At 41.3% G+C, this 224,291-nt stretch overlaps 2 protein-coding genes across 2 annotated transcripts; one reads left to right on the top strand and one right to left on the bottom strand.

Moving 5' to 3' along the window:
- Positions 1-34,615: 34,615 nt before the first annotated feature.
- On the bottom strand, positions 34,616-122,822 carry LOC126418621 (N-acetylglucosaminyl-phosphatidylinositol de-N-acetylase). The gene is made up of 6 exons (XM_050085463.1): positions 122,188-122,822; positions 90,588-90,681; positions 68,156-68,252; positions 67,902-68,001; positions 40,083-40,213; positions 34,616-35,466 (listed from the first exon to the last, which is right to left on the bottom strand). The coding sequence occupies exons 1-6, from the start codon at positions 122,537-122,539 to the stop codon at positions 35,329-35,331; spliced, it is 912 nt and encodes a 303-aa protein (XP_049941420.1). The 5' UTR covers positions 122,540-122,822; the 3' UTR covers positions 34,616-35,328.
- Positions 122,823-122,921: 99 nt separating this feature from the next.
- LOC126418622 (ribonuclease P protein subunit p29) lies at positions 122,922-224,020 on the top strand. The gene is made up of 6 exons (XM_050085464.1): positions 122,922-123,166; positions 134,179-134,339; positions 139,287-139,495; positions 188,675-188,862; positions 197,847-198,020; positions 223,606-224,020. Exons 1-5 carry the CDS (start codon positions 123,145-123,147, stop codon positions 197,981-197,983), a joined length of 717 nt encoding a protein of 238 aa, XP_049941421.1. The 5' UTR covers positions 122,922-123,144; the 3' UTR covers positions 197,984-198,020; positions 223,606-224,020.
- Positions 224,021-224,291: the final 271 nt, after the last annotated feature.

Raw genomic sequence — 224,291 nt, 5'->3', positions numbered from 1 at the left:
TGCTACTAACAGTTTTTACATGCAACCAGAATTTCTTTGGGTTATGCTTGAACTCTTTAGATGCTACTCTGCTGCAGTAGTTGTTGAAGGCTTCACACCTTCCTCTCTTGACAGCCAAACTTTTTTTCATTCAGCATATGTCTCTGTTTTTTCCCCCTACTCTTATTACGGAGCAGTTTGTTTTCTTTAGAAGTTCCTTTACATTGCCTGTATTCCATGGAGGATCCCTCCTGTCATGAACTGTTTTACTAGGTACATATCTATCTAGTGCATGGTCAACAGTTCTTTTAAACTTGAACTATAGTTCCTGAGCGTACTCCACGCCTCAGCTGAAAGTTTAATTTTCTTCATTGAGCTATGACAGCACCACCTTTCTATAGTTTTCTAAATGTACAAACCTTTCTACTTGTTCTAGTTATCATTTGCACTTTGATAATTATGGTCACTGATACCAGTTTCAATGTGACGTCCTCAGAGAGGTCACTTGTATTAGTTGCCATCATATCCAGTAGGGTTCCGAACTACCTATTCTAGTTAATTTTCAAAGCAGGAATTTAGTAATGTTTTGCAAGATATCTTGCCCCACATACCACTGTCAAAACTGCAGTTATTCGCATTGATTAACAGGTGATTAAAACCTCTTCCGATGATTACAGTGGGAACTTATGTATTAACAAACTGAGGTTTTCGCTATTTTTTTTATTATTATTTTTTGTTGCATCAGTGTTCTTTATATGGTCTTCTTTATAGATGAGTTTTACTATCCTAGAATTCCCCCAATAAACCAAAAATGACCATTTGCATTCTTATTACTGACCTACGCTTGTTCTATTTCATACCATTTTGCAGTATTATGCCTGAATATTTAATTGATGTGACTGTCTCGAGCAGTACACTACTAAAGCTGTATTCGGACATTAGGGGATTGTTTTCTCTACTCATCTGCATCAACTTGCATTTTTCTGAATTTAGAGCAAGCTGTCGTTCATCATACCAAAAAGAAATTCTGTCTGTCATCCTGCATACTCCTGCAGTTACTCAGTGACAACACTTTGCTGCAAACTACAATGTCTTAAGGAAACAGTTGCAGACTGTTTACGTGTATAGAGTACATGAATAGTCGTATCACAGTTCCCTGTGGTACTCATGACGTTACCCTTGTCTGTGATGAACGCGCACCATACAAAACAAAGTACTGGGATTCTATTACTTAAATCTTTGAGCCACTCACATACCTAAGAGAACCTATTTCATATGTTCACACATTTGTTAATTCTGCAATGAGGCACTGTGTCAAATACTTTAAAGAAATCTAGCAATATAGAATCTGCTTGTTGCTCTTCATCCATGGTTCATAGGATATCGTTGCAAGAAAAGGTCAAGCTGAGTTTCACATGACTCTTGCTTTCTAAATCTGTTCTTATTTGTCTGACAGAAAATTTTCTATCTTCAGGAAATTTATTTTAATATAGAATATGCTCAAGACTTCTGTCGAAGACTGATGCTAAGGATACTGGTCTGTTATTTTGTGGGTCCGTTCTTTTACCTTCCTTGTATACGGAAGTCACCTGCATTTTCTTCCAGTCACTTGAGACTTTGTGCTGGACAGCAGGTAAATAAGTACAAGCTAAGATGCCTATGCTGAAGAGTATTCTCTGTAAAATCAACCTATGATTCAATTTAGACCTGGTGACTTATTTGTTTTTAAATCTCAATACTAGGGATGCCTATTTCTATGTCCGCTATAAGGGAATATGTGCAGTGGTCAAGTGCTGGCGTGTCTGTATGATCCTCCAGTGTGAATGATTTTTTAAATTCAAAGTTTGAAGTTCAGCTTTTCTTTTCTGTCTTCTATTGCCACATCAGTCTGGTTGCATACAAGTCTTTGATCCATCAGCGATTTACGTAGGTCCAGAATTTTCTCAAGTTCTGGGAAAGATCCTTCACTAATATATGAAGATGGAAGTTGTAATATGCTTCACACATCAGTCTTTTCATAGATGCGTGAATTTGTGCCAACTTCTGCCTGTCGCCATTTCTGTGTTCTTTTTTGAACCAAGAGTGCAACAATCTGTTTTCTCAGAATTTTTCGAATCTTGTTGCTAGCCCCTTTACTTCATTTTAAAACTTGTTCCAAAACATAGGATTTTTGAAATGAAACATTGTTCAGTTACTAATGTTAGATACAGATATATATATTTATAGCTTTGGACATCACCATTAATAAAGTGGTTAGTATACTTGTGCACTGGTCTTTGACTAAAGTAAGTTGAAACTTAGCCATTTAATAGCTGCTATAAAGATATGAACTCAAATCATGTATTTCACTATAGTTTCCCATGAACAGAAGTCATGGAACTGGCTGAGTCAGAGTAGATGTTTTTATCTCGTACAGCTGGCAAGAACCTATCAGTCATCTGACACAGTTGTTACTTCATCTGTATTGCAGTAACATCACACTCTTCTTCACTTTCTGAGCTGCTAATTTCTATGTCAAATGTACAGTCACTACAGCCATCCATTTTCTGAAGCAGTACTTAAACAGTAACACAGAACAGATGCTGAAGAAATGCTTTTTGTTGTTAAGTACCCAAAGCTGCAGACAGTAAAGATGAAATCTAGTGGCAACCACTTCAACCAATACTAGACAGCCTGGCTACAAATGTAGGACTGGATGCTCCTTACCTGCTGTACACTTAAGCTATCAGTGCTGAAATGGATGTAAGGGAGGTTTTATTTTTCCAAAAGCTCTGTTCTTAAGTTGCCTTAGTGTACTTGGGATTATAAGTGCCCAAAATAATAATAATAATAATAATAATAATAATAATACTGAGGCAACTCAGAACTTTGTGTTAAGGGGTTAAAGCCGGTGGGTATTTTCCTTCTTTAATCCATTTGCTCTGCACATAATTCTCCAGAGTGAAATTTACAGTGAGTTTAAACTTTGACCATAATTTATCTGTGTCATACTGGAACTCAGTGATGTCCATTCATTGTCTAAATAAGTTGCTAACAACTGCTTATATGCACTCTTTCTAGTATAAAAACTCTCCTAGCCTTCTTGAAGGATTTATCAACTTAAGTAACCATTGTCACTCTATTATCATGATCATTAATCCTTGTCTCTATACTGGGACTCTTAATAACATCAGTCCTGTTGTTTGTAGATGCAGGTTCTAAAATATTTGCATTGTGTGTGGGTTCTCAAATTAGTTAATCAGGACAGTTTTTGGAAAATGTGTTCAGAAACACTTCACAAGATTCTCTGCTGTACAATCTGCAATGAATTCATAGAAATGCCAGTGTATACTAAATAGGTTAGTTCAGTCCAACTCATATTGCACGATTGTGTTACTTTCATGCTACTGAGCATAGACTTTGAATGATTCTGCAACTGTTACAGTGTAATCTTTGGGCTAGTAAAGACATCCAATGGTTAAACAGAGTTCACATAATTACTCGCCTCCAGATAACTTTACAATCCGACCTAATTTTGACCTTGGTAGACACAATATTTTTTTGTCAGGCATCTAATCTGTCTTTCTTATATACATTTTATGCCTCATAAAATATTTCAGAGCCCCCTTGTGTGCATTTCACACACTCAGCTACCTGCGTAGCAGCCTCTAATGTGTAGCCTGACCCATTTAAGGGGACCCTACAGTTCTTAAATCCGTGGCCCAAGTCCATAAAGTTGCAGCTTAGCTTTCCACAGAACCGGTCTTTGGTTTGAACCTTCCCTCCGACTCAGAACCAGATGACCACAATCAGTTCTGAGGATAGTGCTGCTCATTTTTTAACTTTCTTGGAGTTCTGTGAAGAAGACTCACATTTCAACCTTCTCTGGCTGTCTCTGGAATAATCAAAGTATGAGCTCAGAGACCATATGACAGGCATAATATGTCACAATGTGCACCCTGTTTCCTCGATGGCTGCCAGAATAGTCTCTTCAACATGTTGAATCAGGCTCACAGGCATACACACTGAACACAAACAGCATTCCTTCCCATGCCTTGCTGCTATTTCTCTGTGGGGTACCATTATTTGCTGCAGTGTGAACTGCTGATGTTTCAGACCCCTACCTTGTTGTGTCTCTCTTCTTGACACAGGACATAGTATATTTCCCAATAGTAAAAGTGAGTTACATGTGCCACTCAATCAAGTGCATGAGTAGTGATAGATCCTGTACTTTCTGTAGAGGAGACAGCACTCACAGGAGAGAATAATACTTAAGGTACTTTTGTATCTTGGGTACACCACTCTCAGTACTGTAGTCTTCCCAAAACACCCATGCAGGTTCCAATTGCTTGGTAGTAGTCACGGCGATTTCCAGCTGTTTACAAAAACCAAGTAAACTCATCTCATGCTCAAGACAGCACTCACAGTGTGGCTGGTACAATATTTTACAAAATTTTGCTATGATTAATAGCCAAGAAAGATGGATAGACCCATTCCCAGCCAGTATTTACCAAATTCAGTTTCCTCAGCTGTCACCGGTTAGCAACATACATTCTTTAATTCCAGAAGATCTGTACTTACTTCAGTAGGCTTTAGTACATGTGAAAATGGGAATAATGATTGATTGAGAAATGGGAAACAGTCACCTCTTTGTTTGAAATGCGTGGGAGGTCAGTAAGCCTGAGGCCTTGAGATTTATTAATAATTGTATTTTATTTTTTGTAGTTTAATTTCCTAAGTTTGCAGAAGACAATGAGAGATTTTGTACAAGTAGGACAGAACAAGGAAACAAGGACTGCCTTCCAAAAATTGTGGAAATCTGTAAACTTGTAATCACTCAAGCAGGCCTCTGATATAAACAATCCGAGTTTGCCCCAGTTACTCAAAGGAGATTCACCCACCATGAAAAAACCACCAAAATTTCAGACTTTTATTTCCCTCCCTCTCCAAAATGAAGCATTTAATTGAAAAAGTGAAGGTTACTAAAAAGTAGAGCATTAAATTCTGCATTGAGTGCTAAAACTACACTATTTGATTAAAATTTTATGCAAAATTTTGTAGGAGAAAAGTTGTAGAGCAGCAAATTGTGTTTTCAAGAAGTCAAAGAAAGTGACCAGAAACCTAGCCGGCAAATAAATATCTCCATCATGCAGGTTGTAAGAGGTATTGGTACATATATTGTACATTTCAGTGTATTTTTTTTTCCTACAAAAATATCACATAATTTACTACCCAATGTTTCCTGCACACTCATACCTGCACCGCAGAGTGGCCTACTACTGTCGGTACTGCTTTGTTTCTACATGACAGCACTTCAATACCTGATTTACTGCCCAGGTTGTCTAGAGCCATTAGCCTTGCAGAAAGCATTCAAATTCAGTTCTGGCATAAAGTAGGTATTTTCTACTGTAGAATTAGCTGATATTCACCTAATTTATGAAGAAGCAAGGCAATCTGCAATAATGGCAAGGGAGGTGTATTATTAAAGATTTCCAAATCATTGCATTCCAAATGCAGGAACCTTCATTACCATGCTCCAGTGATTGAGACGTGATATCTTTGTCCTCAAGGGACCTGAACCACAACATAATGCTGCAAAATTGGTACATGAGGAGGAAACTCTTAAGAATAGTTTAAGAACAACCCACAGTAAGAACAAGAAACTTGGCATGTCAAGTGGGAACATCTGATTGGAGTGTTTATTGCATGTTTCATGCAAATGAACTGCATTCTTACTTTCACCAGAGTTACATTCTCCACCTAGCTCTTGGAAAAGTGTGAAAACAAGGCAGTCTCTCTTCAGGAAGTACTGCTAACAAATGAAACCACATTCATTTGTGAAGGTAGTGTGAATATGCATAATCTTTGCACCTGGCCTATTTGACGGCATGGATTTCAAGACAAACATATGGACCAGCATCATCAGGGATACTTTGCTGGGTCCATTAAAGCTGCCTACAAGGCTGACAGGTGCTAGTTATCTTAACCTGTTAGTCTTCATTGCCAGACTTCCTGAATGACATTCTACTTCAAGACCATCTGGAAACCTTGTTTATGCACCATAGATCTTATTTCTGTTGAAGGTAGGTAATTGTGCGAAAGCCTCTTCATGTCTGATAGCAATTCATAGTACTGTTGGATAACCAAAAGATGAGGTATCTGCCTGTGGGAATTTCTTTAGTGAGAATTTGGAAGCAAATGAAGATGAATGGCAATTCGCAATTGAAGAATTATAATGGATATGTTCCAGAGATCAAAACGATATGCCTAGATACTCAAAAAGTACAGTGGAGACTTGTTATTCACTAGAAAAAGAAATGAGCGCAAGAAAACAATGTTGTGCCTACTAAACACAGGCTATTCCATTGTATCTGACATGTTGTATGAGGCCAGAGGGAAATTCCAACAAGAACAGTGCATCCAAATTGTTGAAACTTCACCATTTGTAATTCTGTAGGACATCACATCATGAGTTTATGAAGTGGAGACATACACAATTCAGATACATTCTTGGATGGAGTGAAAAGTGACATTTGAGAATCATTGAAATAACTAGTTACAAAGATAGGCAACAGTTAAAATCTAAATACAAAAATCAGTTACCTTGCACATGCATTTATTTCAGCTGCAAGGCTGAGATTCTTAGTTTCTAATATACAAATGTGTCTTGGAACAATAATATATATAAAAATTATGGATCATAGGATCTTGTAGATGTGCTATCAGCTTGTGGATTCCTCTGTCCCTGTAATGATATCAGACAGCTTGAAGTAACTAGTATGGATAAAACAGCTGAAATCTCTCAAGACAATTCTTTTATCCTGTTTGTGTTTAACAGTGTGGACATAAATATTGGTACAACTGATGTAAGAAAAACTTTTCACCTGGTGTGTGGTATTCTATGTGCAACACCGGGGTGTTGGTTTGTCCTGCAGTGCAGATCCCAAAATTGATGAAATTTCCTACTGTAACTGCCTTAGGAAGATTTGGAACTCTACCTCTAGTTTCATTTCAAAGAAGAGACAGAAGACTGCCAAAATGTAAGTCACATAATTCATACGTGATCTTAGTAGTAAGTATCTTGCAACTAAACTAAAATTGTCAAATAATGAGTTGCTATAGATTTACAGCAAATGGAAATCTGAGGCCAACATTCCAAGGTGGAAGGACACTCCCATGGAGATTCCTTGACATCATGTCTCCTGTGGCTACCATTTGGAGAATCACCTCCTTCGTTGTATGATGTGGTACATACTGCACCTTTGGCTGCAGCACGAAAATGTAAGTCACATAATACAAATGGCTGCTTCATCACGTTTGATCAACCACTTTCTTAAATAAGGACTTCAGACTCGTTTCCTCCAATCCTAACACTGCCATGGGATCAATCCGCCTTGGAAGTTTTCAAATATTAATGTCTTTCATGGGAGGTATAGTATATATTGTGGATGGAAGATGGTTGTAGGATTTGTTAAGTATTATCTGCACAGCCACAGCCACATCCACATTCACGATGATGATGATGATGATGATGATGATGACTGGAGGTGCTTGATTTTGTGGTGCCATCTGTTGGCACACCTGAGTTTGGCTCACATTATTTTCTCAAAGACCAGTCTAATGGAGGAAGAACATTCAGCACTGAAAACTATCCTCGATGACTTGACACTAACAGTCTTGATGTAGATATGTCTTTGATTATCACATTGGCCAAAAGATTTCATCATAAAATGGAAGTTGCTATAAATGGAGATACAGCATGATTGTGGGTGCACTACTTCAGAACTGTAACTATTGTAAAGAAATTTATGGGAGCTGAGAGGAGTGGAGATTGTCAATTGTACGGAAAAAATGATTGCAACACCAATAAGGAGTTGTGCAACAAACAAAAGATCACTAGTAGTGACACAATGAAGATGCAAATCAGGTTTGCTTTAAATACACACTGTAATTGTCATTAGCATTAGTTACCTTTGAGACTGGACATGGTGAGTTGATGTTAGTGAAGAATGCCTGTGAGGTGATAAAGGCGCCATTGTCAACACCTCACTGATTTTGAATGAGGTCATGTACTAGGGCTACGAGAAGGTGGGTATTCCTTGTATGACACAGCAGGAAGACTTGGCAGGATTGTAGCCACTGTGCATGATTGCTGGCAAAAGTAGTCACAAGAAGACTGGGGTACAGACGGTCATGTGGCACTTCTGAGGGGGAAGCGCATTGTCTTTGGCATATGGCTCTGGCACGTCATACTGCATCTGTAGTAACAATTTGAGCAGTAGTTGGCACCACAGTGACACGATGAACTGTTACAAATTAATTAAGGACAGCTCTGTGCCAGATGCCCATAGCACACATTCCACCAACACTAAACCATCACCATTTGCATCTTCAGTGGTGTCGAGTTCATTTGAGGCCAAGGTGGAGGTTGTCGTGTTTTCTAATGAACGCCAGTCCTGCCTTGGTGCCAGTGATAGCCATGTGTTGGGTAAGAGGAGGACAGTTGAGGGGCTGCAACTGGTCTGTTTGCATGCTAGACCTGCATCTGGAGCTAGGGTGTGGACTGCAGTGTCATATGACAGCAGGAGCACTCTGACTGATTTGACCCATTGTGCTGCCATTCATGACCAGCATTCCAGTAGATGTTTAGCGCACTGCTGTTGTAAGTGAACATGCTCCACAGAGTCTATACATTACGCCTTGGCCTGCTCGTATCACCAAACCTGACTCCAATCGAACACATACGGGACATCATTTGACGACAACTCCAGCATTATCCACAAAGTCTGCAGCTCGTGGTCTAGTGGCTAGCGTTGCTGCCACAGGATCACACGGTGCCAGGTTGGGGATTTTCTCTGCCCGGAGACTTGGTGTTTGTGTTGTCATCGTCATTTGTGACTGGTTAGTTTGGACTGAGTCAAAATTGGCACTTTGTACGGGCGTCATTGATGACTGCCCTGTTGAGCTCTCCACAAACCAAACATCATCATCATTATCCACAAACAGTTTAACCGTCCCTGTGTTGAGTGACCTATTCCAACAGCATGCACATTTGCATTCAGCAGTCTGGTGATTGCAGTGGTTATTAATGTATCAACATTTCACATTTGCAATGGATTATCTCTCGCAGTAACTGCTGAACTTGTGATGTTAATCACTTAAATATGTTGCTTAGGCAAATGTATTCTCAAAATTTCATTTCTTCTTCTTCTCTCCCCCTCCCCCCTCTGGCAGTGTACCTCCAATGTATTAAGGATATGCTTTCCTACTCCATGCCAGTGGTCACTACCTTTATGCAAAATTATGTGATTTATACTTACAAGAAATGATTGAATAGGAAATGAAACTTACTAGACAAGAACATGAGCTTTTTGTAACTAAGGGATGGTTCACAATCAGAAGGTTGTAAAAATTGTGGGCAAGAATTTGGTCTGATATGACAACTGAACAAACTTTAATGCATACAATGCAGACTAGTGGTGGCTTAACGCATGGTAGAGGATTAGCAGATAAGAGTCTTGTCAGATGGATTGCTTCAATGCCTACAGAAGTTGGCATTGTTGACCAAACTGAACAGTTTTGTGATGTTTCACTTGCACATACTGAACAACATTTGGATGCTGGAAATGTAAGAATACAAAGAGACGAAGCAGATGCCAAAAAATTGTACGACTGGTTTTTGTGACGATCCTTTTCCTGTTTGCGTGCATGAAATGTCATTAGTGCTGGGATAGTAGTTTATGAAAAGATCAGTTGCCACAAAGCTGATGAACTTGGAAATTAATTTCTAAGATTATAATATTGGTAGCAGTTTTGATTGTGTGAAAATTCAAAAAAGAAATAAGAGTCTGACTTTTAAGCTGCATGACATTTAAAACAGCAGTGCTGAAATGATTTTTTGCATCTTGCACAAGAAGTCCAATGAACAGCTTAAGCACTGTTTTGAGTATGAGCTAGCCCCATATCCCCTATGACAGAAAGGGGCATTTTACAAGTTGTTTGATGCCTCTAAAGGTCTATTTGATTTTGAAAAGGCAGAATTTGTTGTAGATGGAGGATTTCTTTTGCACAGAATGGCATGAGAGGCAAAATGATTGTTTTCGTCTCTCCATGATTACAACGTACATAGATTATGTGAAGTGTTGGTATTACAGCAAGGTACAGTTTTTTCTGATGAATATCCTAATGTGACAAATGACAGGAGTACAAAATCAGCTACGCAGTGCCATCAAAAGAACTGCATCAATTGTCACGGGTAATGTAACATCATCAGTACTATGGTGAAAGATTTGTTTGTGTTTAATGAACAAAATAAATAGCGCATCATTTCTTTTATGGCTGCACAATTTGAGGGTAAGCACTCCTGAGGACAGTGATTGGAGCTACTGTGGTTGACTTTTCTGTGATACAACTCCATCATTTTACAACAAAGGAAAACTTGAAACTCCTAAAGGCATTGGATACAAAAAACAACCTACAGAAAATAGCAGAGACATTCAGAAATTCCAGTCCTACTGCTGATGAGACTGGGCAGAAGTTTATAGCAAGCCATGTACTGCAAAGATGAAAGTCACTAAATTTGACCCCTTGCCAGTTCCTGCTACTAACTGTTAAAAACCATTTATTGCACAAGTGGCGCAGGGTGCCTGGGAGGTCGTTCCTGCAGGAAAAAGGCATTAAGTGTACCACCACTAGTGAACTATGCAAAGGCCAGTCCTGCACCAATGTTCCAAGTGACATCCCCATTATTGATATTTATATCAATGAAAATAATCTATTTTTGTAAATATAATGTAGTAGGATAGATAAAAGATGTACTCACCAAGCAGTGGCAGAACACACACATGAAAGGTATTACAATTTGCAAGCTTTCAAAGCCAGTAGGTCTTCATCCTGGCAGAAGAAGTAGCCAAAGTTCTGAAAGCTTGCAAACTGAGATATCTTTTGTGTGTGTTGTCCTGCCGCCATTTGATGAGTAGATTTTCTATCTATCCAACTACTATTGACACTGATGACATTTTAGAACATCTCACCAAAGATAGGAATACGAAAGAAACGGAATAGTTGCAGTTAATGTTATTTGGACCCTCATCTTCCAAATCTGTAAACGAGTAATATTGTAAAATTAAGAAAAACAGGTTGTACATAGCGGTTGTTTGTCTTTTACTGTAAGCGAAGATACTTTGTTTTATTTTTTTACTACCATGCAATTTTATGTAGTCAAATGTAACTCAGTTTATTGTTAATTGAATTGTAGTTTTTTTTTATTGCTAATAAAACCATAATAAACCTAACAGTTTCTTTACACTAATACCCTTGTGAACATATTCTTTGTTCTTTATACAATATGCTGCTACTTTCCTAATTTTCAAAACTATTGCGTTGATAATGTGTATGTTAGGGACTGTGTACCAGAAGCAAAAATAAAAAAGGAATTTAACAGAAAGTGAAAAGCTGATATTGGTCAGCATATGTGATTTACAAATAAATGAATAAGGTCGATATTTACTTACCAGTTAGGTTTTTGTCATTTTTTAAAACTTTTTGAAGACACAGTTTGATGTTCTGCAACTTTTCTCCTATAAAATTTTGTTATATTGGCCAGTTCTCAGAAGCTTCACATTTTACAACAATGAAAGAAGTGAAAAAGTATAGTTTTCCAGTAAGAACATTTAATCAAATATTAAAGTTGAGGTGCTCAATCAATGCAGAATTTAATTCTCTATGTTGCTGGTAACCTTGGGTTTTTCAGTTAAAGACTTAGTCCAAAATTTTGGTGATTTTCTTCTCGTCATGGCTGAAATGCCACTCAGAAATTGGGGCAAGCCTGGATGATTAGTATCAGAGGACTACTCAAGTGACTGAAACAGTTTCCAGATGCCACTAAGGCAGAACTCTAATTTTCTTGGCCTAATGTGGTAAACATAACACTGAGTGGCTGTCATAACTTCCACATGCTGAACATTCAACCTCAAGGGTCTATTTCTCTAAATTTCAAGTATTTTTATATGGCCATAATATGACATTGGTTTTTTTGTTGCTAGGTGGGGTCGCGACAGAGATATGAAGGTCAACTTTGGATTCTTAAATGAGATGCTATAGTTTGGTACTTATTTTCTGATAGTGGCTACCGAGACAAATCCAATTACATGTAACAATAAGGTCTTTGAAGTCAAAAAGGTGGCATGAATGTCCATTTACAGAAGGTGTTTGAAGTATATGGCCATAATATGACGTTGGTTTTTTTGTTGCTAGGTGGGGTCGCGACAGAGATATGAAGGTCAACTTTGGATTCTTAAATGAGATGCTATAGTTTGGTACTTATTTTCTGATAGTGGCTACCGAGACAAATCCAATTACGTGTAACAATAAGGTCTTTGAAGGTCAAAAAGGTGGCATGAATGTCCATTTACAGAAGGTGTTTGAAGTAATGACTATTGGTATCAGTGCTGTGGTGCAATTATTGAAGCACATGCTCTGACAATTCTCTCTCGTATATTGTGCAAATAGTAAATATTCACTGAATACGGCGTATCCATCTAACGTGCTATTGACACGTAAACACTATTTGACTGTTTTGCAATACAACACTATTAGGAACGGTAAGACTAGTATCGTCGAATCAAGTGAATGTGAAAGATGCATTCCTTTGAAGAACAAGTCGATACGCTTCTCATTTACAGAGAATGCCAACGAAATTCAGTGAGAGCTAGAGACTTACACGCTGAAAGATATCCTCAACATACTCAACCTACGCATCGTTCATTTAAATATGTGTATGATAAATTTAGAACAACTGGATCTTTAACACATCGGAAACATCTCCGGCAAAGGAAAGTTACTAACAAGGAAACAGAAATTGGAACTTTTGCCACTGTGGTTCTAGATCCTTGTGGCAGTTCACTTCAAATCACAAGGGAATCTGGCATCAGACAGAGTAGTGTTGTTTGTGTTCTGCATAGCTATAAATATCATCCTTACCATATCAGTCTCCACCAAGAATTAACTGGTACAGATTGTATGTGTTGCATTGAATTCTGCCGATGGGCTCAACTTCAGGTTCAGATGGATGATACGTTTATCAATTTGATTTTATTTACTGAGAAGGCTACAGTTATGAGCCATGGAAATGTTAATTTGCGTAACATGCATTATTGGGCAACTGAAAATCCCTGTTGGCTGTGGCAAGTTACACACCAAACACCATTGTCAGTGAATTTATGGTGTGGGATTCTGGAGGACAGAATTATAGGCTCCTATTTCATCGAAGGAAATCTTAATGGTAGGAAGTACACCACATTCCTGCAAGAAACATTAGGTCTGTTATTGGAAGAAATACCTTTAGGAACAAAGAACAAAATGGTATCAACATTATGGGTGTGTGGCACATTTTTTGCAGTTGGTTAGAAATGAGTTGCAAAGACGATTCCCAAATCATTGCATTGGACATGGAGGTGAAGTGTCGTGGCCGGCTTGTTTGCCAAACTTGACATCTCTGCATTTTTTCTTGTGGGGGATTCATAAAAGACATTGTTTATAAAGACATTCCAACTACGCTTGAAGGTATGTGAGAGAGAATTGTCAGAGCATGTGCTTCGATAAGTGCCGATGTGATAAGGAATACAACTCAATCCATGATGATAAGACTGCAGCACTGCATTGATACTAATGGTCATCGCTTCAAATACCTTCTATAAATGGACGTTCATGCTGAAGCAATCCCACCAAGCAACAAAAAACCAACATCATATTATGGCCCCCCGTTGTCCCACAAACTTTTTAGCTCCTATCATACTTTCGGAGTTATTATTGGTGGCAATAGTTAGTGACTCACCCTGTATATATTCCTTGTTGAAGTTTTACATAATTGACACTGCAACAGTGAGTATTGGCTAAGTAAGCTATCATGAATCCTAAGATAGTTTCACACACCACAGCACTACGTAATGCTTAATTTGAGTCTAATCTTCAACTTTGTTCACTACTGTCTGTGAACAACAGCGTCAGCAAACATTGACAAGAAAAGCCGCTATTACTAAACAGATTTTTTGCAATTTTATAAAATTTAGCCATTTTTTTCTGTCACTTTCTCAAATTGGTATTTAACATTGCGTCTACTTAATTTTCAAATATATATTTTGATCATTTCAGATGACATAACTGCACATGCTTGTATAATGTATGAATTTTATTTAAAATTATTATAAAAATATAATTTCAAAAGATCATTATTCATGTAATCTTCAAATGACACACACATCTTACAAAATTAAAAATAGAAAAGTTTTTCACAAATAATCACATCTGCCATTAAAAACTAAATTGTGGCTATATTAATTCTATTATCAGAACCAAGCTCATCTAGGCACCATCTTCACAGCATTGAACAACATTTTTGTAACCATCTAGTGGTAGGTAAAAACTGGACAAGTATATCAAAGTTTTATACACCATCCATAAAGTGGTAAGGGTTGCCACAAGATACACTCTAGAATTTTTAGTGAAGCACACTATTCGCATTCCAGGAGACGTTCCACATGGAATAGACAAGTGAGCTGTGTGTTTGTCTCAAGGGAGACACATTTTGGAGCCAAAAGTTAAGAAACAATTGAGTAGTCAAATCAAGAGAATAATATAACATCAGATTACTGAAACCACAGTTCGTTCGAATAATATAACCTGTTTGACACACGGTCCAGTCACATTAATGTGACCACCTATTGAAAACCTGAATAAGTACCTATTGGAGTGCAGACCTACAGGAAAAAAGAGTATACGAGCTTCTGGAAGGTACCAACAGGAATGTGGGGTTATGCTGACACCAGTGCAGTGGCCAGCTGCATTGGCTTTCTCAGTTGAGGATCCATGGCACAAACGGTCCAATCTAGGTGGTCCCACAGATTCTTGATAGGGTTTAAATCCAGGAGCTTTGTTGGCCAAAGGAGTATAGTACACTTAACCCGGTGCTCTTCAAACCATGTCTGCAGCTTGTGGTCTAGTGGCTAGCATTGCTGCCTCTGGATCACGGGGTCCTGTGTTTGATTCTCAGCCAGGTTGGGAATTTTCTCTGCCTGGGGACTGGGTGTTGTCATCATCATCATCATCATCATCATCATCATTCGTGACAGTGGCTCAATTGGATTGCGTGACAGATTGGACTATGTAAAAATTAGGACTTTGTATGGGTGCCGATGGCCACACAGTTGAGCACCCCACACAGCAATAATTATCATCATCATTGAACCATGCATGTAAACTGAAAGCATTGCCCTGATATTACATGCCATTACCCTGAGTAACAACAAATGCATATATGGATAGACATGGTCCCTAACAATAATCGTGTTCATCTATTGTGCCTGTTAGAATGATGAACTCACCCAGGAAATGGCAGAAAACATTCCCCAGACCATAACGCTCCCTCCTGTGTCATGGACCCTTCTGATGGTTGTTACAGGGCCGTACATGCCAATGGCCATCTGTCTGATTAAGCATAATACTTGATTCATCTGAAAAGGCCACTTGTTGCCACTTAGTAGATGCTCAGTTGTGGTACTGGTGTGCAAATTCCAGCCTTAAGTCACCAATGAACCCTCACAATTTTTTTTACAGAACACATTTATTCTTAAGGTTCTTAACAGAATTTGGTGACAATATCAGTCAACATTTCTTTTACATGTACTATTTTGGTACACAGTCTCCACCATGCTCTATGGTCTTACACCAGTGTTGTCTAAGAATGTTACGTCTGCCACAGACAGTCCCTGCCAGGCAGACTACACTCAAGACACCCCTGTGTACCATATAACATACACAAGCACTTGCAGGCGCAACCAAGAGGGAAACAATTCTTCAAAACAAACAGAACTTGCTAGAGACTAATATGAACCTTTTTCTGGAGAGGTTACCTCACAGATACAGGGAAAGTTGGAGTACTCCGCTGGCCTCCGCCAGCTTTATAAGGCCAGCGCAGCAGCAGTACAGCCAGTTCCTCGCCGAGCTAGGACCAGCTCCGACGGACCTCACCGAGGCTCTTGATAAATGATCATCCACAAGTTATTTGTTTTGTGTGTATATAGTGATTGTTCGAGATGTGTGGTTCAGTTTCAATAAATGACATTATACTGAGTGTTCTACAATACTGAGTATTCTTCAAGGAACATGCATTTCCTGTTGGTAAAAGCTCTTGTCAGTGCTTGTTTTCACTGTACGAATTGCACCCAGTCTTCAAAGAATGCATCACACAGAGACTCCTTAAGTGGCCCAAACAGATGGAAGCCTCGGGGAGCCAGGTGTGGACTGTAGAGTGGATGAAGCAATGATGTCCCATCCAATTTGGTGATGTGTTCCCAGTTTTTGAGACTTGTTGAGGGCATGCATTGCCATGTTAGAGTAAGATTTCTTTTACATTCTTGCCAGATCAAACACTTAAGAAACAATTCTTAAGTTTGTAGAGTCTTCACACATGTCTCTAAATTAATGGTTAACCATGTTTCCAACACATCCATGTGAATGAGACCATCATTATCCAAAAAGACCGTCATTGTGGCTTGGCCACCAGAGGGAGCTGTCTTGAATTTCTTCTTTTTATGTGATGGCTGATGATGCCACTCAAGTGAGTCCCTTTTTGTTTCCAACTCAAAGTGCTGAACCAATATTTCGTCACCTCTAACAATCTGTGATGGAAAGACCTCTACACTGGCCTCAAAAAAATATAACATTTCAGGTGAAATGGCCTTTCTTTGAATCTTGTAGTCTGTTGTGAGAATTTTTGGAACAATCATCTTTGTGCTCAGTTTCTGTTATTTCTAACACTTTAGCTCTCTTCATCCATTGTCCAACAGTACTCCTGTCAACTGATCATTACAATAAAATGCACATAAACATTTATGGATGATCACCACCTTTTTTTTCTGCAACAAAGAATTCAGTTGATGTTGCTTGTAACAACTGTCTCGCATAGACAGCATGGTACACCATGGCTCTGCCATCAGTTGGAATTGTTTGAAACTTCGCATATGTGCAGAAGAAATATAGAAGTTGAAGCACATAAAAGGACCTTATTTATTGAACAACCCTCATAGGTGGAGAAAAAATCTTCATTATGGTGAAATGTGTAACAGTTCTTTGTTAGCAAACTGGAGAAATACAAACAATATAACATGGTCAGATTTACAAAAATAGAAAAGAGTAGTCAGAAATGGTACTCACAAAACTTGATTTACTAAATCACATAATTATGAGATTTGGCAGTGAGGAGGTGAAGAGTTGTTGAGGACAATATGTGCATTTAGCATTTATTTGATTGGTAAAAAATGTTACTCACCTTTGTACACGACAGTGATAAAACTAGACTTCTGACTGAAAACAAAATAAGAATAAAGCCAGTAGTAGTAACAGCCCAAAACTAACAGGAAATTTATAATAGCAGTACATAAGGAAAAGAAGACTTGGGAAAAATTGTTCCTCTCTAACATTGGCTACATCTGCCACAGCTCCATAATAATAAACTTGTAATGGGAACTTCTACATATGGATTACTTGAGATATAACAAAGTACTGAGTGATAATTATTTCATACTTTTGGCAGTAATAAGCAATTGGAATAATATGATTATTGACCCAATAAACTACATAAGACTTTCAGATAGGAAAAAACTACAGAAATTGAATACAATGAAAAGTGTCAGCAACTAGCTGGACAAAATGTCTTATTTGATTCTAGCTTTAATGCCTGATTGCACGAAAATGAAGGCCACGCGATGAAGGTAAGTTTGTAATTCCAATATCCAGAATGCAATTAGAGATAAAAATATAGTCACTGCTTAGTTTGGAAAAGGAAGGTATCTTGCAGGATGAGATTACCCCTATGAACAACTAACACTGTATTCATCCTCACTGATGGTTCATGCCCTTCATTAATCAATTACTTTGGAGGCTGGAACAACCAGAGGATATGGAAATTGAAGACCAACAGTGATTCAGTAAAATCCAAATTCAAAAGGGAGAAGTATTAGGCTCCTCCTTAATGCCCCTCTCCTCCTGAGAAAGCAATCTGTGCAATATTACTTGCAACAGCTGTCAAGAAACATAATAGTTAGAAATGAGGATACAGACTGTTCAGACACCAATGTATAAATGATGCCATACCTAACTAGTGTCAGCTAATGCAGATAACAACAGAACCTCACCATACTTTTGTAATATTTTAGAACAGTTCTACACAGAACAGAAAAAATGGAGAAAAAATACTCTAAACTGTTAAACAGCAGAACATCTGTAATCAGCCAGATCAATCTTATGATTAACAAGGCACCTTTTATCTGCCCCTCAGTTTCTTATCAAATCTAAGGAACATCACGCCCAAAGGAAACCTCGTTTTCCATTGGGACATGAATTTACAGTGGAATTACATTTCAGCCCCCCCCCCCACACACACACACACCATCATCATCATAGTACACAATCTAGGTCTAGTCTATCGTTTCACCTGTGGGAGGATGAAATCATCTTGCCCCTAATAAGAGAACAGCCGCAGTGTTGTTATAGCACCTTCCTTCCTGTACATAATGATGATAAAAAAGTTGAAAACTTTGGTGTATTTGTCTACTCCCTTAAATTAATGCAAGAACATTTTTCAAAAAGTGGGTGGGGGGGGGGGGGGATAAAAAAAAACAGAGGACAAGGGATCAAGGAAGACCTTTACACTAGATTGTTGCATAAAGCAGATGATGATCCTGAAACAAGTGAGGGAAGTTGAAGCTGCTGAAGGCACAAACTTTGTTCTTGTGTGGTTAATTCTGCATGAGCAGCTACTTCATCCACATCATTTACAAGATAGGAAGACTCTCAGCCCACAAAACCACCACAGTTCTGCCAATAGATCTAGGAGGGACAGTTATAAAGTTTGTCACCTTGAGAAAACAGTTACATAACTTTTTCCAGAATGAATTTTCACTCTGCAGTGGAGTGACTGCCATTTGAAACTTCCTGGCAGATTAAAATGGTGCTGTGGACCACTGCATAAAGATGTGCGGGTGGCTTGTGACTCACGCTTTGAGAGCTGTCAGCAGATCACTTGCCTGTGAAAGGTCAAGGTACCACATTTGAGTCTCTGTCTGGCACACAGTTTTAATCTACCTGAAAATTTCAAATCAGTGCACTCTCCACATCAGAGAGAAAATTCATTAAGCTTTGTCTTGGCCATATCCTTCCTTCCAGAAGCATAGAATTTCTGTAAAATTTGGAAGGTAGGAGATGAAATACTGGCAGAAGTAGAGCTGTGAGGGCAGGTCATGAGTTGTCCTTGGATAGCTCAGCCAGTAAAGCAATAAGCTGTTTAATGGTCCCCAGTGCAAAAGCCTGTCAGGCACGCCGTTATAATCTGCCAGGAAGTTCCAATTAATGTTTTTGTTTGTGAGCAGGTTCATGTCTGCAGTCTGGGTACACATTGAAATACCTGAGCCACAGTACTGCTGCACACAGCTACAGGAGCAAAAACAAAATGGCCCAACCCATTGATCTAGTTAAGTATCAGGCGATAATTTGTTTTCTTCATTTGAAGGGGAACAATGTGGGAACAGTTCATGCTAAGTTGACAGAAATGTACTGCAACTGTGGTAAGGTGCCCCCAATGCTTCTAGAGTTGTCAAATGAGTCTGAATGACAAAGAATGAAGTGGCAGACCATCTCTGTGAAGAACAAGGAATGGCAGCAGAGGTGGAAGCCTTGGTGCTCAAAGACCGGCGTATCACAATTGAGGCGGTAATGGAAAAAATGAAAATATGTCGTGGATCTATCTGCAACATATAGCACAACATTTTTAACGTTACACAGATTGCTTCTCACTGGATTCTCCAGTTATGTCAGGCCAGTCCATATGGCATCTTTAACTAGCTTATCACCACAGTCGAGTGCTGTATGTATCATTACGAGCCCGGGACAAAGGAGAAAACAAGCAATGAAAATTTAAATTAACCACAACCAAGAAAGGCAAAGATCCAGCCATCATAAGCTTTTTGGGACTGCCATAGTGTGATGCTAACAATTATGCTCGTAAGGGTACAAACTTTCACAGGTGCATAATACTGAAATCTTCTGGTGAGTTTATAGGAGGCTGCTAACACAAAGTGTCACGGGAAGTTGTACAGTGGGGTGGTATTGTTCCATGACAATGCCCAGTTCATTCTGCCTGGGTTTCTGTCACATATGCTGTTGCTTCAGGATAGCAAATTTTGCCTCATTCCCGGTGCAGATTTCTACAACAAAGATCTTCACGTACTCATCTAATACTTGAAGAAATTTGTTGCACTGGCAGTTGGATTTTTTTATCAGAGGACTTCTACCATCACCATTTTTTGTGGTTGGATCTTAATCTCTGACATGATAATTAAAATTGACTACCTCTTATATGATACAGATGAGGCAGAATTTACACTGGTTGGTATAATAAATTACTACAATAACCAAATGTGGGCAAGTGCAAATCATTGAGGGGTCCTAGAAGCCAGACAAGAGGATTGGTTTAGTATCAATGTCTGGTAGTAATAGTGGATTACCCATTCATAAATCCATATATTTTATGAAGGCAGATGGCTATCATGGGGCATAATTGCCCATATCTCAACAAGTATTTCTTTCCAGACATATGTTTATAGAACTTATTTTCTGATTTTTACCAATATTACCTTATGTAAGAATATGGAAACACACACACACACACACACACACACACACACACACACACACACACACACACAGTCGGTTTAGGAAGACAAATCATCTTTGGAACTAAATGAAATTTGCACTTTTTTTTTTATATACACACTTGTGAAAGATCACAGAACTGAACAGAACTAAATCATCTTGCAATAGTTATATGGCGTAATGAGATTCAGCCATGTGCTTCAAGTACTGTTAGCAGCTGTTTCTATTAATTACTATGTAAGTGATGCGATGAAGTGCCAGCTCTTCTCGCATGACTTTACTTCTTTCACATTTGAGCAGGAATTTAATTTTTGTAACTTTTATTTGTTGCACTCAGGCAAGTCATAGAGTCTACTTTTCAGTCACATACAACAATAATTCAACTGAAATTCTCTTTCACAACTTTTGTAGCTTTTTCTTCTTTTTTGGCCCAGTATGTGCTTCCTTGTTATCATAAAATGTCTAAATTACATAAAAGTCATTAAGAATTTTACAACACTTGGTATGGTATATGAAAGACTTCATTAACAGTCTTTTATCAGGTACAAAGGGAAATGTGGCTTTCAAGGTGGATACAGCACATTAGACCATTTGCAGTTCATGAAGAAAATTACAGAACAGAGCAATAAGTATGAATTATCATTTCGTCTGGGATTCATAGATTTTGAGTAAGCTAAATATGTACCAACAGTCATTGAGAGACAAGGCATTGATTCAATCTACATTAGGATACTGAAAAATGTACATCATCTGATCAAAGATATCTGGATATCCCTATGCAATTTGGAATTGATCACTAGATGTTAAGAGAGGTGGACCACCAGTATAAAAGGAGGTGGGGAGTGTCGTGTTGCCACTAGTGAAGCAGTAACAGCAGAATGTGTCCGAAGGGCTCAGTAACTTTGAATGCGGACTAGTCACTGGGTGTCATCCGAGTAACCCATCTAAAGCTCTGATAGCTAAACCAAGAACAGGGAGGACCTCATGTTCTGACAGACAAGGACCATTGCCGTTGGGGAGAGTGAGTGTAAACAATTGCATGAAATCAACAGAATGTATCACAATGAATGTCTTGGTACAAAGACAGGGAGAAATTAAAATAATGGTGCTAAAATGGCTTCCATAATTCGATAGAATATGAATGGATACAGGATGGAGAAACTGAGACTCCTCATACAGGTTACATCTTCCTGTCTGTCTCTCCAAGAGATTCATTTTTAAAACACCAACACACTTCTACTTGTGCACTATGATTTCCACAGAATAGATGACCTTACTGGTTGCAAAGTGAAAGGTGGGGTGACAGTGTTCATCAAGGACACATTGCACTGTTTGCCTGTGTTCTTAACTGCAACACTGCTAGTGATGGTTGACATTATAATGGCCTATATTAATGTCACAGTGTGCTCTTTGTGCCTCCCACCACATGAGCCCATTGATGGTGAGAATTTCAGACAGCTTGTTGCAACACCATGTGCCCTAGTAGCAGGGTAATTGAGGATCTCACACAAACTGAGATCATCATAATAATTAGTGTGGGTCATCCTATTTATTTCAGCACTGCTATAGGCTAGTCTACAGCCAAAGACCTCTCGTTCTTCTCACCTGCCTGTGCAAATGCTGCCCAAAGGGATGTGGATCATGACCTTCATGGAAGTGACCATTTCCCAAGCTGCATCCATCTGCCAGACAGAGAAGATCCAAAAAGAGACTACCAAGATAGATATTTAGAAAAGCTAACTATATGCTTTACAGCCAGTTAGCTGGTCTTTATCAGTAACCAGGACACATATTACAAGATCACGAACTGCCATGATTCACCAAGGCTGATGATGCATCAGTCCCAAAGTCACCATGAAAACCTAGGAAGCAGCCTGTCTCCTGCTGGAGTGACGTGTGCAGTTCTGCACTGTTATGGTGGGTGACTATGCGAAGTCTGTCATGTGCTGTATGGATGAGAACCCTGCAACTTTTTGGCTTGTGCGGGGAAAGGTGACAAGAAGAATATGAAAGATTTAGAGGATGTCACAAAGAGTTCCTGCATTCCATCGATAAACGTACACACACACACACACACACACACACACACACACACGTAAAGTATAGAAAGCCACTAGGACAATTTCTAGGGGGACACAACCACCATAATAGGTGTATTAGAGCAGAGGTGCCTCCCTACAACACGGAGACACTTAGCATGGTCAATGACTGAATTTTAAAATAGCATTATGGCTGATTACACCCTAAATTCAACCTTCCGTCACTGTTGGGTGACAGAGGAGAGTAATGATTGACATTTCTGTTCCACAACCACAGAATACACATACAGTCGACCTTTCTCTCCATGAGACTTGGATTCTGCAGTGTCTGCAGCTCATGATACAGGTCCGGTCTTGACCTGGTACCATACAAATAGAATCAGTGGTTGAAGGAGGTCCTCCTTCAGCATTTTAATTTAATTTGGCTGACAGGAGAGTTTCCCAACTCATGAAAAGATTCCATTTTTATTACAATTTTTAAACCAAAAGGGAACATACTAACACTAGTAATAATGTGTCTTCTCATAGAAAAGATACTGGGGTGTATTGTGAACTGATGGCCTAGTGAGAGTTCTCAAAACCTGCCATTACTAAGTAGCTCACAGTGTGGGTTCAGGAGGTATCACTCCACACTCAGTAACCTGACCCAGATGCAAGGATCAATTCAATTAGCTTTCCTACTAAGTGATGCCTTGTAGGTGTATTCTTTAATTTGGAGAAGATCTATAATACTATCTGGAGGAACAATATTTTGCTGCATCTACACAAGCGGGATTTCTATGGAAGTGCCCCACTTTCATACAGTTCTTTGTATTAGAATGGTGTGTTAGATGTAGGGTTGGAAATGACCTGTCTGAGCACTTTAAAGCAGGAGAACGACGACTGTAAAGGGAGCATTTTATATGTAATAATATTCACCATTGTGATAAATAGTATTCCACCCATGGTAAGGAGTCCTTTATGGTGTTCCTTACTCATGGACAACTTCTCCATCTTCTGTGCATCCACCAAATTTGTATTAGCCACTAGCCAACTGCATTTGAAGATAAGGCAGAGGGAGAAATAGGTGAATGCCACAGGTTTTAAGTTCTGTTCAGAGAAAACTGTTACTGTTGAAGTGAATCACTCCTCCTTCCTTTTTAATTTGTGTGTTTTAAAGCAGAGAGATGCTGTTCTTACTTTTAAGAAATTCGTCAATTATCTCCTCTACAGGGGCACTGCCTTGTACAAGTACTGCCTGTGTAAGCAGAGATGCTTGCATATTCGCAAGAAGCTGAGGGCTATACCGGTAATAGCACAATTACTGACAAGGTCTCCCATTCCACACAGACCTTAGCAGACAGACCTGACAAAGAGTGTCCCACAGCGTCTCATTATTCCTGTATCCAGTCCTATAGTCGTATCCCATTTCCCCTGCACCCAACCCAAGGTGTGATGCGATCTGTGCTGAGGAGTGCATGACAAATGGAAAGATGTATCGTTACTGGAGGCTCAGAGATACCAGGCAACCTTCCAGGATCAAAATGGAGAACACGGAACAAGAAAAAACAAAAAATTAGACATGATGAGACCTCAAACATTCAAACATCAGGGTTGGAACTGATGGAAGTAGTTTCTGCAACTGGATTGGGTGATAGACCAGTTCATCATCATCTTGGACAGTTTACAGCCTCTGTCCAGGTCTGTATGGAACATAGGCCTATCCATCGTCTTCTGTCTTGCCATCATCTCTCCGTCTTCACCTTGGTCCAGTCTTGATAGACTGATAGACCAGTTCAGATGTGGAAATTGTCAAGGAGAAGTTGGACCAGGTCAAGATTAAATTCCAATCTAGGGTTAAGAGAAGGAAACTTCTAAAAGAACGGAAACAGAAGAAACATAAAGAATGGCTTCTTAAAAAAAATTGAGGGAAGTAAAAGGTTTCAACCTAAGACCTCCAAAAAAAAGACTGTCTCACAGTGAAGGTGGTAAACAGGCCACTTCTAAGACAGGAAACGAGTCTATTAGTCCCATTTCTTGAGATAATCACATCCAGAAAAAGCCACGGCAGGAAATAGGGAAACAGGCATAAAGTGCTGCACTCTCGCTTCTCGGGATGGAATTTATCAAGCAAGGATATCAAGTGACTAGTGTCACTCACAGCAGATGGAGCTTGTTCAGATGGCTCTCTTTGAGAAGATTGGGTGAGGTGGAGAGGGGAGGGGGGGGGGACATGCAAGTCCAGGACCCAGATTTAGGAGGGTCTATCTGGATAATGGTGCTCTTATCTTTGTCTGCAAGTGGATGGAAACAGTGGATTGGAGTAATGAGATAGTGCCCATGATTTCTCCCTGGGAGGAGGCGAAGCTGAAAGTCAAGACAGTGGCTGAGCTATTCAAATCACAAAGGTATCAGTTTTGGTACTGTTACTTCTTAATGACACTCCTTCAAAGACTCTGTTCAAGAAAATAAGGCCACAGAACCAGACTCTGTTCAGGAAAATAAGAGCACAGAACCAGAAAGTCTCATCATAATACTGAAGGGTAATCAATCGAAAGGTTGTACCAGATGGGCAAACCCTTGTGGTGGAAGTCAGTGAAAAATCCCTGAGAGTAACCCAGGAAAAGGACCTGAGATTGTACTTAGGGTTCTCGAAGTTACCATCAGGAAGTAACCATGGCAGCAAGATAGAGACTGCAAGTGTTGCAAATAAACCACAGTACAGTAAAGGGGCAACTTCCACACTGAGTTGTCTTCCGGGAAGACAGTAGATGGACATTGCCCTGATCCAGGAACCCTATCTACATAAGGGAGGCATTTCAGGTCTGAGAGGTACTGGAGGTAAGTTGATTTATGCTAGAAATGTAGGAACTCTTAAACATGTATTTGTGTAAAAAATGGAAATTCACTCTTGCCTAAGGTGGAGTATTGTTCCAGGGACTTAGTGACCATCAGGATGAAACAATGTGAGGAAGGAAGCACGAAGGAGATTGTACTGATCTCAGCTTACCTTCCGTACTAGGACAGTACTACTCCTTCCCAAGAAATGAGGTGGTTAGTAGACACCTACTCACAGCAGAATGAACAACTATTGGCTGGATATGATGCCTTTGCCTACAACCTGGTGTGGGGTAGCAATAACACCAACAGCAAAGGTGAGTACCTTTTGAATTTTTAGTCAAAAGTAACCTGGAGAGCCTGAATAGAGGCAGGGAACCAACATTCAGGAAGTTAAGAAGGGAAGAAGTAATTGACATAACTTTGGGTCTGTTCTAATGGGCAGCTATAACAAAAAATGACATGGGAATTGGAGCCATACTAATCTGAGGTTTAAATGAGTGTTAAACAAATCTTAGTCTATACGAATCCTAGGAAAACATACTGGAACTCATATGGTTATCTGAAGTCAGAACTTCGATAAGGAATCCAGTAGGTTTCAAGGAAATGTCACACACAGTGATATCTGCCACTGTGATCTCATGTTTAGAAAACTGCCAAATCACCAAGAAGTGCACAAACAGAAGTGTACCTTATGGAACAATGACATGGATTGCAAAGGAAGCAGGTAAGAAGACTGTTCAACCTTGTACGAAGGAAAGGACAATGGGCAAAATACCAGGAGGCCCTTGCAATTAATCAGCTAAAATATTAAATTGGAAGGTATTCTGTGAGAAAGCAGAAGGCACAGCTATGTGCACTGGACTTCACATAATCCTCACCAGAATACCAACTAATCCTGGAGGTAATCTAAGGAAGGAGGATAGTGAGTATACAAGGACAGCAAATAAGATGCTGGATGTGTTCCTCAAGACTCCCTTCCCTTGATGCACTCTGGCAGATAACATAGACCAAGATTCAGTCAGGTAATCGAAAGGAAAATTGGGAATGTGCTGATTTCAAAAAGTCCAGTGGGTGGCAGGAACGTTTCAATCGTTCAAGTAGTTAGGCCTGCATGGAACTTTCCCAGCTCTACTGCAACGAGCAGGAGAGTTTATTAGACTCGTATGTACGCTGTTTAGGGTCAGCCTAGCTGCAGGAAACATTACTAATGGTTGGAGGACAGTGAGAGCGGTTTCCATTCCAAAGCTAGGGAGAAATTATCATACCAAGAATATGAGACTGATCAGTCTGCCCTCCTTACTTTTAAAGACATTAGAAAAACTGGTTAATGTGCATGTTGGGGAAAGGAGGCTATCTACATGTAAACCAACATGCATATGAACGAGGCAAATAATGTGAAGTAACACTTCACCTAATTGTTGGGAAGGTGGAAAAGCACTACGCTTTCATGAAAATGATCTCTGCATCGTCCTGGATGTCGTGTGCACAGTGCCAGGGGAGAGGGGGTTGCAATACAAGCTTCAAACCCATGGCCAGAACTGCTACAGAAGAATATGGCATTGAGACCACCAAACATAGGTGGATTAAGACCATGTTGAGCAGAACAAAGGTAGAAGCCACCATGATTCATGAGGATGTGGTGATCAATACCTGTAAAGTGGTGTTAAGTCCCCACTATTGTTGTTAGAACTATGGCACAGTGTGCACTGAACACTGTGTAAAACTGGTACAGAAAAAAAGACCTAAGGATCAGCCTCAATAAAACTGTTGTTGTACTGTTCATGAGGAAGCATATCCAGCTCCCACACTGGAATCTTAAGCTTCTCAATGAAACTCTACCTAGAGAGGGGGTAGTGAAGTATCTAGGGCTAACCTTGGATGTGAAACTATCATGGACCCCTCACAGAAAGAATATATTTTCCAAGGCAAAAGGTATTCTATAAGAGCAATAGAAAGAGCCTATGGAAAAACTTAATCTATACCCCAGGGGTATATGCTGAATATACACTGCTGTAATAAGACCTATGGAAATTATGGGGCTAAAGTATGGTGGAATGAAGTAGAACAGAAGGTGGCTGCTAAGGAGCTTGGCAAGATGCAAAGACTGGCCTGCTTAGCCATAACAGGCAGAATTAGCAGCACACTCACGGCTAGGTTGGAGAACATGTTGGACGTGCCTCCATTACACCTGTGGTTTAAAATGGAAGCAGCAGTAGGGGCATACAGGCTAAAAACTGGAAATAACTGAATATCAATGGGATGGAATGTATAAATATAGAAATGGTCAGGGGAAATGCCAGCTGACTACACAATAACATCCACCTGTTTCAATAAAACTTTCCATGTAACAATTGCAAGTGGGAAGCAGTGGAAGAATAAACCACGACACTATGCAGGAGACAGTCTGGTTTACTGACCGGTCGAAAACAGATTTGGAGCCAGAGTACAGGCAGTACAGCATAGACTAGGGCCACAGTTTTCAGGCGGAAATATCCACTATCAGGGCGTGCACAGAGGAGAATTTGTGTAGGCACTAAAAAGATCATAGCATCTACATTTATTGACAGCCAAGCAGCTCTGAAATCTCTATCAGCTGCTGCAATGAGATGAAAGACTGTTGCACACTGCAACAAATTCCTTGTGTGACTAGAGGAACGCAGCAGGGCAAACCTGCAATGAGCCCCTGGTTGATAAGGATAATTGGCAATGAATAAACTGATAGGCTGGCCAGGACAGGTGCGATGACTCCATTTACAAGGCCAGAACCTGCCGTAACCATGACTAACACAATGGTTAAATCAAAACTAGGATCAGGAGGCAGAATGTAGAATACTGGACTATGATCCAAAAACAAAAATATGGCAAGCTCATGATGCCAAAGCCATGCGTTAAGAAAAGTTCTGTAATCCTGAGCCTGAACAGGACACAGAGTAAACTCATGGTACAACTAATGACAGGCCATGGTCACTTCAAGAAACACCTACTTAAACTGGGTGTAGAGAAAGAAGACCTTATGTGTCGGCTGTGAGATGAGTGATGAAACCACACCACATCTCATCTTCCAGTGTGAAGCACTGGAGATCAAAAGACACAGAACATTTGGGTCATCAAGCCCTGACGGAATCCTGTCTAATGAATAACTAGTAAAGGGCCTTTTACTACACTTTAAGGGCACTGGTTGGCTTTGCTAGAACCACAGGGAGTGAAATTGCACAATAAAACGTGTTTTGGTGCAGACAATATTGGGCTTGGACTGCTGTTGTTTTTACCTACATGTTCAAATCAAATCTCGGCCCGAGTTCTGATGAAAGACTAACATGGCTGCCACGCCTTAGAGACCTGAAATTAAGATGCCTAAGGGTTTTAAATGTTTTAAAATGTGTCAGTCATATATCGTGTGGAGCAGACTGGGCACATCTGCTCCTATCTTATGTAAGCCTTCACATGACCTCGGCTTGAATACAGACGCTACATTTAATGATTACCAAGGCTTTAGAATGCTGGGTGCAGTACACTATGCGAGTATTAGGATGTTTACAGGAGTTTATCATGCAATCCCGGTTTCTAGCTTAACACGCAAAGACTGGTGGACGCCCCACTGTCCATTCAATGTCTTCTCTGTCTGTTCCGAATCGCTAGCATCCTTCTCCACTGCATTGCCATGACTGGAATGTCTGTTCAATAACTATCTGCAGGAAATGACATCATTTGGGACATGTGCAAGGTAGAGCGTTGAGGTATTACAGGTGAATGGAATCAAGGTCCAAAGCCAGGGCTGAGTAGCGAATCCCTCTGCATATCAGAGAGGCCTTGGTTAATTTTGGAATTAAAGAAGTGCAGGAAGAATTGTACCTTAGATTACATTTTTAAAGCTAAATTTTACAAGATTTTAAATCATCAACCAGATTATATTAGTGTTTACGCTGACGGATCTAGGCAAAGGGACTTTATCAGCTGCTCAGTCATGTTCACTGAATTTTTCCTCAGGACAGGGCTCCCAGAGCAGTTTTCAGTTTACTAAGCAGCATTATTTGCTATCCTTAGTATGCTGAGGGCACTAGAGCAAACGAGATATCATTGTGGCAAGAAATTATTTATCTGCTCTGGTTCCTAAAGAGCCCGTCTTGCTATTGTACGAATGTATTCAATGGGTAGGATGACCCAAGATATAAAAGAAACTTTTCTTCTCTTACAAAGGCAGGAGAAGGGTAATAATTTTCTGGTGGGGTTTGCAGCACAAGAGGTTTGCAAAAATGAACTCACTGATGCAGCTGCCAGGAGACCTTCTCCCTTCAACTTCCTGCTGGCAGTCTCACAATCCACAACACCATGTGTTGGTCAGATGCTCAGTGGCTATAAGTAATGAGCAGTAAGCTGCAGTCAGTGAAATCTACAGTGCGACTGTGGTTAACCTTCTTGAGACCATAATGAGCTGAAGAAGTAGCCCTTAGAAGGCTAAGAATGGGGCATTGTCCCTTGACACATGGCTTTCTCTGATCATGAGAGGATCTGCCAGTGCACCAAAGATGCATTACACAGATGCCAATACAGCATATTTTAATTTAGTGAATTTTATTTGATGTTCTGATGGCAGATCTTTGTCTCCACAGGACCTGACCTCTATTTTAAATGCCGAGCGCGGTACATGTTTTAAGTTTGTATGTGTCATCAGGGGCTCCTTCCAAAAATATTAGAGGTGACATTTTACTGTGCTGCAGACTGGTTGGGTCACCTTGCCACAGTAAACTATCCCCTTTTAAATGTATCTGTCATGGTATTTTATACCTGATTTTATTTACAGTTATTTTCCTGTGCATATCATTGACTGTCATTTACGACTCTGCTTATATAAAACTTCTACTTTACATTTTTGTTTATTATGCTATGTTAGTTGGAAATTTATTATTTTTTTATTATTATTTATTATTCTGGATTTACAATGTGAGTACATTTTTCCAGCACCTATTCTAGATTACAGTAAGTCACTAATTATTGTTCTCCACTCTTCTCTATTTGTCCATAAATCTTCAGGAATGTTGTTCTTCCTCATTGCCGACTGAACTCCCTGTATCCATGTATCAGGTGGTCGTCCCCTTTTTCTTCTTCCAATTGGTATCCAGTCGATTATGCATTTTGGTAGCCTTTCCTGTTCCATTCGTCTGATGTGTCCATACCATTTAAGTTGTTTGTGCTCGATGAAATCAATAATTGAATTTTTACATTTCATCTTGTCTCTGATTACTTCATTTCTTATTCTTTCTCGTCTTGATATTCTTGCTGAACGTCTCCAGAAATCCATTTCTGTGGCTAATAATTTTGATTTCAGTTGCCATTTTGTTGTCCACACTTCTGAACCATATGTAATAATGCTCCTAACTATTGTTTTAAAAATCCTTATTTTGTTATCAGTTGTTATGTGTTTGTCCCAGAGAATTCCATTCAATAAAGAGATTGTCGTCTTTCCAGAATTTATTCTTGATCTAATTTCTTTGTCCTGTTTCCCATCATTTGTAATTTTCACACCTAAATATTTATATTCCTCAGTAGCTGTTATTGTTCCCATCCCTTCTTCTAATATTAAGTCTCCATTCACTCCACCAATTACCATGTACTTTGTTTTATTCATGTTTACATTTAGACCTGATTTTTTATATTCTTGAATCAATTTTCTGGTCATATACTCTATGTCCTCATAGTCTTGGGCTATAATCAGTTGGTCATCTGCAAATTGTAACGAGTATATTGTTCTATCATTTATTGGTATTCCCATAGCGTGACATTTTTTCTTCCAATTCTGTAAAGTTACTTCTGTATATATTTTATACAATGTAGGTGAGATGCTAAATCCTTGACGTAATCCTTTTGAGACTTGGAATCCATGTGATAGATATTTACCAATTTTTATTTTTGAAATAGAATTTTTATATAAATTTTGAATTGCTTTAATTATTCTTGGATTTATTCCTATTGATATTAAAGCTTTCCATAAACTGGATAAAGGCACACTATCATAGGCTTTTTCTATATCTATGAATACTAAATGTATAGGTTGTGCCCGAACCATTTTTTTTTTCAATAGTTGGAAATTTATTGTTGATTTAATAGATTTTAACCAAACTGTCTATTTCATGGAAGGGCACTGGTGACTTCACAGATTAGTGTTTTTTTTCTTTTCTTTCTTCCTTTTTTTAAAACAATATCTAATGCACAAGGCTTCATTTGGGATTAACATGCTTTCTGTTCTGGTTGAGAAAACATCACAAAGCTAAAACATTCACTGATAGCTTACCATTTCATTACCTACAAATAATCACCATATTTGTTAACTTTGAAGAAATTTTTTACCAGTCCTAATCTATGCAAGACTGCAGTTCAGCATAATTGTGAAAACTAATACACTGTTGCAAATGTAATTTGTTATAAGTGCCTATTCTGCAAACACAATTCAGCATTCTGTTTTCATGTTTTAAAACAGATTGCTTTGATTGTGGTTGTCACATGCAAATGGTATAGAATAAAGCCTTTCAGGAATAAAATAGATTATAGCACATGAACATGATATTACACTGACTAAATGAACATGCAAATACAAACTTTGACGTATGTGATTAGCTGGAATAGATTTAGTGGGACAAAGTGATAAAAAAGCTGCCCACTTTAATTTTTTATGTTGCTGCCTTACATCTGGCTACTGTCATAAGCATCTACCCGAATCAGCAATGGTTACATCGCCATGTCAAAATACTTTGTGCATATGCCATTTTTGAGTTTGTTCACGACTCAAATTCCTCCTAACAATTTTTTTCAGAGCGCTGTGTCACTGCTGTAGATTTTTTTACTAGGCCTATCAAGTCCTCATCTCCTTTCCCCACATAACTACCATCACATTGAATTTGCAGACAACCACAAAAATTTAATTTATCTGTGCAATGAATGCAATCTGCTCTCATAATGGAATTCTTGTTGCTTGAATTGGTCTAAGAATGTTCCAGTAAAAGTGATGACATAAAATTGTTGCTAGACATGGCATTATATGAAAACACTTTGTTACTGTTTCAGAACCATTCAGTGTTGTTTTTCATCCATTCCAAGATGATTTTTTTGGTACTGGATGTATCATTCAGCAATAAATGACTTGAGCTACTACAAACACAGATCTACTGGATAGCTTTTCAAGTATTTCCCTGAACCACTCTTACAGTGTCTTGCTTTCATATTCAAATGATCTGCAACACCTTTGAACTCTGCAAAGCACAAGTCAGTATTTTGCACTAACCCATCTTCATTCCTAATATGATATACCACTGCCCTCTTTCCACTTCCACATGGTGTTTGGATTCCTCTTTCGTACACTATACATGTGGTAATCGTACCCATTTCTTGGTGATGAACGGATTTTGTTAAATTATCAAAAAAATCTCACCTATACTAAAATTTTCCATCTGAATCTTCATCTTTTCTGTAGTCCTTCTGCTGTTTTTACACGGAGAATTCACTGAATACAAATTTCTGTCTCCTAGTGAGACTGTTTTGAAGGTATATGGTATGGGTGGGCAACCAGCAGGCCGGATGTTTGTAAGACAGCACTTCCAAAATAACAATGTTCTCAATGCACAAATAACTAAACACTTGAAGACAGGGCAGGCATAAAATGAACGTACTCTCAAAAATGCATGTTTTGAGGCATAATTTGTTGGCAAGGAACGTCAAGAATGCGGTACTTCATGTTGGTGCATTATCCAATAAACAATACTATCATGGGTGCCACAGTTCTGACTTTATGCACTACGAGCGCTGATGGTGTGTCACGTGATGAGGCAGCCCACGAGCTTAAGTAATTACGCGAATCAGGCCCATGGGTCACCAATGGTTGTCCATGGCTGGTACACAGTAACTGAAGTTTTACAACATTCTCTTCAGATTAATTTCACTATATTCATACATTAAATAGTTATATTTACTAGTTGCGATACACAGCTGCTCTTACTCTGTTCGCCTTTGTCCTCAAAATACATGTGGGAATTGCACACCATGGACATCTTACAACTTTGGCAATTATACAGACTCTTGATAAAGAACAAATCAAAATAATAATATCAAAATCACTATGTGATCCACATGCTGAGCTGTGAGTGACAGCTGTTTCTGACGAGAAACAATGATGGCAACAATTCAAATTAACATATGTTAAATATATTCAGAAACATGGCACTTGAGCAGAGGATAGTTGACAACACAAAAACAAATTCATTAAACAAAAAGCAGGAGATATAAACTCTTGATGGTGCACTTGCTATGCTAATTCACTACGAAAAATCTTAGAATTTCACAATAATCATGAAATCTTCACCTGGAAAGAACTTGAGATCCAAGGAGTAACAGATGCATTAGAGCCCACTGAGACCAGAAATTATGTTGGCACCAATGATGGAATGTCTCTCACAGTGCTTTGTTTCAGTTATTACTCATAATAATGTATAGCACATACTCTTATGAAGTCTCTCTCAGCCACGTAACCTCTTCCAGGTATTGTTTAGTGCAAATCCAGTACGTTCACTAAATTTCCACAGTCTCCTCGATGATTGAGTGCCAGCAGCCTGAAGTGTGGGCTTGAATATGTTTTTATTCCTAAGGCTGTGTTGGATAACAGCAGCTTTTTCTAGATTTCTGTATATGGAGTACAGCTGACATTCATTACAAGTTACTGAGAAAGGGTTGGAGTAGACTGCCCCATGTAACTGGAATATTATAAATACCACAGCTCTTTAAAGCCTTGACTACCTTTTACAGGGAGCAACACCTCATTGACTTCCTTAGGCGACCAAAAGATGTTTTTAATCCTATGTTTGTTTAACATTCACTTGATGGGCTCCACAGAATTGGTTATCATGTGCCGATTTTGGTGTGTTGCTTGCTGCACTTTGGTGTTTTCCAGGGAGAGATGGCTTTATTTCATATGCGCAATAGCCATATTGTGTGATGACTGAGGCTGGGTGGTTAGAAAATCATCTTAGAGGTTACATAAACCGTATAACCTCTGTCTGTATAGAAAACTGTGTAATCATCCAGGGAATGTGCCGAATAGAACCTGATTGTGAGAAATTCTTTATTGCACTTCTACATCAATAAAAGGTAACAGTTCAACGTGAGCATTACAAAAAAACAGTTCTTACACATTTGTACTGTGATAATCCTGTAGGAGGCTCTCATCAAAATTACATTAACTTATGTCATTTTATAAGATAAAAACATAAGGGAACAACAAATTTTAGTGGCATTATAGGAGACAGTGGTTTACTATTAAATTTCTCAATTACTTATTCTACTGGTTTTAATTTGTCTTCCATAATACAAGTGTGGAGGATATTATTAAATTTCAGTAGTTTAAAATTAACCAAAATAAATCAACATAATACACAACAAACTCACTCTTAAGCACACTATAAAAAGGATGTCTATATCACATACAGTCCTGCAAATCTGCTTTACAATCCTAGCCTCCTCAAGACAATGGTAATGTATTTTCACATTAACCAGTTAGCTACACTGCTCAACTTTAAAATACAAAAGTTTATAAATATTTCAACATGGGAAGTAGAATAAGAGCGTGACTTCATTCTTTCATTGGACCTCTCCAATTCATAATGGCAGTGAATGGTCCAGTATAAACAGAAAAATAAATGTTACATTACTTGTCTTCACATCCACAGCTACATGACAGTGTTATATAATGTTGAAAATTATCAAACTGTAGTCTTTTGTGGTAGCTGCCAAATTCCATGTGGGACAAAGGGATTGTTGTATTTCAATCATCCAATTCGAGATCTAATTCAAGATCAATTATTTCAATTTCTTTCAATGTGTTCATAACTGTGTACCTTGAGAAAGCCATGTACAGTTTACGGAACCATACGTACTGGGACTTGTGTGCTGCCATTGCTGCCTGAAACAAAAAGAAATACTTTTAGAAAGTCCTCTCTCTCTCTCTCTCTCTCTCTCTCTCTCTCTCTCTCTCTCTCTCTCTCTCTGTGTCTGTGTCTGTGTGTGTGTGTGTGTGTGTGTGTGAGGAGGGGGGGGGGGGGGGGGGGGCACGCAGGCACACACGCAAGCCTCAGAAATAAAAAAAAATGGACCCAAAGATACATGTCTTATACCTTGCACGCACAAAGATTTGGAAGTTGTGCAAACCTGCTTCCAGAGTAATGTACATTAATTCATTGTCTCCCATTCAATTTATGCTTATACAATCTCTTTTTAGTGTGGCACAGACAGACACACTGGTTCTGTAACAAAGAAAGAGTTGCAATACATAGAGATAAAGAGACACATTACTTACAAGGGAATGGTCAGACGTGACATGCCAAAATTTGCCTGATTGCTTTGCCACTTTTAATTAATGTCAGTTAAAATTCACAAGAGAGATTTCAACTGCCAGTTGCTGAAAAACAATTATGGAATGTGGGATTTTTGTCACAGTTTCCAAGCTTGAAACTCCCTATGGTACAGATTTGAATTCTTGTGCTATACAATGCAGCTTTCTCTCGTCACTGCTTCTATTGGCTTGTGATGCAAGTGTTGAACCAGCAACTGAAAGCATTGTAATATAATTAAATATCCATGGAGAAATAAAGAGTCATATTTAATTCATAAAGTTCCTTCTAAATTGGTGTGGAGTATACATACAGAAAGACAATGTTTGTAGCATGTCAACATTAATTTTATTTCTTGTAATAAACACAGAAATGTGAAATATTGGTGCAGTGTTACAAATTTATATCTTTTGACCAGCATGAACATACAATTAAGTACGAAATTAGACGGCCATGCATGTCATAGACGGACAATCTTTTTTTTTTTCCTGTGGGGAATGACATGATGGTCATCTGGTATTACAGTATTTTTATAGGGATCTCTGAATTTGCAGACATTTGATTTTTCCACTATAATTTGGAATCATTTTGCTGCAAGTGCTAAACATTATCAGTCGGATTTTATTTAATGATAATTTTACACATTATCTATGACAATCCCAGCTAACGTCACTTTGTTTTCACTCAATACACTTTTGTGGAGTACTGTTCAACTTGTTTCACTATTGTGGTGTTGCCTTTCTATTGTATCCGCTCTAATTGGTGCCAATGCACAATAATTTCTGCTGAATAGCTATTCCAGCACAAATGCAAATACAGAAGTCTAAGTATATAACGTCTCATACACATTTATCTCCTTTCTGAACTTGCCCCAAATCTTATACATCCCGTGGACAACCAGCAGCCAGATTTCTGTTTCAGAATTTTGTCATTTACTATAGTTGCTTTCTAAATTAGTCCCCACTCTCTCCCTATTCAGCCATTTTATTCCATTTTATTTTGTCACAGACTATATCATAATAAAATCTTTGTGTTGCAGTTTGGGAATGTGTGTCTGTAGGGGTAGAGACAAACTGACTTTCGGTTGTTACTGTAATATTTATTACTGCTGACTGCAGCAGGCAAATTTAAATTCAAATATTGACAAAGTGATAAAAAATTTTCTTTACTGAATGTTCTCACTAACAGCACACAGATAACATCAATGATTATAATGCATTTAAGTACATACAGCCAAAATTTGTAATTGTTTTGATGAGGCCAGATACATGACATGTTTATATTGATAGCTGGAAAGGCATTAAACTTATATAGCATCAATCTTTAGATGTACCAAGGTAGCAGATGTTTTTTTAGTGTTTCAATGGTTTTTACATTGTATTCACTCTTTCGACTAGTCGAAATTCAAACTTGTTTTATTAGGTTACCCAATGCAATCAAGATGTTATATTTTTTGTTTTTCCTATGGGCATCTTCGGCATAAACTGAGCATAAATTTTCAATATTTGATTTTTGCAGCCACAATGTCACGTAGGTCTTTTCGTGCGATTTACTGAAACCAGAATGCAAATGTTGACACAGTCAAACCTTTGTTCCTCTAATCAATATTTTCCATAAAATCATATCACTCCAACTGGACAACCAATCTGACCTTTACTGTGAGCGTTCATTCATTCATCCTATAACTTAACAGCTCCAATGGTGAAAGTCCGTTGTTGTGATGTTAAAGAGTTGAAAAATTTAATTACATCCCAAACCTCCCATGCAATGGATGTTTATATTTGTCTTTATAAACACAGGCCACTCCTAAATGAAAAGGGCATATACAGTCATCAGTAACTGAATTAAGCACACCTTCCTAATAATGTGTAGCACCTAGTTTCCTCTGATGATAAAGGTGTCAGTTTATGTCATGTACTCCGTGAGTCACATTAGGGAGACAGTATGATGGAGGACTATTCAACTGCAATCCACAATGGATGGAAAGCAGTTGGTGATTGGTCCAAGATACACTCTGTTCACGGAACATTATCCCAGATGCTTCAATAGGGTTGAAGTCAGGTAATCAGAGAGCCATCAAAGCACCTTCTTGTCTGTGATGTATTACTCAAACAAATTTTGGCACAATCTGTGAGCAAGATGGTGGTGGCCTGTCGTGCTGAAGGTTAAGATCACCTGCAAAGTTGGACAATAGTTACCTGTATAATTCACTGGTGAGAAGCAATGGCAGATGTATCAGGTGACCTGTTTCATCCTTTGTAACTAACTCACTCCCCCCCTCCCCAACACACCCAACATCTGCCAAGACAGTGTCCTGCTGGTAAGCAAACTGCATCACTTTGTGTGATATTTGACACTCTAATACCCTGCCTTCAATGTGTACCAGTGTACTGCAACTCATCAGCGCAGGGGATTATTTCCCATGCTTTAAGCATTAAATGGCAGCGTTATGGTGCCCATATTAATCACTGTGCACTGTGATTTTGATTTTCCCCAGACACAGATATACAAAGGGCCAATTTATTCTGTATCCCTTAATGCAGAGATGGGTCTTGATAGTATTACTGAGCTCTCCAGCTCTCCAGAGCATTGTGGCCTACTTATCTGCTGTTACAGTTCACATTAGTTGATAGCAACCCCTGTCACTGACTTTTGCTGCCCATGGAAGTTAATTCTCATGGTGTTAGTTTGCCCCGAATGCAATTCCTCATGGCACACCATTGATGAGGGATGAAAAGTAATAAGACCAGTGTCTGCTTTACCTTAAACTTGGGAGGCCTCCACATGTCTCTGACACCTTATGATCTCATCATAGTCAAATGTCCTGACACAGTGCATCTTACTCATACTGTGTACTGCAGCCAGTAAAAGGCTTAACGACAATCACACAACACACTGAACTATTCCACTAGCCGTAGAAGACAGAAAATTTTCGGTTGTGCTTGCAGATCATTGCACCACTGTTGCCAGAAATCATCAATGGAATTTATTTTCCAGATTACATATTGCATTGCAATATTGTTTTACTGTAATTAACAAAATATAATTTATACAACAACCCAAACATTTTACTAATATGTAAATGTATCTTCTCTGTCCAGCACAGAGCATGAAAACACGAGAAAATATTTACTGACTGCCAATGGCAACTTCTGACTCTGTGTGATATTATTAACAGCTGTATTGTGACTAGGAGTCATCAAAAAGAAGTCTATCATAGCCCTGGCAAATGACAGTCCTTCCTTTCCAAAAGATTTGCATAGGATCAGAGCTGCTGGGCTATGTTCCTGGCTCTGGCAGATACACCACAGTTACAAATTATGCCTGTACAGTTCTTAATTGTTAAAGTCCTAAGGAACTAGTTCGGAAATTTCATGTTTATAAACTTTTTCACATTATCTAAGCTGTGGTGCTGAAACAGAAGATACCTACAAACTACTGCTTCTGTCACAACAGCAAACATTATGCCAGAGTATCTCTGTGTCCCTCAGTGTATGTAGTTGTTTATAACTAAAGAACTTGCAGTCTGTACAAACTTTCTCCACATAAGACAGAAATGCATGGTTTTATGAAGTTTTCTTCAGGTATTTGCCTCCCACTAATCTTCCATTAGCAAACCACAATTCCTTCATTTATCATCACACTTTTGTAGCAGCCCACCACACTGATAAAGAGAAGAGCTAGTTGGCTAAAGATCTGAATTGGTCTGAAATATGTCAGTATTAGATAGCCAAAAAGTAAGTTTGACTTCTGGTGCGGCAAGCAGTTATTAATGTATCTGTTACAGAGTGGAAATTTGATTCTGGGGAAAGTAGAAGAGACTTATAGTAAGACTAAACTTTCAACCATCCTCCAATAAAACAAATTGGGAGGTGGTGTTGGTTCTACAAGATAGTGATCCAGGTTTGACCCATGATTCAGAACATGCTCTTGCATGGAAGGTTGATTTTAATGCAAATACTGCTGTAGCCCTAGTTTTATCTGGTTTGAGGCCTCTAAGAATGCACAGTTACATGTTGTGCTGTATATTCTTAAAGGTAAAAAAGCTGACGGCACCCTTTATACCTTTGTAGGAGATGATAAAGATGTCTGGGCATAAAAAAATCAGACTGATCCATCCAGTACTTTTGTTACAGCTTTATACAAAGAAATAGCAGACAACAATATTAAAATGTATATATTTTTTTACCTTCAGAATTCTGCGCTCATTTGAAGGCAAAATATACCAATAGGTGGACAGAAAGAAGCTCAAAGGAACATCTAAGATCCAAGAATATTTCCGCACTACATTAATAGATTCCAAGGCGTACGCTCTGCAATCTGCAAAATTTATAAAATATATACATTAGAAAAAAAGAAGAATAAAAATAAGTAAATATTCTATATGGCACACCTTTTAATTTATTCTGTTACATGAAAACACACTTATTTACTCCTTTTCCACGTGTGTCATAACTACTCCACCCCCCCCCTTTCCACACATTTTTATTTTATGGTTCACTCAGTTCAAAGTTCATAAAAGAAATGGAAATTTTTCATTGTTTAGTCCTATTCTCATTTCTCATCATGTTTCGTTAAAGTTACACTTACACTAAAAAACTTATGAGATATATTTTAAAAAATATATTTACTGTATTGATATTAAAGCACTTGGACAGAATACACATATTACCAAATATGTGTGCAGGTCAAGCAAGGGAACAAATACTTACGGGACGGCCATAGACAATGTGGAAAGATTTACATCATTAAACAGCAACAAAATTATTAACACACAACATAACACATGATTAAAGAAGGTACAGAAGAAGAAATGCATGAAAATATGCATCCATTCTTCAAGCATTTGCATGGCACAATAGATATGCAAAATACAAATGAGAAAGCACTGCTTGCTATAATTCAGTTTGAATAGTTTGAACTACACATGGTAGCCTTTCAATTTCAGTTCTCTATGAAGCCCGTTTCACTGTTAGCTATTTGTTATTGTATTGTGCTTTGACTACCATGCTATATCATTGAGGAATTTTGTTTTATGGACGTTAGGCCACGTTACAAGGCATATTTCTTTGAACCACAGTTCTTGCTGAAACAGTCTGATCATTTAAGAACTATCTTCAGGAGAAAAGGCTACTCTGACAAAGAGTAGGCCTAGATCTGGAGCTTCAAGTGAAAACAAACTAATTAAGGGAAAAGTTTTCCTCCCATTCAATTTCCACAGATTGAATCAGGAAAGTACTAACAAAACACAGTACTGACAGTGTTTAAAACAAAAAGGCAGGTGTGGGAACATTTGAACACTGCAAAGGATCTAATTGCCACAGGAGCACACAGAGCCCCTTGACATGTGGTCAAATGCACAGAGAAACCACAAAAAGAAGCCTTCAAGACCTGTCTTAATGAACAATACAGTGAGGTTGTCATCAGGGTAACAAAGATAAAGTGGCAGCAGCAAATCATTTGTTTACCGATGCTAGGGTTTTACCTATATCTGTATTTCTAAATGGTCAACACGGCTAAGGTGCACAGTCCCAGTTGCAGATTGCATAGCTAAGGGGTTCCAGGGCCAACAAAAACCTGATTTTCAATTGTTTCTAGTTATTGGCCAATTTTACAAGTTTAAAATGGTGCCATAATCTACTCATTAAGAGGTATAATCTTATGTTAAAAATGTAACACGTACAACATATGTTACAATCAGAAACTACATACATGTCTTGAGACAATTATCTCACTGCAAGCAAATATTCACAGTATATACACTCAGCATTTCAGAATGAGAGCATTTAGTGATTTGCAACAAACTTTTCACATAATTTCAAACCTTTACAAAACTTTTTGTCATCACCCACCCTTCCCTCCCGCAAAATGATGAAAGGAAAAATGTTTATCACTTACTACATTTTTGCTGTTCATGCAGTAAAACTGCCACATCAGGCATCCTGTTTTAATTTATTACTTCGCTACTACTAACTCTATTTGCAACACAGATTACAAGCAGTATCCACATATACCACTAACATACCTGCAAAATTATGTAATTGTATAGGAGATATGGCAAACACTGAAATGCGTGAAAAACTAGCATTCACTTAAAACAGAGTGTAAATTACCCCATACTGTACTTATGCAGTGTCGATACTGAGAACACTTAGCAAGTTCCAACCATCTTTAAAAATAATTTCAAAGCTATTTTAAACAATTTCTCACTTACATGCTTGACGTCAAACTGATTTGCTGTGACTCACTATGTATTCCTCTCCTGTTCCAACCTCTTCATCTCAGAGTAGCACTTGCAACCTATGTCCTGAATTATTCGCTGGATGTACTCAATCTGTCTTCCTCTACAGTTTCTGCCCTCTACAGCTCCCTCTATTACCATGGAAGTCATTCCCCAATGTCTTAATAGATGTCCTGTCATCCTGCCCTCCTCCTTGTCAGTGTTTTCCACATATTCCTTTCCTCTCCAATTCTGTGGAGAACTACTTCATTTCTTACCTTATCAATCCACGTAATTTCAACATTCGTCTGTAGCACTACAGCTCATATGCTTCAGCTCTCTTCTGTTCTTGTTTTCCCATTATCCATGTTTCACTACCACACAATGCTGTGCTCCAAACATATATTCTTAGAAATTTCTTCCTCAAGTTACGGCCTATGTTAGATACTAGTATACTTCTCTTTGCCTAGAACACCCTTTTTGCCAGTGTTAGTCTGCTTTTGATATCCTCCTTGCTCCATCTGTCATTAGTTATTTTGTTGCCTAGGTAGCAGAATTCCTTAACTTCATCGCCAACAATTCTGATGTTAAGTTTCTTTCTGCTACTTCTCATTACTTTTGTCTTTCTTCGATTTACTCCGAATCCATATTCTGAACTCATTACACTCTTCATTCTATTCAGCATATCACATAATTATTCTTCACTTTCACTCAGGATAGCAATGTCATCAGCGTATTGTATCATTGATATCCTTTCACCTTGAATTATAATTCTATTTATGAACTTTTCTTTTATTTCCATCATTGATTGTTCGATGTACAGATTGAACAGTAATGAGTGAAAGACTGTCTTACACCCTTTTTAATCCAAGCACTTTGATCTTGGTCATCCACTCTTATTATTCCCTCTTGGCTCTTGTACATATTATACACTACTGGCCGTTAAAATTGCTACACCAAGAAGAAATGCAGATAATAAGCAGGTATTCATTGGACAAATATATTATACTAGAACTGACATGTGATTACATTTTCATGCAATTTGGGCGCATAGATCCTGAGAAATAAGTACCCAGAACAACCACCTCTGGCCATAATAACGGCCTTGATATGCCTAGGTGTTGAGTCAAACAGAGCTTGGATGGCTTGTACAGGTACAGCTGCCCATCCAGCTTCGACACAATGCCGCAGTTAATCAAGAGTAGTGACTGGCATTTTGTGACGAGCCAGTTGCTCTGCCACCATTGACCAGACTTTTCAATTGGTGAGAGATCTGGAGAATGTGCTGGCCAGGGCAGCAGTCGAACATTTTCTGTATCCAGAAAGGCACGTACAGGACCTGCAACATGCGTTCATGCATTATCCTGCTGAAATGTAGGGTTTCGCAGGGATTGAATGAAGGGTAGAGCCACGGGTCATAACACATCTGAAATGTAACGTCCACTGTTCAAAGTGCCATCAAAGCGAACAAGAGGTGACCGAGACGTGTAACCAATGGCACCCCATACCATCATGCCGGGTGATACGCCAGTATGGCGATGATGAATACACGCTTCCAATGCGCGTTCACCACGATGTCGCCAAACACAGATGCGACCGTCATGACGCTGTAAACAAAACCTGGATTCATCCGAAAAAATGACATTTTGCCATTCGTACACCCAGGTTCGTCATTCAGTACACCATCACAGGCACTCGTGTCTGTGATGCAGCGTTAAGGGTAACCGCAGCCATGGTCTCCGAGCTGATAGTCGATGCTGCTACAAACGTCGTCGAACTGTTTGTGCAGATGGTTGTTGTCTTGCAAACGTCTTCATCTGTTGACTCAGGGATCGAGACGTGGCTGCACAATCCGTTACAGCCATGCGGATAAGATGACAGGCATCTCGAGTGCTAGTGACACGAGGCCGTTGGGATCCAGCACGGCGTTCCGTATTACCCTCCTGAACCCACCGATTCCATATTCTGCTAACAGTCACTGGAACCCGACCAAAGCGAGCAGCAATGTCGTGATATGATAAACCGCAATCACAATAGGCTACAATCTGACCTTTAACAAAGTCAACTGCTGTTTGTGTATGAGAAATCGGTTGGAAACTTTCCTCATGTCAGCATGTTGTAGGTGTCGCCACTGGCGCCAAACTTGTGTAAATGCTCTGAAAAGCTAATCATTTGCATATCACAGCGTCTTCTTCCGGTTGGTTAAATTTTGCGTCTGTAGCATGTCATCTTCGTGTTGTAGCAATTTTAATGGTCAGTAGTGTACTACCTATTTCTTCCTATAGCTTACCCCTATTTTCTCAGAATTTTGAACATATTGCACCACTTTATATCGTCAAACTTTTTCCAGGTCGACAAAGCATATGAATATGTCTCGATATTTCTTTATTCTTGCTCCCATTATCAACCACAATGTCAGAATTGCCTCTCTGGTGCCTTCACCTTTCCTGATGCCAAACCGATCATCATCTAACCCATCCTCAATTTACTTTTCCATTCTTCTGTATATTATCCTTGTCAGCAACTTGGATGCAGCAACTTGGATGCAGCAACTATTAAGCTGATTGTGCGATAATTCTTGCACTTGTCAGCTCTTGCAGTCTTCAGAATTGGGTGGACGATATTTTTCTGAAAGTCAGATGGTATGTCACCAGACTCATACATTCTACCCATCAATATGAATAGTCATTTTGTTGCCACTTCCCCGAATGATTTTAGAAATTCTGATGGAATGCTATCTATCCCTTCTGCTTTATTTGGTCTTAAGTCCTTCAAAGCTCTCTTAAATTCCGATTCTAATACTAGATCCCCATCTCTTCTAAATCCACTCCTGTTTCTTCTTCTATCACTTCAGACCAATCTTCCCCCTCATAGAGGCCTTCAATGTGCTCTTTCCACTTATCTGCTCTCTCCTGCACTTCCTACTTCATTTTTCAGTGACTTGTATTTCCGTATTCCTGATTTTCACAGAACATTTTTGTACTTACTTCTTTCATCAATCAGCTGAAGTATTTCTTCTGTTACCCATGGTTTCTTTGCAATAACCTTCTTTGTAACTATGTTTTTCTTACCAACTTCTGTGACTGCTCTTTTTAGAGATGTCCATTCCTCTTCAACTGTACTGCCTACTGCACTTCTCCTTATTGCTGTATTCAAAGCCTTAGAGAGCTTCCAGCGTGTCTCTCCATTCCTTAGTACTTCTGTATCCTACATCTTTGCTAATTGATTCTTCGTGATTAATCTCTTAAACTTCAACCTACTCTTCATCACTATTAAATTGTGGTGAGTCTTCATCTGCTCCTGGGTAAGTCTAACATTCCAGTATCTGATTTCAGAATTTTTGTCTGACCTTGATGTAATCTTTCAATATCACCCAGCCTTTTCCAAGTATACCTCCTCCTCTTGTGATTCTTGAACTGAGTATTGCCATTACCAGCTGAAATTTAGTACAGAACTCAATCTTTCTCCTCTCTAATTCCTCATCCCAAACCCACATTCTCCTGTAACCTTTTCTTCTACTCCTTCCCCTACAACTGCATTCCAGGCCCCCATCATTATTAGATTTTCATGTCATTTTACTATTGTATTACCTTTTCAATATCCTCATATACTTTCTCTCTCTCTCTCTCTCAATCTTCAGCTTGTGATATCAGTATGCTTACCTGTACTATCATTGTCAGTGTTGGTTTGCTGTCGATTCTCATCACAACAGCCCTATCACTGTAATGTTCACAATAACTTGTTCTCTGCTCTACCTTCCTATTCATAAAGAATAACACCCACATTAAACCATTTTCTGCTACTGCTGATATTACCCTATTCTCATCCGATCAGAAATCCCTGTTTTCTTTCCATTTCACTTCACTGACCCCTACTGTATCTAGACTGAGCCTTTGCATTTCCCTTTTCAGATTGTATAGCTTCCCTACAACACTCAAGCTTCTGACATTCCAGACCCCGACTCATAGAAAGTTTTCCTTCCATTGATTATTCAGTCTTTTTCTCATGGTCACCTCCTCCCCGGCAGTCCCCTCCCAGAGATCCGAATGAGGGGACTATTCCAGAATCTTTTGCCAATGAAGAGATCATCATGACACTTTTTCAATTACAGGACACATGTCTTATGGATACATGTTATGTATGTTTAATGCAGTGGTTTCTGTTGCTTTCTGCGTCCTCATGCTGTTGATGTTTGCCAATTATTTTACTTTTAGTGGCAGTTTCCCACCCCAAGGACATGAGTGTACCCTGAACCTCTGTTTGCTCCTTCGCCCCCTTCGACAAGGCCATTGGCAGAATGAGGGTGACTCCTTATGCTGAAAGTTGTGAGTTAAACGAGTATTTCGTTCTCATAAAAGTATATGGCCGAATGAGTCACCATGCAGGAATTGTGAAATGAACCATGTCGTCCAGGACTGGATGCCACAAATGGCGGAGATTCACCACGAGATAGGGAAACTCACAGGTGTCTGTTGTCTATTGGGGCCTAAGTGCTGTAATGTACAAGTGAGAAAGACGAGAACTTACATCATAGGGAAACACAGTAGAATCCGTTTGTGGCCGAGGAGGTGTAGCAGTGTTAAATATGGCAGACCTAAGATCGGCCATAAAGGGAAACATTTATGAAAACTATTTAATTCTGTAGTAATGCAGGGAATCAAGCCACAGTAATTGTAATTTGCTATCCTCCATAAAATGTCATGGTGATCCTAATAAAACTTTAGTATTGATTGTATCTATAATAGTTTACAATTTACTGTTAAAGTGAAATTCACAAGTTTGTAACAAAGATCTCAGAGCTAAAATCTGAACACTTTAGTTGATCTTAATGATCGACAGTTCATATATAAGAGCATCATTAAAATGACAAATGTTGTAAATATCAACTCTGTAACTTCGTTCAGTTAAAAGATATAGTAAATTTAAATTATCAGTATTTTCAGTTAAGCATGAGATCATCATTTCCTCCACACAAAACACACTGAACGATGACAGCAAGACACCTTATTGAATCATTAGGTAATGGAATATTTGTTGTGAAGTTTAGTGCATAATACTTACTTTTGTTCTTGATCTATTTATCAGAACGCACATTGGTGCAGAGCTACTGGCCATGGCATTCAAGGTTAAGAAGGAAATTCTATTGGTTTTATGTAAAAGAATTTTACATTTATTATGTAATGGATATTATTGTTACTTTATTTAGAACATGAAAGTGGTCAAGCTTTGATTATTTAAATATGCTAAAATGTAAAGTAGTGTAGAGTAAGCTGTAGCCAATCAGATGGACAGCTTCAGGAAAGGGAACTGCACTAGTCAGTTGAGCAAAGATGTTCGGTGTGTGGGAAATGAAGTCGGATACAGACAGTGGGCAGTTCTGGTCTAGACACCAAAGGGCGAGTGCTGGTAGAGACGCGAACGTGAACAGTCGGTCTTTAGGCAGCTAGAAAGTGAAACGACTTTGAAAATTTCACATTGTGTGGTATCGTGGGTCTTAGTCTCTGAGCGGTGAGCAGCCACGTGCCTGGCGTAAACTCTAACTTTTCATGTAGTTAATAATGTGGAGTAATGAACTTGTAATTCATGAGGAGATTGTGAATGATCGAACTGTGTCAAATGGATATGGACTCGAGTTTAATAGTAATTCTAAATACGACCACTTTCGCTATTAGTTTGCTATCTGAATAAACATTATTTTAACCAATTCGCAACTGTGTGGCCTACATCATTTATGAACCGTTAATTTAGTTCCCAACATTTTGTATATTATATTAACTTTGTATTTCGCAAACTTGCCATCAGCCAGGCAATTTAACCAAAGGGTCACAAATGTCTAATGTAGGGTGTGTAATGCAACACGTGCGGTTCAACCCCTAGATGAGTTTGGGGCATGACATTTCCACAATGATGAACCACATGTGAGCCCAAACATCTTTGTTACGTTAGCTCGCAAAGTCTTGGGCCGCCAGTAGAGTTGGTATGTAACATGACTGCTTTTGTTGATGAACCTGCCTCTGACAGGAGAAGATATGTGTTGGAACTGGAGAAGGATGTGTTGGATGCATGTATCATACAGGCCCTGCATCTGGGTCTTCCACAAGAGCGTGTCCTATGTTGCAAGGCATTGGGAGTACAAATGGCATTGGGATGGAATAAGATACTTTGTAGATTGTGTGAGTGGTGAAATACCACTTGGGAAGGGGGTGAGGACTGTTCATATGATGTAGGATGTTTCTCATTTCTGGGCATAAATCCTCATATATATAAAATGCCTGCAACATATCCTTCGCCAGGATTTCTGCCTGGAAATGAGAAACGTTCTATATCCTACAAACAGTGCTCACCCCTTCCAAAATGGTATTTCACTGCCCACCCAATCCAAAAAGTATCTTATTCCATCATTAAGCCACACCTACTGCCAGTCCCTTGCCACATAGGTAATCCCCTTATGGAAGACCCAGGTGCAGGAACTGTCTGATACAGCCCTCCCCACCCTCTCCCCATCCTACATATCTGCTCCAGTCCCAACACAGGCATATCTTTTCCTATTAGAGACAGCAGGGTGTAATGGGACACCATCCTCTAACACTACCTTTTTTTTTTTATATAGAAATAACCGATACCATGTATACTATCACTTCTTGTATAGGTGAACATTATATCAGCTGTTTAACTGAATGAACTTCATATGATTTTGTATACGATGTGTTATGTTTCGGGCTAAAATATGTAAAAAGAAATCAATTTGTTAGTACTCTGCATGTAGAGTTAAAATTACTCTTCTTTTAGAAATATCTGAAATTACGAAATATCTGGCATACTTAAAATTCCTATTATTGATTGCACAATCTAACGTTAATTATTAAATCTGTTTCTGGATTCATTTATAAAATAATGATATAATGTGGTAAAGATTCTTCTTTTGTCAAGAAAGTTTGTAAACTCTTTTGCTTTGTAAATTCTTTGGAATATTGTTGAGTACCGCAGAATGTGGGTAGTAGAGGGCATGCCTCTGATGGAACCACGACGTGTAGCCAGGCAAATGGAGATACAGAATGAGGATCCTTTTTGAGCTCTGTCAGATGCTGATAATGAGTGTGTGGCATCTCCGGGTCCTTCATCGTGATCACTCAACATTTGAAGCTATTCACGCCCAGTAAATAGGGTGATTCTGTGACAGTGTCACAAACTTTCAGGGATGTAGGGTAAATGTACCAATTTGAGGTAAGGGACCCTGGTCTGGAAATGACAACCTAAAGTTATATATGAAAATCACTTTGCTTCCTCCGAAAATGAGCCCTTTCTACTGCAAGCTTTTTGCTTTCCGTATTTTGGGAGGAGGTTGTATGGACCAAAATAAAGACAAAAAAGGTCCAGTGAAGGTGAGCTCTAAACTACATACCTTAAGAGCTATGAGCTCTTGTTCATCTTTGTTACTGTAAAACGCATCTCTTCTGTTGGACAAGTCCTTATAGCTCGTAAGGATACAGGGTACTTTCCCAGCTCAATATTATGTAAAAATCAACACCTATTTCTTTCAGGCACTGTTTATAATGTATATGTTTTACAGACTTTTTGTTGATAACAGGTAAAGCAGCATACTTTCTAAACAGATTAGAAGTATTTTGAATATTTTTGAACTTGTTTAGGGTTATTTAAAAAATTACAAAGAAATTGATGCAATTTTTTTCCACAATGCTTCCTCAAATTGAGGTACCATTTAATCCAATGTTATGCATTTGAAGGAGACCAAATTTTTACCAGATATGCATGACATGATGACGGTGGTACCAGACCTATTTAATTCCACCTAAATATGTATATCAAAATGATAAAAAATTACCACATCTTACATTTTAATTTTTATAATTTTTTCCTAATAAAATGTTATTTTTTCTATAATTTAGTTGACTCTGCAATAAAGCTTAGGTCTACTACATAACTACGGACTATTGCAAGTGACAGAAAAAAATTAAAGAAATGCTTTATAAACTTTAGGAAATATTTGTACCTGAATTTTTAAAAATACAATTTGCGGGAAACTGCGAATGACGATATGAGTCCAATTAAACCATGCCTCAGAACATTCCTGAAGCATAGTCTTCATCCTGTAACATTTCTTCATCTTCAAGCTTCCTCTTGGCATTCATTCTAGCACTTCTTGCTCCTTTGGTAACTTGAAGAGCGATTCAGCTTCATGCACCCACTGTCTGTCACACGCAAGCAATTGATCTGCCATATTAGAGTCACATTTTATGCCTAATTTTCTCAGGACTTTCAACCTTCCTATCTCTCCATCATTGAAACGTATCACTGCATCTAGTACACTAACTTTTAATGTATTAATTCTACAAAAACATTCTTGGGTAATCTTTCCCACATGCAAAGTTTGAAACTTTCATTTGTATTCTGAGTGCCCCCGTGAAGATGTTTACTAAGCTAAACAGGGTCACTCAGGTCTCTAAAAATTGGTTTTATTTCAGTCATAACAGACTCAGGTAGAGAACGCTTTTTAATGGTATATTTGACCACTTTCTTTTGCTTTTTGGTAACCACACCAAGAACCTGCTTCTTTAGGACCAAGTCCGTGAACAGGGTGGTCATCTGTGGACAACTTATGAAAGTAGGTGGCCCATACAGCTTTTCTCATTGCTGTAACATCATTCAGAGGTATAGTTCGTCTAATGGCCAGTCCATAACAACACTGAAGACTGGCTATTTCAGTTTTTGTCAATTTGCCTCGGCCAGACAGAGATTTTCGATCAGATAGCAACTTTCCTTTCATTTCTCTTTGTAGCTTCCTCAATCTAGCACCCATCTTCTTTTGCAAATGTCCACAACATTACAGTTTTGTACTTCATATATCTAATGTTATGAACGGGCAGTGACCTCTGAAATATTTTTAGAGGTCCATCACACTCTATACCTTGTATAAGAACATGATGAAAGGCCCCCAGGATGCCATAAAATTAAGATTTATTAAAAAACAAAAAAATTGAAACACTGAGTAACCAGAGAGTTGGCAAAAACATTAATTATGAATGCACGGTAAGGTGCAGACAAATGAAAACATTTTCTCATTCATTTTGTTGTACAGTTCTTCTTTTTTTTTGACAGACACAGTCAAACTCTCTCATATGTAGAAGGACGATGAGGATGTGCGATTTTAGAGATGAAGTATTGTGATGTCAATGTATTGTATGTGTGAGTGAATAAAGTAATGTTAAAGAACCATATCAAACATTTTATTTGTTGAAGTAAATGAAGAGGAAAGTTACAGGAAGAGGATTTTCGTGATTACGACAAGCGCTGGTGTCCCGGATTCCTCCGCCGCCTGCAGCTTCAACAAAAATGTAAGGAAGTCCGATGCCCAAAAGAATGCCAATAACCACAGAACATTTTAACAATGCAACTATATTCATATTAAAAAAAAAGATGATGTAACTTACCAAACGAAAGCGTTGGTATGTTGATAGACACACAAACACAAACACACACACAAAATTCAAGCTTTAACCCACGGTTGCTTCATTCAAAAACAGAAAGAGAAAGTAAGATGACAGAAAAGATTTTGAAATGCAACAGTGACAATAACAAACGTATTCATATTCAATTTTATTTATTTACATTTTTTTGTGTATTACAACCTCCACTGTAACCATAATAATTTTTAGAACACTGATGTTCAATATGTCCTTCAGTGTTACCATGGCAGGTGTGGCAGTACTTAGATAAGCACTCAACATCAACTTTTCCATTCTCCAGAGAAGTAGCACTTACAACACCATTGAAGGAACGATGTCCTCAATGTTGCAATGTCCCATCAAGTAAAACAGCAATAGTATGAAGGCTTTCACGACCGGATGACATATCTTCTGGTAAACCTTGCGGGATGTAAGGTCGTGGTCCATGAAACTCTTCAGCTCCTAACGTTTCGTCCAGTGCTTCGCTGGACATCTTCAGAGGGGTGTTTCTCCTCCGGTGAGTCTTGCCGACTGACGGGTCGGACGTCTGAGAGCGACTTATGTATCGTAGAAAGTGGGCGTGACCAGAGTTACACGTGATATGCAGAGATAACCTTTGTCAGAGATAAAACTTAACTATCGATCGTAATCTTGTCACGGATAAAACTGTCTAGCAATTCTGTAGTGCTACTGTCCAAATATCACTAAGTTTCATGGTCTCTTCTTTCCGATTAAAATTATCCCTATGTTTATATATTTCAATTGCTTCTCTACAAAGCCGTGTTTTCCGAAACAAAAATTTTATCTACGATGACGAACTATTACCCACGGCTTTGTAGAGAAGCAATTGAAATATATAAACATAGGGATAATTTTAATCGGAAAGAAGAGACCATGAAACTTAGTGATATTTGGACAGTAGCACTACAGAATTGCTAGACAGTTTTATCCGTGCCAAGATTACGATCGATAGTTAAGTTTTATCTCTGACAAAGGTTATCTCTGCATATCACGTGTAACTCTGGTCACGCCCACTTTCTACGATACATAAGTCGCTCTCAGATGTCCGACCCGTCAGTCGGCAAGACTCACCGGAGGAGAAACACCCCTCTGAAGATGTCCAGCGAAGCACTGGACGAAACGTTAGGAGCTGAAGAGTTTCATGGACCACGACCTTACATCCCGCAAGGTTTACCAGAAGATAAAACAGCAATGTCCGTCATTCCACTAATCTTTACAGTTTCTTCTACTGCACGTTTCATTGATGCTTTAGACACAACTAAAAGTATTTTTATGTACTTGCTGAACCTACTGGAAGGAGGACAAAGGTCCATCAAACCACAAGACGTTTGAGCAGCCTTTTTTCCTTTCCTTATTGCACACATTGCATACACTAACACCAAATTCACAGCATATGAATTATGCACAGTTTTAGAAGTCATTTTTGAGGTAGATTTATTGCAGGATCTACATAGAACAACTAATTTTGGCACTAAACCCTTCCTGCTATTTTGTTGTTCAGTTATGATGATGATGATGGTGGTGGTGATGTTTGGTTTGTGGGGCACTCAACTGCATGGTTATCAGCGCCCGTACAAATTCCCAATTTTTGCTCAATCCAAACTTGACACTTTCATGAATGATGATGAAATGATGAGGACAAAACAAACACTCAGTCATCTAGAGGCAGATGAAAATCCCTGAACACCACCAGGAATCGAACCCGGAAGCGAGAACGCGACCGCGAGACCATGAGCTGCAGTCATTGTTCAGTTATTTCCAGAGAGCCTACACCATCACATTGTTTACGTTTCGCCACTTCCTTTATCAAAGAAGATAAGATGCCCACAGCAACAACAACAAATCCACTACAAAGAGCATCATTGTTAACACAAAAATTTGAATCACCAAGAGGCATGCCATGTGGCAGTTTCTTCCCTGAAGAACTGATACATAGGTTACTTTCCACAGTGTGGCTTGCTTTTTTTGTGAACTGGTTACCACAGAATTTACTTTTATTGAATTTCTTGGCATGTGGCATAGTTTGTATTTATTGCACACTACTACACTATCTAGCTGTAAAATACTAACACGAATTCTTTACAGACGAATGGAAAAACTGGTAGAAGCGGACCTCGGGGAAGATCAGTTTGGATTCCGTAGAAATGTTGGAACTCTTGAGGCAATACTAACCTTACGACTTATCTTAGAAGAAAGATTAAGAAAAGGCAAACCTACGTTTCTAGCATTTGTAGACTTAGAGAAAGCTTTTGACAACGTTAACTGGAATACTCTTTCAAATTCTGAAGGTGGCAGGGGTGAAATACAGGGAGCGAAAGGCTATTTACAATTTGTACAGAAACCAGATGGCAGTTATAAGAGTCGAGGGGCATGAAATGGAAGCAGTGGTTGGGAAAGGAGTGAGACAGGGTTGTAGCCTCTCCCCGATGTTATTCAATCTGTATATTGAGCAAGCAGTAAAGGAAACAAAAGAAAAGTTCGGAGTAGGTATTAAAATTCATGGAGAAGAAGTAAAAACTTTGAGGTTCGCCGATGACATTGTAATTCTGTCAGAGACAGCAAAGGACTTGGAAGAGCAGTTGAACGGAATGGACAGTGTCTTGAAAGGAGGATATAAGATGAACATCAACAAAAGCAAAACGAGGATAATGGAATGCAGACAAATTAAATCGGGTGATGCTGAGGGGATTAGATTAGGAAATGAGACATTTAAAGTAGTAAAGGAGTTTTGCTATTTAGGGAGTAAAATAACTGATGATGGTTGAAGTAGAAAGGATATAAAATGTAGACTGGCAATGGCAAGGAAATCGTTTCTGAAGAAGAGAAATTTGTTAACATCGAGTATAGATTTAAGTGTCAGGAAGTCGTTTCTGAAAGTATTTGTATGGAGTGAAACATGGACGATAACCAGTTTGGACAAGAAGAGACTAGAAGCTTTCGAAATGTGGTGCTACAGAAGAATGCTGAAGATAAGGTGGGTAGATCATGTAACTAATGAGGAGGTATTGAATAGGATTGGGGAGAAGAGAAGTTTGTGGCACAACTTGACTAGAAGAAGGGATCGGTTGGTAGGACATGTTTTGAGCCATCAAGGGATCACAAATTTAGCATTGGAGGGCAGCGTGGAGGGTAAAAAGCTTGCATAGGATACAGTAGCATGGAGAGCTGCATCAAACCAGTCTCAGGACTGAAGACCACAACAACAACAACAACAACAACAACAACAACACTATCTTTCAGAATTATTGTTGTTGTTGTTGTGGTCTTCAGTCCTGAGACTGGTTTGATGCAGCTCTCCATGCTACTCTATCCTGTGCAAGCTTCTTCATCTCCCAGTACTTACTGCAACCTATGTCCTTCTGAATCTGCTTAGTGTATTCATCTCTTGGTCTCCCTCTATGATTTTTACCCTCCACACTGCCGTCCAATGCTAAATTTGTGATCCCTTGATGCCTCGGAACATGTCCTACTAACCGGTCCCTTCTTCGTGTCAAGTTGTGCCACAAACGTCTCTTCTCCCCAATTCTATTCAATACCTCCTCATTAGTTATGTGATCTACCCATTTAATCTTCAGCATTCTTCTGTAGCACCATATTTCGAAAGCTTCTATTCTCTTCTTGTTCAAACTATTTATTGTCCATGTTTCACTTCCATACATGGCTACACTCCATACAAATACTTTCAGAAATGACTTACTGACACTTAAATCTATACTCGATGTTAACAAATTTCTCTTCTTCAGAAACGCTTTCCTTGCCATTGCCAGTCTACATTTTATATCCTCTCTACTTCGACCATCCTTAGTTATTTTGCTCCCCAAATAGCAAAACTCCTTTACTACTCTAAGTGTCTCATTTCCTAATCTAATACCCTCAGCATCACCTGACTTAATTCGACTACATTCCATTATCCTCGTTTTGCTTTTGTTGATGTTCATCTTATATCCTCCTTTCAAGACACTGTCTATTCCATTCAACTGCTCTTCCAAGTCCTTTGCTGTCTCGGACAGAATTACAATGTCATCGGCGAATCTCAAAGTTTTTATTTCTTCTCCATGGATTTTAATATCTACTCCAAATTTTTCTTTTGTTTCCATTACTGCTTGCTCAATATACAGATTGAATAACATCGGGGAGAGGCTACAACCCTGTCTCACTCCCTTCCCAACCGCTGCTTCCCTTTCATGCCCCTCGACTCTTATAACTGCCATCTGGTTTATGTACAAATTGTAAATAGCCTTTCGCTCCCTGTATTTTACCCCTGCCACCTTTAGAATTTGAAAGAGAGTATTCCAGTCAACATTGTCAAAAGCTTTCTCTAAGTCTACAAATGCTAGAAACGTAGGTTTGCCTTTCCTTAATCTTTCTTCTAAGATAAGTCGTAAGGTCAGTATTGCCTCACGTGTTCCAATATTTCTACGGAATCCAAACTGATTTTCCCCAAGCTTGGCTTCTACTAGTTTTCCCATTCGTCTGTAAAGAATTCGCATTAGTATTTTGCACCTGTGGCTTATTAAACTAATTATTCGGTAATTTTCACATCTGTCAACACCTGCTTTCTTTGGGATTGGAATTATTATATTCTTCTTGAAGTCTGAAGGTATTTCGCCTGTCTCATACATATTGCTCACCAGATGGTAGAGTTTTGTCAGTACTGGCTCTCCCAAGGCTGTCAGTAGTTCTAATGGAATGTTGTCTACCCCCGGGGCCTTGTTTCGACTCAGGTCTTTCAGTGCTCTGTCAAACTCTTCCCTCAGTATCGTATCTCCCATTTCATCTACATCCTCTTCCATTTCCAGAATATTGTCCTCAAGTACGTCGCCCTTCCACCTTTCTGCTTTCCCTTCTTTGCTTAGAACTGGGTTTCTATCTGAGTTCTTGATATTCATACAAGTGGTTCTCTTTTCTCCAAAGGTCTCTTTAATTTTCCTGTAGGCAGTATCTATCTTACCCCTAGTGAGATAAGCCTCTACATCCTTACATTTGTCCTCTAGCCATCCCTGCTTAGCCATTTTGCACTTCCTGTCGATCTCATTTTTGAGACGTTTGTATTCCCTTTTGCCTGCTTCATTTATGACGTTTTTATATTTTCTCCTTTCATCAATTAAATTCAATATTTCTTCTGTTACCCAAGGATTTCTACTAGCCCTCGTCTTTTTACCTACTTGATCCTCTGCTGCCTTCACTACTTCATCCCTCAAAGCTACCCTTCTTCTTCTACTGTATTTCTTTCCCCCCATTTGTGACAATTGTTCCCTTATGCTCTCCCTGAAACTCTGTACAACCTCTGGTTTAATCAGTTTGTCCAGATCCCATCTCCTTAAATTCCCACCTTTTTGCAGTTTCTTCAGTTTTAATCTACAGTTCATAACCAATAGATTGTGGTCAGAGTCCACATCTGCCCCTGGAAATGTCTTACAATTTAAAACCTGGTTCCTAAATCTCTGTCTTACCATTATATAATCTATCTGATACCTTCTAGTATTTCCAGGATTCTTCCATGTGTACAACCTTCTTTTATGATTCTTGAACCAAGTGTTAGCTATGATTAAGTTATGCTCTGTGTAAAATTCTACCAGACAGCTTCCTCTTTCATTTCTTTCCCCCAATCCATATTCACCTACTATGTTTCCTTCTCTCCCTTTTCCTACTCTCGAATTCCAGTCACCCATGACTATTAAATTTTCGTCTCCCTTCACTACCTGAATAATTTCTTTTATCTCATCATACATTTCATCAATTTCTTCATCAACTGCAGAGCTGGTTGGCATATGAACTTGTACTATTGTAGTAGGTGTGGGCTTCGTGTCTATCTTGGCCACAATAATGCGTTCACTATGCTGTTTGCAGTAGCTTACCCACACTCCTATTTTTTTATTCATTATTAAACCTACTCCTGCTTTACCCCTGTTTGATTTTGTATTTATAACTCTGTATTCACCTGACCAAAAGTCTTGTTTCTCCTGCCACCGAACCTCACTAATTCCCACTATATCTAACTTTAACCTATCGATTTCCCTTTTTAAGTTTTCTAACCTACCTGCCCGATTAAGGGATCTGACATTCCACGCTCCGATCCGCAGAACACCTTTTCTTTCTCATGATAACGACGTCCTCTTGAGTAGTGCCTGCCTGGAGATCGGAATGGGGGACTATTTTACCTCCGGAATATTTTACCCAAGAGGACGCCATCATCATTAACCATACAGTAAAGCTGCATGCCCTCGGGAAAAATTATGGCTGTAGTTTCCCCTTGCTTTCAGCCGTTCGCAGTACCAGCACAGCAAGGCCGTTTTGGTTAGGGTTACAAGGCCAGATCAGTCAATCATCCAGACTGTTGCCCTTGCAACTACTGAAAAGGCTGCTGCCCCTCTTCAGGAACCACACATTTGTCTGGCCTCTCAACAGATACCCCTCCGTTGTGGTTGCACCTACGGTACGGCCACCTGTATCGATGAGGCACGCAAGCCTCCCCACCAACGGCAAGGTCCATGGTTCATGGAGGGAGGTCAGAACCATTCGTTACTGCCTTTGGGAGAAGATGAGGATAGGTTGGTTAAAGTTACATTAAAAACAAACACACACACACACACACACACACACACACACACACACCATCAGCCTTACTTCACGTGATTCCACATAAATACAAATGATTCACAGGTAACAGAAGTATATGGGCAGGGTGTAAACACGGACAAGGAAAAAAATGTCCCGGATTTCCCGACTAAAAGAACACTTTCTCCCAGGTGAAAACACCCTTTTTCCGTGTTAAGTGACTGTATTTTTTCCCTCGGAACTGAATGGTTATGGTTTTATACACAGGCGTAGAATTTCCCGGCACTTTAGAAAACGAAACTCAGGGAAAAAAACATGTTTTGCAAAGATTTTGATGTGAAGCAACATGTACCCTGGATATTTTTGTATTGCTAAAGTATAAATTCTAATTCCATCAAAAACTGCATGTTAGTTTCCCAAGCATTGAAATCGGGATTGCGATGCGCTTTTGTAAGCCAGTCACACTCATGTCACATGATCTCACCAGCTGATGACAGCTGATATTCAGAGCATAGTGCACGTGATGTAGTCAGCCAATAGCAAGATCACTGTTAAGTAGCGTGGACACACAAACAAGAAAAGTTTATTGTTTAAATTGATATACATAGTGTTACTACAAGAAAAGAAAAGCTTTCGCATATAATATTCGTCTCTAAGGTTAATACTGCAAGAGAAGCTAAGCTTCCACATATAATGCTGATCTTTTTGCGCATGTTACACTTTAAGATATATCACACAAATGTGCCAGTAAAAATTTTAATAGTGAGATAAATGTCTGATCTGCTGAGCTCGAAATTCTTCTAAATGGCTCATCATCAAAGAGTTGATTTTTAAATGAGAGTCAAACGCTGTGTGATTTAAGAAATTCATTGTACATTCTCGCACATAGTTCAATTTGCGTAAAGGAAATTTATTTTGAAAGTAACAGTGTTCAAATCACTAGTCACAATATTTTCCCGCAATTTGTTAGAAATAGGTTCATTTCAGCAGTTGCTAGAGAGCGCCAGATGATAGGTGCCACCGCGCTTGCGCAGCTACGATGACGGAGGAGGCCCGTATGTTCGTAATTGTAAAACATTAGAAGATCTTACATTATGTCATAAAAGAAACAAGACATCAGAGGATACCCCAAGAGCATCGGAATGTGCACATTTAAAGTGCATACTTAAAGTGCACATTCATATGTCCAGATTCCCAATGAAGTAGTCCTCGACCAGATATTATAAGCTTTTTAGTGTGGTTTTCGAGACGTAAATTTTGTTGGAGTACCAATACTGTACTATCTCATGTTTGGTTCTTTATTATGGCATAATGCCGCACATGCTAGAAGATAAAAACGTGCACTTTAAATGCATCAAACAGTTGAACCTAGCCAATAGTGTGGAATTAAACACTTCGTTTCAAATACACTGACTGCCTCAGCGGAAAAGTTTGATAAAAGCCAAGTTTCTTTAGCATACCCACAAAAACAAAGTCACTGTGCTTGACTGTCAGAAAGGTGGAAATAAAATAAAATCTGAAACTAATAACAAATTTTTGCCTTCCGTAATTGTGTGAATGTGTTTTAATTCACTTGATAGCTTCTGGCCAAAGAAATCCATTTTGTTTTCATTTGACGTTAGAGCATTAAATGACGAGGAAGCAGCAATATCACTAAACAGTGTAAACACGGGTCACGTGGAGACTATCCACTTCCTCACTATAACTCAGACTGCTCTGCGCATCAGCCCCGGATCTATGATACTTCCGAACCGGGACAATACTTCCCTCATGAGTGATTGAGATAGGTCAAAAATTTATAAAAATTCGAGTTTTCAAAAATATGTTCATTTTGTAGTGCACATCTTGCTGAAGAATCTGATGCATAAAACATGTGTGTTCGAGGAAATGTAAGACATTTGATCTTAAGTGTGCCCACGTACAGTGCCTCTTCACACAGCATGTCACCTGTATTTCGCTCTGTGGAATTGAAACGTGTATATTTTGTAATGGATGCTGTCAAACTATATTCAGGATAGTGGAAATTAAAATGCCCTGTGGTGCCCCTCCTGCTTCCAGTTGGCTGGTTTGACATCCTGCCCCTCTTTTTTATTTATTTATTTTTTAAAGGAAGCTTGCAATTAATACTGGATGGGATTATTTGTGATCGGGAGAACAAGAACTCTTTAGAAAATTTGCACTCTTTATTACCTATTAGCTAATAACTTGCTGTTTTGTGCGACATAAAATTAAATATAGGGTACATAAAACCAGTAAACACAAGAAACAAGAAAGACTGTACACATTTTTTCAATCCCCAGTTCCTAACATTTTTTTCTCTCTAATCATGCTAAAGCTTTAAAAGGCATGCTTTCCTTTCTGCGAAAGAATCTGTTACCTCATCAAAGTTTGTGAAACGTCTTCTACATGAAAAATCGAAATGTCTTTGTCTAATACTGAAAAAGCTGTTAATACAAATAGCACCCAAGACTGGTGTGGTTTCTCGATCTGATTACGTCTATTTTGTCACTGTCTGCTTGATAAAACAAAAATAGGCCTTTGTAATATTGCAGCAATTTTAACACACCAAATAAACGAGACTGTTCTGACACAAATGGTCATTTTTATAACACGACAGAACATAATTCATAAAGCACCAATATCAAATGCCTGTTAGGCCTACTACAAGCAAAAAGCTTTATGTTAGGAAACAGTTTCACATTTCATTCATATGCTCCAGTTTCTCAAGCATGAGATGTGCTCCAGTTTCTCAAGCATGAGATGTGCTCCAGTTTCTCAAGCATGAGATGTGCTCCAGTTTCTCAAGCATGAGATGTGCTCCAGTTTCTCAAGCATGAGATGTGCTCCAGTTTCTCAAGCATGAGATAGAAAAGTAGTAGTACGAATTTTTTACATAAATTTGGTATTGTGATATTTTTCCATAATTTGTGTGATGTCCCCGTTTCTTCTCCTTCCTCATTCTAACAAACAATCTTACAACTAATTCTGTAACTATTCCTGCTATTGTCAAAACTTCTCTGCCGGTTAACTTCACTAACCCTGACAGAATCATCGGTTTCGTTATCCTGCAATTATTCCAGGTTAGGCGTTGTAAAACCTTCATAGAACACGTTTTCCGCACTTCTTCCAGAACAGAACTTAAGCAGCTGTTAGCCTGGGATTGTACAACTGGTCCTTACTAGTGTAGCAATCTGACCAAAACTTTTCTGTCAATCTATGGATTTCTCTAGTAAATACAACAACGCTGATCATTCGCAAACCCAATCAACCACATAATCAGACAGTGACTGGCATTCCATAAGCTCGGCTTTATTCCGCTCAGCTCACATAGACCCGTCCCCTTTTGTCTGCAGGAAAGTTTATTTCTAGGCACGACGAGAATTCTTCTGACAGACATCACGTACACTAAGCATGCATTCAAAAATCAACTTTTGATTCATTCAGAAATCAAGTTAGAAGGTACTAAAAAATGTTAAAAAACCAACATGGATGTGTTCAAATTCATATGAATAATCTGTAGACCAACGTGCACTTTCCTCAAGAATATGAATATGAATATGCCCCCCCCCCCCCCCCCCCCTCCTCCCTCCGTTATGAAGCATTGCATAGTCTCTTCCTAAAGCCTTTGACACATTTTGCTGCTGGCAGACACTTGTATGAGTCCTGTGTTTTGGTGTCTTGTTGTTGTATATGGTGCATTTCCTTTGCAAGTTAAGTTTTATTTTCAATTTTTCATCTTTTATTGCTGCAGTCGTATTTTGCAGTAGTGGGATATAGTAATATCCTTTGTTAGAATATTGGTTCTTACCAGGCAAAATTACAAAAATTTAAATGATAATTAAAACAATGAAAAATTCCCAGAATTCGAAAAAAATCCGAGGTTTTTCCCAGTTTTCTCCCGGATTTATCCCGGATCTCCCAGTTGTCCCAGGTCGTATACACCCTGACAGGACAATCAAATGGGAACTGAACACCCAGCATGATAGTCCGCAGGACAGATGGCCCCACTGTTGTTGTCATACTGATCAAGTGTGGTTGTCCAGCTGTTGACATGGAGGCAAGCAAAAAAGATCAGAGGCGCGTGGTTTGTTTTCTGGTGGCTGAGTGTGCTGGAGTAAGTGAAATTCATTGCCGCATGTCTTCTTTGTATGGTAAACACTGCGTGTCCCTGAATTGTGTGCACAAGTGGCAGAGGACGTTCGGCGAAGTGCGCACATCAGTACGAGACTATCTATGTCCAGGACAGGACCATTGAGGCATTATCCCCGATACGATGGGCCAGATTAATGACCCTATCCGAGGAGACCAATGAATCATGGACGATGAAATTTTGTGTTCAGGGCGGTGTTAGCCTTGGCTCCGGGCATGCCGTTGTGCATGAGGTCATCAAAGACCATTTGCATCACCACAAAATTTGGGTGGAGTGGATGACCCATCACCTCACAGGGGGACAAAATGGTGTGAAATCCAAGTTATCTGCTATGGTATCATGAGGAAGGACACGTGTATCTGTCCTGTATTGTCACAGGGGATAGTGCCACCATTTTGGGCCCCATGGCAAATGTCAAAGTCAACAGTGGAAACATCTCATATCTTCCCTGCCAAAGACATCCAAAGCTGTTCACACACATTCCGGTAAGGTGAGAATGATTTCTTCCTTTGATGACTGCAGGGGCCCCTCTGTTCATCGAGTTCCTAGAGTGAGGAGTGACAATCGATGTGCGGTGTTGTGAAGACACTATGCAGAAACTGCAAGGCACTATAAAGTCAAAAAGCCCAGGAATGTTTACATAGAATCATCCTGTTGTACTGTAACACATGCCACCACACTGCCTACGAGTCGAAGGCTACACCTCACTGATTTGTTTGGGAAACACTACATCTTCCATAGAGCCCAGATCTTTCACTGTGTGATTTTCACATCTTTGGTGAGCCAATGAAAGACACGCATGGACATTAGTTTCAATCGGACAAGGAAGTGGAAGAGTGGGTGCAGTTGTGGATTTGTCAGCGATCGGCCACTTTCTGTAAACAGGAATTGAGCGTTTTGTCTCTAAGTGGGATAAATGTAGTAACATATGTGGTGATTGTTTTTGAAGGGAACCATTTCATGATTCCGTTGTGGCAGATGTTCAGTTTTCGTTTGACAGCCCCTCATATATGTCAGAGGGTGCACAGTGGATGAGCCTCCATGTGTGAAGTTCCTCAGCATCTAGATAGATGATAAAGTATGTGGGTAAGTTAACCAAAAAACCCAGTTTTGTACTCCAAAAACACTCTTGCTGTGTCGACCCGCAGACTTGACTACTATCATACTTTCACTCAATTCCGCCGTATGGCAAAGCCTGGGGCAAATGCCGCTAAGGCCGGTATTACACTATCAAATTTCTTTGTCAAAGATTTGATCAAAGATGTGATCCAATATTCCGTCCAATATATTTGACAAAGATCTTTGACGTAGCGCTACAAGGAGTATTACACTGTCATCAAATTTTTCGTCAAAGTTCAAGATGGCTGACAACAACTTGTTATTAACCGCAGCAGTTCTACGTACTCCAATTGCTTTGTGTGCACATGCGGAAAAGAAGTGGGGGAAAAAAATGGAACCATACATACGAGGTTGACAGTCTTAAAAGTCCTGGGATTACAACTTGATAATAAATTCAGTTGGGAGGAGCACACCACAGAACTGTAGAAAGGCCTTAACAAATCTGTATTTGCAATTCGAGTGTTAGCAGACATAGGCAACATAAAAATGAAAAAGCTTGCATACTTTCATTCCATAATGTCATATGGGATAATATTTTGAGGTAAATCTTGAAGTCAAACAAAAGTTTTCAAGGTCCAAAAGCGTGTAATACGTATTATTTGTGGAGTAAATTCACGGACCTCCTGCAGAAACCTCTTCAAAGAACTGGGTATACCAACTACTGCCTCTTAGTATATTTACTTCTTAATCAAATTTGTCGTAAATAATATATCTCTTTTTCCAACAAACAACTCAGTTCATACATACAATACCAGGAACAAAAATGATCTGCACAAGGACTTAAAAGCGCTTTCTTTAGTTCAAAAAGGGGTCCACTACTCAGGAACACTCATCTTCAATAATTTGCCAGGAAACATAAAAAATTTAGTTAGAAATAAAGATCAGTTTAAAAGGAGCCTGAAAGACTTACTACTGGCCAACTCCTTCTACTCCATTGGCGAAATTTTTAATAGAAACAAATGATGTATTTATTCATACTATTAGTATTGTTATTTCAGCTTAAAAAAAAATCGACATGTTCCACATCCACGAGGATCTCCTCAGCACGGATCTACGGAACGAAAAACTAATCTAATCTGGGTGAAGCCGTGGGTTTTACGACGACACGATAAAAGCATTCAACAAAACTTGTTACGTGAGCTTACAGTGGAAGATGTCAAGTCGTACATCAATTACTTAAGAATGGATGAGCATACATTTCTGTATGTGCTCAATGAAGTGTATCCTCATATCACAAAGCACAATATTCACTTAAGAACTGCTACATCTTCAGAAGACAGGCTCACTATAACACTCCGATTCCTTGCTACAGGAGAGGGTTATGTTAGGTCAGGTCACGTTCGGTCTCCAATCTTCTTAATCTATCTTTGTATTCAGGGTGCCTCATGTTGTAAAGCGCCTCATCAGCTACAGACATCTCTATTAATTTTGTAGTTGTCGGCACACACCAATTGTATTTACCAGCAATGGTTATAAAAACACTACAGACGACAGAACGATGCAGCGATGCTAGTGCTCCATGTGGTAACATGTCACATTGCAGTGAACAGAAGACAAGCGGTTTCTTTGATCAAATATACAGCGAGGCCCTAGATTTGATCAAATATTGGACGACATTTGACAAAGTCCCTATTACACTATCAAATATCTTTGACAAAGATTTTGGACAAAGATATTGGACAAAGAAATTTGATAGTGTAATACCGGCCTTAGACAAAAAACTGTGTAATAACTATATTACAGAAGGCTCTTCAAGGAGCTAGGGATTCTTACACTTTCATGCTAATACTCCCTAATGGTACTTGCGGTTAATAAAAAGAGTGTACTATGGATGAATACAGCAACTCACAACCACATACTAGAAGTAGAAATAATCTGCATGTAGACTATGCATCTCTCTCTCTACGATTACGAATGGAGTGTAATATTCTGGAGCAAACGTCTAATATTAGGTTGCAGTCGACATCAGGTAGGAAAATGGAAACACTCAAATATTTAAAAATGAAGTACAAGATTATCTCATTAACCACTCCTGCTACCTTAGTTCAAGAATGTAAATTCTGCCTTTGTTATTGTATAGAGAGCTGTGAATGGTTTACACAAAGTTGCAAAATATTTTGTTTGAAGTGTCATACTAAAACAGTGGGTGAGTAGAACAAAAGGAGCAGTGGCTTTTTTCTAAGTTGCAGTTTTTCTTTGTAGTAAGTACTCTCAAAATTAATTACTTAGATTAGAACTAGTCACAATTTGGTATTGTATACTTTACAGAAGTAGTCAGCAGTGGTTGCTTCTGCCTGTTAATGTATAACTTAATTGATCCCACATTTCTGAAGGCTGTCATTCATTATGGTATTTACCAAACACCATCTATCAATGACCTTGCCTAGTAAGGCGGTGCAGGTCTCCCACATCGTTCCCCTACGCTCTGTAAAGAAGTATGGGACTTCATTTTATTTCATCTATCAATGAATGAAATAAAGGGCTGGCCACTCCAACTTCAGAATGAGAGGGGTCTCCCTGCAGTCTCTCTTCATTCATCGTCCTCACTACAGGTAGATCCCTCTCATCCTGAAATTGGAGTGGGCTGTCCTTCCTTTTTAATCTTCCCTAGCCTGCTCCATGTGGAAGGCACTAACAGTTCCGAAAACTAGAACAGCATTGTCACTTAAGTATGTCTATTGGCAGGAATACAGATTTTGCTTCCTGTAGATAAGAACTGACCAGTAATTCTGTCTAATAATTTGTTAAATGGTACTGATTTCATTCAACAATGGTACATCCAGAAAAGAATAATCTCCATATAATCAAAGACTGCCTCTGCTGAAATTTAATTATGTTCTAGTTCATTTGCAGTACACAAAGATATATTTTCAACAGAAATAATACGTTTGTAGGATGCTTATGTTTATATGGTCGACACTTCTCTCTACAATACTAGAAGAGGAAACTACTTGATATGATTAACCTTTCAAACTATATTTTAATTTACAGAAAATCAACACTCTATCACTACTCAGGTTATCACAATAGAATACTGCATACTGAGCTACCAACTTGCTACATCATGACTCTCCCAACAGGCTTAATATATGCCTCTCAGATTTCTTGGTGAAATGAGCCCCAAATAGAGCCAAGTTTGGGTTTCAGCCTGCCCAGCCTGTGTGGCGTGTCCCACAGGCTAGCATGTCTGGCCCACTGGTATGAAAAGCAGAGTGCAGCCCACCCCACTACATACAGCAGGCCTGTTGGCTCGCTAGCCTAGTGTACTGTGCACTCTGCTTACAGCATACACTTTCCAGCCTGTTGTCTTTAGTGCACCACACCTTGTGTCTATATGCAAAGCCCTAAAACTTATGGGGTCAAAATATTTTTTCCAAAAAAAAATTCACTTCTTGTTAACCAACTACATCCCAATGATGCTAAATTTTCTCTGAAACAAAATGACTGAAGCAGATAATCAGCAGAGCAGACTGATTGTTATAGAGTCAACTAGCTCTGGCCAAACATCAAGACAACATTTAGATGAAAAACAATGTCATCAGTAACAGGCACTACGCTACAAAATTTTAATTACCAAATTTAGGCACACATACAGATATAACAAACATGTGTAAAGTAATCTAGTGTTATGTGACATATGAGGGGTGTTCAAAAGAAAAGGTATGAAACAACACTGTGGATATAACTGAAGTCTTTATTCAAAAGTAATCACCTGAGGCCTCAGCACAACTAATCCATGGTTTCAAAAACTGAAGGATACCCTGTTCTCAGAATTCCTGTGGCTGTGACGGGAGTCAGTCCTCCACTCTGTCCTTCAATTTGCTGTCCAAATTTAAATGCTTCCGTCTGAGATCTTGTTTAAGGGTGCATGCTCAAGCTGCTCCCACTTGAACTTGGCAATTATGCTTCATGTGGCCTGGGAGACATATAGACACACATTATCATGGAACAGAATCACTCTCTCCTTGAGCAGTCCAGGCCATTTGCTCTTGATGGACATGCGTAGGCTACAGAGTGTCTCACAGTACAGTTTTTCCACACTTGAAAAAGTCAATGAATATCAGTGCGCTAACATCCAAAAAACCAGTGAGCACCACATCGCCTGCTGAGGGCACCTCTTTGAATGTTTTAGCGGGAGATCATGATGTTTGCTTCCATTGTATGCTGTTCCTAGATGTTCACTACATTATCCCAAAGTGGCATAAGCAAATTTCAACTAGTTTGATTGTTGTGATGTTTCATACCTTTCCATTTGAACACTCCTTACGCAATAAGGAACCATACTGAAATGCAGCTGACAAGGTTAGCAAAACTGTTAACAAGTAAAGCATAATAAAAATTGAGTCTGTATTCTTTTAAAATTGTTAGGATGGATAGCCATTAAGGTATGGAGGAGAAAGGTGAAGAAATATTTCTATTTGGGCATTATCTTTCTTGTTAAGTGCTTAAAAATAAAAAATAGAATCATTTACTTACAAAGAGGCAGTTTTTTCTCCAGACAAAGGTACGCTGTTGCGTAAAATAGAGATATATGATTCTGATGTCGACTCACACCAACTTTATCAAATGTTATCACCTGCCAACAAATAACGAGGTCTTTCTTAACGCGTCTGAAGTCATTTCAACACCTGCATTAGAAATACAAAATGCAAATAACAAATGAGATTCAAGAAAAGAGAAGACTAATTTTATTCGCTATCAATTATTTGCTCATTTATGGTGTTACTTACAGTATCAATGGACAGTGATTCAATGTGATTAAGTATTATATTTGCAACTACATCCTCACGCCACCGCAAGTGTGGGTCATCTGGCATATCGTCACTCCTATTAGATCAAACAAGAGGAAGTTAAGTTACTATGTAAAAATGAAATGACCATATGTGTTGCTTACAAGAAATGAAATACTGTTTGCATCAAGTGCACCATAAATATAGTGCCCCACAATTACAGTAAAATCAATGTTACTTAAAATTAAAAGTTAATAAAATTTACTCCACTTTTATGAGGGCCATACTGAAAATCATAAGTAACCCATTGTTAAAATTCCACTTTCAACAATGTAACAAAAATGAATGCAGGATTGTAATGTGAATCTCTTTGAGGTTCGCCGATGACATTGTAATTCTGTCAGAGACAGCAATGGACTTGGAAGAGCAGTTGAACGGAATGGACAGTGTCTTGAAAGGAGGATATAAGATGAACATCAACAAAAGCAAAACGAGGATAATGGAATGCAGACAAATTAAATTGGGCGATGCTGAGGGGATTAGATTAGGAAATGAGACACTTAAAGTAGTAAAGGAGTTTTGCTATTTAGGGAGTAAAATAACTGATGATGGTCGAAGTAGAGAGGATATAAAATGTAGACTGGCAATGGCAAGGAAAGTGTTTCTGAAGAAGAGAAATCTGTTAACATCGAGTATAGATTTAAGTGTCAGGAAGTCGTTACTGAAAGTATTTGTATGGAGTGTAGCCATGTATGGAAGTGAAACATGGACAATAACTAGTTTGGACAAGAAGAGAATAGGAGCTTTCGAAATATGGTGCTACAGAAGAATGCTGAAGATAAGGTGGGTAGATCATGTAACTAATGAGGAGGTATTGAATAGGATTGGGGAGAAGAGAAGTTTGTGGCTCAACTTGACTAGAAGAAGGGATCGGTTGGTAGGACATGTTCTGAGGCATCAAGGGATCAACAATTTAGTATTGGAGGGCAGCGTGGAGGGTAAAAATCGTAGAGGGAGACCGAGAGATGAATACACTGAACAGATTCAGAAGGATGTAGGTTGCAGTAGGTACTGGGAGATGAAGAAGCTTGCACAGGATAGAGTAGCATGGAGAGCTGCATGAAACCAGTCTCAGGACTGAAGACCACAACAACAACAACAACAACAATAATGTGCAGACTTTACATCAAATGTTGCCACACTGTCTATCATGTGACCACAAAATGGCTTACATCAATATTTCATTTCAACAGGGTGCTGTCATTGAATTCTTCGCTAAACATGGGAAATGTGCTGCTGAAATTCACCTCAGACTCCATCATGCCTATGGAGAGTCTTCATGGGTGACAACAGTATTAGGAGAGGTGAAACATTTCACATATAGAAATAAGTATCCAAAATGAGCCTTGCAATAGGAGCTTTGTACTATAATGCAGTGCAGTGTAAAGAATGATTTAAGGATTAGGTTCTCGAAAAGTCTGTGCTTGCTGGGTCCCATGTTTACTGACTGAAGACAATGCACTTCAGAGAAGATTTCAAAATGGAGGTGATGAGTTTTGGTGAGTATTGTGACAGTCTGAAACGAAGTTCCACAGTATAAATGGTACCATTGAGACTCGCCATTAACGGAAAAAAGCAAAGACAGTTCCATCTGCTGGGAAAGTTATGGGCACTGTCTTCTGGGATCAAAAGGTTGCATTCCGATTGATTTTCTTGAACCTGGACAAAACATAAATGCCACCTGCTATATCCAGACATTTCGGAAGCTCCATCAAGCATTACACAATAAACACTCTGGGAAAAGGATTGCCCCACAGCAGGATAACATGTGTCCTCACACTGTTCGTGAAAAGTGTGGAGACGTGAGGCCAACACTATGAGGCCACAGAGGATGTTTGGCAAGCAATGTGTCAGTGTCTTTGAAAGCTGAATTGAAGTGCTATCAAAAGGTAAACTTGAAATGGACAAAGTATTTATATTAGATGACACACTTAAAAAAAAAAAAAAAAAAAAAAAAATGAAGATTACAAATTTTAAAAATATTTGCTCAGTACTTGCAATACAGCCTTCATAGTTTCAGTGCCTAATTACACAACACGTTGAAAGCCAACATTTTACGTTAGATTTAACTGTGGCTATTAACATAAACATAATTTCTGTGCATATGGCTTTCAGGCCGATAAGCTCATTCACAGTCACTGCTTTTATCAACTGGACAATTTACGCACAGTTCATGGACTTCCTTAGCAGATTCAATTCTGACAGTAGATCTCCTACTTTCCACAGCAGAGTCAAAAATTCATTATGCAAACAACTCTTAGACTGTGACTAATCCAGTCTGACAGGAGTCACAGCCTAGCAATCCATATTTCAGATGACTGTGACTGCTCCTACATCAGAGATCAGAAATAGAGCAAATATGAGTCTAGTGTTGAGCGCTGCACAACTTACAAATCAAGGCACTGCTGTTACATCAGTACTTTATTGGTTTACTTCCTTCCCATTGCAGTTACGTGACTACAGTGTGCCTGAGAATGGCAGGTCTGCGATCGCTTCCTACTGGGCAATTCATTCTCTCTTAATAAAGTGTCCCCCTAACCAACATAGTTTGAGGTGCTGTCCTTCACTGTTACTGAAACTGAGCCAGTGGGCCTTGCTTCACTTGTTGTGGGGAAACTTGTTTTGACCGATGTCAAGAGGCAGCAAACACAAAAGGGTAGGGGTCTTTTAAATGTTGGCAGTTCAAATGTACGGTGAATGATGGTACCCCTTAGGGGAATGGCAGCAAGGGACAGGAAAGGACGCCAGGTGCACTCAGTGTACATGCCTGGGGACCTATTTAAATATATTCAAGAGGCTATTCCTGCAGCCAATGAGGGAACAGTACGCAGCCAACTGCAGATTGTGGTGCACGCTGGAACAAATGATGCCTGTCGTCTGGGTCATTCCACAGACTGGCAGAGAAGGCTGAGAAGACCAGCCTTGCACATGGAGTTTCAACGAAGTTCACACTTTGCAGCATTGTCCCCAGAACTGATTGTGGCCCTTTTGTTCTGAGTTGAGTGGAAGAACTGAACCAGACATTGGACTCGCATTCGAGAGGACGATGGTTCAATCCCGCGTCTGGCTATCCTGATTTAGGTTTTCCGTGATTTCCATAAATCACTCCAGGCAAATGCCGGGATGGTTCCTTTGAAAGGGCACGACTGACTTCCTACCCCATCCTTCCCTAACCCAATGAGACCGATGACCTTGCTGTCTGGTCTCCTTGCCAAAAAACAACCCAACCAACCAACTGAACCAGAGACTTCGAAAGTTCTGTGGCAAGTTAGGCGGCGACTTCCTGCACATGCGTCGTAGGGTAGACAACTGTAGTGTCCCCCTAAATACGTCAGGAGTGCACTACACACCAGAAGCTGCTGGTCAAATAGCTGACTGTGTGTACGGTGCACACAAGGGTGTATTAGATCAGGCAACTCTCCATCCAATCCAGATAATGATAGCTGTAGGAAACCCAGAAGTATCAGTGTAAGAGCAAAAGAAATGTCTCCCATAGGTGCGTGTATTAAAATCCTAATGGTAAACTGCTGAAGCATTTGCAGCAAATTGCCAGAGTTTGAAGTGCTCATAAAAAGCAGTGAAGCTCACATAATACTAGGTACAGACAGCTGGTTAAAACCTGAAATTAGCAGTGAGATTTTTGGGGAAAATTTAAGTGTTTATCAAAAAGATAAGCAAATGGGAAATGGAGGTGGCTTATTTGTTGCAGTAGACAAAAATTCACAGAGACAGAAATTGAAGCTGCATGTGAGATCGTTGGGATAGACTCAGTAGCAGGGGCGTGCATAAAATGATTATTGGATCTTCTATTGCCCACCAGACTCATCTCCTGTTATAACCAGAAACTTCAGTTCACTTGTACGTTAAGTACATAGTGTAATCATTGGTGGAGGCTTTAAACATGCAACAATTAATTGGGAAAAAGTTTTGTTAGTGGTGGGTGTGATAAGACATCCTGTGAAGCTTTACTAAATGCCTTCTCTGAAAACTACCTAGAACATATACTTAGGAACCCCAGCTCATGATGGAAATATATTGAATCTAATAGCAACAAACAGACCTAACCTCTTTGAGGATCTCCACATCAAAACTGGTATCAGTGACCATGACACGAGTTGTGGCAACAAAGATTACCAAAGTACAAAGGACTACTAAAACAATCAAAGATGTGTGTGTTCAGTGAACTAGATAAAAATATCAGTAATGTCATATCTCAATGAAGAACCTGAAACTTTCAGCACAGGGCAGGAGCATTTAGAGGAATTCTGGCTCAAGTTTAAAAGAATATTCGACCACGTACTGGACAGATAAGTACCCAGTACAACAGTTCGTAATCGGAGGAAACTTCCATGGCATACAGTCACTGTAAAAAGCAACTAAATAAAGAGAGATTACTGCATAATAGGTGTAAAACAAAGCATAGGACTATAGACAGAGAGATGCTAAATGATACGCATTTGATTGTCAAGGGGGCAATGCTTGATGCCTTCAATGACTACCATAGCAGAATGTTGTCAAATGACATTTCACAAAATCCAAAGAAATCCTTGTCGTATGTGAAGGCTGTTAGTAGCACCAAAGTTAGTGTCCAGTCCCTAGCGAATGAGACTGAACTGGATCTGAGGGTACCAAAACAAAAGCTGAAATGTTTAACTCCATTTTCAAATGTTCCTTTACAAAGGAAAACAACGGATTATTGCCCCGATGTAATCTTTGTACCAACAAAAAGATGAATGAAATGAGGATTAATGTCACTGGTGTTGACAAACAGCTGAAATCTTTGAAATTGAACAAAGCTTCAGGGTCCGATGGAATATCTATCAGTTTCTATCCTGAATTTGTTGCTGAGTTAGCCCCTTTCACACTATAACCTATCGTACAACCTTCGAACAAGAAACAATGTCCAGTTTTTGGAAAAAGGCACAGGTCACACATGTCTAAAAGAGGTGTCATAAAAGTAACCTACAAAACTACCGTCTAATATCCTTGACATTGATTTCTTGTAGAATCTTGGAACATATTCTGAGCTCAGACATAATGAGGTATCTTGAACAGAATGACTCTCTCAATGCCAACCAGCACGGATTCCAAAAACATCAATCATGTGAAACTTAACTCGCACTTTTCTCACATGATATACTGAAAGCTTTGAATCAAGGTGATGACCAGGTATATGCAGTGTTTCCCGATTTCCAAAAAGCATTCGACTTAGAACCTCACCTAAGCTTATTGTCAAAAGCACGATCATATGGGGTATCAAGTGAAATTTGTTACTGGATTGAGTACTTTTTGGTAGGGAGGACACTGCATGTTATCTTGGATGGAGAAGCATCACCAGATGTAAAAGGAGCTTTGGATGTGCTCCAAGAAAGTGTGTTGGAATGCTTGGTGTTCATGTTGTATATTAACGACCTTGTAGGCAATATTAATAGTATCATCAGGCTTTCTGCAGATGATGCAGTTATCTATAATGAAGTACTATCTGAGAGAAGCTGTATAAATATTCAGTAAAATCTTGATAAGATTTCAAAGTGGTGCACGTATTGTCAACTTGCTCTAAATGTTCAAAAATGTAAAATTTTGCACTTCACAAAATGAAAAAAAAACCATAGTATCCTATAACTACAATATCAGTGAGTCACTGTTGGACTCAGCCAATTCATACATGTACCTGGATGTACCACTTTGTATGGATATGAAACTGAATGGTCACATAGGTTCAGCCATTAGTAAAGCAGGTGGTAGGCTACACTTTATTGGTAAAATACTGAGGAAGTGCAACCAGTCTACAAAGGAGAACGCTTACAAATCACTCAAGTGACCCATCCTAGAATATTCCTTTAGTGTTTGGGAGCCATACCTAACAGGACTAATAGGGGATAGTGAATGTATACAGAGAAGGGCAGCACCAATGGTCACAGTTTTGTTTAATCCATGGGAGAGTATCACAGAAATACAAAAGGAACTGAAATGGCCGAATCTTGAAGACAGACATAAACTATCCTGAGAAAATTAACAAAGTTTCAAGAACTGGCCTTAAATTATTACACTAGGGATACACGACAACCTCATGTGTGTCGCTCACACAGGAATGATAGGGATAAGATTAGAATAATTACTGCACGCTTCATACATAAATGGAACAGGAAGAAACCCTAATAAATGGTACTATGGGATGTACCCTCCGCCATGCACCTCACAGTGGTTTGCAGATATAGATGTAGATGAAGATGTACGTGTACCTGCAGATGTAAGACAATTTGTGACTTAGTACTGGAGTTACCCAAAAACATGTCTGATCTTTGTTCACACTTGGGAACGTAATGTATGGCACCCAATGGTCGACACATACCTCCCCCAACTCACCTGTTTCTGTGTCCTTTTATAAGCTGGTGAATGCGGGCACGGAGACGCTTAAAGGCTATTAGATCTAGGGAAGGGTGCCGCTTGTGTCGCTGTAGAGCTCACCGACACTCTTTAATTCCTCAATGACTTCCGGCGACCACCAAGGGACTGTCTTTTGCCGGGGGCACACTAAAGAACGAGGTATCGCTTTTTCCGCCGCAGAAATGCTCAAACACAACATTGACAACACCACGTGGGGAAGATTCAACAGTGACAGCAGAGGTGAAGACTTTGCAGTCTACCTTGTTTAAAGCCCATTTTGGGTACGCGTCCCTGGGCATGATGTCTGGGGAGTGACAGGAAGATGAGGAAGCAGTCACTACCACACAGGTCATCATGTACTCTCCAGTGGATAGATGGGAGAAGGCCTGGACTGCAAACTAAGAGATCAATGGCCAAATATGTGCCATATGCCACAGTGAAATGTGTGGGGGCACCTGTATTTAAGAGGCAGAGGTCGAGTTGTGACAGTAAATTTTCAACCTAACTACCTCGGCCAGGAAACACAGTGCTACCCCACAAGGGGTTATGCATGTTAAAATCTCCCTAAAGTAGGAAAGGTTTAGCGAGATGATCAGTCAGTGCTGCCAATATGTTCAGGGATACTACACCACCTGGAGGAAGATATATATTGCAGACAGTTACTTCCTGTGTCGTCCTTATCCTGACAGCCACAGCTTCAAGAGGGGTTTGAAGGGGCACAGGTTCACTACATACTCAGTTCAGAACATAGACGCAAACTCCACCTGACGCTATTACAGTCGCTAGGTTCCTGTAATATACCTTATAGCCATAGAGGGCAGGGGTCCACACTGCTGGGAACCAGGTTTCCTGGAGGGCAATGGAGAAAGCAGGTGTAAGGATTAACAGTTGCCATAGCTCAGCCAGGTGGTGGAAAAAACTGCCGCAATTCCACTGGCGGATTACGTGATGGGAAAGCACGAAATACTCAATGAGGCAGTCTATGCCTCAAGGACACCTGCGGCCACCAGATGAGTACCTGTGCAACTGACATCCATTGTGCCTGAGGGCCCAGTGAGATCCAGGTCCTCAGCAGATGCCAGAATCTCCACCTCATCCTCAGACACAGAGCTTGTAGGTAGTAGTGGTGCCATCGCAGTGCTTTGGTTCTTGGTGGTCTTTTTATTTTCAGTTTTCTCTCACAGCTCCTTAGGTTTGTCCAGCTATGGGTGGGGGGGGGGGGCCTTCACTGATTGCATCTCAGGGACTGAGGAGGACCACAAAGCCCTACGACCAGCTACCTGTGGTTGCTTCAGCCACTGGCAGGTGTCAGTTTTGTCAATGGTAGGAACCTGGGAATGGAGTGACCCAAGGGATCCCCCTTCCTGGCAAGAGAGGCCAATGAATACTTACACTTCTCCAGCTGACAAGTGGGGACTGACGTCCCTGATGGTTGTGGGGGGAGGGGGGTGGGGTTGCCCCTGAAGCAGGTTGTGCAGGATCAACAGGGAGGGATTTTTTTTTTTTTTTTTTTTTTTTAGGGCGCAAAACTTCTATGGTCATTAGCGCCCGGTCCGTGACTTAGGAAACAGTAAAAAGCCGAAACTGAAAACCAGCAGCAATGGGAACAAAAGTCATAAAACTGGAGAAACTAAAAGCGGAAGGAAGGCTTAAAAATCCACTACAGAAAGGGGTTGGTTGTCCCCAAAAAAAACTTCAAATGACTGACGTCATTTCACTGGCACTAATAAACTTGAGAACGCGGTCGGCTGAGCGTGTGTCATCTGCTAAAATCGACGATATATCAGGCGAAAGCTGTAGACGGGAGCGTAACGGATTAAAATAGGGGCACTCAATTAAAAGGTGTCTTACCGTCCACAGCTGAGAGCAGTGGGGACAGAGTGGGGGAGGATCGCCGCTTAAAAGATGTCGATGGCTAAAAAGACAGTGCCCTATCCGGAGTCTAGTTAAAATTACCTCCTCCCGACGACACGTTCGGGAGGAAGAGGTCCAAGCACAAGGAAGAGCTTCCATCTCCCGCAATTTATTATGGGTAAGTGTCGACCAATGCGTGTGCCATAAATGAACAACACGTCGACATAGAACGCTCCGTAGATCGGCGAAGGGAATCGATTGAATAGCTGGCCGAGGAAGAGAGACTGCAGCCTTGGCTGCAATATCGGCCGCCTCATTTCCACAGATACCAACGTGTCCCGGGAGCCAGAGGAACGCCACCGAGACGCCACCCAGGTGGAGCAAGCGCAGACAGTCCTGAATCCGGTGGACCAGAGGGTGCACAGGATAAAGAGCTTGGAGACTGAGGAGAGAGCTGAGAGAATCTGAACAGATAACGTACTGTATCCGCTGATGGCGGCAGATGTAGTGGACAGCCTGGAGAACAGCGTAAAGCTCCGCAGTATATACCGAACACTGGTCGGGAATCCGAAAGTGATTTGGGGTGTCGCCAACAATATAGGCACTCCCTATACCTAACGATGTTTTCGAGCCATCGGTATAAATAAATGTGGCGTCCGTCATTTGTGCACAGAGAGCAGCAAATGCCCGACGATAAACAAGTGAAGGGGTACCATCCTTGGGAAATCGACAAAGGTCACGGAGCAGGCAGATCCGGGGACGGAGCCAAGGCGGTGCTGTACCCCAAGTTGTCAAGAAGAATGGAGCAGTTGACGGAAGCGGACTCCCGGTGGTAGTAGGGAGGAGGGGCGGCCTGCATACCCTACATCAAAGGAGGCGTCGAAAAAAATGTCATGGGCTGGATTAGCAGGCATGGAAGACAGATGGCTAGCATAACGACTCAGAAGGACTGCTCGCCGATTGGACAGCAGAGGTTCAGCAGTCTCAGCATAAAGGCTTTCCACAGGGCTGGTGTAAAAAGCTCCAGACACTAAATGTAATCCACGGTGGTGGATAGAGTCGAGACGCCGAAGAATAGACGGCCAAGCAGAGGAGTAGACTATGCTTCCATAGTCCAATTTCGAGTGCACTAAGGCGCGATAGAGGCGGAGAAGGACCACTCGGTCCGCTCCCCAGGAGGTACCATTCAGGACACGGAGGGTGTTGAGGGATCGCAGACAGCGAGCCGAAAGATAGGAAACATGGGAGGACCAGCACAGTTTTCTGTCAAACATAAGACCCAAGAATTTAGCGACGTCTGAAAACGGAAGGTTGACAGGACCTAGATGTAAGGAGGGCGGAAGAAACTCCTTACGTCGCCAAAAATTAACACAAACGGTCTTACTGGGAGAAAAACGGAAGCCGGTTTTGATGCTCCAAGAGTGGAGGCGATCGAGACATACTTGAAGACGTCGTTCAAGAAGGCTGGTCCGTTTACAGCTGTAGTAGATCGCAAAATCGTCCACAAAGAGGGAGCCCGAGACATCAGGAAGGAGACAATCCATAATTGGATTGATGGCAATGGCAAACAGTACAACACTCAGCACGGAGCCCTGGGGTACCCCGTTTTCTTGGGAGAAAGTACGGGAGAGAGTAGTGTTCACCCGCACCATAAATGTGGGCTCTGCCATAAATTCACGAAGAAAAAGGGGCAGCCGACCTCGAAAGCCCCAAGAGAACAGTGTGCGGAGGATGCCTGTCCTCCAACAGGTATCGTATGCTCTCTCCAGATCAAAAAATATTGCTACTGTTTGGCGTTTCCGGAGAAAAATGTTCATGATATAAGTGGAGAGAGCAACAAGATCGTCAACTGCAGAACGATGCTTTCGGAATCCGCATTGGGCAGGTGTTAAAAGACTGCGGGATTCCAGCCACCACGCTAAACGGTGATTCACCATACGCTCCAAAACCTTACAGACACTACTCGTGAGAGAAATGGGGCGATAGCTAGAGGGGAGATGTTTGTCCTTTCCAGGTTTCGGAACAGGAACGACGATAGCTTCCCGCCATGTCTGGGAAAAGTACTGTCGGTCCAAATTCGATTATAAAGGCGAAGGAGGTAACGCAGACTATGGGTTGATAAATGCAGCAACATTTGGACGTGGATACCATCCGGTCCTGGGGCGGAGGAGCGAGAAGTAGAGAGTGCATGTTGGAGTTCCCGCAAGGAGAAAACAGTATTGTAGCTTTCGCGATTTTGAGAGGAGAAAGCAAGAGGTCGCACTTCCGCTGCACGTTTCTTCGGGAGAAACGCTGGCGGGTAATTTTAAGAGCTCGAAATCTCAGCAAAGTGCTGACCCAACGAGTTAGAAATTGCGACGGGGTCCACTAATGCGTCATGCGCGACAGTGAGCCCAGAGACCGGGGAGAAACTATGCGCGCCTAAGAACCGTTGAAGCCGACTCCAAACTTCCGAAGAGGGAGTGAAGGTGTTAAATGAGCTAATAAAGAATTTCCAGCTTGCCTTCTTGCTATCGCGGATGACACGACGGCATCGCGCTCGGAACTGCTTATAGCGGATACAGTTGGCCAAAGTAGGATGGTGGCGGAAAACGCGGAGAGCACGTCGCTGCTCACATATTGCATCACGGCATGCCTCGTTCCACCAAGGAACTGGGGGGCGCGGGGCAATTCGGAGGTGCGTGGTAATGAATGTTCCGCAGCTGTAAGAATAACGTCGGTAATATGTGTGACCTCATCGTCGACGTTGGGAAAGTGACGGTCATTGAATGTCGCTAGAGACGAAAAAAGTGTCCAATCGGCTTGGGCAAACTTCCAGCGTCGCGGGCGCATGTAGTGCAGTTGAGGCTGCAGTCTAAGGACACATGGAAAGTGGTCACTCGAGTGTGTATCATCAAGGACGAACCATTCGAAGCGCCGAGCTAGCGGAACAGTACCGACCGCAAGGTCCAAGTGAGAAATTTGTCGTGGAGGCAGACAAAAATGTAGGGACCCCAGTGTTGAGGCAAACTAGATCTGCTTGGTGGAAGACGTCTAGCAATAGTGAGCCACGTGGACAAGGATGTGGAGATCCCCAAAGCGGGTGGTGGGCATTGAAGTCCCCAACCAGCAAATATGGGGGTGGAAGCTGACCAAGAAGATGAAGGAGATCAGCTCGTGCCATTGGTGTGGACGATGGAATGTATACAGTACAAAGAGAGAACGTGTATCCGGAAAGGGAAAGACGGATGGCGACAGCTTGGAAGGAAGTGTTTAAATGGATTTGGTGATAATGGAGAGTTTCATGGAGAAGAATCATGAGTCCTCCATGCGCTGGAGTGCCTTCAACAGAGGGGAGATCATATCCGACGGACTGAAAATGAGGGAGAACAAAGCGGTCATGGGGACGCAGCTTTGTTTCCTGAAGACAGAAGATGACCGGCGAGTAGAATCGTAAGAGGATCGACAATTCATCCCGATTGGCTCGAATACCGCGGATATTCCAGTGGATAATGGACATAGCGTGAACAGAAAATGGAGAAATGTGACCAAGGTCGCTGTCAACTCAAGGACTGCTCTGAGCTTGCGACCGACAGCATGGAATGGCTCAGCCGAAGGCAGAAGATCCTGATCCATAGGTTGGTCAGGAGCAGCTCCTGACACCAGCGATCGGCCGGTTGATCGGCCACCAGCAGTGCGCCTCGGCGACACAGAAAACGGCCGAGGGCGATTTGTGCCAGGTGGTGCTGTAGATGGGACACGCCTTGGCGGAGAAGGAGAGGAACTGGGTTTCTTTGTAGCCTTCTTGGAAGTATGATGTTTAGAGGAAGGAGGAACCGATGGTTGGGAAGTTGCCGTACATAAAAACTCTTCACGAGTATGCTCTTTTTTCGAAGTCTTTGTGTCTGACTTTTGGGCTCGAGATTTAGCAGAACTTGACGAAGGGTGAGCCAGAGAGTGGGCAGGCGAAAGTGGTGAGGTTGAACGGGCAATCTTTGCGCTGGCCGATCTGACGACCGTGGCACTAAAGGTGAGTTCGCAAGTCTGCGTGGCCGCCTCCTTTGTTGGCCGAGGAGAAGCAAGGACAGTGCTATATTTTCCTTTCTGAGGCACGGTGGGCTGTCGACTGGCGAATAATTTTCGAGCAGCAAAGGTTGACACCTTTTCCTTTACTCTAATTTCCTGGATGAGCTTTTCGTCCTTAAAAACGGGACAATCTCGAGAGGAAGCAGCGTGGTCACCCATACAGTTGATGCAGCAAGGAGATGGAGGTGGACAAGCACCCTCATGGGCATCCTTGCCACACGTAACACATTTGGCCGGATTGGAACAGGACTGGTTGGTGTGATTGAACCGCTGACACCGATAGCAACGCGTAGGGTTTGGGACGTAAGGGCGAACGGAAATTATCTCATAGCCTGCTTTGATTTTCGATGGGAGTTGAACTTTGTCAAATGTCAAGAAGACAGTGCGGGTTGGAATGATGTTCGTGTCAACCCTTTTCATAACCCTATGAACAGCCGTTACGCCCTGGTCAGACAGGTAGTGCTGAATTTCTTCGTCAGACAATCCATCGAGGGAGCGTGTATAAACGACTCCACGCGAGGAATTTAAAGTACGGTGCGGTTCCACCCGGACAGGGAAGGTGTGTAGTAGTGAGATACGCAGCAATTTTTGTGCCTGGAGGGCACTCACTGTTTCTAACAACAGGGTGCCATTCCGTAATCTGGAACAAGACTTTACAGGACCTGCAATTGCGTCGACACCTTTCTGAATAATGAAAGGGTTGACCGTGGAGAAGTCGTGACCTTCGTCAGACCGAGAAACAACAAGGAACTGTGGCAACGATGGAAGAACTGACTGTGGCTGAGACTCAGTGAACTTACGTTTGTGAGCAGACATAGTGGAAGGTGAGGAAACCATTCCGGAAGAATCCCCCATGATTACCGGCGTCTCCGATGGCGCGCTCTCTGGGGGCACTCCCGCCTTAGGTGATTGTTCACACCTCAGGTCACACCTCCCGACAAACGGACGGAGAGACCAATCGGCACTTTCGGAAGGTATCAGCTCGGGTAATCACCCCTCCCTGGGCCTGGCCGTTACCAGGGGGTACGTACTTGTCCTACCTGTCTACCCGGGGCGGGGAATTACGCGTTACCCCATCACCGGCTACGCATGGAAGTGCGTGGGTCGGCCTTCAGACACGCACAGGGAGGAAGAAAGAGAAAGGGAAAGGAAAGAAGAGAGGTCTCAAATGCCGCAGCGGAGAAAAGAGTAAAGAGAAGAGGTAAGGAAAAGAGAAGGACAAAGGAAGGATGAAGATATACAAGCAAGGAAGGCGAAGAATGCGGTACATTTACAAGTGTCCGTCTCCGGACGTAGGCACAAACCATAATCCCAGAGGGGGAGAAAGGGAAGGAAAGAGCCAGAGGTGAGGGGGGGTGGGGCGAAGATGGGGGATGGGGAAGGATGCGGAAAGGGAAGGGATGCAGCCCGGAAAGGAAGGAAGGCCACATTAGCTCGGGGTCCCGTGCTCGCTACGCATGTATCCACAAAAGAGTTGTGGATCCCCTGGGGGGGGAAAGGGCAGTTGTGAGACTTAGAATTGTGGGATCTGAAGCCTAACTTGCCACTCTCTGCAGCTGCACAGTAGCAACAAAACACTGGATCTTGGCTTGCATTGTCAGTAATCCTGCAAGATGCTCTGCCGTCATCTGACTAATATCTCCAGATGCTGTTTGAAGGCACCCTCGTTTCAGCACTGTCATCATTGGTAAACAGCTATGTCCTGTGGCTTCCCATACTTTTGTGGAAAAAGTGGAATGGTTGATGGAGTCCAGTAATGCTTGCCATGGCCTTTTCTTGCTCTCCTTAATTACACATCGAGACTTAGCTCTCTTGACCAGGAAGGCTATGAGGTTGTCTGCTGCTGGGCGGTACTTAAACCATCGATCACTGGTCACCAAGGAACAGGTTGCCTCCAAAATTACCTGAGGACATTGGGATTGATATGTCAGCAGCATGATGGATCATTTGTGTGATATGGTCCACCCATTCTTGGATGCAGTCGTGGTGTTTAAACACAGCTAGCTGGCTGAACAATGTCCAGTTAGCTCTGCTGACCATCCAGTTTGGTTGTTTCTGTGCAGGTAATGCTCTCTCCAGGAAATGAGCGAGGAGTGGGAAGTAGTCACTGGAAAGAAGGTTGTCAATGACTTCCCCCTGAACAGTGTGAGAGGGCTGGAAAGAAAAAAAAAGAAGAGAGGTTGATGGCTGAGAATGACCCTGTAGCAGCAAAGAAAAAAGTGGGAGTACCTATGCTAAGAATGCACAGCTCATGAGACGTCATGAGGCTCTCCAAAACTTGACCCCAGGGGCAAATAAACGTCAAACACCACAACACATGATTGGCACTGAAGTCTCCCAGTAGCAGAAATGGTTGGGAGAGTTGTTTTATATGACATATCAGAGCCTCTGAGTCAATAACATCGTGTGGAGGTAAATATAGCGAACAAACTGTTATCCTCTGACATACATGACTGCAAGCGCAACTGTCTGCAGATCAGTAGCCAGGGGGTGAGCAGATGATTGGTGTGCCTTCTCTTGGCCCTTTCCCCATTCACATCATCCTTATGATAACAGCGTACACCTCCTTAGGACAGGGGCATCAGATGCTCTAAAATGCACTTTCTGCTAACACAAAAACAAGAGGCATTCCTAAGCTAGCAGTTTCAGTTCCTCCTTGTGTCCCGAACCCATTAATATTCCATTGTAGAATGAGAGCCATCTATCGTGAGGCTAGCACTTTCATCCTGGTTTTCTGCCCTAGAGGCAAGCCCACAATCTGTGGAGGCTCAGTCGTGGGATGAGATCAAGGTTCATTGCCTCTGAAGAAGAATTGGGAGAGACTTCTGAAGAATGACATTGACATCGTCTGACTGTTTACTTCCTGATTCCATCACCACAATGTCAGCAACCATGGCTTTTTGTGAAGCTCTGGGGGGAGGGACAGGCTTCAAAACGACTGCAGCAGCACAATGCATTGACAAATGCAGGTACTAGTGCTGACACTAACCACCTCTGTCTCTGAAGCAGCTTTGGCATTCTGCACTGGCTATTTAAGAACCAGAGCAAAGGAACTAGTGAATGCTGGGTGCAGCATCGCTATATATATATATATATATATATATATATTGTAGAATGAGAGCCATCTATCGTGAGGCTAGCACTTTCATCCTGGTTTTCTGCCCTAGAGGCAAGCCCACAATCTGTGGAGGCTCAGTCGTGGGATGAGATCAAGGTTCATTGCCTCTGAAGAAGAATTGGGAGAGACTTCTGAAGAATGACATTGACATCGTCTGACTGTTTACTTCCTGATTCCTGCCTTCCTGATTCCATCACCACAATGTCAGCAACCATGGCTTTTTGTGAAGCTCTGGGGGGAGGGACAGGCTTCAAAACGACTGCAGCAGCACAATGCATTGACAAATGCAGGTACTAGTGCTGACACTAACCACCTCTGTCTCTGAAGCAGCTTTGGCATTCTGCACTGGCTATTTAAGAACCAGAGCAAAGGAACTAGTGAATGCTGGGTGCAGCATCGCTATATATATATGCATATATGCGCGCTGTTTCAAGTGTCCGCACTTTGGGCATACTACTGTGTGTGTGTGTGTGTGTGTGTGTGTGTGTCTATATATATATATATATATATATATATATATATATATATATATATATATATATATATAGAAAGATGATGTGACTTACCAAATGAAAGTGCTGGCAGGTCGACAGACACACAAACAAACACAAACATACACACAAAATTCAAGCTTTCGCAACAAACTGTTGCCTCATCAGGAAAGAGGGAAGGAGAGGGAAAGACGAAAGGATGTGGGTTTTAAGGGAGAGGGTAAGGAGTCATTCCAATCCCGGGAACGAAAAGACTTACCTTAGGGGGAACACACTCGCGCGCACACACACATATACATCCACACGTATACAGATACAAGCAGAATATGTCTGCTTGTGTCTGTATACATGTCCTTTTTTCCCCCTAAGGTAAGTCTTTCCGCTCCCGGGATTGGAATGACTCCTTACCCTCTCCCTTAAAACCCACATCCTTTCGTCTTTCCCTCTCCTTCCCTCTTTCCTGATGAGGCAACAGTTTGTTGCGAAAGCTTGAATTTTGTGTGTATGTTTGTGTGTCTGTCGACCTGCCAGCACTTTCATTTGGTAAGTCACATCATCTTTGTTTTTAGATATATATTTCCCACGTGGAATCTTTCCCTCTATTTTATATATATATATATATATATATATATATATATATATATATATATATATATATATATATATATACCTCTTTATATGGAATGCACTTTGCAGTCTTTATATCTTGTATCTTTCATTCTTCAAGGTATACGCCGCAGTTCTGACTCCAGACAGGGTGAGCTCCAGAGCAATTCACACACTTCAAATGAGATGTGCAAGTGGCACCTTCGTGAGCAGATTTACCATATTTGCCATAAGTGGCTTCCCTGTGACACCCAACAGTAGTATGCCCAAAGTTCTGACACTTGAAACAGCGCATAAAGTCACACACTTAAGTGAAGGAAACCTGCCTTAATGTGCTCAGAAAATTTTGTGCTATTAAACGTCAGGATAAAGAGTCAGACTTTATAAGATTCCCCATCCACCCTCTGCATGATACGAGGGCTGTTTTTATTTTTTCAACCTCCGATCGTCCATCTAAGCAAGTAAGAGGTAGGGAGGGGCTGGACCTGCGCGTCATGCGATTGCGCAGCTCCCCCGCCACAACCTCTGCTATTTTCAGCTGCAGTGTGTCAGTCTTAGTCGAGCTATATCTGTGTAAACATGGCCACAAATGCTCCCGCCAAATGCAAGTTACGAAGTGTAATCCGTTTTCTGCAAGCAGAAGGATGTAGTGCTGTGGAAATTCATTGCAGAATGAGCAATGTGTATGGTAACAACGTTATGAGTGATGGTAGTGTTCGGGAATGGTGTTGAACATTTAAAGAAAGACGAACAGATGTCCATGATGAAGGTGGACAAGGTCGCAAGTCTGTCGCCACTGTAGGCCTCGTTGAGCATGTTGATCAGGCGGTGAGGTGCAAATGAAGGTTTACAATTAGCGAACTGTCTGATGAATTTCCAGACATTTCGAGGTCTGCTTTGTACACAATTGTGACTCAAGACCTAGGCTATCAGAAATTGTGTGCACATTGGATCCCAAAAATGCTGAGTACCGACCACAAAACGCAAAGGATGGCATCAGCATTATCGTTTCTCACACGTTATGCCAATGAGGGAAACGTTTTTTTTTTTTTAAGTTGATTGTTACTGGCGATGAAACGTGGGTCTTCTATGATAATCCTGAAACAAAGGAACAATCAAGGCAGTGGATGCACACAGCTTCCCCAAGCAAGCCAAAGTAGTTAAACATTCACTGACAAAAAGACAAACAATGGCCACTGTGTTTTGGGACCATAAAGGAGTGCTGCTGGTGGACTTTATGGAGCAAACTACGACGATAACCAAGGAAGTTTATAGTGAAACTTTACGTCGTCTCCGCAGAGCCATTCAAAACAAACGCAGAGGAATTCTTTCGTCTGGCGTTGTTTTGATCCTTGACAACGCCCGACCACACAGTGCCAACATGACAAAAGACTTCCTCAAAAAGTTTAAATGGGAAGTTTTTGAACATCCACCGTACAGCCCAGACCTAGCACCAAGTGATTATCACCTGTTCCGAGAACTGAAGTCATGGTTAGGTGGGCAGCGCTTCGCTACTAACGAAGAACTTCAGGATGCAATCAAGGCTTACCTGTCCTCACTGGCGGCAACATTCTTCGAGGAAGGCATCAAAAAGCTTGTGTCACGGTATGACAAGTGCCTCAATCATTTTGGCGATTATGTAGAAAAATAAGTTGAGACTTTACTGTACTTTTGGTAATAAAATTATTATTTTCTGTGCATTTTTCTTTTACTTATAGCCAATCGGAGGTTGAAAAAACAGCCCTCGTATTTTGCATGGCGACTATACCTTCTAGAGCCCATTCATCTTTCAATTCCTCCTTGGGAACATCCATCAATCCCTGCACATCACAACAACTTTGCTGTAATTCAAGCTGATGTGCAGCTTAGTGCCGATGAAACATTCCCCAAAGCACTGAGCTTTTTGGAGGTTCTTAACTTGTTGGGAACTAGATGTTTCCACCAACCACCAACATTGTCCCATTACACAATTGCTTAATTGATTTTAAACTGCTAAAAATGCCTTCTAACCCTTTTTGAATATTTGAGGTTCATTCAAATGAAACCTGGTCAGTGCATCTACCTTTGCCTTACACATAAGGTGGCACCACGTAACTGTGGGTACTGTGCTGCCATCTATTGGTAGAGAGACTGACAAGTGCGTACCATTTGATGTTGCACAGCGCCAGTGTGGTTTCACGCGAAGAGAAGGTGTTCACACAAGTTATCATCCACTATTGAACATATATGTGAGTAAGCAGGAACAACAAGGAGTGATTTGATTTTTGGTGGCAAAGGGAGTTGGAGACCGTGAAATGTATTGGCGGATGAAGGCTGTGTATGGTGAGTACAGTCAGAGTCGTTCACGTGTTTTGGAATAGCGCAAATTATTCCTTGAGAGCGTGAGTCATTGGGAGACGATGCTCATCCCGGACAGGCTCACCATGTTATCACACCAGAAATGGTAGCGGAAGTGTATGCTTTAGTCTTGGACAACCACAGCATGACAGTGAACAAGATACATCGGTTACTGGGTATTAGCATGGGCACTGCCCACATCGTAATGCATCAACACTTGAATTTTTGAAAAATCTGTGTGCAGTGGGTTTCCCACCAACTGACCGCCGAACATCGCAATACTCAAATGGTGCTCTCTTTGAGTCATCTGCAACGTTATCATGAAGAAGAATACAGCTTTCTGTCATTATTGTCACAGGTGACAAAACATGGTGTTACCATTTTGAACCGGCAAGCACCAGAGCATGCAAGGGAAACATGTGACCTCCAAAGAAATCAAAGGCCACACACACCAGTTCTGGTAAGGTCATGATGTCCTCCTTTTTTGACCACAAGGGCCCACTGCTTGTTAGTTCCTGGAACGGGGAACCACCATCAATGCCCAGCGTTATCAAGCAACTTAACAGAACCTTAGATGAGCCATCAAGTCAAAACGCCAAGACATTTTGCCCAATGGCATTATCCTCCTGCATGATAATGCCCGCCCATACACGGCCAATGTGGTGAAGACGACACTGCAGCAGTTTTGGTGGGAAACGCTGGAACATCCACCATAGAGTCCCAACCTTTCACCATGTCACTTTCAAGTGTTTGGATCTCTAAAAAAAAGTTATTCATGGACATTCATTCGCAAAGGACGACAAAGCGTGTGACTGGGTCCAGGCCTGGATCCGACAGCAGCTTACTAGTTTCTTCAAGGACAGAATCAACCGGCTAGTGTCGCAATGGGATAAATGTATGTACAGTTTTGGTGACTATTTTTGAGTATGTGTACTTAGTATAGCTACAGTTTTGAATTAATAAAATCGTTACCGTTACTTTACGTTAATGATTAGGTTTAATTTCAATGTCTCTTATAGAAAGGCAAAACTTTCTCAAAGCTGCCCTCTTTCCTTTTTACTATTAAAAACACAATCTGACTGCCAGCAAGTGATCTGTTACTACATCAAAAACATTTCGAATTTATTTCCGAGTCAGGAGGACTGGCTACATGAATGCTCTAATTTGATCAGGTGTTAGTACATACCAGCAGTCCACCCTTTCCGCTGGGAGCAGGAGAAGGAGATGATTTCGAGGGTCCATCTCAGTACTAAAAGCAGGTAGGGAAATAAAAGTCCACCTACATAGAGCCCCACATGTCTTTTTATACAACTGAGGTATGACAGGATCCCCAGAGACTGCCTGCAAAAGACTGTTCCACTTCAACAGCCATGAATTTCATCAGCGTGAAACACACCTTGAGATTGAGTTTTTTTTAACCATCCTCATGATCTGTGCAGTCAAGCCAAGATCTTCATTCCCTGTGACACACAACATTCCACTGCACAGTGGTCAAAGAAGCATGCCCAGGGCATACTGTGACGGGGGATTGGCGGCACCTACCAGTCCCCAGCTGATAGACCCTTGGGTCGTCAAGCTCATATTCAGCAACGAATGCTGAGCCCCCGAGGGGAGGCAATTAAGAGCACACTATATTTTGTTTAAATAAATATACTCACATGACGGCACACATGGAAAGCCTAAATTAGATCGGACAGGCAAAGATTTGATCCCTGGTCTTCCAAAACATTATTCCTCTGATTACGTCACTTTAGTGAGCGGAAGGTGTAGGGGGAGAGAAGGAGAGGTTTGGGAAGGGGGGCAGAGAGAGGAAAGGAGGGGGGGAGAGATTCCATGAAGCATGACAAGCTACAGCGCTATCTGATTTTAAAAACCAAGAAGAATATATTAAATTACCTAAACACGGGATAAAGATCTCTTCATAACTGAGTTTTAATCTTATAAAATGGAAGTTAGATCCCAGGTTAACCAAGAGCTGCTTTCTTGCGCAAGAGTATGACAAAATCTGTTAAAACAAAGTGCAGGATGTAGACAGTATGAGCACCAAGCACTACATATTGATGCAGATTCAGCTGCTGGTGTAAGAATTTTCTGTAGTCACTCCTCATAGCACAATACTTTCCCACAAAACTGTTTCAGAATCACATCACCCCGTCTGTGTAACAAAAAGAAGATGATAATATAAAATGAAATTGCAAAAATGAGCCAAAACGGACATCAAATGATCACAGTGCAGAGAAAAGGATGCAGCAGTGTCTAAAACTAACAGCTTTTCTAAAGCCCAGACCTTAACTTCAAATGCCTAATTTGATTACAAAACAATTGTGAACTACCTATAGACCCAGAACAATAGATGTCCAACATCTGATCATCTCAAAATGTTAGGTTCTGATATTTGTCCATAATACTCTGGTGTTGTTGCAGCACTTGTTGTTCTGATAATCCTCTCTACTCACATTCTTCTCCAATTTATACTTCATTGCTGCCTCTCATTGTCAGTCTCTTTGGGCACCCACTGCAGACTTTGACATTGCCTCTATTTATTTTCTTTCTCTTCTTTGTCATTGATGTCATTCCTCAACAATCTATTGGAATGTTAGCCCCCTGTTGCCATTGAATTCCATTAATCCGAAGTTCTCATTTTTCTGAATAATTGTGGTTACTTTATTCCAAAAGCAGTTTATTTTGCCTGTATGAATGTGTACCACATGATCTACTGAGATGGAGCACTATTTAATAGATTGTGAAACAAATGAAAACAATAGTTCTCTTCCAACTTGTCCCAAATACGGTTTTTGAGAGCAACATAACTATTTCAATGATGAATTCTAACAATAGCATGGGCTTATAAAAAGAACTGGAACCAAATTGCCTGCTTTCATAAAGATTTTCTTTTGTTAGCTGTTGTTCAAATTGCTGCAGCAAATAAACAAGGTTGTGAATTTGATTGTGGTGCAAGTGACAGAGATGGAAACCTTTCCAGTTAATGTTCTGCACATAAATGACGAATCAGATCTGTTAGTATAAGAGAAAATAAAACACTTAATGAAAAATCATGCTCTTCAGTATCTTGTCAACTCCAATTTGCATATTTATGCTGTAAACTGATCTTTTATTTCTTATCTCTTCCAAAATAACAGATATAAAAATTCCTATCATTATAAATTTGATCACAGTTAACAGAAAAGGCTGACTCTGAAACAATACCAGGCAACTTCAGCTCACTTACAAAAACGACTAGCTACTGAACACTTGCACATAAAAATTATGAGTGAGAATTGTGATACACTGATGAAACTATCAACTAATCATTGTTTCCAGCACCAAATAGAATGTAAAATATGAACCATTTGTAAAGTAGTGTTAGCAGATAGGATTGATACAAATTCTCCAAAATGTAAACCTTGCATCCTATACTGTGCAAAAGCTAAAACAAAGAGGATAAAATTGAGAAAAGCACACTTTTCAAGCAAGAAATAAATATGTAGGATTACTTGAATAAATAACATCTTACTTATAAAGAGTGATGTTACTATCTGGGATACCCAGCAAATTGCAGCTGTTCCACAACTCTTGTTTCCTCTCATTTCCTTTTTCTTCAAAGTTCCCTAAAAATAAAGTAACCCTTTTTACAAATAAAAAAATACAAGTTATAACTGGCTATAGACAGCTAAATTTCTGCAGCCATCTTACACTCTAAAAATTGGAGTACAGCTAAAACCATATGTCATAAATGTCAATGAATCTCAAATCTTGACAAATTCTGCCAGTTTTTCTGAGTACATTTATTTCAGTGCTATTGACTTTGTTTCAGTCACATAAAATAGAATGAGACCACAACTCTAGCAGACTGCAGTAATTTTAGCTATCTGTTACTAACACTATAATAAAAAAGCTAAACAATCCTCTGGCTTTCAGAATTAAAGAACCCCTTGCCAAAATAAAAAAATAAGGGAAAAATAAATTCCGTAGCAAGGTGGAAAAGATAGTAGGGTTAAAAAAAAATCCTCCACAGTAACACTGTACAAAAAACTTCTCATGGGTTGGAGGGTGAGGGTTCCAACTTCCATTATTTTAGTACGATACGGAAAAATACTGGTTGAATAGAAATAACAGAATGAGTACAGGTATCCACCAATCATACACTGGAGATGACAAGGAGTTGTTTTATGTGCCTTTCCACCACTCAAGAGATCCTCTACATAAATGGTTACCTTTTTTTTATTCATCGTTAAGTACTTTGCTAGCTCCTGTACTGGTCTTTACCTATTCCCCACGCCTCACTTTCAGATGAGGGAGTCATTGGATACAAAAGATTAAGACTGATATGTATATTCCCATTTTACCACTGGACCTCCTGGTTTCAGATCAGGTATAGTTCTCAGTATTTATGGACATTTTATCTCAACTATTGTTTGTAACTTTGAAACATAATCCAAATTTATAAACTAGAATCAGCACAACAGGAAAACTAACTTAAAAATACAGCATGTAACTACATGAGTAGTTACTGAAAACAGTAAAGACAAGATAGCAACTGAGAGAACAGAAATATGGGAGAATGAGAACTTGTAAATAATTGCCAAATTCACTTAGAACTGTGAAAAAAGAAAACAGTATTAATTATAACAGAAAGCACATAGATGTTCTATAAGATAGCAACAGCATGGTTATTAATGCCCATACTGAAATGAGACAAATATGGCTGAAAACATATAACTTCACATTCAGAAAGTAACATCTTTCTTACAACATAACTTGTCTGGGCACGCTCGCACAGTCGCATACAACCTCAAACATTTTTACTGTGTGTTTCTGTGTTAAAATCAAATAAAACAAACTCACAATGGTTATAATCATAAAGCGAAGAGATGTAGGTGATTGATCACTTTTAAATGTGAAAAAAGATAAGCCATAAAATGAATACTCACAAAAAGTTCTTCCTCATTAATTCAAAATGACATTATAAATTATGTGAAGTGTTAAAAATCAGAAGTTAAAGTCAATTGCAGCTAAAGCAGTGGGTAGTTGAGTGGTAAAATGATAGGTGATTCTGGTCAGGAAATAAAATAAAGAAACTTTTAGTGTGAAATATCAAAATAAGTATTATCCAGGCATCAGACGTCAATGAGTCCTCTATCTTATGATTGAGCTTTTTAAAAGGTTTGCAGCATAATGTAATATCTCAATAAGAGAGGCAAGTGAAACATTTCAGTTATCACAGTCACCTGCAAAATACTTATTTACACGAAATGTCAACCTGGCCGCAAGCAGAAGATCAAAGGTTAAATACAGCAGACCAACAAATTCCCACAACAGGCAGTTCAGCACTGAACAAGATCATATACAAGCTATGTGGAAAGACACATGCAAGACCTGTATCTCGCCACAGCTTAAGGTGCAATGAGGCAACATGAACACTAAAACAGAGAGAGCACACAGCTGACAAATCTGTTGAAAGCATAACAACAAAATAAAAGTGCACATGGCCAAATGACACTAGAGGTTTAAGTGGAACTGAAATAATGGTTACCCTCATTATGCCATACAAAGCAAAGTAGCATTGTTGATCAATTATTCAAACTGATACCAAGAATCATTCAGCAAAAAAATAGTAGGAGAATATGTAAATGCAGAAGATATTCAGCAACTCATAGAAGAATAGTTAACACACTCCATCAGTCAACTACTCATGGTCAATAAAACATGGCTACTGTTATTTTACAGTGTAGTTCGAGACCATTAAATAGTAAATAAATGACACTCCAAACAGCAGCAAAAATTAAACAACTTTCTCGTTTGTGCAATACGTGAAACATGGGTGAATCCAGGAGTTCATTTACATTTCTAGGCTACCAGGCCATAAGACCAGACAGAGAAGAAGGATTTGGTGGAGAGGTGGTTAGTGTTTAACGTCCCGTCGACAACGAGGTCATTAGAGACGGAGCGCAAGCTCGGGTTAGGGAAGGATGGGGAAGGAAATCGGCCGTGCCCTTTCAAAGGAACTATCCCGGCATTTGCCTGAAACGATTTAGGGAAATCACGGAAAACCTAAATCAGGATGGCCGGAGACGGGATTGAACCGTCGCCCTCCCGAACGCGAGTCCAGTGTGCTAACCACTGCGCCACCTCGCTCGGTTGGTGGAGAGGCATTACTCATTTACAACGACACTGTACTTAGTTAAGGCACAATAACATTAGCTAGTTTATTAAGTAATGCAGCATGTGAATTACTTGCAGGAGAGGTACCACAAAATTATTGTTATATGGATAAAAGATCATTGCAAGCTTCAATGGAATAAAACAGCTGACAAGTCAGTGAAAGAAGTTATTACCACAAGCAATCAGAAGAATGATAAGATTTTGTGCTCATGTTTTGTAATACAAGTCACAGGAACATCACAAAACAAAATGGACTTCTAATGAGATACATGCCGCACTATCAAAGAACACTGGGTGTATGTTCACTAGCAAATAAACTTCTAGATATTACTTGTTGAAGCTACTTCTGCAGGTTGTTTAATGTAGGAACACTTCCAATAAGTCAACTTCCACGCGTGCGGAAGTAGCTTCAGCAAGTTATTAGGAACAGCAATGAACAGACTGGTGAAAGATGTAAAAGCATAACCCACACTGCCCATGGCTTTAGATTCCATTCTACTCCTGATGGACTGATACAGACATACATCGAAAGCTCTCGCAGGCAGCTGACACTTCAGGTCCATGAAATAAACTGGTCGTAAACTGTGGCCTGGCACCAACCAAGTGGGTCTATGTGGGAGAACTTGGGGAAGCAAACTTCAAGAATGATAGGAGGAGTCCTGACAGAGAGCTGCAAGGTGCATACCAACAAGCAATTCCACCCAAGTGCCAGTGTCAGCAGGGTTGATGCTCCCCATATGTAAAAAGGAAGAGGGTATGTTGGGTGAACAGGAAACTGTCGAATGGCAATAGCACATGTGAGCAAGAGTTGGTACCATTGGAACTGAATAGGGAAGATCCCCACTTCATCAAGGAGACAGTCAATGGGACTAGTCCAGAAGGTGTCATTGGCTCTGCACTCCACAACGATGGGCCTGGGTCTAACAGTTTCAAGGCCAAAGGTGCTGCCGAACCCCACACCTGGTAACCATAGTTCAAATGAACTGGAGTAGTGCGAGCTGCACAGCAAGATTTGTGAGTAATGAAGCAGAGAGCATTAAACTTTCATATGTAGCTAGTCTTTAGATGACAAATATGTGTTATCCAAGCCAGCTTCTTGCAAAGAGGAGTCACAAAATTTGAGACTGACAAACACTATCCAAGCACTGGGTGCCTGAGTAGAGTTTTGGGCCAAGATGAACTGTGGTAAGATTTCAAAAACGGAAGATCTGCATTTTTTGCAGGAGAGAATTGGAAATCACGATAAAGGCTCCACAGATGGCGCCTTGACACTAGCATTCAACCAAGGCTACAGGAGCCATTGACATTCAGCTTGGGGGTGGCCAGTGCTCCCACAGAAGTCACTAGCCCGTTGATGGCGTTGAAGAAGAGCATGATACTCAGTAAAAAGCTCTGTGGGATGACATTATCTTGCCCCATGGAGACCCGGGTGAAATACTGACTCTAACCTGGAATAGCAGGTAGGACAGAAGATCATGAATAAAAATTGGTAGGGAGGGTTGAAAGCCGCAGTCATGAAGGGTAAACTAAAATGTGACAGCGGCAGGTGGTGTCGTATGCCTTATATAGGTAAAAAAGGTCTGCAATCAGGTGTCGGCATTCGAAAAAAAGAGTATCTGATTGCCATTTACAATCTACCCAGATGGTTGGTTGTGGACTGTTCCTTCCAGAAACAATAATTATAAGGAAACAACAGCCCCAATGTTCGACCGCAGCACGATATGAGGGCAACCATTCTTTCAGACAGTTTGCACAGCACATTGGTGAGGCTGACTGGGCAGTAACTGTCAATGGATGTTGGGTTTTTTGTCTGTTTTAAGGATTGGAATGGAACAATGACACTATCTCACTATAGCAAAGGGAAGACATCTCCGAGGCAAATACGGTTGAAGACTCTGAGGAGATGGAGCTGTTGAGTACCAGTCAATGTTGTATCATCTGATTGTGAATGGAATTAAGGCCTGGGGCCATATCGTGATATGGGGCAAGAGCCTGAAGCAATTCCCCATCAGTGAAATGTTAATTATATACTCTACAAAAAAACCACCACCCTGAAGGAGTTATGCAAGTTGGTCATAAATTGCTACTCCTTCACAAAATTGTAAACTTTGGTGGCCGATGGAAGAATGTGCAATGCTGCAAGGCAGCTGGCAAGGATACTACTAACCATGGCATAAAGCCTTTGTGGGTTTCGTTTTGTGTGCCCAGATGCACGGTAACTACACCTTCACAAACAGGAACACAAACAATATATGCGGATGTCAGCAAGTGTAGTGGGGGTCAAAGAAGCTGACATTTGAATAAGAGTGATGTCACTGTTTGGTGATGATGGCAGGAATGCATGAACCACAGTTGAACACATGGTCAAGAAGGAAGCAATTGACCTAGAAAGACAAAAGAATGTGAGGCCTGCACAATTTCCAGAAAGACACACAGGCCCCCAGATTCATCATTATCATCATTCCGATGTGTAACTGGAGCTTCACCGACCAAAAGGACCACTAATAGGCAGCTCACAGAAAGGGGGCTGAGCTCACGGCGCCCCTTGCGCTGACTACCATTGACCTCCGTACTCCAACAATTCCGTTTGCAGTGGTGTCGGTCACATTCGGGCTGGATTCTCACTGACTAGAGTAGGATTGTCTTCAGCCATGAATGCCGCTTCAAACTGAGCATGATGACCACTGAAGATGTGTCTGGATGTGTCCCAGGCAGCAATGGGATATTAGCCTGACTACCGCCCACCATAGAGTCTGACAACCAGGAGTGATGGTCTGAGGTGTAATTGCATTTCACAGTAGGACTCGTATGATTGTCATCCCCTACGGTTGTCATCTGTGGTACCCTTCCTGCACAGCAGGACATCAACGATATTCTACACCCCCTGTTGTTTCCCTTCATGGCAAGCCACCCTGGACTTACATTTCAGCTAGATAATGCCTGCCCGCACAGAGCAAGTGTTTCTACTGCTTGTCTCTGTGCTTGCCAAACACTACATCAGCCAACAAAGTCAATGAATCTCTGCCCAAGTCGACAACATTTAGAGCATTATGGGCAGGACCTAGCTCAGGATTTTTACCATCTAACATGCCAAATAGACAGAATTTGACACAATATCCCTCAGGAGGACAGTCAACAACTCTGTCAATCAATGCCAAGCTGAATAACTGCTTGCATAAGAGCCAGGGGTGGACCAACGCATTACTGGCTTGCTCAATTTGCAACGCTCCTTGAATAAATCATTCAATTTTTCTGAAACTGTAATCTTTTTTTTCTGTACATGTACATCACATCTACAGTTTCCCATCCCATTTGTATAATTCCTTTGTGATGTGTCTTTTTTTTGTTGTAAGAGTATATAAATCAGCATACTGAGGGGTGTAGGGGAGAATAGTAGTTGCAGCAGTGTGGATGACCACATCAGAGATGTCTCGCACAGCCTCATCGATGCAGTCTGACGGAAAGGGGCGAAGGTAACAGCAGAGGCATTCAGTGCCAGTTGGCTCTTCAGAGCACCCAGTGTGGTAGCCGGTCCATGTGGCACTGGCCAGGAATTGACAGGATCACCAGAAAGTGGTCACTGTCACAATGACTGTCATGTAGTGACCACTGTAGGGAAGCAATGAAATTAGGGGAAGAGATAGTTAGATCGATAGCTGAAAAGGTGACAGTGGCCGTGAAGTGGATAGAATAACCTCCACTGAGAAGGCACAGATCATGGTTGGTAAGAAACTGGTCAATTAGAAAGCCCCAACCAGACAAATTGGTGCAAGACCCCCTCCCCCACCAGACAAATTAGTACCGCCCCACATGGGGTGGTGTATACTGAAGTCACCAAGTACGAGAAATGTAAGTAAGTAGCCTGGCTGGAGCTAAGTACACATTGCAAATGGTGATCACTGAGGTTGTTTGTAGCTGCATCATTATTGCTTCCAATGTAGTATGAAGGGCAATCCATTCAAAGACAATATGTGTGCGAACCAATGTACAGGTCCCTCCAAATGCTATCCCAGGACCAGCATAATTCTGACAGAATGTACAATAACCATAGAGCATTGGGGAATGCTCAGCAATGAAATGTGTTTCTTGTAGAACAACCAAATTGCACTGAATGATCACATTATGGGGACCCACATTAGGTGTTAATGTGACAGGAAGGCCAGGCTCATAGCCTGTCATACATGGCAACAATGAACACTGGTTCAGAGTCTGACACCATGGAGGGATCTGGTGCCTCTGGGGTTACCAGTGTAGCCTTGTTCTGATTTTTCTTCCCCCCCCTCCTCTTCCACAGCCTTTGGTGTCTGGGATTTTTGTGAGGGCCTATCTGCAATGAGTACTGGGATGGATGAAGATGGGCAGCTCAGATTCCTTCAACTACTGGCTGGCATCAGACCTCTGATCTATGGGTTTCTGGGGAGAATGTCCAACAATGGGGCTATTTTGCCGGTGAAGACTAGAGAAGGAAGCTGCTCTTCTGTGCAGGTATGGAATGTGGTTCTCGAAAATGGTGCCGCTGGAATCACAAGTGAGGAGGGTAGTGAGAAACCTGGTTTGGAAAAGCTGAGACGGCAATAGTGATGGCTGTGCCTTTCACATAACTCATCTTTGTATCAACGTGATGTAGGTGCTCATATTTTTTTCAGCCTCAGTATACGACATGAAATCAATATATTTATATACCAGTATTTCTTTTCTTTCCTAAAGACAGTGCAGATGTTGCTTTTCACAAGGACTATGTTCACAGAGTGATTGTCCAGAGTTACCACATTTTGGTTCTGCTGTGCAGCAGGACGACATACTACCAATGAGTAAGCACTGATCAATCTAATAAGTATTAGATAAATAGCTTCACTTCCAGACATATGGCTGGCCCCTCTTCTTATGGGGTAGCCAGGGTAGGGAGAGCAGTAGAGTCCACATTGACATTTCCCTACCCGTCTTAAGAGATGGCCAGACCTGGTGTAATTAAGGATTTTGATGCAATTTAATATGTTTAATGTGAGAAGTATCCACCCTCTCCAAGCTCTCCCCATGGGGACCAAACAGCCGCAGCAAAGTCCATCTGGTGCAATGGCTGTTGCCGAAAGTCCAGATACCCCAGAAAGTAGGGCATCTAGTTCTTGGCATGTGCTGGACACTACTAAGGCAGTCTTCAGCAGAGTGCCCCCTGTGTTGTCAGCAGCTCAACCTAAAGGGTACATACATTGGATTGATTACTGCATTGGCTATGAAATGCATATATGAGGCTACACAGGTATTGGCTACAAACCATCTTTAACACTGCATGCAGTAAGCACTATTTAAGATTCCCTTCCTCAATCAGTCCACACTACAGTAAAAATTTGAAAAATAAAGGTCAAACCCAGAAGAAGAGCAAAAATTACTACAGCCAAAAAGTGATGGATGAGTGAATGAATGTTCCAAGAAATGAAAGCAGTACCTAAGGAACAGCTGGTTTGACACGGTTGCCACCATCGTAAAGAGAGTACAAGAAAGAACAATAGTCAGAGATGAGAGATTGCAGAACAGGAAAGGTAGTAGGTAACTGTGATAGCTTGGGGCCCTGCGCTCGCCAAGCACATACTCGTGAAAGAGTTGTGAGCTCCCTGAGGGGGCTGAACTTGGGATACAGGGGACATCACAGCTTAACACTTCTGCCTATTGTCAATGTCAGTGTCTACCAGCTACTATACTACTGAACCTCCTTATTGCATAAGAAATGTAGCATTAAAAATTGTGATGTGTATTTGGAAGGGGAGAGGAGGGGAAGATAGAGGGCAATTTTGCAGGATGACAATTTTCTGAATATCTACTGTAACAAATAGTGATAATTGTATAATTTGTATGATAGCTATTTGACTGTCACATCAATGCCAAATAATAACAATGGCAACAATAACAATAATAATAATAATAATAATAACAATAACAATAATGTCACTGGACAGGTGGCCTAGAAGCTGCACTGCAGTTGTAAAAGTATGAATGACAAAATATTTACAATCAACACAGCCTTTGCTGGATAAAATCTAAAACAGTCATTGCTGTCCACCCGTCCAGGCTCCCAATTGTCTATTGTAGCTGAAAGGACATCATTGCTTGTTCTTTAGCCTTGAGGAAAACTATTCTCATGTTCAAAAAGGTCTATAAAACGTTACCAATACCATACCTACAAAACAGAGAGCAAATTTGTCATATGCCAGCAGTACGCCTGATGGACTAGCAACCCTACAGGTGGAGAAGCATTGCTACCTGCGTACCTCCAGGGCATTATCTTCCAGGACTTTGCCCACTGGTGAGTGTCGTATCGCAACCAACAGACAGTGGGGCAAGCGCAACCAGAAGCCCTCCTCACTGCGGATTTATTCCCCTCTGCTGAGTCACATGCATGGAAGTAGATCCAGAAATATGCTCCACACACTGGCTATTTATAGCAGCACAGCTCCACTCATCGGCAACTCATGTGCCAGCTAATACTAGCCCTTCAATCAGAGCCCGGTTGGAGGCACACAGAAGGACTTCGGACCTCTTTAACATTGCCTCCAACAAGTATCTTTCGCCAGCTGCTGCCGAGTACACTCACCTTCCTTCCAGTGGGAAACTTTGTTGGATCAATCTTTACGTTCCTTAGTCTTAATTAGCTTTGTTGTTTTTTCTAGGTGAACGCCTAATCAATTTCTGTGAGAGTTTGGTGTTAAGTTCGTAAGAGGAAGTTTTTTGTTTAGTTAAAATCATGTTGTGTTGTAATAAACCTCTCTCTTCTTGATTTGGGATGTGTTGTTTCTCCGACGTCTACTATGTGAGATATAGCAAAAGGAATCCCCATATACTAATGGAGGGGCATTTGTGAAACACTCACTAATCAACAATGGAGGGTATTCATGAAACACACTCTAATTGAGCACTACTTTAACTATTAGGTGATGTTTACTCCTCTCTTGGTTTTAAATGCAGGATTAAAAGTGCAAGTTTCCACAGTTTAGGAAAATGTCCTATTTATCAAATCTCATCAAAACACCTAAGGACACATTTTTTCACCATATTTTGAAGGTGCTACAGCATGCTATAACGTTCTCAGGCAGCACCGAGTGTCGTTCTTCAGGCACCATATAATGCTATTTCCAGTAATGGCCCCAAAAATGGGTGTTTATCACCTTATTATCTGTCGAATTGAATTTATAACAATCTTTCTCACAGCAGCCAATGGCCTTGCTGCAGTGGTAATACCAGTCCCTGTCAGATCATCAAACTTAAGTGCTGTCAGGCTTGGCTAGCACTTGGGACAGGTCACCGTCCGCGTCTGCCGAGTGCTATTAGCAAGTGGGATGCTGAGGCCCTTGTGAGGCTGACTGAGGAGCTACTTGATTGAGAAGTAGTGACTCTTGTCATGAAAACTGTTAATGGCCAGGAGAGCAGTGTGCTAACCATGTGCTCTTCCATATTCGTATCCGCATCTGGAGATGCCCAAGGGCTGAGGATGACATGTTTGCTAGTCGGTACAGTTGGGCCTTCACAGCCTGTTTGGAGGGTGTTTGTTTCTTTCTCACTGCAACTCAATGGTGGAGAAAGGACAAATTAAAAACATTACAAAACACAGTCTATCAACAGCAAGAAAAGACTTGTAAATTATAGATTGTAGTGACCAGTCATCCTTTTTAAAATTTTATTGTGCAAATCTAGATTTCGGCTAGAAGCTAGCCATTCTCAAAGCACTATTATTTTCGCTCAATGCATGTAATGCCTGTTGGTATGGCTTCATTGGACATGAAAAGTACGGAGGATAAGAAATTTTGGATAAAAATTGGGAGCAGGCCATGGAGACCCCACTCATACAATGTGGCAAGGATATGATGTCGCCAGGTCGTTTCGTAAGCTTTTTGTAAATCAAAAAAGATGGCAACCAGGTGTTGGCATCTGGAAAAGGCTGTTCGGATGACAGACATGGGGGGAAACTAGATTATCAATGGTAGAGCAACCCAGGCGGAAACCACCCTGGCATGGAGCCAATAGGCCATGTGACTCCAGTACCCAACACAACCGCCGATTTACCAAATGTTCTAACAGCTTACAAAGAACTTGGGTGAGGCTGATGGGCCAATAGCTATCAACATCAAGCGGGTTTTTACCGGGTTTGAGCACTGGAATGATGGTACTCTCCCGCCATTGTGATGGAAAGACGCCATGGCACAAGATCCGGTTGAAGATGAGGAGGAGATGTCACTTGTAGTCGGACGAGAGGTGTTTAATCATCTGTCTGTGGATCCGATCTGGCCCAGGAGCTGTGTCAGAGCAATGCGCAAGGAAGCTGAGGAGCTCCCACTCTGTGAATTAAGCATTATAGGGTACATTGTGACGTTCAGTGAATGAGAGGACTTTCCTTTCCATCTGCTGTTTGAGGGTGCAAAATGCTGGGGGATAATTCCCTGACGCGGAGGCTCGAGCATAGTGCTCAGCAAAGTGCACGGCAATTGTGTTTGCATTGGATGATAACGCGACATTGGTGTTAATGCCAGTCACACCTGTCGGAGTCTGGTACCCACAAACACGTCTGATCTTCGTCCAGACTTGGGAGGGTGACATATGGCACCCAATGGCCAAGACATACCTCTCCCAATACTCCAGTTTCCATCTTTTTATAATCTGATGAATGTGGGCATGGAGCCGTTTGAAAGCTAATAGGTGCTCTAGGGAAGGGTGCAGCTTATGTCGCTGTAGAGTTCGCCGACACTCTTTAATGGCCTCAGCAATTTCTGGCAACCACCAAGGTACTGACTTTCGCTGGGGGCACCCTAAAGAACAAGGGATTGTGTGTTCCGCCGCAGAAACGATCATTCTCGTCACCTGCTCAACTAAAATATCTATGGTACCATGTGGGGGCGATTCAACAGTGACAGCAGAGTTGAAAGCTTCCCAATTTGCCTTGTTTAAAGCCCATCTTGGTAGACATCTGGGGGAATGGTACTGGAGGAATGGCAGATGGGAAAGTGGTCACTACCACACAAGTCATCGTGGGCTCTCCAGTGGACAGGCGGGAGAAGTCCTCAGCTGCAGAGGGATAATTCAATGGCCAAGTAAGTGCCATGGGGCACACTGAAATGTGTGGGGGGCCAGTATTTAAGAGGCAGAGGTCAAGTTGAGACAGGAAAGTTTTGACATTTCTACCTCGGCCATTACGGTAAGCACAGTGCCATCCCACAAGGGGTTATGGGCGTTAAAATATCCTGAAAGTAGGAAAGGTTTAGGGAGTTGATGAATCAGTGCAGTCAACGCGTTCAGTGGTACTGCACTATCTGGAGGAAGATATAGGTTGCAGACAATTATTTCCTGCATCGTCTGTATCCTGACAGCCACAGCTTCAAGAGGTATTTGAAGGGGCACAGACTGACTGCATACTGAGTTCAGTACATAGACACAAACTCCACCTGCCACTCTATTGTAGTTGCTATGGATCTTGTAATATTTCCTATAGCCACGAAGGGTAGGTGTCCGCATTGCCGGGAACCAGGTTTCCTGGAGGGCAATGCAGAAAGCAAGTGTAAAGCTTAACAGGTGCTGTAGGTCACCCAGGTGGTGGAAAAATCGCAACAATTCCACTGGAGGATGATGATATCGTGAGGCTGGGAAGGCATGAAGAATGCAAAGAGGCAGGTTACGCCTCTGGGTCACCTGCTGCCACTGATTGTGTATTTGTATCCATTCCTATTGTCGATAAGGCATCAGTGAGATCCGGGGTCCTCAGGGGATGCTGAGATCTCCACCTCATCCTCAGGTGCAGAACTGGTAGGTAGTGATGGTGTTGAGGCCACTGGAGGGTTCTTTTTCTTAGCATACTTCTTCGTTTGCTTGCCCTCTCACTTCTCTTTAGGGGCTTGCTGGGAGGACTTCTCTGAAGTAGCTTCAGACATGGAGAAAGACCGCAAAGCTCTTTGTCCAGCAGCTTTTGGCTCCTTTAGCCAGTGACGAGTGTCTGCTGTGGCATTAGTGGAGACCTTGGGAGAGAGGGTCCCAAGGGACCCCTTCTGCACGAGAGGAGCCGGAGGAGGCTGTTGCTTCTCCAGCTAGGGGGAGGGGACTGATGTCCCATTTGGGGGGCCTTGTTCCTGAAGTAGGTACTTTGGGAGCAACAAAGGAGATTTTCCACCTACCACCAACGGCCAGATGTATTCTGGAGGCCCGGAGGGACCACTGTTTGTGGCACAGGTACGACTGGTACTTCTGATGGCGATGGTAATGTAGCTGCAGCGTATGTGGACATCAACCGAACGGGGTGTAATTTTTCAAATTTACATTTAGCCTCTTTGTAAGTAAACTGGTCCAGGGTCTTGTACTTCACAATTTTCCACTCCTTTTGGAGTACTGTGTAGTCCGGTGAGCAGGGGGAGTGCTGCTCTCTGCAACTGATGCAAGTGGGAGTAAGCAGACAGGGATTTTCTGGATGCAGTGGACGTCCACTGTCTTGACATGTGGTGTTGGAAGTGCAGCGGGAAGACGTGCCCGAATTTCCAGCACTTAAAGCACCACATAGGGGGAGGGACGTATGGTTTAACGTTACAGCAGTAAACCATCACCTTGACCTTTTCAGGCAATGATTCACCCTCAAAGGCCAAGATGAAGGCATCGGTAGCAACACTGTTGTCTTTGTATCCCCTGTAAATGCGCCAGATGAAATGAACACTCCGCCATTCTAGTTTGGCATGGAGCTTGTCGTCAAGACCGCATGAGGAGGTCGCGATGGAAAATAATCCCCTGCGGATTACAGGACCAAGAATATCACCCAGCCAGTCACAAGCGAGTAGCGCATGAGATTGAGCTGGAGATGCTGTCTGAATCAAGACTGCACCACTTCTCATCTTGGATAGTGCTGTCACTTCCCCAAACTTTTCCTCATGATGTTCAACAAAAAATTGAGGCGTCATAGGTAGAAACAAGTCCACGTCCATTCTGCTGCAGAGTAAATAGCAAGGCTAATATGGCTCTCTTCCTTCTGTAGCCCTACATTCCTCCCATGGTGTAGCCAGGGAGGGAAACGATTTAGGGTTGTATCTGTCAGCATTGTACTAGATCTTGCCCTTCTTAGAGACTGCTGGTGCCATACAGTCACCAGCAGTAAGAGATGACTTTGTCCACTTCATTGCGGGTCATCCGCCCTGATGCCACCCACTCCAATCAGGGGCTCTCCCAGCAGGCGCCACCCAGCCACAGCAAAGGGCACCTGACATGATGGCCGTTGCTAGGAGTCCTGATGCCCCAGGAAGACAGGCATCTACTACTTGGCATACGTGGGGAGTTTAACAGTTCAGGCATCAGCAGTGTGATCCCTGTGTTGTCAGGGGGCTTCCACCACATGGGTACACGATGGCCCCACCACAACGGCCTGGCTACTATGCTGGATATTGAGCGCAGAGAAATCCAATACTATCAAGGGGGTAGAAAAGGGCAGGAGACAACGGAAGAAGATGACATACCCCGGAAAGTATCCTCACCCAAATAGTTGAATTGCAGGTGGAGATGCAAAGTCATGACAAGAGGTTCAGGAGATCGAATCTAAGGGCACTATGGATAACTCGTTCATCATGTAAGGTGTTCTTCCCCATATGGCCTGCACTTCTGTAGAATTTGGAAAGCGGAAGGTCAAACCATAAAATAGGCCGAAAATTGTGAGACTCCTTTTAGTCACCTCTTACGACAGGTAGGGATAGCTTGGGCCTACTCTAAGCCCCGGGCCCACAGGGGGACGCAGACGACATTATAACATTCACTGTTAGTTGCAACAGGCAGAAGGTGTGCCTTGTTGGTGCTTCACATTTTAGCAATTTTGATCAAGATAAACTCAAGCGGTAGTGTTCTTCTTCGACACCCCAGTATAGGAGTGCACACAGAATCAGGTAAGTGGAAAATTTATGCATTACATGTGTGTGTGTGTGTGTGTGTGTGTGTGTGTGTGTGTGTGTGTGTGTGTGTGTCATATATTTTTACTGATGGTGATGCTTCTGCGTGATCTTTCACTGATTGTATCAATACCCATTTGTAATGAGATATACTGTGGAATTTCGAGCATTTGCAAGTCCAACCAGTACTGTTATGGTCAATTGTAGGCTTAAACTAGATTGCACTCTTTAAAAATTTTGAGAATGGCAGGCCTATCCTCACTCAAAACAATCTTTCTCTAATTTCATTGTACAATTATGTAGGAAATAGGTTAGTTTCAGAATTTTCGGATGCTTGAAAAACTATATTTTCGAAAGTTACCCAAACGAATGTTTTGGATACGTAATTTATTTCAAAGCAAGTCGGCTTTTGTGGTTCAAAGTTCAGCCAAAGAATACATCACTCCTGTATGTCACTGTATATCAATGCAAATAAATGTGCATTTCTGAGAATTTTTGGAAGCTACCATTGTCCTTTGCATAGTCTATGAGCAATTTGTGTCAAATCAGTGTTTATGATTTAGTTACTGTAGCCGATTATCTAACTAACATATTGTGTTACATCTAGTTTCCCCTTGGAGAGGAGAAGCCCTATGTATTGTCTGCATTTATCACAAATTAACTCTGTTTTTGAGTTTGCTAACAACCGTAATTAACATCAAAATGTTTCAGGAAACTATTCATTTTACTGCAGGTTTTTGTGTTGCCTTAATCGAAATCTCGTTTTGTGTATCTGCTTCAATTCTTAAAGGGAATTAGCAACTTTTTGGCTCAACAGATGACAAGATAAACAGCAGGCATAATTTAAAGTTACCTTTCACTGCTTTGCAACACATTGCTCCAGCTAAAATTCAGGCCAACTGTGAACGCTGTTCTCAAACAAGCAATAAGTTGGTTGACATTCGTAAGCAGCTGCAAATCACCTGTGAGCCTTTTTCAACATGTTGAATTGCAGCCACTGAGAGTGCAGATCAGCCTCCTAATGTACTTTGCATATTTCCACTCAATAATGTCTTATGGAATAGTTTTCTGGGGTAACTCACCGCTTAGACAAAGTATTGATTGCACAAAGGAGAGCAGCGAGAGTAATTAGTGGTGTTCACCCAAAGACGTCATGTAGGCACCTTATCAAGGAGTTACGTATTTTAACTGCACTGGCAGAGTACATATATTCTCTAATGAAATTCATTACAAATAATCCATCTCAATTTGCGAAGAACAGTGATGTTCATTCGTACAACATTAGAGGGAAAAACGAACTTTCCTATCCATTATTGAAGCTGTTAGTTGCTCAAAGAGGAGTACACTATTCGGCAATAAAAATCTTTGATCATTCGCCCAACAACATAAAGTGCCTGGCAGGTAGCAGATCAAGTTTTAAATCTAGCTTAAAATCATTTCTTTTGGACAACTCCTTCTACTTCATGGACAAGTTTCTGTTTCAGAAATGGTAAAAAAAGATTGTGCCTCTAAATGTGGTTGCATGTGTAGAACAAAACTTTCAGTAATATTAACATTAGCACTATTCATGTGAGTATATATATCTTGTAATCTGACCTGTTCCACATCATATCGATAAAACAATCAGGAAAATGATCTATGGAACATGACATAACTAAAACTAAAACAGGGTGGAGCCAACTGCAGATTGTGGCACACGGTGGAACAAACAATGCCTGTCATCTGGGCTCCAGAGCCATTCTTGGGTCACTCCAGCACCTGGCACACAAGGTTGAGAAGACCAGCTATGCGAGTGGAATTCCAACAAAGTTCACTATTTGCAGAATTTTTCCCACAATTAATTGTGCCCCATTGGTTCAGAGTTGACATGAAGGACTGAACCAGAGACTTCCAAAGTTTTGTGACAAGCTAGGCTGTAATTTCCTGAACTTGTGCCGCAGGATTGAGTACTATAGGGTTTCCTTAAAAAGGTCTGGTGTGCACTACACATCAGAGGCTGCTACTCAGGTAGCTGACTGTGTGTGTGGCGTATACAAGGTTTTTTTTAGATTAGGTGACTCTCCATCCAATCTAGATAATGGTAGCTGTAGGAAACCCAGAAGAATCAGTATAAGATTGAAAGATATGCTTTCCATAGGTGAGAGTATCACAATCCTATTGGGGAACTGCTGAAGCATTTGCAACAAAGTGCCAGAGTTTGAAGCACTCATGAAAAAAAAGGCAGTGAAGCTAACATAATACTAGGTACAGAAAGCTGGTTGAAACCTTAAATTGTTAGCAATGAGATTTTTGGGGAAAAGTTAGATACATATCCAAAGGATAGGTAAATGGGAAATGGAGTTGGTGTATTTGTCACAGTAGACAAGAATTTTAATACTCTCATCTGTGGATCTTTCAAACTTACACTGATACTTCTGGGTTTGCTACAGCTATCATTTTCTGGATTGGATGGAGAGCCAACTAATCTTAAAAAAACCTTGTGTGCCCCCAACACACAGTCAGCTACCTGAGCAGCAGCCTCTAATGTGTAGTGTACACCTCAACTACTTACGGGGATCCTACAGTTCTCAACGAAATGGCCCAAGACCAGGAAGCCGCAGCCTAGCTTGTCACAGAGTCACCAAGACAGAAAATGAAGCTGGATGTGAGATTGTTTGGGCATGAAGCTGGATGTGAGATTGTTTGGGCAAAACACAGTATTAGGGATGTGCATAAAATGATAATTGGAGCCTTCTACTGTCTACCAGATCCATCTACTAACCAAAAACTTTGGAGAAAACCTCAGTTCACTTGTACCCCATCATGCTGTAATCATCGGTGACGACTTTAATCAGGCAACAATCAATTGGGAAAATTAGTTTTGTTAGTGATGGTTGTGACAAGACATCTTGTGAAACATTACTGAATGCCTTCTATGAAAATTACCAAGAGCAGATAGTTCAGAACCTTACTTGATAGAAATATATTGGATCTAGTGGCAGAAAATAGACCTGAACTCTTTGAGAATGTTCACGTCGAAACTGGTATCACTGAACATTATGTGGATGTAGCAACAATGATTATCAAAGCAAAAAAGAACAACTAAAACAATCAGAAAGATACATATTTCAGTAAACTAGATAAAAAATAAGTAGTGTCATATCTCAATGAGGAACTTGAACTTTCTGCATAGGGCAGGACCATGTAGAGGAACTCTGGCTCAAGTTTAAAAGAATATTTGACCACACACTGGACAGATATGTACCCAGGAGAACAGTTCATAATGGGAGAGAACTTCCATAGTATACATACACTGTAAAGAAACTTTTAAACAAATGGAGATTACTGAATGAAACACATTTGGCTGTCAAGACAGCAATGCCTCATGCCTTCAATGACTATTATAGCAGAATATTGTCAAGTGGTCTTTCACAGAACCCCAAAGAATTCTGGCCCTACGTAAAGGCTGTTCGCGGGACCAAAGTTAGTGTCCAGTCCCTAACAAATGAGAAAGAAACTGAAATTGAGAGTAGCAAAGTAAGAGCTGAAATGCTTCACTCCACTCTCAAATGCTCCTTTACAAAGGAAAAACCAGGAGATTTGCCCCAATTTAATCCTCGTACCACTGGTTTCAGATTTATTATACAATTAACAAAAGTGAGCAAGTGACAGTTTTCCTGGACCTGTCGCACTAGGGATGGGCAGTGTACAGCACACAGAAGCTTTGAAGGGCACCACGGGAGTCTGAGAAAATGAAACAATTGAAAAACCTGCGTTGCCGGACATACTCCGTGGCCTGATACAGGGTGAAGAGCTCTGCTGCAAATAGGAGTGTGCCAGAAGCCAATACCAAAAATATTGGCACCAATGATGAAAGCACACCCAACACCATGGTCAGTCCGAGAGCCATCAATGTACACAAAGGTACTATTGCAAAGTTCCATCAATGCACACAAAGGTACTATTGCAAAGTTCCATGTGAAGGTCATGAAACTGAAGGTGATAAAGCAGGGTTGCCACCATAAAATGCCAAGGTGGTGAGGAGTTCACACCTACCAGCAAAGTTGTAGGTAGCGTGAAGTGAATCTGCTGGAGCAAGAACCAAAATCAAACTCCAAGAGTTAACAGAGAAGAGGAACACACCCCATCCTGGTGATTTTTATTTATTTATTTAAACGTCAAGTTCTGTAGGACCAAATTGAGTAGCAAATCTCCAAGGTAATGGAGTGTGCGAGTACATGAAATTACAACATAAAAGTAATAACAGATAAAAATAAATGTTTATGAACCCTAAAAAAGTCAGTCCATAAGTTTATTGGAAATGCAGTCAACAATACAACAAGAATCAGCTTAATTTTTCAAGGAACTCCTTGACAGAATACAAGGAGTGACCCATGAGGAAACTCTTCAGTTTTGATTTGAAAGCATGTGGATTACTGCTAAGATTTTTGAATTCGAGTGGTAGCTTGTTGAAAATGGATGCAGCAGTATACTGTACACCTTTCTGCGCAAGAGTTACGCTAGTCCAATCCAAATGCAGGTTTGATTTCTGTCGAGTATTAACTGAGTGAAAGCTGCTTATTCTTGGGAATAACTTTTAATTGGTAACAAGAAATGACAGTAAGGAATATATATATATTGAGAGGCCTATGTCAAAATATCCAAATTTGTGAACAGGGGCCGACAAGAGGTTTGTGAACTTACATCACTTATTGCCCCGAACCACCCGCTTCTGAACCAAAAATTTCCTTTTAGAATGGGAAGAGTTACACCAGAATATACCACCATATGACATAAATACAAATAAGCAAAGTAGACTAATTTTCGTGCTGAACACTCACTCACTTCAGATACCGTTCGAATAGTAAAAATGGCAGCATTAAGTCTTTGAACAAGATCCTGAATGTGGGCTTTCCCTGACAGCTTACTATCTATCTGAACATCTACAAGTTTGAACTGTTCAGTTTCACTAATCATATGCCCATTCTGTGAAATTAAAATGTCAAGTTTTGTTGAAATGTGTGTTACAAACTGCGAATACCAAGTCTTTCTGTGATTTAGCGTTAGTTTATTTTCTACAAGCCATGAACTTAGGTCATGAACTGCACTATTTGAAACTGAGCCAATGCTGCACACAACATCCTTTATTACCAAGCTAGTGTCGTCAGCAAACAGAAATATTTTAGAGTTACCTGTGATATTAGAGGGTGTATTATTTATGTAAATAAGGAACAGAAGTGGCCCCCCAACAATGATCCCTGGGACACCCTCCACTTGACTGTACCCCACTCAGACCCCACATCATAGCCATTCTCAACATTGTGAATAATGACCTTTTGCTGTATATTGCTAAAGTAAGAGGTGAACCAATTGTGAGCTACTCCCGTATTCCGTAATGGTCCAACTTCTGGAGCAATATTTTGTGACCAACACAATCAAATGCCTTAGTTAAATCAAAAAATATGCCTAGCATTCGAAAACTTTTGTTTAACCCATCCAGTACCTCACAGAGAAAAGAGCATTTTCAATCACATGACTTCTAAAGCCGAACTGTACATTTGACAGAAAATCGTGTGATATAAAATGATCAATTATCCTCACATACACAGCCTTTTCAATAACTTTAGCAAACACTGATGGCATAGAAATAGGTCTAAAATTATCTACATTATCCCTTTCTCCCTTTTTATAAAGTGGCTTTACTACTGAGTACTTTTAATCGTTCAGGAAACTGACCATTCCTAAAGGAAAAATTACAAATATGGCTAAATACAGAGCTAACATGTGCTGCACAGTACTCAGTCATAACCATGAGAGTCCTTAGTCTTCAGTGATTTAATTACTGACTCAATCTCCCCCTTGTCTGTATCACAGAGGAGTATTATGGTTGTTCACAATTACATTGTGTTTTGGTGAAGTGCAAAGTGCTTTTACGACCTTATCTGTGAAAATACATGTGCATCATGACACCTCGCCATGATGCTGAGAGTAAAAGGGCTTGCCACATGAAAATGTGACACTCTACCTGTAATAAATAATACACTAGTGGTGCTGAAAAATCATGCGCACCAAGTGTAAAGATTAAATAAAACGGAAAGCCACTGATGCTGGCATACTGGTGCCGAAACACGTGTGGGTACTTGGAAAAACAGTGTTTTGCATAACTGGTGGACCTCACATCCTACAATTTTAGCATTTTGATATTTCAAAGTTACTATGTTCGTCCTGCTTTTCAGGATGACCCTATTCACAAAACAGAATGAAATGAATGAATGAATCTGAAATAGTTAAGGAGGTTTTTGACGATGATTATTCAGATGATCCTAGTGAGCATTCTCACATGCAATGTGAGATCTGGATGACTCTGTAAATAAATGTTTTTATGGTTCTGAGGAGGATTCCAGTGACAGCATTAAACATGTAAAAAAAGTGCAAGGTGGCAATGTTTTCACACAATTCCAATAATAAGATGAAAGTGATTCTTTTCTTGTGAACAATGCATTTTGTCACAATGTAAACCATTTTGAGACGGCACTCGAGACTTGGATGTTGTCTAAAGTGTGATAAGGTCAGTAGGAACTTTTATAGAAAGAACATATCTCATGGAGGTTCCTGCAGTCTCCTTTATACCTTAACAGACTACAAAATAAAGATAAGATTTTAAACAAAGAAGGCATTCTTAAACGTTGCTCTGTAGAAGTGTGATGATATCACTCTGTAGGTTTTTAGAAGTGCTGTAACTAAACCAGTCCTATCTAAATTTCAATGACTTCAAGAAAAACTTAAAAATGAAAGAAGAAAAAAGTTTACAACTGAAGATGACTTTAACTAAAATGTAATAGGTGAGAGTAGTGAGACTGTAAAATTTCATGTTTGACATCTACATCTATATTCCAGAAGCCACCTGATGAGTGTGGCAAAGGGTACATTTCAGTACTACTATCACTATCCCCTTTTCTTTCCAGACGCGGATGATCTCCGGGAAGAACAATTTTTGGTAAGCCCCTATGTCAGCTCGAATCTCTCTAATTTGACCTTGATGATCTTTTTATGAAATATTAATAGGAGGAAGCAATAAATTGGTTGAATCTTCTGGGAACATATGCTCTCAGAACTTTAATAGCAAACCATACCCTGATGCACAACACCCCCCTTGCAGCGTTTGCCGAGCATCTCCGTGGCACTTTTGCACTTACTAAATGAATCTGTAATGAAATATGCTACTCTTTGGATCTTCTGTATTTCCTCTAATCAATCCAATCCGGTATGGATCCCACACTAATGAGCAATATTCATGTATTTATCTAATGAGGTTTTTGTAAGCAACCTCCCCCAGCATCTGCCTTACCTGAATTTAGTTTTATGTGGTTATTCCAGTTTCAATAGCTCCATGTACACACTTCAAGATGTTTAATGAATGTGACTGCTTCCTGTGATTGTTCTGCAGTTGTGTAATCATACAATGGTCTTTCTGCCTATTATGCACAATACAATACAATTGTTTACATTGTGGGTCAACCCCGACCTCAGCACAAAGTGCCGATCCCCTGCAGCTTTTTCTGTATTTTATCACAATTTTCTTAAGTTGCATCTTCTCTGATTACAAGGACATCATCAGTGAACAGCCTCACAGAGCTGCCTACTTTATTCACTAGGTCATTTACATGTACTGCCAAAAGTAATGATCCTATAACACTAAGCTGGGATACATCCACAGTTACTCTCACTGTGAAAAATTATCTCCATTAATTTGCTAGTAACTCTACAATCCAATCACAAATTTGTCTGATATTTTGGGTTACACAATTTTTGTTGTCATAAGCCATGTTGATTTCTGTAGAGGAGACTTTTGGTCTTTAGAAATGTCTTACTACGCAAGCATAAAACATATTCAAGAATTCTACAACAGGCCAACGTCAGTGGCATAGTTTTGAGCACCTATTCAACCAACCTTCTTGAAAACGGGCATCCTCTGTGCTTGAAACTTCCTGGCATCTTAAAACTGTGTGCCGGACCCAGACTCGAACTCGGGACCTTTGCCTTTCGCGAGCAAGTGCTCTACGGGGCGTGAGTCATGCTTGGGTAGCTCAGGAGGTAGAGCACTTGCCCGCGAAAGGCAAACGTCCCGAGTTCGAGTCTCGGTCCAGCACACAGTTTTAATCTGCCAGGAAGTTTCATATCAGCACACACTCTGCTGCAGCGTGAAAATCTCATTCTGGATCATCTGTGCTTTTTCCAGTCACTAGGTACACATCTTCCCCCCACCAATCATGAACCTTGCCATTGGTGGGGAGGCTTGCGTGCCTTAGTGATACAGAGAGCCGTACCATAGGTGCAACCATAACAGAGGGTTATCTGCTGAGGGGCCAGACAAACGTGTAGTTCCTGAAGAGGGCCAGCAGCCTTTTCAGCAATTGCAGGGGCAAAAGGTTGGATGAGTGACTGATCACGCCTTGTAGCATCAACCAAAACAGCCTCGCTGTGCTGGTACCGCAAACTGCTGAAAGCAAGAGAAAACTACAGCAGTAATTCTTCCAGAAAATATGCATCTCTAGTGTAAGTTTAAATGATGATGGTATCCTCTTGAGGAAAATATTCTGGAGGTGAAATAGTCCCCCATTCGGACCCATGTGGGGCTACTAAGGAGGATGTCATTATCAGGAGTGTGGAATGTCAGATTCCTTAATTGGACAGGTAGGTTGTAAATTTACAAATGTAAATGGATAGGTTAAAGTTAGCTATAATGGGAATCAGTGAAGTTCGGTGGCAGGAGAAACAGGACTTCTAGTTAGGTGAATAGAGGGTTATAAATAGAAAATCAAGTAGGGGTAATGCAAGAGTAGGTTTAATGACAAGTTAACAAATAGGAATGCGGATAATCCACTACGAACAGCATAGTGAACGCATTATTGTAGCCAAGGTAGACATGAAGCCCACATCCATCACAGTAGTACAAGTTTATATGCCAACTAGCTCTGCAGACCAGGAAGAGATTGAAGAAACATATGATGAGATAAAAGAAATTATTCAGATTGTTAAGGGAGCCAAAAATTTAATAGTCATGGGAGACTGGAATTCTATAGTAGGAAAAAGAAGAGAAGGAACAGTAGTAGGGGAATATGGACTGGGGAGAAAGGAATGAAACAGGAAGCCGCCAGGTAGAATTTTCACACAGTATAATTTAATCATAATTTAAGAATCATGAAAGAAGATTCTATATGCGGGAAACACCTGGAGACTGGGAGGTTTCAGACAGATTATATAATGGTCAGGCAGAGATTCAGGAACCAGATTTTCAATTATAAGACATTTCCAGGGGCAGATGTGGACTCTGACCACAATTTACTGGTTATGAACTGCAAATTAAAACTGAAGGAACTTGCAAAAGGGCAGGAATTTGAGGAGGTGAGACCTGGGTGAACTGAAAGAACATGAAGTTGTAGAGGATTTCGGGGGGCGGGGGGGGGGGGGGGGAGGGGGGGGGAGCATTAGGGAATGATTGAAAGGAACAGGGGAAAGGAATAAAGTAGAACAATGGGTAGCTTTGAGAGACAAAATAATGAAGCCAGCAGAGCATCAAGTAGGTAAATGATGAGAACTAGTAGAAATCCTTGGGTAACAGAAGAGGTACTGAATTTAATCGAGGAAATGAGAAATATAAAAATGCAATAAATGAAGCAGGTGAAATGGAATACAAGTGTCTAAAGAATGAGATCGACAGCATGTATGGCTAGAAGACAAATGTAGGGACGTAGAAGTATGTATCGCTTGGGGTAAGATAGATACTACCTACAAAAAAATAAAAAAAATAAAAAAAATAAAAAAAAAATCTTTGGAATAAAAGAACCACCTGTATGAACATCAAGAGCTCAGACGGAAAGCCAGTCCTAAGCAAAGAAGGGAAAGCAGAAAGGTGTAAGGAGCATATAGAAGGTCTCTACAAAGGTGGTGCACTTGAGGGCAACATTATGGAAATGGAAGAGGACGTAGAGGAAGATGAGAAGGAAGGTATGATACTGCGCGAAGAATTTGACAAAGCCCCCAAAAACCCAAGTCGAAAAAAGGCCCCGAGAGCAGTCAACATTCCGTTAGAGCTACTGGTGGCCTTGAGAGAGCCAGCCATAACAAAACTCTTCCATCTGGTGAACCAGATGTTTGAGACAAGCAAAATACCCTCTGATTTCAAGAAGAATATATTAAACCCAACTCCAAAGAAACCAGACACTGACAGGTGTGAAAATTACCAAACTATCAATTTAATAAGTGAAGACTGCAAAATACTAACACAAATCCTTCATAGAAAAATGGAAAAACCGGTAGAAGCCAACCTCAGGGAAGACCAGTTTGGATTCCGGAGAAATGCAGGAACATGCAAGGCAATACTGACCCTACGACTTCTCATAGAAGATAGGTTAAGGAAAGACAAACCTATGTTTCTAGCGTTTGTAGAGTTAGAGAGCACTTTTGACGATGTTGACTGGAATACTCTACTTCAAATTCTAAAGGTGGCAGTGGTAAAATACAGGGAGCAAAAGACTATTTACAATTTGTACAGAAACCAGTTGGCAGTTAGAGGAGTCGAAGGGCATGAAAGGGAAGCAGTGGTTGAGATGAGAGTGAGACAGGGTTGTAGCCTAGCCCTGATGTTATTTAATTTCTATATTGAGGAAGCTGTAAAGGAAACAAAAGAAAAATGTGGAGGGGGAATTAAAGTCCAGGGAGAAGAAATAAAAAGTTTGAGGTTTGCTGCTGATGTAATTCTGTCAGAGACAGCAAAGGACTAGGAAGAACGGTTGAACAGAATGGACAGTATCCTGAAAAGAGGATATAAGATGAACATCAACAAAAGAAAAATGAGGATAATGGAATGCAGCTGAATTAAATCAGGTGCTTCTGAGGGGATTAAATTAGGAAATGAGACACTTAAAGTAGTAAATATGTTTTGCTATTTGGGAAGCAAATAACTGATGATGGTCTAAGTAGGAAGGATATAAAATGGCAAGAAAAGCATTCCAAAAGAAGAGAAATTTGTTAACATCGAATATTCATCTAAGTGTCAGGAAGTCCTTTCAGAAAGTATTTGTATGGAGTGTAGCCATGTATGGAAGTGAAACATGGATGATAATCAGTTCAGACAAGAAGAGAATAGGAGCTTTTGAAGTGTGGTGCTACAGGAGAATGCTGAAGATTAGATGGGTAGATCACATAACAAATGAGGAGGTACTGAATAGAATTGGGGAGAAGGGAAATTTGTGGTACAACTTGACAAGAAAAAGGAATAGGTTGGTAGGACACATTCTAAGGCATCAAGGGATTACCAATTTAGTGCTGGAGGGAAGTGTGAGGGGTAAAAATCGTAAAGGGAGACCAAGAGAAGATTATATTAAGCAGATTCAAAGGGATGTAGGTTGCAGTAGTTACTCGGAGACGAAGAGGCTTGCACAGGATAGAGTAGCATGGCGAGCTGCGTCAAATCAGTCTTTGGACTGAAGACCACAACAACAACAGGTACACTTCGCTCTTCTGGCTATCTGCAGTACATTACTAATAGGGGGCGAAGAGGTTCTTTCACATCCTCTATGTGGAATCGTGTTGGCAAGTGGAATCGTGTTGGCAACCCATCTCGTCCAGTGATCTTTCCTCTACTGAGCAATTTGAGTCGCTTTTGTATCCAGTGGTCACTTATTTTGATATCTGTTATTTTGACTTTTGTATGAAGATTTAAAGGAGGAATGACAGTGTGATATTCCTCAAGGAAATAGTTTGGAAAAAGGAGTTTAGTGTTCCAGTGTTCACTCTGATAATTTAGTTTTTTAGCCTTTGCTCTGTCATCTTCGATTTTTATGCCATTATGATCATGACAGATGGCTTCAATCCATTTACTGATTAATGTGACACCAAAACTTCTTACAATTTTTTGTAAGATTGAATGGTAGAATTTCATTTTCAAATTCACTGAATGCTTCATGCATTGTTCTCCTTACACAAATTTTGGCTCTGTTCGGTTTTTATTTGTCTATGAAGCTTTGGTTATGTTTAAATTCGCAGAAAAGCTGTCTTTAAGTTTGGAGCAGCTTACTAACACAGTTGCCTAATCACAACAGGCCTTTCCCATATCTCACAACTTTGGTTAGCGCACACCTTCTTTTGAAGGCACATTGTACAATAAATTTTACATTAAACTTTTCTAAATGCAATAGGGGAAACTACCAATCAGAAACTTGTATAGATAATATTTTTACAAATTAACAAATTGGCGATGAAGGTAAATTCTGCACAGATATAAGAGATATCCTATCAGTCAAGCTCTGTTTTTCAAACTGCCAAAAACAGAGAAACTACAATTAGAAAATGTATACAGGAAGGAATTTTAATGAAGGAAATTGAAATTTATTTTCTGATAAACTTACACTGTAAGCTTTCTTTAGACTGCTGCTCTTGAAACACAAAAAAACTTTGACAAATACGTAAAGTATTTCTTAGAAGCGTTTCTGAATGTTTTCGCTGTAGACAGAATATTCCATCAATCTTTGGACGTGCATCTGAGACAGAAACATTTCTTCTCCCAATATTCTGGCTGATAATGATACAGCCATCTTCAAGATGAACTGGTGACAGAATTAAAACCACCTGACATGACACCATAGAATCATCTGGTTGATTAGTAAAATTGATGACATATGTTGAAATGCAAGGCAACGAAGACTTAGAACAATAATTCCTCTCAGAGGGGCAGATGTGGAATGAATGGTTACCATGATTTGTTAAGCTGGAAACTTTCATCTCGGTTGAGCAGGTTGTATGTATTTCCACAGCATTCTTTACCACTGACTCACAACTAGATGAAGCTGTGGTAACTATTTGAACTTTTCCGTACTCCATGGAATGTTAAGTGCAAACAGAACGTTCAGCCACTGCAGATTTGTTGTGTTGTGGAAGATCAGTGTGTCTCTGGTGTTTGATGCACCATTCTTCTACAGTGCATATAGTTTGCCCTATGTAATTTTTACCACATTGACAAAAAATTTCATAAACACCTACTTTTCATTTAAAAATAAAAAATAAAAAATGAGAGATCTTGAAAGAGGAAGTCATCTTGGTTTGTAGGCACAAGATCACATCCGCTTTATGCTTTTTCACTATTCTGACAATTTTTGATTCTCACATATAGTGCAAAGTCCTTGCTCTTTCTTTGGTTGGGCTGGTGTTTTTGCTTGCAGAGCTCCCATAATTTGATGTTTTGAATATCCATTTTTACTAAATAACTCTTCCAAATGTACCTGCTAATCCTGTATGATGTCAGTGCTCTACACTGTATGGGTCCTAAGTACTAAGGTTTTCAAAGAATTGTGGTACCTGGATGTAAGCATAAAGCAGAATGGGTGGGCTTACGGTGTACACAATGCACTAAAGACCTTTGTAATATTTGGATGGCCTCACTGAGGTCTTCGCAGACCAAAGTTACTCTCCCAACCACGTCTCCCCAGTCCTCCACAATCACTACATAGCCACTTACTGGTCACAAAGGAGTGCCGTCCTTGTGATTCAGCACCACCTGTGACTGGAGCAACTGAATCATGTTCTTTGTCAGAGTTTCGACTATTCTTGTCATGCCCTGAAATGAGGAATACTGTCCCCATGACTCAAACAATGGTATTTCACTGTTCACCCAATCTGTGCAATATCCTTGAGTGTCCTTATTCCATCCTTGCTCCCATACCCTTGCCCCATGGGTCATATTTATGTAATAGAACAACATGCAAAACATCTAATCCAGTCCTGTCACAGACATATCCCACCACAAAGAAAGGTTCACCTGTGAAAAGAGTGATGCTGTCTACAACTTAGATGCAATCATTGTGCAACATTGTACATGGGCATGACTGGCCAATAACAAATTGTTTGTCCACATGAATGGTCACCACCAAACTAAGTCACGAGACAGCTGGACCATAGAGTTGCCAGTATGTCAGCCAACACAGTGTGCTTGACTTCAATGACTGCTTCATAATCTGTGCCACTTGTATTCCTCATCTGTGCCACCTGTATTCCTAATACCAGTACTTGGGTTTTTTGAATTGTGAAGGTGGAAACTCTCCCCATAACATAGCCTTCATTTATATAACCCCCTGGGCTTCAATCTTTGCTAGCATCTGTTGCCATGTGTGTTAGAACACTGACTTGTAGCAATTTATGCATAACACTGGTAACAGTTCAAATAATTTACACCATTTCATTATATACAGAGCATCGCACTCATTTGATGTCACTGTATTTCTACAGTGAAAAAGATTAGTTTTGACAATGACATGTATACATGCCAGAGGATCTTAAAGTCTGAAAAGCTGAAACAAAATCTTTTGCAGTACCACTTGAAAATGGCCCTAAGACCAAAATAGCAATTGTGAAATAAATAATTTCTACAGTCAATAGAAAACATGTCCTTTAAAAAAAGATTGCACTCCCATTCGTTATGGATGAGTTCCATCACAGGCCATCTCCTTCACCACCGTCTGCTCCACCCAGAAGTTAAACCGACAATACGTCTAGTCAGGAGACCATATGACTGGCCCAAGATTGAAAAGGACCACAAATATTTCGCCCAACAATGTGGCAGATTAACGTTAGTCACAATGTCACCTTAGCATTTTTGTTCCACCAAATCAGCAATTTGAGTACATACACATCAATACTGTTGGACCACTTCAGACATCAGAAGGCTGTGCAAACCACCTGATGGATGATTACTACTGTTTACTGTGGCAAAAATGTAGCCACAGGAAGACAACAGCTCGAACTGTAGTGCAGAGAGTGTAGCTGTGCTCTGATGGAAGGCAGACTCTGCCCAAAGGCAGTAAAATCACATGAGAGTCTCAAGCCCATATCTGGTGGGGCATTGGAAGGTGGGCCTTAGCCATGGACCAGGTGGCGAAGCATTGTGGTAGGTCACCAGCATCTGCTATGCTCAGTACAGCCTATGCATGATGCAGCACAGAGTAGTCAACATCCCTGGCCAGTGCGCGAGTTATTCCGGGCTGATATGGCAGGCTGACACAGCCTGTTGAGTATGAGACAGATGTCTGGTGACAACTGGCACTGGCAGGCAACCTAGTGGCTCGGTGGCTAGGAGGGCCTCAGTTCAACCCTTGGGCCCCTCACATTCCGGGGTGGATTCATTGTGGTGCTACTGTAGCAGGTATCATGTGTGACACATTCCAAAGTGTCCCTGGTTTCGATAATTAGCCATGCACTGAGTGGCATGCAGTAGCAAAGTGTTCAGTGGATGTCAAGGCAAAATGTTCTGCCAGCGTATTACTGAAAGTGTCCTCTTTTCTCCATTGAACTCCCTTACCTAGGCCAGTGCCATTTCAGTAGCTAAACACTATTCTGTGGATAGATTGTGCAATTTGGCAAGTGCCAATATTTGAGTATTGGAAAGGGGTTCTATCAAATAGCTGATTGAATGCAAAAACTGCTGGTGTGTGTGTGTGTGTGTGTGTGTGTGTGTGTGTGTGTGTGTGTGTGTGTGTGTGTGTGCGCGTGTGCGCTATATACACCACAAGAATTTTTTGATACCAATTCTAATAATGATTTTGAAGTATCCAACTTCATCCAATAGTTATACAAACAAATCTGCAGGTCTTGACATGCTGCCATGCATCATTTATTTTTCAAGACTTGAAATAGAGTAAGTGCATCTGTGAGTGTTATGATGTGACACAGATGTCACCGCAGCCACCATGACGTCCCCTAAAGTGATACCACCTTGTGAAGATGCATTTGCATTGACATATATGGTTTGCCTACCACAACCTCCTCTGATAGGTTAAAACCGGCTTTTATAACCGCATAGCCCCATGGCCAAGAGATTAAGAAGAATGGTAATGATCACAGTACCACGCATCTTTTCATCAGTAGCATCCAATCAGTCTGACAATGCTCCAGTGGGTGACCTGCACTTGGTGTCACATTTGTTTTAACTCTAGATAACACTGATGCTTGGAATGGACGGGGAGGGGGGGGGGGGGTAGAGGTGCAGTAGAGAGGCTAAGTGGGCAGTCCTCAGTTAATATAGACTGACTGACAATCAAATGTAAAAATAACTAATTTTTGAGATCATTTCTCCTGGAGCACTGCACTTTTTGAGTAAAAATAACTAGTTAGTTTCCTCCTTCTGTTATGAATGTTAACTGAGGTAAGATAGTAGAGTTAATGGAGAACTGTAGTGTCTAAAGTGAAAACATGACACCAGCTTAACTAATTAAAAATGAAAAGAAACAAAATGGAGGTTTCTAAAACAAAGGAAATGGCAAGAAACAGTTCTAACACAGTAAGGTGAAAGTTTTGCACAAAAAAGTATTTTCTTTCAGTAAATGTGCTGGGCTAGTACAACGGACCAATGCAAGAAGTTTCAAGCATACAATACTGCCATATCGTTATCAAATTTAAGTGCCGTAACTGAAGAGCTTATTGCCGTTTAGTCGTCCTAGTTTTATCTCTATACGGCTTTTCAGTTTTTAATATACTGATAAGAATTACAAATAGTAACAAAAAAGCTTGAGCAACATATCATGGAATTCTATATGGCTGTCCCCATGCTCGCATATGGAAGTGAATGTTGTGTCCCCTCCCCCCCCCCCCCCCCCCCCTTTCACACAGAGCCTGTGGTCTAGGTTAGGCTGGCAGGTGATAAATTGGTTGAGTGGTGATGTCAATGAATTTGAATGCGTAATAATGGTTGTAATAACACACTGCTTTGTGTTAGTATATCATGGTGCCGACAGTTGCGACATAATTAACGCACTTTTACTTATAAAAGCGAAAACTGTAACGTAAATTCAGGAAGACTAGCACATATTATCCAACTGACAAATGCCAGACAAGTTTTTTGGTACATATTACGTTTGAGTATCGCACATTACATACGAAAATGTGTAGTCCACTACATGTGCAATTTTTAGCCCCATATAAAGAATATGATCAACTGAATCGTTCTGCGAAAACTTGCACTATTAACTTGATAAGTACATCATTTATTCATCTTACAATAATATATGGTTAATAAGACCTGTAGCTACTCACCATTGGAAAGGCATAGCAGGTACATCCCGCAGTCTTTCTGTTTCGCCAAAGTTAAAATCGTTGGGCCAAAAAACATGCACTCATCATCAGGATGAGCGGTGACAAATAAAACTCTTTTAACGGACTTTATCTTTCCCCATGTTCCATTAACTTTCAGGTACACTGTTGCAAAATAAACACCGACACATGCTACAATATACAAAAGCAATCCTATTGTCAGGTGCAGTGTGGTGTCTTTGGCATATTGTACTGATTCATCAACAAGCGTGTTGTAAAAGTTTCTGACTATTTCCATACGGTCATGGAAAATATCAATGAAAATCGACATTAAAGAAATTCGTGATTCGTCCATTAGTTATACCTTTCGCCTTTTCTTAACAAAACCGAAATACATACTCTTACGCAAATAAAAATTTCACAGCCAAAAATTTGACATCAAATCTATTCATTAGTATATTATTATGCACATATTAGTCCCACACTCTAACCCCGACACTGCACTGAGCACTCCACTCGTCACGCAATGTGATCATCGAATGTTTCTTACGTTTACGGCAAGTGGCTGAGCATGACCAATATAACATGGTCAAATGGTTCATCAACAGAGTTTTAAATTTTTACGCTTAAGATAAACAGTCGTGTTTGCGAGTACAGCATGTTCTTTTGGTTCCATTTATCTTAAGATCAAAACTCAAATTGTTCCTGTTCTTCTGACTGACACCAAGACATTAAATCTTACGAACATGGTAGTGTTGGCAATTGTATCCAATTGTTTACCACCAATTTGCGAACAACTGAATAACGCACACTGTTAAACAAACACGATGCAGTGTCACAAACAGAACGGAAAACACTTTAACAACTGTAGTGAGGAGTGAGGGGAGGTGTGTGAAGATTTACGGTAGTGCGGTATTGATTTATATTTGAACGATTTGCTGCGTCGGATAGGTATGAACAATGGCAGAAAAGGGAGTTACAGGTGAAGTTTTGTGAACCTTTATATTAAGTATTATCATTCAGTATTTATATTTAGTATTAGTACCGGCAAATGTTCATAAAGATTAGAAGAATAGTATATTATTGTAATTAGTCGTCCCAGAATCGCTTTTACAACGATATAGGAGTTGTCAGCCGAGTACAAGGAGAGAAATGTCATTTATACAGAGGTATAAAAATGTTCAGATTTGTTTAATAAGGGTCCCATAGTGCTCAGAGCCATTTGTTTAATAAGGATAGGCCAGTTTCCTACAGTAACAAATGAACGTCTTCATTCAGTTTACACTTAGTGATAATGCTGTTATGTTTATACATGGAACAAACTAGTTTCATAAAATAAATAAGTTATTCATTATTCGTTATGTTTGTCACACATGAACGAAATATTCGTCTGTTACACACACACACAAAATCATGTTTGTTGTTCCTATATTGTTGCGTGTTGATGTATATGACCCGTTCCTCCTCTCTCTTTATTATTGTACCAGATGATGGAGTTACATCAATTTGGACTATCAAGTGCTCATACAATAGTGCTATGGAAAGTTTGAATACATTTAAGGCTGGAAGAAACTAACTGAGCAGGTCACGAGCTATAAATGTGGATTCTTAGGACTTATTGAATGCGAGGAAGTAGAACTATCATTCATCGAAATGCCAAGTGAAATATTTGACAGTATACAATACGGATTCAGAGTTTTATTGTGACATGATCCATGTATAAAATTTTATCAGTTTTCTAGTCATGTTATGCTTTCAATTAAAACATGAGATTTCAGAGACATTCACTGTATTGTTTATCAGGCGATGACAGTATCAGTGAACCAGTTTGTGTTCCTTACATATAGTAACACCGGTGGAGTGACATCACCTGGTTCGTGTTTTGAGTGCACTAGGTGGACAGTGAAGTGAGTGCAGCCTCAGCTATCCTCAGACCAGAATTAAGGGGCAGGAGAAGAAAGTCAGCCCCAAGCCCCATCACCTTCCTATGAAATTAAATATTTACTTGTGCTTCTTTATGAGCATTCATTCCATCTCTAATGCTCAGCTCTAGACTACAGTATGATAATAGCCAGTTCTGTTAAATTTAAATGTGATTATCTGAATTTCTGCTGCTATATTTATTGCACAAGCACAGTTAAATGAAACATGAGATGTAAGCTTTGTAGCTCCCAGGGAATTCTTACTTTCTGCCATGAGTTTGTATTCCATTATTGCTGATTTTTTTTTTTTTTTTTTAAAAAAAAGACCCTGATTTATCATTTACACTCTACAAACCTTGGGTACAGTGTGAACTGTTTGCCCTATATGTACTTTTCTCAAAGTTTGCTTGGCACGTGTAAACACCAGATACCTTCAAATGCAAGCATTCTTTTAATAAAATGGCTTTCATGCCAGCGTCTTCATTACTTAAAACTTCCGAGTTGAGAGGCCATGGTCGATCTATAAAGCTACTCCTTCCTGACATTTCGTTGCCAACTGCAGACAACATTTTCCGAGATGAGCCAACGATGTTGTCTGCAGTTAGCAACAAAATGTCAGGAAGTAGTAGTATTATAGATTGACCATGGCGTCTCAGCCTGGAAGTTTTAACTAATGAGTCTTTTATTGATTCTACAATTGCTGCTTTATTTTACCTTGGCACTTTAAACATAGGTCTGATACCTCGTATGCATTCTATTTTGCTCGAGAATGCACTACAAAATGGGATACGTACTTTTGGAACTTTTTCTGTTGGCTGAATATATTAAGGCCGTCATATACTGATGTATGAAGTCTTATATGATATGGTTTATATTTTTTTCTTTATTTGAATACTATATCAAACATTTTCATTGAAACAGCAGATCATTGTTATTTGAAATTGTCTGTATATTAAAATGCTCAGAATGGAATTCGTCTTAACAGCATGGTGGAAAAACTGTTCATTTATTTAAATATGACTTGGTCTGCAGAAGAGGGTGTATCAAAATCAGTTCTTTTATGGGATTCCACTGCAACTTACATTCTAGAGCTCAGTTCTTTGAGTATATGATGGTAGATCTTCTTTTAAGTATGATTTTATTATCAATATCATTTCAGGAGCATATCATTTTACAATTGTACATGGAACTTGCCAAAAATTGTGTTAAGACATTTCAGCTTTGATTCATGATATCAAGATGTCAGATACTCATACGTCATAGACCATTTATAATCTGTGCCCTACTTAACGCTTGTATAATATGATCTGCATCTATACTCTGCAAACCACCATGAGGTGCATGGCAGAGGGTATGTTACATTGTGCCAGTTATTAGGGTTCCTGTTCCATTCACGTATGGAGTGCAGTAAAAACAATTGTTTGAATGCCTGTGTTAATACAGTAATTATTCTAATCTTATCTTCATAATCCCTATGTGAATGATACCTAGGGTGTTGTAGTATATTGCCCTTCACTGTATACTTTCAGTATCACCTGTTAGTCCTATCTGGTACAGGTCCCACAAACTTGAGCAGTATTCTAGAGCTGGACACACAAGTGATATGTAAATGTAGACTGACTGCACTTCCCCAGTATTCTGCCAATAAAATGAAGTCTACCACCTGCTTTACCCATGACTGAACCTCCTTGATCATTCTGTTTTATATCCCTACAACATGGTACACCCAGGTATTTGTATGAGTTGGCCGATTCCAGTGGTGACTCATCGATACTGTGAAGGGCAAAATTTTACATTTCTGAACACGTAGACAGAATCGCCAATCTCTGCACCACGTTGAAATCTTACCAACATCTGACTCAGTATTTATGCATCTTCTTTCAGATAGTACCTCATTATAGATAACAGCATCATGTACGAAAAGTCTGACTTTACAGCTAATATTGTCTGCGAGTTCAGTAATATAAAATGTGAACAAGAGGGGTCCCAACAGACTTTCCTGCGGCACACCCAAAGTTACACTAAGTGAGGTGGCACAGTGGTTAGCAAACTTGCCTCACTTTTGGGAGGATGGTGGTTCAAACCCGAATCCAGCCATCCAGATTTAAGCTTCCCATGATTTCCCTAAATCACTTCAGGCAAATGCTGGGATGGTTCCTTCGAAAGGGTAGAACAGACTTCCTTCTCTAACCCAAAGGCCCTGATGTCCTCATAGTTTGATACCTTCAACAAATCAACCAACCAACCCAAAGTTACTTCTACACCTGATAATGACTCTCCATCCAAGATAACATGCTGTGTCCTCACTACCAAAAAGTCCTCAATTTAGTCATAAATTTCACTTGATACCCCATATTATGGAACTTTTGATGATAAGTGTAGGTGTCATACTGATCACATTCTTTTTGGAAATCAAGAAATACTGCCTTGAACCAAAGCTTTCAGTATGTCATGTGAGAAAAGTGAGTGTTAGGTTTCACGTGATTGATGTTTTTGAAATCCAGCTGGTTTGCATTGAGGAAATCATTCTGTTCAAGATACCTCGTTATGTTTGATGCAAGCAGATACATTATACATGCAAACAGACAAAAAACAAAAAATGTTTAATTACAAAAACAGCATGAAACTAATAGAACAAGTACGGAAATTAGGGCATTTTAGATGAGTATGAACGAAATATTTGACAAGCCTAATAATGAAGATGCACCAGAAGAAATAGCAATGCAAAAATGAACCAAATGAAAACATCAACAATCAACAGAGCCACAATAACAAAGAGAGAGTTTGGATATTGAAAATTCCACTTGTCCTGTATAACTTTAAACAATGTCCATGATACCGCTAGACCACAGCTAACAGAATAAACTATTAGCAAACCTAACCAGACCAAAATAACTGCAACATACTCCATGACACCCACCAGTATGACCTACGAAATAAGAGGTTGAAGTAACAAGACAAACCATTAAAAAAAAAAAAACACCTCATTATAAATTTTGATAGCCATAGCCCAAAGATAATTTCATACATAAGCACACACAGGACACTTCGTACAATAAAGAACAAAGAGCCATAAGAATGAACTGCATTAACTACCCAAAGTCAGCTGACAAATATATCTAGCCTGGCATGTCATTCATACCCCCACACATTCATACCCACATACACGCGATACAAAAACAAAATAACCATTAATGACCCAGAAACCCTTTCTGCTCAGAGTGCAAATATTGTTATGCCAGCAATTCACTGCACTACTCAACAACATACTTTCTGCCACGAGACCATATGAAAATATTTAAATGTAGTGACCATATTGTTACCCACAGCAGGAGCTAACAAATTACTAGTAAATTTTGTGGTACAATCCATACTAGTACCAAACAAAAAAGGAAAATAAAAAAATTAAGTTTCAAATTATTAACAGCATGAGAAACTAATGACTCCAAAACCAGAAACAAATCAGTAGGGAATAAAAATTCACATTGAGCTACCTGGTGGCTCATTAACAATCCTGTACCAAATAACTTCTAATAACCTTAGGCTTCATTCACAATAGTTGCTAAGTCAACTACAATGTCACCGGCAGTAACGCATTTGAGCTCAGCAGGTGCAGAGGGCCTTGACCGCTTTAATACATAAAAACCAAAGGTGATCAAACATAACAAAATTATTGCAAAAGTTGTAGTTAGTCCAATGGAAAGCTTTAAAGTAATGGTAATCTGAGTAGCTTGTCGATACTGGTTAATACTGTTAAAAGCACGAATCAAATTCAAATCGTTGCCACTAGTACTTATGGATTGAACTAATTGGTTGTACAGTTTGACAGTCCCACTTAAATTAAAGTTGAATGAATTCATTGACTCAAATAAGTAAGTATTATTGTGGAATACAGTAGAAATGGGAGTTACAGATAACTTGACTTCTACATACAAGGTGCCTTGAGATATTTGGGATACATGGAAAAAGTCACTTGACAGCTCACAGTTTTCTATGTCTACCACAAAACCACTACCTTGTATCTTTTGGGTAAAGGGGGAGAAGGACTTGTTACACATGAAGGTCAGGTCAATTGTTGAGTTGAAAGAGTAGATGATACCTTCTGCGAACCGTTGTAGGAAGGGTTGAGTGAGTGTTTTCAGGTTGCTGGGACAGTAGTTCCGGGGTTGAACATTCATGAAAAGATCTCTCTGACAGCTGTATACACAACTGTACTGTACCATACTAGTCTGTGGTTCGAAAAGAACACCAGATTGATGCGGAAGAATTCTAAAAGACAAACAAAACCTACGAGGGTTGCCCAGTAAATAATGCCCCATATTTTTTTTCTCCGAAATAAAAAATATTAGAAATGTGACACTTTAGGTGCGAGTTATTTGAAGTTTCCCGCGTGTGTACGCAAAGTTTAAATTTTCTCCGACAGAGAGCGGTGGTGTAGGAATGTTCTAAAATGGCGTCTGCAAGTGACATCCGTCAGAAACAACGTGCAGTGATTGAATTTCTCGTAGCAGAGGAAGAAACCGAGGGCAATATTCATAAACGCTTGTGCAACGTCTACGGAACATCTGCAGTCGATAGGAGTACTGTTGGTCGCTGGGCACAGAGGGTGAAAGCATCAGAGGGCGGTGCTGCGGAGCTCCGAGATTTGCCGCGGTTGGGAAGGCCTCCCACGGCTGTCACGCCTGACATGTTGCAGCGGGCTGATGTTCTCATTCGACGGGATCGACGCATTACGACTCGACAATTGGCACTGGAGTTGTCAGTAAGCAAAGGAAGTGTGGATGTGATTATCAATCAGCTTGGATACTCAAAAGTGTGTGCAAGATGGGTTCCTCGGTGTCTTACTGTCGATCACAAATCCCAAAGAAAAGACATTTCTTTCGATTTGTTGCGACGCTTTCACGTTGACGGGGAGGCCTTTTTGTCACGGATTGTGACAGGTGATGAAACTTGGGTGCATCACTTTGAGCCCGAAACAAAAAGACAATCGATGGAATGGCGTCATGCTTATTCTCCACAGAAGAAAAAATTCAAAACAGTTCCTTCAGCCGGAAAAGTCATGATGACTGTGTTTTGGGATTGCGAGGGCGTAATTCTCATTGATGTGATGCCAAAAGGCAGTACCATTAATTCAGAGGCTTATGTCAAAACATTAGACAAACTTAAGCAGCGCTTCCGGCGCCTTGGGTGTCATGTTAACCCACAGGATGTTTTGATTCAGCATGATAACGCTCGTCCTCACACAAGTTTGAGGACTTGTGAACACATCGCGAAACTGGGTTGGATAGTGTTACCCCATCCACCCTACAGCCCCGATTTGGCTCCTTCAGACTTTCACTTGTTTGGGCCAATGAAGAATTTCATTCGTGGAAGACGTTTTGCCGATGACGAAGAAGTGATTCACGAAGTGACAACCTGGCTCTGTAGGCAGAGTAAAGATTTTTACCGGCAGGGAATACACGCTCTTGTGTCTCGCTGGAAAAAGGCCGTCGAACTTGAAGGAGATTATGTGGAAAAATAAAGCAAGTAAACAAAACATCAGTCTTTCACATATGTAAATTTGATTGTTGTGGAATAAATACTTCTGGAGAAAAAAAATATGGGGCATTATTTACTGGGCAACCCTCGTAAAATAAAAGCAAATGATCAAAGCAAAAACAATCATTATCCTTAAATTTAACATAATAAAGGCAAGAAGTTAGTCTTCTGCAATAAGAACAATCTTAACACTGACTCAGTTAGTTGTTACCAGAATAACACACTTCCAGTTCTGCACATACGCAATTAGACACTGCACACTGCTGCAAACGATGTATAAGCACTTAGCACACGCTTAGTGTTGTCTCGGCCGTAGCAAATACATTGACGAGGGGGAGCGCGGGGCCGCACTGGGGCACGTTCGGCGGCGACCTGGCTTCTCAGTATTGCACTGTGGATCTCGGCGTCGACGGCACACTGGCTGGTTACCACCAGGAGTGCTCTGTGGATGTCTCACCTGCTTCCAGGGTCTGCCTCGGGGTCATTCTTCTGGTTCATCAGCTGGTTCCGGTGCTGGATTGCTCAAATATTTTACACGGTTCACGTGCACTGTGATAGAGTGAAACGGCAATTGGACTTTTAATGTGACCGGGGAGATAATTTCAAGGACCTTATATCGCCCTTTCCAATGCAATTTAAATTTCTTAACGTGACCCTTCTTCAACACTGGGTTACTCAAATAGACTAAGTCTCCAACGCAATACTTAGGTACGACTGCTCTGCGATCGTGTTGCGCGGCCTGCTGCAAAGAGGACTGATGGTTCCGAAACTTTACATGCTTCCATACTTCCTTCATTTTGCTCTGCGTAGTCTCTCAAAACCAGCTGTCAATCCTTCAGCGTGTTGTTGCATGTCCTGACAAGATAATAACATCATCGAGGTAAACCAGACATTGTGTGGGGGTTAGTCCTCTGAGGACTGTATCCATCAGACGTTGAAATGTTGCTGGCACATTCTGTAGACCGAAAGGAAGACGGTTACACTTGTACACACCTGTAGGCGTAATAAACGATGTTTTAGCCCGATCGTCTGGATGTACAGTCAGTTTATTGTACCCCTTGGTTAGGTCACAAACAGAAAAGATTTTGCACAAACCAAGATAATCCAACGAGTGTACAAGATCCTGTAATGGATGAATATCCGGTAACGTCACAGCATTCAGCTTCCGGTAGGCAACACAGAATCGGTACTTCTGTTCTCCTGTAGGCGATTTCCTTTTTACGATCACGATGAGGGAGGCCCAGGCTGGATCATATGCCTCTCTATGTTCAATAAACCCGACTTCCAGTTGTTCTTTAATCATCTCGTCGACTAAGGCTTATTGGTTATAAGGAATTCTGTATGGTCGTTGAGCGGTTCTAGGCGCTTCAGTCTGGAACCGCGCGACCACTATGGTCGCAGGTTCGAATCCTGCCTCGGGCATGGATGTGTGTGATGTCCTTAGGTTAGTTAGGTTTAAGTAGTTCTAAGTTCTAGTGGACTGATGACATCAGATGTTAAGTCCCATAGTGCTCAGAGCCATTTGAACCATTTTTGCTGCTCTTCCGGTATTTATTCTATGTTGAACTAATGGAGTTGCTGGAAGATTATCCCACTCACGGAAGAGATCAGAGTATCTAAGTAGCACTGGTAAAATTATTTCCCGATCCTCCGGCGATAAATGGTTTAATTTAGTAACCAGCTCTTGTTCGATTGATCCACGTGCTTCGACAGTTGCCTCTCCTGTATTGACATTCGGTGGACCATAAGTTGCTACTTGTATATCTTTCTCCTTGGTAGGGATTTCTATCACGTCTTGTGGATCTAGGTTCGATACTGTTGCCACAGGAGTTCCCCGTGGTAATTCCGCTTCTGCATTACTCATGTTAGTAATGTTCACTGGAACTCGCAGTTTCCCATTTGGTTCGTCCTCAATATCACTGACAGTTCTTGCTACATAACAGTGCTTCTGGTCTAGCAAACCGTTTACTGATGGCTCTGTTAACAACAAATTACTTCCTCAGAACTTCGGTATCTTCATGTCGATATACAGTGTTTTTCCTGTTCCCTGGGGAATGCGCTCACTTTCAGTCAAATGTACGTTGACTCGGAACGGTATACTTGTGCCGCTACTTGGTTTCGCATTACGTCAGCGTCACTAACATTCTTTTGAGTCTGACTCTTAGAGTGCCCTTTGCAGCCATAATCATGATGACCGAATTGGATTCTCTCTTTGCTACATCAATCTGAGCGTGATTAGCTGGCAGGAAATCCAACCCTAGTATACCTTCGTAGCGTTTCTCTCTACTTCTTATCACTTGCATTCTGGCCTCATATTCATCTTGGCCTGTCACGAAGTTAATCACAACTTCTCCATAATTGTGCACCTGGTTGCCATTTAACCCTTTAATGGTACAACTCCACTGCCTCCAGCTTCTCTCTTTAACTACATGGCACCACATTAGAGAAATTTGAACCCCTGTATCAACTAGAAAACAGACATTCTGTCCATGGTAAATTGTGTTAACAAGCAGGCCTTGAGAACTGTCATTCGTGGAGCTCGCAGTAACTATCGCTTCTTGGGGGCGGAAGTAGTGGTGGCCCTCCCGTCCCCTCTGTCGCTTAACGTACTCCTTGCATTCCTTCCTCTACAGTTCCTCACTATGTGGCCTTCCTTTCCACAAACGAAACACTGAATCTTTTTCCCACGAGTATTGGCTGCCTGTTGCCCGTTCCCACGATAACTGATTCCTGAATAAGCTTCGAACCCATGCCGATCCGGTTTGCGGTCTATTTGAGGTCTCCGTAGCTCTTCCACAAATTGAACTGCTGTCTGTATGGCTTCTTCAAATGTCTCACAACGTGCCAATCTGACTGCACAACCGACTTCACCCTGTAACCCATTCAAAAATGTATCTAATGCCCTTTGTCCTGGTTCAAACAATTTTTCCTCATTGTACGAATTGTTCTCGCTGAGCTCATACGTATTAGCGTTCGCTTTTCTAATGCGATCAGCAAAATGCTCAATAGATTCTCCGTCCAGTATACGCATGTTGTGCAGTTGTTCCCTGTAAAATCTTGCTGTCTTCTTCCCTTTGTACCATTGCACCAGTGTCTGCTTAAAAACGTCATAGGTAGCTGCTCGAGTGCACATGGTATCACACATAACAAAATCGAGTGCATCATCTTGAATTCGCAATTTTGCCATGGTTACTTTATCTGAATCTCTCCAGGATCCTAAACTTGCTGCGTTTTCCAGTTTACTAAAAAATACTTTAATATCATCACCAGACTTCCCACGGAAGACCGGAACTGTGGGGATCAAAGAAAAATTTTTAACTACTGCTGAATCTGTTGTGCTTTCATCAGCTACATTCCGAAGGCTACTATTCACTTGTCCCACATCCATTCTACTTTCTGAATCTGTTTTCAATCGCTGAATTTCTTCTCGTAACTGTGCTATAACAGTCTGCAAATCTTGTTGTGCCTCTGCCATACTGAATAACCCGGTCACTCTATTTATTTAAAAATTTGCCATCATTGCTGTTCGCATGCACGCCAAGCAAAGCCAGTATCTGCTGCAGTCCTGCCTTCAGTGCTGGGTCTCGTTCCATTGCATCGTCTGCAGAGATGTGCTCCGACAGAGGATGGTATGGGCCTGGATAGTATCTGCCTTGTGCTGCTTCCACGTACGGATATGAAACACGAACTTCGCGAACAATGCCAATCACCGCTATACCCTCTTGGAAGACTGTAGGTTTTCTTCTCTCCCCACGAAAGTATTTCCAGAGGATCCCACTTCTGACACCATTTTATAAGGTATTTGACTGGTCAGGATGATGGCGGGTGGGCGTGAGGGTCTTAGGGTGAGCCGGTGATCAGCATTTGAACACGGTCAAATAATTTACTTTAATTTTTATTAAAAACTCATTACATACATACTCAGAAGCGGTCAGTGTCCTCGCAGCCTACCGACCCGAACGCGACACGGAAGCCAGGTGTCTGACGACGCAGCAGGGTGTCTGATGACAACAGCCGCCCGGCCGACAGAAAGACCCACTTTTATTCTGCGTTGCTAGCTGACTCGTGCGGGCAGTGACCCGGCAATGCCGAATCAGCTGTGACGGAAACATGTGTACCGCGCTGGAGGGTGGACGATCGCTTGCCTACTTCACCCGTTCCCTTACAATTCACATATTGATGAATGGTGTCCCTTTATAAAAAGTGAGGATGTTTTCATCTTCCTTTGGAACATGCTGTTTTTTGGGAAAAACTCATTTTATAAGGGAAGCTGTTTCTTGTTCGTGTAAATAAACTAATGTTGCAAATGGTAAATTTTACCATAATTTTAATTTCACATAAAGTTATTTTAATGCACTAATTTGAGTACTGGAAAAATATTGCTAAAGATGAAGTGAATTCAGCTTCGATTTTCATTACTTGATAATTATGAACTGGATGATTAGTAGCCAATGTTAAATAGCTTTAATTTTACAATTGTGAATGTTTCATTTTGCATTGCTTTCATTCTAACTATGACAGCACTCATTTCCAGAATTACTTTATTCTCCCCTTCCTGAGACACTTCAGGAACGAGTGTTTGGAGCAACACAGTCAGCTGTTGATAGCGACTCAAAAGAGCAAGCAGTAAAAGCATATTTATCATCAGTATTACCTGCTACTGACACAAAGCGGATAAATGGAGAACTGAAAAAGGCAAGTTTCCACTTTACTTCGACTATGTAGAGGTAGCATAATCATCAGCCTCTTACTCACTGGCTGCAATGAATGTCTTGAGAAGAAATCGACAGCCTCTTTTTAAATTTTAGAAATTAACTTTTGAGTCAAAAGCCTTAAATCTTTCTGTAGTATGATATGACACGATTGCATTGTTCAAGAATAGCATATTTGCAACTCACTGGGACATTTTCTTGTACTTCGGAGCTCTTTACAGTCATTAGTTGCTATCTGTCTGACACTTTTTCTTCATATAAAGTGTGAAGGTAAAACATTTTTAGAGTTTTCCCATTGGACACAGACTTTCCTGTAAACTTCTCTAGATGTGACTTCATAATGAGGTTCAATAATGTTGTCATCTTCAAAAAGAAAAACTTAACTATGTAATCAACATTAATATTACTCACATCTTTCACCACATTTGTAATTTTAACCCAAACTTATATCTAATTAATTTTCTTTATTTAAACTTTAGAAGTAAAACGAAAGCCACCAGGGCATGACATATATTATTTAATTTTATTTCCTATGAGTAATATCCCAACATTCTAGGCAAGTTGTATGTATTATCTTGTTTCAGCTCTGTTTTTATTAATCATTGATCTCATGTTTAATATCATTTTAATGTAGAGCTATTCTTAAAACTAATCAAGCTATCAATTGATTGCCTTGCCCAGTTTTATGTGGTGGTAATCAAACTCATTTCCAATTAATTTTTGATTTATATCATTTTAAGCCTATAATACTTTCAGAGTTTGCTCTTCCCATTTCTCTGTTCAATCCAGAGGCTACATATAAACATCCTATTGTTTTTGCATTGTACTTTCAGCCTATGAAGTTTGTACTGACCTCTTACTTGCTTCTGATTCTCCACAAGTAACACAGTTAAGAAGGGAGTGGATGTACTCCATTCCTGGTTGCACTAAGCACCCTTAAAATTGTATACTGACCTGACTGTAACGTTTAAGCAATGATCACTCCGAAGTATAAATACCCCTTTATAAAACTCTCCATTATCATTCTGTAAAATAATAATAATAATCCAGCAAGTTTTCTGTAGTACTCTTTTTCACTGTGCTTTATGTAGAGACTTCGAGCTAAACACAACAGCACCTTCTATTTTGCCAATCTGCGTTCTTTGCTTTCCTGTTGTTAACTTAAGGAGTTACTGATCAATTGCAGCTAGTAATCTTTCATTGCTTCTTTTGAGATATTTGTTAGTCAATACTCTTATGATCAATAGTATTTCACAAAGCTCAGACCACTGTGTCTTTATTGTTTATGTAGTACACCCTTTCAGCTGAACCACAATACTCAGGTGTATCTGTTTACTTGGCTATTCTGTAGTAAGTCTCAGTGGACCACAGTGGTATCCTGTACGCTGGCTGTTAGAACACAAGTATTCCCTATTCCTCCTCTCCATCAAATGTGGTGTTGCTAATAACCAGCATGAACTTGCACTATTCTTATTGCTATTTAGTTGTCATTATTTTAGCTAGACATCTGAACTCATTGTTATACTATAATTGTGGTAACAATGTCTGATGCTGCACTGTGTATCCACGTATGTGATTCTCTTATGGTTGTGGTTGGCTCTGTAATTTCTAGAATAATTACTACGTGCACTGAGGCATTCAGATAATCATTCTTGTTATGCCCCATATGTGAATGGAATGTACCCTCAACTATGTACCTGATGGTAGTTTGCAGAGTATAGGTGTGGATGTGGATGCAGCTGTAGAATGGTCATAACTTTCGCCAAATTTCCTCTTAGTTAGTTCATCCTTGTTTTTACTGTTTTACCCCACAGTTTGGAGAATTCCTCTTAAGTGCTTTCTAAATTTTGTGTAGACTTAAATGTACTGGGTGATAAATTGACCAGCTTATAAAACTTCTATTCTATTAACTCACTAACTCGTTCATCCAAAGTTGCCAAAATCAAATCTGTAAAAGAAGTCCCCTTTGTTTCTTTGACATTCTGTAAAATATTTACCCTTTGTTTTGTATCTGAGACTTGTTCTTGCATTTAATTTTCTTTGTGTTCAGCAAAATCCCGAATTTGTGTTACATCATCGGTTTTTTTTTCGTATCCCACTATTGTAAAACATCCATATGTAACTCGTTGGTTAAAGAGGCTATTGTGTTTTGCAACACAGAAATTTCATTCTTTATGTCACTTTGAGTTTACAGTCTAGAAGTTGGTTCTGCTTTTAGGTTACAAATTAGTTCTCTTCTTAGACTGGTACGAGAACTATTGACCTTAACATTGACTTCAGTTTTTAATTTAGCATTTGCTTACATGTCAGCCAGTGTACATCATTAACAAGACTAAATTGTATATAAGTTTTAGTTAGCTGCGGCCACTATGTAACTTAAGCATGTTATAAATTTAACAAAAGAAACTTCAATGAATAAAATCACTTTCCATCAGACTGCAACACCCAACACTACCATGGTCGTGAATAAAACAAACAGCGTGGTTCTAACACAGCTCACCAAAGTGTAAAGGCAGCACACGTCATGTTGAATTGTTGCTGAGAGGCTGATTTGGCGGGTGATGCTAACTGCAGTGCTGTAGGCAGGTGGTCTGTTGGCTACAGCCAATGCTGGAATTTATAGAAATAAGGGATACCAACAGTTATAATTTTATAAAATATACTACTTACGTTACCAGTTTCGACACTACATTATTGTCATCTTTAGGTCCCTATATAAATTGAAGGGTGATATCCAGCCACGGTTTCATGTATAATCATGTGACGTGCACTCCAGCCATATAACAACTACTTTGACATTCCCCATTGCTGGATTGCACAAATCGTGTAAATAGAAATCCATGAGACAAGTGAATATACATGGTACCTGTCCTAATGCACCAGTGATTGGATATCACCATTCAGTTTGCATAGGGGCCTGAAGATGACATTAATACAGTGTTGCAACTGGTCATGTAAGTTATATATTTTATAAAAAATATTTGCTGGTATTCCTTATTTCTGCAAGTTTATGACCAGCCACAATCCCATGCCATTTCAGTGATGGATCATCTAAGACACTGGAATTAATTGATATCTCTGGCCAACCTCTGGTGCACTGACACATTGCTGATGAGATAGTAACAGTTTACTGATGCTGTGTCAGTCCAGATTTATAACTTGCTTCTTTAATATAAATGCTGAAACTTCCTGGCAGAGTAAAACTGTGTGCCAGACTGAGACTCGAACTCGAGATCTTTGCCTTTCGCAGTCAAGTGCTCTACCATCTGACCTAAGCAAGCAAGACTCACGACCCATCCTCACAGCTTCAATTCTGCCAGTACCTCATCTCCTTCCTTCCAGATTTCCCAAGTAGAACTAGCACCCCTTGAAAGAAAGGATATTGTGAAGACATGGCTTGCCCGCAAATAGCGAAGGTCCCAAGTTTGAGTCTTGGCATGGCGCACAGTTTTAATCTGCCATTAAGTTTCACATCAGCACACACTGTGCTGCAGACTGAAAATTTCATTTGGGAATATAAATGCTGTCAAGAAACTTGATCATCCTTTTTCTCCACTAATATGTTCTTCCTTCCTCAACTTTTAAGAGAGCGGAGAGGGCAGTGCAAGTATTAGTTTGTGTTCTGCATCTCAGTAACAGTTGTTGATCCCATTTTCAAGAACAACCCGTTTGTTTATCCTCAGTTGTTCTGCCAAAAATACTTCATTTCTTCCCAACTATTACATAATTTAGCCATCTTTAAACATTCTCAAGTCTGTCACTTAGGATTTGATTGTGTTCTGCTCCTAACTGCCACTATGAGAGATACTTCATTGCTTACAACCACTTTTTGATTTTTTGGTACTGTGACATAATTATGATTTTCTGCACCCTTATTATCTTTCTTCTTCTCCCTGCTTCTTTTCTAGTTAGCAGATTTGATGTTCTTCAGCACAGTTACCACAAATGAAACAATGCGTCCAGCCTCCCTATTTTATGCACACACAAATTAGTTTCCGCACAGTTACCATATTCACATTTATTACCCACTCAACAAAATTTCTATGTGCAGATGACAATAATCATTTGTCGAAATTTCTAAGTGCAGCTGACGATAACCGTTCATTGGTAACAGATATAAGTATAATATCTTACCACTTTTATGAAATGATACTTTACATTTCAAATTCATTTAGCAATACATAAAAATGTTCCTACTCATGATCACAGATTTGTTTCTGCGACATTATGCACATTCTTCTGTGTACACTGATATTAACGATCCTAAATTATAAGATAATGCAAATTGTGTATTTAGTTTATGTTTTCTCATTGCAAATGAATTTTTATTAGAAAACTTTATCATATAGTTGGCTGAAATATGTAATTGAAAAAGATTGCGATGTGATCACCATGTTGCCCCAAGCCCCAGAGTGCCTATTTTCTGAAGAAACAAATTTGTTGTCCTAAAGGAACACCTTTCTGGACATTGATTCCAAAATCGATGTTGAGAAAGCGAAATTTGCCTGTAAGCTTATTTCTTCTTGATTTGAAATATTATTTTGTGAAACTCTTGACATGTTGAATGGTCAACAACGAAAGATTACAGGATAAGCCTGCTGCACAACAATGTGCAATTTTTAATTGCAAGGAGGAAGGCATTGCATAACACTGTATGGGTGTTAGAAAAAAACAGTTTTACTGAAATTGTTTCATAAATATGATCTTTGTTTATATTGTTCCTATTGTCAGTTTTTAATTGTTGTTATTTTAATATTTGGAGAATGGCATCATTGCCTTTATTGGTTTCATAATACATAATGAAGAACGAAGTATGAATGTTTTGTGATTAAAGGAATAAAAATTTGGTGTTGCCATTCATATTTTGTATTGAATATGGTTACATAACAGAGTTATTTATTGAGAAAACCAAACTTTTCTGTTGTTGCAGAGGCTGCTGTTAGCAAAACATAGGTTGAAAGGTCATAAGAGATCACAGCGACAGAAGAAATCTCAGCTGACCCTTAGTGAAAAGAGGGAACTTGGCTTGCACAAGTTGAATAAAAGTGGCTTGAAATATAGTGACTTTTGTCCATTACATTCCTTATGGAAACAATATTTCAGTTCCTATATAGATATAAGTTTTTTAAAAGAGTCTGGGTAAGGATTCTACATTTTTTCATCAGAAAGTTTCTCTTGAATCTGTAAATAACCTTTAGTTGACTTGTCAGAAATAGAAATTTCTGTCAAATTTCCTGTTTTTCAGATGTGGCAATGTTTTAGGTCAAATGAATATGTTAGTGTAAGTGTTGTAAATTCAAGTTTAATATAATTTTGAAATAGAGAAGCCGGCCGGAGTGGCCGTGCGGTTCTAGGTGCTACAGTCTGGAACTGCGTGACTGCTACGGTCGCCAGTTCGAATCCTGCTTCGAGCATGGATGTGTGTGATATCCTTAGGTTAGTTAGGTTTAAGTAGTTCTAAGTTCTAGGGGACTGATGACCACAGCATTTAAGTCCCATAGTGCTCAGAGCCATTTGAAACAGAGAAAAGAGAATAAGTAGGGGGTAGTCTCCTAATTGCAGTGTTTGAATTTACACAAAAATATCCCTCTGATGCAAATGAAACAAGCCTTTTCTGCTTTCTAAGGAAAAATATCTAGTACTTTCCTTAACCCATTAAAATACTAATTTTTTGACAAATTGTGTTCCAAAAATATATTTTTATTAATGAAAATTGCCCCATAATGAGTAATATAGACATATAAATATAGTATTTGAAGTTCAAAATAATGACTTACAAATTTCGAATGTCACAATTAATAAAATGCTGCATATAGTCATGTAATGGAATCTGACTAAAATATTCTGAAATTTAGTAATTTTTGTAGTTTCTTTGTATGTATGAAGTCGAACCCTGTATTTCACAAAGGAGAATCTTGGCAAAGCTGGATGGAACACAGTGGACATATTTATGTCCTATCATGGGAGAACACCTGTCTGTCATCAGACAAACTGCCATTCTTTTCAATGTCTAATGATGTAATATCTCATTTTTCCTCACTTTCTGAGTCACTAAATTCAAAACCAAACTCATGATTTTGGAAGCATTACCTAAACAGCAGTACAGAATTGATACTATAAGCTCATTTTTTCATGCATCCAAATCTACATGCAATAAAGATGATATCTAGTGGCAGCCAACTCAACCAAAAGACAACAGCCAAGCTACAAAGGTAGGACTGGATGCTCTTTAATGGCCAAACACTTAATTATTTTCACTGAAATAGATATGAGGGATTATTTTTTCGCAGATTTGTTCTTAAGTTGCCCAAGTATTTTAAATTACTGTCAAAGTAATAAAAATGGGATAACTCGGGACTTAATATTAAGTGGTTAGTACAGGTTTTTTCCTCCGGTTTCTGCTAGATGACACCCGCCAGTGGCTGAAATACCCAAAAGCAGCTGTTCGTAGGGCTTCAGGATCATCCTCAGTCCCGGAGACTGAATCAGTGAAGCCCTCCAAGCCAGAGAAACCCAAGGATCAGTGAGAGAAATTCCGACACAAGACCCCCGAAGACCAAGGGATTTGCAGTGGCACCCACACACCACTGCCTACAAGCTTGTGTCTAGGATGAGGTGAAGATTCTGGCATCTGCTGAGGACCTAGATCTCGCCAGACCCTCATACACAATCGATATAGCCTGTTCAGGAAATAAATCGGTGGCAAAGGATACGGACCCCTGCCCTTCTTGGCTACAGGGGATAATACAAGAACTGTAGTGAATATAATAAACTGTCAGGTGGAGTTTGCATTTATGTCCTGAACTAGGTGTGTAGTAAACCTGTGCCCCTTCAAACTCCTCTTGAAGCTGTGGCTGTCAGGATAAGGACAACACAGGAAATAATTGTCTGCAACATACATCGCCCTCCAGATGGTATGATAACCCTGAATGTATTGGCTGCACTGATTGATCAACTCCCTAAACATTTCCTACTGTTGGGAGATTTTAATGCCCATAACTCCTTGTGGGGTAGCACCATGCTTACTGGCCGTGACAAAGATGTCAAAAATGTACTGTCCCAATTCGACCTCTGCCTCTTAAATACTAGCACCACCACACATTTCAGTGTGGTTCATGGCAGTTACTCGGCCAATGGTTTATCAATTTGCAGGCCAGGACTCATCCCATCTATCCACTGGAGAGCACATGATGACCTGTGCGGTAGTGACCACTTCCCCATATTCCTGTCACTCCCCCCGTGTCATGCCCATGTTCGCCTACCCAGATGGGCTTTAAACAAGGCAGACTGGGTAGCCTTCACCTTCACCTCTGCTGTCACTCTCCCATATAGAGCCATCGATGTTGTGATTGAGAAGGTCATTACAACGATAATTTCTGCGCTGGAAAACGCAATCCCTCGTTCTCTAGGATGCACCCGGTGAAATACGGTCCCTTGGTGGTCACCAGAAGTCGCTGAGGCAATTAAAGAGCATCGTCAAGATCTACAGCGACATAAGCGGCACCCTTCCCTAGAGCACCTAATAGCCTTTAAGTGGCTCTGTGCTCATGTTCGCCTGCTTATAAAACGATATAAACAGGAGTGTTGGGAAAGGTACGTGTCGACCATTGGGTGCCATACGTCACCATCCCAAGTCTGGATGGAGATCAGATGTCCTTTTGGGTACCATACCCCAACAGGTGTCCTTGGCATTAACATCAGTGGTGTGCACTCCACTGACACAAACGCAATTGCCGAGCACTTTGATGAGTACTGTGCTCAAGCCTCTGCGTCGGAGAGGTACCCACTGGCCTTTTGCACCATCAAACGGCGGATGGAGAGGAAAGTACTCTTGTTCATTACATGCCACAGTGAACCTTATAATGCCCCATTTACAGAGTGGGATCTCCTCAGTGCCCTTGGACATTGCCCCAACACAGCTCCTGGGCGGGATCAGATCCACAGTCACATGATCAAACATCTCTCGTCTCGCTGAAAGCGATATCTCCTCTTCATCTTCAATCGGATGTGGTGCGATGGCATCTTTCCATCACAATGACAGGAGAGCACCATCATTCCGGTGCTAAAACTCCGTAAAAATCTGCTTGACGTGGGTAGATATCGGCCCATCAGCCTCACCAACTTTCTCTGTAAGCTGCTGGAATGTTTGGTGTGTCAGCGATTGGTTTGGGTCCTGGAGTCATGTGGCCTACTGGCTCCATGTCAGGGTGGCTTCTGCCAGGGTCGCTCTACCACTGATAATCTTGTGTCCTTAAAGTCTGCCAACCGAACGGCCTTTGCCAGACACCAAAACCCGATTTCCATCTTTTTTGACTTATGTAAAGCATACGACACGATATGGCGACGTCATAACTTTGCTACATTGTATGAGTGGGGCCTACAGGGCCCACTCCCAACTTTTATCCAAAACTTCCTTTCGTTCCGTACTTTCCATGTTCAAGTCGGTGCCCTCCATAGTTCCACCCGTATTGAGGAGAATGGCGTTCCGCAGGGTTCCGTATTGAGTGTATCTTTATTTTTAGTGGCCATCAATGGCCTAGCAGCAGCTGTTGGACCATTGGTCTCCCCTTCTCTGTATGCAGATGACTTCTGCATTTTGTATTGCTCCTCCAGTACTGGTGTAGCTGAGCGGCACGTACAGGGAACCATTCACAAGAAGCAGTCATGGGATGTAGCCCACGGGCTCCAGTTTTCAGCCGCAAAGCCGTGTGTCGTGTACTTCTGTCGGCGTCGTACCGTTCATCCGGAACCTGAACTTTATCTTAATGGCAATCCACTCACTGTAGTGGAGAGGTATCGATTCTTTTTACAGGTTTTCGACACCTGATTGTCTTGGCTCTCTCACCTTTGTCAGCTTAAGTGGGAGTGCTAGCAGCACCTCAATGCTCTCTGCTGCCTGAGCAACACCAACTGAGGTGCAGATTGCTCTATGCTGCTGCAGCTCTACAGAGCCCTTGTTCAACCCCGCCTTGACTTTGGGAGTCTGTTTTATGGTTCAGCGGTGCCCTCAGTGTTACGTATCCTCAACTCAGTGCACGACTGTGGCATTTGCCTAACGACGATAGCTTTTAGAACGAGGCTGGTGACGTCCTGGCGGAGGCCGGAATCCCTCCATTGCGAATACGACATGCACAACTGCCCTCTAGTTACATTGCACATATTCGTAGTTCTCGTGAGGATCCGAATGACCGTCTTCTTTTCCCACCCGCGGCAGTTCATCTCCCGCATCGGCGGCCCAAGTCAGGGCTCACGATTGCGATTTGCGTGCGATCTCTTCTCTCCGAACTGAAGTCCTTCCCTTTACCACGTCTACTTGAGGTCCATTCACGTACACTTCCATGGTGCACACCTCGGCCGAAGCTTCATCTGGAGCTTCTATGTGGCCCTAAGGTCTCTGCTGTCTCTTCCTGTCAATTCTTGACATGACATGTTCTGGGGTTCTGAAGTAATTTACACCAACGGCTCAGTGGCTTATGGTAATGTTGGCTTCGCCTATGTCCGCAGAGGCCATACTGAACAGCATTCCTTGCCTGCTGGCTACAGTGTATTCACTGCAGAGCTTGTGGCTGTATCTCGTGCACTTCAGTACGTCCATTCCTGTTCTGGTGAGTTGTTTCTTCTCTGTTCTGACTCCCTGAGCAGCTTACAAGCTATCGACCTGTGCTACCCTTGCCATCCTTTGGTAGTGAACATTCAGGAGTCCATCTCTGCCGTGGAATAGTTCAGTCATTCAGTGGTGTTTGTGTGGACCCCAGGACATGTCAGAACTTGTTGACAGGCTGGCCAAACGGACTACATGGAAACCGCTCCTGGAGATGGGCATCTCTGAAACTCACCTGCGTTCTGTCTTGTGTGCAAGGTTTTTTGGCTTTGGGAGACGAAGTAGCATAAAAGGATGCATAACAAACTGCGTGTCATTAAAGATACTGTGAATGTGTGGAAGTCTTCCCTGCGGGCTTCTTGCAGGGAATAAGTTGTCCTTTGTCGACTTCGCATTGGCCATACGTGGCTCACACATGGTTACCTCGTTGGTCGCGAGGACCCAGTTACCTCCTCCGCTGCAAGGTCCCACCTCAGAGTGGCTGTGGCTCCCAAATGACAGTCATCCACCACTTGCTGGACTGCCCACTTTTAGCTGCTTTGTGGCGGACTTTTAATTTTCCTAACACCCTACCTTTGGTGTTGGGCGACAGTGCCTCAACAGCAGCTTTAATTATGTATTTTATTCGTGAGGGTGGGTTTTATCATTTGATCTGAGTTTTAGCCCATGTCCTTTGTCACGAATGTGGAAGAATACACTGAAAGAAAGATCCTGTCAAACTTTTAGCAGCTGAGACGCACTGCAAGTATTTTAAAAAAGTTGAAAATTCCCAAATTTGTAGTTCGCTAAGCAGCTGGAGATATGTACACCCTACTTTAGCTGTAGCGGACTGCGCATGTGCACCGTGACACAGGCACCTAGCTTTGGTTGACGGCGCATCTATACAAATAACATGACTCATTTCAATTGTAATTTGTAAAGAAAATATCAGTTTTCATTGATGGTTTCTCTGAGACAGTTTTCTGCATTTACTGTTCACTAATATTCACAACTCATTTAATATCCTTAATAATTACTAGTTTGATTTTATGATAATGTGTTGGCGAATGAAGTAAAATTGAGTTAATATTAATTGAGTTTAATGCTTAATGTTAAGTTGTGTGAACACTGAGTATTGCTTCATAAAATCTGACCATGAACTGTGTACATGGAAGAAAGTTTTACACGAAGTAATAAATATGCACTATAATGAAATCCCCAAAAGTATGGAAAAATAACTGTTGGAAAGACTTACTGTAGAGTGTGGCCACAAAGTCCTGTTACCTCCCATTAATAACCAACATATACCCTTAAAATTCAATAAAGAGCATGAACAACTCTTCCTTAGAGGAATTTTCTTGAGATACGAACAATGTAGAGTTTCTTGTGAGTGGCAATGCAACGATAGAGTTCTAAGAGTTCAGATGAACATTGCCAATTTCAAGTCTTCTTCAGCCTGGTTAAGCAGATTCAAGAAACCATACAGTAAAGGAAGTCGCAAAACAACGAAGTTTACGTCAAGTAAAAGTGTAGAGGAGATCCACTAACTTGTACCTAATGTGAAGACAAGGCTCACTGTTATCCCCACATCTGCTGTGTTTAATGCCAATCAGTCAGGTTTCATGAAAGAACTATGAGCAAACTGCATTCTACCATTTTGAGGTAAATAAACACAGAGACTGTTGTGGAATGTGTTAATGCTATGAAACATAAATGTACAACAATGACAGTGATAGGTATGAGTGGATTACTGTTTCCACAGCTTAATGTGTGTCTTCAGGGACTTTAAGGCATATTAACATCAAAAATTAAAAAAAAAAGATTGTTTAGTGGCAAAAATATTATAATCGATCTATCAAAGTCTGGAAAAACAGGAAAGAATAATTTTTAACATTTCATTCGAAATGGTTTCTAACCACTTGCAGATTAATTCATTGCTTTTGTTGGACTCTTGGTGTGGACATAACAATACCTCTGTCTTTCAGGATGATGACAAAAAGTCTGTTGATATAATTCAGATTCCACGCAGAACAACCATTGTGACTCCTGATAAAGAATTTTTTCGACTATAGAAAGCATTTTTAAGGAAATTACCAGACAACATAATTTCTGATTGCTCAGTGTCATTTGAGATTTGTCAAGAGAATAATATTCTTAAATTTCAGTAATTTGTGCATTATCAGTTTGCATCAGCACATTTTACAAATTGTTTTAAGTATGCTCAGTATGTAGTACAATAAGCTGAGCAACAGCCAGGACCATTTCTTACTCTAACGTAATTCTGTCTAATTATTTTCCTTTGCTAGTCACCATTGTAAGAATTACATATGCAGCAGTTTAACTGTCAAAGTGAACTGTGTCTTATTCTAAACGTTAATGAAACATGGCATTTTTTTGTATGGTGTAGGTGCTTCAATTTGCTCGTGTCACCATCAGAAATGAGTAACTTCAACAAGTTTTCAAAAATACTTGCAGTGTGTCTTGGCAGTTAAAATTTCACAGTGCACTTCTTTTGTTGTATTCTTCCTGCATAAAAAATTCAGGGTGGGTTTCTACATGTCTGTTTGTCAGGTTGCAAAATCTTTGGGTGGCCTGTAATGATGACATTATTATCCATTATCATTACGATGCAATGCAGATTTGGTGTAAATATTGTATTAAATGACTGGCCTGTAATATTTTCATTACAATGAAAGCATGGAAAACACTACAAGAGCAAGTCTAAAAACATTTTAAGAATGATTGTTTTTGCACATCAAAAGCAACACCTAATGTAACCTATTGTCTTATGGTTGTGCTTTATAACTATTAGAATTAGTAGGGGTCTGCAGTATTGTGCTCCATACAATATACATTTACAGCTAATCAGGAAGTTCAAATGCGAGATCTTCCTTGTCAGTATTTTTTGCAATTTCAAATTTGGATTGAGCAAAAATCAATGTTTTCAAAATTGTATTTGGGGTATTTCTTCCTCCTACAACCAGTCTTAGACTGGCCCAGTGAATGAAGAAATGGAAAATATGTATAGAAGATAAAGATAAAATGATTGAAACTCCAGGTAGGAATATCAACAATGCAGGAAAAGATAATTGCTACTTACCATAAAGAAGACACATCAAGTTGCAGACAGACATGATTAAAAGACACTCACATAGTGTGTATGTGTCTTTTACTCACGCCTGTCTGCATCTTGACCTGTCTTCTTTAAGGTAAGCAGCAATCTATATTTTACCAAATTAAAGATAAAGATTAGTTCTAACACTCTGAAAATGCATTTGTCGCTCAAAGAATAGTTTATGCAAAATACCCACTGAACCGTGTAGCCATCTCAGATGTCCTACACATGAGACAAGTTTTCTATGGCAGACACTGCAGGAACAGCATTTGGGATTATTTGAGTAGGTGCTTGTCTGGTTTGATACTGAGGGCTTAAATTTGGGACACCTTCATAACTCATAATTATGAAAAGTGACTGAACCAGTTAAACAGCAGTAGTGTGTATGAATATTGCTTAATAATACTTTTTAAACAAATGTGGAAAGAGCAAGGAATGTGAACAAAAGAACAAAAGAATGATATGGCCTTTCTTCACTGCAAGAGGAGGACAGTATCATAATGCGAAATGTCTTCCAAGCTTTTTTTTTTTTAATTTAAAAAAAAAGAATCCAGGGAAGGGATTTTTTGGGATCCTGTTACATCAGAATACTGCTAACAGAGCTCAGGTACAAACTTTTCTTGAAGACCTGGACAAAGTAAATAAATAAAATAGATTTATCACCCATTTTACAGAGTCATTAATGATTGTTATAGTATACAGATCCCCACTGGGAAACATTAAAATATTCTTACAAGAAACTGAGTCAGTATTATGCCACATGGCAGACAAAAGAAAGCAAATGATACTCTGTGGAAATTTTAATATTTTTTAAGGAGATTCGAAGTCACAAGGACTCAGTCAGGTGAGTAAGGGGCTGTGGAACAACAAGACTGACTTTTGATGTCAAAAATTTCATGATGAATGTGGCTGTGTGACATGGGATGCTGTCAGCAATGTCAGGTCTCACTCTATTCACATTGTAAAATGTGTGGTTGACAGTTTTTCCTGGAGGAACAATCTCACAAGAGCATCCAAATGTCCAATGTTTTCATTGGTTTTTGAAGTTGACTGTCTCCTTTGGTGAGGTTCACCTTCAGTGTGTTCTCATTCTTCAAAAAGTGATGTGTGCCAATGGAAAACTTAACAAGGAATGTTCCCTGTAGGCCTGTTTCACTTTTACTAAGGCCACACTCGGGATTCCATAAGTTTAACACAAAACTTGATGACATAACATTGATCTAAATTCTGCTGTTCCATTTTTGTAACAACACCGATTGCACACTCAAAAATCATGTGATGGCTGTATAGAGCTGAAACTCAGACTGAGCATCTGGAAGGGATGAACAGACTAGACTACACAAGTAGAAAAACGCAGTGTTGCTAGATTGCTCCCAGTGTGACTTTTCTCTCATACCTTGAAAAATAAACACTATAAGGGCAATAGTTAAAAGGGAAACGGGTAAATCGGATAAGGAATGTGAGGGCTTTTTTATTAAAGAAAATAGCTAAACAATAACTGGTAGCAGTCAGGTAGCCAAAATATTTAGTAATCACTTCCTTAAAATAGCTCAAAAGACTGACATGGATAGTTTGAGATAAAACAATAAAATATATGCATGAAGAAATGCCTCATACATAATGCAGATTACAATTGCTCTATGCTCTGGGAAAGAAATTAAGAGCATAATTAATTACTTCAAACGAAAAACCTCTCATTCAGTTGATAATATCTGAAGTAAAGTACTAAAATCTTGTTATGAAGTAAAGTACTAAAATCTTGTTATCACATATATGCAGTGTATTCAGTGACACGCGGCAACAGTTCACTATCACAGGGTGTATTTCCCAGCAGACTGAAATATGGGGGGGGGGGGGGGGGGGGGGGACTATTGTGACCTCTTCGAAATGGAGAATAAAACAAAATATTCTTAGGTATTTATATTGATATGAACTGGAAGTCACACGTTACACATCTTCTTGAATGTGTGTGCTATTAGAATTCTGAGATGAAATAAAGTAGACTTACTTTTCTTACTTCCTTCATGTGTTTTCATCACCTTTCAAATGGTGCACCCTCTGACTTCAAAGACCCACTGTATCAACAACTTTCATCCGTGCACAACACTTTGCTACCTGACTGTGCTGATTGTTGTTGCAGCATCTCATTCCCCAAATTCTTTCTGCCGATAATTGAAATTATTCCTATTGCTCATGGCTAAAACCCAGTCCCACATCATGTTTCTTAGATGCTGCCTAAACCATGGACTCTCCCACCACCACCTTCAATGGCCAAACCATTAAAGTTCCTTACTCAGGATCCCACCCCTCCTTTCACAGCGACCTTCACCTTTTCAGATTCCACCACTCGCTGTCCCTCACAAACCTGTTACAGCAAAAATACATCTCCAAGGCATAGGCATCCCAGAATTACCTCTGCTCCCTCCACAAGATACTGCTACTGTGCAATCCTAACTACATTCATCACATCTTTGAAATTGAATCCCTTGCTCTTCAGCTCCTGGAAGAGTATTCCAGACAGCACCTCCTTAAGTTATCCAATCTGCTGACATCATACTGCCACTTTGGGGTACCACTATCTAATCCCTGTCCTACCCATAGTGTTCCTGCTCGTCAATCCCTCATAGCAACCAGACCCTGCCTAATGGACCTTTTCATCATGCCACGTCCCCCAAAACTCCATATGAACACTTCAAACCCAGAGCTTAAACAATCCCAAAACACAGTTGTTAATCTTTTCGCCATAATCCTGAGCCCCACAGAAGTTTTAGTCCTCGTCCTTAGTCATATACCCAAATTTAACCATATTGGACTTGCGAAAAGCCTACTTGCCTTTTCCTGATCCCTGCCATAGACACACTTCTGTGCTACCACTAGCTCCAGTGAAAACCAATGTAATTCCAACATTGAATCCAGCCTCTCCCAATTTTTACCACATCCAGCCGTGATCCTCTCCCCCACCCAACTAACAACCCCTGGTCATCTTCCAGAAATTCTTTACCTCCAACTTGGCCCCACCATCCTTCCTCCAGGTCCCTTACTAACAACACCAACCTTTCAGCAGAGGAAAGGACAGCCATCCAAAGTCTTAAAACAGATCCTGGCCTAATCATCCTCCCTGCAGACAGTGGCTTCACACTGTCATTATGAGTTGTAACTACCTAGCAGAAGGCCTCTCCCAATTGTCTGACTCATCCACCTGTAAATTGTGCCTTAGTGATCCCATCCCAGAAGTCCAACATAATCTTCAGTCGCTACTTAAAGCCTTAGGCCCTTCCCAGACCCTTTCACCCGAATCCATTTTGCTCATCACCCCTACGACATGCTACATACCCTCCTTCTACATGTACCCCAAAATGCCCAAACCCAACAGTCCTGGATGCCCCATTGTAGGTGGTTGTTGTGCCCCCATTCAAAGGAATTTGTTCATCATTGATCAACACCTGTGACCACCAACACGTCACACTCCTTGTGTAGTGCAAGGAAAGATGATCGTGACAGAATAATATTAAGTAGGGAGTAAGTCACAGAACATATACTGTGTGCAGTTATTTATTTTTCTATGTGCAGATATTAAATGGGAGGTGTGGAACACGACAAAACTACAAGGTGTGACGACAAGTAAATGGCTTCATCTGCTGTAGGTGAGGCCTTTTACATTTTTGCGTTGTGGTTTTGCAGTGGCTTGACCGTCAAGGAGCAACCACTCTCTCCAAGAATGAAAACAACAGACAAGGTGGTTTTGTGACAAAAAAATGTATATTGTAATCTTGGATGTCATGTTGAGGCTTTGAAAAGTGTCGTATGAGAAGCTATGTTCTACTCTAACTCAAGAGTCACTCTTATGATCTGTACACCCATTCAAGAAAATAAATGTATCTAAAAGGAAAGTAGTGGATACGCTTTATCATGGTAAAGACTTTCCTCAGCTACACATGGGATGTGCGAAATCAGAGGCACTGATTAGCAGGACCTCTGCTTCTAGAGCATCAATTATGATGGTGACTGGATTTTTTTTAAAAAAAGAAAGGTAAATGTGTCATATAATGCATCGAGTGACAGATCTCAGGAAGTGTTCTGACTAAGCTTCGACCTACAAGGATCGAGCTAGCAGTTACATAAAACCCTAAACCACCAAGAAAAACACTTCATTTGGCTCCCAGTATACAGAATGCAGAGCAGTGGAAGCAGAAGGAAGAAAATAAAGAACCATAAATTTAAAAAATCGTGAAATTGAACGAGTGATAAATTATGGGGTTGCTAAGAGAAACAAGGATTAAACAAAAGAAGAGAGTATAAGTGAATGGACATAACTATATTGTCTAAATTCAGTAAAGATCCGTTAAGAAGAAAGTGAAAGGAAATCTCGGAACAATTCACGAAATCTGGAGACAAACCATACTTATGCAATTGTGGTGCATCTATCACCGCAACTTCGATTAAATTTTCATGTCAAGAAAACCACATCAACATGTTAATAAAAGAACATTTTAAGTACAACAGAGTAATTTCTCAGCTTTTGGAGAAGAAGAACTTTCCGATGGGCCTGGAGAATAAGTTTCTGAATTCTGACAACGGCAGGGACACAGTAGTAGCTGAGAAATGCTGCAGGGGTGCTGCTGTACGATGAGTGCAATCGATCTATCACTGTGTTCGAGACATTAGCTGTGCCGGGTGCTGCAAATCTGTAAGTCATTGCAGTACCTCGCCACATGCACGTGGTTGCATTGGCTACATGGCAAGAGTGTGCAGTTAATCAGAAAGGGTGAGCTATTCAGAAAATACAGAAATCCCTTGTGAAAACTTTTTTCGGTCTACACAGTGGCACAGTGCTTCAGTGTTATCACATTTATGAAAACTATGCAGTAATCATTTATTAGCATAACAGAGGGTACATGATAGATAATATTTGTGTTGTGTGCCCATCATTACTTGGAAAATGGCAGGAGAAGCACCAGAATGGTTTAAAGGTTTATTAAAACAAATGTTTGATGAAATGAATTCTAATTTTAAGAAAATTTCGTACAAAGTAAATAAACAAATAAGAAACTATGACACTATGAAGGAGTTATCTGTGAAGTAGATCCAGCAAATAAGAAACTGACACTAGGAATGAATTATCGGACACTAAGAAGAAATTATCTGACAAAGTAGATTCTAAAATTAAGGAACTATCTGACAAAGTAGAGTCCAAAATTAATTAACTGTTTGTCAAAGTAGAAAATACAAAAGAAGAACTAAAATCATAGGTAACAGAACATGTCAAACAGGAAATAGAAGCTGCTCAATTAACTAACATTGCAAATACTTTGACCCTGATGCATCAGAAGTTGAAGGATGAGTTCAATAACCAATGCAGTTTTGTTCACAAGGAACCAAAAGAGAAATTCAAAGAATTAGATGGTAAAATTAACAAAGTAGGTCAAATTGCTGTTAGTGTTCAATCAGGTTACAGAGCCAATCTCGGAGGCGAAAACTGTATTAGAACAAAGCAAAGAATTCAGGGAAATGGTTAACACATCTGAAATGCATCTAATTTGGAAGAACGATTACAAGAATTTGTAAATTCTGCCATACAAGGGAAAGAAGGATCACTTAATATTAACACCCCTTCCAAGGAAGGTGCTGAATAACATAAAACAGACTTAATGAGATTATGGAAGGCTATTGAGAGTACTAATTCATAAATCCATAAGAAGGCAGCCGAAAATAGGTGTGTTATCGAGTAGTTTATTAGAGTAGCTACAATTGGAAAGTAATAAGAGTTTAAGCAATTTCCAAAATTCAAACCTGATGGATTTAAAGTTCAGAATATCCTGCATCAAAGAACAGTGTATCTAATAAACTCTGATACAGGGCAGGAGTATACAACATAGATATGATTAAAAGATTTAAGGCCCCCAGTAGAGTTCATGCCCTTTTCAAATTTGGTGGATTGATGACCACAGGCTGTCAGGGTTAAATTGTTTCTGTATTTCTACCTTAGTTTTATCGAGGACAATTTCTACCTTCCTTGACTATTTTATTATCTTTTATTAATATTATATCTTCAACTACCACTTCTTCGAGAAATAGAACTATGAAAAAAGTTACGACCCCAACACTTTTACTCATAGCGTCTAGTGTTATTAGATAATAACTACATCATTCTGTTTACAGAGATAACCATGAGGTTAGTTAATAAATGTGACTATAAATTAACATTTCAAGGCAAATTTTGAAGCTGTACTGTACATGTAGTACACGAAAAGCCAAGAATAAGAAATATTTTAGCTATGTTATGATATGCCAATAATAGAAAGTGGAAGAAGTTATAGCCCTAAGACACTTGCAGAGAAATGCTTCAACTCCCAAGGTCTTTGCGTAAGCTATGAATATAGTAAGCTAAACATTGCAGGATGTAGAATAAGAAGTTATTGATACATTCGTTTGCATGGCTGTCTTCCGCATCAGCTGTTAAAATCTGTCACTGTTGATTAACCATCTTGAGCTGCCTGCAATTTATTTGCAGTCAACTCAATGGTAACAGAAGTAGTTATTGGTTTTGTACATGTTTTAAACTTTTGAACATAAAGAAAGAAGAATAGAATGGTTAGGTTTGTATTTGAATTTTTTTAGTGGAGATTAATCGTGGGTAGTGATGTCACCTCTATTGAGTATTGACTGAAGAATAGACAGACCACAGAAATTGTACTGACTTAACGTGAATATATTTGCCCATTCAGTTGCATTTCGTAAGACTTATTATGATCCATTTTCGGTCTGTCTGTGGTGATGAAGCTGTGGCATATCTGTTCTGTAGTGAATCCCGAACAACATGTCCCTCTGGTGCCACAGTGAAGTACCTTAGCACATGGGGTCCCTGGGTGGGAGGCTGTTAGGGAATCCATCTATGGGGTACTGCCTTCTTCTCTTCTTCAATCCTAACATACCTCTCTCTATTTCCTTTTCTTACTTCTTCTTTAGGAGTACCAAATCTATGTTCCCTCTGTCCATATGCAAAATTTCTACCACAAGATATCTTCTTTTAACAGTCTATATACTGAATTTTACAACCTACAACAGTAGGATTGCACTGGCAAGACAAATTGATGGACTGCCAACAAGCGTAGCTGAATAAGAAGCAAGATCTTGAGAGTTAATATGAGAATGAGAAGGTTTGGTTACTAATATTCAACAAGGAGTAGGTCCATGAGGGGTTAATTCCAATAACGTTTTCTTAGTGTATTTTTCGCAGTTCCTCCTGCTTTATTTTCTTCATGTCTTATCCTCGTTGTTGACGTACTGCGTTGCTACACTGGCTGAAAAGTGGGCGGTGTATTCTGACACTGGCTAGTGTAAATAAATGTAGCTGACAGGTGCACAGTTGCTTTCCACAGTACTTTAATTTCACTTTTCACAAGCCCCCAACAATACACAGTTATATGGCGAGCGCACTATTGTTTAACTTTTGATAAGTCTCATTATTAGTTTACAGGCAAACCTTCACACTACTACAATAGTTTCCTGTGGAACATCTACGAGCAGTAAAACCTAACCACTAAGTTCACAGTTTTTGAAGAATAATCATGTATGTATGGAGCAGACACTGTCAATGTTTTTACGCACAGCCTAATTGCTTAACACTTACTCCACAGTGAAGTTGAAGCTTTATTATAGTTCTAATCAACACAGGTTTCTCCTCTGAAACTTGGCTATGGACTGACTGTCTCGTGACCAAAAATCAGGCTCTTATATATCCTCACAATAATAGGTACGGAAACTACACATTGTTCGAAATTAAATTTACAGAAATTACAATTAAAACTTAACTCATTAAATTAACTGAATACATCGAAAAATTCTGTCTTTTTATCAGTTTCCTCTACTACAAGGTTTAGGCCGAATTATTTTTTTAAATGATTAAATTAAGAAATATCTTTAGGCAAACAGTATTTTTGACAAAACCGTTAAGTACCTTGAAATTAATTAAGGGCTGGCTTTGCTAATATGTTTTCAAATAGAGCCAAATAGATACTTTAAGATTACTCCAAATGTTTATAATTAGTACAGAATTTATATTTCCAGACTGAGATTTTTCACTCTACAGTGGAGTGTGCACTGATATGAAACTTCCTGGCAGATTAAAACTGTGTGCCGGACTGAGACTTGAACTTGGGAGCTTTGCCTTTTGCGGGCAAGTGCTCTACCGTCTGAGCTACCCAAGCACGACTCACGCCCCATCCTCACAGCTTTACTTCTGCCAGTACCTCGTCTCCTACTTTCCAAACTTAACAGAAGCTCTCCTGCGAACCTTGCAGAACTAGAGCAGTTTTAATCTGCCAGGAAGTTTCAGAATTTATATTTGTTTATGTGTCAACAATAGAATTTAAGTTACAAAACAATTACTGATTTCACTCTATAACAAAAGATACTAACTAGGAATAGTCGAAATAAATTATAAAATCAATTACATACATAAAACTAAGCACAAAATTAGATTTGGTGTCATATTCTTTAAAACTGAGGGCCAACCTTTCTCTTTTATGAAAATACTTACTTTACCTTACACGATCAGGCCCAATGAACTGTGTGCTGCTTTGGGAGATTGCCTCCACTTCAGCCTGTCTTCGGCTCCTTTCTGCCATCCTTCCAGCAGTCCCATTCTCTGAAGGTCTTTGGATATGCAGTCACTCCATAGAGTTCTAAGTCTTCCTACGGCCCTTCTGCCAATTGGCTTGGTGAGGAGTACAGATTTCAGCCTTCAGTTGTCCTGCATTTGAGCAATATGCCCTGCCCACTGGAGTCTTCATGTCTTCCTTATGGCCGCAATGTTCAGCTCTTTGTAAATGTCATACAACTCTGTATTGTGACGAATCCTCCATTTTTCACTCTCATTATCGTAAATTGGTCCAAAAATCGTCCGAGGACTTTCCTTTCAAATATCATCAGTCTGTTCAGATCTTGATTGGTTGTGCTCCAGGTGGCACATCCATGTAGTACAACTGGCTATAGGAGTGTTTTGTAGATGTTTATTTTGAAATGTCTGAACAAACTTCTTTTGAGGAGAGCATTATGGTCGTCGTAACAGCAATTACTTGCCTGTAGTCTTGCCTGTATTTCCATTTTACTGTATGGTTCATATCTGAATACTATGCCCAAATATTTGAACTCCCTGACTTGATGTTAAGAACCTTCAGTTGTCTGTAAGGGTGGAAGTGGTTCTTGAGTTTTATTTTGCATATGGTGTAGAACCATGTACTCCAGCTTATCATGATTTATCTGAAGTCTAATTTTGCTTGTTGTTTCCAGAATGTCAGCCATTTCCCCTAATTCTTCTTGTGACCCAGATAGTAGCACTATATCATCGGCATATCCGAGGTACTTTATATTCACATCCCCAGTCTGGACACCTGTGAGTTCATTAGATGACATCACTCGTATTACCTTCTCTGATATGACTAAAGACAAAGATGATGTGACTTACCAAACGAAAGCGCTGGCACGTCAATAGACACACAAACAAACACAAATATACATACAAAATTCTAGCTTTCGCAACCAACGGTTGCTTCGTCAGGAAAGAGGGAAGGAGAGGGAAAGACGAAAGGATGTGGGTTTTAAAGGAGAGGGTAAGGACTTACCTTAGGGGGAAAAAAAGGACGGGTATACACTCGCGCGCGCGCGCACACACACACACACACACACACACACACACACACACACACACATATCCATCCACACATATACAGACACAAGCAAACATATTAAAAGGCAAAGAGTTTGGGCAGAGATGTCAGTCGAGGCAGAAGTGCAGAGGCAAAGATGTTGTTGAATGACAGGTGAGGTATGAGTGGCGGCAACTTGAAATTAGCGGAGATTGAGGCCTGGTGGATAACGGGAAGAGAGGATATATTGAAGAGCAAGTTCCCATCTCCGGAGTTCAGAAGGGTTGGTGTTAGTGGGAAGTATCCAGATAACCCGGACGGTGTAACACTGTGCCAAGATGTGCTGGCCATGCACCAAGGCATGTTTAGCCACAGGGTGATCCTCATTACCAACAAACACTGTCTGCCTGTGTCCATTCATGTGAATGGACAGTTTGTTGCTGGTCATTCCCACATAGAACGCGTCACAGTGTAGGCAGGTCAGTTGGTAAATCACGTGGGTACTTTCACACGTGGCTCTGCCTTTGATCGTGTACACCTTCTGGGTTACAGGACTTGAGTAGGTGGTGGTGGGAGGGTGCATGGGACAGGTTTTACACCGGGGGCGGTTACAAGGGTAGGAGCCAGAGGATAGGGATGAACTAAGAGGTTACGAAGGTTAGGTGGACGGCGGAAAGACACTCTTGGTGGAGTGGGGAGGATTTCATGAAGGATGGATCTCATTTCAGGGCAGGATTTGAGGAAGTCGTATCCCTGCTGGAGAGCCACATTCAGAGTCTGATCCGGTCCCGGAAAGTATCCTGTCAAGAGTGGGGCACTTTTGTGGTTCTTCTGTGGGAGTTTCTGGGTTTGAGAGGATGAGGAAGTGGCTCTGGTTATTTGCTTCTGTACCAGGTCAGGAGGGTAGTTGCGGGATGCGAAAGCTATTGTCAGGTTGTTGGTGTAATGGTTGAGGGATTCCAGACTGCAGCAGATTCGTTTGCCACGAAGACCTAGGCTGTAGGGAAGGGACCGTTTGATGTGGAATGGGTGGCAGCTGTCATAATGGAGGTACTGTTGCTTGTTGGTGGGTTTGATGTGGACGGACGTGTGAAGCTGGCCATTGGACATGTGGAGGTCAATGTCAAGGAAAGTGGCATGGGATTTGGAGTAGGACCAGGTGAATCTGATGGAACCAAAGGAGTTGAGGTTGGAGAGGAAATTCTGGAGTTCTTCTTCACTGTGAGTCCAGATCATGAAGATGTCATCAATAAATCTGTACCAAACTTTGGGTGGGCAGGCCTGGGTAACCAAGAAGGCTTCCTCTAAGCGACCCATGAATAGGTCGGCGTACAAGGGGGCCATCCTGGTACCCAAGGCTGTTCCCTTTAATTGTTGGTATGTCTGGCCTTCAAAAGTGAAGAAGTTGTGGGTCAGGATGAAGCTGGCTAAGGTAATGAGGAAAGAGGTTTTAGGTAGGGTGGCAGGTGATCGGCGTGAAAGGAAGTGCTCCATCGCAGCGAGGCCCTGGACGTGCGGGATATTTGTGTATAAGGAAGTGGCATCAATGGTTACAAGGATGGTTTCCGGGGGTAACAGATTGGGTAAGGATTCCAGGCGTTCGAGAAAGTGGTTTGTGTCTTTGATGAAGGATGGGAGACTGCATGTAATGGGTTGAAGGTGTTGATCTACGTAGGCAGAGATACGTTCTGTGGGGGCTTGGTAACCAGCTACAATGGGGCGGCCGGGATGATTGGGTTTGTGAATTTTAGGAAGAAGGTAGAAGATAGGGGTGCGGGGTGTCGGTGGGGTCAGGAGGTTGATGGAGTCAGGTGAAAGGTTTTGTAGGGGGCCTAAGGTTCTGAGGATTCCTTGAAGCTCTCTCCCCATATATTTTATTTTCATTTTCATTTCAGCCTCATGTTACACTTTCCACCTTCTAGTACTATGTCACCCTCACAACACCCCCACAACGACCCCATTAAGTTTTATTTACATTCCCTCCGCAAACATGCCTTCGCCCTAGCCAGATTACGCTCCCATATTCTATTTTCTCAGGCTTGTCTGACATTTGGCATTACCCCCAAAGGCCTCACACTTAAAGTTCCCATTTCTGGCTGCAACCCTTCTTTCCATCAGTCCCTATACCAGTTCCAAACTGAACAATCCATTGCCCTCACCCACCTAATCCTTCACCTACTCATCAACTCAGCCAATGAACACACCCGTCAACTCCTATCCTTAATAAAAGTCCTCAATCTTTCCTCTCCCACATCCACACCGGCTGTTCAGAGCATCCTTCTACAGGCCAACCGCAAATTAGAACAGCATGCCACCCTTCACCTCAAAAAACTATCCAATGTCCTGGTTTCCCACCTCCGGAAAGGCAACTCACTCACCCTTCACAACCTTTCCAGCAAACCTCAACCTCCTCTCATTGCACACAAACCCAGTCTCTCCCATCTACTCAATCTCCCACTTCCAGCTCCACTCCCTCCAAAACCTCAAAATTCTAATCAACACAATCTGGAACCACAGCACCCTAATTCAGTAGTTAACCTTTCCTCCAAACCTCTCTCCCAATCCGAAACCTCTGTCCTATCCAAAGGCCTCACCTTCAGCCCCACTCCCAGATTCAACCAAACAGCCCTCGTCAAAGATTTACTGACCTACACTCATACTCTCTGCTGGAAATATCACTTTGCCACGAAGAAAAATGATCCTAATCCTACTCCTAATGATCCAACTCCCCAAGACACAATCCAAATTGAACCCTGCCTGGAACAGTTCCGTCCTCCGTCACAGCGGGACCCACCTCCTCTTCCTCAAAATCACCCTCTCCAAACCTTCCAGCCTTGCCTCTCAATCCTTCTTAAAAAAAACCTTAATCCGACTCCCAACATAACCACTGCTGAAGCCCAGGCTATCCGTGATCTGAAGGCTGACCGATCCATCGTCATTCTTCCGGCGGACAAGGGTTCCACGACCGTGGTACTAGATCGTCGGGAGTATGTGGCTGAAGGACTGCGTCAGCTTTCAGACAACACCACATACAAAGTTTGCCAAGGTAATCCCATTCCTGATGTCCAGGCGGGGGTTCAAGGAATCCTCAGAACCTTAGGCCCCCTACAAAACCTTTCACCTGACTCCATCAACCTCCTGACCCCACCGACACCCCGCACCCCTATCTTCTACCTTCTTCCTAAAATTCACAAACCCAATCATCCCGGCCGCCCCATTGTAGCTGGTTACCAAGCCCCCACAGAACGTATCTCTGCCTACGTAGATCAACACCTTCAACCCATTACATGTAGTCTCCCATCCTTCATCAAAGACACCAACCGCTTTCTTGAACGCCTGGACTCCTTACCCAATCTGTTACCCCCGGAAACCATCCTTGTAACCATTGATGCCACTTCCTTATACACAAATATCCCGCACGTCCAGGGCCTCGCTGCGATGGAGCACTTTCTTTCACGCCGATCACCTGCCACCCTACCTAAAACCTCTGTCCTCATTACCTTAGCCAGCTTCATCCTGACCCACAACTTCTTCACTTTTGAAGGCCAGACATACCAACAATTAAAGGGAACAGCCTTGGGTACCAGGATGGCCCCCTCGTACGCCAACCTATTCATGGGTCACTTAGAGGAAGCCTTCTTGGTTACCCAGGCCTGCCAACCCAAAGTTTGGTACAGATTTATTGATGACATCTTCATGATCTGGACTCACAGTGAAGAAGAACTCCAGAATTTCCTCTCCAACCTCAATTCCTTTGGTTCCATCAGATTCACCTGGTCCTACTCCAAATCCCATGCCACTTTCCTTGACGTTGACCTCCACCTGTCCAATGGCCAGCTTCACACGTCCGTCCACATCAAACCCACCAACAAGCAACAGTACCTCCATTATGACAGCTGCCACCCATTCCACATCAAATGGTCCCTTCCCTACAGCCTAGGTCTTCGTGGCAAACGAATCTGCTCCAGTCCGGAATCCCTGAACCATTACACCAACAACCTGACAACAGCTTTCGCATCCCGCAACTACCCTCCTGACCTGGTACAGAAGCAAATAACCAGAGCCACTTCCTCATCCTCTCAAACTCCCACAGAAGAACCACAAAAGTGCCCCACTTGTGACAGGCTACTTTCCGGGACTGGATCAGACTCTGAATGTGGCTCTCCAGCAGGGATACGACTTCCTCAAATCCTGCCCTGAAATGAGATCCATCCTTCATGAAATCCTCCCCACTCCACCAAGAGTGTCTTTCCGCCATCCACCTCACCTCCGTAACCTCTTAGTTCATCCCTATGAAATCCCCAAACCTTCTTCCCTACCCTCTGGCTCCTACCCTTGTAACCGCCCCCGGTGTAAAACCTGTCCCATGCACCCTCCCACCACCACCTACTCAAGTCCTGTAACCCGGAAGGTGTACACGATCAAAGGCAGAGCTACGTGTGAAAGCACCCACTTGATTTACCAACTGACCTGCCTACACTGTGACGCATTCTATGTGGGAATGACCAGCAACAAACTGTCCATTCGCATGAATGGACACAGGCAGACAGTGTTTGTTGGTAATGAGGATCACCTGTGGCTAAACATGCCTTGGTGCACGGCCAGCACATCTTGGCACAGTGTTACACCGTCCGGGTTATCTGGATACTTCCCACTAACACCAACCCTTCTGAACTCCGGAGATGGGAACTTGCTCTTCAATATATCCTCTCTTCCTGTTATCCACCAGGCCTTAATCTCCACTAATTTCAAGTTGCCGCCACTCATACCTCACCTGTCATTCAACAACATCTTTGCCTCTGCACTTCTGCCTCGACTGACATTTCTGCCCAAACTCTTTGCCTTTTAATATGTCGTTTGTGTCTGTATATGTGTGGATGTATATGTGTGTGTGTGCGAGTGTATACCCGTCCTTTTTTCCCCCTAAGGTAAGTCTTTCCGCTCCCGGGATTGGAATGACTCCTTACCCTCTCCTTTAAAACCCACATCCTTTCGTCTTTCCCTCTCCTTCCCTCTTTCCTGACGAAGCAACCATTGGTTGCGAAAGCTAGAATTTTGTGTGTATATTTGTGTTTGTTTGTGTGTCTATCGACATGCCAGCGCTTTCGTTTGGTAAGTCACATCATCTTTGTTTTTAGATATATTTTTCCCACGTGGAATGTTTCCGTCTATTATATTCTTCTCTAATATGAGATTGAAAAGAACAGCTGATAGTCCATCACCCTGCTGTAGCCCAGTTTTTATTTTGAATGTTTCAGTCACCTTATTTCCAATTTTTACCTTTGCTATAGTATCCATCAGGCAGGCCTTATTGAGGCTTATTAGTTTCTTGGCAAAACCAAGCTCTTCCAGACACCTCAGCATTCTTTCTTCTTTCCCAATAAATGCAGTCATATGCTTTTCTGAAGTTGACAAATAGCATGTGTAGCTCTTGGCCAAACTCCTACCTTTTTTCTGTGATCTGGCCTAGCACAAAGATTTGGTCAATAGTAGATCTCCTGTGATGAAATCCACCTTGCTATTCTCCAATAATGGTGTCTGCCAATGGTTGGATTCGATCTAGAACACAATTTGAGAAGGTCTTACAGCAAATATTGAGGAAAGTGATACCACGATAGTTTGCACACGCCATTCGGTCATCCTTCTTGTGGATGGGACAGATTATTGCATTCCTCCAGTCTTCTGGAATGTTTTAAGTGTTCCAAATGGTCCCTATTAATTTGTGAATCCTTGCAACAAGGTATTCACCCCTTCCTGAATTATTTCAGCATGGATGCCATCTTCTCCTAAGCTTCTGTCCTTTTTAAGCCTTTTTTATCTGTTTTCTGATCTCTTGTACAGTTGGTGGCAGGTATTCAGTGTCTTCTTCCCATCTCTTTGTAATTTTACTCGTATATTAATTTGTCATTATCTCTTTTTTGGCATTTTTTATGAATTTCTCTGTGAGTTTATAGGTTTTCCTCAGATAGTTGACCTTTCTGTACATGTTCTTCATCCTCCTTCCCTGGAAGTCTTCTTCTGCTTCTGTAATAACCACACTCACGAACTTCCTCTTTTCTCTCTGTAATACCGCTTGTGTTTCTCTTTGGACTCTATCAAATCCTACCAGTTGCTGACTGTAACCACTTGTCACGGGCTTCTTTTCTCCTGTTGACCATCTCTTCACAAACTTCATTGAACCATTTCTTCTTCCTCCTCGCCTCTCTTTTTCCAGTGACTGCTCCTGCAGCCTTTGTAACCACATTTCTAATTTCTTCTCATTGCTGATTTACATCTGAGTCCTCTGTGTCTGGCAGTACTGTAAAACGATTCCTGATCTCAACTTAAGTTCATTAATGGTTTCTTCCTGTGCTACTTTTTCTATTTTGAAACATCGCACTTTCTTTAGTTTACTTCTTTGGTTTGGTTTCAGGGTGGCTCTGAGATGACTTTTAACCAAGAAATGCTCGGAACCACACTCAGCCCCACGGGAATTTCTTACATCCATAATCCAGTTCCTGGTTTCTGCGTTGATTGCTATGTGGTCTATTTGGTTGACTGTTTTTCCATCTTGGCTTACCCATGTTCCTTTGTGCACCTGCCTATGTCGGTAGTTAGTGATAAACAAGCCTTCGGACATAGCAAAGCTAATTAGCCTTATTGCAGCTTTAATCCCACAATAGGCCTTTTATGAAAATGCAGATTATATTCACATATGCTTACGATAAGTAGTTAAAAGTAACAAAACAAATTTAAGGAGGCAGATGGCAAAACAAGAAAGGAATCACAATTATCCCACCTTGCTTCATCACTTATTCACAAGAAAAACCTGTTATAAAATCTTTTGAATTGTCGACATCTAGCAATTATAAGAAAATATTAGGGTCATTCCATGTCTGTTCAACCAGGGGCTCCAGCTCATAGTCTCAGATTTGACTGAAATTCAGTACAGTAATTCTAGCATGTGTGAAACACTTGTGTACAAAGTATTAGTTTCCCCTGCCAATTAGTTCCAGAATTATGACTTGTGAAAGAAGGTGGCGTGACCCGGAAATTGCAACACACATCTGGCAATCTTATCTTCACACCCAACGTCAGGTCTTAATAACTTTGTAACTATTCCACACAGTCCAGTGAAATTTGTACAACCCAGTAACATCCATTTAGAGAACACACTCAATGAATCAAAACACCAACAACATATTTCTGAGGGAAAATAAAAATTCCAAAATGTGATTAAAAAAATGTAATACGTTAAAAGGTACATCTTGTAGGTGCCCTCTATGCGAAATATAATTCACTCAAAAAGGGTATAATTTTTTTTTGTGGTAAGCTTAATGTTGTCTGAACACACACAGAACTCATCATGCCCATATCAGTCACAAAAATTGAGTCACATGCATACGAAAATACAAAAATTTGAAAAATTACCTGAAAAACATGGATTTTTGAAGTGTGGTAGCACAAAAGGGACAAGTGGTATTAAGCCAAATTTCACACACTGCGTAATTAGACCATAATGATATATATTTCAAAATTTCAGCATGTTATTGCAAGACATTTGTGTACAATGGAAGTTGACAGATGTATTTGGTGATGTGGCCATTGCTCCACAACACAATTTTGTAAAAACATATCGTAAACTGTTCTGCCTCTTCTTATCCTCTCCCAAAACTGTTTAATCACTAAGCAACAACATATAGGCAGATTAACACAACCTATCATTAATGTTTACTGCACCTTAACTGCTAAAAACCAGTCGATTGTGCTTCCAACAGGAGTCCTCCCACGTTTTAGCTACTGTACTCTGTACATTGAGGCGTAAATTGTACTGTCTTCCTGACACTGTGGTAGGAACTGGAACTGTCATAAGAATATGTTCAGAAGGAATCCAACACCTGTCTGCCAAACGTGTCCAATGAAATGATCTTGCTGGTCCTGCTGGTGCCATGAAGTTCACAAATACATCACCTTCTGCTTCACAGCACTCTGCAACACATCCTAAGTACCATTTGTCATCATAAACACCAATAACATAGCAACCTGATTGTATGTTGCTGCTTTTGCTTCTGCATCCTGAGTCAGACACACTGTGAAGACACATGTTGTGCATGAACCTATAGTTATAACCGGACAATCTACTCATCTGCACATTGTCAGAGTCCGCTGGAGAGAAGTGATGATGGCTCCTTGTGCCTGCAACAGTTTTAACGTGTTATAGTCTGCTTTTTAGCAACTCTTCAACTGATTTCACCTCATCTTTCGAAACATAAAATGATCGTATGCCAGAGATATTGTTCTGTACCCAGGTAAATAATTGAAGAGGTGTTAGAATGTGACCTTCTGTAGGGTGCTGCAGACTAGCTCGTGATGCCGTGCGCTTAATGGTAACACCAATACCATCGCATACATTTTTACCATGACTTGTTGCGAAAAAATTCCATTCTGCGTAAATCTGAAAATCATGGTAATGCATGCATAAATTTTTGAGATTTTTACAGTTTTTGTTCTGACTAGCTGCCCCATCACTGAAGTATTTCGCAAAATGTATGTGAGGCAGCTTGTTTTTCACATATGCCATGACAGTGCAAATGTGGGCATGAACTGCAATGGCATCATGAATTAAACAGTCACTAAAAACGCACAGGTTCATGACACACACATCACCTGATTCACCTCTATAGTAAATCGCAAATGGCTGGAGAGTTGCTTGACTGTTGTCCCAATGACATCCTTGGATGGCATGGCATCTTGAACTATAAATGCGTAATTTTCGGAAAAGTCTAGTATCACTCTAATTTCATCTTGTTTCAAATTATCCTTACAAAACTGGAGATAAGCCGATTGTGCTCTTGCTGTGAAGCTGTGTGTGGTCAGTTTGTCCATTTTTTGATAACACATTTCACCAAAATCTTCCACTGTGCTTTGCTTCGTTTCAAGACTTGTGCGATCCATGTGTGTCCATTGTTTGTAAGAAACAAGTTCATCGTCATCCATAAGGAGTTCACTATACAGTTTGTTATTCATGTGTTCTGCAAGATTTGCCTTACCAGGACACTTTTCACACCTGTGTATCATACACTGGTAGGAACTGATGTTACACACTAGCAGCTTCATTGCACCTTCGTAATCCAGACCAGAATCCTTTATAGCAGCAAACATCAGCTTAGCATTTTGATGGGTCTCACATACACAAACATTGTGTGTGCCCCTTGCAGTTACAGGCACAACCCACTTTGGCCGAAGATTGAAAAAAGATGATAAACATACTTTGGTATTGGGATACTTTTCATTGAATTCTACATATAGTTCTGATATGTTGCATAGCAACAGTCCTTTTTGCATCTGTACCTGTACATTTCCCATTTTCACTGTTACATAGTCTTTTTTTCCAGGCATTATTCGGCTGTAGTCATTATTTTCATAAAACTCCGACACTAGCACCTTTATTTCTGAACTCAATTGCTTACCCTGACCCTGCTGAAGTTGTGGAAGCACTCCTTGGGTTGCTTTTATTTTCCTAGCTTGCTTTACCATATATGTAGAAACATTGAATTCCTTTGCAGTGTAGTCAGTAGACCAGCTGGAAGGTGCAAGGGTAAGAATAGCTACTTTTTTCTGGCGTGTGGATATGGCACATTTTTCTTTAAAATCATGCACAATTTTGTCCAAATCAGAGCATTTCTGGCATGATTTCTGTTCCTCTGGAGCAGATAGTTCTTCCTCTTCCACCATTAGTGTGTCAGCTATTTTGTGTTTTAATTCCATTTGAGCTTCTTGTAGTTTTCTTCTACCATAGCTGGGCCTGTCTCTTTTCCCAACTTTGTGTGTTTTCGTGGGAGACAAACCAAGAGCAGTCACTGAAGTATTTAATTGCTCATCCGCTGTGGTTGTTAGTGGCTGATACTCTTCATCACTGTCGTGTAAATTATCAGAATATTTTTCATGTTTTAGCAGTGTAACACACCTGGAACATAACTTTTGTCCTGGTTTCATGTTAAGTCCCATGCACTGATTCACTTTCAATATTGATTTTGTATCAATTTCTCTGAGGCTACACTTCACTGTCTTCTTATAAATCCGAAATGGATCAAAACAACTTCTTTGTAGGAAAGAATACTTATCCAGAAACACTTTCATATGATGATAACAAACACTAAAGTTTCTTGGAACTGTACTTCTTTTGCCCACGGTGTATTCTGGATCTACATAGCAACAAATCTTGGTCCGATTCATCCAAATCATACAGTACAAAGCGAATGCCACATTTTGTTCCATATGTTGTTTTAGGACATTCAGATGCTTGTGCTCTACCAATACTGCAAATTGTTTGAACGAAAGCACCACTAGTACACTCTTCTGCCTCCATACTGACTTTCCACAACAGTACTGACCAGTCTGAACTAGAATCTAAAAAATGTGAGTAACCTGTAATTGTTGCTTGTTTCCTTTGTTGTTCCTGTCTAACAATGACTCATTCTGTCCCTGAAAACTACCATTGTTTAACTTTCTGTTGCCTAATGGTTCCCAACAATTGCTGCAGCTTCTTCTGAAACAAGCTTTCTGCATCATCACTATTACTTGCTAAACCGTGTTAAAAGAAACATAACCAAATACATCTCTGTCAACTTTTATTGTACACAAATGCCTTGCAATAATGAGTTGAAATTTTGCCACATATTATATTATGGTCTACTTATGCAGTCCCTTTTGTTCTACCACACTTAGAAAATCCATATTTTTCAGGTAATTTTTCAAATGTAACTCTTTTTGTGTGACTGATATGGGCAAGATGAGTTCTGTGTGTGCTTCGGCCACATTAAGCTTACCACAAAAAAAAAAAAAAAATAAATTATACTCTTTTTTTGATTGAATTATATTTGGCGTAGAGGGCACCTACAATATGTACCTTTTAACGTATTACTTTTTTTAATCACATTTTGGAATTTTTTATTTTCCCTCAGAAATATGTTGTTGGTGTTTTGATTCATAGTTTGTGTTCTCTAAGTGGATATTACTGGGTTCTAAAAATTTCACTGGACTGTGCAGAATAGTTCCAAAGTTATTATGACCCAGATGCGGGTTGCAATTTCCGGATCACGCCACCTTCTTTCACAAGCCATAATTTTGGAACTAATTGGCAGGGGAACTTAAAATGTTGTACATGAGTTTCTACACTTGGTAGCATTGGTGTTCTAAATTTCAGCCAAATCTGAGACTATCAGCTGGAACATTTTCTCAGATTGGTTGAATTGACATGGAATGACCTAATAAATACCGAGGAATCTCTCTTCTCCCAATAATATACAAAATTCTCTCGCAGTGTTAACTTGATCAAGCCCAAGAACAGTTGCAACCTAAAGTTGGTAAATACCAAACAGGCTTTAGACCAAGCAGATCGTGTCTGGAACAAATTCTTAATTTACAACTAATCCTTAAGCAGCAAAGGATTTCTAATAACAAAATTGTATGTACATTTGTGGATTTTAAAAAGGCCTACGACTCAGTTGATCATGAATTTCTCCTCCAAATTTTAAAGACAAAAGGGTTAGACAATAAAACTCTAATACTGATTAAGGAAATGTTAACCGACACTAGCTCTAAAGTTAAATTCATGGAAGAAATTTCTGATCCATTTGATATGAAGACTGGTGTTAGTCTGGGAGAGGGACTCTTCTCGTTGCTGTTTAACTGTGTTTTGGAAAAGGTAATTACAGAATGGTGAGAGCAGAAGTTGAGTCAAAATATAGAGCAATCAATCCAGTTAGATAGAAGTAATATTAGAGTAGAGTGCCTTGCCTTTGCTTATTATCTGGCAGTTTTAACTAGGGATATTATCGCAGTGCAAAAACAAATAGAAATTCTTAAAGAAGTTCAGGAAAAAAAACAGAATATGTGACATGCAGCAAACAAGCACCATAGTTTTTGAACACGAAATATGGAAAAATAAAAAGGGTTTCTCAGTTTATATACTTCAGGGAAATTATAAAAGAAGATGACCTGGAAAAATCTGCAAGCAAATTTTGCTGTCAAAAAAATGGCAACTGCATTCAGATTAACACAAAATATTTATAATAAAAAATCATTTTCTACATTCAGTAAACTTCAGCATACAGTGCTGTAATCAAACCTGGATGTCTGTACTGAGCAGAAACTATAATTTTAAATAGAAAGAGGGATATTGAAGAAATTCAAAAGAAAGAAAGAGAGAAAGATTATTAGGAAAGTATTAGACCCCAAAATTACTGATGGAGAAACTTATAGGCTGAGAAGCAGTAAGGAAATAGAGTGTACAGACATATATGGTGATGTGAGAAAATGAAGACTTAAATTTTAAGGGCACATTAAAAGAATGGCATCCACTAGGTTGACAAAACAAATAGTAGAAGTCCACAAACACAGAAGGAAGGCGAAAACTGAGCCAATGAAATGGATCGTTGAAATTAAGGAAAATCTTAAAGTAGGCAGTATAACTGAGGCAGACGTTACAGATAGAAAAACATTCAGACAAAAGATATTCATTGGAAACTTGGTCAGTAGGAAATTAGAAAACGGGCTGGAGCACCGTGATCTAATGAAAGGAAGAGATTTGGTTCTGAAAGGATGAAACAGATTTGTACACAAAGGAAGGCCAACCATCAAAAGCGACATTGACTGTACCTCGCGTGGTCCTATTGAACCCATACGTGACACATTGATGGGCACTTATCTTAGGTGGACAAGCTTTGAGAACCCTTCCTCATAAAATTCTGCCACCTGAGACTTCAGCCAGTGAGTCACACCCACCTGGAGTTCCGTGTCATCATCAAAGTGCTGCATTGCAAGCCAGTTCTTCATCTTGGGAAAAGAAGTGGAAGTCGCTTGGTGCAAGATCGGGTCTGTAGGGCAGATAGAAAATTTCCCATTTGAATGAATTAATAAGTTCTTTAGTGCAGTTTTCCGTGTGAGGTCGGGCATTGTCGTGCAAAAACAAAATTTTGGACCTCAGCTTTCCTAGGCGTTTGTTTTGAACTTTTCTCCTAAGGCTGTGCAATGTTTGACAGTACCGGGCAGAATTTATGGTTGCTCCACGTTTGAGAAAATCAAAAAGAAGCACACCCTGCCTATACCAAAACACTGTCACCATCAACTTCCTTGCTGACAAGGTTTGCAAACATTTTTTTGGTTTTTAGGGGGACCTTGTGTGCCTCAACTCCATGGGCTGTAATTTTGTCCTGCAATTGACATGTTTCATCCAAGTCTCATCACCAGTTACAATTTGATCCAGTAATGAATCAAGATGTTTATGGTAGGCTTCCAGAAATTTCAATGTTGCCCCCATTTGCTGTTGTTTATGGTGCTCTGTAAGTATTTTGGGCATTCATCATGCACAAAATTTGTGGTAGCCTAGCTTTTGAGTGACAATTTCAAACAACAAAGTCTGTGAAACTTGTGGAAAACAAACTGAAAGCTCCATTATTGTGTAGTGACAGTTTTCACAAACCGTTTCATCAACTTTAGCGACAAGATCGTCAGTCACAGTGCTCGGGTGTCCACTCTTCTCTTCATCATGAAACTTGGTTCGACCATTTTTAAACCGAATGCCCCATTTCCGGACGGAACATTCACTCATTACGTTGTTTCCGTACTCTTCGCACAGTTCACAATAAATTTCTATAGGTTTTAGGTTTTGGGTTTTTTGCCAACAGAAACCTTATCACAGACTGCATCTCACAACTGGTGGGATTTTCGAATGCAGTGCACATTTCAGATTCGAATATCAAGAAAACCAGACGGGCAGAGATGTTCTCACTGTCACGGATGAATGCTGACTGAGCTGCCGAGCACACACATACCAAAATATACGCAATCGACGTGCAGCTAATGGCGTCAGACAGAAACGTTCCCTACTTTCTGAATAGCCCTCATAATAATAATAATAATAATAATAATAATGATGATGTGATATTACATGAGGGTCTAGCTCTGAATTGAATAAGAGCTAGGCATAACTCTGCGTACAACAATGGGATGGGGACCTCAACCCGGATACGGCGCGTCCCAATGGCTGATAGGGGAATTCCTGTAGATATGCAGGACAGGTGTGAATAAGGCATAGCCAAATAAGCACCCGCGGATCAACTGAGGGAATGAGGAAAATGGTAAACAGTTTTGTAGGCAGAAGAGGGGAAACCCCAGTGGCAGAAAGGGAAGATGAACTGACTTAAATCCACTCTGCGTCTGACTTGCAACAAGCAGCAAAGTGGTCAGCATCTGATCGCCAGAAATGTATGTTCTGGAACTATCCATTCCAGTCCTATGAAACTGGACTACGGTCCAAAACTTGTGATGATCAAGTACTAAGAGACGTGACAGGAAACAAATTTGTATCCCAGGTGGTAACCAATCCACTGCTGCCATCAACAGCACAACCAGACTATCAGATTCTAAGGAGTCTGACTTCACACGCATACAGAGGGAGTTGGAGACCTCTGGCCAACTTCGCCCAAATACCAAATACAAATTCTTTCTTGTGGGTAGGGAAGTTGTATGAACTAGAGAAAATCCTTAATGAACAAAAATTGGAAAGACTGGCACTCCAAGAAACAAGACTGACCGACGAAAATGCAATAGATTCCGGGAACTATAGAGTTTTCAAAAGCAAAACATACGAACGGATTCTCAAAAATACACTACATTTAGGAGTTGCTTTTGCAGTCAAAAAGAGCATACTCAACTCGGAAACTCATGTGAAGTCTGTAAATAATAGACTAATAACAATCATTCTAAAGTTTGCAACCAAACATACACACTGATCAATGCACACATGCCTGTCAATGATGACCATAAAACAGATCGTGCGAAGGTAGACAAGTCGTGGGAAATACTAGAAGAAATAGTATCCAAAATTCCACAAAACCATGTCAAAATCTTACTAGATGATTTTAACACCCAGTCAGGCAAAGAAAGAAAATACAGGAAAACAATAAGAAACTTCCTGGCACATAAGTGGACTAATCAAAATGGATGGAGGTTGGCCGAATTCTGCAGGATATTCATCCTTAAAATCATGTCAACGTATTTCAAGAAGAACCATCAAAACAAATGACATGGAGATCACCCAACTCATTCATTGGTGAATTCCAAATCGACCATGTAGCAATTTCCTATCCAAACCACAGAGAACTCATGAATATCCGAGTAAGAAAGGGTGCAAATGTAGACTCAGACCATTACCTAATGAGAATCAAACTACAGTTAAAACCTCAGAGGTTCACAAAAAGGAAGCCACTAATCCCAAAATTTGACACTATCCAGATTCAACCATCTTTTACAGAAGACTAAGAGAAAAAGTCCTCCAACAATTGGAAGCAACTCAGAAACAAACTAATCGAAACTGCACAAACACTGATACCTCTGCAAAAAAGAAAAGGACACCCTTGGTGGAATGAAGAATGTGAACAAGCAATCCAATCTTGGCAGAAAGTATGTAGTAATTGGAGCAGCAGAAAGACTGAGAAGAATTACAATACATTCTTGACAGTGAGGAAAGAGGCAGCCCAATTAATCAGAAAGACCAAAAGAAATTTCGAAAAGGACCAGCTACTTAAAATCGAGAAAGAGTTTGAAAGAAACAACATGTGAAGTTTTTACAAAAATTTCAAAACAAAACTTGCAGGATATCAGCCACAAAATCTTTGCTTCAAGAAAGGAAATGGGCAGTTTGCGCTGAACACTCAAGAAAATTGTGAAGAACTTGCAGGATATTTTGAAAATCTGCTGAACTGCCCAGAAACAACACAAAGATTTCTGCCTGAGGAACCTGAATCCACAAACCCAAACTCATTTTCACTGGATGTGGAAATCACCAAACAGACCAAACGTCTTAAAAACAATAAAGTGGCATGTGAAGATGGAATCGTAGCGGAAATCTTCAAATCAGCAGGCCCAAATACTATAAAAGAAATCACCGATATAATACAAGACATTTGGCAAACAGAACGAATTCTGCACGACTGGAAAAATGCATTAATTCATCCTCTATTCAAGAAAGGAGATAGATTGAATGTAAACAACTATACGGGAATCTCATTGATATCAGTAGCTTCCAAAATTCTATCCTAGTGCCTTCTCGATAGAGCATAACAACTAGAACCAAAAATTGGAGAATATCAGGCAGGATTCAGACCAGGCCTTTCATGTCCAGAGCAAATTCTGAACTTGAAACTCTTCTTAAGGCATTAGAGAATAAGTGTTAAAGATGTAGTTTGCACATTTGTTGACTTTAAAAAAGCCTACAATTCAGTTGATCATCAATCATTATTCCAAATATTAAAAGAACAGGGTTTAGATCTGAAAACACTTGCAATCATACCACAGACATTGATAGACACAAAATCTAAAGTCACATTTATGGGGGAAATCTCTGAATCTTTTCTGATCAAAACAGGAGTAAGACAAGGAGATGGACTCTCTCCACTGCTGTTCAGCTTCTTCCTTGAAAAGGTGATACAAGAATGGTGCAAACTGAAATCAGTCCTCAAGATTGACCAACCAGTTACTCTCGGCAGAGGAAAATTACAGGAGGTTGCTTAGCATTTGCAGACGATCTAGCCATCTTATCTCGCAATGTTTCAACAGCCAAAAAACAGATTCAACTCCTGAAAGAAACTGCGGTAAAAGTTGGCCTGCAAGTATCTTTTAAAAAGGCAGAATATATGACTTGCAACAAACAAGCACCAAAATTCATGAAGACAAAATATGGCAAAATTAAACGAGTCCCACAATTTAAATATCTCGGTGAAACGATTCAGGAAAAAGGGAATAGAACAAAAGCTAACAAAGTCAGATGCCAAAAGATGGACAGTGATTATCGACTCACTCAAAATATCTACAATAAAAAACGTGTCTCCAAGCACACAAAACTACAACACCACAATACCACCATAAAACCAGAATGCCTATATGGATCAGAGACACTAATTTTAAATAGGAAAACAGATATAGAAAACATTCAGAAAAAGGAACAGAAGATCAGAAGAAAAATGTTAGGCTCAAAACTTGTAGGTGATCAGTATCGACTCAGAGGCAAACTCTCATACAAACTGGCAATGTACTGATAAAATAAGGTAAATATTTGAAGCATAAAGGCAATCATATTTCTGGTAGTTACTGCTCATCAGTATGTTTTGTGCAGTAGCGCCAGTTGCAGGATGACTGTGTGGACAATGTGGCCTATTTTACACCATATTTTAGTTCTACATGACGATACTTTGCTGAGTGTATTTATATGTTTGACGATGCCATTATGGCTTTATCGCATTTGGACATGGTGTAGAACAGGTACGCTTTACCTTTTTTATCTGTTCGTTCCCAGTTTGTATGAGAGTAAAATCGTGGCATGAAATACTATATTGTTTTGAAAGATAGACTGCCCACCAGTCATATACTTTTTTTGTTGTAGATCTGAAGATGGTCATTACTGACTGAAACCGGTCATCATTGAAGGATTTTATATTGTGATCAAAGACTGGAATAAAAAACATTAGATTGTAATCTTGGATGTCATTTTGAGCCTTCGAGGCGTATGTCTAATGAAAAATTGCATTCTACTCTAATTCACAAGTCACTGTAGTGATCTGTACACCCACTCAAGGAAACACATGTTTGTAAAAGAAAAGTAATGACATGCTTTTCGTGATATGAGTAGAAGTTATCTTCGTGTACTCCAATAATAGCAGCAGAATGTGAAGAAGTCAAGCCTTTCCCATGTGTGTATGTAACTTCAGAGGCACTGATTAGCAGGACCTCTACTTCAAGAGAATCAACTACATTGATGTGATTTAAAGGGGGGGGGGGGGCGGCTAAATACATCAGGTATTATGACAGGTAACAGATCTCATGAAGTGTTCTGACTCAGCTTCCACTACAAGGAGCAAGCCAGCTGCTACATAAAACCCTAAAACAACAAGAAAAATGCCAACTAGCCTCCCAAAACCCCAACTGCAAACCACCTGGCCTGCTTCAGGTTCATTGATGACATCTTCATGTTCTGGACTCAGGACAAAGACACCCTATCATCATTTTCTTCACAACCTCAACGTCTCTCCCATCCACTTCAGCTGATCATCTGGTCCCAGTGTGCTTTTTTCTCAGATGTTGCCTCCCCTCCTCTCTGATGGCTTCACCCACACCTCTGTCCATATTAAACCCACCAACCAACAGTTCCTGTATTTTGACAGCTGCCATCCATTCAGCATTAAAGAATCCCTCCCTTAAGACCTTGCCATCCGGAGAGCAGCTGTCCACCAAACGGCCACGGCCAACTGTGGCCAAGAGCAAGGTAGACCACTCTCTAGCACAACATGCAGCTGAACATAACATGCTATACGTCAGTGATTGCTTCACAACCCCATGCCATCTGGATTCTCCCTTGCACCACCAGCTTTTCTGAACTGTGCAGATGGGAATTATCCTTATGGCACATTCTCCATTTCTGAAATTATCCCGTCCTCAACCTACAGTAACCTAATGTCCCCACACCCTTGCACCCTTGAGCCTACAGTTTCTGCCCCCTCGTCCACTTTTTTCCCTTTCCCTCTCCCTCTCCCTTTTTGTATGACACCACCCTCTGCCAACGTACCAGCCCATCCTTTCCCGTTACCCGCTCCCCTTCTTTTCTGCCCCCCCCCCCCCCTCCCCTCCAAGCACTGCACCTCCTAACACTGCACCTGACAGTCTGTAGTCCCTGCATGCCTGCTATACAAGCTCTACTCTCCCTCCATCTTACCGTGCTATCCATCCCCCTTCACTGGCCCACACCAGTTGCTATTCATGTGACAGTCACATTCCGGTTGGACTGACAGTGTTAGCTGTAAATGTTTGCATGAGTTGTGCTTGCTTGCTTGCTTGCTTGTGTGTGTGTGTGTGTGTGTGTGTGTGTGTGTGTGTGTGTGTGTGTGTGTGTTTTCATTGCTGAAGAAAGTTTTGGCCTAAATTGGTTATCTTTATGGTGAGTAGGAATCTGTCCTTTTCCCAATATTGTGGTTTTATTATTTTCATTCACTAATATCTTAAGCCATTGTATTCTGGGATCTTGTCATTGAGGAAAACAGTATTCGTGGCACAGAAGCATTAAATAAGGATAAAATGTGGCGTCCACTCTACAAGCTGTTGTATACAGCTCTTTAAAACATTTGGTCATGCTGACAGTAGTGTCCCACGTATACCCCCTTATGAAGTTTGTTGTCAACAGTTAATAATAGATTGAAAACATTAATACTGATTGATATTATTCTAGAAGTAGAGGTTACTTGTACTGTATATCATTCAGATTTACTGTTGCACAAAAAATAGTGAGGTATTCAGAAATAAGTCTTCGATGACCTAGCACCTTCAGACACAAACTGAAATCATACCAACTTGACAGTTCTTAGTAGTCCATTGGAGAATTTCTGTAGGTATGCCTGACTGCAGCTCAGATGCTATTGATTAGTTCACAAGGTGTATGAGAAAAGTAATGAGACTGATTTCTTATCTACTAAAGCTTTTATTTTTTTAAACAACAGTATTGTCCCTTTCAGCAGATGTACACCAACAGAATCATTGTTCCCAGTCTTGGTAACAATGCTGAAAACCTCAAACTGGTAGAGCTTTTAACATGTTTGTCACATTCTTTTGAATGTTCTCCAGAGTGCCAAAATGATGTCCTCTAATGATCCTTTTCAATTTTAGGAAAAGGAAAAAAATCACAAGGACTCAGGTATGCCTTCTGCAGTCAAAAATTCCATGATGGAAGTACCATGAGACATGGGGCTTTGTCAGCATCCACTCGCCAGCAATGTCCTGTCAGTCTCGCCCAATTCATTCTTTTTCTCAACCTTTCATGAACATCTTTGTAAAACACTTGGTAACAATTTGTCCTGGAGGAGCAGTTTTTGAAGTTACGAGTCCCTGAGTGAGGTACATCTTCATGTATTCTTGGCCTTCCAAAAATGATTTGTGCCAGTGAAGAACTTGTGCTGTTAATAAGGAATGTTCCCCATAGGCCTGTTTCAACGTTTCAAAGGTCACACTTATGGATTCCTCAGGTTTAACACAAAACTTGATGGCATAATGTTGCTCTACATTCCACTGTTCCATTTTTGTCATACACAACAGAAACACAATTTCACTGATGGTGCTCTCAAAAGTCACGTGATAGGTGTATGGAGCTGAAACTTGGACTGAGAATCTGAAAGTTATAAAGACACTGGCATACTCAAGTAGAAAATCACTTGCCAGATGATCTGTAGTGTTGTGAGTCTTATGACTTTTCTCACACACCTTGTAAACATGGCCTCGATCCCCCTGCGGATTCTGGGGGTAAGAATAGGCTCATGGTATTTCTGCCTATTGTAAGAGGTGACTAAAAGGAGTCTCAAATGTTTCGGCCCTTATGTGATGGTCCCGTCTTGGGTTTGACCACCATAATTCAAAATTATTCCAAAGAGCAAGCCAATTGGGGAAGGGCGCCTTACTTAGTGCACTGTGTTCATCGTGCATTGAGACCTTTAGCCAGCTTGTCCGTCGTTGCATTGCAGTCCCGCTCGCTCTCCATCTCTTGGGCGAGGATACATTCCTGGGTGCAATTTCTGCCATGCACTCTGCAGTGTCGTTTTCTGCACTGATGACAACCGTGGACCACTTTACACCTAACATCCAGCACGGTAGCCAGTCAGTTGTGGTGGGGCGGCCATGTACCCTGTTGGTTGTAGCCCCCTGACAACACAGGGATCGCTCTACTGATGCCTGCGCCGTTAACTCCCCACGTATTCCAAGGAGTAGATGCCTATCTCCCTGGGCCATCTGGACTCCCAGCAATGGCTATCCTGCCAGGCGGCCCTTGATGTGGCTGGGTGGTGCCCTTGGGGAGGGCCCTTGGTTGGAGTAGGTGGCATCAGAGTGGATGCCACGCAATAAAGCATGGCACATCTTCTCGTGCTGGTGGCCAACCACCAGCAGTCTCTAAGTGTTTAAGGGCTCACTTTAATGCAAACATGTATGACCCCAAATCGTTTCCCTCCCTGGCCATACCATGGGAGGAACGAAAGGCTATGAATGACAGTGAGACGTATTTGCCCTGGTATCTAGTCTGTAGGAGAGCTGAAGGGGAATCGTTTGTGTCCATGAAGCCACAGTTCTTTGAAGAGCAGTTAGAGGACAAGTTGAGGGCGGTGGAGGGCTTGTCAGAAATGCAGTCTGGGTCAGTCTTGATAAAAACAGCATCCTCTGCCCAGTCACGGGCATTACTCACTTGTAAGAAGCTGGGGGTGTTTCTGTTACTATCATGCCCCATAAAAGCTTAAATATGGTCCAGGGCATTATCTTCCACAGGGACCTTCTTTTACACTCCGATGACGAGCTGCGCGCCAACTTAGAGCGATGAGGTGTCCATTTCGTCTGGTGCGTCCATTGGGGCCTGAGGGATAATCAGGTTGCCATCAGTGTCTTCATCTTGGCCTTCGAGGGTGACACATTACCTGAAAAGGTGAAGGTGATGGTCTACCGCTGTGATGTCAAGCCATATATCCCTCCCCCAATGCGATGCTTCAAGTGTTAGAAGTTCGGCGATATGTCTTCCCACTGTGCTTCCAGCCTCATATGTCCCACCCCGATACTCCATGTGCCCCGCCTCCCATCTGTGTCAGCTGTGGAGAGCACCATCCCCCTTGTTTGCCGGACTGTAAAATTCTATAGAAGGAATGGAAAATAATGGAATAAAAGACCCTGGACCGAATGACCTACACTGAGGCTAAATGGAAATTTGAACGGCTTTATACCGTGCGCATGATGTCATCTTATGCCGCCACTGTCACGCCTGTTACAACTCCATCCGTTGCACCACATACAGTCAGCTCTTAGAGCCGAAGGACCACACCTGCCCCCTTGATGGTGGGGGGGCACTTCCCTCCCTGTTGTTCCCGCACCACCTACCTCGGGCCAGCATCCCCCTCAACTATCGGGGACACCAGTCCCCACTTCTAAGCTGGAGAAGCGTTAGTCTTCTTCGGCTTCTCTCGCTGGGAAGGGATCCCTTGGGTTACTCCCTTACCAGGTTCCTACCAGTGGCATACCAGACACCCCCCAGGGGCTGAAGAAGCCCCAGGTAGCTGATCGTAGGGCTTCACGGTCCTCTTCAGTCCCTCCAGCAAGGGCAACCAAAGGAAAAGTTTGAGAAATCGAAATCGAAGGCCCCTAAGAGCAAGGAAATTGTGGTGGCACCCACTCCACCACTACCTACAAGCTCTGCATCTGAGGATGCAATGGAGATTCTGGCATCAGCCGAGGACCTAGATTTCGCCGGTCCCTCAGACATGATGGATATCACTCCCGTCGGTACTCAGTCAGTGGCAGCAGGTGACCCAGTGGCGTAATATGCCTCCTCGGTCCCTTCACGCCTTTCTCGGCCATGGACAGTGTAATCCTTCAGTGGAACTGCAGCAGTTTTTTCCGCCATCTTGCTGAGCTCTGACAACTTCTCAGTCTTCACCCTTTCCTCTGCATTGCTCTTCAGGAAACTTGGTTTCCGGCGATGCGAACCCCTTCCCTCCATGGCTATTGGGATTATTATAAGAAGTGGGCAGCTTATGAGATGGTATCTGGTGGCGTGTGCATCTACGTCCTTCACTCTCTTTACAGCGAGTCTGTCCCTCTACAAACACCTTTAGAGGCTGTCATCGTTGGGGTGTGGACACCTCAGACTGTTATTGTGTGCTGTCTCTATCTTCCACCGGATGGTGATATCCTGCAGCATGTCCTGGCTGCACTGATAGCCCAATTGCCGCCACCTTTTCTGTTACTTGGTGACTTCGACGCCCATAACCATCTGTGGGGTGGATCAGTGGCAACAGGCTGAGGCAGCATCGTTGAGCAAGTATTGGCACAGCTTGACCTTTCTCTTTTAAATACTGGTGCCTTCACACATTTCAGTGTGGCGCATGGCACGTACTCAGCCATTGACCTTTCAATCTGCAGCCACAGCCTATTACCATCTGTCCAATGGAGTGTGCATGATGACTTGTGCGGTAGTGACCACTTTCCGATCTTTCTGTCGCTGCCACAGCATCACTCTTCTGAGCGCCCCTGCAGATGGGCTATGAATAAGGCTGACTGGGACTTGTTCACCTCCATTGCCACCATTGAGCCTCTTTCCAATGACGCCATTGATGTGGTGGTTCACTTGGTCACAACCGGAATCATTTCTGCTGCAGAATCTGCAATTCCCTGTTCTTCTGGGTCCCCTCAGGAGGACTGTGCCTTGGTGGTCGCCCAAGATCGCTGAAGCGATTAAAGATCGCAGGCAGGCACTGCAGCGTCACAAGCGGCAATCCTCATTGGCACACCTCATTGCCTTTGAACGGCTCCGTGCGCGAGGCCGCTGCCTCATTCGCCATCGCAAGCAGGAGTACTGGGAAAGGTATGTCTCCACCATTGGCCTCCGTACCTCTCCATCACAGGTGTGGGCCAAGATTAGGCGACTCTATGGCTATCGGACCCCCGTAAGTGTACCTGCGCTTTCACTGAATGGAGCAGTCTTTACTGACTCCGACACAATTGCAAACCGCTTAGTGGAGCATTTTGGTCAGAGTTCCACTTCTGCGAATTACCCACTGGCCTTCCGCTCCCTGAAAGAATTTCGGAGCCTTTCATTTCACACGCGCCGCCCTGAATAGTACAATGCTCCGTTCATTGAGTGGGAATTCCAAAATTCCCCAGCCGCTTGCCCTGATAAGGCCGGGCCAGATCGCATGCACTGTCAGATGTTCAAACACATCTCGGTGGGCTGCTAACAACGCCTCCTCGACCTTTTCAACTGTATCTGGGTTGAGGGTGAGTTCTCATCTCAATGGCATCGTAATCCCCATGTTAAAACATGGGAAGAACCCACTGGAGGTGGACAGCTACCGCCCCATTAGCCTTACCAACGTTCTTTGCAAGTTGCTCGAACGCATGGTGAACCGGAAACTGAGTTGGCTACTTGAGTGTCACTTTGTTTCTTCCGCGTGCAAGTTGCGGTCTCCCATAGTTCCTCCCAAGTTCAGGATTATGGGGTACCGCAAGGATCTGTCTTAAGTGTCTGCCTCTTTTTAATTGCAATTAATGGGCTCACTGCAGCAGTGGGAACGTTCGTCTCACCTTCCTTGTATGCTGACGATTTCTACCTATACTATAGCTCTACTGGCACAGCTGTTGAACGGCAGCTGCAGGGCGCTATCCGCAAGGCGCAGTCTTGGGCTGTAGAGCATGGATTCCAGTTTTCGGTCACAAAGATCTGCGTTACGCATTTCTGCCGGTGACAGACTGTTCACCCTGAGCCACGGCTTTTATCTTGACGGCGAACCTCTTGCTGTGGTGGAGACACATCGGTTTGTGGGATTGGTTTTTGATACCCGATTGACTTGGCTCCCTCATATTCGGCAATTTAAACAGACGTGCTGGCGGCATCTTAATCCTCTTCGTTGCTTGAGTCGCACCAACTGGGGTGCCGATCGGTCTTCCCTTCTACGGCTGTACCAGGCGTTAATTCAGTCCCGTCTAGGTTGTGGGAGCCTGGCTTACGGTTCGGCATCCCCTTCTGCATTGCGTTTGCTGGACCCCATCCTTCACAGCGGGATCCGACTTGCCACTGGAGCTTTCCGGTCAAGCCCTGTCAACAGCATGCTTTTATAGGCATGTGTCACTCCATTGCAATTCCAGCCCCAATAATTACTGGCCGCTTATGCTACACAGGTTTGTAACTTGCCCAGGCATCCCAATTATCATCTCCTGTTCTCTCAGTTGGTCGTCCATCATCCGGAGTGGCGGCCCCGGTCAAGGTGTACGATCGCGATTCGAGTCAGAGCTCTTCTCTCGGGGTTTGAGGGTTTCCCTCTTCCACCTCTTTTCCAGGTCCCTCTGCGTATACCCCCGTGGTGTGTGCCCCACCCATGCCTTCGGCTCGATTTGGCACAGGGCCCAAAGGACTCGGTCCCTCCTGAGGCCCTCCACCGCCGCTTTCTTTCACTGCTTGCCGCGTTCCAAGGCTCTGACATTGTCTATACTGACGGTTCAGTGGTTGCTGTTCGTGTCGGTTATGCTCTTACTCTAGATGATCATTACAAACAACACTCATTGCCGGCTGGCTGCAGTGCTTTCACTGCTGAGCTGGTCGCCATCTCTTCCACCCTATAGTATATCCGTTCCTGCTCAGGTGAGTCCTTCGTTATCTGTAGTGACCCCATGAGTGGTTTACGAGTTACCGACAAGTGTTTCCCTCACTCTCGTCTGATGATGGCTATCCAGGAGTACCTCCATACTCCTGCCTGTTGCAGCCGCTCTGTGGTCTTTGTGTGGACTCCGGGTCATGTCGGCATCCCAGGAAATGAACGTGTTGACACGATGGCCAAACAGGCTGTCGGTGCACCAGCCTTGGAGATTGGCCTTTCAGAGAGTGACCTCAGGTCAGTTTTGCGGCAGAAGGTACTTCGCACCTGGGGTGAAGAATGGCACACCCTTCTTTCACGTTTGCGCTGCCTGATACGCTCCTTGCACTTTTATCAGATGACATTGCAATGGCTGATTTAGTTTTGAGTTTTATTCTTGCAGGAGTTTTTTATCACTTGATCTAAGTGTTTGCCATTTTTTTGTGTCAAGTCTCGCTTCGTGCCTACGATTTTAGACTGGGGTTTTTAGTGCGTTTCTTGGTGGTTGGCTTTTCCTTTTTGCTTCTATGGTCAGCCAACCACTGTCACACTCAATGTGATTTTAATTCCTTTTTTCTGCTCTCTGTCTATGTCTTTCCTGTCCTGTGTCGTCTCTTGTCATCTCCATTATTTCTTTTTATTCTTTGTGGGTGTTTCAAGTTCATGGAAAAAGGGACCGATGGCCGTAGTAGTCTGGGCCCTTCAATCCCACAAACCAACTAACAAACACGACCTCGAGGATTTCCTTCAGTGCTGTTGACAAGTTGATTTGGGCCTCTTTGTTGAGCCCTGAGTGCCAATGATGAGTATAGAGGTGCCATCACTCAGGTAGAACGGGATCACAATGCAAAAGTTTTTGTTTACAGGACAGCTACAATAGTAGCAACCAATCAAAGAATGAACTTGATCACACTTTCTATTCTGTTCGCTATCATTGTATTTGTCTGCTACCTCAGGTGCCAGTTGCCACAGTCAGTTGCAGACAACCCTTTTGGCTAGTAATGTAACAGCATGATTCACTTTTGTTGTTTCTTTGTTTCTCTGCGTGGTGTGTTGATTTTACTCAATGGAATGCCCTAAACTAATTGCAGAAGAATGCAGGAAGGTGATATGACTGTTACCACCTGCTAAAAAACCTCAGTACTGTGTGTTAATCAGCAGCATAATCACCTCATCCTTTTGGCATTACCTGGTCCCCCACTGGGGTTTGACCTCCATTACTAAATTTCTCTTCCGTAGTGTGAGCCATTTGGGGAAGACACCTTACCTAGTGTCTCCGACGTGTGCTCTCCTGAGCCCCCTGAACACACAGGGATCACACTTCTGATACCTGAGCTGTGACCTCCTCATGTAAGCCTAGGAGTGGTTGCTTGTCGTCCTGGAGCATCGGAACTCCCGGCAATGGCAATGGCCGGCGTGCCAGACAGCCCTTATTGTGGCTGGGTGGCACCCGTGGGTAGAGCCCTTGATCGGAGTGGGTTGTATCAGGGCGGATGCTATGCAAATTAAATGCGTACGGGTCCAGAACTCTGGCTGTTCTTCTGCGGCTGTCTCTCTGCGTGGAACTGATTCTTTTAGTGCTGTTTCTCCTGCCCCTTTGGCCTTCCCTTCCATGGCTACCCCCTGGGAGGAGGGTCAGGCCCATCCGCTAGGGGCGAAACCTTTCCCCTGCTATCTAGTCTGTACCAGGACTGATGAGGATACTTTTGCCAATACCAAACCTTTATTTTTTGTGGAACACATTGAAGACAAGTTTGGCAAAGTGGGCTCTCTCAGCAAGATGTGGTCGGGTTCGTTGTTGATCAAAACTGCTTCAGCTGCCAGTCTGCGGCCCTTCGTGCCTGTAGCCATCTTGGCACAATTCCTGTGTCCATTACCCCCACCAGTCTCTAAATATGGTTCAAGGTGTGATTTTTCACAGGGACTTCATCCTTCAAACTGATGAGGAACTTCGGGACAATCTCGGACGGCGGGGTGTTCACTTTGTTTGGCGTGTTCAGAAGGAACCGAAGTACAATCACATTGATACTGGTGCCTTTATCCTGGCCTTTGAAGGGGGTACCCTCCCTGAGAAAGTAAAGATTATGGTTTATCGATGTGATTTGAAGCCATACATCCCACCTGCTATGAGGTGTTTTAAGTGCTTCATTTTGGACACGTCTTCCCACTGTTCACAGGCCCCTCTCTCTGGTGACTGTGGACGTCCATTCCATGAGGGGAGTCCCTGTGTTCCCCCTCCTGTGTGTGTTAATTGTCATGGAAATCATTCTCCACGTTCACCAGATTGCCCAGTATATAAGAAGGAAAAGAAGATACAGGAGTGTATGTCCCTTGATCGTTTAACCTACACTGAGGCTCGTAAGAAGTACGCACGTCTTCACCCTGAGTCCATGGCGTCTAGTTATGCTTTAGTTACATCTTCACCCCTTCCTCCCCCTTCCTTACCCCAGTCCCAAACCGCTCTCCTCTCCCCCTCCCCTGCGGCTCCCACACCCTCTCCTCCGGGCACCAATCCCCCTCCCCAGCCAGAGAAGTGTCCCACTTCTTCAGCGCCTGCCGGTCAAGGGCGCCCCTCCTGGGATACCCCTTCCCGGCACCTTCCAGGCCAAATGTCTGCTGCCACGCGACGACCGCGAGAACCCAGTTTGTGGGCCCCCAGGTCGTCCGATCTCTTTCTGTTCCCGATCTTGCTGCAGCTGGCCCCTTTATGCCAGACAGCCCTCCTTGATCTCAAAACAGAAAAGAAGAAGAAACGTAAGTCGCGGGACAAGGAGCCTCTGATGTCACCAGAGGTCTCATCCCCGGCTTCACAACCTGATTCTGCTCTGTTGTTTATGGATGTCGCCCCCACCTTGTTGGTGACAGGTGGTGTCCCGGCGCCATGACTGGCTTTAGCCTGTTCAACCCCCATTTGAATCATCCTTCTGTGGTTATCCAGTGGAATTGTAATGGCTATTGCCGTAACCTTCCGGAGTTGAAATCCCTTATTTCTTCTTACTCTGCAACTTGTGTGGTTCTACAGGAATCTCATTTTACTCATGATCACTCACCGCCCCTCTGTGGGTTCTGTGTTTTCTGTCGGCCCCCTGCAGACCTCTGGTGGCGTTTGTATGTCGGTCCATACAGACGTTGCTAGCATGTGGATTCTTCTTCAAACTACATTGGAAGCAGTTGCTGTTAGTGTCCACCTGGACTCTGAGGTAACAGTTTGCAATCTTTACTCCCTCCTGGCAGGACTCTTACACCTGCTGCCTTAACTGCCCTTCTTTAGCAATTTCCTCCTTCTCGGGGATTTTAATGCTCATCATCCCTTGTGGGGCAGTGCATTTCCGTCTAGACGAGGTCTTCTCATAGACCAGTTCATTACAGACCATGACTTGTGCCTTCTTAATGATGGCTCCCCTACTCATTTCAGTGCTGGTCATGGTACCTTTTCTGCCATTGATCTTTCTCTTTCTTCTCCCTCCCTCCTCCCTTCATTACACTGGTCGCCACATGACAACTTTTGTAATAGTGACCATTTCTCATTGATTCTCTCGCTCCCTTCCCACTCCCTGATGGACAGGTTACCTCGTTGGTCTTTCCAAAATGCCACTTGTCCTCTATACATGGCACAGGTCGTGTTTTCTCCCTCTTTGTCAGGTTGTATTGATGACATCCTTCGTGACATGTCTGACGTGATCATTCACGCTGCTGGCCTTGCTGTAAAGCACTCGTCTGGACCATTTTGCCACTGGCAAGTCCCGTGGTGGAGTACAGCCATTGCCATTGCCATCGCCATCCGTGATCATCGTCGAGCTTTGCAACACTTTAAGAGGCACCCATCTGTTGCCAACCTTATAACCTTTAAACGCCTTTGCGCTAAAGCCCGTTACTTAATCAAACAGAGCAAACGGATGTGTTGGGATCGCTTTTTTTCTTGCCTCGGTTCTACGGTCCGTATGTCATGGGTATGGGCTACACTTCGCTCTCTCCAAGGTTGCCGTCGGGCAGTCCACCCTCCCAGGCCTTCACCTCCTGGATGACCTTTGCACGGACCCGGTGATTCTCACGGAACATCTTGTGACCCATTTTGCAACAGCATCAGCATCAGCCTCCTATCCGGCTGCTATCCTTCACCAGAAACAGTGGGCCGAAGCTTCCACCTTATGTTTTACCCCTTGTCAGTCAGAGTCTTACAACAAACCTTTTACTGAATGGGAACTTCTTTCCGCACTTTCTTCTTCTCATGATACGACCCCTAGCCCAGACTACATCCATAACCAACTGATTCAACATCTCAGTGCTCCACAATGGCAAAATCTTCTCCGGGTGTTAAACCGTATTTGTCTTCAGGGTGACTTCCCTTCTCAGTGGAGGGATAGCCTCGTAGTTCCTCTCCTTAAGCCTGGTAATAACCCCCTGTTTGTCGAAAGCTATCAGCCAATTAGTCTGACAAATGTTGTTTGTAGGTTACTTGAACAGATGGTAGCCCGTCAGCTCAATTGGGTCCTCGAATCTCGGGATCTATTGTCCCCTTACCAGTGTGGCTTCGGAGAGGGATGGTCTCCGATCGATCATGTACTTCTCTTGGAATCCACAGTTCGGCAGGCTTTTTCCCAGCACTGCCATTTGGTTGCAGTATTTTTCAACCTTTGCAAGGCCTATGACACAGCTTGGCACCATCACATCTTACTTACACTTCATTAGTGGGGTCTTCGGGGCCCACTCCCGATTTTTATCCACCAGTTCCTGATCCATCGGTCGTTCAGGGTTCGAGTTGGTACTGTTTTTAGTTCTCCATGGACCCAGGAGAATGGCATCCCACAGGGTTCTGTATTGAGTGTACTTCTTTTGCTCATCGCTATCGATGGACTTGGGGCCTCTGTCAGTCCTTTGGTTGGCCCTGCTCTGTATGTGGATGATTTCTGCATTTGGGTTAGTTGCTCTTCAATGGCCTCTGCAGAGAGGCAGCTCCAGGGAGCTATACGGCGTGCCTATGCATGGACCCTCTCACACGGGTTTCAGTTCTCTCCTTTAAAATCGCGGGTGGTCCACTTCTGTCACCATACTACGAACCATCCTGATCCGGAGCTCTATCTCGATGCACAACAATTACCTGTGGTCCCATAGTTTCATTTCCTTGGTCTTCTTTTCGACAACAAGCTCACTTGGCTGCCTCATATCAGACTTCTGATTGTAGGATGTTTCCGTAAACTCAATGTCCTTCGCTTCCTTGCCCACACCTTCTGGGGGTGTGGACCGCTCCATCCTTCTCTCCCTTTATTGGGCTTTAGTGCTGCCTCGCTTGGACAATGGTTGTCAAGTTTATGGTTCGGCTGCTCCTTCCACACTGCACCTGCTGGATCTGGTCCACCATCGTGGTATCTGTTTGGCCACCGGTGCCTTCCCTACTAGCCCTGTTGATAGTCTCCTGGTTGAAGCTGGGATTCTCCCACCTTTCTGTTCAGCAGCCCCAGCTTCTGGTTTCTTATGCAATTGCTGTCCATTCCTTTCCCACTCATCCTTCCCATTCTGTCCTGTTCCCAGACCATGGACGTCACCCACCTGATTCCCGGCCTTGGGCGGATTTACCGGTTGGGCTCCGCCTGGCATCTCTTCACCATGATTTTCAGCTTCCTTCTTTGTCCTGTCTCCCACACTCCCTCCCCAACACTCCCCCTTGGTTAGTTCCTCGGCCCCGAATTCGGATGGATCTCCATCGAGGTCTGAAAGATTCCATTTCCTCGATGGTGTTTCGTTGTTTCTTCCGCCAAATTTTATGGGAGTTTCCGGATGATGTTGTTTTTTACACTGATGGCTCTAAATCTCCCAATCATGTGGGATATGCCTTCACGTCCTCTGTTGGCACGGAAAATCATCTTCTGCCACCTACATGTGGGGTTTTTACTGTGGAATTTATGGTAATTTCCCAAGCCCTTACCTTTATTAAACAGTCCCAACACAACCGCGTTTTGTTATGTACGAACTCAATGAGTGGCTATTGACCATTGTTTTTCCCGCCATCCCCTGGTCTCGGCCATCCATGACCATCTCGCTGATCTTCCCCGTGCTGCTTGTTCCGTCGACTTCCTTTGGGTCCCTGGCCATGTGGGTATCCCAGGTAATGAGCTTACTGATTGTTTGGCTGGGGGGAGCAGTCACTTAGCCCCCATTCTCTGTAACCCCTCCTGCAGTGGATTTACGGCTTCACATCAAATCCCACTTCTCACAATCATAGGCCAACTCTTGGGAGGTTACCTCCCTGTCTAATAAATCCCATATATATTTTATCTGCTAGCAATTTTCATTCTAAAATAATTTTATGACACTCTAGTAAATAATCTGTCTTGTATTTCACAATAAAATCTCCCCCCCCCCCCCCCCCCTCTCTCTCTCTCTCTCTCTCTCTCTCTCTCTCTCTCTCTCTCTCTCTCTCTCTCTCTCTTTTGGGGTTGGGAGGGGGGGGGGGATGGAAGGTATTATGGAAAAACTTATGTTTAAACAGTAATCTGTGTTTGTGAATCATTAGTCGCAAACAAGAAGAGAAATGAATAATCTTTGAAATAGAATATGACTTCTATATCTGCGGAAGAAAAATGTTACTGATATATTTTGCAGGGGTAAATAGTCAACTGTAAACTGAAATAAAATGCTTTAAAATCAAATTAAAAGGTTTTTGGTTGGAAAGGATTGAGTTTAGAGGGATGAGGGCCATTCTGATGCCCTTCTTTAATCACGTACAACTCATTATCTGTTTAAGCATTTATTCATGTGCTATGTGTTGCAATAATCAGAGTGCTGTGTTTTCTTCAGCTTTACTGCAGAACCAACAGACAAGCACTGGGACCATGTTTCAAGACTGCTCATGAAAGCCGATTATCATGGATGTCTTTTGACAGTCACTCGTTCTCGATGTCCAAGCCTTGTTGGCAAGCAGGGTCTGGTTGTGCTGGAGACAAAGAACACATTCCAGCTTGTAACAGTTGAAAACAGACTATTAAGTAAGTATTCACCATATCGTCACTTCATAAATCAAAACTAACTAACTCTCTCTCTCTCTCTCTCTCTCTCTCTCTCTCTCTCTCTCTCTGTGTGTGTGTGTGTGTGTGTGTGTGTGTGTGTGTGTGTGTGTGTAAAGTGATCTTCCAGTACACACATTACATTGTGGATTTTCCATCAGATTAGTTAAGTATAGTAATCTGTCATCATATTGACTTTTGTTTTAAAAATAATCTGTACATAGGAAATATTATTTCACTTTCTACATTGGTTGCATCGGTATTGCTGTGCTCTTACCAGATAACAAGTTGGACAGTTATATGTTCGAATTCACTATACATTGATAAAAGAGCATTTCAGTATTTATGGAGGAAATGGTTCTAACTTCGCTGCCTCCAAATGCTTTCAGTATCCTGACAGGTATACACTTCTGTCAGCATCACATGAATACCGGTAAAAAGTGTACTGTTTGTTTATTATTAGTAATTATTTAGTCCTAAAGTAAGACTTTTCAGTATGCCCACCAGTGGACATTGCAATGTGGAGGCAGATTAACTGTCATGAGCAGAGTAGTTCGAAAACCTGTCAAGGCTTCACATAGTAGGGGTGGACCTGTTGATGAAACTGTTTATTGGCGAGCAGCAGTTAGCAGAGTGGGAAGTGCTCACACTGACCTTAACCACCATGGGGTTCGCCCTGCACTTTGTGTCGAGTGTTGTTGTCGTGCGCTTAGTCATTAACCACCCATGCCAGCTGCTTGCCGAGTTTCTTGCCATCCATGTCTCTATGTAGGCTTGGGCGCTCTGCTTTCTTTAGATAGACTCACACAGTGAATTCGTTTCAGCTAACAGGATTTTGTTCCCTGGATGTTATTGAGCAACTGTTGACTCCTGAAGTACCTGCACCAACAGTGTTAGAGTAGTGGTGCTGTCACCCCTGAGCAGATACTGAGGACTGCAGCATACTTTTGCTCCTCGTATTTACTGAGTTTGCTCTCATCCACATAATAGCAATGTTACATTAACATTGCATTTACAATAAAGAGAATCTTGGTAGTTATTATTTGCCAGATTATCTCGGTGATACCAGAGAAGTAACTCGGTGTTTGACTATGTTTGACACATTCGAGATATTTATTGTAAAGCCAATAAATTAAATCTACAGATGTCAGAAGTGCCTTGCTCACCATTACACAAATATTGGTGGCAATATTTTTTTCATGATGTTACAGATTGTTGCTGATTTACAGTAGAGCTGGGGCTGTGAATATAGATAATACATTTTGCTTAAGGGTATACATTCTCTGTAACACATCATCAGGAATAATGAACAGTGCAACAGATTTTAGATTCACCACATGGCTTTACATTTTAGAGTGTGCAATAATGGTCACAAATTTTAGGTGTGACAGGGTGATCATCTTCCTTAGAATGCAGATTAGCAGTGGGGTGCTGTAAACAAACAAACAAATGCACGTAATCTGAAGTAGTTTTCTGTTGTTTGTTAGCAATGGATGTTGACATATATATCAGGGCCCATTTCATCACATCTAAAAAATCTCCTATATTTGAATATGTCCACTTCTTGTCCATGTTGTTGTCCAGCATTGAATTGGAGTATGGTTTGCTGGCAATGCCCATTGTCATAGAATCTACCAGCCGCATATTTTCCCAAACCAGAAACTCATGGCACAACCTTACTTTGTGGCATGTGAAAAACTTAGTGTATACAAAGCCTTGGAGATGGAATGTCCCCTCTCAGGTAAACACAATCTGACAGTGATCAAATGCAGTGATACCACTTCTCATTTATACCAAAACAAAGATTGTGCATTTTATTAGTTTTGAGATACAACAAGAATGAAAACAGTCTACAAAAAAAAAAAAAAAGCCAACAAACAAATTGTAATAAATAACTGAATTCACATAAACATTTTACTCAGATGATGCTATGGGGATCAGATTAGGAAATGAGACGCTTAAAGTAGTAAATGAGTTATGTTATTTGGGCAGAAAAATAACTGATAATGGCTAAAGTAGAGAGGATATAAAATGCAGACTGGCAGTGGCAAGAAGATCATTCCTGACTAAGAGAAATCTGTCAACATCAAATATAGATGTAAGTGTTAGGAAGTCTTTTCTGTAGGTATCTGTCTGGAGTGTAACCATGTATGGAAGTGAAGCATGGACAATAAACAGTTTAAACAACAAGAGAATAGAAGCTTTTGAAATGTGGTGCTACAGAAGAATGCTGAAGGTTAGATGGGCTGATCGCGTATGTAACGAGGAGGTACTGAATGGAATTGGGGAGACAAGAAATTTGTGGCTCAATGTAACCAAAAAAAGGGTTCAATTGATAGGACACATTCTTAGACACCAAGGGATCACCAATTTAGTATTGGAGGGAAGTATGGGGGGTAAAAATCGTAGAGGGAGACCAAGAGGTGAATACAGTAAGCAGATTCAGAAAGATATAGTTTGCAGTAGTTATTTGGAGATGAAGAGCCTTGCACAGGATAGAGTAGTATGGAGAGTTGCATCAAACCAGTGAAGATCACAACAACAACATTAACATTTTGTTTTTAAATTTATTATTACAGCGTCTTTTCCTTCAAACATACATGCATGTCTAAAGGAACAAACTTTTATGATAATCTGCAGCTGTAGTAATATTACATAATTTCATCAGTTTTGAATACTTTTGACACCTGTTGTATTAGGCATGGTAATCCTACCTGTTGTAATTTGTACCAGGCCGGAACTCTAATCCAGGTTTCCGCTTATTGCAAGTGGTTGCCTTAACCATCTCGGCTATCCAAGCACCCTTCCAGGACCAATCCAAACGTCCATATGCCACAGTGTGTATCCCCCCATAGCTTGCAGCTTACCCAGTCCGGCACAGATTTTCACGTCTCACCAATAGGTATGATTTCGATGCTTGATAAAGCTGATGATACGAGAATATTTGTAATTTCAATAAAATTTCATAATCCTTTTAAATGTTGTAGTATCCTACAGTTCAGTTTGTATGGAAGCAATTCTCATCAACTGCTGTGGCTGTAGAGAAACTGAGTAATGCCCCCTCTAAAATGAGAAAAACAGTGCCCCTTTTTGCATGATACCACTCTGAACTACAGTGTTAGAGTATAAATCTGTATCTACATCAGACTTTTGACTATTAAATTACACCATCTTCCAAGTGACAGCTTGCCATATAAGACATTTGTACTGTACTTGTTAGGTACTATAACATCCATCATAATAATAAATTATCCCACATATCCTGCCATTGTTAATATTTCTGTTGTTCTACCTGCCCTGTGTATTCTAGCAGAGGCACATATTCTTACTTCTTCATTGGTAAAACAAAGACTATCAGCAGTCACTTCAAATGAATGATTGTAAATAAATTGCCTACACCAACGACATCTAGTATCTAATCGTTAGATATCATAAGCATCTGTGTCACAATATGGATCATTGTCATAATAATAATAGTAATAATAATAATAATAATAATAATAATACACAATATGGATCATTGTCATAATAATAATAGTAATAATAATAATAATAATAATAATAATAACCACTATTGCACAGTTCCAGTTTTCTGGATGCTGTTAATGAGCCTCTTCCACTTCCTTCTGTCCATGTATAACTTGTCATGGAGAAAATAATCCATTTCCTTCCTCTGGCAGTGAGACCATCCTTGGTCACAGCCATCCAGTGTGTACTGGGTCTTCCTACAGGTTGCTTTCCTTCCACCTTTCTTTCCAAATTTGTTTAGGTTTGTTCTTGCAGGCTCAAACCCCATTATGTGCCCATACGGCCATAGTATGGAGCTGCTTATCCTTGATTTCAGCTTTCGTCCTCATCTCCTCATTCCTTAACGTAATCCATCTTGGTCTTCTGGGTGGTGGATCTAAGGAATTTCAGATGTCAGATCAGGAGCATTCATGCTACCATATGTGACAGTTCACATTTCAAGTTGCGACTGTCAGGCCAAGTGTTGGGCAGCTAGTACCACACCTGACCAATTAAGGGAGAACCAATGGCTGTGAATGGAAGAGTTCTCATTTTGTGGGCTGACAAAGCCTGAGTGTAGGAAATACCACTCAAAAATCAACTGTCTCACAGATACTGCAGGGGACTGCTAAAGGCTGAGGGAGTAAACCCCAAAAGAAAATCCTCAGTTTTGTCAGACTTAGCAAGTCAGTAAGAGAGACCATTTGTTAGCTGCTTCAAAACATACAAGAGCCTTGGAACATGGTTGATGTGGCATGTATTTCCCGACACTAGATATTCTGAACTCTAAGAGTTGAGACATATTTGTCAAACATCTTCTGAGCCTGTCTGTCATATCTTCATTTACATTAGTCTCCTTTTACTTGCCTTCCATTTGCCATACTTTAAATAATATTTGGCTTATCTCTCTCTCTCTCTCTCTCTCTCTCTCTCTCTCTCTCTCTCTCTCTCTCTCTCTCTCACACACACTCTCTCTTGTTTCGTGTGTGTGATGTGTCTTCATGTGGCGTACCATTGTTTCATTTTGTTTTCATATTTTTGTTTCAATTTTTTGCTTGTTTATTTGAAGGGTGTTCAATTAGTAATGCCAGACTTTTTTTTTTCTGAAAGCATGTTGGTTTTATTCAGGATTCCAATACACCATATGACTCCCCACTTCATTACAAAACACTGTTTATCAACATAATCTCCATTCAATGTAATGGCCATATGTCACCTTACTGAGATGGTCTGTATGCCCACATAGTACCACTCTACTGGTTGACATCACAATCATCTTGCTGCATCAGTAACCTACCCATCATCCGCGTACTGCTTCCTGTGGGGTGCACACTTCATTGGGCCAAACATATGGAAGTTGGAAGGTGCGAGATCACGGCTAGAAGTTGGATGAGGGAAGAACGGTCCAGTGAGCTTCTTTCTGGTACAGACTTATGTGAGGCCTTGCACTGTCATGGAAGAGTAGAAGTTCATTTGAATTTTTGTGGTGACAAACATGTTGAAGTCATTTCTTCAGTTGCCTGAGGATAGTAGAGTTAATTATTGCGCCATGAGAGGACATCAAACAGAATAAACCCTTCAGAATCCCAGATGACAGTTGGCATGACTTACGTGGTTAAGGATGTGGCTTTGAACTTTTTCTTTGGAGGAGAGGTGGTGTGGCACTACTCCATGGATTGCTGTTTTGCTTCAAGTTCAAATTGGTGAACCCAAAAAATTGTCACAGTCAGCCTCATAACGTGCAAGTAATTCTGTGCAGATGATCCTTCATTGCTCTTTATGGTGTTCTGTTAGATGGTGAGAAACCCAGTGGGCACACACCTTTGAGTACCCCAACTGGTGGATGATTGTGTCAGCACTACCAACAGAGATGCCCAGTTGACCAGCAAGGTATTAGATTGTGATCCTTTGCAACAACGAATGAGAGTGTCCCCAAGTTTTAACATTGCAGGAGTCGCAACTGTGTGCAGCTGGCTGGCATGCAGGAGAAGAGATAGGAGTGCTTGACCTTATTGAGATGACAGATGCCTTGCTCAACAATTTACTGTGCTTATGTTCATTGCCAGGCCTCCGTAGATATTCTGCAAGCGCCTATGAATATCTGCAATGCTCTGATATTCGACCAAAAGAAACTCAGTGACGACACACTGCTTGAAATGCACCTCCCTTAGACACCATTTTGAAGGCTACATACAGTGCCACCTCCTACTATAGGGGGTGAAGCAGGAATATTTCATAATGTCCCACAGCAAATTCTGGATTTTTTCAACTGAAATTAGCTGAAAAAAAGAAAATATATTGTGCATTGCTTATTGAATACCCCTCATAATTTTACATGACCCTCCTATCTAGCTTCTGCTTTACCAATTCATATTTTGTATTTCCTTGCCTTTTACTTTTATTTGCATTCTTTTTCAATTCTATTGTAATTAAGCTGTCAAGTTAGAATTATTGACTATATAAGGACAGGGTGTATATGACCCGGGAGCAAACTGGGAAACACCCGGGAATTTTTTAGAATTCCGGGAATTTTTCATTGTTTAGTTACCAGTTAAATTTTTGTAATTTTGACTGGTAAGAACTAATATTCTAGCGAAGGATATTACTGTATCCCACTTCTGCAGAATAATACTGCAGCAAAAAAAAAAAAATACGAAAATAAAACTCAAGTCACAAAGGAAATCCGCCATATACAACAACAAAATACAGTGCTCATACAAGCCAACCAAAGTGTGTCAAAGGCTTTAGGAAGAATATGCAGTGCTTCCTAACAACAAATTGCCTACGATGAGTGTGACGTGACAGCTGTTTTTACATTAGATTCATTTGAGCAGTTGCGGGCTGTTTGCGCATGCGCAGTTGAGTTGCGTCTGAGTAGTACCTTCTGCCGCTTCTGGCTACAGAAGTGTGGCTGGGTGCCACTATCTAGTATTGTCCCGGTTCGGAAATATCGTAGATCCGGGGCTGATTCACAGAGCATTCTGAGTTGTAGTGGGGAGGTGGGTAGTTTCCACGTGACCTGTGTTTACGTTTAGTGATTTTGCTGTTTCCTCTTCGTTTATTGCTCTCACATTAAATGAAAACAAAATGAATTTCTGTGGTCAGGAGCTACCAAATGAATTAAAATACGATCGCATAATTACGGAAGGCTAAAATATGTTGTTAGTTACAGGTTTTATTTCCACCTTTCTGACAGTCAAGCATTAATCGCCTTGCAGAACAATGAAGTTATTTTTGTCGGTTTGCTAAAGAGATTTGGCTTTTATTAGTCTTTTGCGTTGAGGCAGTCAATTTATTTGAAACGAAGCATTTAATTTCACACTGTTGGCTAGTTTCAACTGTACGCTGCATTTCAAGTGCACGTTTTCCATCTTCTAGCTCGTACGGCATTATGCCATAATAAAGAACCAAACATGAGATAATGCAGTACTGGTACTCAAGAAAATTTACATCCAAATCTGGACATACGATTGTGCACTTTAAGGCGAATTATGCATTTTAGTATGGTTCACGAAATTCCGATGCTCTTGAAGTATCCTTTGATGTCTTGTTTCTTTTATGTCATAATGCAAGATCTTTTAATGTTTTATACATACGAACATGTGGGCTTCCTGAGTCATCGTAGCTGTGCAGGCGCAGTGACGCCTGTTATCTGGCGCCCTCTGGCAAAGGCTGAAACGAATGTTGGTTTGAAAAGTATTACTTTCAAAGTAAATTTCCTTTTACATAAGACGAACTATGTGCGAGAATGTACGATGAATATCTTAAATCACAGAGCGTTTGACTCTCATTTAAAAACCAACTCTATGAGGACAACCATCTAGAAGAATTTCGAGCCCAGAAGATCAGACATGTACTGGCATATTTGTGTGATGTATCTTAAAGTTTAACATGCGCAAAAAGATCAGCATTATATCTGAAAGCTTAGCTTCTCTTGCAGCTTATTAATCTTCGTGACCAGTATTATTTGTGAAAGCTTTGTTTTTCTTGTAGCAACACTATGTATATTAATTTAAACCAGTAACTTTTCTTTTTTGTGTGTTCACGCTACTTAAAGAGTCATCTTGCTATTGGTTGACTACATCACGTGTCCTATGCTGTCATCAGCTGGCGAGATCACGTGACATGAGCTATGGCTTACAAAAGCGCGTCGCAATCTCGATTTCATTGCTTCGGAAATTAACATGCAGTGTTTGGTGGAATTCGAATTTATACCTCCTTAACACGAAAAATGCAGCGTACACGTTGCTGCACATTAAAGATCTTTCCAAAACGTGATTCCCCCCCCCCCCCCCCAGGTTTCGTTTTCTAAAGTGCTGGCAAATTCTATGTCTGTGTAGAAAACCCTAAACATTCTAATGATTCATAAGTTTTACAGTGCCGAGGAAAAGTATACTATCACTTAACACGGAAAAAGTATATTTTCAACTGGGGAATTTTTTTTTTTTTCTTGTCCATGTATACACCCTGAAGTATCATTATTAAATTTAGCAGGTACTTTGACTCTTGAACTGTAGTCTGTGATAACTTCCTAATTATTTCCTTTCTTATGTGTCTCTCACTTCCCAGATTTGAAGCACCTTTTCTTTCTGTACTTATATGTGCGTATACTTTCCCTCATTTTCTGCTCTAAATTAGTGTGGTAAATTTCCCAAAGCTAAGTGTTTACCTGTATTTTTAAATTAAGGTGTCTACCAGCGATGGATCTGTAGTTGTGAAGTTCAAGCTCCTCTCGCAAATTTTATTAGAAAATTGTATCAGTATTGCTTACAAGAATCTTCTCTTCTGTTGTCTCTTTTCAAACAACAGAAATTAGTAAGAAATGGAAGAGTTGAATGTATTGGTAAAATTAATGTGGAATTGCAATGAAAATTCAAGAAAATAAACATTTTACATCTATACTTAAGTCAGTCAGTGCCTGGAGAGAGGGGAGGGAGGGGGGGGGGGGGGGGGAGAGAGAGAGAGAGAGAGAGAGAGAGGGAGAGAGAGAGAGAGGTGGTCATAGAAGATCTGTGTTACATCTATTCAAATGCTCAATAACAGAGTAAACTGGAGTTACCAAATCAGAAAATCACTTTTATTGATCCACCCAGCAAATTAACAATGAGGGGTTTCTGTGTCTGCCAGCCTACATGTGGTTTTTATGTGGTTTCCCAGGCTGATTCCATGTTGTACCTCAGATACATGCTACACAAACATTTAGAACACTTTCTCGCACTTACACAATTTAATCTATATGGATACAGATTGGAGTACACTGCTTTTGTCCTTTGGGGGGGGGGGGGGGGGGGTTAATAGGAGACTGATAACTTTAAGTGTTTGGTCTCCTTAAATGCTTAACCTGCACAGCAACTTTTATTCATCTAACTAGACAGTGGTTTGTTTTATCTGTTGTCAATAAATTACTCAGTATTAGATTGATATATGTATATAAAACAATTTCATTCTTCTTTTTGTAGTTGTGCCAAAGATGAACAGTATATTTACGTTCACTTTGTCATCATTTACTTTTACCATATATGGGAAGCACTTTTGCATCAGGCCTAGTGAACGAAGCGCAAAGAAAATAAAATCATTCTTGTTGCCAGATCTATAGTTGGGTGCAAAACTCATCACACTTCAGCCATGCATGAGTAAGTATTCTTTTTAATTGTTCAAATATGACATTTTGGCTCAAAGAATTTACTTTCAGCAACTGATTATATAGTTATTGCTTTCCCCATGTAGTTAGTTCTGTTTTAATTTCTCTCTATTTGTGCAAGACCTCTTTACTGTAATTTTCAACTGAATTTTACTTACAGGTATAAAATGTTATGCAAAGTATAGTAATGAAATAAAGACTCTGCACCACTTGATATAGACAGTTCTTACACTAGAGATAATATGCAATTACTGTTGTGCTGCCATTTGTATATCATTGTCTATTTAGAGAGCTGTGGATTGCCACACTCAACTATATTACTAATCGAATAACAAAATTCATTGTGCTGGTTACAGATTGCCTAGTTAACAGCTTTCATTGGCGGCAAAAATTTGATTTTCAGTGTTGCATGTAACTACTGACCCAATTTAAAAATTTAAAATTATGGCATAATCTCCTCATTAACAGGCATAATCTTATGTTAAAGTTTTAGTACAACAAGACAAGTATTACAATTAGAAACCCCTTGTGGGTCCGGGGTTAGAATAGGCCCTAGGTATTCCTGCCTGTCGTAAGAGGTGACTAAAAGAAGTCTCACACGTTTTGGCCCTATAAGTTCAGGTCCCATTTTATGGTTTGACCTCCCACTTTCAAAATTCTACAGAAGTGCATCCCATATGGGGAAGAATACCTTACATGGTGCATGAGTTATCCATAGTGCCCATAGCTTCGTACTCCTGAACCTCTTCTCGTCATGGCTAAGCACCTCCACCTGCAATTCAAGTATTTGGGTGAGGACACTTTCTGGGGTATGTCATTTTCTCCTGTTGTCCTCGTTTACCTGCATGACAATATGGATTTCTCTGTGCCCAATATCCAGCATGGTAGGCAGTCCGTTGTGGTGGGGCCGTCGTGTACCCATTTCGTGGTAGCCCCCTGACAACACAGGGATCATACTGCTGATGCCTGAGCTGCAAACTCCCCACGTATGCCAAGGAGTAGATGCCCATTTTCGTGGGGCACCTGGACTCCCGGCAATGACCATCATGCCAGGTAGCCTTCGCTGTGGCTGGGTGGCACCTGCGGGGAGAGCCCTTGGTCGGAGTGGTGGCATCAGTGCGGATGACTCGCAATGAAGCAGATGAAGTCATCTCTTGCTGCTGATTGAACGACGCCAGCAGTCTCTAAGAAGAGCAAGAACAAATATGATGCAGACAGATATGGCCCTAAATCGTTTTCCTCCATCGGTTCACCTTGGGAGGAACGTAGGGCTATAGAAAGAAGAGAGCCATATTCACCTCGGTCAGGCTGTAGCAGAATGGCTGGGGACTCCTTTCTACCTATGGGGCCTCAATTTTTTGTTGAACATCTTGAGGATAAGCTTGGGGAAGTGAAAGTACTGTTCAAGATGAGACATCCCCAGTCCAATCCCAGACATTACTGGTTTGTGTTCAGCTGGGTGATATTCCTGTTTCCTTCACTCCCCATAAAAGCCTCAACATAGTCGAGGGGATTATTTTCCATCGCGACTTCCTTTTGCAGTCTGATGACGAGCTCCACGCCAGTCTAGAACGGCAGGGTGTTCATTTCATCCGGAATGTTTACAGGGGACCCAAAGACAATAGGGTTGCTACTGGTGCCTTCATCTTGACTTTTGAGGGTGGTTCATTGCCTGAAAAGGTCAAGGTGATGGTTTACCACTGTAGCATTAAACCATACATGCCTCCCCCTATGCGGTACTTTAAGTTCTGGAAATTCGGGCACATGTCTTCTCACTGCACTTGCAGTGCCACATATCAAAACTGCAGACGTCCACTGCATCCAGATACTCCACATGCGCCTCCTCCCACTTGTATCAGCTGTGGAGAGCACCAGTTCCCTGCTTGCCAGACTGCACAGAACTCCAAAAGAAATGGAAAATAATGGAGTACAAGACTCTGGAGCGGTTGACTTACCAAGAGGATAAATGTAAAATTGAAAGATTATACCCCATTTGGTTTACGTCCACATATGCTGCAGCAACTTCAGTATCGCTGTTACAAGTGCCAGTAGTTTCACATTCTGTGCCATGAACAGTGGTCCCTCCGGGCCACCAGAATACATCCACCCCCTTGGTGGTAGGGGGCAAATCTTCTCTTGCTCCCAAAGCACTTACTTTGGAAGCAATGCCCCCCCCCCCCCCCTCTTCCCAAATGTCTGGGACATTGGTCCCCTCTCTCCAGCTGGACAAGCAAAAGCATCCTCCAGCACCTCTTGTGCGTAAGGTGGAGAAGGAGTCTCTTGGGACCCTCTCTTCCAAGGTCTCCATTAATGCCACAGCAGACACTAACCAGTGGCTAAATGAGCCAAAAGTTGCTGGACAAAGAGCTTCATGGTCTTCCTCCTGGCGTGAAGCTACTTTGGAGATGTCCTCTCAACAAGCTCCTAAAGGGAAGCAAGAGGGCAAGCAATCCAAGAAGAAGACTGCTAAGAAACAGGACCTTCCACAGCCCCCAACACCACCACTCCCTACCAGTTCATCCCTACTAAGGATGAAGTGGAGATCTTTGTGTACCCTGAGGACCTGGATTTCACTGATGCATCATCCACAATAGGAATGATTACCAATACTCAGTCAGTGGCAGCAGGTGACCCTGAGGTGTAACCTGCCTCCTTGTGCACTTCATGCCTTCCCAATCTCACAATAACGTCACCCTCTAGTGGAATTGCGGCAGTTTTTTCCACCATCTGACTGAGCTACAGCAACTGTTAAGCTTTACAGCTGCTTTCTTCGTTGCCCCCCAGGAAACCTGGTTCCTTGCAGTGCGAACCCCTGCCCTCCGTGGCTATAGGGGATATTACAAGAACCGTAGAGAATATAATAGAGCGTCAAGTGGAGATTATGTCTATGTCCTGAACTCAGTATGTAGTGAACCTATACCCCTTCAAACTCCTCTTGAAGCTTTGGCTGTCAGGATAGGGATGACACAGGAAATAACCATCTGCAGCGTATATCTTCCTCCAGATAGTGCAGTACGCCTGAATGTATTGGCTGAACTGATTCACTAAATCCCTAAACCTTTCCTAATTTTGGGTGATTTTAACGCCCAGAACCCCTGGTGGGATGGCACCATGCTTACTGGCCGAGGTAGAGATGTCGAAAATTTACTGTCTCAACTTGACCTCTGCCTCTTAAATATTGGGGCCCCCACATATTTCAGTGTGGTGTGCATGGTACTTACTCGGGCATTCACTTATCACTTTGCAGCCCAGGACTTCTCTTATCTGTCCACTGAAGAGCCCACAATGACTTGTGTGGTAGTGACCACTTCCCCATCTTCCTGTCACTCCCCTGGCACCATGCCCACAGACGCCTACCCAGATGGGCTTTAAATAAGGCAGACTGGAAAGCTTTCACCTCTGCTGTCACCGTTGTATCTCCCCCACATGGTAACATCGATGTGGTGGTTGAGCGAGTCACCAGGATGATCATTTCGCCAGCAGAAAATGCGATCCCTTGTTCCTTAGGGTGTCCCCAGGGACAGTCAGTACCTTCGTAGTTGGCAGAAATCACTGAGGCAATTAAAGAGTGTCGGCAAACTCTACAGTGACATAAGCGGCGCCCTTCCCTGGAGCACCAAATAGCTTTTAAACGGCTCTGTGCCTGCTTTCGCCAGCATATAGAAAGACGGAAACAGGAGTGTTGGGAGAGGTGTGCCATGACCATTGGGTGCCATACGTTACCTTCCCAATTCTGGACGAAGATCAGATGTGTTTTTGGGCACCAGACCCTGACAGATGTCCCTGGCATTAACATCAATGGCGTGTTATCTGCCGATGCAAAGCCATTGCCAACCACTTTGCCAACCACTTTGCTGAGCACTATGCTCAAGCCTCTGCATCGGAGAATTAACCCTCAGCCTTTCGAACCCTCAGACAGCGGATGGAAGGGAAGCTCCTCTCATTCACTGAAAGTCACAGTGAACCCTATAATGCTCCATTTACAGAGTTGGAGCTTCTCAGCACCTTTATACACTGCCCCGAAACAGCTCCTGGGCCATATTGGATCCACAGTCAGAGGATTAAACATCTCTCGTCGGACTACAAGCGACACCTCCTCATCATCTTCAACTGTATCTGGTGTGATGGCGCCTTTCCATCACAGTGACGGGAGAGCACCATCATTCCAGTGCTCAAACCCGGTAAACACCCACTTGATGTGGATAGCTATCAGCCCATCAGCCTCACCAGTGTTCTTCACGGGGCCTACTGGCTCCATGTCAGGGCAGTTTCCACCACTGATAGTCTTGTGTTTCTCAAGTCTGCAATCTGAACGGCCTTTTGCAGGTGCCTACACCTGATTGCTGTCTTTATCGATTTACAGAAAGTGTATGAGACAACCTGGCGACATCACATCCTTGCCCCTTTATATGAGTGGGGTCTCTGGGGCCCACTCCAGATTTTCATCCAAAATTTCCTGCCGCTCCATACTTTCAAAGACCAAGTTGGCGCCACCCATAGTTTTTCTCCTGTGTCCTAATTATTCCATTATTTCTCCAAATTTATACTAATTATCTTCAAACCTAGGATATTAATTTCGAAAACTTGCCATTTCAGTTTTTTTTCCAGTGGTTGGAATTCATTTGCTCATTAGTTGATTTTAATTGCTTTACATGTTAAAGTTTATAGAAATCATATGAAGTTGCTGGCAACCTGTATGTCAGCAGTTACTTGTTCTGTTTCAGTGTTTCCATTTGTGTTTTTATAGCCGCTGCATAGCTTTGTGATGCCATAGAGAGAGACTCAGATCAGTTGTCTTTGATTTAAATAAAAATGTGCTGGACCTTTTTGATGATTCATATCTAACGAATCTCCAGACTTTTTTTTTGGGTGCATTTGGTAGTAATGTTGTCATAGTTTACATTTCTGCATTTACTGCACGCGTGTTGGAAAGGTACGAATGCCACTCTAATCCTTGCGTACATGCCGGTGCGTATGTATCAGCATTGGGGGTGGGGGTGCGCTATGTTGCATATATGCTGCATCAGTGTCCACAAATGGAAACTTTTTGATCTTCTCCTTACATTTTACACATTAACTCATTTGTAAAGTAATGAGAAGTTTGAAGCTAAATAGTGATTAAAATATTTTTTTAAGTAATTGAAAGAACCTCTTGCTACAAATTGTTCTGGTACTTACAAATACTTGCTGCTGCTTTGCAATATATGTTTTCCCTTGTGTGCTTCATTCTAAAGAACCACTCTTTTTATGAATGCAGTGCCAAAGTCTGACATCAGATGGGAGAATGATAGGTGATATGAATTTAAAAAAAAAAAAAACTATTCTTGGTGCAAATACAGGGTATAAGGGATATAAATGTGTATATTGTGATCATTGGTACCTTAATATCTACCCACTTCTGTGTGTTAGTTGTTTTCCTCTGCATCTAACAGTCCTGAAAACATGTAACATCTGACATTTTCTGCACGGTCATAACTGCATCACTAAGTTTACTACACCTGTCACTATAGACTTACCATTTTTTGCCCACACGTCAGCACCTGACCTGCTGCCCATGGGAAAATAAGCATTAATGGCATTGCTCTTGCCACATATACTTGGAAGTACTAACCAACCTAAAAACATACTACTACTAATAGTTATAATTATTAGTCTGCATATGAAGTAAATACTGATGTAATGTTGTTCAGTACACTATTCTCAGTTACGAGTAAAAGTATCTGCACTTATACCCCTAACACGCTGTATGTGTTACATGTACTGTGCCAGAATATTCAACTCACTTCTCTCTGGGCTTAAATACCTAAGGAAAAGGAAATTCTGTTCCAAAACTGAGTTTGTGAATGAGGTTACAAAGTTACTTTTATAAACTGTTTCATAGTTTTCAAGTGCTAAAATAACTATAGTGAACACAATGTCAAAATCATTTCATCATTGTGTAGTTTGTATTTAATATTGCACTGATAGATGATTTTGTGTATCCAGACATTTCAGTATGCTGTATGTAAAAGGGAATACAGACATCTAAACATCAGATGTCAAGAAGAGCAAACTGTAAAAGGAGGAATGTCTGGGAAGCAATGCAAGGCTGCAGAATCATGCATTACTGTGGGAAAGCTAGAGGCAGCATAAAGGAAAATTAAATATCTTTGCAGAAAAGACAAGCACATATATGAATATTAAGAGATCATATGTCAAGCCTTTATGTAAAGAAAGGAAGCGTGGAACATGAAAGAAATGCATATAGGGTCTATATAAGGGAAACAAAAACAATTTTATAGAAATAGAAGGGGAAACATAAAGTTGAGATGGAAATATGGTACTGTAAGAAGAATTTGACAGAACTCTGAAAGACCTAAATCAAAGAAAGTCCCCTGGAGTGGAAGACATACCTTCAGGTTTCTAGAGATCCTTAGGAGAGCCAGCCATGGCAAAACTTCACTTTCTTGTATGCAAGGTATATCAGACAGGTGAAATAGCCTCACACTGCAAGAAGAATGTAACAATTCCTATTCCAAAGAAGGCAGGTGTGAATATTACTGAAATATCATTTTGATAAGTAATCATAACAAAATGTAACACAAATTATTTACGGAAGAATGAAAAAACTGGGAATGGAAGATCAGTTTGGCGATTGGAGGAAAGTTGGAACACACTAGGCTGTACTCTTCCAATAGCTTATCTTAGAAGATAGACTGAAGAAAGGTAAATGCATGTTTGCAGCATTTATAGATTTGGAGAGAGAGTTGATGGTGTTGATTAGAGTACATTTTTGAAAATTTGATGGTAATAGGGATAAAATACAGTAAGAAAAAAAGTGTTTCAACTTGTGCAGAAAGCATTCTGCAATTGAGGGTTGAAAGGCGTGAAAGGGGATCAGTAGTTGAGAAGGGAATGGAGACACCGTTGTAGCATCTCCCTTATGTTGTTCAGTTCATACACTGAGCAACCAATAAAGGAAACCATGGGCAGAGAATTAAAGTTCGAGAAGAGGAAATAAAAAGTTCACAGTTTGCCGACAACTTTGTTATTCTTGCAGACACAGCAAAGGACGTGCAAGAGCAGTTTAACAGAGTGGATAGTATCTTGAAAAGAGGCTATAAGAGAAACATCAACAACAAAAATAAGGTTAAAAGAATGTAGTTGAATTAAATCATGTGATGCTTTTAGAAATAGATTAGGAAATGAAACACTAAAAGTAGTCAGTAAGTCAAAGTAGAGAGAGAGTAAAATTTGACTGTAAGAGCAAGAAAAGCCTTCCTGAAAAAGATAAATATGTTAACATCAAATATAAATTTAAGTATTTCCTGAAGGTATTTGTCTGGAGTGTAGCCTTGTACATAAGTGAAATGTGGTACAGAAGAATGTTGAAAATTACATGGGTAGATCAAATAGCTAAGGAGGGTGTACTGAATCAAAGTATGTAGAAAAGAAATTTATGGCACAACTTGATTAAAAGAAGAGATTGGTTGACAGTACGCATCCTGAGGTATCGAGGATTGGGAAATTTTCTAATTGAGCAGTCCTAGTTATATTACTGGACAAAAAATTTAAAACACCTCAATTTTGGCATGGAAGGATCATGGACACAAACCCAGAGGACCACACACAAATTAATACATTTATTCAACAATAAATTACCAACAAATAACAATCTGAATAGTTTAAAAGATGTTCAAATGACAATGATGTTGGCATACAACAAATGGCAAAGGCTTCAAACAAATAGTTTTTACAGCCTTGCTGACTGCTACCTCCAAATAACATATTAACAAATGTATGTTATAGGCAAAATCTGAAACACACATATATTGGTGAATAATCATTCAACATAATTAAAAGAAAACGTGCTTGACACTTATATAGCCACTCTTAGGGTGAAAATCAAATTAAATTAGGTGAGTTGAAGAACCAGTAATAAAACTTAATATTTGCTAAAAGTTTATGCCCCGGAATGCTGAACAGAATTTTTCACAGAACATACATTTTACCTTAAGGTAGAATTTTAACACTTGGCAATGTAAGTACAATCAGCTGACACAGAGCCCCAAGGAATTACAATCTAGGTGTAACCTTTCATAACTTGCTTCAAGCATTATAATCATTTAAATTCAAGATGAACTACAAGGAGAGCAATGGTACTAAAGTAAGTGGACCAAGACAATAAGAATGTCTAAAAGATATTGTACCAACAAACACACAATGAATTTTAAATAATTTAACCACTGTTCTTAAAACAACACATTCTTAACCCAGCAAAAGCTTTAGGGCCAGTCAAGTTCATGCACTTCAAAGCCCAGACAGAAACTCAGATGTTCAGAGCACAAATGAGCCTCTTGTCCCATTGCTAGTGAAAAACCATTTGCATGCAGACATGACACTCACCATGTATTGAAGTGTTCTTTTGCTCTCCATCAACAGACATATCTTGGGAAGCATCCACAGCAGGTGATTAATATGGGGAGTGGCCGAAAACACTGTCTGATGTTTCTGATTGCCGATGTGCAGCATCTCTATTAATAGGCTGTATCTGGTAGCAGTCCACTATGGCTACCATGGTTACCAGCAAGGTGCACTATGTCAGTCAAGGAACAACACCATACAACCAACTATCAGAGCAACACCAGACAACTCCCACAGGATCTTCCCTGAACTCTCAATGACAACAACAACAACAACAACAATAGACTCGGCAGTGCAGAAACTATTTGTCTGGCATCATATAGAGCACTGCTCGCAGATGGGCCCAAGAGACCGCTTAGCTGGGCTGCGTATGCTCCTTTATTTTGCAGAATTGCGACTCATCACCCACTAGTGAGGCAGCAAGCTAGCAAGACCTTGAGGATTGTCCCAAGATCTTTGACAGTCGATCACAGATAATATCATTAATGATTAAGGATTGATAACTTTTCTAGTGGAAGAAAGTAAGGGCATAAAAATTGGAGGGAGACCAAGGCTTGAATACAGTAAAAAGGTTCAATGGGCGTAGGTTGCAGAGATGAAGAGGCTTGTACAGGATATACTAGCATGGAGAGCTGCCACGTACCAGACTTTGAACTGGAGATAACAACAACAACAACAACAACACAATAGTCGAGCAGTCCTTTAAAGCAGCCCGTCTAAATAAGGTATTTAGAGGGGAAAAAAAGGTTTCCTCTCAGACCTGTAATCTCAGCAATTCTGTCCTTGTTTATGATCTCTCTCCCCACCCTGAACCCTTTTCCTGTATTTTCAGCTGTCAGTTCAGCTAATTTTTCTTTCCTCTGCTACAAAGTGTAGGCCGAGTCTTGTGAATCCTTGTCACTTACTGCAGGAACTGGCACAGAACCAATGTAAGCCCTTTCCTATCTCAGTAATAACCCCACCAGTTCCTGGTTAACCTGCCAGGTGGATTTGTTCATACAGGGTAGATTGTGCCACAGCAGAAACTTAACTAAGCCCACAATGTGTATAATGTTCTTGCACCTAGCTTCTCCAGGTCCCTCCTGATACTGTATTCTCTGTCCTTTCCAGACTGTTGCTTACACCCTCAACTATCAGTACCTAATTCTCTTCATTCAAATCCACAGTCAGTGTCTCAATGTCCTTGTACTATCTGATCAAGGCTAGCACTAGGTTGTATGATACTTGTGGCATGGTACCCTTGAAATATGCTCACTATTTTTATATACTTGAATTTAGCATATTTCGTGACAGTACTCACTTGTCCGTGGATGTTTATAAGATGATATTTGCCTTTTTTTTGTGTTTGCTTCAGTCGTCTAGTGAAAGTATGATTCCATAATGCTGTTTCGTCGGCTGCGGAAATGTCCTGGTTCAATGCGTTTGCCTCAGTTTTGGTGCTTCAAATACCATTTTTCCGAATGTGCTTCCTTCTTGATGTTTATATAAAAAAGTAGTAGAATAACTCGTTTTAGCTGGTCACTTGCAAATTATTATAACGGGGACCTGTACATTGTTCCACAGTCACATACCGAGTGTTCACTGCTGACTGACTATGGTCAAAGACGACTCCAGTGTCAAAGACATTTCACACAACACACAAGCTTCCACTTGTAACCAGTCTCTTTGATATTATTCGTCACATCTACTAATATTAATCAATATGCTGTCACTCTCGAACATATAAGCAAATTAGCATAAAACAAGGCAAATTACAATTCACAAAAAATATTCTGACAAAAATATAAGAAAACATTTACAACCTCCCTCATTAGATTTGGTATCAACAAATCCGGTAGAAAGTAGCACATCTCCCAGATCCATTACACCCGGAACCTAGTTTTTCCAGCAGCTGTTAGCCTATTCCCTCTACCAAGACTGCTATCTAGCTGACTTAATTTAATCTGCAAACTCTCTCTTAAATTCTTATTTATGATCTGCTGTGTCCTACTTTTTTAAAAAGCTGAATGAGACTTCTCCCCTTCAATTCATAACAGGCTGTATCTGTTCTTTATCTCAACAGTAATAGAACTGTCCAAACTGTTCCTTCTCCCTCCCCCCCCCCCCCACCCCCTCCCATTTCCTGTTACCTTTCCTCTCCCCCCCACCCCCCCTCCCCCCTTCACCCTGCCTCCACCATCTCTAAATCAGTTTTGATGGCCTCAGCCTTTGCCTGAAGTGTGGAAATCTTCACCTCTTGTACTGTGATTTTCCTGTCTTCAACACATGACCTACATATCCAAGGAAGAACATCACTAGAAACCCCTTCCTCTGTTCCACTGCATTAGCCCCAGTGAAACTGCAATTCATTGAAATTCTCCACCCACCAGCTCCAAACTATTAAATAATCTACAGCAGCATGGTCATTCATCACCCATGATCATAGTATCATAAATAATTATGTAGATATATGTGTTTGTACACATTATTGACCTCTTATCAGGTGTGTTCATACTTGTAAATACGCATAAATAAATTTTGCATTCCCGGTCACAACTTAATACACAGAATAACCTTGTGTAATTTTTATAAAAATCAAACATGCCTCAATTTCTTAATATAAACAATAAGTACTGTGACACTGCTGTTTCACATCCCCCCTGTCATTCCCTGGTAATCTTTCAAGAATTCCACATTTCTATCCAGGCCTCACCTTCCTTCTATAAATCACTGCCCAGTGAGTCGAATGCCACTCCTATGCGACACACAACTATCTTTAACCTGAAAACCGATCCAGACCATATCCTTTCTGCAGACAGTTTTTGCCATCCCAAAACCTGACCCGTAAATCCATATCCCTCCCGTCCTAACACCAGCAATTTCCTACACTTCTACCTTTTGCCAACTTCCCAACCTCCATAAACTTTACCCCATGGACTACTGCCTTTGTTGACCAACTCCTCCAAACCACTGTCTGTAATCTCCCATCCTACATCCAAGATGTTGCTCACTTCCTTCATAGACCCTATCACATTACCACTAAACTCCTTGTTGGTCACTGTGGATACGACATGCTTGTACACCAGCATTCCCACACTACCTTTCTCAGCATTCCCCACCACCTCTTTCTTAATCCTCCGGGTCAGGCACATCCTGACACACAATTATTTCACTTTGAAGGCCATATGTATAAACAAGTCTGTGGTACTGCCATGAGTACTCACATGACACCATCCTATTTCAACTTATTTATGGGTCAGCTGGATGAATCCATCCTATCCAGTCAGAAACAAAACCCCTTGTCTGGTTCAGATTCATTGATGATTTTTCATAATCTAAACTCATGGCAAGGACAATATTTGCTCTTTCCCCATATATTCAACAACTACTCCCAAATCCACTTCGCATGGCTCCACTCAACTCAAAGAGACACCTTCCTAGATGTCAACCTCTACCTCTCAGATGGCTCCATAAATATCAAGTGCACCAACCACAAATGATACCTCCACTTTGACAGCTATCACTTGTTCCTTGTAAAAAGTCTCTTGTTACAGCAGTGCCACGTGTGGATGCAACATCTGCAGTGGTAGGCAGGGGTTGTTGAAATATACCGATAACATTACCAGAATGTTTACTGACATACAATATCCTACACAGCTCACACATATGCAGACCTTTTGTGCAACCTTCTCCTCTGGTACTAGAAAATGTGTTAACCAGCCACTGACCGACACTCCTCTGATTACAAAATATAACCCTGGCCTTTGAAAGCTCAACTACACCCTCACCAGGGTTTCGACTACCTCTTGGCATGCTCTGAGGTGAGGGGAATCTTACCAACATCATCCAAAGTAGTGTTCAACCACACATTCAACCTACAGAATATCCTTGCCATTCTATTCCAGTCCCGAACCCTATGTGTAATTCCCTTGTGGATGACCCAGGTGCAAAACCTGTCTCATACAGCCAACTACCAACAATGCAGTCCAGTCACAGGCACTTCCTGCCCAATAAAAGGCAGAGGCACGTGCGAAAGCAGCCATGTTATATGTAGGATATTCTGCAATTACTGCACAGAATTATATGTGGACATGACAACTAACAAACTGGCTGCTCAAAGGAATGGTCAGTGCAAAACTGTGACAAACCAGAAACTTGTTCATCAAGTTGTCAAACCTGCTGTACACAACAACAAAAGTGACTTCAGTAGCTGCTTTACTATGCGTGCCATATGGATACTCTCTCTCTCTCTCTCTCCCTCCCTCCCTCCCTCCTCCCCCCTCCCTCCCTCCTCCCCCCCCCTCCCTCCTTCTTTATATTTCTTATATACTCTACCCCCTCAGAACTCCTTTCATTTTGTTGTGCACCCACTGAGTCATCTGTCTTTCCTGCTGTTGTCTCAAACTATCGTGTTACCCCTCCTTGCCTTGTGCATCCTTCTCAACTCCGTCCCCACATGCATCAGCCCAGGCAACTACTCTCAATAATTAATCTGTGTCATTACGGCTGTGGTAGTGTGTGTTTGTGTGATTATGTGTGTGAATGTGTGTACTGTATGCTAGAAGAAGAGAGATACCCCAAAATCTAGTGAATATTGTTTTCTACTACATGTGTCTATGAGTTAAACATCAGTCAGCAGTAGGCTAGTGGTTGTCTTTCCCTAATTTTATGTACTTTTCCGTCGAGGTATTTCCATTATTGTTGAGCACTGAATGAAATCTAATGTTGACACTGTTTTTTTCAGTTGTTTAAAAATAGTCTAAGCACCTATCAGTTCATCTATGGGACAAGAAAAAACAGCATCGTTCAAGGCACAGAAGCTCAATAATGTTACGAATGGCTAGCTAATACTAACTGCTACCTACAGCAGGTGAAATTCTATGTATTGGTGATAAGCACACAGAGCACAAAAAACTGTCCAATCTTTCAGAACTATTAGCTTCTTCTCCGGAGAGAGAGTGTGTGTGTGTGTGTGTGTGTGTCCGTCCGTCCGTCCGTCCGTCCGTCCGTCCCCCCCCCCCTTTCTGCTTTCTGGAGATACCTTTATGGATTATGGATGGTGTGGGGAGACAGCTTGAAAGACATTTTGAGTCACGTTTATGAGGCATATTTAAATGGTGTACTTTATAGAACATGCATGTGTATCAGCATTATCTTGGTTTGAGTTCCAGTCTAGCACACAGCCTGAACTTTGTCACAGTTAGTTACATCTGAAAACAAATGTATTACAATCAAATAATACATCTCCTACATTTGTGGATTGTTTAGGTGATCTATGTGTAAACCTAATATTCTTTCCAGAAAAAGTAACTTAGTGTTATGGGATTCCCAGCAGACGGTAGTACCCAGTGAGCATACCATACAAATTGATGAACATACATTACACATATGCCCTCTCTCACAGTGTGACACTGACAAAAATCAGTTGTGTTAGACATAGAGGAACATGCAAAAATCAAGGCTGGTCAAGCCAACATTCATGACAAATGGCACATACATATATGACAAAAATGTTGTTGGCCCATGGTTCCAATGACCACTTTCACTGTAACTTCCAAAAAAAGATTACCCTAGATTTCTACTACATGTATTTTTGATCATTAATTTCTCAACCATGATTTGAACATTAATTTTTTCAACCATGATGCAAGATGTGCAGCTGATGACGATAAAAATGATAATCATCTACGTGCTCAGGTTTTACCAATATGACGGAATACACAGTGCTGTCTGCGCATGATAATACAGCTACGTATAAGTTAGGGCAATGAGAGACTGGTTGCAGTAGTCCTGATCAATGGCCAGCTCAATTACCAAATGTGAAGACAGTGAGCAACTTCTTAGGGAATATGTCCGGAAATTAGTTTTTGATATTGCAGTCATATATTGATTGGGAGGATAGCAACAAGCACAAAAGTAATACTATGGGCTCCAAGGATGCCAAAGGATGAGCATTATAAAGGGTGTCCAAGGGCTCTAGCTGGAAGGTAATAACCATATGCTTACAAGCCCATGAATCCCAAAGCCCAAACTATACTTTCATTCCTCTAGATAATACATTCTGGGAAAGGAACAAAAAAAAACTCTTCACGTCTGTCACTCAATTCTCTTGCATGTGATCTAGTAGAAAATTTGCATCCTCATTAATTGGGTAGTAAGCAGGTTTAATTGAACTGAAACGTACCAACAATACCAGGACCTTGCCAGTTTGCAATTGGAGAGAGATTCGGTGACCTTGCTGGTCCAGATAGCATTTGGCAAGCAACCGTTTGCAGATGAGCATTATCTTGCTGAAATGCAAGCTCTGGATGGCTTGCCATGAAGGGCAACAAAATGGGGCACAGAATATCATTGACATACTGCAGTGCTGTTGGAGTGCCATTGATGACAACCAAAGCGGCCCTGCTATGAAAAGTGGGGGACAGACTGGTTGGTATAGTGTTGCCCACCATAAGGTCCGACAACCAGGGGTGCTATTTTATTTCATAGCAGGACCCATTTAGTCACCATCACACCACAGCACAGTGGTACACTGACGATAATCTACGCCCCATTTTGTTGCCCTTCAGGCAAGCCATCGTGGGCTCACATTTCAGCAAGACAATGCATGCCCACACATGGCAAGTTTCTACTGCTTGTCTTCACGCTTGTCAAACCCTACATTGACTTGCAAGTTTGCCAGATCACTCCCCAATTGAGAATGTTTGTAGCATTATGGGCAGGGCCCTCCAACCTGCTTGAGATTTTGATGATCCAACATGCTAAATAGACAGAATCTGGGCACAATATCCCTCAAGAGGACATCCAACAACTCTGTTAATCAATTCCAAGCTGAATAACTGCTTGCCTATGGGCCGGAGATGAACCAATGTATTATTGGCTTGCTCAATTTATAAAGCTCTCTCTCCTGAATAAATCATCCAGTTTTTCTGAAATTGTAATCACTTGTTTGTCTGTACATGTACATCACATCTAAAGATTTCCGTTCCATGTCTGTAATTCCTTCATGGTGTGTTTTTTGTATTTTCGTTTTTTCAATTTTCGTGTTAGTGTGTTTTTGCAATATGAAGGAAGAGAAGGAACCTTCAAAATTATTTACACGCTATCTGCATAGAAAGAAAGTTCCTCAAAAACTGAAGAATTATTTCACAAGAAATGGACACTAAAATTACCACCAACCACATAAACCAAACATTACATTATGAAAAGAAGTGAGCTGGTTTTGAAGTAGATATAACATAACTGACTGAAGCTATTACAGTAAATTGCTGCTACAACTGACATTAATACGTTTTGAGATAGCCTTAAATGACTCAGCTAAACTTCTATAATAGATCTTGAGAAACAAGGCACTAATTCAATCTATGTTAATATAAAGAAGAATGTATATTTCAAGGAATTCTCTTCATCAGTACATTGAGAAATTCTAAACTGGAAGAAGAAGCAATGTGTGACAATGGAACATATCTAAACCATTTTCACCAGTGTAGAGGAACTTCAACAAGTAGAAGAAATTAATAGAAAAAGTTTGATAGGACACTAGAAAATCAATAACAACAATAAATGAATAATTGGCACATCAAGAAGAAAATAGGCCTTATTAACTATGAAGTCACGGAGGCAATTGATGAGTTTTTGTACATAAGGCAGTTGAAAACAACAATTTGACTGAACAAAAAGAAAAAAGAAACATAGGAGTAAAAAATAGGCTGGAGTACTTTGGTAAACTAAATAAGGTTTCGAAAATTAGTTAACTAAATAAGTTTCCAAAAATTAAGATTCCAAAAAAAAAAAAAAAGAGTTTAAAATGTGTGCACTAACAGTTTTCATTTCTGACACCAAGAAATGAACTACTAATGCAAAAACCATTCAGAAACTTTTCTGTTCAGTGAGTAATGGAGAGATTCATGTCGGGAATTATTAGAAGAGATAGAAAAACCAAATAAAGGAATCAGGAAAATGAATTGGAGGTGGATCAGAGGAGGAGTGAAGTAAATGAACTGAAACGTGCAGGTGGCTAGGGCCTCCCATTGAGTAGACCATTCGCCTGGTACAAATCCTTTTAGTTGATGCCACTCCTGCGACTTGCACCTCAATAAGGATGAAACAATAATGAAGGTAACAACACTCAGTCCCTGAGTTGATAAAATCTCTGACCTGGCCAGGGATTGAAACTGGGCCTATTGTAAGGCATTCTGCTAAGCACTCAGCTATGGAGGCGGACAGTTGCAAAGCGAGCAGATAGCAGATGGACTAACGTTCTTTTCTAAATTCCCAAATATAACAAAAGACTGAGATGATTACCTAATGGAAGGTGCACAGATGACATTGAAACCTATGCAGGAGCAACACAGAGATGAATAGCCGGTGTCCGATGCAATGAAAAGTGCACAGGGAGCCTTTATTCAACAGTGGATATCAAATGACTGGTAATTATGAGGCTGTGACTCACAGAAACAGTACATTCATATCATACCCCACAAAATATAGATAAGGTAAACAGTTTGTTTGTTTTGTTTTAGACCATAAAAACAACTATAGTAGGATAAACAATAATACAAAATACCATACTATGATTTGACACGGTGGCCTAATGATTAAAGAAGCCTCTGTGGATTTGTGTTCGACCACAGTATAAGATTTTGCTTGTTGACAAATCCTGAGTTTGAAAATGAAGTTTTGATCTCACTTATTACAGTCAAGGGGCTCAGCATTCGTTTGCTGGGTACGGGCTTGGCGACCCCGGGGTTCCTGAGCTGGGGACTGGTAAGCGCCGCCAGTCCTCTGTCACCGTAAGCTCTGAGCATACTTCAACGACCACCGTACGGCGCGGCGGTGGAATGTTGTGTGTCTCAGGGAGTGGGGATCTTGGCTTGACCGCCCAGATTGCGAGGATGGAATAAACCTCTATAAACAACCCCTCAATCTCAAGGTGTGCTGCGCGCTGATGAGACGCATGGCTGTTGAGGTGGAACAGTCGTTAGCGGGCAACCTCTGGGGAACCTGCCGCACCTCAGTTGTATAAGGCTTACCTAGGCACGCGGGGCTCTGTCTAGGGGGACTTGTAGTTCCCTAGCTGCTCGTGGGACCAAGATGGATCCTTCGAAATCCTCTTTTCTTCCTCCCAGCGGAAAGGGTGGGCCGCTGGAAGGTTCTAACACCCAGTCTCTTAAGAGGGCCCGTGCAGTCAGTCCCCCTGACTCCGGCACTTCTTTGACAAGTCCAGTCTTAGGTAACAGAATGCATTCTGGTAATCCGAATGTGTTTCTCATTGTGAAACGGAAGGAGGGTAGTTTCGAGAAGGTTTCGCCCTTCTATATACAAAAGGGATTGGAGGGAATCTGTGGCTCCTTAAAATCGGTGAAACGCTTATGTAATGGGACCTTGCTAGTGGAAAATTCCACTTCCCAGCAAGCAACTAACCTCCAATCTGCTAAATGCCTTGGAGAGTATGCCATAGACACTGAACTGCACAGCACCTTGAACTACAGCAAAGGTGTTGTGACATGTCGGGATCTAGTTGACATTCCCAAGGAAGAACTGCAACGTGAGTGGGCTCCGGAAGGTATCGTTGATGTCCAACACATCATGAAGAGGGTTGATGGCACTCTTGTCAAGTCCGACTCCTTTATTCTGACCTTCAGTAGCACAAAACTTCCTGAACATGTTAAAGCTGGCTTCCTTCGCCGTAGTGTGAGGTCTTATTTCCTGACCCCAATGCGCTATTTTAAATGCCAGCGTTTTGGGCATACCACCTTAGGCTGTAAAGGCGAAGCGACTTGTGGAAACTGTGGTCAGGCTGCTCATGAAGGAGTTGGTTGCTCGTCTCCGGCTAAATATATTAATTGCTCTGGGAACCACCCTGTTTGGAGTAGGGACTGCCGAATATTTTTAGAGGAACGCAAGGTCCAGGAAATAAAAACAACCAAGTGTATCCCCTATGGTGAGGCCAAGAAGATCTATAAGTCGATGCAACCTCCCACATTTGCTACATCTTTTGCATCCCTGGTTCAGAAGCCTACTCCAAAAGTCGATGCCTCAACGCAGACTGAGGTGGTGAGTGTTGTGTCTAGACAAGACAGCCTAGACACAATGAGAGGAAGCCGAAAGGCATGCGCTAAGCTAAAGCAGGATGGCGTGAGGTCTGAAATAGGATACGTAATGAATGCTATAAAGAAAAGTACGTAGCTGCTGGAATACTTAACTTTAATCAATCCTTGTGGTACATCTGGAGATTGTGGCGATACAAGTGAGACTCTTTAGATACGTGCAATGTTACTAATGGCGCCTTGCTAGGTCGTAGCCATTGACTTAGCTGAAGGCTATTCTAACTATCTGCTCGGCAAAGGAGCGAGGCTTCGTCAGTGTAGTCGCTAGCTACGTCGTCCGTACAACTGGGGCGAGTGCTAGTCCGTATCTCGAGACCTGCCTTGTGGTGGCGCTCGGTCTGCGATCAGACAGTGGCGACACGCGGGTCCGACATGTCCTAATGGACCGCGGCCGATTTAAAGCTACCACCTAGCAGGTGTGGTGTCTGGCGGTGACACCACAGTGAGTGTTGGCAATAACACCTGCAGCTGTCAGTGCACTTGCAACACAGCCAGTGTTTCAGAGCCAGTAGCCCCTACTCGAACGGCAGACAAAGGTACAGTGGCGAACTTGGGCCAGCTCCTGACGCCTCCAACAGCTGAGGCTGTTCCCAAGCCCAGTGCGCCAATTACCACTCCCACATCAGCTCCCCTAAAGTCCACCAAATCACAGAAAGCTACTGTACAGCAGCAACAGCGGGTCAAATCCCATGGTAAACCATCTGACCATGCGGATGTTGTTTTACGTGAGGCTTCATCTGACTCTTCCCCAGAGTTGATGGAGTACGATGTATGTGTGGGGCAATCATCTCGTCCCACGCCTGCCCCTCCACCTGCTGCGGTCTCCCCGCCACGTCGGAGAGACAGGATGAAGGTGCTACCCCCAACATAGATGGCTCCCATACTTCAGTGGAACTTGCAAGGGTTCAGGACGCATGTGGAGGAACTTCGTCTACTCTCTCAGGGTAGACCACTGTGTCTCTGTCTCCAGGAGACGTATTTCCATCCATCATACTCCCCTGAGATACGAGGCTATACACTCCACAAAACGGACGACCTGCGTGGAGAGAGAGCTAGAGGAGATGTAGGTATTTTCGTCAGGACGGACTACCACTCCTCACCTCTCTCACTTACGATGACTTTACAGGCCGTTGCTGTGTCCGTGCACGTACGTCATCCATTGACTGTATGTTCACTTTACTTGCCCCCACATGATGCTCTTGATGAAGCAGCCCTCACCGACCTTCTTACACAGCTCCCCCAGCCATTCATTATTTGTGGTGATTTTAATGCCCACAATGTGCTTTGGGGCTCTGCAATTACCTGCCCCAGGGGTAGAGCAATTGAGAGGCTTCTCCTGTCATCCTGTGCCTCCTTGCTCAATGGAGGACAGAGTACTCATTTCTGCACGGCGACTGGGTCGTTCTCTGCCATTGATCTCTCACTTTGCTCTCCAGCTCTTGCCGCCAGTGCTCACTGGGAAGTGGTCGCTGACTTGCATGGCAGTGATCATTTCTCAATCTGGATTCACCTGCCAGATGGCGTGGGCCCCGAAAGGAGACCACCACGATGGGTTTTCAGTGGAGCTGACTGGACACATTATAGCCAGTTGGCCCAATTCGAACACTGTGCGAATGTTGAGGTGTGGGTGGATCATATTACCAAAACGGTCCTCCACGCCACTGCAGCATCCATTCCACAGTCCACAGGGCACCGGAAGAGGCCACCTGTGCCTTGGTGGAGTGCCGAATGCCGCTCTGCAATCAGGACCAGGCATGTGGCTCTGCGTCGGTTCAAGTGTCGGCCGACTGCTGAGAATGTTGCAGCCTTTCGGGTGGCGAGGGCAAGATGTCGCCGCAATATCGTGAGAGCAAGAAGAGGTTGTGGCAAAAGTTCTTGAACACCATTAATCGTTCCACCAAAAGTTCCATTGTGTGGCAGACCATCAGGAGAATTTCTGACAGAGGAGGGAGGTGCCCCATAGCTGCTGTAATGAATAACGGCACTCTCCACACGGATCTGCGAGACATTGCCCAGACTATGGCAGTGTATTTTGCCACAGTTACTGCAACAACCAGTCAGGATCCAGGTTTCCAGCGCCATAGAGCGGTTGCTGAGAGATGTAGTCTGAACTTCCAGTCCACCTCATGAAGTTTACAACTGCCCATTTTCTATGTGGGAGCTGGATTCTGCATTGTCTGGAGCTCGTGACACATCCCCTGGTCACGACAGGATCCATTACAGTATGCTATGGCACCTCACAATGCGCAACAGAGAAATCCTCCTCGCACTTTTTAATGCCATTTGGGCGTTGGGTCACTTTCCTGACGTGTGGCGTGAGGCAGTTTTAATCCCTTTTTTAAAACCTGGGAAAGATCGCACGAGCCCAAGTAGCTACCATAGTGTTGCCCTCACTAGTTGCATAGGGAAGACCTTGGAGCGGATGGTCAACCGCCGCCTTGTCTGGATGTTAGAATCCCGGCAACTCCTTAGTCGCTTTCAGTGTGGGTCCAAGAGGTTTCGTTCCACCTTCGATAACCTTGCCCTCCTGGAGGCGGCTATACAACAAGCTTTCCTATGCCGTCATCACCTTCTAGGTGTATTTTTCGACATCGAGAAGGCCTACGATACCACTTGGAGGTGTCTCATCCTGGAGCAGCTACACGAATGGGGTTTTTGTGGTTGTCTTCCTCTTTTTATTCAGTCTTTCCTCTCGCCACGATATTTTAGATACCGAATTGGTGACATCCTGTCTGATCGCTTTGAGCAGGAGAACGGTGTCCCTCAGGGTAGCGTTTTAAGTATGACTCTCTTTGCCATTGCTATTAATAGCATTACGTCCATAGTGAAAAGTCCTGTCCAGTGTTCTTTGTTTGTGGATGATTTCTCTTTGTTTTGCTCTTCTTCAAGCCTTGCAACGACAACTCGTCAGTTGCAACTTACGATTAGGCGTTTGGATGACTGGGTGCAGAAGAGTGGTTTTAAGTTTTCCACCGAGAAGTCTGTATGCGTTCTTTTTAACCGTTCTCGTTCGATTTTAAACTTTCATGAGTTGCGGTTGAGGGACACTATTCTTACTTTTACAGACACGGTGAGATTTCTGGGGCTCATTTTTTACTCGAGGCTCACGTGGTTACCTCATCTTAAAGACCTGAAACGGCGGTCGCTTCAGGCTTTAAGTATTTTAAAATGTCTTTGCCACAGTACATGGGGAGCTGACAGGACTTGTCTGCTCCAGTTTTACAGGGCGTTTGTGCAATCTCGGCTCGATTATGGGTGCACGGTGTATGGGTCTTAGGCATTCTTACTTAAAGATGTTGGACGTTGTGCACCATGAAGGGCTTTGGTTGGCCACTGGGGCATTCCGAACTAGCCCCATACCAAGCCTCTGTGCAGAGGCAGGGGAACCGCCACTTCATATGGGGCGACGGCTACTTACGGTATGCCAGGCATATAAAACTTTGTCCACACCTGCATACCATACCGTTGCTCAGCCTCCTCTGGCACGGTTATTTCATAACCGGCAAGGTGCGACGCAGCCCTATGGGATTCGCGCACAGGATTGCCTCGCTGCGATGTCTATGGCTGGTCTTCGTGTTTTACGTCACGGTTGGAGCAGATCTCCACCTTGACTCCTCCAGAGACCCAAACTTATTTTAGATTTGACTCGTTTTAAGAAAGATGGCACGCCAGATTTTACATTCCAGTCACTGGTTTTTAACATTTTAGATGTGCATCACGGTTTCACTGTCGTTTACACTGATGGCTCCAAACAGGAGAATTTCCTTGGCTGTTCTGTGGTGTTCCCTGATCATGTTACTCGGATTCACCTCCCTGCTGAATATACCGTTTTTGCAGCGGAGCTCCACGCAATCCTGAAGGCACTGGAGCAGATGCATCGTGTTCAGGGCAATAGATTTCTTCTCTGCACCAATTCTCTTAGTGCCTTACAATCACTGCAGAACCTATACCCGACTGAGGAGATGGTCCAGCTGATATATGACCAACTGTACTTGCTCCAACGGCGGGGTAAAGAGGTATCCTTCTGCTGGGTGCCTGGTCATGTTGGCATATGGGGCAATGAACAGGCCGATCGGGCTGCCAAGGAGGCGTGCAGAGAGCAGGATGTGGACCAGTGTCCTGTCCCCTTGCAGTCAGTCATTGCACCACTCCACAGGAAGTGCATGGAGTTGTGGGAGGATGAATGGCTGGCGGTGACGGCCAATAAACTGCGGTTGGTAAAGTCAACCACTTGGCCGTGGCGTTCCTCCTGCCGGTTGCTCAGGCGGGAAGAGGTGGCCCTCACACGTCTTCGGATCGAGCACTGTCCTCTCACACATAGCTTTTTATTACAGCGGGAGGATCCTCCGTTTTGTGACACTTGTGGTGTGCACATCTCTGTCTGGCACATTTTAACAGACTGCATTTTATACCGTGATGCAAGGGCAGAAGCACAAGTTGATGGGGATCTGCCTTCTGTTTTAGCTAATGATGAGACGAGTGTGTCTAGGGTTTTTAAGTTTTGTGATGTGTCTGGACTCTGGCCTAAACTTTTAGGCTGGAGGTTTTAGTGTATTGCAGAGTGGCTGACTCCTCCCTTTTTTTCCTTGTGGTCAGCCAGCCACTTCCATCTGCTACATTGTTTTAGCTCCCTCTATCATTTTCTTCCTGTGTTGTCCATGTTTTACTGCTGACACCCTGCTTCATCCCACGCTTCGGTGTGGGTGAGCACATATTTTTCAATGATTGTTACCCGTGTTTTATGTTCCGTTTTATATTCCTGTTCTGGGATTTTTCTTGACACCCGTCTCCCTATGTTACTGAACGGGCGCTGAAGACCTTGCTGTTGTGCGCCCAAAAACCCCTCTACTACTACTACTACTACTACAGTCAGTAACAAATAACAAAAACCATGTTTGTTTACAATGCCACAAACATATAAATCTTATGTTATAATAAAAAATTAATGTAAAATCTTCCTAATAATGTAAAGTCCTTGGGGGAATTAAATTGTTTGCTTTATAGCTCTGAAGTTTTGTACAGGACTAAGCACCTCAACTATTCAGCGGGTTCAGATGTGACTAATGGCATTGTAGACTTACATGATGGCCTGTTGGATTTCTTCGTTGGAAGGACAAGAAAAAGGAAGGAAAGAAAAATTGGATTTTGTGTCCCATCAAACAAGGTCTCTACAGATGGAGTGCCGAAAAGGATTTTTGAATGAAAGTATTTTTGTAAACATTTTGCATTATGTAGGGGCAATAAACAAGGGGTGTTCAAAAAGAAACGAGCCAGAGGCATAGTTACAGAAACCAGCACCTGTATGTTAGAAGTATTGACCCCAGCTGTTGAGACACTTGTTCCACTGTGATACAAGGGGGTGAATGGCTCCCATAAAATTCCCGGGGCTGCGATGTTAACCAGTTCTGCACATACAGCTGGACATCGTCATCTGAGGCAAATCGTTTGCCCCTCAGCCTTTTGAAGGGGACCAAAAATGGCATAATCAATGGGAGAGAAGTCGTGCACAGATCTTCAGATAGCCAGGCAAAGCAATAATGTGACCCACATGTTCTTGTGTAATGCAGATTGTGCTTGCAGCTTCTCTCTGAATGATACGACGATCATCCTGAATCAATCTGCAACATTTTCCTTGTGAAACTCGGTGGTCGCTGTCACAAGACGTCCAACTCTTTGTTTGTCACGCAGGTCAGATGTTCCTGCCTCAACATTTTTAAACTTACTCACCCAATGATGCACAGTGCTCACATCAATACAGTCACCATAAACTGCTTTAATTCTCTGATGAATCTCCTTTGGGATGACACTTCTGCTGTCAAGAATTCAGTGACTGCACGTTGCTTAATTTGCATTGACCGACCATCTGCGCACGGTTCCATACTTAACACTGTAACAACACAACTGTTCAATGCTAAGGCTTCCTGCCAACTGGAGCTGTAGAGAAGAGCCTATGGAACAAGCCAGTACCTGCCGTATACCGATGCTGCCAACTGTTGAAGAGTTACAAAGGTGGAGGCATTACTTTTCAGTCAACCCTCGTAAATAAGATTCTATTTGGTGTTTTGGTTGGCGAAGAAATGTTTCCACTGCAGAGAATGAGTAAAGGTAAGGAGGTCCCTTACAAGTCCAGTATGGTTGAACTTAAGTTTTGGGCCAAAGGGGAGGTCTTTTATGAAGTATTGAGTTTCATTGTAAAAGTGACAACAGTGTTTTGGAATGGGTGTTCTGGAACAGTGTGTTCATGGAAGGTGGAGGAAGTTTTGGGGATGTGGAGGGTGGAATAAGTCAGCAAGATGGGTGTCCAAATTAATGGAACTGTGCTCTTTTAATACTCAGTGCGGACTGACTTTAAGAAACATTATTCATTGATACCTAAAGAAAGACTGATTGTAGCTCTGTCACCTGTTTCTATTAAAAAAAAACTGGTGTAGGAAGTATCTTTTCAGAATGTTATAATACAGAGCAGTTACATATTCAGAACAACAGAAAAGATGAGAATAATAGGCCATACTTATAGGTATCTGCAAACAAAGTTATTTCATTTAACTATAAACCTTATAATCTTTAAATGGCATTAGACTTGGTTCTGTTTTGATGAGCGGATTTTAGCATGGCCACCAAGATTTTTTTGCAGAAACTCAGACTGTCCATTCATGATTGGACACTCATGAAAGTAAAATGAGAATATTCTGGCAATTGGGACTATCGATGCCTTGTTTGAAAGGGGGTTGTGGTTGGGAATAGGGAAGATTAAAAGGAAAGTGTAGCTCACTCAGATTCCAGGATGTAGTGAGGAATACAAGTGACTTGCCCTCTCTTTTTTGCAACTTTTTTCAACATACCCCCCCCCCCCCCCCACCCCACCCACCCCAAAAAAGAGAGAGAGAGAGAGAGAGAGAGAGAGAGAGAGAGAGAGAGAGAGAGAACTAATAGTTGCAGAAGCCAGACAAATTTCATGTACTAATATTGTTATTTCCTCAAACTAATTCATTGTTAAATGATGTATATGGGAGATACTCTGGTGCAGGAGTTCATTGTGCCACACCAAGTGGAGCATTTCATTGTAATTCTTGTTACCTGTTGCAGATTTTGGTTGTACAGCAGTCTTTTGTCTTGGCCAGTGTGGTGTGCTGTGAATAAAAGGTGTGAAGAAACCCTTTTTTTAAGAGAACACAACCCAATAGAATAGTGTAATGCTCCTGCTCTTCTCAACTGTTAAATATATTTATACTTCCATTGTAATAGCAGTGTATTCTAAAATAACAAGTTTGTTGTAATGTTATAAATGTTACCCAAGAGAAGCATAATTTTTACATGTCTCCATTAGATGCCTGGTTTTGTGTTATCTGTATGTCACCTGTGAAGCTGGTGATTTGATGTGCATGAATTATCATGTATGACATATTTTGCAGTTTTTAGGAAATTAACAAAAACTGTTAATTCCAGATAAATATTGTAAAATAAAAATGAAATAGCAGAAATGTATTGTTTATGTATACAGGCTGTCAAAACTACTTGGTTGTGTTTTTGGTAATGATAAGATTGTCCATAATCCAAAACTTGTACATAAGAAAATTATAGCTAGATACAAAATAATATTTATTATAAATGATTACTTTAGTCTTAAGAAAAAGTATTAGAACATGGAACAATGGAAACTCCAGGCAGGTATAAAACAATGTAGGAAAACACAGATTGCTACTTACTGCAAAGATAACACTCTAATTCACAGGCAGGCACAATTAATAGACATTTACACATAAACTTTCAAC

This window comes from Schistocerca serialis, chromosome 9 (genome assembly GCF_023864345.2).
Source record: "Schistocerca serialis cubense isolate TAMUIC-IGC-003099 chromosome 9, iqSchSeri2.2, whole genome shotgun sequence".
NCBI classification, from domain to species: Eukaryota; Metazoa; Arthropoda; class Insecta; order Orthoptera; family Acrididae; genus Schistocerca; species Schistocerca serialis.
Note: the sequence above shows the minus strand (reverse complement) of the source record. Positions and strands in the feature narration are given on the sequence as shown.

Excerpts from the sequence above, each read along its gene's own strand:
- LOC126418622 (XM_050085464.1), top strand. The coding sequence starts at position 123,145 with ATGGCAGAAAAGGGAGTTACAG. Across the intron at positions 134,340-139,286 it reads TAAATGGAGAACTGAAAAAG|AGGCTGCTGTTAGCAAAACA; the intron begins GCAAGTTTCCAC and ends CTGTTGTTGCAG. Across the intron at positions 139,496-188,674 it reads AGTTTTTTAAAAGAGTCTGG|CTTTACTGCAGAACCAACAG; the intron begins GTAAGGATTCTA and ends TGTTTTCTTCAG.
- LOC126418621 (XM_050085463.1), bottom strand. The coding sequence starts at position 122,539 with ATGGACGAATCACGAATTTCTTTAATGTCGATTTTCATTGATATTTTC. Across the intron at positions 90,682-122,187 it reads CCTGCTATGCCTTTCCAATG|GGAACTTTGAAGAAAAAGGA; the intron begins GTGAGTAGCTAC and ends CTTTATTTTTAG. Across the intron at positions 40,214-67,901 it reads GGAGAAAAAACTGCCTCTTT|ATTGCAGAGCGTACGCCTTG; the intron begins GTAAGTAAATGA and ends TAAATTTTGCAG.